Source organism: Mustela nigripes, chromosome 16 (genome assembly GCF_022355385.1).
Source record: "Mustela nigripes isolate SB6536 chromosome 16, MUSNIG.SB6536, whole genome shotgun sequence".
NCBI classification, from domain to species: Eukaryota; Metazoa; Chordata; class Mammalia; order Carnivora; family Mustelidae; genus Mustela; species Mustela nigripes.
In genome coordinates, this window is record NC_081572.1 from 18,050,506 (window position 1) to 18,330,945 (window position 280,440).

The following is a 280,440-nucleotide window of genomic DNA, read 5'->3' on the forward strand; positions in this document are numbered from 1 at the left end:
GTGCCGATGAACAGGTACACGAAGAGCGGCGCCAGCACGAAGCCCCGCAGCGGGTCCAGGCTATTGAGGCCCACGAAGCACACGCCGCTCAGCAGGTCGCCGTCAATCTGGCCCATGGCCAGGATCGTGATGGTCTTGACCGCCGGCACGGCCCACGCGGCCAGGTGGAAGTACTGCGAGTTGGCCTCGATGGCCTCGTGGCCCCACTTCATGCCCGCCGCCAGGAACCAAGTGAGCGACAGGATGACCCACCAGATGGAACTGGCCATGCTGAAGAAGTAGAGCATCATGAAGAGAATGGTGCAGCCCTCCTTCTTGGTGCCCTGCACGACCGTGCGGTAGCCGTCCTCGGAAAAGCGCTCGTTGCACACGACGCGCTCCTGGAGCACGAAGCCCGCGATGTAGGCCACCGAAACCATAGTGTAGCAGCCCGACAGAAAGATGATGGGCCGCTCCGGGTAGCGGAAACGCTGCATGTCCACCAGGTAGGTGGTGACGGTGAAGAAGGTGGAGGCGCAGCACAGCACCGACCAGGTGAGGATCCAGAGGCGCGCAAAGCGCGTCTCCTCCTGCGAGAAGAACATGGAGCCGTCGGGCCGCGCGGGCTCGCAAGGCGCCGCGCAGTCGCGCTCGCCCAGGAACTTGTAGCTTAGATAGGACGGCACCTTGAGAACGCGCGGGCAGTGGAACGGGTGCTCCAGCGTGGCGTAGCGCGGGGGAGAGCCGCCGCCCGGGCCACCCGGGGTGCCCCCGGCCCCCGGCTGCAGGCCCGGCGGAGGTGCGGTGGTGAGCAGCGCCGGCGTGCCGTCCTCGGAGTGGTTCTGGCCCACGCAGATCTGCTCTGCGCCGTGGCGCGGAAAGTGCTCGCAGCGCAGGCGCTCCGGCCACTGGAAGCCGAACTTGTTCATGAGCGCCTCGCAGCCCTGGCGCGCGCGCTCGCAGATGGAGCGGCACGGCGGGATGGCCTGCTCCAGCACGGTGCACACGGGCGCGTACATGGAGCACAAGAAGAAGCGCAGTTCGGGGGAGCACTGCACCTTCACCAACGGGTAGAATTGGTGCACCTCCAGGCCCGCGTCCTCCTGGTTCGTGTGGCCCAGAAGGTTGGGCATGATGGTCTGGTTGTAGGCGATGTCCGTGCACAGCGGGATGGAGATGGGTTGGCAGAAGCCGTGGTCTGGGATGGAGATGCCCTTCTCCCCGTGGAACTGGGCCGGCCCAGCGGCCGGCAGCAGCAGCAGCGGCAGCAGCAGGCGGGGCAGGGCGCTGCGGGGCCGCATGCTGGCCGCCGCCCCCCACTCGGCTCCCGGGCGCCCCCCCGCCCCCGCCCCAGGCCCGAGACCGCGCGCCTTCCCCGCCGCCGCCTCGCCGCCGCCTCCCGCGCCTCTTTGCAAAGTTTGCTGGCGGCCGCAGAGTTGGGGAGGCCGGGCGGGGGAGGGGGGCGGCGCGCCTGCCGGCTAGCTCGCCGCGGTCCGACTGAGCCGCCCGAGACACCGCGCGCTGCTTGCCCTCTCTCCTCTTCTTTCTCCTCCTCTCGCCTCTCCCCTCCCTTCTCCGCCCAGCGACTCCTTTGTGCGTTCCTCCAGCCCTCACCTCGGCCTCTCCGATCCCAATTAGTCGGTTTCAAGGGGGCCCCCGCCGGCGGCCCCGCCCTCCTCTCAGCCCCCCAAAAAGGGATCCTTGAAACCGCCCCGTCGAGATCTAAGCACCATCCCAAAATGTGCTCTCGGCCAATCAGATTTAAACCCCAGGACCAGTCCCGAGGGCTGGATTGGTCGACCACAACATAATGAGATCAGAAACCAGATGCCAACAAAACTTTCCCCCCCTCTTTTGCTTTTTAAAGAGACAAGCTATTATTATATTAAGGGCTGTTTGCCCAGCACGGGATTTCTCCGGAGTCGCGGCGGCGAGATCCGGAGACACACAAGCCCCAGAATTGCGGCAGACCCAAGCCACTCGGCCCTGGATCACTCTTCTCCTGGGGGCCTAAGGCGCTCTCGCTGGTACGGCTTCTTTAAATCCTTGCCTCCGCCCCTGCTCCTAGCACCCCACCTATTCCAGTCCAGTTTTTCAAATCAAGTGAAAAACCTCAACTTTAAAAAATGTTTCAGAGAGAGAAACACTTTTTTTAAAAAATGAGCGGCTCACAAAGACATTTCTCTCAGCTCCTCCTCAAGGAGTGCAGACAAAAAGTTTCACCTCACCCAGTACGCAGACCCCTAGGAGTTTGCCTCGCCCCTCCCCCTTAAACACACCCTTAAATAACCCTCTGAAAAATGAGAGCCTGTCTCTTTAAGAGGCTCTTAAAGGGGCCTGGACTCCAGGGCGTAATTGCCCCGTAGCGAGCACAAAGGAGCCCATTATGGTTCTTTGTGTTCGGTGGCACCTCAAAGTGAGAAAACTCAGGAACTTAGAGGCCCAGAGCTGGAGGGTTGGGGCGGGGGTGGTAGGGGGAGAGGTGAAGGAGAATGGCCGAGAGCTGCGGCTTCTCCCTCCCCTTCTTCCGAGGCAAATCTTAATTATGCAAAGTAAAGTTTAGTTGCCATAACGGGGAGGTCTTAATCGAAAGTTAATGGTGGGGGGTGGGGGGTGACGGGCAGTTTTGAGTGAAGAGATGACTTTCTTAGGCCGTTGGGGGCATTTTCCTCCTCTCTCCCCACCTCTGCCTCCGTCCCCTAAAAGCTTCCAGATACTGTCTCCTGGAAGAGAGGGGAGTTTTACCCAAACCTTAAGTGATTCCACACCAGAAAGGGGTGGCCTGTGTGGCGAGGGAGAGGCTGGGGGGTTGTGGCGGATTACCTACCCCGTCTCCCCCGTCTCTCACCTGGTTGGGGATGGGTGGTGGCCGCCAGAAGGGTTCCTACTAGTTTAGAACGGTCTTCTATCTTTCCCCTCCTAGGATTTTAAATTTGGGAAAGGGTTTGGGGGCGGGGAGGTTAGGAGGGATTTGCGTGTAAATCTCCAGGGCCTGATACTGGATGATGGATCAATTACCTCTACCGTGTCTTCCAAGGGAAAGGGGGCGGGGGGGGCAGATAACTTAAAAAGAAGAAAGAAAGTTGAGTTTTGAAAACCCTTTACTTCTCAGTACAATAAGTCCTCCCAGCCTGGCGAGGTGTTTCCTGCTCTGATCTAGAAAAGGATTGCTTTGCAAACCAAACAGAAACAACAAAAGAGATTTGAGAGAAAAAGAAGAATGGAATGGGCAGCAGCAGAAAAAAAAAAAAAAAAAACTCTAAATGGATACGTATAACAGATCCAGGTTGGACAGGATTTGACACCCCCCCCCCCCAGTTAAATGATAAGCAGATTTTCAAGTTCTTTACAATGTGAAAATGGTCCTTATTGTATCCTGGAGGATTTTTCTTTTCACTACTTTAGGAAGAAACCTTCCTAAAGCATTCTAAAGTATTCCTAACGTGCTTTTTGCTCTCCATTCCATTTACAGCTCACCCCCAAATCCACATGGTTAAGGAACAGTCTAGAGTTGTATTCTGGAGGGGCCTGAACCACACCTGAGGGCTCCTCCTTCAGTCTCCCCCTCCCAGTGTATCCCTGTGCTTCTCTAGAGCTGGGACCAAGCCCCTGAGCTGAGCAGGGAAAACAAAAATGAGTAAGACAGGCTCCTACTCTCCACTCAGGAAGCTCACCGTCTGATCGGAAATTGATTGTCAATCTCCAATAGAAATGCCGCATCTTCAATTTCCTTCCGTGACAAACCTGTTTTCCTGCCCTGGGGCCAGTTTTGAGTGACGGTTATCCCTTCCACAACCACCCCCACAAAGGGGGAGCTGGAGGTGGAAAAAAGAAGTCACAGGCCTTCTTTCATTCACGCAGAAAAGTGTTCATTCCTTCAACAGACTTTTCTTGAGTCTTCTCATTTCACACCACTGCGGTAGGTGCTGGGGGGTGGGGGTGGAGGAGGGAGGGGTGCAGAGGAAAATGGCGGCATCCCGGACCCTCAAGAGTTTGTGGTATCCCGGAAGAATAGTCATTCTACTGAGATCCTGCACTTATCTAGCATTTCTTTCTTTCTTCCCCCACCCCTTTTTTTTTTTTTAAGATTTTATTTATTTATTTGACAGAGGCAGCAAGAAAGGGTATACAAGAAGGGAGACTGGGAGAGGGAGAAACAGGCTTCCTGCTGAGCAGGGAGCCCAATGCAGGGCTCCATCCCAGGACCCTGGGATCATGACCTGAGCCTGAGCTGAAGGCAGGCGACCAAGGACTAAACCACCCAGGTGTCCCTTATCTAGCATTTCTACATGAAATAAGAAATCACGCCTGGGTGAAATCACGATATTTCTCCCTTACTCTTGCCTTTTCGTGTGAGGATCTGGAATGTGAACAGGACCAGAACCTACATCTTCAGGTTTTCAGGTCTATCCACACACTTTCCACACCACAAACCCACCTTTCAATGGCAGGAGATCAGTAACTAAAGGAAATGAGCAGATTCTCTCAGTTTAAACAGTAGATTATGTCATATTGATAGGTACAACAGTTAATTCTGATTTTTTTTTTTTAATTAGCTTGAGCACTGACCTGGACCTGATCCCTGACTCGGATAGTCATTTCAGTTCTTTGTACCTTAGGTTCACCATCTGCAAAGTGGGAATGAGCCAGCAGATTTTTAAAATATGAGATTTACACATCCAGAGTAATTTCAGAATGACAGGAATACATTTTACAATCATGAAGAACCTTTCAAAACATGAAGTGACATGAATTAAATATTTATTCGGCAAACATCCTTGGATACAAAGGGTAACTACTACCATTTCTTTTTTTTTTTTTTTTTTAAGATTTTATTTATTTATTTAACATAGAGAGAGAGGGATCACAAGTAGGCAGAGAGGCAGGCACAGAGCAGGCGGGAAGCAGGCTCCCCGCTGAGCAGAGAGCCCAATGCAGGTCTCCATGTGGGCCTCCATCCCAGGACCCTGGGATCATGACCTGAGCTGAAGGCAGAGGCTTAACCCACTGAGCCACACAGGTGTCCCACTACTACCATTTCTTGAGCTCCTATTGAACACTGCACATACACAAGAAGTATTGCATTGGGTTCATGGATGAAGAATCTACAATTAAAAATAAAATAAAAATTCATTCATTCAGGGGCGCCTGGGTGGCCCAGTCATTAAGCGTCTGCCTTCTGCTCAGGTCATGATTCCAGCGTCCTGGGATCGAGCCCCACATCTGGTTCCCTGCTCCGAGGGAAGCCTGCTTCTCCCTCTCCCTCTTTCCCTGCTTGTATTCCCTCTCTCATGTCTCTCTCTCTGCCAAATAAATAAATGAAATTATTTAAAGAAGAAAAAAAAACAATTCATTCATTCATTTATTCATTCATTTATTTGTTCAAGATGAAGAATCTCACCTTAGGTGAGATTTGACAACTTTCTCAACGTCACAAAGTGTCCGAGCTGAGATTTAAACCCAGGCCTGCTTGGCTCTTAAAGCTGTGTGTGCGTTCTGTCTCCTACACAGCCCCTAATGTTTTATAAGAACTGTGTGCTTTTATGCACTTAATTAGGTAGTGATCACCAGAAGCAACCCTGTTCCTGGGCAGCTTGCATTCTAGTGGAAGAGGGAGACACTCACACTTATCACATAGTCACTTAAATGGATGCAAAATTGCCACAGGATTCAGCGGTATGGAGGGGAAGCCTATGCTGAGGCAGTGTAATACAGGAATCAGACTGGGTTGGGGAGGGCAGTGGAAGATTGTGTAGTTGTAGTGAGGAATAAAATAGAATGAGGTAAAGAGAACCCAGATCCACAGGGCTTTGCAGACCATGTGTGAGGCACTAGGTATAGAAATATGAAGCCCCCATCTCAAGGTGGGGATGGGCATTCCAGCCCGAGGGACCAGCACATGCAAGGGTATGGTGGGGTCAAATGGTTGGAATGGGCAGGAAGCCCAAGAATACACAAATTTGGGCCTGCTAGAGCCCTGTGTAGGAGAATGATGGCAGAGGAGATTTTAAATAAGCAGGGACCCTAGATATCGTGCACCCAATCTGGATTCCTGCCGTTGGAGATATGCTGGAGTGTGGGCAAGGGAAAGATTCATGCCCAAGATTTAGCTGGTGCATTTGGGGAGACATGGGCAACATGACTTGGGTGAGTCAGAGATACCAGTTAGGGAGAGATTACAAGAGTCTGGGCAAGAGATGGTGAGGGCGTCCAATGAGCAGAGGCTGTGTAGTTGGAGAAGAGAGAGGACGGAGGAGGCCAACCAAGGTTTCTGACCAAGATGCCCTGATGTCATTAACGAAGCTAGGAAATGCAGACCAGGATGTGTAATGAACTCAGGCGAGCTGGTCCAAGCTGATGGTACATCCAATGGAGGGTGCCCAGAAAACAGGTGGCTATTCTAAGCCAGGGGCCAGGTGGGGGCTCTACTAGATTCAGATCTGGTAACTTTAGGCTAGATTCAGATCTGGTTGTTGCTAGTGCCTAAGATCACCCAGGGAAGGTGGATTGGGTGGGAAAACTAGAGCTTTGGAGATACCAACATTGAGGACAATGGGTCGAGGAGGAGGGAGACTGAGAAGGAGTGGTGGGGCCAGAAGAAAAGAGGCTAGCCCACGTGTGAACTACACAGGCTCACTTCTCAGGACACTGAGAGTCTCAAGTTGGTTGAACTTGAATAGCTAAATAGCTGTTGTGACAATTCAATGAGGTAGAGCACAGCACTCACTTGACCTGATGCAGGCTAAAAGGGTGGCTCAGTGGGTTAAAGCTTCTGCCTTCAGCTCAGGTCTATGATTTCGGGGTCCTGGGATGGAGCCCTACATTGGGCTCTCTGCTCAGCGGAGAGCCTGCTTCCTCCTCCCTCTCTGCCTGCCTCTCTGCCTACTTGTGATCTCTGTCTGTCAAATAAATATATAAATTTTAAAAAAATCTTTAAAAACATAAATAAAAGCTTGAAAAATAATAGCTATTGTTTTCAATTCAACAAGGTTTTGAGTACCTACGATATGCAAAGCAGACAAAGTCTATAGAGACCTGGGCTCCAGCTTCAGGAAACTTCAGGTCTAGGGGGGTGATAGTCTGCCATCTGCTTCAGAGCACAGCTGCTGTTCAGCCCTGAGGAACATTTCTGGTTGGTCTTGGGCTTCTGCGGTAGGGTGGGAGCCCAGATGTCCCCAGTGCGCAGTCACAGTGCCACTTCCCTAAATCTCGAGGCATTGACTGAACGTTTCTGGTTGGTCTTGGGCTTCTGCGGTAGGATGGGGGCCCAGATGTCCCCAGTACACAGTGAGAGTGCCACTTCTCTAAATCTCGAGGCACGGCTGTCAGTCATCTCTCAAGTTACAAACCCGATATCTGGAATAATTGTTGGGGACACATTGTAATGACAGTTTGCACTCCGTTTCAGAGGATGTTCTGTTAGAACAGAAAGCTCAACCCTGCAGAACAGAGCAAAGAGCTGGTAGAGAGGAAAGAAACCTGGTCTGAGGCTCAGAATGTTCTGGCTGCTGGCTTGGCTCCCTCCCACACCTGCCGAGTGAGCTTGGGCAAGTCAATTTGCTTGGGCAAGTCAATTCAGCTCCCTCGTCTGTAGAGGGGGGATCATGAAAACATTTATTGATTTTTACCTTTGGGCCTGATAAAGGGAGCTGTGAAAATCGTATGTTTGGATCGTGGAAACTCCTTGCCCAAAAGGCTTGTGTGTTACAGGTAAGCGAAAAGACAGCTTGGCAGCAATATCCTGAACACCATGAGCCTGCTCAGAGACAGCACAGGGAAATTCCTTTGGCTAAGGAAACCTGAGGGGCTCTTCCCAGGGCTCCCCACTCTCACACAAAAATCCTCTTGTCTCTGGCCTTTCATTTTGCCAAGGAAAAGACTCTGGGTAATTGTGTGCCTGCTTGTCTCCTTGTTTCTTTCCCATTAGAACCTCTGCCTTCTGGAGAAATCACCCCCCCCACCCAGCCCCAAGCAAGGAAAGGAATGTTCCTGAACATTACTGGTTGGTCTTGGGCTCCTGCGAAGAAAGGAAACCCCTTTCTTCGTTTCCTCAATCCTGGGTCAGCATTCTTTCTCTCCTGAAGCACCCTCTACCCTAAAGGAAAAAGGGGGGTGTATCTGTTTAGGAGGGGAGGGCTAAGGAAGAGAACTTAATGTCAGATGCTTTGAATCTTCAGTTTTTATTCTCTAAGCGAAAGGAAATACTCTCAATGGGGAAAACAAGGTTTGAGCCTTCAGAGAATCTACGGGGCTACCCGCTACCCCTCCCCTAGCGCACAAGGTATCTCTCTCTGCCTGGTCAAGAATCTTCCTTTTCCTCTTCTCTCCCCAGCCTGGCCACTAAGTCCTGGAATTGATTTCAGGTGAGATGCTGAATTTCCTCTCCCCGAACGTGGTCCTCCACTCAGCTTTCAGGGAACCAGCCCTTAGAAATGGGCCGCAGAATCATCAGGTCTAGGACTCCCAGAGCCCCCACTGCCTGTCCACTAGTAGGTCTCTTTCAGTGCACCTCATCCCACCCCCTGCCAAGTTCCAAGTCTGTCCCCCTGGCAGTGGGGACCCAGTGGGAGGGAGGGGGGGACTTGGCAGAGAGTACAGCTGTTAGGCCCTTCCACCACCCTTCCCCAAGATCTCTGGATGGCAAAATGGGCCATAAAAGGATGGCAAAATGGGCCATAAAAGGATCTATTAATTAAGGACTTTAATTAACCCAGGCCTAGGCCAAGCAAGAGCAAGGTGTGGGCTGCTCAAGAGCAGACTGGGGAAAACAAAGCTGAAAAATCGGTGTTGAGTTTGGTTAATGAGGTTCATGGGGGTGACTCCTGCCATCTCAGTCCCAGGAATAAGTATCTCTGGGAGTGAATGAATCAGATATTTTGTCTCCTGGAAAGTTCTAGAAACTAATGCCAAGAGGAGAGGAATGGGGAGAGCCGGAATCATAGACTTGTAGATGAGGAGTCCTCAGGGGTGAAGGGGGTGGGGGAATGCTCACTTGGGGAAGGATGAGAGATAGGTTTGCTTCCCTAGTGGGGTTCCCTCCTGCTCCAGCAGAGGACCTCTTTCTGCTACTATCTGTACCCCATCTCCCAACTTGCTCTCTTTTTTCCCTCCTTTTTCCTTTCTTTTCACTCTCCCTTGTCCCCTTCACTTCTCCCAGAATTTCTCTCATTTTCCTCCAGGCTGGGCCACCTCACCCCCTCCCCTTTCTCCTTCCTGTAACTTAAGCTGTAGTTGGGAGTTGGAGGCGCTGGGCTGCTTTGAAAGGAGGCCCCACTGCTTTTCAGGGAGGAATTGAAACCATGGAGCTGGGGGTGAGGGGAGGCAGAGGGGGAGGGGGCGGCTTGAGAAATCAAAGCCGCTGCAGCTCCATCTGGGAAACCAACTTTGATTTACTAGTGGGGACCTGGCTCTCTAACACCCACCCCACCCCTTTCCCTGGACTTTGCTTTGTGGTGATAACTGGGGGCTGGGGAATGGGTTTCTGACTCCCTCCGCTAGCCCAAAAGCTTGTTCTTCTCCTGGGAGAACCAGCCCCAGGAGGCAGGCACGGGGGATCCTGGCTAAGCAAGACTGCAGAAGTTTCTGGAGGGGACCCTGGGAGTCTGGAACTGGGTGTGGAAGGGGACCCCTGGGAAGAAGGATGGGTCCTCCTCCCTGGCTGCCTAGCCCTGCAGACTTGGCCCTGCTCTGACTTGAAGTGATGACCTCCCCTGAGATGTGGGGCTGGGTTGGGGTGTGCTGTCAGGAGAAGGCCAGGGCTTGCTCTCAGAACTGGGAGCTTGAGGGCTGGGGCTGGGGAATAAGAACCAGGAAAACAAAATTACTGAGAAAGAAAAGGAAAAAAAAAAATCTGTTTGGATATTATTTTGTGTTGCCATTCAGTGTGGGCTCAGGACATCGCTGGCTTCCCACGGGGACTCCAGGCCACTCTGGATGGCAGTGCCAGTCTTCTCTTCCCTTCCTCTCCTGCCCCCTGTTTCTGTTTGACCTTGCTCCTCGTCTCTCAAATCCTTAAACTCCCCAAGGTTTAAGGTGCTCTGTCACCACTGTAATCAAAGTAGGGTCCCAAGGGTCTTGAACATCAGGGCCAGGGTTGGAAGAAAGGACGCAGTGAGTCACAGCTCCAAGACGCTTTTTGTGCCTGTCACTGAGGGATCACCTAGTTCTCCTAGGTGCTGGTCCTACTGGTGGGGGGCTTAAATCCCTAGACTCCTGGGTTCCAGCAGGCCCCCTGCCCCTGCACCCCCACCTCACTGGCCTTTTTCAGGGTTTAAGCATCCAATCTTCAGAACCAGCTCTCAGGAAGAGAGAGCAAGGGGCTAACTTGGCTCATTGTACCCCTGAAAAACCGAACTTTTGCAGAGCTCACAATACTATGTGGAATTGCGCCATTGGAGCTTCTGCCCCAGGACCATATTCTTGAAAGCCTGAAGTCCACAGGCCTCAGAATCACAGAAGAAGGGGCCCTGAGGCAGGAGCTGCCTATTAGAAATACAGATTCCTGGGGTGCCTGGGTGGCTCAGTGGGTTAAAACTTCTGCCTTCAGCTCAGGTCATGATCCCAGCGTCCTGGGATGGAGCCCCACATCTCAGGCTCTCTGCTCAGCGGGGAGCTTGCTTCTCCCTCTCTCTCTGCCTGCCTCCCTGCCTACTTGTGATCTCTGTCAAATAAACAAATCTTTTTTAAATGATTTTTATTTTTTTATTTGACAAATGGAGATCACAAGGAGGCAGAGAGAGAGGTGGAAGCAGGCTCCCCACTGTGCAGAAAGCCTGATGCGGGACTCGATTCCAGGACCCTGAGACCATGACCTGAGCCGAAGGCAGAGGCTTCAACCCACTGAGCCACCCAGGCGCCCTAAATAAATAAAATCTTAAAGAAAAGAAAAAAAACACAACAGATTCCTGGGTCCTCCCGATAATCAGAATTCATAATCCTCCAGTGATTCTTATGCACACTCCAGAGCTCTCTGCTTTCCAGAGCACTCAATTAGCTTTCTGAGCCCTGGGTAATCTTGGCAGCTACCAGTCTTGCTCTATACCCCACTCCAAACTCATTCAACAACTGTTCAAACTCAAACCCCAGTGTCACTTTCCCCGTGTTAATTTCTAGTGCGGTAGACAAGATGGACTGGCCTTCAGCATCCATTCCCACCTCCTTCTAGGTACCTTCCTGTGCTACAGAGGTTAGAAAGCAAAAACAAAAACAAACAAACAAACAAACAAAAACCTCATGGCTTAGCCTCCCTTGCAGCTAGAGGTCCAGATACAGAATGCATTCCTTCATTCCTTTGGGACTTGGAAGTTCAAGGGAGATGAGGCCATGATCTCGCTGCTCTATTTCTGCTGGCAGGTGAGGTCCTGGAATGAAGTGTGCCCCTTGTTCAGCATCTGTGGCAGGAGTAGAAGTTGGGCTCATGATTCCCCCTACCTGATGTGGCAAAAGCGGCAACTCCTCCTGGGGGCTCATTTCTGTGTCTTCATTATAAAGTCTGTTCTTCCGGTCCCCCTAACAATTTTTTTTTTTAATGAATTTATTTATTTGCCTACTTCCTTCTGAGAGCATGAGCCAGCAGGGAAGGGTAGGAGGAAAGGCAGACTCCCTGCTGAGCAGGGAGCCCTATGAGGGGATGGATTCCAAGACCTTAAGATCATGACCTGAGCCAAAGACAGGCAGATGCTTAACTGAGCCACCCAGGAGCCCCTCTAAATACATTCACTTTGAGGGTTCAGGTTTCCACATAGGAATGTGGGAGCACAATTCAGTTCTAGCACCTTAAGTATCCATTTATGTAAAGCACCCAGAGTGATCTTAGTTTCTACACCTTATCCTGACTTCACTTATGACCTACACAGAGCAGAACCCTTGGTATTTTCTTTCCTTTTTAAAAAAAAATATTTTATTTATTTATTTGACAGAGAACACAAGTAGATAGAGAGGCAGGCAGAGAGAAAAGGGGGAAGCAGGCTCCCTGTTGAGCAGAGAGCCCAATGGGGGACTCGATCCCAGGACCCTGAGATCATGACCTGAGCTGAAGGCAGTGGCTTAACCCAGTGAGCCACCCAGGCACCCCACCCTTGGTATTTTCATACTTTATGTCCTTGCCTCACTGGGTCCTTCCATAAAAGCCCTTCCACCATTGTAAATCCTTCAAGACTGGTCCCTGTGGTGTTTTCTTGACACTACCCCCACACTCCTTTCTCTGGGAGTGTGCTTATCTGGTGACATTTAGTACTTGGTATGTCTAACCCCCCAGTTCTTAACAAGATAGTTTCTTGAGAACCGAGGCTGTGTCTTAGTTTCTGTGCATACTCTTGGGCTTATTAATAGGTGGTATATAGTAGGTGCTCAGTAAACATTTGTTAAGTGAATTAATGCCCTCTAAAAATACGACAGGGCCTGAAGAACTCTCTAGTGTGGGCAATCCAGAGATCCAAGCCTCCTGCCTGGACACCCCATCCAACCCCCTTACTCTGACAGCTTTGCCCACCTCTGGAACCCAACTTAGGGAGGCAAGAAACCAAGCTTTGAGAAGTAAGCAAGCTAGGTTTCTAGGGTCCAGGTTTCCATCCTCCAGTTTTGACAAAATTATCCAATTTCTTAGTTTTTTTTAAAGATTTTATTTATTTATTAGTTCAGAGAGAGATCACAAGTAGGCAGAGAGGCAGGCAAAGGGAGAGGGGGAAGCAGGCTCCCTGCTGAGTGGAGAGCCTGATGGGGGACTCAATCCCAGGACCCTGAGATCATGACCTGAGCTGAAAGCAGAGGTTTAACCCACTGAGCCACCCAGGTGCCCCCAAATTAACCAATTTCTTGAAGCCATATTTATTTATTTAAAGATTTTTATTTATTTATTTGACAGACAGAGATCACAAGTAGGCAGGGAGGCAGGCAGAGAGAGGGGAGGAAGCAGGCTTCCCGCCAAGCAGAGAGCCCAATGCGGAGCTTGATCCCAGGACCCTGGGATCACAACCTAAGCTGAAGGCAGAGGCTTTAACCCACTGAGCCACCCAGGTGTCCCTTGAAGCTGTACTTAATTGCAAATGTTTTGGTCCCCAATCTGTAGCGTAAAGGGAAAAACAAATTTGATACAATCGTGGCACTCATGAAGTGGCTCCAGGAAACTGAAGTGCTCAGGTCCCGGCCTTAGTACTTACTAGTTCTCTGACCTTCAGTGAATCATTTTGCTTTTCTGGGTATCAGTTTCTCCATCTGCAGAATGGTACAATAAATCTCTCCTTTTCCCCTTGAAGTGAGGACGGACCAAGAAAATGGATTTGAAGAATTGCTTTGGGAAAAGAGGTTTAGGGTGGTGCATGCTGTTTTGTAACCTGGAAGCAGATTGTCAACCACAGGTCACCCAGAGAGGCCCCTGAACACAGGCACACGACAGTGCTCCCTACTTCACTACTACCTTCCCAGGACGGGTCACTCTGAGCCCTCTGGAGTTCAGACTATTCATCTGTAAGGTAGGGATGTGAATCTGCTCTCTCGCTGGGTGGGGAGGACCAGATAAAGTTGTCAGTGAGCAGTCAATGGACACTCAAGTCTTTAATACTCATTTTCCTCCTCTCCTTAGACCAGGTAGAAGCAGCCAAGGATGAGGTTTCACGGGAAATTGTGGCAGATGTCAGACTTGTAAGGCCTGAGGGGTTCAGGATGCTTTCGCCCCCAAGGGCTGGGTCTCTCTGATCAAACCCGGAGGAATTCTGTGGTCTGGGATCTAGCAGTATAGAGGGACAGATCTGCCTATGCTGGATTCAAAGAAAAATCTACAGGAGACTTCAGTTTGGGGGACAGAGTGTCAAGTCCTCGTTGAAGCTGGTACTCACCCAGTCTCTCTTCAGGCATCCCTCTTTTGATACCCTCCCCAGCTCCTCCAGAAAGTAAGCATCCCAGAAGGCAAGAAACTCCTTAGGAAACAAAGAAAGAGATCAGACCTCAGTTGAGCCCTCTAAATGTCTCCTTTTTTGGGGAGAGGCTTTCATGTTGAGGCAGCTTGGAGTGGGGGGACCCCAAAGATGGAATTGGGAGAGGTAGCTCCTACCTTGTGGATGGGGTTCATTGGGAGGAGAAGCAAACACTTCCCTCGGCTCTCCAGGAAGCTTCCCTTCCCCGCAGCTGGTGCCCCAAGGATTCCCCCCGCCCTTCCACCCCGGGCCCTTCCCTTAGAGAGAGCCTGCTGAGCCTGGAATGAGAAGAATCTGAACTACAAACAGACCTCCCAGAGGCACCCCAACTCTCCTCTAACCACTCCAAGCCAGCCAAAGCCCGGCTTCCTGGAGTGGGAGGCTGACTGAGAGGCTGGGCTGGGGTTTGAGCTACAGAGAAGGGGGCCAAGGTGGGGGGGGGGGGTACTTTTTTCCTGGAGAAGGAGGGGAGGAAACGGTGAGGGCAGGGTAGGGACTAGGCCATACAAGGACTATATTTTCCAAACCAAAAATCAGAATCAGTAGGAGGAGGTTTGCAAAGGCCAGGGGGACTGAGGGTTTGAAGCTAAGCCTGTCCCAGCATAATCCAAGCTCTGAAATCCCCATTCTAGTCACCCCGATATAAGGCTAGAGGAGCAAAAGAGCCCAGTCCCTCCCCTCCCCCCAGTGCTCTCTTCCCTTCACTTGGCCTCCCTCTCAGCCAGGGTGGGCCAGAGAGGGTCTCATGGGCCTTCCAGGGGCTAGGCTCTCCAGTCCTCAGTCTGGGCTGCGTAGTGAGTCTGAGCAGGCTGTGAATGAACTTTGAGGGCTTGAGGACAGAGGCTGGAATCAGAGGAAAGATGGAGGGACCTGCCAAAAGGACCAAAGGCACAGAGCCAAAGGGGCCTCTCCTGACTGCCACACTTCTCCAGGTCCTGGCCTCCTGCCCACTGTCCCCCTAGGGTCCCTACCCCCACCTGGACCCAGCCTGTGGCTTTGATGCAAGTTAGCCCGGGCTGTCTGTGCCGTGGAAGCCCAGGGAGTGTACTAGAGGGGGGTAAGCCCGAAGAGGTGACCAGGAGGAGAGGCTGCTAGAGCTGGAAACTCCCGTGGGCACCATGACCTCTTTGCGGGGGCGCTCCCTCCAGCTTGTACAACATAGCTCCTGCCCAGGGTGGTATAGAAAGGCCCAGAGCCCGCAGCGGGCTGGGGAAGGCCGCTGAAAAGGCAGCTTAAGGGCTTCCTGCTGGGTGAGAGGGATTAGGGGCCTGTGGGGAGGGAGCCAGGCAATGAGAAAGGCCCTGGCCCAAAGCCAGAGCCCTTTGGCCAAAGGCCCTCTGGGATCAGGATCCTCTGGGTGGGGAGACGGCAGGGCTCCAGCGAGGGCAACACACTGGGATGCGAAGATACCTCAGGGCCCCAAAAATAAAGAGAGGAAGGAAGGGGAGGCAGCACTGCTGGGTGAAGCAGCACACTTCTAGTCAGAAAAGGACGGAGGGGAAGGACGGACTCCGCTGCGATCTGCTACCCCCCAGTCTGAGGTTCCCAGGCTGCTAGGGGAGCCGCTCTCCGCTTCTCAGCGGCCCCTGTGTGGAACAGAATGAAGGGCACCCACACAGGCCAAAGTTTCTGAGCGTGGATTTAGGGGCAGAGCCAAGGTGGCCACGAAGGCAAGCTGGCCTCCCCCAGCCAGCGCTGGGCTCCATTGCCCCATCTGCCTGGGCTCCATTGCCTCATCTGGGAGCTGGGCTCACAGGAGTGAGTGGGAGGAGCCAGGGTGGAAGTGGGGGTTGAGGAGGTGGGGAGAGTCAGGGGAATCTGAATTCTCCTCTGGGAACACCCCCCCCCCCATGTAGGGAGCAAAGACCTGTTCCACTTATGGTTATTGTCTGAGAGCTGACACGTGCATTCTAGAAATTGTAAAGTGCTAGACAAGTGTGAAGTACCCAGACCTCATTATCCCTGGAACATGCGTGCTTGTAGAAGGATGGATGTTTCCAGAAGGGCAAGGAACACACTGAGAACTAGCGCCTGCCCCGCCGGATACTTTGCCTGTCAGTATCTTCATGAGAACTTTAAGTGCATGGTTGCTCTTGCCCCCATTTTATAGATGAAAAAACTGAGGCTCAAAGTTATGTAATCTCTTGTCCAAGTCTATAGATGCTCACAAAACTGCGCATCCAAATTAGAAGGCAACACTCTCCAGTCTTTAAAAGGTTAGGTGGCCCCAGAGTTCCTGTGTTTTTATAGGATTTCTCCAGAGGTTCAATTCTTTCTTCTCCCTGGTTGGGCTCAGGCTTAGATCTTCCAGACCTTTCCCACTCCCCATAGTACAAAACATTCAGAAGGCTGGCAAAGTGGATGAGGAAGTCTGAAAGGGGGCCCGGCTGACCAGATAAGGTCCGCGTGGCTACCGGGTCCATTTTCTGGGAAGGGGTTCCAGCAACGGGTACTTCAAGCTCAGGGCAGCGCAGGATCAGAGCTGCCCTGTCTCCCAACTCGGCTGGGCCAGCCCCCTTCTTTGTGTTCAGTTTTTTCCCACAGCCCCGCAAGGGGGGTGCTGGGATCCCGGGCCCACCCCCCCTCCTGCTGGGCAGCACCCCATCAAGCCCCACCATAAAAAACTCTGCGGCGGCGGCGGCCGCGGCGGCGGAGGGGGTGTCCTCACTCCGAGAAGCCACCGGCTTTCTGGGGAACAAGAAGCTTGCTAATGGCTTGGGCCCCTTCCCCAGCCCCTGGCCCCAGCCCTGGCTCCCCCAGACAAAAAGCTGCTTTACATGAGAAGAGCAGGCTGGCCTGGCCTTCCCCGGGCACTCAAAGAGGCGGCAGCCCCTGACAGCCGAGCGACTGCCCCTTCCCCCATACCGAGGCCTCGTTTAGTTGCAATTAGCAATTCTTTGCAACCCACGGGGCTGAGGGGGACGAGCCCCTCACCTCCCAAACCAGGCCTCCACGCCTGGGCTCCCTTCCCCCGCCCCTCCGCGCTGCCCCACCCCCAGCTCTGGGTTAGTCCGCCCGCTTCCTTAGAGCACCCAGAAGGGCCAAACCTGGGGCGGCTTGGGGAGGGACGGAGCTTGCACAGGCCGGAGGACCCCCTTCTCTGCCCCTTCCCTCCTCTCTTCGCACTTGCAACCTCCTCTCCAAATGTGGCTTAGCTTTTGGATCCGTCGGAGGGGCGGGATGGAAGGAATAGAAGGTTTTAGGACGGGGAGAGGGTGAGCTGGTGGTGTAGGGCGCCGGGTGCTGAGGGCGGGGAGGAGTCTTCTCTGGCTGATCTGACCTTTGCTGCCGCAGTGTGGGCTCCCCCTTCACTGAGGGTGTCTCAGGGTAGGTCTGGGGCCCTAGAGCCTGGATTCCACTCCAGCCAGGCAGGGCCAATGTGGTACAGCCTGAAAAATGAAAGTGGAGTAAGAACTCCAGGGCCCTTTTTAGGCTCACACAAATCCACTCCTTGGCATCTGGTCCCTGTGGAGGGTGGGGTAGGGGTACGTACGAGTGAGGGAAGGGGAAGAAAGTCTTTATCCCCATTAGTAGTTTCCTCTAGGGTCCGCTTCTTCTGTCCAAGTCTCTGGTAGTTTCTTACCATCGCCACCAGGGGGAGCCCTAGGCACAGAGGGGCCTCTGGGTTGCCTGGCTATCCGAATGGGTCTGCCCTCTAGGTCTGTCGCTCTCGCAGGGCCTTCCTTTCTCCTTGGACCCGGGCTGAGCATACCTGGAAGGGGAGATCCCATCCTCTAAGGGAATTCTGCCCAGGCTCTAAAGGGTGTGTGGACGATGGGGCGGGATGTCCCACACTGTGGCTCAGCTGGTGATCCAGAGACAAGGTCAGGTCAAGGGTCTAAGTCTCCCCAGGGCTCATCTCCGCTCTCAGTGCAGCATTTTTGGAGGAATCCAAGATTCCTGGCTGGTACTGTGGACTTCTAGGGGGCTCCAGGATGTATGAAAGCAAGAAGACAGGTGTGACTTAGAGGCAGAACCCGAGGTTTTTACTGAGCCGAGTTGGGTTTTTTTGGGGGGGATCCTTTGCCCATTTTTAAAAAAATAGTTTGCATTTTAAAGATTTTATTTATTTATTTATTTGACAGAGAGAAATCACAAGTAGACGGAGAGCCAGGGAGAGAGAGAGAGAGGGAAGCAGGCTCCCTGCTGAGCAGAGAACCCTATGCGGGACTCAATACCAGGACCCTGAGATCATGACCTGAGCCAAAGGCAGCAGCCTAACCCACTGAGCCATCCAGGCGCCCCTCCTTTGCCCATTTTAAGTATTGATATTACACTACCCACACAAGTGTGGGGAGGGCATGGTTTAGGCTTGGGAAGTAAGAAAGAAAGTTCTGACCTCTTTCAGCAACCGTCAGTGGACTCTCAAAATTAACTTCCTGGGAAACTGGTCTCACCGCACAACCAGGGAGGAAACTGCAGATGGAGACCCCAGGTGGTTCTAGAGAAGGAATCACTTAGGATTATTTCCTGTGGAATTTGCACGTAACCGCCACCCCCCCTTCCCTTTAGAAACCCCTAACTTCTGCTTGGGAAAAAAAATGTGTGCCCCATAAATGAAGAAGAGTTGGGAGTTCCTGCCCAGAGCTGAAGGGCTCAAAGGAGTAGAGAGGCCAGAAGACAGAAAAGGAGAGTCCTCTCCGCGAGGGGAGGGAGGCAGGGGTGACTCCCCCAAAATCTGTCCAGAAGTTTCACCATGAGGCCTGGAGTCCAGATCCTCAGAAGGGCTGGGGAAGGCTGAGCCTCTGGACACCTGGGATCCTCCCTCCTTTGGCTGCTGAGGGACTTCGATCCCTAGACCTGCAGAGGTGGTGAGGCCCTCCTGGCCACCCACCTCCCCTGGGAGGAAAGAATTTAATGGGGGTCAAGTGTTGGGAGCTCTGGGCAGGAAGCAGTTGTGAACCAGAGGCAGGAAATGCTCCTCACAAGTTATCCTCTCACAGCAACCTCCTCTGAGGAGTTTGGTCCTCAGGGCCCTCAGGGAGTGGCAAGGAGGAAGAGGAGGAGAGGGAGGGCTGATCTGCCACTCACTGCCCTGCCCCCTTTCCCTCTCTCCCTCCCCACCCCTGCTGGAGTCTGAGCTGGCAACTTCCCCAGTCCCTCGGGCCCTCCCCAGCCTTGGGTTCCTGGAACTCCATCCTGCCACAGTCAGAGCCCCCCACCTCCCACCCCACAGTCGGAGGGCCCACCAGCCTTGGCTCCCTCTGCCCATCCCAGAAGCACTCCTTGTCCCATCTCCCCGGTCGACTTGGGGTTCCCTCTGCTTTGCAGCTTTGGCATTGGCTGTCCGCACTGCTTCTCTTTCCAGGGTGGACTCCTGCAAACCTCTGGAGTTGTGAGTCCATGTGGAAAGCTTCCCTGGGCTCCTGTACCACCTTGGTCTCACTTCTCAGGACACACACCACATTTTTGCTTGGTTTAGAATTACTGGAGATCCTGTCTGTCTCTCACTGGGCTGAGAGCTCCTAGAACTGTCCTCCAGAAATAGAAGGCCAGGCATCTACACCATTTGAATGTTCTAGTAGTAAACATGTGTTCAAAAGTAAAAAGAGGGGCGCCTGGGTGGCTCACTTGGTTGAGTGTCTGCCTTTGGCTCAGGTCATGATCCTGGGGTCCTGGGATTGACCCCCACATTGGACTCCCTGCTTAGCGAAGAGTGTCTGCTTCTCCCTCTCCCTCTACCCCCTGCTCTCGGATCAAGCTCTGTCTCTCCCATTCTCTCTCTCAAATAAGTAAATAAAATCTTAAAAAAAAAAAAGAAGGGATGCCTGGGTGGCTCAGTCAATTAAGCCGCTGCCTTCAGCTCAGGTTATGATCCTGGTGTCCTGGGATCAAGTCCCGCATCCGGCTCCTTGCTTGGCAGGGAGCCTGCCTTCTCTCTCTGCCTCTGCCTGCCATTCTGCCTGCTTGTGCGCTCTCGCTCTCTCTCTCTGACAAATAAATAAATAAACTCTTTTTAAAAAAAAGAAGAAAAAGGTGATATTAATTTTAATGATATATATATATATTAAAGATTTTATTTATTTATTTGAGAAAGAGACAGTGAGAGAGAGCATGAGAGGTGAGAAGGTCAGAGGGAGAAGCAGACTCCCCATGGAGCTGGGAGCTTGATGCGGGACTTGAATCCGGGACTCCAGGACCGTGACCTGAGCCAAAGGCAGCTGCTTAACCAACTGAGCCATCCAGGTGCCCTGATGATATATTTTTAAACTGAATATATCAAAAATATCACTTCTACATGTAATCAATGTAAGAATTATTAATGATATATGTGTACATTGCTATATATATGTATAGTATATGTAAATAAATGTATATATATGTGTTATATATATACACATAAATATATATGTATTTAAAGGTTTTTTTGAGTAATCTCTACACCCAACGTGAGACCCGAACTCACACCCCCAAGATGAAGAGTTCCACGTTCTTTCGACTAAGCTAGAAGGGCGCCCCTTTAATGCTATATTTTATATAGATTTTTTTCAGACGAAGTCTTTGGAATTCAGTGGGTATTTTACACTTACAGCGCCTCTCAGTTTAGATTAGTCATGTGCTCAGCAGTCATGTAGTTAGTGGTGGCCATATTGGACAGTGAGGTTCTAAGGATCAAGGATAGAGCCCCGTGTCTGTATGGAGAGTCCAGATGCCATGTTGTTTAAGAAGCCCAGTTGTTGGAACCAGACACCCTGGCTTTGAATACTAGCTCAGTCACTAACTGTATGACCTTAGGACATGTCCCTTAACCACTCTGTGCCTTAGTTGTCTCATCTGTAAAATGGGTCTAAGGAGCCTCATGGGGGTATCGTGAAGAGTGTGTGAAGTGCTTAGGACAACATTTGTTCAGTAAAGGTTGGCTGTCTTTGTCTCTGCGTGATGCTAACCTTGGCCCCAAACAATTGTTAGCTGAAAGACTGAATGAAAGAAATAGTCCTTCCCCTGCAGCAGATGGGAGCAGAAGTAAGCTGGGTGGGGTGAGTGAGTTTTGTCTGGAGAAGTTGGAACGGGACTGGAGAAGAGAAGGCTGTGGGTGGCTGGCAGAAGGCTCTTCAGAGGGCCAGACGGAGGTTTATAGCTGTGCTGCCATGGAATTTGGAAACAGTAACAGAACAGCATAAGGCCGGTATGATTCATTGCTGAAATGCAGTTTCTGAGGCTCCAAGAAGGGAGGTCTAGAGTTCTGGAGCCTTCAAAGAGCAGGGCGAGGTTAGGAAAAACAGCCAGCAGTGGGTGATAGGGAGTTTGCTGAGTGCTTGGAGAAAGGGACTAGTTAGGACAAATGGTCTGATGGGTGTCGGGCCCATCCCCTTGCGGGTACCCTCCCTCCCGAGCTTCTGGCCTCTAGGAAAGGCAGGCGGGAACCGGCTGCGGGCTGCATTTTGAGGCCACAGCGCCCTCTGCTGGATGTGGGCGCCTGGGGCGGCGGCAGGAGTGAAGGGTGCAGAAGTTGGGGGAGGGGGTGACAGAACTGCGTGGGGGCAGGTTCTGTGCCAGATGCGGTCCTTCCCGATCCCCAGACACCCCCGAGGAGATCAATCGGAATCTCTTGACAAGGATGTAGGAAGTTTATTCAAAATGAGCAAATTCTGAATCTCTGAAGCGTGGGTTCGCATCCGTTCTTTATTTGTTCGGTTGGTATAAACATGTACTATATTAATTTCTAGGGCTAGGAGTTAGAGACAGATATAGTAATGGTGATAGTAATAATAATAAAACCATCATCATGCCAAAATCCTAAAGATATCATTATTAACATTGCAGCTAAGGCTCATCTAGCCCTACTATGTGTCAGGGGCTATCCTTGGACACAGCTGACAGATGTCAGAGCTGGACTGGAGTGCGCCCGGGTGACACCAGGGTGTGTGCACAGAACTGTCACGTTACCTCCTGCTTCTCTGAAATAATCAACACTCTTTTTCCATTCATGTGAGATATGGTGAGTCCGGGTGCTTCAGGAATCTGGACATTTCTTATTTCTGTTTCTGCTTCTTTGACTGCTGCTGAATAATTTTGGAAAAATTAGGGGTAACATTTATTGATTTGTTGTGCACTGAATGTAAGCACTCTGCTAAGCATACTGTTGGGTTAGGGGGACCTGGGCGGGGGGGCTCAGTCGTAAGCATCGGCCTTAAGCACAGATCAGGGCCTTAAGCTCTGGTCAGGGTCCTGGGATCAAGCCCCGCATCTCAGCAGGAAGATTGCTTCTCCCTCTCCCACTCCCTCTGCTTGTGTTCCCTCTCTCTGTCAAGTAAATAAATAAAATCTTAAAAAAGAAAAAAGCATACTGTTGGATTAGCTCTCTGAAGGCCCAGAATGGCCCTGTAAGATGACCACTATTATTTTCCCATTTTACAGAAGGGGAAGAGTATCATTTTTCTATTGCTGTATAACAAATTGCTGTGAACTTTATGACTTGAAACAACAGACATTTTTAAATTATTTATTTATTTTTAATATTGTATTTATTTATTTGACAGACAGAGATCACAAGTAGGCAGAGAGGCAGGCAGGGAGAGGGGAGGAGGAAGCAGGCTCCCTGCTGAGCAGAGAGCCCAATGCAGGGCTGGGGCTAGATCCCAGAACCCTGAGATCATGACCTGAGCCAAGGGCAGAGGCTTTATCGCACTGAGCCACCCAGGTGCCCCAACACACATTTAAAAAAAAATTTTAGGGGCGCCTGGGTGGCTCAGGGGGTTAAGCCTCTGCCTTCAGCTTAAGGTCATGTTCTCAGGGTCCTGGGATCTAGCCCTGTTTAGGGCTCTCTCCTCAGTGGAGAGCCTGCTTCCCCTCCCTCTTCTCTGTCTGCTTCTCTGCCTACTTGTGATCTCTCTCTCTCTGCCAAATAAATAAATAAAATCTTTAAAAATATTTAAAAATATTTTTAAAGATTTTATTTATTTGACAGAGAAAGAGTGAACATAAGCAGGGGGAGGAGCAGAGAGAGGAGGAAGCAGACTCCCCACTGAGCAAAGAGCCCAACACGGGGCTCCATCCCAGGACCCCAAGATCATGACCTGAGCCGAAGGCAGAGGTTTACCCCACTGAGCCACCCAGGCGCCCCACAACATGCATTTATTATTTCATAGTTTCTATGGGCTAGAGGTCCAGACGCGGCTTATTGGGTCAAGGTCTCACAAGGCAGCAGTCGAGTTGTCTTCTGAATTGTTTTTTTATCTGGAGGTCTGACTGGAGAAGAGACTATTTCCAAATTCGACCAGATTGTTGGCAAAACCCATTTCCTCCAGGGCACAAGACTGCGGGGTCCAGCTTCTTGCTGGCTGTTGGCTGAAGACATTTCCTTTCCACCTGGGCTTTCCCCATGTATCAGTCAGTGTCTTCCAGAGAAATTTCACCAGTAGGATGTGTGTGTGTCTAAAGATATTTATTCCAAGAAATTGGCTTCCATAATTGTGGGGGCTGGCAAGTCTGAAATCCATCGGGCTGACTGGCACACTGGAAACTCTCAGACAGGAACTGATGCTGTTGTCTTGAGACAGAATTTCTTCTTTATTCCTCAGGGAAACTTTGGTTTCATTTTTAAGGATTTTTCAATCGATTGGGTGACCCCACCCACATTACCAAGAAGAATCGTTACTTTTTTTTATTTATTTTTATTTAAGATTTTATTTATTCATTTGAAAGACAGAGATCACAAGTAGGCAGAGAGGCAGGCAGAGAGAGAGGAGGAAGCAGGCTCCCCACTGAGCAGAGAGTCTGAATCGAGGCTCCATCCCAGGACCCTGGGATCATGACCTGAGACGAAGGCAGAGGCCTTAACCCACGGAGCCACCCAGGTGCCCAGGTGTTGACTTAAAGTCAACAGCTTGTAGATGGTAACCACACCTACAATTTACCTCCACCTACCTACGCCTGTGATGGAATGACTGTGTGCCAGATAGCCTCGCCAAGCTAATACACGACACTCACCGTCCTACCTAACGTGACTGTTTGCTTCACCAAGCCAGCCAAGAGCATCTCTGGAGTGGGTTGACCAGCCGGAGGCCGTTTTCTACAATGAGATTAATCATGTGAGTGACATCTCCTCCTCTTTGCTATATTCTACAGAGTTAGAAGCAGGTCGTGGGTTGTGTCCACAGTCGAGGGAAGAGGATCCCACCAGGGTGTGAGCATGAGGAGGGGTGGCTGTCCGAGAATCTGTCCACCGCAGAAGCTAAGACTCAGGGAGGTTGGGAAAAGGCCTCGGATAAGGCAGCGGTGAAGCGGGCGGCCGGTCAGTGGCTCTCCTGACAGCCGTCTGTCGGCTCTACTCTTTGCCGAACCCATTTCCATGTGCTAGCTCTGGTGCTGAGCCCAGGTTCTTATCTTGGCCTCGGAGAACCTGGCCTTGTAGGTGTTTAACCATCACATTCAGTCTCAGGATGCCGGATCTGAGCCTCCCTGTTCCAGAATGCCTGGTTCTCATCTGCCCGGATTTCTTCTTGGAGGTGGGCATGTCTCCAGCCGTGCGGTGGAAAGACCCTGGTCCGCTCTCAGCTTTGGTTCAGCCACCAGCTCTCTGAGGACCCTGGCAGGTCCCTGGACCTCTGCCTGAACCCCAGGGTTCCCGGGCTCCTCCCTTCCCACACCCCCACATCCGGGCCTTTCCGTTCACTCTCTACCCCATCTGCCCGCCACACTCCGGCCTCCCTGTCCGGAGGGGAGAATCCTGGAGTAGTTCTGTGCTTCCACTCCCATCTCCTTCCAATCCATTCTGCTCCACAGCTGGGATGATCACGTCATCCCCTCCTGGAAACTCTTTGGGGACTTTCCCCAGCTCTCGGTATCCATGGTGAGTTTCTCAGTCTGAACCGCAGGTCCCTGTGCTGTGTGGTCTGGGTCACACCTCCGGCCTCCCTTCCTGGCCACACAGTTCCATGAAGGCAGAGACCGTGGCTCACTGTGGCCTCCAGGAAGAGCCAACACCTACCTGATAAATGACAGCAGTGCTGTGTGAAGGAGTAGAGTGAATCAGGCGACCCTTAAGGTGCTGCTTGTGGTTCTTCTAACCTCTGTCTTCTTCCTCCGATAACCTAATCTCGGGCAGCCAGGGGTTACTGTGACGGGATTCGACTGGATCCCCCAAGCGCCACACTAGGCCTTACTGTTATTCCTGCGCTTGTGTTTCTATTCCTTAGGGATTGTGCTACAAGTGACGTTCCGTATTTACATATAGGCCTGTGCCCTAACAGCTACAGTGTGCATCAAAGTCCAAAGTTGACCAGTACCTTTACTTACCTTCCACCTGCATCCGTAATGATGCCAGGATTCTTTCACTTTATGTAAAAAGGACCATTTGTGTAAACTTTATGCATAGGAAAACATTCCCTTATGAAAAGGAATCACTTGGGGCACCTGGGTGGCTCAGTGGGTTAAGCCTCTGCCTTCAGCTCAGGTCATGGTCTCAGGGTCCTGGGATTGAGCCCCGCATCGGGCTCTCTGCTCTGCAGGGAGCCTGCTTCCCCCTTTCCCTCTGCCTGCCTCTCTTTCTACATATGATCTCTCTCTCTGAACTAATAAATAAATAAAATCTTTAAAAAAAACTAAGAAATTGGATAATTTTGTCAAAACTGGAGGATGGATGAAGAGCTTGGCTTCTTGCCTCCCGAAGTTGGGTTCCAGAGGTGGGCAAAGCTGTCAGAGTAAGGGCGTTGGATGGGGTGTCCAGGCAGGACGCTTGGATCTCTGGATTGCCCACACTAGAGAGTTCTTCAGGCCCACATCGGGCTCTCTGCTCGGCAGGGGGGCCTGCTTCCCCCTCTCCCTCTGCCTGCTTTTCTGCCTGCTTGTGATCTCTCTCTCTCTGTCAAATAAATAAACAACATCTTTAAAAAGAAATCCTGTACTCTTTGGCGGCCACTCCCCATTCTTTTCTTCTGGAAGCCCCTGGCAACCACAAATCTACCTTCTGTTTATGTCTATGGATTTGCCTTTTCTGGACATTTCTTGTAAATGGAATCACACAACATGTGGACCTTTGTGTTTGGCTTCTTTCACTGAATACAATGCTTTCAAGGTTCCTCCATGTCCTAACATGTCTCAATACTTAATTCTTTTTGTGACTGATTCCATTGTATGGACAGACCACAGTTTGTTTATGTATTCATCAGTTTATGGACTGGGTTATTTTCACTTTTTGGTTATTATGAGAAATGATATTATGAACATTCATGCACAAGTGTTCATTCCTTCTCGCAGCTCAGACCTTCTGTGTCTGATCACTTTCCTTCTGTCTGAGTTGCATCCTTTAAAATTTCCTTCCACAACTAGCAGAGTGAAGCTCTGCTAATGGCAAACTTTCTTAGTTTTTACTTGTTTGAAAATTTGCTCTTGAACGCTAGGTTAGAAGTTATTTAATTTTTTTAGAAGTTATTTTTTAAGTAATTTCTATGCCAACGTGGGACTGAAATTAATGACCCTGAGATCAAGAGTCACGTGCTCTACCAATGGAGCCAGCCAGGTACCCCAGAAATTCTTTTCTTTTTTCTTTTTTAAGATTTTACTTATTTATTTGAGAGTGGGAGAGAGCATGAGTGGGGGTACAGGGGTAGAGGGAGAAGCAGACTCCCCACTCAGCAGGGATCCCAAAGAGGGGCCTGATCCCAGGACCCTGGGATCATGATCTGCGTTGAAGGCAGACCCTTTAACCAGCTGAGCCTCCCAGCCTCCCCCAGAAATTATTTTCTTTCATCATGTTCAAGATATCATTCCACTGTCTTCTAGTTTCCATTACTGTTGGTGAGAAGACTGGTCTTTTATTTCTAGGGCCACCTGGGTGGCTCAGTCGGTTAAGTGTCCATCTTAGGCTCAGGTTATGATGTCAGGGTCTTGGGATCAAGCTCCACAATCGGCTCCTTGCTCAGCAGGGAGTCTCCTTCTCCCTCTCCCTCTGCCCCTCCCCACCACTCATGCTCTCTCTCTCCCTCTCTGTCTCAAATAAATAAATAAAATCTTTAAAAAAATATTTTTAAAATTTATTTATTTATTTGTCAGAGAGAGAGAGACACTGTGTGCACAAGCAGGCAGAGTGGCAGGCAGAGGAGGAGAGAGAAGCAGGTTCCCTGTCAAGCAAGGACCCCAATGCGAGACTCCATCCCAGGACCCTGGGATCATGCCCTGAGCTGAAGAAATAAATACCATCTTTTTTAAAAAAAAGATTTTCTTTCTAGACTTGTCACTCTAAAGTTTCATTGTAATATAGCTACATGTGTATTCTTTTTAAAATTAGTTAATTAATTAATTTGTCAGAGAGAGAGAGCACACAAGCAGGGGGAGGAGGGGGCTGAGGGAGAAGCAGGCTCCCTTCTGAGTAGGGAGCATGATGGGGGATTCAAACCCAGGCCCCTGGGATTATGACCTGAGCTGAGGAGAGATGCTTAACCAACTCAGCCACCCAGGCATCCTTACATGTGAATTTTATTTTATTTACTTTGCTTGGGATTCTCTGGGCTTCCAGAACTTGTGGATTGATGCCTCATCAGTATTGGGAAATTCTTAACCATTATCTTTCAAATCTCGCCCTTGCAACATTCTCTGGTCATTTCCTTCTAGAATTCTGATTAAGCTACGTTAGACAGTTTCAGTGTATCCTTCGTGTCTCTCAACCTCTTTTGTCTTTTTGCCCCTCTTTTCTGCATTCTGGGTCACTTCAGTTCCATATTCCAATGCCTTTCTGGGATTCCATTTTCCCTTAGGCTTTGGCCTAATTTATAACTCCGTTGTCATATATTTCTGATATATTTTTTAAGATTTTATTTATTTATTTGACAGACACAGATCACAAGTAGGCAGAGAGGCAGACAGAGAGAGAGGGGGAAGCAGCTTCCCCACTGAGCAGAGAGCCTGATGTGGGGCTCGATCCCAGGACCCTGGGATCATGACCTGAGCTGAAGGCGGAGGCTTTCTTTAACCTACTGAGCCACACAGGTGCCCCTATTTCTGATGTTGTTAAGGAGATGTTTAATATCTTTTTTTTAAAAAAAGATTTTATTTATTTATTTGACAGACAATGATCACAAGTAGGCAGAGAGAGAGGAGGAAGCAGGCTCCCTGCTGAGCAGACAGTCCGATGTGGGACTCAATCCCAGGACCCTGGGATCATGACCTGAGCCGAAGGCAGAGGCTTTAACCCACTGAGCCACCCAGGTGCCCCAGGAGATGTTTAATATCTTTTATAAAGCATTTGCGGTTGCTTTCAGCGGGGAGGTTGGTCTGAATAACTATCTAGAATAACTTACTAGAAATGGAAGTCCCACCATCCTCCTCATTTCCTCTGCTTGGTATATATTCTCCCTTCCCTGCTGAGCCAAACTGGAGCCATTCTCCAAAGACAGCCTTCACTTCTGCCTTTCCACCTCCACTGTTCCTTCTTGCCCTTTTGAACCTTCCCACCCCAGAACTAGAACTGATCGTCTCCCATTCGGTGGCAGCACCTTGGGACTTCTCTTGCATTGTTTAGTTATCAAGTAAATGTATGGATTGATTTATTGGCCCCCACACTAGATGATCAGCTCAGAAAAGGCAGGAATAGCCCTGAGCAGAGGCTCCAAATCCTGACAAATCAGTGGGGTGGGGTGGGGTGGGGTGGGGATGGGAGAAATTCAGGTTCTGGAAGTAGTTTCTGATTCTGACCAGGCATTTAGGGGTGTAGTTTAAGATTCCTCCCCGAAACTGCTTCATTAAATCCCTGTTGGCCCTAACGGACCTCCTGCTCAGAACTGGAGGCTGCGTGGAGAGGGAAACTCCCAGCTTGGAAACCCAGGATCTGAGATTTCCTTGGGGCCGACGAGGAGGCGCGAAGGCGCCTGTATTACCTCAGTCGGTCGGTAGGTGGCAGTACACACATACTCATTGCCGCTCTAGGAGCTGTTTGTTCACTTCCTGGTCCGCTGGGGCCCGAACTGGGCACTGGGGCGTGTGATTGACCCAAGCTAGACAATGCACAAGGGCCAAAACAGGATATGATAAACAACCTCCCCTCTAACGCTCTCCCTGTCCCCTCTCCCCCTGGGTCCCCTGCTACCGCAATACCCACCAAAGTCCAGTTTCCAGTCCGGTGTTTCCTGTCTGCTTAGTTTCCGCCCTTGCTGTTACCGCCTTTTCAAATGCTCCTTTCCATCGCTCTCGTAACTGTCCTCAGCTCAAAAAAATTGTTTTGAATCGGTTACAGTGATCTTAAACTTTAGATATGTAGCTATACTCTGGTTTCTCTTCAGATCAAATAAATCTTTGGCCTTTTAAACTTTATATATGATAATGAGTGCTAAGAAAAGTCTGAACCCACACTGTGCCTTTTTTTTTTTTTTTTTTTTTTTTAAGATTTATTTATTTGCGAGAGAGAGCATACTGCGCATACACAGGCCAGAGCAGGGTAGGGGGGCGGAGAGAGTCTTAAGCCGACTCCAGCCGACTCTGGGCTGAGATCCCAGCCCCACACGGGGCTTGATGCGGTGGTAGATGCGGTCGGTGCTGGATCTCACAACCCTGAGATCAAGAGGAAACCAAGAGTCAGATGTCCAACCAACTGCGCCCCGGCCAGGTGCCCTCCCAACACTGTGCTTCTTACAGGCTCCTTCCTATCCCCACACCTGACCAGTGCACGTTAACAATTCTACCTAATGTCTGTCTCCCCCAAAGTCTGGCAGGCCATTTTTACTAAATATCCTAGCCCAGATACTCCTCAGGTTAAATAGTAAATGTCACTAAGTGATGGTTTCGTCCCTTAGCCTTAAGAATCTGCAGAGGGAAGGAGGATGTCTTGGCCCCTTGCTTTCTAGAAATTCTTAGAACAGTTGGCCTCAGATTTTCATGAGCATCAGAATCATGTTTTGGGAGGGGGCGTGGTATTTTGATTTGGCAGAACTGGGGTGGGGCACCATAGTTTGCATTTTTAACAAGCACTCTAAGTTATTCTGACCCCTTTTTAAGAATCTCCTCTAAAGTCAAGATCCATATAGATGGGGTGCTTGGGTGGCTCCATGGGTTAAGCCTCTGCCTTTGGCTCAGGTTGTGATCTTGGGCTCCTGAGATTGAGCCCCACATCGGGCTTTCTGCTCAGCGGGGAGCCTGCTTCCCCCCTCTCTCTGCCTACTTGTGGTCTCTCTCTCTGTCAAATAAATAAAATCTTTAAAAAATCCATATAGATAATTGATTTTCTTTCATCTCCATTTAAATTCTCAGAGACAGCTCAGACTTAGCATGTCTAAAGTGCAACTCTTGGGGTGCCTGGTTGGCACAGTCAGTGGAGTTTGTGACTCTTGATCTCAGGGCTGTGGGTTCAAGCTCCATGTTGAGTGCAGAGATGACTTAAAAAGTAAAAGCTTTAAATAAATAGAAAAATTTAAAAGTGCAACTCTTGATACCCTCCCAAATTTGTCCACTGCCCACACAACTTTCCCAATCTCAGTGAATGATTCCATATTCCACCTAGTTACTCACACCAGGAACCCGGAAGTCTTTTTTTTTTTTGAGGTAAACTCTATGCCTGATGAGGTGGGGCTCAAACTCATGACCCTGAGATCAACAGTCACTTGCTCAACCGACTGAGCTGGCGGGTACCCCTTGGAAGTCTTTTTTTTTTTTTTTTTTTTAAGATTTTATTTATTACTTATTTGACAGACAGAGATCACAAGTAGGCAGAGAGGCAGGCAGAGAGGAGGAGGAAGCAGGCTCGCTGAGGAGCAGAGAGCCCAATGCGAGGTTCCATCCCAGAACCCTGGGACCATGACCAGAGCCGAAGGCAGAGGCTTTAACCCACTGAGCCACCCAGGTGCCCCTATTTATTTATTTTTAAAGTAAGCTCTACACTCAGCTTGGGGCTTGAACTCACAACCCTGAGATCAAGAGTCACATGAGTCACACACTCTAGCAACTGAGCCAGACAGACGCCCCGATGGGGTCTGTGAAAGATTTCCCTTGTGTGTGGAGTAGGCTCCAGCTCCCGTGGCGGGGGGGTCCCCGCTTCACCTCTAAATCCTCTTCCTCCACTCCTTGTGGTCCCTCTCGCTTGGACTGGCTACAGGGTCCAGTAGAAAATGAAAATGTGGAGCACAGTATGAATGTCAAGATGTAACAGTTAACCCCCTGGGGTGTGTTAACCCAAGGGTGGGGCCCTTCTGAGTACAGAGCCTTCTGCTACCCGCCCTGACTCTGCCTGGAACTGTCTGCCCCAGTTTATCAGACCCGGCTCGCAGCTCAAATGTCACCTCTGCAGAACTGTGGCTGCATTTAAAGTAGTTTCACCCAGCTCCTCTCAGTCCCGTCTCTCTGTATCACATCACTGGGTGCTCCTATCTCCTCTGCACCTGGCCGTCTCTGAAATGATCTCACTTGTTTACTTGCGTATTGTGTCTGTCCCCACTTTCCCCCACTGCCAGAACGTGAACTCAATGCAGGACCCCTCCTGCCAAGTCACTTCGGTATCTCCAGCACCCAGAGCTTCAGACTAGGCACACAATAAATGTTTCATGAGTAGAGGTATATATGCTGAAGACTGCCCTCCAGGAACTGGTGTAGGGTAGAGGAGTCCTACAGCTGGCAGGAGTGTGGGGGGGTGTTTGTTTGTTTAATTATTTAAATTAATTTTTTAAAGATTAACATTTAAACAAATTTAAGTATTTTATTTATTAAAGAGAGAGAGAGTGCGCACAGGGTGGGGGACACAGAGGGAGAGAGAGAAGCAGACTCCCTGCTGAGCAGGCAGCCCAAGGTGGGGCTCAATCCCCAGACTCTGACCTGAGCTGGAGGCAAATGTTTAACAGACTGAACCACCCAGGCACCGCTTCAATTTTTTTTTTTTTAAAGATTTTATTTATTTATTTGACAGGTAGAGATCACAAGTAGGCAGAGAGGCAGGCAGAGAGAGAGAGAAGCAGGCTCCCTACTGAGCAGAGATTCCCGATGTGGGGCTCGATCCCAGGACCCCGAGATCATGACCCGAGCTAAAGGCAGCGACTCAACCCACTGAGCCACCCAGGCGCCCCCCCCCTTTTTTTTTTAATTAAGTAAACTCTACCTCTTGTAGGGCCTGAACTCACAACCCTGAGATCAAGAGTCACCTACTCCTCCAACTGAGCCAGCCAGGCTCGCCTGGTTTTTTTGTTTGTTTGTTTGTTTGTTTGTTAAGATTTTATTTATTTATTTGACAGAGAGAGATCACAAGTAGGCAGAGAGGCAGGCAGAGGGGGAAACAGGCCCTCCACTGAGCAGAGAGCCCAATGTGGGGCTCGATCCTAGAACCCTGGGATCATGATCTGAGCCAAAGGCAGAGGCTTTAACCCACTGAGCCACCCAGGTGCCCCTTGTTGTTAGTTTAAGAGAGGCATGGGAAGGCCATGGGGTTCTGGTTTTAGTTCCTCACCTACTACATGTATGACTTTGGCCAACTGACTCTACCTGCCTTAGCCTCCATGTCATCTTCCACAAAATGGTGGAAACTATACAGTGACAGCTCTTTGACAATATTGGTGGGATTATCAGAGCAAATTTGAGATGAAGGTTTGGGTTATTCTTATCTCTCCCTAAAGGAGCAGTGGGAGGGAGCCATAGGAGGGGCCCGGGGACAGTCCCTCACCTAGCCATCAGGGACTTGCTCCCCCACATGTTGTATCCAGGACTCCTCAGGAGACACAGCTGGGTCCACAGGTCCCAAACAGAGACAGCTCTTGGTTTCACCGTCCTAAATGTCCCTCCAGATGAGAAAGGAACAAAAATCTGATTTCACAGATAAGCAAGTCACCTTCCCCCAACCATGCAAACCAAACCAAATAAATAAACCAGTAACCCATTTTTGTGCCTTCCACAGGATGCAGGCTCCAGCGGATGGCGTCCAGGACACGCTACCCCCAAATATGGCACGGGGACATATTGAATATTTCAAGGAATTAAAGGAATTCAAAACATGACAGGTGGACAGAGGGTTTTCCAACGTCCTGAAGCGGGTCATAAAACTGCCATGTGTAAGTGCTCTCTGAACCTGCTGGAAAGAAGCACCCTTATTTCTGAAGACCGAGGGATACTGGGAAGAAGCTGAAGGAACAGACCTTGCTACATTTCTCTCAGTTGATGATATTTACCTCATACTCTTTATCCTATCATATCTGTCTACCGCTTTCTACTCTTCATCAAACCTAGCAGAAAGCCACTCAGGTTTAACTATTTCTTTCTTCCTTCTTAATATTTATTTATTTGTCAGAGAGAGAGCACAATCAGGGGGAGCGGCAGGTAGAGGGACAAGCAGACTCCCCGCCGAAAAGAGAGCCCGATATGGAACTCGGTCCCAGAACCTTGGGACCATGACCTGAGCCAAAGGCAGATGCCCAACTGACTGAGCCACCCAGGTGTACCAGGTTTAACAATTTCTTTGGGTCTTCATTTCCTCCTGCAGGCTCCCATGCCACCTACAACTCGCCTTAAATAAATCTGTGTGCTTTTTGTCTCATTAATCTGCCTTTTATTACAGGGGTTCCTAGTGAGAACTTGAAAAGATAGAGGAGGGGCGCCTGGGTGGCTCAGTGGGTTAAGCTTCTGCCTTCGGCTCAGATCATGATCTCAGGGTCCTGGGATCGAGCCCCGCATCAGGCTCTCTGCTCAGCAAGGAGCCTGCTTCCTCCTCTCTCTCTGCCTGCCTCTCTACCTACTTGTGATCTCTCTCTCTCTGTCAAATACAAAAAAAAAAAAAAAAAAAAAAAAAACTTAATAAAAAAAAAAGAAAAAGAAACAATATAAAAAAAGATAGAGGAAAAGATATTTTCCTTCTCCTACACAGCCCTCTATCCATACTTACTGACCCTACACCCTTGTAGGCTATGGGCCTCATCAATGAATCCCACTCTAGCCATTTGGTTACCAAGAGTCTGACTTTGGGTGAGATTGGGGTTGTGGAGGTCTGGAGGGAAGGAGGGCCTCCTAAGCCTGCCCTACCTCTTTCCTCCTTTGCCTTCAGTGCCCTGCCCTCCTCTGCCATCAGCTTCAACGTTCCCAGTGCTGGGCTTTCCCTATGCCAGTTCCCACTGAATAAATGTCTAGTCGGGTGTCAGGGAGTGGAGGTTTAGAGGTGGGGCTCTTGACCTGGGCTGCCCCTGTTTGAATCCAGACTCCACTTCTTCTTTATTTTTTTTTTTAAAGATTTTATTTATTTACTTGACAGACAGAGATCACAAGTAGGCAGAGAGGCAGAGAGAGAGGAGGAAGCAGGCTCCCTGCTGAGCAGAGAGCCCGATGACCTGAGCCTATGACCTGAGCCGAAAGCAGAGGCTTTAACCCACTGAGCCACCCAGGCGCCCCCAGACTCCACTTCTTACTAGGACTCTGGCCTCGGGTAAGTTCATATAAGCCTCAGTTTCTTTACTAGGTACTAATCATAGTACCTACTTCAGGGAGTGGCTGTGTGCATCAGACAAGATCATGGATGTGAAGCTGTTCGCATGGTGGAGGCATGACACATAGTAACTGCCCCCCTCCAAGCCTGCTACATAGGGATCAACTTTTAAAATATCTAAGAACTTTTCTTCTTGGCCAATCTGAGAACAATCGGAGTCCCAAATTGTTTTGGTCTTTTCTTTTCTTTTCAAGATTTTATTTATTTATTTGACAGACGGAGATCACAAGCAGGCAGAGAGAGGAGGAAGCAGGCTCCCCGCTGAGCAGAGAGCCCCATGTGGGGCTCGATCCCAGGACTCTGAGATCATGACCTGAGCCGAAGGCAGTGGCTTAACCCACTGAGCCACCCAGGCGCCCCTGTTTTGGTCTTTTCTATGTTGTCTTATCCCTCCAATAAGTGAAAGAACAGAGAATTGACGGGTGTGGATATTTTTTTAAGTCACCAAATTGAATTTCTGCTTTTAATTGAAGTAATAGATATCCATAGACTAAAAGTCAAACTATTCTACATGTCTTTTTGTGAAAAATGGCAGTCCCCTTCCTTAGTTCATCTCACCCCTAATCCTTATTATTTGGAGGTCCCTGCTTTCACCCCTACCCTTTCTTCTTTATTTTTAATCATGTCTATTTCCAATATTTCTTAGTTCTAAATAGTATGCTCATACTAATACGTCTCTCTCTCTCTTTAAGATTTTATTTATTTATTTATTTATTTATTTGACAGACGGAGATCACAAGTAGGCAGAGAGGTGAGCAGAGAGAGGAGGAAGCAGGCTCCCTGCCGAGCCAAGAGGCAGATGCGGGGCTTGATCCCAGGACCCTGAGACCATGACCCGAGCCAAAGGCAGAGGCTTAACCCACTGAGCCACCCAGGCACCCCTCATACTAATACTTCTTCTTCTTCTTCTTTTTTTTTTCAAATGGAGATATTATCTATTGAGTACCCCTTGGTAAGAAGATAGATCTCTTGTTATCCCTCTTTCCTTTCCTATACCCTCCCTATATACTTCTGTTAAGCATTTTTGTGAGTGGGGCGTCTGGGTGGCTCAGTTGGTTAAGCGACTGCCTTCAGCTCAGATCATGATCCTGGAGTCCTGGGATCGAGTCCCACATCAGACTCCCTGTTCGGCAGGGAGTCTGCTTTTTCCGCTGATCTCTCTCCTCTCATGCTCTCTCTCTCTCTCAAATAAATAAATAAAATCATTAAAAATTTTTTTTTTGTTAGATCAATATTCAGGTTTTATATTATGCTGACTGTAAATATTTTTCACAGTTACGCTATGTTACCGAGTAACATTACTATCATCAGATTTTTTTCTTATGGGGCACCTGGCCAACTCAGTGGTGGGGCGTGTAATTCTTGATCTCAGGGTTGTGAATTTGAGCCCCACATTGAGTGTGGAGATTGCTTAAAAAAATAAGATCTTTATTTTATATTTTTAAAGCCTTTATTTATTCATTAAAGAGAGAGAATACAAACAGGGAATGGGGAGGGGCAGAGGGAGAGAAAGAAGCAGACTCCACTGTGAGCAAGGAACCCAATGTGGGGCTCTATCCCAGGACCAGGAGATCATGACCTGAGCCAAAGGCAGATGTTTAACCACCTGAGCCACCCAGGTATCCCCCCAAAGATAGAATCTTAAAAAATATTTTCTCTTATAATTTTGTCCATTGAGGTAAATTTTCTTCCCCCCCTTCCCCCCTTCCTCCCTTCTTTACTTGGTTTTCTATATTCTTAAAAAAAAAAAAAGAAAAGAATTCATTTATTTAATTGAGAGAGGGGGGGTGGTGCAGAAGGAGAAGCAGACTCCCCTCTGAGCAGGGGGCTGGACCCCAGGACCCTGGGATCAGGACCCTCAGATCAGGACCTGAGCAGAAGAAGGCAGATGCTTGACCCACTGAGCCATCCAGGCACTCCTTGGTTTTTTATATTCTTGTCACTGATTTTTCCCCTGCAAACACTTTGGAGAAGTATAAAAGCCTCTTTCAGACATACTAGTATTCCATCAGGTTTCTTTATGGTTTGGCAACAACCTTCCTGGGGCCTCTTTTCTCCTGTGTCCTCCTGAGTTTCATCTGGATTGGGTGATTTTAGGCCTGCCGCATAGCTGTTGTCCTGGAATGACTCTACACGCTCACCCTGGGAAATGTCTTCACTTCTTTCTCAGGCTGGATGTCTGATTTCTGGATCTCAAGTATCCCATTTTCTTGTTTTACTCTCTCATTTTGCTGTAAAGCATTTTTTGGTGGCTTCCAGGAAAGGATCTTTGGAAAATGGACTTTTGTGAGAGCTTGCAGGTCTAAATGTCATTTTCCTCTTTCATGGTTGAATAATGATTGGGTGGATATAGATTTCTAGGTTCAAAACCCTCCTCTCAGAATTTTCAGGGCATTACCCCTTACTCTGGTGTTTTGGAGAAAAGGATCATTCCAATTTCCAATCCTTCATATGTGACTTCTTTTTCTTCTTTGAAAACCTGTAAGAGCTTCTCTTTATCCCAGTGTCCTGAAGTTTCACAGTGCTGTACCTGGCAGCAAGCTCTTTTTCCATCCATTGTGCTGGGCCCTCTCAGGTTGGACAGTTAGGCCCTTAGAACTGTAAGGGCTTATTCAGCCAGAGCAGCCCCACACCTGTTGAGCTAGGTGATAGGCTGGTTCAAATGTCTACTAGGGTAACTTGTAATTCAGTTGGTCACCTAGCATGACTATGCAGCTTTATCTGTGTGTTACAATTTAATTGGCCACCTATGTGTGGCCAGGCCCAACCACATGGCCTTTGCTCTATAAAAATTAGTCTGGAAAGCTGGGAGGGGTTGTCCTCTCTGTAAGGGGCGGCCCTGACTGGTCTGTTTGACTGTCGGTTTGATTCTTGATGCTTGGCGTGAAATAAAGCTTTGCTTGACTTTTACTTTGTATCAGTCTTGCTCCTTTAATCACGGACCCATTACTGGGGTCCCCATTTTTGGGGGATCCAACATGAACCAGAAAAAGGTTACATGCTATTTCTTTAATATGCTCTTTCTTCATCTCCCCTCTGTTCTTTCTGGAAACTCTGCTATTCAGATACTGGATTGATCCTTCTATTTTCTTATATGTTCTTCCTTATTTTTCTTCTCATCTACTAAAAAAATCCTTATTTAGTGCCCCTTATGTGTCATTTATTATTCTAGGGGTTAAGGATACGGAAGGGAATAGAGGGGAGCTTGGGTGGCTCAGTTGTTAAGTGTCTGCCTTTGGTTCAGGTCATGATCCTGGTGTCCTGGGATCTAGCCCCACGTTGGGCTCCCTGCTCAGCAGAGAACCTGCTTCTCCCCCTCCAGCTCCACCATGCTCGTGTTCCCTCTCTCACTGTCTCTCTCAGTCAAATAAATAAATACAATCTTTAAAAAATTAAAAAAAAAGGGGCGCCTGGGTGGCTCAGTGGGTTAAGCCTCTTCAGATCAGGTCATGATCTCAGGGTGCTGGGACCGAGCCCTGCATCAGGCTCCCTGCTCAGCGGGGAGCCTGCTTCCCCCTCTCCCTCTGCCTGCCTCTTTGTCTACTTGTGATCTCTGTCTGTCAAATAAATAAATAAAATATAAAAAATTAAAAAAAAAAAAGAAGGGGGTAGACCTGAGAGAATCTCTGCTCTCATGGAATTAACATTACATTTTAGAAAGTGGTAAGTACTAAGGAGAAAAATAAAATTAGGGAAAGAGGCTAGAAAGTTCAGAATACTGAACTCTGTGATTTTGGGGTTTTAAAAAAGATTTTATTTATTTATTTGACAGACAGAGATCACAAGTAGGCAGAGGGGGGAAGGAAGCAGGCTCCCTGCTAAGCAGAGAGCCCGATGTGGGGCTCAATGTGGGGCTCAATCCTAGGAGCCCAAGATCACAACCTGAGCCAAAGGCAGAAGCTTAACCTACTGAGCCACCCAGGTGCCCCTGAACTCTGTGATTTTAAACAGGGTGATCAGGGAAGATCTTACTGAGAAATTAATATTCAAGGAAAGACCATAGGGTGAGGGGCAAGCCACATGGGTGGATATCTGGGAAAGAATGAGGCAGCAAGAACAACATATACATAGCCCCTAAGTGGGGCAGGCTGACACAGGAGCAGGCCTTTGGGATCAAGGTATAGCAAGTCAGTGTGCCCAGAGAGAAGGGACACAGTGGACAGAGAGGAATGAGGTCTGAGAGGTGAGGTGATGATGGTTTTTAGTGTGAATGACAGGCAAAACCACTGGAGGCTTGCAGTAGAGGACTTATGTAATCTAACTGACCTTGTAACAGGATCACCATAGTTCCTCTGACTACTGTAGGGGGTCAGGGTGGAAGCAGAACACTTAGGAGCTCTTGCCGTGATTAAGGAGAAAGTAAAGGTGGCTTGGACCAGGGTGTCTTTATATTGTCTTTTGGGAGATTTCTTGCCATTTTATTTCCTAACTCTTCTATTGAATTTTTCATTTCTGCTTAAGACATTTTGACTTTCAAAAGTTGTTTTTTCTTTTTTAAAGATTTTATTTTTTTATTTGTCGGAGACACGGCAAGAGAACGGACACGATCGGGGGAGTGAGAGAGGGAGATACAGGCTTCCTGCTGAGCATGCAGCCTGAACTGGGGTCCGATCCTAGGACTTTGGGGTCATGATCTGAGCCGAAGGCAGACGCTAAGGACAGCCATCCTGGCGCCCCCAAAAGTTACTTCTTAATCTCTGAATATTCTTTTCTCTTTTTTGGCATCCGATGCTTCCTGTTGTCCTTATTTCCTGAGGTAATCTCCTATCTCTGTGGATATTGATTACAATTCTTTTGATGGCTTCTTCTACTATTTCCATTATTTCTGGTTCCTCTGAATTCCACTTGCTGTTTTTTAACTTTGTTTTGCTTTGTTTTGGGGTGGGGTGTTTCTGTCTCACAGGTTTCTACCAATGTCTGGTTATTTTTGGCATACATTCATACATAAGAGCTGAGTGGAAGCTGTGTGTGGTTGGGGCTTCTGGAATGACGGACTTTTCTGTGGGATATCTGGACTAGAACATGACCTTTGTAAGTTGGGGAGACTCCAGTCCTATTTTTGGTATGTGTAGGATTTTTCCCACTGAGCTGGAAGAAGCCTGCCCCCAACCAGAATGTTAGCTTTTACCAAACCTTCCCATATACAGCATGGTATCTATTTCCTTATCTGTGCCAGATACGTTAAAAGAGTCTCTTTGTTTAGTCTTTTCAGGGGAGAACCCTCCAGTTTACTACCTGGGTGGGAAAAGGGGTTTAGCGTTTTACTGCTCTCTAAAGTGCCTTGTAACAAGTCCTGTTTTCAACTCCATCTACTTCTTCATCTTGGTACCTAGTGATTCCAATTCCTGAATTTTTGTGGTACACCTTAGCCTTAGTCAACTTGTTTCCCAGCTTTCCCACTCTAGGATGTTGTTTTCTCTATTCTACTAAAGTCATTTCCATTTATCTGTGCTCTCCAGGTTCCAAGATGTTTGTTTGTTTGTTTTCCTTTCCTTTCCTTCTTTCCTTCTTTTTTTTTTTTAAGATTTTATTTATCCATTGGACAGACAGAGATCACCAGGCAGAGAGGCAGGCACAGAGAGGAGGAAGCAGGCTCCCCGCTGAGCAGAGAGCCCGATGCGGGGCTCAATTCCAGGACCCTGGGATCATGACCTGAGCCAAAGGTAGAGGCTTTAACCCACTGAGCCACCCAGGCCCCCCGAAGTTTTTTTTTTTTTTTTAGATTTTATTTTTATTTATTTATTTTTAAAAGATTTTATTTATTTATTTGCCAGAGATAGAGGCAGAGAGCACCAGCAGGGGGAATGCAGAAGAGAGAGAGAAGCAGACTCCTGGCCAGGCAGGGAGCCTGATGGGGGCTTGATCCCAGGCCCCAGGGGGATCATGACCTGAGCAGAAGTCAGGCCCTCAACCAACTGAACCACCCAGGTGTTCACCCTTCTCATCCTTTTACTGTCATCTTAGTAGGGCTGAGAGAGGGAGAAGAGGTAAATGCCTCATGTGTATCCATGTTGATTCAATCTGCCACATATACCCTCAATCTCTTTACAATGTTTACAGTCTGTGTTCTTCCTCTCAGAGTTCTTTCCACTGCTTACAATTGTATTCTGCTTGGACTGGGGTTTGATGAGGCAAAGGGTAACAAAGGAATAGAAGATACACATCCTTCCCAAAATTTACATTCCACTTGACTCTCTCACGGTAGCGTAAGGGCTATTTTCCATTTTGTGATTTCTGTCAACTACTCTCTTCAAAAGCAGGGAAGTCCTCATACTCCCTCCTACCTGTTTTATGTATTTTGGCTGAGGGAGCTGGAGGACTGGGTGAGGTCCACAGAAAAACCATAGGATGGAAAAGTCTGAATCATAACCCACAGTCATTGCTGGGTCTGTGGCAGTAGAGATTACTACATTCAACTTCCTTATTTTATAAACGAAAACTGAAAGCCAGAGAGCTTTAGTTGATTTGGACCAACTTCGGTCTCTTGAAAAATACTCTAATAATAATATCCTAAAAATGGCAACTCTTAGCAGTCGAGGGGCGTGTGGGTCTAAAGTTCCCTTTGCTTGAAAGCTGCAGGGATGTGTGTGTGTGGGGGGGAGCCTTGCCCCTTGCTTTTCCTCAAAGGCCAAAGGTCATTTCAGAGGTCTCATAACTGTGCTGTTTTATTTTTTGTAACACTCATCAACATTTAAAATTATGTAATTATTTTTACTATGTATCTGACATCTCCCCGCCGGAACGTAAGCCTCACGAGAAAAGGGGTCTTTCCTGTCTGCTTGCCATTTAATCCTCAGAGCAAACTGGGAATCGAAGTAGTCTGGCTCCAAAACCCGCGCTTTCAAACTGCATTATATTGCTATGTAGTGAATAAAGCAGAGAATGGACTTCTGCACACACACGAAGACGAGAGGGCAAGAAAATAGACCCTAGTCGGGGAAACCAGCAGGTGGAAAACATCCCGACGTAAGCGTATTGCGCCCTTGTAACCTTTCTCTCCGGAAGCGCTTGCCGCTCTCCGGCGCGAGTGCGCACGCGCTGCCGTCGGGGTCGCTCTGGGCCGCGAGCGGAGAGGGGATTTAAGGGAAGGTTCCGCCTCCAGGGCTGAAAGGCGCCTGCGCCGACGGGGCTCTCTTCTAGACGCCCTTTCTCGCTTCCTCCCTCCCTCGCCTGCGCGCGCCGGGTGGGCGTGGGAGGAGGCGGGGAATTGGGGAGGGGAGCGAGGGGGCGGGTGTCGCGGGAGGGAAGGAGCGAACCGGAGAGCGTCGTCCTGAGAGGAGTGAAGGCGGCAAAATGGCGGACCGCTTCTCCCGCTTCAACGAGGATCGAGACTTTCAGGTAAACACGGGCGTCGCCGAGAATCCGGGAAGGCGCTGGCGGAGCCGGCACGTCCTCATTCCCCGCTCCTAGTTCTTTTCTTCCAAGCTCTGCTCCGGCTTACGAACTGGCTTGCTCTTCTCCCGCCTCCCAATTCCTCTAGGGGCCTCCCAGCTTGAGGCGAGGCCGCATCTCCTCTCACCTCGTATTCTCTTACCTGTTAAGCTCAGGCCGCCGGGTTTGCAGCTTTGGCCTGCTCGGGCGGGTTTCGGAAGCCTGGTTGGGCCGCAGACTGGGGACGGTGCTGCCCTCGGGTGCTCCGGGCCTGTGAAGGCGCCGGGCGGGCTCCCGGGGGGAAAAGAGGGATGGGTTGGGAGGGCTTCGGGCGGGTGTTGCTGAGACCAGGGTTTCCGAATTTCTGGGATTTGCTCGCACGGCTCTTCTTCGGTCGTCCTTCGTCTATCCTCAGTATGCTAAATCCCTTTCATTGTGTGGCTTTCCATTTCTTCCCATGGTAAAAGGATCCTTGAGGTATCAGCCGCCTCCTTGGTTGGTCAAACATTGAGATTTCTCTAGGCGTAAATGTTGCTGTTATTAGACCGTTCATCTTGCTTGGAAAAGAGTAAGTTACAGGACTGTGGTCGCTGTAAGCTTAGCCCCAAATCCTCCCTCGAAAGATTTTAAGAAGCGTTAATGATAAGGGACTTCCTTAGCGCGTGAGAACTAGCTCCAGAAGCTCCTTTTTTTCTTTCTTTAGTTGCAAATGCTATATGGAAAAATGTCCTTGTGATGACAGGTTATTATCGAGGGAAAAATAAAGGCCAAATTAGAATAACGCGTCTTTCAGTTGTTTTAAAATACCTTCCTGTTGAGCATTGTTATCGCAGAAATCTCGGCGACTAAAAGGGATTTAGTAGAAATTGGCTGTTTCTAGGGTAAAATACATCCTCAGAGTCTCAAAGAAAACACTGCATTACTACCGCATATCCTGGCAACAGCAATTTGGGTCAGGAGAATGAACATCAGAACTCAAGTTTTTATCCCGCTGCAGATCTTCCTCCGAGTAACATGGGATACTCTAGATACGTTTCAGAAGGCAGTTTGAAGGGTTTGCGTTCCCTGAGATGATGGAGTTGGTAAACAAAGCAGTTAAACAACAACAGTCTAGTGCATGGAACGCTTGTGATAAGTTTTGCAGCAGTAAGGGATCAAGGGGCTGTTGAAAAACCTTGTGATCATGCGCCTGCTGTCTAACTGCAGCACAATACAGGATCTCAAGGTGTTTAAGAATATAGTGCAGGTGCAGGGAAGTTGAAGCAGTTCTTATATAGCCATTTGATCCCTGAGATTTTTTTTTTTTTTTTTAAGAGCTCCTGCGTGAGTAGGCTACAAGATGTGTGGGCTTTTATTGGTAATTATTTTAAAGAGACCTGTTAACTAAAATCTCAAGTGCTTTTCAGAGGAGGAAATTTCAAGGTGACCTAATAAAATTGAAAAGAAATAACATGGACAATTAAGTGATGAGGGAAAATGGCTCAATCACAGAATTTCAGCTGACTTAAACAGATTTGCAGGGCCTTGAAAGAATTTGACACCTGAATAGCAGATTGTGAATGCTGTCACCTGAAAAAATTGAGAAAGCCTCTGCCTTTTCTAGTAAGGTGACTTTCTCTTCTGATATTCTAGCTGGGTTTATCTGAAACCTGATGGGTAGTTCTATGAAGATAGTACGTGTATTTTAAGGTTTTTTTCTGCTTGTATGTTGGAATAACCCAACTCCTGCAGCTAGGAAAATGTTGGTTTTCTAAAATTCAGATCTCCTAATATGGGTAAAATAGGGAACTGGGAATGAAAACCTTTTAGACAACTAAAAGATGTTAAAACTTTTGTAAATTATTATACTAACATTTCTACTTCTTTCTTTTTTTTTTTTTAAGGATTTATTTACTTATTTGACAGAGACACAGTGAGAGAGTGAACATAAGCAGGGGAGTAGGAGAGGGAGAAGCAGACTTCTGCTGAGCAGGGAGCCCAAGGTGGGGCTCGATCCCAGGACCCTGAAATCATGACCTGAGCTGAAGGCAGAGCCACCCAGGCGCCCCTAACATTTCTATTTCTTTTTATTAAATTTTATTTATTTATTTGATAGAGACACATAGTGACAGAGATAGCAAGAGAGCAAAGCAGGGAGAGGGGGAGCCCGATGTGGGGCTCGATCCCAGGATGCCTGGATCCTGACCTGAGCCAAAGGCAGATGCTTAACCGACTAAGCCACCCAGATGCCCCTGTGCTAACATTTCTTTTCTTTTCTTTTTTAAAGATTTTATTTATTTATTTGACAGACAGAGATCACAAGTAGGCAGAGAGGCAGGCAGAGAGTGAAGCAGGCTCCCCGCTGAGCAGAGAGCCCGATGCAGCACTCCATCCCAGGACCCTGAGATCACGACCTGAGCAAAGGCAGAGGCTTTAACCCACTGAGCCACCCAGGCGCCGCTGTACTAACATTTCTAAAAAGTATCTATTTAAAATAGTCAACTACAATAAATTAACAACAAAAAAAAAAACTTAAAGTAGTATTTCTTCGGGATGTTTTAATAAGAAAAAATACTGATTTTCATTAATGATATCCTTCAATTTATAGTTATTAGGGAGAAAATGTAAGAGCATGCTCCTGTATATAGTACATCTAAAACATTTTGAGGTTGGATTATTAAAATTAAATGTGGCCTCCTTTTAAGATTTTGAGTGATAAACAAGGTGAAACCATTGAGTACATTTGAAAACAAATCCAAAGTAGGTTTCCGAAGAGTGCATGGATCCTGTTGCTTTTAAAAAGATCTTCTTACAGCACTAGAAATTTTTCTGTGTATCTTCTCCAGTAAGTTCTAGATGACTGTCATTTTTTTGGCTTTAAATTGGCAAGATAACTAAAAATGATAAAATTTCACTCTTTGCCAATTTACCATCACTTGCAAATTTTGGAGAGTTTGTGGTATCTTGAACTTAGTATGGAGTCAGAGGTGGATTCACTTATTTGGGAACACCTGAAGTTTCAAAGGTGTTTTATGTAGTATGGTGAGGAGCTTAATTAATGGTGGCATGGCACCTGAAGCACTTAGGAACATAAAGAGTAATCATTATTAAGAACATACATTTAAACATTTTCACTAACTTCATTTTAATAATAAATAGGCACCATTCTACACACTATATGTGTATTTTCTCATAGTCTTTGCAATAACTCTATGAGGTAGGTACTATTAACGCTCTTTTTCAAATGAGGCAGCTGAGGCACAGAGAGTTAAATAACTTGGCCAGGTATATATAGCTGGTAGATGGCAGCACCTAGAGTCCCACCCTGGCTCTTAAGACTCTTGAACCTATGCACATGGCCATTATCTCTACTGCCACTTACATATTTTATATAACTAATTGAGTCATCAAATACAGAGGATAAACTTACAAATTATGAAGAATAAGTGAGCTTTTAGAGAGGTTATACAGTTAGTTTTTACTGTGTTCCCTTTTGTCCAGAACGGTTTCTTGTTCTCCCAAGGACTTAGAAGGAGACTTCTGACAGTGATGAGTTACACTATAATAGAGGACATATTGTTAACTGTTATTTTAGTTTAGACATTGTTTTGTGTGGCGTTTTTAAAAAAATATTTATTTATTTATTTGTCAGAGAGAGAGAGAGAGAGCCCACACACAAGCAGAGGGAGTGGCAGGCAGAGCAAGTAGAGGGAGAAGCAGGCTCCCCGCCAAGCAAGGAGCTCCATGCAGGACTCCATCCCAGGACCCTAGGATCATGACCAGAGTCAAAGGCAGATGCTTAACCGACTGAGCCACCCAGGTGTCCCTTGTGTGGTCTTTTTAAGTGATCTTTTTTTATCTTTGGAAATCTTTGTGGTTTAGACTCGTATTTATTTTTTAATGTTTTAATTCTGACTACTGCTTTAAAAATCTGACCTCAATTTCTGAATGAGACACAACTTATGCCTACATTTACCAGATTAAGGCATATTTGCTCACTGATTAAAATGTTACACAAACTAATGGAAAATACGTAGTATATGTAACTTAAGATATAGATGTATTCAGTACTTTGAATTACAGGTTCCCTAAAGAAAGTTTTGTTTGTACAGAGATGTACAACTGTAAGATGTTGTTACACTGCTCAGTGTTTAGTGGTTGTGCAGCTGTTAATGGTGATGCTCCTGAATGCTATGAGGAAATATGTTCTTCAATTCGTGTTCCTGCAGATAACTGGTGATTTAAAGTAGCCTTTCAGGGCGCCTGGGTGGCTCAGTGGGTTAAGCCGCTGCCTTCGGCTCAGGTCATGATCTCAGGGTCCTGGGATCGAGGCCCGCATCGGGCTCTCTGCTCAGCAGGGAGCCTGCTTCCCTCTCTCTCTCTCTGCCTGCCTCTCCATCTACTTGTGATTTCTCTCTGTCAAATAAATAAATAAAATCTTTAAAAAAAAAAAAAAATAAAGTAGCCTTTCATTCTTGTTCTGAATGTGTTTTGCATTAGATTTCTAATAAAAAGGAGTTATGATAATCAATGAGTAATAAAAGAAGAGAATAAAAGTCTTAAAGTGCATAGTAAAAATAAAATTACCCAAGGGTTTTCTATACTATATGTAAGTAATCATAATGGTAAATAGTAATAAGTCATGTGTTACTTTATGTAGTATGTAAGAGTCCTGGTATTTCATGTATGATACCAGGATGTGACCTTCAGATAATTCTTAGTTGAGACCATTAAATGAGAAGGTTACAGTTTTAAAATACTTTGAGCACAGAAGCATCTTAGTATATTTTCTGTGTGGTATCTTGCAGTAAAGTTGGCATTCTAATGTAGACGTGGTGGAGATGACAGATGACACGGGGAAGACTCTGCTTCCAGGGTCTCCCATCATCTGGAAGAGATGCCACTAGTTGTGGAAATCAGTGTGCACTTTGCTTGGGATACTGAAATTTATGCAAAATCATTACTACTCCCTTTCCCATATATATTATATAGGTGGACAGGGTTGGAACCAAGGCTGTACCATCAAAATACTGTTGATAAATTGTCATTATTAACAAATGCAAAATTATTGGTTAGTATATTTTCAGGTGTTCAAGAGTTACCGTGTAAGGTTAGCATAAGGGAAAGTTCTCTGGTGGTTATTTGAAGGATTAAGGTAAATATTCAAGGTAAAGGGTACTGGAAAAGGGACAGTTAAGGAATAACATCACAGAGAAAAACATAAGTTGCATTGGAGGGACAATGGGGTTGGCAGGAATTGCGATCACAGGGCTTCATGTGACAGTATGCTTACTTGTTTTCAAAGTAGGCATTGAGACCAAGAAGAAACTGATCTAGACAGATTCATTATTAGGCTGATTATTTACAGGGCTGTTCTAGTGCTATCAGCATTACAGAAAAATAGGTGACCCTGTTGTATTCATTCCATTTTTTTCTATCTGTATCACACAATTCCCATTAGAATACTACAGAAACTCTTTTTTCCCATTTTCTTAGATATTTATGATAATTTATATAACCAGAACTAAAATTTGTGACTTAAAAAATTTTTTAGACTCATATATAATTAGCTATACTGATTCTTCTGCTTCATAGCTGAGATATATTTCCATGTAATTTCCATCTCTTTAGGTATATGATAAAATGAAAAAAGGACAGTGTTCTCTTGTGGCCAAGATGACCATTTTCTGGGGTATCTGGCTGGCTCAGTCAGTCCAGCATGTAACTCGATCTCAGGGTCACGAGTTTGAGCCCCACATTGAGTGGTGGAGTTTGCTTTAAAAAAAAAAAAAAAATTACCATTTTCTGGAAAGGATTAGGAGTTCATGAGATCTTGAATTATGGATTTGAAACCCATGTGGAGATTTCATTTTTTTTCTTGTGACTTAATAAGTTTCTAATATTTTATTAATGTAAATGGGTTCCAGCTTGAAGTAGACATCCAGTTCTTGAATTCTATTAACATTCCTTCCCTGAAACAGTTTGGTACTTTTGCTTGTATGTCTGGCATTAAATCCCTTTTCATATTAGCATCGCCGTTTAGCATTAAGTGAGAGCTGACTCATGGTTAATTACCAAAGGAATTACAAATGACCACCACAGATACTGAAAGAAGTCATTGATTTGATACTGCAGTGGATACCAGAAGATGTTGTAATGATTTTCCAGTTATAAAAAGTGAATTGTCCATTTAACTGTGGAAATCTATCTGAATGTGCTTAATGCATTGTATTAATTAATGCAAAAATTTAAATATATGCAGCTGAAAGAATATACTATATTGTCATACTAAATGATTTCTCTGTGATTTAACAGATGCATTTAATATATTATACATAATATAGGAATTTATGGAAGAAAAAGTAGCCACAGTTATTTTGGCATTATATGTAGGTTAATAGCATATAATATTTTAGTAAGTGCCCTAGATAGTAAGAAATTAAAGTTAGGGCCAAAATAGTAGTTTCCTGTAACTTAATTTTAATTTTTACTAGTAGTGTCGAGGTAAGATAAATCTTAAGTTGTGCATCATTCAAACAAGCAGAAGATGTCTTTGTAATATTAATTTGGTCTCATCTCATTAGGGTTCAGTTATTTGTTATCATCCTTCTCTGACAGTTGATTTCAAAGAGGAATTCAGTTTATCTCTCTGTTTTATGGAATTGAAATACAAAACAGCCCTTCAGATTTAGTTATTTTTTTTCAGATTTAGTTATAATAGAAAAAATCATCGCTCATATTTTCTGACTGATATTTTAGATAATGATTGTTGGAAAAGTTAGTACTTTTATCTTATGGTTCAAGGAATATTTTTTAGTGTTGATGAGGGAGAAGTAGCTTGCTTTTTCAACCTTTTGTAGATAATACTGATCAAAAATCAAGAAATTAATTGGATAATATAGATAAAAGCTTAAGCTAATGCTTGTGCATTTATATGCTGTAGTCAGTAATTTCCCTTATTGCTTTGAGTAATGCTATAAGAAAAATTATGAAGTATCTTAGAAGGAGCAAAAATGGTTAAAAATTTAATTGGTTTAATAACTGCCTTAGGGTATCTGCATAAGAGATACCAAGGGATATATTACCTTCAGAATATTTTCTAGTATATAAACTTATTTTTTTTAAAGATTTTATTTATTTATTTGACGCAGAGAGGGAGGGAGGGAGAGTACAAGCAGGGGGAGGGTCAGAGGGAGAGGGAGAAGCAGGTTCCCTGCTGAGCTGAGAGCCTAATGGGGGACTTGATCCTAAGGACCCAGGGATCATGACCCAAGCTTAAGGCAGTCGCCCAACCAACTAAGCCACCAGGTGCACTAAACTTACTTTTAAAAAGGTTGTTAAAATAATATTTGAATAGTAGTTGTACTAAGAAGTGTGTGTGTATAGAGAAAACTTGAGGCTAAGAAAAGGAGCTTTTTGTCCTAGATTGAGAGGTAACAAAAGTAACAATAGTATTTACTACTCAAAATCAGCAGGATTGTTAGGTGAACAGCGTAGTCAGTAAATAAAAAGTTCAAAGTAAATGAGAGAACTCTTGAAGTGGAATGGTTGGGCATGCCTTTATGAAGAAAGTAGCATTTAAGCTGGATCTTGAAAGCTAAGACTACATCTTTTTTTTTTTTTTTTTAAGATTTTATTTATTCATTAGCGAGAGAGAGAGAGAGAGAGAGAAAGAACATGCACACTCTGGAGCAGGAGCGGTGGAGGGAGAAGCAGACTCCCTGCTGAGCAGGGAGCCAGATGTGGGGCTTAATGCCGGGACCCTGAGATCATAGGGAGGCATTCAGTTGGAGAAAATAGCCAGGGTAAAAGTATAGAATTGGAACAGGCAGAATTGTTTGTTTTTGTTTTTCTCTTTGAACAATGATTAAGCCATTGTACATAGGGAAAAAGTGAAAGCTGAGGCTACAACAATTAAGTTTTATTTTAATGCTCTAATCAGGAATGTTCCTAGCTTTATTTATTTATTTATTTATTTATTTATTTTTAAAGATTTTATTTATTTATTTGACAGATAGAGATCACAAGTAGGCAGAGAGGCAGGCAGAGAGAGAGAGAGAAGGAAGCAGGCTCCCTGCCGAGCAGAGGGCCTGATCTGGGGCTTGATCCCAGGATCCTGGGATCATGACCTGAGCTGAAGGCAGAGGCTTTAACCTACTGAGCCACCCAGGCGCCCAACACGGTTGTTCTTATTGGAAGATTAATTCAGACACAGTTGTTAGATGTGCTGTATGTACAGTTAAAGCTGTGATAACCAGTGCTCATCAACCAGAGTTAATGTGAGTGGGGGCAAGAGAGGGATTATAATAACGGACTGTGATTGTAAGCTTGGTGGGTGGGGAGATAAGTAAGGACTTTTGGGGTGGAGGGAAAAGTTGGATCGAGTCCCGCATCAGGCTCTCTGCTCAGCGCGGAGCCTGCTTCCTCCTCTCTCTCTCTCTGCCTGCCTCTATGCCTACTTGTGATCTCTCTCTGTCAAATAAATAAATAAAATCTTAAAAAAAAAAATTGGATCAATGGATTGTAGTCTGCAGTGGGGTTTAAGAATTGTTGGAGTGATGGGAGGTGGGTGGGGGATGAGGAAAAGTATAAAAAGGATTAAGAGTTTACTTACTGTAATGAGCACTGAGTAATGTGTAGACTTGTTGAATCATTGTATTGTACACCTGAAACTAATAGAACTTTTTTTCTCCCAAAGATTTTATTTATTTATTTGACTGAGAGTGATCACAAGCAGGCAGAGCAGCAGGCAGAGAGAAAGGGGGAAGCAAGCTCCCTGTTGAGCAGAGAGCCTGATGTAGGGCTCCATCCAACTACCCTGAGATCATGACCTGAGCCACCCAGGCGCCCCTAATACAGCATTGTTAATTACACTTCAGTTAAAAACAAAAGAATTATTGGAGTTGGAGGTACTAGAGGGAATGAGCTGTTACAGTTGGTAGAGCATAGTGCTTGAAATAGAGATTATGAAAGAGTTGAGATTATTGGTAATGACATGATAGTGAAACGGCTAAAGTAGAATGGAGGACAAGATCATAAGAAAGGAAGTTAGGGAACTAAGACTTCAGGGTGTTGTAAAATCATCTAACCTGGATATAAGAATGGTAATATTGTGTAGTTGTATACTGTTATGGTTTAGTAAGTGTGCTTAGATACATTCTTTTTTTTTTTTTTAAAGATTTTATTTATTTATTTGACAGAGAGAGATCACAAGTAGGCAGAGACGCAGGCAGAGAGAGAGAGAGGAGGAAGCAGGCTCCCCGCTGAGCAGAGAGCCGGATGCAGGACTTGATCCCAGGACCCTGAGATCATGACCTGAGCCAAAGGCAGCGGCCCAACCCACTGAGCCACCCAGGCGCCCGATACATTCTTGTCTAATTTCTTCCAGTAGCTCAGTGAGGTAGATAGATTAGATAGGAACTCTATTTTAGAGATGGTGAAACTGAGGCCCAGATAAATTATTTTGCCTAATTCAGAGCGGGGGTTTGAACTTTATCTTCTGATTTATTTTGTAATTTATCTTGTATTTTTTTGGTAGTGTTCTTTTTGCTGTGGTGTATAGATTGGTCTCTTTTTGAGGAGATGAGTGTTAGTTTTATCTACAGTATGCAGAGCACTGTTTCCCTTTAATACATGGCAGCATTTTCTACCAGTTACCTATCTGGTAGGAAATGGTTGGTATGTTTATCATTTTTGTTTTCTGGTAACCTCTTGGTGTTATAAACTTACTTAGTTATGACTTCTTGCTGGCCTTTTCACTGTGCATAGGTTTACCAGACAGTTCCATTTCCCAAACATTTATTGAGTGCCCATGTATTAGCATGGCATCATAAAGGATAAGAAATAAGATAAAATCAGTCCATTTTCATTTGTGTCAGTAAAAAGGTAGATGGGAGAGGAGATGGTACTTCTACTGGATGTTGTCAAATTTGGGTACTATAAACTCACCCTTGACTGTTGGAGCAGCAGAAGTTGACTGCTGTGATAGCTAGTGATGATATTATCAGCCTCTGTTTGTTGGTATGGGCCCTGTGCCAGGATATTTTGGAGATATTTATCTAATCCAAGTAGCATTTTTTTTTTTAAGATTTTTATTTATCTTTTTGACAGAGAAACTGAGAGGGGGAACACAAGCAGGGGGAGTGGGAGAGGGAGAAGCAGGCTGTCCACTGAGCGGGGAGCCTGATGCAGGGCTCCATCCCAAGACCTAGGGATTATGATCTGAGCTGAAGGCAGACACTTAACCAACTGAGCCATACTGGTGCCCCTAAAAATGAAATCTTTTTTTCTTTTTAATAACTTTATTATATTTTTAAAGATTTATTCATTTGTTTGTTTATTTATTTATTTATTTGACAGACAGTGAGAGAGAAAGCGCGCACATGCACACAAGCAGGGTTAGCAGCAGAGGGAGGGGGAGAAGCAGGCTCTCCACTGAGCAGGGAGCCCGATGTGAATCTCGATCCCAGGACGCTGGAATCATGACCAGAGCCAAAGGCAGCCACTTAACAACTGAACCATCCAGGTGCCCCCCCCCACCCCAAAAAACCAAACTGGAGCATCTGGTGCCATTGTAAAAGGTGTATCTCTTTTCTTTTCACTTCATTGTTCTGCCATCCTTCAGTTTTCTTTTATTAACCTGGACATGCCAGGCTCTTTTCTTTCTTTCTTTCTTTTTTTTTTTTTTTTTTTTTGGTTAATTAAAAATTTTTAAAAGATTTTACTTATTTGAGAGAGAAAATAAGCAAGGGGAGGGACAGAGGGAGAAGATTCACCACTGATCAGGGAAGCAGAGTGGGGCTTGATCCCAGGACCCTGACTGAGATCATGACCTGAGCCAAAGGTGAACACTTAACTGATTGAGCCACCCTGGTGCCTTGCTAGGCTCTTTTTTTAATTTTTGGTTTTGCATATGCTCTTAGCTGTCTTGAATTCCTGCTACTGTACTTTTATAGTCTTCAATATAAAAGTTTTGGTGTCACCTCTGACATCTTCCTAAGTTGAATTAGTTGATTTTCTGTGCTCCCATAGCACTTTGGTCATATTTCAGTAATAGCACTTTTACTGGCAATAGTAGCAGCTCACAGTATAGAGGGCTTATTACTTTGTTGTGTGCACCATTATTTCATGTAATCTGCCAGTAGGGCAGGTTCTATTATCCCCATTTTACAATGAAAAACTTACCCAGATCCACATAGCTAGTTGAAGAGGTAGCTTTCAGGTATTTTGGACCAGTGTTGGCTCTTAACTACTGTGTTTTTACCTCTCTTACTGTATACTTCCTTATAGTTTATCTCCTCACACTGGACTTAGAACTCCTTGGATGCCAAGTCTTTGTTTTATTCATTTTTCTAGCATTGAGCCAGGGTCTGGCACCTAGAAGTTGCTCAGATATTTGAATTCACAGTTAAGGAAAGTCAGGTATTCACAGTTAAGGAAAGTAAGGAGAGGCTTAGTAGAGCCTGGGAAGCCTTGGGGACTCAGCTTCCTGCTGTACTGTGGATTATCTAGGTTGGGCTATTACTTTTTGTGGTAACCTATAAAGCCAGTTGGGGGATATTCAGATTTGGAGTCTGTATTAATGGCTAGTTATAATTTTACATTATTATGTATTAAATATAATTACAGCAGTCGTCTTTTAGTTGTGTTTCCTTTTGTGTGAAACATTACACATATACTTCTTTACCTGTGAACTAGTGCAGAAGTTTTGTCAGACCTCTGAATAGAGATCTATCATAACCAGCCAGTGGTGAAAGAAATACGTTACTATAGGTTTCAGATTCTTTTTTTTTTTTTTTTTGAGATTTTATTTATTTAGAGAAAAAGCAGTTGGGGGGGGGGGGGTGCAAAGGGAAAAGGTGAGAGAGAATCCCAAGCCGATTCCGCACTGAGCACAGAGCCCAGTGTGGGGTTCGATCTCACAACCCTGAAATCAGGAGTTGGAAGCTTAACTGAGCCACTCAGGCACCCCCAGATGAATTAAACTGTTGTCTTCCTGTCTTTCTGAATGCCTCAAGAATTGTTTGCTGTATTTTCATGCATTTCTGAAAAAGGTTTATTTTTTTTTCTTTCTCTCTCTCTCTTTTTTTTTTTTTTTTTTTTTTTAAGATTTTTATTTGAGAGAGATCACAAGTAGGCAGAGAGGCAGGCAGATAGAGAGGAGGAAGCCAGGACCCTGGGACCATTACCTGAGCCCAAGGCCGAGGCTTTAACCCACTGAGGCACCCAGGTGCCCCAGGTTTATTTTTCCTATGGGGTTTTTAAAGTTGCTAATTTTTCAATGTAGGGCTTTTATTGGAAACAGTTCGTTCTTTTTCTAGTCAAATTACCCAGAAAATTTGATATTGCAAACAGGTGTGCATGTATTTTTTTTTTTAAGATTTTATTTATTTATTTGATAGAGAGAAATCACAAGTAGATGGAGAGGAGAGGCAGGCAGAGAGAGAGGAAGGGAAGCAGGCTCCCCGCTGAGCAGAGAGCCCGATGTGGGACTCAATCCCAGGACCCCGAGACCATGACCCCAGCCGAAGGCAGCGGCTTAACCCACTGAGCCAACCAGGCGCCCCAGGTGTGCATGTGTTTTTAGCCCAGTATGTGATATCCTCATACCCTTGACCCAGTGTAATGTTTTTCAAGTTCTTTATGATTTGCTGAGATTGCAAATTGAGCCAGTTATCTTTCCTGGTAATTTACATAGAAGTAAATTCAATAAATGAATTTTTCATCTGGGTATTGACTGGTTTCAGCAGTGCTTTAAAATAATAATTTATTATTTTGTACCTCTTTATTTTTTTGAAAAATATTTTTTATTTTTTTTTGAGAGAGAGAGAGAGAGCACAAGTGGGAGGGAAGGGCAGGGGTAGAGGAAGAAGCAGGCTCCCTGCTCAGCAGGGAGCCATTGTGGGACTTGATCCCAGAACCCTGGGATCATGACCTGAGTGAAAGTATGTGCTTAACCCTCTGAGCCACCCAGGCTATGCAGTGATGCTATAGTGTAATAATCTGGATTTAACAGCTGAAGACATAGGCCTAGGCCTAGACAGTTTTGATAATTTATTTGCCCAAGGTTATACAGCTAGCAAATGGTTGCGATTTAATTTCAGGTATCTCTCACTTCAGAGTTCTTTGGTTTTTATAATAGTATACTGAAAGTCATTGTAAATCAGACTGTATGATTACGAAAATCATGAAGAATTGGGGTTTTTGAAGATGTTTCTGTCCACTTTCTAAGTGGAAATAACTTTTTTTTTTTAAAGATTTTTTATGGGACGCCTGGGTGGCTCAGTTGGTTAAGCAGCTGCCTTCGGCTCAGGTCAGGATCCCAGCGTCCTGGGATTGACTCCCACATCAGGCTCCTTGCTCAGCAGGGAGCCTGCTTCTCCCTCTGCCTGCCATTCTGTCTGCCTGTGCTCGCTTTCTCTCCCTGACAAATAAATAAAATCTTTAAAAAAAAAAAAATTTATTTATTTATTTATTTGACAGACAGAGATCACAAGTAGGCAGACAGGCAGGCAGAGAGAGAGGAGGAAGCAGGCTCCCTGTGAAGCAGAGAGCCTGATGCAGGGCTCAATCCCAGGACCCTGGGACCATGACCTGAGCCGAAGGCAGAGGCTTTAACCCACTGAGCCACCCAGGTGTCCCTAAACATATCATTTTTTGTCTATGGCAGGTAAAATCAGCATCATTACATGTTTTGAATTTAGAAAGTCCAAATTATAAACAAGTCTGTTACTTGAGTTGTAAGGTAGGGCAGTGATTAATATATCCCCTTAGTGACATTAGACAATCTCTTAGGGAATAAGGTAAATATAGTACAAAAGATAAATTTTGGTTGGGGAGATTTGAAGAAGAGAGAGGGGAATGTCCATAATATGCAGCTTAATAGCCAGAGCCAGGTGCTAAAAGATAGGGCTAGCATGAGTGGTACAATATACTACCAATGATAAAATTACTTTAAATTTGGCTCATACATAGTTTAAATGGGAAAAATCAGAAAGGATTTAAAAGTTGAGTCTCTATAATCCTTGTATTAAATAATTGATTTGACAGTGCATCAGAGAGCTTGAATCCAATGACTTTGACTATGAATAACGGTTTTTCATTAATTTTGGGGGGAAATCTTGTTAAACTTTAATAGTCATAGGAAGATAGAGGAGAACATCACCTCTTCAGGGTCTTGAATATGGTGTTTTACTATTTGAGATTATGGTCTTTTGATTGTGATCTTTAAAGAATTGTCCCAATAATTTATCCTCTTCTCTAGTTTTAATTTTCCCTATTAATTGCCATATTTAACTATTGGAAAGGGTACAGATGCAGGATTGTGTAAAGTCCAAAATCAGCACTGGTTAGCAAATAAAAGATTCCACTTATATGAATAAATTTAGGACAGTCCATGTCTCTATTTATATTTAAATGATCTTCACAGCTAAATTTGTAAGAGAGAAGTTTCCACATTTGTCCTGTGCTTGGAAGCAGAATCCTTGACCTATAAGGAATTAGGGCTACCGTGTATTTTAATGACATACAGGTCAGCCAGGTTCTGTTCATTTATAATTAGACCCGCCACAAGTGGAAGCTTTTGTTGAGAGAGGCAGTTGAAAGAAAGTCCGTAGGGTGTTATGTATACATGTGTGTTTTAAAACAATTTTTTGAAAAGTGAAACTGCTTCTAGTCTGGTCCCTTTGAACTTAAATTTCTGATCAGCATAAATGAAAAATAATATTTCAGTTCTGAAAGCAGATAGTATATGGATAGAAAGAGTTGATTTAGGCATTGGAATTAAGTGTTTTAAGCAGTCATCATTAAAACTAAATTTTAAGAATACTTTAATGTAGGATTTGTAAATTTTCCCTAGGGTGACCATATGTCGTAGTTTATGCCTTTTGTCATGGCATGTTTACCCGTAGCCTTCCCTTTTACTCTCAAAGTGCCCTGGTTTGTAAGATACATTATGTGATCATCCTAATTCTAATGGGATTTGAGAGGTCTAAATGAGATTTTGAAAGTAGGGTAAAGCAGGAAAAAAAAATATTCCTCTTAATATCCCTGTTGAGGCCTGTACATAATCAAATGCCATATTGCCTATTTTTGGAAAGAATTTTTTTTTTTTTTAAGATTTTTTTTGGACAGAGAGAGATGACAAGTAGGCAGAGAGGCAGGCAGGGAAAGAGGGGAAAGTAGACTCCCCGTTGAGCAGAGAGCCTGATGCGGGGCTGGATCCCAGGTCCCCGAGATCATTACCTGAGCCGAAGGCAAAGGCTTAATCTGAGCCACCCAGGCGCCCCCCCCCCCCCCTTTTTAAAAAAAAACCCCCCCCCCCCCCCCCCCGTGTGGGGCTTGGACTTAGGACCCCGAGATAAGGAGTTGCAGGTTTTAATGACTGAGCCAGCCAGGAGCCTCTGGAAAGAATGATCTTAATAAGTCTAAGTTCATCAGGATGATGGAAATTGTATGTGTGAGGAAAAATAAGAAATACTACTATCGGGGCGCCTGGGTGGCTCTGTGGGTTAAAGCCTCTGCTTTCGGCTCAGGTCATGATCCCAGGGTCCTGGGATCAAGCCCCGCGTCGGGCTCTCGGCTCAGCAGGGAGCCTGCTTCTGCCTGCCTCTCTGCCTACTTGTGATCTCTGTCTGTCAAATAAATAAATAAAATATTAAAAAAAAAAAAAAAGAAATACTACTATCATCATGGTCACCACTACCACCCCCACCCCACCCCCACTACTACTACTACTGTTCTTAAAGTTTGTAGGATAAGCACTACTGACTGAGCTACCCAGGTGCCCCAGCATTGGTACAGTAATATTAACTAAACCATAAGCCTTATTTGAATTTTACCACTTTTATCCACTAATATTCTTTTTCTGTTTCAGGATTCCACCCAGGATTCTAAATTAATCGCATGTAGTTATTTCTTCTTTGTGTCCTCTAATCTGTAATATTTCCTTGGTCTTTCCATGTTTTTTGTGCTAACTAGCAGGTTTTAACTAACTTTTCTACATGAAATACTGTTTAAGAATTATGGTCATGGGGGAAGAATTATGATAATAGTTAATGCTTTTTTTTTTTTTTTAAATTTTTTGAGTTTTATATAGTTTACAGTGGTGGAAACATGAGGCTAAGAATCAGGACCCCAGTGCTAAATTGTACACCTGTTACAACTTAAAGTTGATGTAACACTGTGTTTGAACTATAAATAAATAAAATTTCAACAAAAATAAAATTACATTTATTCCTACCATATACCCTATCCCTGACCCAAAGAATCAGAAGTCTTTGTGAATTTGGGACAGTCTGTGTTAGTTTCTTATTTGTGAAGTAAGGATGATTAAAGGGCGCCTGGGTGGCTCAGTCAGTTAAGGGTCTGACTTGATTTTAGCTAGGTCATGATCTCAGGGTCATGAGACTAAGCCTTGCTTGGGGCTCGGTTCTAGGTGTGGAGCCTGCTTATGAAGATTCTCTCTGTTGGGTTGCCTGGATGAGTCAGTCAGTTAAGTGGCTGACTCTTGATTTTGGCTCAGGTCATGATCTCAGGGTCTTGGGATCAAGCCCCACATGGGGCTCTGTACTCAGTAGGGAGTCTGCTTTAGCATCTGTCTTTCCCTCTGCCCCTCCCCCCCTACACTTATGTTCTCTCTCTCTCTGTAAAATAAATAAACCTTAAAAAAGATTCTCTCTCTCCCTCTCCACCCTGCTCACATGCACTCTTGGTCACTCCAGAAAGGAAAAAAAAATTTTCCTCTAAGTGTAACTGATTGCCACATCCTGTATTATCTAAGTTTGTGAGGATAAGGTTTCTGAAGTTATTTTATAAAGCTGAAAGAATCTGTGCATGTCTGAGTGTATGGAGTGGTACTGACCTTTCTCAAAACTTTATTTTAAATCTAAAACAGTTTTAGATTTATGGAAAGAATGTTAAGATAGTAAGAGTTCCCATAGATATGCACCTAGTTTCCCTTATTAACATCTTACATTAGTGTTTGCCCATTTGTTACCATACTAACAGACTAATAATCTTTACCAATGGATATTGATATATTATTATTAATTCCAGTCTGTATCTGTATCCTTAGTACTCCCCTCATGTCCTTTTCTGTTTGAGGGTCCCATACAGGATACCTCATTACATTTAGCTATCATGTCTCTTTAGAACCTGTTTGGCTGTGTCTGTTTGTAATAAATTTTTAAAGGGCAAAAATTTAGTTAATGTTGTAATTGCCATTAATTTGGGGTATAATTTAATAAAAATTTCAGTTGTCTTAAGTACCTATATATGTTGCTGTTTTGTCTTGTTTTTTTTTAAATTTTAATTTTAATTAATTTATTTTTAATTTAAAGATTTTTATTTTTATTCATTTATTTGACAGATCTCAAGTAGGCAGATAGAGAGAGGGGGGAAGCAGGCTCCCCGCCGAGCAGAGAGCCCTATGTGGGCCTTGATCCCAGGACCCTGAGGCTTAACCAACTGAGCCACCCAGGCGCCCAAAAGTGAATATTGTTAAAATGCAGGCTGTGTTGTAACAGTAGAAAGTGAAGGAAAACCCTACTTCTTTCGTTCTTTTTTCTTCTTTATATTTTCAAATGAAAATATTTATTTTTTAGAGAGAGAGAGCACAAGCAAGGGGAGCAGCAGGCGGAGGGAGAAGCAGGCTCCCCGCTGCGGGGCTGGATCCCAGGACTCCAGGATCATGACTTGAGCCAAAGGCAGACACTTAATGACTGAGCCACCCGGGCACCCATTGTTTTATTTCTAAGAAGTAATCACTTACCAGCTTTATAGTTTTGTAGCAAAATTTTAAAATGGACATATTTTGGGGAAGAAATGTTTTGGAAATGTTGACCATGGGTATACTCAAAGTATTACCTCTCTTTTGTTGTTTACTTTTTTTTTTTAACATATAGAATTTATTTTTTAGAGCATTGTTAGATTCTCAGCAAAATGGAGCTGAAAGTAGAGTTCCCATATATCTGTTCTCCCTTCACACAGTGTCCCCACCATCAATATCTCATACCAGAGTGGCATGTTTGATACTGTTGGTGTAGTTCTGTTGGTTTTGACAGATGACATGTATCCACCATTAGAGTATTATACAGAACAGTTTTACCACCCTAAAAATGTCCTGCACTAAGCCTATTCATCCGTTCTTATTCCCTGAAGTTCCAGGCAACCACTGATTTTTTTTTTTTTTTAAGATTTTATTTATTTATTTGAGAGAGGAGAGCAGGAGCAGAGGGAGAGGGAGAAGCAGACTCCCATCTGAGCCAGGATCCCAGTGTGGGGCTTGATCCCAGGATCCTGGGGTCATGACCTAAGCCAAAGGCAGACGCTTAGCTGACTTGAGCCACCGAGGCACCCCAGTGTCTGGGATTTTAGCCATTCTGTTTTATATGTAGTGGTATTTCATTTTAATTTGCAATTTCTTAATGATGTATGATGTTGATCATCTTTTCTTATGCTGATTTGCCATCTGTATTTTTTCTTTGGTGAGGTATCATTTCAGATCCTTTGCCCAGTTTTAAATTGGGTTCTTTGTTTCTTATTTAATTTTATTAATTTCTTTGTATATTTTGGATAAGTTTTTTATCAGATGTAACTTTGGAACTGTTTTTTCCCAGTTGGTGATTTGTGTTCTCATTTTCTTCACAGTGTCTTTTCCAGAGTAGAAGGTTAAAATCTTAACAAAGTTCAATTATTTTATTTATTTATAAAAAGATTTTATTATTTATTTGACAGATCACAAGTAGGCAGCGAGGCAGGCCGGGCCGGGGTGGGGAGGGTGGAAAGCACGCTCTTCGCCAAGCAGAGAGCCCAGGACCCTGGGATCATGACCTGAGCTGAAGGCAGAGGCTTTAACCCACTGAGCCACCTACGCGCCCAGTAAAGCTCAGTTTATTATTTTGTTTGTAACTCATGCCTTTGGTGTTGAATCTAAAAAGTCATCACCAAACCAAGGTCATTTGTTTGCTTTTACTTGGTTTACATGTCATGGAATAAGACTACATTATTTTGGTGGTAGGTGAAAAATGTTTTATGCTTTTCCACCAAGGATTATTGCCATTGTTGTTAATATTTTTCTTTTGTAGGAATTAATGGCATATGTTTTTGTATTAACAAATTTTAAATGACTTAACCATTTTCTAGAGGCTAAATTTAATTCAGCTTAAATTTGCAATTGTGAAATTTTAGATCAAGAAATGACCTAGGGGCGCCTGGGTGGCTCAGTGGGTTAAGCCGCTGCCTTCGGCTCAGGTCATGATCTCAGGGTCCTGGGATCGAGTCCCGCATCGGGCTCTCTGCTCAAAGGGAGCCTGCTTCCCTTCCTCTCTCTCTGCCTGCCTCTCTGCCTACTTGTGATATCTCTCTCTCTGTCAAAAAAAAAAAAAAAAAAAAAGAAATGACATAAAAGAGTGTCCAGTTAAAGTTCTTTATTTTGTAAATGAGTACACAGTGGATGCGAAACGTAACACTGTTTGAAGTCATACAGCAAATTAGCAATATCTATAGGACTTAGAATTGGTGATAAACAGTTTAAATTACAAAGATGAAGCTTGTAATGATAATTTCTCTTGTGTGGAAAGTATTTTTTGGTTGGTAGGTGCTTTTTATTGTTTGTGACTTGGTATTGTAGTCCTAATATTTAAAAGGGTAAGTTCTAAGACCGTAAAAAATAAAAGCAGTTTTTATACTTCTCAAATGTTGCAACTAATTGGCTGGTTTATTATGGCAAATGAAGCAGATACTTATGTCAAGAAGTAATCTCAGTTCACTAATTCAGTTATGGTGAGTTGTGGAATATTGCTTTTCAGGCTGTTTAAAGTCATCTTCTATCACTAAAATCATATTTTTAAAATAATTACTTGAAAGAGAGATTGAGGAGGTGGTGCGGGAGGGGCAGAGGGAGAGAGAAGGAGAAGCAGACACCCTGCTGAGCAGGGAACCCAGCTCAATCCCAGGAACCTGATCATGACCAGAGCCGGAGGCAGATGCTTAACTGACTGAGCCCTAGGTGCCCCTAAAATCGTATTTAAATTAAAAAAAAAATTAAACTTTAGGTGTTCGTTAGATGTATTTCTTCAAATCAGCTCCTGTCACATTTTCAGTATGCCACTCAGTTTTTGTCCATATAAAGAATCTTACAGGGGTGCCTGGGTGGCTCGGTGGGTTGAAGCGTCTGCCTTCGGCTCAGGTCGATCCAGGGTCCTGGGATCGAGCCCCGTGTCCGGCTTTCTGCTCAGCGGGGAGCCTGCTTCCCTCTGTCTCTGCCTGCCTGCTGTTCTGTCTACTTGTGATCTCTCTCTGTCAATAAATAAATAAAATCTAAAAAAAAAAAAAAGAAAATCTTACACAGTTGTAATTAGTTAACTGCCTTTTTTGTTTTTTCCCCTTCTGTGTAACTTAACCTGTTTCTGTATAGTTTTAAAGTTTTTATTGTAACTCCCTGATTGTTGTTAATAAAATAGTATTAAACTCTTCCCCTATTGGACATCTCCTGCTGTTTTTTTTTTTTTTTTTAATAAGATTTATTTGAGAGAGAATGTGAGAGCCCCCCCTCAGTTCCCCCATTGCCCGGGAGGAGGGATAGAGGAAGAGTCTTAAGCAGATTACACGTGGCTGTGTCTCACTAATGGAGATCACCACCTGAGCCGAAACCAAGAGTTGGATGATTAACCTACTGTACCATGCCATAATTGAAATTTATTAAAGTTGGGATTATATGATGATGATTCCTAGATGCCTTTTTTTTGTTTGTTTTTGAATAGTCAACCTCTCAGCAGCAAAAGAGCAATTCTGGTGTCAGTTATTGAGAATGCTGGCAAAAAAATTAACTGAGCTTGTGGCGTTTATGTCTGATGTATTTGCTTTTTAGGAAAAGTTTCGAATGTCCAAAGAAATCATGATTTTATTTTCTTTTTATATTTCAAAAAGTGGAACTTTTATATATTTTTGAATCAACACGACTTTAAAATTTTAAAATAATGTCATTAGAAATTTATTTCAAATGGTGCTAAGCATTCAAAGATAAACACAGAATGGTTGTGATTTCCATTAGAGTATTTAAGTCTTAGGGTATTAAGTATAAAATTCAGAAGGAAAAAACATGGAGTTAAAAACAGGGCCTCCCTCGCATCTCTTGTCTCTTAGGCACTCAATTCTCAGAGTTTATCTCTAGTATCAGCTTGTAGATGTATTCTAGAGTTGCCTGTGCATGTTTTTTAGTTTTGTTTTATTTATTTATTTATTTATTTATTTATTTTTTAAAGATTTTATTTATTTATTTGACAGACAGAGATCACAAGTAGGCAGAGAGGCAGGCAGAGAGAGAGGAGGAAGCAGGCTCCCTGCTGAGCAGAGAGCCCGATGCGGGGCTCGATCCCAGGGCCCTGGGATCATGACCTGAGCCGAAAGCAGAGGCTTTAACCCACTGAGCCACCCAGGCGCCCCTTATTTATTTATTTTTAATGATTTTTTTTTTATTTGAGAGAGAGAGTAGAAGTGGGAGGAGGAGCAGAGAGAGAGGGAGAAGCAGACTCCCTGCTGAGCAGGGAGACAGATGTGGGGCTCCATCCCTGGCCCCCCAGATCATGACGTGAGCCACTCAGTCACCCAAGAGTTCCAAAGGTTTAGAAAAACTTAGCTGGCTGTGTTTAGAAATTTGTTAAGTATCTTACTTGAAACATGTTCGTAATCTACAGAAGGATTTTCTAAATGACTAAATCTGGGGCACCTGGCTGGTTCATTCAATACAGCACACAACTCTTTGATCTCAGGGTTGTAAGTTTGAGCCCCACATTGGGTATAGAGATTAATTAAAAAATAAAATCGTTAAAGTGATTTTAAGTCTACAGATGAAAGGATTTTGCTAATGATTCATTATCTGTTTGGAAAAATTTGAGTGATCTCTTGTGCAGTAAGGATGAACTAGAATGGCTTTTCTTAGATGTCCATATTCTTTTTTATGGAGTTGCTTGGTAGTTCTCTCATAATATCTGCAGGTGTTTGTGCTTTTATTATATCATCTTGGATAGTGATAAATTTGGGGTCAGTTCTCTTTTGATTTAAAGCATGGTTGTCCTAAGTTACTCTAAAGTAACTTTCAAAATAGTATCCAGTTATTGTTGGTCGGATGAGATTTTATCTTTAAATCCTATAGAGCTGTGGAGTGAAAGAGTTAATAGATTTAGTGAGGCATTGTTATGCAATGTGAGGTTTTTGAGTTAATCTGAGTATTTGGATGTTTACTATTTGGGAATTTTGAAGCACCTTGCAATTAATGCCTTGTAGTAACTATTTTTAATCTTTTTTTTTTTTTTTAAAGAATTTTTTTTTTTTCAAGATTTTATTTATTTATTTGACACAGAGAGATCACAAGTAGGCAGAGAGGCAGGCAGGCAGGGAGAGAGAGAGAGGAGGAAGCAGGCTCACTGCCGAGCAGAGAGCCTGATGCGGGACTCGATCCCAGGACCCTGAGATCATGACCTGAGCTGAAGGCAGCGGCTTAACCCACTGAGCCACCCAGGCACCCTATTTTTAATCTTTTAAATGTTGTTTTAGAAGTTAAAAGAAGAGGCAAGTGTTAATTTTAAAGAGATTGTCAGACAAAATACTGGAGATAAATCCTTTCAGGATTTATAGCTATTTTTTTCATTTTTAGTATTTGTTGATGATTGCTTTTCCTCCTTCTTGGAATGTCAGCTCTTCAGTTTTTAGGATTTGCTTTTTTTCTTTGGAAAACCCATTCCTGTTACTCTTTTCTTTTGGATAGACTCTTCTGCAAAATTTTATTTTTATCATTTTTATTGTAGTAAAATACAATATAAAAGTACTATTTTAAGTACTTTAAAGTGTACAGTTCAGTGGCATTAAGTACATTAGCTGTTGTATGACCATTATCACCACCACTGTCTAATTCCAGGATTTTTTTTTATCAGTACCACACAGTTTTAGCACCTAATTGTTCTGTGATGTTTAGCCACCACATTTTTAGGGTTATAAGAGATAAATAAGATTTAGTTTTGTTCTTAAGGACTTTACAGTCTGATGAGAGAAACAAGTAACCTAGTGTTTATGATACAGTGTGGCAGATTATATGTTTTATATCTCTATCATTAAGTTTTTTTTTTAATTTTTTATTTTTTATAAACATATATTTTTATCCCCAGGGGTACAGGTCTGTGAATCACCAGGCTTACACACTTCACAGCACTCACCAAAGCACATACCCTCCCCAATGTCCATAATCCCACCCCCTTCTCCCAAACCCCCTCCCCCCAGCAACCCTCAGTTTGTTTTGTGAGATTAAGAGTCACTTATGGTTTGTCTCCCTCCCAATCCCATCTTGTTTCATTTATTCTTCTCCTACCCACTTAAGCCCCCATGTTGCATCACCACTTCCTCATATCAGGGAGATCATATGATAGTTGTCTTTCTCTGCTTGACTTATTTCGCTAAGCATGATACGCTCTAGTTCCATCCATGTTGTTGCAAATGGCAAGATTTCATTTCTTTTGATGGCTGCATAGTATTCCATTGTGTATATATACCACATCTTCTTGATCCATTCATCTGTTGACAGACATCTAGGTTCTTTCCATAGTTTGGCTATTGTGGACATTGCTGCTATAAACATTCGGGTGCACGTGCCCCTTTGGATCACTACGTTTGTATCTTTAGGGTAGATACCCAATAGTGCAATTGCTGGGTCATAGGGCAGTTCTATTTTCAACATTTTGAGGAACCTCCATGCTGTTCTCCAGAGTGGCTGCACCAGCTTGCATTCCCACCAACAGTGTAGGAGGGTTCCCCTTTCTCCACATCCTCGCCAGCATCTGTCATTTCCTGACTTGTTGATTTTAGCCATTCTGACTGGTGTGAGGTGATATTCTATCATTAAGTTTTATTCAACCAAAATTTTACCTTGAAAAATTGTGCCCTACCACTCCACACACTCAATTAATGTAGGCTCTTTAGTCTTTTCATTTAGGTCAATTAAGGACTCAACAAACCATCATGCCTGCTTCTGTAACAAAAAGGGAATCAGAAAATTGGTATTCGGATTTAATGCCAAATTATGAGCTCTTCTTTTCTAATGAAACAGGGAGATGAGAGAAAACCATAATTAGCGAGAACTTCCTAGTTGTCTGCACCTATCCGCAGCTGAACTGTTTTGACTTATTCTAGTTGCAGTGACTCCTTGCTTGATTATGGTCAAATATGGCATTACACAGACATGTTTATCTCTCTCGGCAGATCATTTGAGGAATAGCTGTGTTTGGAATAACGTGTCAAGAGATTGTGTGTTCAAATTCCTTGAAATTTGGGAGTTAGCACTTAAAGTTGAATTTTTTAGCAGTTTTAGTTAAAAGCAACGTTACCAACGTTGGACAGTATTATAGGTTTTGTTTTCATTCTTCTGTTACTTATTTTCTTTAGTACGGGATTGTTTATGAAAAGTTAAACATGGATCTTTGTTTCTAAGATCCTACAGTCTTCGTAATATAGTCAGTCTGAGAAGAAGTTAATAATCCAAATGCTTTTTAATAGTATTTTAATTAGCAATTTCAGTGTTTGCAGTATAGGAAGAATTCATATTACTAGGCCTAGACTCCTCTAATAAATTATTTTTGTAGATTTAGAAAAGTCTGAATTTTTGACACAGTTTTGATTGCGGAAAAAGAATGAAAATTTAAAATAACAGCTAGTTTGATTAGATTATTAATAATTTCAGCATTTATTACTTTTGAAAAATAACTGTAGTCTTGTTCTTTCAGGGTAATCACTTTGATCAATATGAAGAAGGACATTTGGAAATTGAACAGGCATCACTTGACAAGCCTATAGAATCGGTAAGATGATCAGTGCTTAATTTTGGGTCATAGTTAGTTAGGTAGTGTTCGTGTGACACTTGATGTGAATGAATTTAAATTTATTAATTTACAGTACAGTTTAGAGTGGTTTTTTTTTGTTGTTGTTTTTGGTTTTTTGCATGCCCTACAATAATCAAATAGAGTTTGGGATGTAATCTAATATTTAATGTTTTGGGAAATTGGTCTGAAAAATCTAGAAACAACTTAGCATTTGATGAAAAAATATCATTTTGGTCCATAGTGATACTCTGTTAAAGATAGCAAGTTAAAGTTTAGTATTTTTGTAAATTGAATAAAGGAGTAAAATGTATTTTGATCCTTGAAAAGCTTCACCTTTCTTGGGGAACACAATCACGTGTGAAATGTTCCATTAGGAATAGTTGACTAATACAGTTAACCAGACACTTGTGAAAAATGAAAAATTTTGGTAGCTTATGTAGATGTCTGGTTTTTGTGAAAAGCTGATTCTATCTCTTTACATGGCTTAGTTTTAGATACTGATATAAAGTAATAGAACAAGGGATTTATTTTCCTGACTTAATTTTTTAAAAAAATCCCAATTTTTAAACATTATTTTCATTTTGAAAAGACTTTTATTTTTAAATTACACAGTTCATTGTTAAAAAAGTCTAAACTTGTCAGTATTGTCAATATTTAATATTTGTGGTTAGTGTACATATTTTAATAAGGGTTTCAGTGAGTTATTGGTAAACTTGAGCAAAAATGACCAAAGAGGAAATCTTAATCTTTATAGCAGTCAAGACATATCCCCTCTCCTTTTAAGAAACATTAGCTTCTCCTCCTTCCTCAGGAAGATAAGGCAGTTTAGAGAGCACAGATATTTTAACTTTAGCTTTTATTTTCAATCTGTAACATAGTAAAGGATCAACATATATTTATGTTCCTGATTAGGTTGGTGTTGTGTGTGTGTTTGTGTGTGTGTTTAGATGTTTACAGAAATTTACACAACTTGGGGTGTTCGACATTTTTCTTCCACAGCAGTTGGCCCATATTAGCTAAGCAGCCATGATCTGGTTTGTATTGCACGGTCTGCCTTTTTTTAATTTCTTCTCTAGGGTTTCTTTCTCCCCCACCTCCCCTTCTTATTTCTGTTCTTCTGGTCCAGTGAACACTGCATATAGTACCTTCTGTCTTAATGTGCTGGCATGATGCTAGACTTAGGCATGGCAGTAATTGATGACGCATGTGATAATGCTGCAGAGGGAGAATTCATATCTGATAGTTTGCTGAAAGCCCAGTCTTGTGTTTTGATTTGAGGATATAATGCCAAGTCCACATCGCTTAGTTAAAAATCACTGAAGTATGTGCCTTGTTATATCACCTAGGGAATTATCACAAGGCAGAATTTTACAATGAAGTCTGTAAGCTAGCTAGATTAGTATTTTGTACTTGAAAAATAATTTAATTTTCATAGTTTAAGAACAGATAGCTATCAGAAGCAAGACCCAAGTACCATATCTACAAGGTACATGGTTAATATTCTTAAATAAGCTGCATTCTGTGGGTACTCTAAGTAGTAGGAAATGTAATTAGACTAAATTTGCACCTTAGTATTCATTATTACTATACTCAATAAAGATTTTTTAAAAACTTTAATAAACATTTCTAAAGCAATTTAGGGCTGCATTTTAAAGTTTTGGAAAATTCCTTCCTTTGGTGTGTGAGGCTAATGCTGTTTTTCCTCTCACACTGTCCAGGATTTTTTCCAGCACATGTCATAGGAAGAATGCTATCAGAAGACAGTCTGACTGAGTAATCATTGTTAAGTAATCTCAAAGAGTAGGAGTGGAATTGATACGTGCTCTATTTATTGAGCAGTATTATCTTCACTTAAAATAATGAATGGTATAGTACTCAACTGGATATTTAATTTTTAAAAAATGAATAAGTGTATGTTCAGAGCTGTATATTAATAAATTATATTTCTAATGAAAATTTACTCCTGAAACAAATAAGTAAATATTATTGATGTGGTAGTTTAGGTAGTGGGAGGAGGTGCTTCCTAGTCTACATTGTGTTAGATAGAAGTGGGGACACACAACAGGAGGGATTTTATTTCTTTTACCAAATCACTGGGGAACAAATTGATTAAAGAAAGGTTTTAAAGAAACTTTTGCTAAAACAATTGGCATGAAAGTTGGTAGTGTGGTATCAATTCCCCTCTTCTCCTCCCATCCCCCACCCAAAAGAAAGTGCCCTATCACCTAAGGAATACTCACTAAATAAGTATGTTTTAGTTATATGGCTGGTTGGCTATATTGAACTCTTTTGTTCTTAGGGGGAAAATGGCATTGCTTCTCACATATAGAGTCTCTGCTGAATTAAAATCTTTCTCTGCAGCAATATCTGTTGAGAGGTGCTGACTGTTTTGCTACAGCATGCAACTCAAAAGTGGCTGGAAATATGCAGCTTTGGGAGTCTACAGATCATTGCAGGAGCTAAAGGTCTAGTCATTTTTTTTTTTTTAAAACAAAGGTAATCTGCAGCAGCTGGTAACCGTGGAAGTCTCTGCACAGGTTTGTGCCAAGAAATATGCCTGTGTGAAGGGTTATTGTGAGTATAGGATTAAGGTCTTTTCCATTGGTAATAGGGTAAATTTGTTGCAAACTGGCAAGATGGGGAATGCAATACAAAGACTCAATAATGCATTATGCTTTTAGTAAACTTCTGAAGTCCAGATTTGTTAGATGATACAGGTATTTCCTTTCAATCAGGAAGTGTGGGAAACACCTCAAAATCCAGCATTTATAAAGTATTTCATAATTTTTGTTTAAAAGTTTTATTTCCCCTACTTTATTTCAACCAACCAGATATCTTTCAGTGAAATTTTTGGTCAGGAATAAAACTTTGTTCTAAGAAAATTATGAAAGAATTGCCAGACAACTTGATTAGAGAAAATGGAAAGTATTAATGTTTTATCTTTATTACAAAAAAACTTCTTAGGATTTGAATTTTAAGTTATTGCTTAATGATTTTTTTAAGTCGCACCCATTATAATTATATGCTCTATGTTTTTAAGAAAGATAAACTACTTAGAAAACAAAACTTAATCTAAAGCCATAGCTCAGTCTAGAATTCCACATAGTTCCAAGAACTGGTTGGTGTGATTTAGGATATAATGGTTTTTATTACTTTTGTCACCGACAATGAGAAATGAGATGGGGGCATGATTATAAGCTATACCAAAGGCAAAATACCTGCATCATAGTAAAATTGTCACAGTTGCTGTTGGAAGTAAAACTATCATCAGCCATTAGTTGGTCTTTGTTTTACCTGATAAAAATCCTGTCTTTATAGTTCTTAGGTTGACTGAGCTGTTTAAAAAAATTAATGTACGTTTTCAAACTCCAGTTGCTGATGTTTACTTTGCTCATGTAGGGATTTAGAAGTACATGTATAATTGAGTTTTGTCATGTTGCATATCTGTTTAGATCTGTGGACTCCACTAGTTCCAAACTGTAACTATAAGACTGCTGATTTGACATTTAGCAGTGACCATATGTGGACTGCACTATAAATAATGTGCTTCTTGGAGCTGAATGGTGTAGCATTACTATATGGCTTTTCTCTCTAGTCTTCATTGTGTCATCTGTAGTGAGCTATAGATTTTTTTGTTTTGGGAATTTTTACAACTTGTTGTTTGCATGGGTTCACCTAGTAGCATTTGGTTTTTGCTTATAGAGTCTTTTAATACACAATCAGCAAAGCTTACAATCCACTCAAGAGACTTCCCATTTTTGTCACTTGAAAATGGTCTAAATGGTGTAAATTGAATGTGGCTGTCAACTGAAAGAAAATTGAGTGTGGAGTTAATAAACTCATCCAGTTACTGACATAATTGTAGTATAGTTTTCTCTTGAGACATGATATTCTGTTTCCTGCTATAAAAACTGGAATCAGACTCTTGAAATAAAATAAATTTTTATCTGTTTTTTGGCAGGGTCCCATTTTACAGATTGATGGTGCTGTTGCCAAAATGGTCATTGTTATTATGATGGAATATAGTTTATGGAGCAGAAAAAATTTCTTGGGAAAATTTTCTGCTTGATAATAAATACAAGTGTTGAGGAATGGCTGAAACAATAATGAGGGTTTTTTTTTTTTTTTTTCTGGTATTGTGTTTCAGCATGTTGATAGTTTATAATAACTTATATTTCTTGCTTTCAGAGATGTTCCCATTTAAGAATTATATTCTCCTTTCTTACACATATCATAGAAGGGAACAAAGAATAATAACATAGCATTTTAGTTATAGATTTAACTTTAGAAATAGAAAAGAAAAAAGGCCAACTGAGATAGTAGGTATAAAAAGTTTGGGTTTTCAGTTCAGTTTCATGGTTTGACCAGAATTAAGAAATTCATAAAGAAACCAAAGAAAATGCCACACTGCCACCATTTTGGTCTTGAGTACACAGAGAAACAAATAGCTTGTGGTAACTCTGAATTAAGTGGAACCCAGTTTTTTGCCTGCCTCCCTTGGGCAAAGGTCAGTTGCTTTATCAGTTAATTTAGGATGAGTATTTGCCTTTATGTGCCTGGCTGGCTCAGTTCATAGAACATGCAACTCTTGATCTTGGGGTCATAAGCTTGAGCCCCATGTTGGGGGCAGAGTTTACTTAAATAGGTAGGTAGGTGGGTAGGTAGGTGGAATTGTCCTGCAGTTCTTCCATGTGCATCTAATTTAAAGCAGCCTGTTATTGTCATGCCCCTTTGTCAGTTACAAACCAGACAGTGTTATAAAAGAAAAAGAATTCTGTTACTTATTTTTGGTTCTATGACATTACAATTAAACCTTAAATTACGTATTTTATTTTAAAATCAAACACAGTGGTTTTTTTTTAGTTTTTTTTTTTTATTTTTGAAAGATTTTTTAGTCACTACTGAAGTGACTGAAATAGTAAAATGCTGCTACTTAGAGGTAAATTTAGTGCTCAGTGCCCTTGTTATGTCTAGGTTACCTGTTTGAGCTTTAAATCACTTACTCCAATTTATTGTCATAAATAACATCCATGGGAATAATTAGAAAAATCACAACTCCAGGTAGAGATAGGAGATTACTATTTTCACAGGCTTATGAGTGAGTTCCTTGTTCTTTCACTGTGAATGTTCAGTGAACATTTTGATCATTTCAGAGATAGGCAAGTCTGCTTTGTTCTACTTTGTTATGAGGTATTTTGGTGTGTCTTCCTTGTGTTACCCATTATCCCTAAGCCTATTGGATTTTTGACAAGTGTTTATAAAACTTCTTTTCTTTTTTTGGTAGGAAAAGGGACCATACTGAATACTAGCCCTTTCTGCAGAGATACAGAGCTGCCTTTTTTCCTCCAAAAGCAGGTAGTCTGGAATGATAGGAAAGGTCCAGATTTTCTGTATTAGTCATTCACTTAATCTAGGAGGTTGGTAAGGGGAAGAGGTTCTGGGAGAGGTATGTCCATTGTTTCTGTTGCCTTTTGTTTTAACCATAAGGACATAGAGTGGCATGGTAATTTTAATATAGACCCTAACATTCTGTTCCTTGTTAATAATTAGGAATATAAATTTAATTAAAGAACAGTTTTCACCTAAAGTTTGAGAAATGCCACTATCATTTGTATCAATAGCTTTTTTTTTTTTTTTGAGGTGACAGCCATCTTGAGTGGTTTTGTAAAAGTGGTGCTAATGTGTATAATCCCTAAAGTTTTCTTTTTTCTTCCTCTCCCTTTAACATTTGCTTTTCCTTTCACTGTTGTCAGTCACAACACGCTGCTCTTGAATCTCTCAGCTGGTCTTGACTCGTGAATTTACTTATGCTTTCACTCTTCTTTAATAAATACATTAATTGCAAGCAGTGAATTGAAAACAAGACAAAAAAAAAAAACGACCATTAGTGATTGGACAGTTTCTTACTTTGTGTTACATTTAACTGTTCTTTTGACAGCCCAGTTTTTAAAGCCAGGTTCGTATGGAAATGCTTTCACTCCACTTGCACTGCTTTTGGAAATAGCATACTGCTTCATCTGTCTGTTTATTTTAGTGCATTCATAATATAACACAGTCAGCATAATGTCTCATCTCCACTTAGCCAAAGATTGAGTTTTCTTAAATAAAAAAAGGGGGCAGCAATTTTTGTCAGCATGGTTTAATATCCTAAATCTCTGTGCCAAGTATAGTTGTAAAATTATAGATATAAAAGTAGCTGATTAAAAGATTAAACAATAATTTAGTCAACTACATAATCTTAGAGTCATTCTGCTATCCTTGTCCTTTCCATAGTTACTTACTTGTAGGAGTTATGATATAAAGTAAGGATTTTATGTACAGGTAAGTTTATATTTATGGTAGGATAATAAAGACCTCTTCATTTTCTGCTAACACTACTTGTATTAAGACTTTAATTATTTTTTAAATTTTTTAAGTCTAGTAATGTGGAAGTCTTCAACTGAGTTTATACATAACCATGGCATTTTCAAATTCTTTTAGTTCCTGGCAAAAAGTAATTTCTAGTGACCTTTTGTGTACCATATTGATATTTTATCTATATGTTTAAAACAAGAGTATCTTGTTTTTTTTTTTTTTTATATATATTTTATTTATTTGACATAGAGAAATCACAAGTAGGCAGATAGGCAGGCAGAGAGAGGGGAGAAAGCAGGCTCCCTGCAGAGCAGAGAGCCCGATGTGGGGCTCAACCCTGGGATCATGACCCGAGCTGAAGGCAGAGGCTTTAACCCACTGAGCCACCCAGGTGCCCCAAGAGTATCTTGTTTTAGAAACAAATTTTCTTCGTCTTTTTTTTTTTTGAAACAGATTTTCCATTATTGTTTGCTCCTTTTTTTTTTTTTTTTAAATGTACCGAGATCTGCACCACCCTCCGACCCCCAGCCTAATCACTGAAGTAATCAGTTGCTCAGCCAAGTTTTCCTGTTTGCAGTTTGCATGTTATAAACTTGTGGAAGGAAACTGTCCCCACAGCCCCCAACTTAAAAAGAACATTGGGGAGGCTTACTCTTCCTCTTCTAATTTACCGTCTGAAAAGAAAAATAACAATAAAATAATTTTTTTTTCTATAATTTTAAAGACCATTTTATCTATGAATAGGGAGCTAGAAGATAAAAAACAGTTTTAACAGGAAATGTTTGATTTTAAATCAATAATTCGTGGCTTTAACTTTTTAGATGGATTCAGGAAATAGATTATTTTCTTTTTGTGTGTGTATATTTTTTGTTGTTGGGTTGTTGTTGTTGTTTTTAGGAAATAGATTATTTTTAAATGGTGATACCAGGTTAGTACTGTAAATTACATTTTAATGCATAGAGAACCCTTTGTGTTTGTTATTTGAAAGTGTTCCCATGAGTTTAGGAGCATTTTAGCTGACATAGTTAATGGTTATATTAGTTTCGTCTCCATACTTTATAATATTTTAAAAAGCAAACGGGACAAAGATATGCAGAGGTTTCTAAGATCTTGAACCCTTACACAGAAGCTGACATTAATTGTTGTTTCTGGTATCTTTTCATACAATTTACATTAAAATACCTTTTCTGATGTGCTCCTAGGAAGATGAGACATTATGTATATTGATTTTTCCCCCTACATGCACTAATGGTTCTTTACTGTTAACTTATTGCTAGGCCTGTTTCATTCTAACATTTTAGCATTTTTGTTAGATTACATGTTGAAATGCATCACTCAGTCTGTGCTTGAGCTCATTTTATTTTTCTGTTTAATCAATTTAATTTCTTGTTTTACTAACCTCACTGTTTTTTCAGTTTAATATTGGCTGCATGCTAGTTAAATATTTATATATTTTATATATATATATATATATATTAAAAAAACCAATCAAGTCTAGCCTGGATTTTGCTCTGATTGTGTTTTCATTTCTAGTGGTGGGGCAGTCTTACACTTACAACTTACTTTGTATCATGAAAGCCTGACACATAAACAAAATAACTAAACACAGTGTAGATTTTCTTTAAAAAAAAAATCTTAAAGTGGTGCTGTCTAGGTGGTGGATATGATTGTATAAGTACCTTGATTTTATGCTTTTTAATGTTAGTTTTAAACTTCATAAATGTATTCTTCCCCTTTTCCCTTCCTTTTTTTCTCCTTTTTGAAATGTTATGTACAAAAGTTGCCCAGCACACCATCAGAAAGGACCCTTACCCCTATGTTCTTCCCATATAAAATATTGGTCAGCATTTCTTTTTACATTAATGCCCCTTTTATTGGGCACATTTACCCTATTATTAGCATCTTTTTGCATGCAATATGTAGAATTATCTCTTGCTCGTCACCTGTTTAAATGTCACTAGGAAGGGAAGAATATATTATTGGAATATTTTTGGTTTGTCTCTCTGTTCTGTCTGTCAGGATAATATTGGACATCGCTTACTCCAGAAACATGGGTGGAAGCTGGGCCAGGGATTGGGAAAATCTCTTCAGGGTAAGTTTTTTAAATGTACAAAAAGAAAGAAAGAAAAAAAAATGTTTTTGATTTGATCTTATGCTTGAATATATTGATTGTCTTTTTTTTTTTCCCCCTTAAGTGTTTGGGCTTTTCCCCCCTGCCTTTTCTCCCCTAGAACAGTCTATATTTTTCCTATAACTGTATTTTAAGTTACTATTATGCTAGTAGTTTGCAAGAGTAAACTATGTCATGAATACTTTCAGGTCAAACATTGTGTGTGTATGGCTGGACTGGTTTTAAATTTTTTTGGTGGGGGCGATGGGTGATGGGTGGGTAGAGTAAAAGAAACACACTGTCTCAGAGTGTGCTTTCTTTGTGTCATTTAGCGATGTTGTATTGTGGCCTCAGTATTATAAAAGGAGCCATTCAACAGCAGAATTTAATTTTTGCCTTTCCAAAGCTGGTGATTGCCCATGGTTCTTTTTCTCTGCAGTCAGAAGCCACATAGTAGTAGAGAGAAGAATTAACCCACATGAAACAAAAAATGGAAGCAGAAGTTTGTTTCTTAAGACTCTCTGAGCAGAGGTCAATTTCTCAGGTTCAGATCAGGCTCTGAAAAATATATGACTTAAAATTTCCATTGCATTTGTTTTTCTTTTAACTGTAGTAATCATTTGGATAAAAACAAAATACTAACATTCTCCTTTTGAGTACTTGTTAGTTGGAAACCAACTCCGTTCACTTTTTAACTCCTTCATGTTCATGAGCTACTATTTATTCTTCGTGGATATGAACACTACTTCAGAAATGATGGGAATCATTGCACTACTACTTCTGGTCATGGGGAGGGGTCTCATTGTATAAAGGGATCTTTGAGGAGAGGTTTACTTTTATTGACTAATTCTTTGAGTTTTGGAAATAGATTTTTACATTTTGGGAAGTCTAATCAACTCAGTTGTATGTGTTAAGGGCACAGGATAGGGCATAAAGTGGAATGTTCTAGTCTTTAAAACCTTTGCTTTTTTTTTAAGATTTTATTTTTTTGAGGGAAAGTTGGGGGTGGGAGGGAGGAGCAGAGGGAGAGGGCCAAGCAGACTCCATACTGAGTGTGGAGCCTGATGAGGGGCTCAGTTTCACAACCCTGAGATCATGACCTGAGCTGAAACTAAGAGTTGGACACGCAGCTGACTGAGCTACCCAGGTGCCCCCTAAAACCTTTGCTTTTTAAATTATAATCCTAGTAGTTCTATTAAAATTAGTATTTATTACTAAGCAGTAATCTGTTTTGGGGGGGAGATAGAAAGATTTGATTACCATTAAACTTGTTTTCTCAGTGGCACAAGAACTCATTACAAAATGACTTCATAATGAGTTGGTACAAAAAGTACAGTTAAGAGCAAATTTGTTTGAATCCCAGAATTTTTCATTTGTAAGCATTAGAGACTTAACACCTAGCAGAGGAAAAGAAAGAGTAAGAGAAAGTGAATTTAAGAAAAGGAAGGTAATTGAATACTCACTTGTTTTTCAGTGATAGAAAAATTTCATTTTTACCTTAAGGATACTGTAGGGGCGCCTGGGTGGTTTAGTCGGTTGAGTTTCTACCTTCGCTTGTGTCATGGTCCCAGGATCCTGGGATCAGCCTGCATGAGGCTCCCTGCTCAATGGAGACCTGCTTTTCCTTCTCCCTCTGCCATTCCCCGTGTTTGTGCTCTCTGGCTCTCTCTATCAAGTAAATGAGTACTAAAAACAAAAACAAAAAAAACCCAAAACTGTAGAATTTTGGTTGTGTTTTGAGCTTTGAGCTCCTTGAAAAGAGTTTTTATTCATATTTTGACTCCCATCTTCATCGTTGCAGGCATACAGTAAACATTTAATGAATCTTAAGTCCCTTATTCATCTAAATTAAAAGGGAATTTGAAGCCCGTATCTTTTTTCTTTTTAATTGTGGTAAAAATTACTATCTTAACCTTCTTTTTCCATCTTAACCATTTTATTATTTTTATGTTTTTAAAAGATTTTATTTATTTATCTGAGAGGGAGAGAGAGAGCACATGAGTGAGCAAGAGCATAAGAGCAGGGAGAGGGAGAAGCAGACTCCCTGCTTAGCAGGGAGCCCAGTGCAGGCTGGATCCCAGGCTCCTGAGATCATGACTTTGCCACCCAGGCACCCCTCATCTTAAATGTGACTTAAACATTTTAACACTACCATCAGTAATGTTCACTAAATTCACAGTTATTGTGCAAAGCCCATCTGTTTTGAATGGCTGGTACTGTATCTTTACCCTGGAGAAGAATGGAATCTTATTGTATTACCAGTGTTAAAGGCTGAGTTTAATGGTCTTGTAAATGGATCTTGATTTTTTTAGTGTCAGATTCAGCAGTGTGCATACTTCTCTTGCATAGTTTTCTCTGTAATAACCACATGATCTAACCTAGAATGTGGCCACATTTATGGCATGTAACATGACAGATTTTTTTTCATTGTACCAAACCTTTACTACAGATAACCATTGAAGAAAAATGGTTATCTAGTCGATCTAGTGAAAATGATAATGCCTTTTTAGTATTTCATAGCATGTAATTTCTGGGCTCATCGCTTTTTAAATTGTCAGTTCTCCTTTTTATTTGATTTTAGGGCTCTAACATCTTTAACATAGCCATCCACAGGGCGCCTGGGTGGCTCAGTGGGTTAAGCCTCTGCCTTCAGCTCAGGTCATGATCTCAGAGTCCTGGGATTAAGCCCCCCATTGGGCTCTCTGCTCAGCGGGGAGCCCGTTTCTCCCTCTCTCTCTGCCTGCCTCTCTACTTCTGATCTCTCTCTCTGTCAAATAAATAAAATTAAAAAAAAAATAGCCATCAACTAAAATTTAAACCTGATCTCTTCAGGATATTTTGTTAACATTTAAAAATTATTTCTACCAGGGGTGCCTGGGTGGCTCACTCAGTTGGTTAAGTGTCTGCCCTTGGCTTGGGTTATGATGTCATGGTCCTAGGATGGAACCCTAGTCTGGTTCCCGGCTCAGCGGGGAGTCTGCTTCTCCCTCTTCCCCTGCCCCTCCACCCCTCTCCTTTTCTCTCTCTCTCTCAAATAAATAATCTTCAAAAAAAAATTATTATCCATCCAAGGTTTTTACAAAGAGTGTCATCCTTGGAGGTTATGGTGCAAACATCTTGTCACTGGATAGATTGGGGAATAGAGTATGCTGACTCTGGAATGAGATTATCTGTGGCAGGGTAGAGTTTTGTACTTTATAAATTGGGTTTATTTTTGTACTCAAATTTCCTTTATTCTTACCACTTTTTCTCTCCCTTAGTATTAAGATATTTCAGAAGTTTTTTTTTTTTTTCTTTAAGATTTTATTTATTTATTTGACAGAGAGATCACAAGTAGGCAAAGAGGCAGGCAGAGAGAGGGGGGGAGGGAAGCAGGCTCCCCACTGAGCGAAGAGCCCAATGCGGGGCTCCATCCCAGGACTCTGGGATCATGACCTGAGCCGAAGGCAGAGGCTTCAAGCCACTGAGTCATGCAGGCACCCCAAGATATTTCAGAAGTTTTAAAAAAAAGAACTTTTATTGTGTGTGGCAGATAAGTGATTGCTAGTATTTAAAAAAAAGACTTGCAGAAAAGATACGTTGACAAGGTGTCTGAAGGGAACACCACAGAGAAAAAATTTCTTATGGACAGTTGCTTATTGTAGAGGCAGAGGATGTATTTAATTTGGAATAAAGCAACAATGAATGAATGATAGTTGTATTTTGTGGCAGTTGGACTAGATTTGTTTCTTGAAATTGTTTTATAACCTTCTGGAAGGTTTAAAATGGAATGGAGGGGTGCCTGGGTGGCTCAGTGGGTTAAGCATCTGCCTTCAGCTCAGGTCATGATCTCAGGGTCCTGGGATCGAGCCCCGCATCAGGCTCTCTGCTCAGTGGGGAGCCTGCTTCTCTCTCTCTCTCTCTGCCTGCCTCTCTACCTACTTGAGATCTCTGTCAAATAAATAAATAAAATCTTTTTAAAAAAAACCTTAAGGCCAGGCAGAAGCAAGATTAATTTTCTCAAAGAAAATCTATCACAAAAAGATTTTCTCGAGGCCGTTAAAAAAAAAGTTAGTATGATGCAAGATAAATGGTATCTCTGCCTACTTGTGATCTCTCTCTCTGTCAAATAAATAAAAGTCTTTAAAAAAATGGAATGGAATGCAGCTCAAATCTTTATTTTGCTGTGAAATGTGTAATCAGTAGGTGTAGCTCAGACGTGGGGTATCTAAACTCCCTTTGTTACATTGTCTAGGTGCTTTTTGATGATTTGGGGTTTTTTTGTTTTTTGTTTTTAAATCACAAGCAAAAGATCAGCCCCTGGGAAAAATAAATGAGGTCTGATATTGTTTCATAGCTCACCCTGTCTAGAAGGTTCAATCAGTAATAGACAACCAACACATAATTACTGAGATAATAATGCATTCTAGCTATACTGGCTATAAATAGCATAAGCCAGGGACAGAGTAGGTAAGAAATTGTTCCTGATCCCCAAGTCTTGCTCTTTTAAACTATTGTAGGTTTTGAAGGTTTCTTGAGTTTTATACTTTTATGTACTTGTTTCATGTTTAGAATTAAGTACGTGATCAGTCTGAATATGTAATTGACAAATCACTCCAAGTTCATTGAGTGTAGGGCATCTTGTCTAGTTTTGTGTAAAAGTACTTGGTGTAGGATGTGAAAGCAGTGTGAGCAGCATTTCGAAATACAAGATCTAGGTTTGAGTTTGGCTCTCTGCCTCATATTTTAAGTAAAGGGACAAGTTATCATCATGGAGCTATTTTTTAAGTCCAGTAAATTTCAGTCCAATAAAATCTTTGCTCATTTATTCAGTTATGGGGTGAAGTAAATTAATATAAATTATGAATTCGCTTTATTAAAACTATAAAATGCTACGTAGATGCTGATTGCTGTTAACACCCTTGCTGTATAGATTTAGATGTTTGAATTGAACTGGAGATAATCCATCTGTAGGTCCTTTTTCTTACCGACTCTAAGTAATCTGTACACCTGTTGTGGGGCTTGAACTCACAACCTGAGATCAAGAGTCATACACTCACTGACTGAGCCAGCCAGGTGCCCCCCATCTTTAGGTCTTAATCAGAAACCTAAATATAATTAAAAAAAAAAATAGAGGGGCACCTGGGAGGCTCAGTTGGTTAAGTGTCTGCCTTCGGCTCAGGTCATGATCCCAGGGTCCTGGAATTTAGCCCCACATGGGGCCCCCTGTTCAACAGGGAGCCTGCTTCTCACTCTCCCTCTGCTGCTCCCCATGCCCATACTCACTTTATCAAATAAATAAATAAAATCTTAAAAAATCTTGCTAGTCTGTATTTCCCAGAATTTACAGTATAGTAGCTCTAATGTCCTCAGTATGTGCTAGATAATTGACTCCCAGATCTGTATTTTTAGTGCCCTGTGCATTTTAGGCTCTCTGAACCCCTTATTTTGGTGTCTCTTTCACTAATTCTGAGATCATTAGTTATTGCCACTTCTGAGCCTAATTTGCACAATCTAAGAAGAGCCCTAATCACTTAACAGTGGCATTGGGAAAACTGGTGAGCCACCCAGAAAAAAAAAAGTTGGATCTTCACTGTGCTGCCTTACCCTGACATATATTCAAGATGGATAAAATATTTAAATGTTAAAAAAAATAATAAGATTTTTAGGGTGTGCACTGGGATAATTATTTTATTTTACTTTATTTACTTTTAAAGAATTTATTTGAGAGAAAGCACAAGTAGAGAGGGAGGGGCAGAGGGAGAGGGAGAAACAGACTCCCCACTGAGCTGGGAGCCCCATGTGGGACTCCATCCTAGGACCCTGGGATCATGACGCAAGCAGAAGACAGACATTTAACCGACTGAGCCACATAGGCACCCCAGTAATTACTATTTTAAAAATAATGTTGGAGCCATGCCTGGGTGGCTTATTTGGTTTAGTGGCTGCCTTTGGCGTGGGTCATGATCCTAAGATCCTGGTGTCGAGTCCTGCATCAGGCTCCTTGCTCAGTGGGGAGTCTGCTTCTCACTCTGCCTGCCACTCTCCCTGCTTGTGCTGTCTCTCTATCTCTCTCTGTCTGTCTCTCTGACAAATAAAATAAATAAAATCTTGAAAAAACAAATAAAAATAATGTTGAAGGAGCACCTGGTTGGCTCAGTTGGTAGCACATGCGACTCTTGATCTTGAGGTCATGATTTCAAGCCCCACGTTGGGCATAGAGCTTACTTAATAATGTTGGAATAAGGATTTTTTAAAAATTAACATATAAGGTATTATTTGCCTCAGGGGTACTGGTTTGTGAATCATAAGTCTTAAACAATTCACAGCACTCACCATAGCACATACCCTCCCCAGTGTCCATAACCCAGCCACTCTATTCCTCCCCTCCCCACCCTCCAACAACCTTCAGTTTGTTTTTTGAGTTGAGTCTCTTATGGTTTGTCTCCCTCCTGATCCCATCTTGTTTCATTTTTTCCCTCCCTACCGCCATAACCCCCTGCCCTATCTCTCAAATTCCTCATGTCAGAGAGCTCATGTGACAGTTGTCTTAGAATGAGAACATTTTTAATTTTATATAAGATTGGACATGTTCAAGTTGGTATGGATGTAGACCTCTTCTTTTCTTTTCTTTCTTTCTTTCTTTTTTTTTTTTTTTTTTAAGATTTTATTTATTTATTTGACAGACAGGCATCACAAGTAGGCAGAGAGGCAAGCAGAGAGAGAGAGGAGGAAGCAGGCTCCCTGCTGAGCAGAGAGCCCGATGTGGGGCTCGATCCCAGGACCCTGGGATCATGACCTGAGCCGAAGGCAGAGGCTTTAGCCCACTGAGCCACCCAGGTACCCCTAGACCTCTTCTTTTTAAGTTTAACCCCAAACCCAGAAGCCATTAAAAAAGGATACATTTTACTATATTTCATTGTAAATAAAACAAAAGAAAAAACAAACAACAAATGGGGAAAATATTTGCAATATCTCATTATAGACAAAGGACAAGTTTCCTTCATGTATTTATCTGTTGCATGAAAGACTTACAGCCTAAAGAGATGATATAAATGTTGTTTGTAGAAGAGTAATGCAAATGATCTTTTTTTTTTTTTTTTAAAGATTTTATTTATTCATTTGACAAAGAGAGACACCTTGAAAGAGGGAACACAAGCAGGGAGAGTGGGAGAGGGAGAAGCAGTCTCCCCACAGAGCAGTGAGCCCAAGGTGGGGCTCGATCCTAGAACCCTGGGATCATGACCCAAGCCGAAGGCACACTTCAACAACTGAGCCACCTAGGTGCCTCGCAAATGATCTTTAAGTGTATGAAAATACTCTGTTCTTTTCATAAGAGAAATATGCATTTTAATAACCACAAGATACAATTTTCCACTTTTGCATTGGAAAGGTTAAAAAAAAATTTCCCTGGTCATAATTTGGGAAAACAGGGATTTATATCATAGTCAGTAAGAATAAATTGGTAAACCACTGCAGAGAACAATCTGAATTACTTAAAGATTAAAACACATGTATCCTGAGGCACCTGGGTGGCTCAGTCAGTTGGATGTCTGGCTCTTGATTTCAACTCGGGTCATGAGATCCAGGCCTGTGTTGGGCTCCACCCTCAGCGGGAAGTCTGCTTGGGGTTCTCTGTCTCCCTCTATTCCTCACCCCCTCAAATATATAAATCTTTTAAAATAAAATGCGTGTATTCTAGAGGTCAGCAATCCTGATTTTCTGTTCTTCACTTACTCTTTGAAATGCACAAAATAATGTTTCATCAAGGTTATTATGTCATGTTGTTTTGTGATCATGAAAGATTGGAAACAGTCCACCACATATCATTGATTCCAAGACTTTTTTTTCATATTTTAATAAAGGTAAAATTAATTGCATCTTATTAATGGAATTATAGTTATAATTGGCAGCTGTTAAATTTCTTTCAGGCATATAAAATATTGTGTTTGTGGTTAATGGCATTTTGGATTTGAAGAAATAGAGTACTAAAATTGTATAAAGGGAAACCATGCTGCTTTAAAGGGATGGAAGTAGCTTAGTATTTGGTATATGTAGAACAATTTCCAAGGTACATTAAGTAGAAAACAATGTACAGAACAATGTGTGGTATATATTAAACTATCATTTTTGGTAACTACATACATAGATACACACACACACACACACACACACACACACACACACATTTATATATATCTCCAGCTTAAAATTGTTCCCCAGAATCAGACCACCTACCTGTGTGAAGACCTTATTTAGGTACCTGTTCACCGTTATTTAAAATGAGTTATTTGTTAACTCCCAAAACCCCAGACAGTTTTCAAAATACAGCTCTCTATTTGTGAATTAAAAAAAAAGTTGCCAGGGGGGTACCTGGGTAGCTCATTCGGTTAAGCAGCTCAGTTGGTTAAGCATCTGCCTTTGGCTCAGGTCATGATCCCAGAGTCCTGAGATTGAATCCTGCCTGCTTCTCCCTCTGCCTGCTGTTCCTCCTGCGTGTGCTCTCTTTGACAAATAAATATATAAAAATATTATTAAAAAATAAATACCAAAAAATATATAAATATAAAAAATTTTTAATTGCTAGGATATAAAGGGCTTAAACATTTCTTCTTTATTGCCAAGTAATTAATATGGTTGTATAGTAACATGTCTGTCCCTTTTGTTGACACTTAAGCTTTTCCAAAATTCTGGTGTATGTGAAATGTAGTTCTAGATTACTCACATACCTTTTTCTTAAAAATGCCAAATTAGATTTTTGAGAATGAAATGTAAATATTTTACTATATAAAATCTTTGGCTGAATATATCGTGTTGAGAGCCATGAACTGAAGCATTCCAGTACGAAACCTTCAACAGGTACATCCTATGAGGTATACCTATATATTTATGTTTGTATTTTCTTGACTGTGCAGAGAAAAATCCTTGTAAATGCACACTCTGAGGGAAACTGAGTTGCTTTTTATTGTATCCTTTTAAAACTGATACACTTATATTGCTGTTCATTTATTTTAAGATTTTTTTTAAATTTATTTGACAGAGAATGAAAGAGCACAAGCAGGCTGAGAAGCAGACAGAGGGAGAGGAGAAGCAGACTCCCCACTAAGCAGAGAGCCCCACGTGGGACTCCATCCCAGGACCCTGGGATCATGACCCAAGCCAAAGGCAGATGCTTAACTGACTAAGCCACCCAGGCACCCCTACTTACATTGCTATTTAGAAATACAAACGTTGGGGCACCTAGGTAGCTCAGTTAGTTAAGTATCTAACCCTTGATCTCAGCTCAGGTCTTGATCTCAGGGTCGTGAGTTCAAGCTCCATGTTGGGGCTATACTCTGGGCATGGAGCTTACTTTAAACATATGTATATAGAGAGAATTGTTTTGAAAAAGAGTAGGCAAAATTAGAGCAGAGTTGTAAAGTAGGGTGTGTTGTTTGTTTTCGTGTATATGTCCCCCCCCCATCCCTGTTCTATTTTCAGTTAACAAATAAATGGTGAATATAGGTGGGTAGGGTCTGTATTAGTAATAACAGTGTTCTTACTACATTTTATGACTGAAGGAAAACTAGACTTGGATTCAATAGCACAGAATAGAAATACATAGTATTACATTTTAGATTTGGGGTGCCTGAGTGGATCATTTAGTTAAGCACTGACTCTTGATTTCAGCTCAGGTCATTATCTCAGGGCTATGAGATCAAACCCAGCATTGGGCTCTGGGCTGGGCATGGAGCCTGCTCAAGATTCTCCACCCTCCCACGCCCTCCCATAAAAAACAAAAAAAAGAAAAAGAAAAAAATAGACCTTTTTGTTAAACTAGATTGTTGATCTTCACTAACTTTCTAAGAAAAATCATTCTTTGGATGAGAAAAATAAGTTTTCCTTTTTTTTTTTTTTTAAATTTTATTTTTAAGCAATCTCTGTACTCCGTGTAGGGCTGAAACTCACAACCTTAAGATCAGGAGTTGTATGCTCTGCTCTCCTGAGCCAGCCAGGCATCCATAAGCTTTAATAGTATAATGACATAGATAAATTTTGTGGGTAGAGTCTTTGTAAAATCTAAGTTGTTGTCATTTTATATTAGTTTCCCTTTGAAATTTATTTTGCTTTGGGAAAAGGAAATTATGCTTGGTACATATTATGTGCCAAACATTGATTTAGAATCTAAATGTTTTGTATGTTCCACTTAATGAAATATTATTAGTATAATCATTTCATAAATGAAGGAACAGTTTTGGAAAGGTCATAGGTACTGAGTCTCTGCCATTCAAGTATAAGCATGACTTTGAAATCAATGTTCCTATATGTATACCTTTTCTCAGAAAAAGCTGGTAACTGGAAATAAGAGTAGTTGGGGGAGGATAGACGTATAGGACTACTTGTTTCTATGTATAGAGATCGTCACATTTAAAAGATACATCAGAAGACATTAAATATGTGTTAAGTTTGTGGCAAAATAACTAGAAAAGAAGTGGCAAGTTTTTAAAATGAAAATTTGGAACAGTTAAATACAGAAAGCTATTTTATCATTCCAGTACCCTTTTTTTTTAAGTGAATCTAGGTAAACTTTTATTATATTTATATATCTTTTTAAAAGATTTTGTTAAGTAATCTCTACACCTAACCTGTGCTTAAACTCACAACCCTGAGACCAAGAGTCGTGTGTTCTTCTGACTGAGCCAGCCAGCGCCACCCCCCACAGCCCGCTTTTTTAACCAAGAAAAGAGTGAACTAGTTACAGAAGCAGATTGGATGTTATCATTGTAGATTACTTTGAAGGAGACATTGGTGAAGAATTACATGGAGTTATTTGCACATTTATTGAATATTTACTTCATTCAAGAGACCATAATAAAGAGTATACATAGTATTATAAGATACTGCCCTTACTCATCGAGTTTGCTATTCATTTTAGGAGTTAAGGGGGAGGATTCTTAGAGTAAATGGTATAAGTCCTCAGAATGAGGAATGACACAATGAAGTCTTGAGGAGGGAGGAGTGAATATTACCAAAGACAGGAGATACTGATGTATACAAGGTGGTTACTCCATGGCTGGCTGGAGTAGGGAATGCCCATAGAACTTTCATACTGTTTTTATTTATTTTTCTTTTCTTTATAATTTATTTTATTTAAATGTAGCTAATTAACATGTAGTAAGTGTATCATTAGTTTCAGAGGTAGAGTTCAGTTACTCATCTGTTGCATTTTAACACCATTGCTCATTATATCACGTGCCTTCCTTAGTGCCCATCACCAGTTACCTCATCCCCCGTATACCTTTCATATTTTTTTAAAGATTTTATTTATTTATTTTACAGAGAGAAATCACAAGTAGATGGAGAGGCAGGCAGAGAGAGAGAGAGGGAAGCAGGCTCCCTGCTGAGCAGAGAGCCCGATGCGGGGCTTGATCCCAGGACCCTGAGATCATGACCTGAGCCGAAGGCAGCGGCTTAACCCACTGAGCCACCCAGGCGCCCCATCATACTATTTTTAGAAGAACCTCTCCAAATATTTTTTTTTAGGTTGAACCTTAATATATGAAAGGTGGGGTGGGAGTTGGTGGATGACACAGTTTTTTTGGTTGAAGCAGAGTTCTAGGTCTCCAAGAGCAGCTTGGAAACCATAAGTAGAAGGCAGTTATGGGAAATTGGTTTGAATAGGCACAAATCAGATAACTTACTGACTGTTGACTATGTGCTAAGCACTTAACAAATATTTAGTTCTTACAGCAAGTCTATGAGATAATTGCTGTTACTCTCATTTTGCAGAAGAAACTGAGACTTAGAGAAACCTAGTAAGCTGCTCAAGAATAAGCGGCCAGTAAACAAGGGTATCAGAATGTAAACCTTTTTTTTTTCTTCTACATTTCAAAACTGCTTTTAACTACCCACACTGAATGCAGAAGGCTTTAATACTGCTCCAGTTTAATGCTTTATTTTGTAAGTTTTTGTTCAGAGGAGAGACTTTCATAGCAAAAAGATGTTAAAGATAATTTTATCTAAAATTCATTTTACAGGGACACCTGGGTGACTCAGTGGGTTAAGCCTCAGGTCGTGATCTCAGGGTCCTGGAATCGAGCCCTACATTGAGCCCTGCGTTGGGCTCTCTGCTCAATGGGGAGCCTGCTTCTTCCCCACTCCCCCTGCTTGTGTTTCCTCCCTTGCTGTGTCAAATAAATAAATTAAAATCGTTAAAAAAAAAAAAAGATCTTAAGGGCGCCTGGGTGGCTCAGTGGGATAAGCCACTGCCTTCGGCTCAAGTCATGATCTCGGGGTCCTGGGATCGAGTCCTGCATCGGGCTCTCTGCTCAGCAGGGAGCCTGCTTGCTTCCTCCTCTCTCTCTCTCTGCCTGCCTCTCTGCCTACTTGTGATCTCTCTCTGTCAAATAAATAAATAAAATCTTTAAAAAAAAATCTTAAGAAAACAAAAGATCTAGAAATAGATCTAAATGTATACAAGGACTTTTTTATATGATACAAGTGGTATCTGAAACCGATGATTAGATGGGCCGTTGTATGATGCTGGGACAACTGGGTAGCCATCCAGAAGAAATCAAGTCAGATTTATACCAGGACTCACACACTAGGGGGCGCCTGGGTGGCTCAGTGGGTTAAGCCTCTGCCTTTGGCTCAGGTCATGAGCCCAGAGCCCTGGGATTTAGCCCTGCATCCGGCTCTTTGCTTAGCCGGGAGCCTGCTTCCCCACCGCCATTATCTGCCTGCCTCTCTGCCCACTTGTGATCTCTGTCAAATAAATAAATAATTTAAAAATAATAATAAAATAAAATTCATTTTACAGATGGAGAAATGTTAGGTTTATGGTTTCAGAATGTCTTTGTCATAGTGCTGAAACCTCGCCCCAGATTCTCTGATTTGTGATCTCTTGTTCTTTCCAGTACACCAGCCAGGACATCTGTGGTAGAAGTTAAATGCTAGTATGATCGAAGTATGTCTGAAGATGAGTGGAAGACTGTTTAGAAAGTTGTCCGGGTATGAGTTGATGAGGACTTAGAATAGAGTGGTGGCAATGGAAATGGAAAAGAAGACAAAGATATGAAGATGTGAAGGTTGATAAATGAACCAAGAAGCATAGTGTATAGTTACTTCATGCATATGTCTGACTGGCAAGCTCTTGTTCGCTGGCTTTAGTGTTAATCCTTTATAATAGCCACTAGCATTTATTAAGTGTCCAGTGAGTGCTTGCGAATGGATTATCTGATTTAAATCTTTTTTCACATAGATATTATTCCTGTTTTTTAGGTGAGGAAATTGACATTATGAGCAGTGCTTTTGCCCGAGACCTTATAGCAAATAAGTGATAGAATACTTGTACCAAAACTATGCTTTTAATCAATATGTTGTAGTGTACCTAAAGTTTGCATTCGTTTATCTTTCTCTGCTCTGGAAAGATAACGATGGTGGTGAGAAATGCAAGTATTACAGAATTGAGATAACGATAGTTATTCTGGCCAAAAAAATTGAAGATAGCCGTGAATGTGATTTTTTTTTAAGGCTTTTAAAGTGGTTATATATATTATTCATGATTAACATAAATTTGTGTATAGTCAGTAGAAACTTAAGGCTAGATCGAGTGGTAAGAACTTTGGCCATGTTTTTAGGGGTGCTTGGTAATCGGTGTCCAGCAGGGGGAAATACTGTAACTTCTGTCTTATATTCTAATCCCCCCCCCTTTTTAAAAAAGATTTTATTTATTTATTTGACACAGAGAGAGAGCACAAGTAGGGGAAGGAACAGGCAGAGGGAGAAGTAGGCTCTCCGCTGAGCTGGGAGCCTACTTCTGTGGACTGCATCCCAGCACCCTGGAATCATGACCTGAGCCGAAGGCAACTGCTTTAACGACTGAGTCACCCAGGCACCTGATCCCTTTTTATTTCTCATACTTTATATTTGTCTCTGCTGGCACTTTAAGGTTTCTTAAAGATTTTATTTATTTGAGAGTGAGAACACTGCAGAGGAAGAGGGAAAAGCAGGCCTCATGCACAGCAGGGAACCCAATGTCGGGCTTGATCCTAGGACCCTGGGATTATAACCTGAGCTGAAGGCAGGCATACCTTCTGAGCCACCCAGGTGCCTTTTTGAAAAAAGGTTTATTTGTTATAGCGATTGAGAGAGTGCGCACACATGTTGGGCAGGGGAGAAAGAGGATCTCAAGCAGACTCCCCACAGACGGCAGAGCCCCCCCCCCCCACATGAGGCTTAATTGCAGAGATCACAACTCAAGCCAAAATCAGGAGTCAGGGGCACCTGGGTGGCTCAGTGGGTTAAGGCCTCTGCGTTCAGCTCAGGTCATGATCTCCGGGTCCTGGGATCGAGCCCCGCATCAGGCTCTCTGCTCAGCGGCGAGCCTGCTTCCTCCTCTTTCCCTCTCTGCCTGCCTTTTTGCCTACTTGTGATCTCTATCAAATAAATAAATAAAATATTTAAAAAAACAAATCAGGAGTCAGAAGCTCAATTGACTGACCCATCCAGGCACCCCAGAACTTCTGAATTTTTTAAAAGGAACCAGAAGTCTAGATCTATCTTCCTTTTTTGTGGGTGGGGGTGAATTCCCTGTTTGATAAATATTGGCTCAAAGTTTTAAATAATTTGGGATAAACAAAACATATGGAAGACCTAAATTTGACTCACTTTAGGTTACCAGTTATGATTGCTTTTGAAATTTGACATGGGTTTGAATTTGAGCTCTGTGACTAGTAAGCAGTGTTTCCTTGCTATACCCTCAGTATACCATATTTTAAAGATTTGGAGGTCTAGGGAATTGAACATGATGGTATATAAGTTTTATACCTGTATTCAATCTCATTTTCCTCCTCAGTATGTAAGGTGTGAGATAATGCCACTTAGTAGGTGGGAAACTTTATCCATGGTCAGCTGCTAAGGCTAAGAGCTGTGTTTGTAAATGCACAAATCTTTTGACCTCTACTCCAGTACTTTTTCCATTAAACTTAATGGTTTCAAACTCTAATGAGCGGCAGAATCACTTGGGTGCTTGTTAAAAATGTAGGTTCCCAACCAGCACAACTCATTGGGTCTGGAGTAGGGTTCAGAAAATTACATTTTATTTTTTGTTTTTTTTCATTTTGTATTTATTTTTTTAAGTAGGCCTCACACCCAGCGTGGAACCAACACAGGGCTTGAACATAAAACTGTGAAATCAAGATCTTAGTTAAGATCAAGAATCAGATACTTAACCAACTGAGTCACCCAGGTGCCCCAGGAGATTACATTGTGAACAAGCTCCCCCAAAGAATTTTGCTCTGGGCCATGTGAATAAAATAGGCTTCTCAGAAAACTACCTTCACTATAGCAAGTAGGTTAGACAGTTGGTTCTTTTACTCTTTTTCTTTTATTAGTGATTTTGGGTCTGAATTAGTGTAATGCTGTTTATTTTTCTTAATAGTCTTATCCTTAGCCTGATTTATATTGTTTCCTCTACCATATTATGGATTTCTTGCACTCGGTTAATTCACATGATTTTTTAAAAATTGCATTTTTTTTTAAAGATTTATTTATTTATTTGACAGAGATCACAAGTAGGCAGAGAGGCAGGCAGAGAGAGAGGAAGGGAAGCAGGCTCCCTGCTGAGCAGAGAGCCCGATGCGGGACTCGATTCCAGGACCCTGAGATCATGACCTGAGCCGAAGGCAGCGGCTCAACACACTGAGCCACCCAGGCGCCCATTTAAATTGCATTATTAAAATGAAACTGGTTTATGTAGAAACTGGGTTTCTAACTTGGGCAGGAAAGTGTCCAAGAAAGTTTTTTTTTTTTTTTCAAGATTTATTTATTTTAGACAGACAGGAGGAGAGGTTAGAGGTAGAAGAGAGTGAGTCTCAAGCCAACTTGGCGCTAAGAATGGAACCTGACTGGGGGCTTGATCTCAAGACACTGAGATCATGATCTACCAGAAACCAAGAGTCTGACCCCTAATGGGCTGCGCCACTCAGGTGCCCCTCCAAGAAACTTTTAAAATGAGCAATATAGAGTATATAGTGATCATGATTCCTTGTAAGTAAAATCGTCCAATCAGGTAGAAATAATTGAAAATATAAAAATTCATTACTGAATCAGTATTTGATAAATAGGAACTAAGAAGAGACAAAATTGCTTTCAAAACTGTATGGAATCATAAATTTTTACAATTGTTAAAAAAAAAATAGAAAGAAAAAAAGAGAAATTCTAGGGATGACCTAGGATCTCTGGACTCTTAGTAGAGACTACAAAGGAAATCAGGGATTTTTCAGTTTCAATCTACTTGACATTCTGAATTTATTTGTATATTCCGTGTGGACTTCATGTATTACTAATTTGATACACAGTGGATTAGAATCTTGCTCTCCAGTACACATACATAGCTGCTGTTTTCTTCCAGGTGGCAGTAATAGTCAAATAGTAAACATCCTGACAAAATGTTTAATTTTCTCGATTTTATTTTAATTAAATATATTTTCTTAGGTGATTTGAACTATATATTTAATTTGGAGAAGGTTTTGCTAAAATTTAGTTTTGTTTTTTAAAATTTTTATTTATTTTAGAGTACATGAGAGCATGAGCAGGGGAAAAGGGCAGAGGGAGAGAGAGAAGCAGCTTCCTCACTGAGTAGGGGGCCTGGCTCAGGGCTCCATCCAGGACTTTGGGATCATGACCTGGGCTGAAAGCAGACACTCAACTCACTGAGCCACCTAGATAACCCTAAAATTATCCTTCTTCAGGTTCATTCTTTTGGCTTGGATTTAATATTTATGTTAACATCACTTTTCATACTCAGTCTCATTTTGTTAATGGAATGGTATATGGGAAATATTTTTAGATGATTCTTTGGTTATTGATCCTGGATAATAACTTTCTGCCATCTGCAGATAGAGTTGTTTCATTATCACCAAACTGCATGTAAAACATTATAATTTGTCACGGCTTCTATTTTAGAGTATCATTCATTTTATTTTAAAAATACCAAATTTGGAGGGGCACCTGGATGGCTCAATCGTTAGGGGTCTGCCTTTGGCTCAGGTCGTCATCCCAGAGTCCTAGGATCAAACCCTGAGTAGGGCTCTCTTCTCAGCGGACGCCTGCTTCATCCTTTCCCACTCCTCGGCTTCTGTTCCTTCTCTCACTGTGTCTCTTTTCATCAAAAAAATAAATAGAATCTTCTTTAAAAATTTGGAAATGAAAAAGCAAATTGATTTTTTAAAATTTTCTTTCCTTTAAAAATTTTTTTTTTAATTTTTAAAAAATTTCTGGAGCCTTAAGGAGATAATTGGTTTAGAGTTCAACATCCTACATAGTGAGTTATAGTTTCCAAAGCATCTTCTATTTGTTACCTCTCAATCTGCATACCAAACCTGAAAGTGAGGATAATATCCATTTTGCAGGGGAGCCTGCTGAGACACAGGCTCTGGCTGTCAAAGGTGACACCGTGGTTTAGAAATAGTTTCTTATTGAAGAACTGCAATTTTGTAACCCAGCCTTTTTAGGGAGTTCCTAGAAAAATACAGGAAAACAAATATTTAAAGTTGAACTGGGGAGAGGGTTAATGTTGAAAGTAAAGGAGGAACAGTTTAAATGAAGCTGGAAAGTCTTTTTTGGATTTTTGAGGGATCCTGGAATAGTAAAAAAATTCTCAAGGTAATGTTGAAAGTAAAGGAGGAACAGTTTAAATGAAGCTGGAAAGTCTTTTTTGGATTTTTGAGGGATCCTGGAATAGTAAAAAAATTCTCAAGGTAGTTATAGGAAACTCAACCAATAGTAAGAGAATACAGCTCTAAGAAGGTGTTGGATTGTTGTATGCCATAGGACTGGCTACTGTCTACATAACTCCTCCAGATACTGTCTACTCAGATATTTTCCACTTGCTAAGAATTGAAGTGAGCCAGCGTGCCTGACAGGTGCAGTCAGAATATTGATCTCAGGGTTGTGAATTTGAGCCCCATGTTAGGTGTAGAGATTACATGAAGGAATGAATAAATGAACAAGTGAATGAATTTGAGCCCCGTGTTGGGTGTAGAGATGACATAAATGAAGGAAAGAATAAATAAATAAGCAAGCAAGCAAGCTTAAAAAATATTGAAGCAAGCCTTAAGTCTAACTCCTTAAACATGTAATGCTTTCTTTTTTTTTTTTAAGATTTTATTTATTTATTTGACAGACAAAGATCACAAGTAGGCAGAGAGTCAGGCAGAGAGAGTGAGAGGAGGAAGCAGGCTCCCTGCAAAGCAGAGAGCCCGACGTGGAGCCCGACGTGGATCCCAGGGTACTGGGATCATGACCTGAGCCGAAGGCAGAGGTTTTAACCCACTGAGCCACCCAGGTGCCCCTAATGCCTTCTTCTTGATTGCTAATGAATGACAGTAGATAAAACCAATTGAACAAGTCTCTAAGTAATGCAAAATTCAAATATTTTTTTATGATAACGTACAAATTTTTTGAGATATGAAGGCCTAGGTAATATATATAGTCCTGTGTTCTATTTGATGAAATAATTACTTGATGTACAAGACACTTAAATTACCACAGTTTCATGGCATGAAGCAGAGGGCACTATGATGACCAAATACATAGACCTGAATAAGTTCTAGACCCGCTATGAACATGTTCATTCTTTTGAGTAAACAAATGCTTTTTAATTGAACATGACTGTATCCCAGATATTGTGTCAATTACTCGGGATACAAGCATAAGTGAAACTCAGTGCACAGAAGTGATACCCAACATTTTTTTTTAATTTTTAATTTTTTAAAGATTTTATTTGACAGATAGAGATCACAAGTAGGCAGAGAGGCAGGCAGAGAGAGAGGGAGGAGGAAGCAGGCTCCCTGCTGAGCAGAGAGCCTGATGTGGGGCTCAATCCCAGGACCCTGGGATCATGACCTGAGCCGAAGGCAGAGGCTTTAACCCACTGAGCCACCCAGGCGCCCCCCAACATTTTTTTAAAACTAAGGACCTAATACTCTTTTTCTCGTACCCATTGAGCCCCATGTTTTTTTGTTTTGTTTTTGTTTTTGTTTTGTTATTTTAACCTGAAATTGTATGTATGCATGGTTTGGTTTGGTTTTGTTTTCAGAGAGAGAGAATATGTGTACCTGCTCGGCAGGGGAGGTGAAGGGGCACATGGAGAGAGAGAACCCCAAGCAGGCTCCTGCCTAACATGGAGCCTGATGTGGGGCTTGATCTCACGACCCTGAGATCACAGCCTGAGCCAAAATCAGGAGTCTGATGCTAAACTGACTGAAGCACCCAGGTGCCCCCCGAAATTGTATTTATTAAATTGGTTTTCCCATTTAAAAAATAAATTGATCTTTATATTATGGTTAGTATGAGATAGCCTTCAATGAGTTGGTATAATTTTAGCTAAAACAATCTTACTTGGAGTAAAAGTATATTTCTTTAGGTAATTTATTTATTTACTTTTTAATTAAAAGCACCTCATGCACTCCCTTTATTATTCTCTTCTAAGGGCTTGAGTATCTCATATCATCCCTTGAATTCCCTGAATCCTTTTCAGATTTAACATTCTGATTCCATAACATATTCATTGGTAATGCTTTTTTGCCTTTTCTCTGTCCTTGTTCAGCAATATTGGGCTATGTGATTAAAATTGAACTATTTTTTATCTTAGGAAGCCAGATCTGATACCTGGTAAGATGGAGGATGGGAATTCTTTAGGTCATAGTCAAATTTCTGTGCCCTTAGAAAACATTTGTATTTGAAAATCAAATTATATAGGTTGTTGTATAGATCACTAAACTGGCTATGGCAAGAATGTAGTTAGTTCTGTACTGGAGAATTTGAATTCTGTTGAGTAGGAAGTCTTTTTTTTCTTTTTTTCTTTTTTTTTTTGAAACCGTAGGATCTCAGGGCGTGGGGGCGGTGGTGGTGCCTGAGTGGCTTAGTCAGTTAACCATATGGCTTCGGCTCAGATCATGAGCGGCGTCCTGGGATCGAGCCACTTGTCTGGCCCCCTACTCAAAGGGGAGCCTGCTTCTCCCTTTCCCCCTGCTCCTGATTTCTCTCTCTCTCATTCTCTCTCAAATAAGGGAATAAAATCTAAAAAAAAAAAAAAATAAATAAATAACCCTTAGTATCTCTGTTGGGAATAGTTAATGTTCTTGATGTTTCTAGTTAGTGTTTCAGGGAGGTAGCATTTATCATATTATAGTTACTAAGAAAAAGTACTTAAATGATGCTGAAAGTAATCATTGTTTTCATGGTACTGAAGACTTATTTTCAGGAGAAATTTTCCAAAGTGACACTTTGGCTTGGAAATAGATGTACCATTTTTCACTCTGTTTGTGCGAGTTGTGTGTAATCACTGTTTCAATAAATGAAATTATATTCGATGCATTAATGTAGGCTACTAAGAGTCCTATTTTGAATAGTTTTGCAAATCAGAGAATATTTCGTACATGTATTTGAGTTTCTAAAAGTAAGAAACAGATTTAAAGATGCCAGGACAGGCTCTTGGACTTAATTAGTTTAGTGGCCACTTTTTGAAGTGGATATTGTGACTTTGATGGCTTTTATATTTATTTCTGCTTTATTATGATCAGTCTTTTAAAACTATTTTCGACACCGTAAGAGAACATCAGATATTTTTAAGTATTCTCAGGTATATGCACTGGCTCTATAAATGTTTTGTCCCACCCCCATGCCAGAAATATAAGTAGGTAAGATTATTTTGTTTAATTATTGGTAATTAATGGGGGTTTAGAACTTTGTGTTGATCACTGCCATATGCCCAGTGCCTTCCAACAATGTAGTAGCAGTTCAGTAAATATTTGTAATGAATATTTCTTGACTCAATCTTAGTAAGGGGAAAGACAGCAGAAAGAAATTGAGGTGTTCTTATATATCTATTGACTGTCCAACCAGTCTTTTAATTATTTTGGAAGCTTCATTTCTAATCTGCTTCTGTGGGGAAATCATATGCTTTTGAAGTGTCGCTGATTACCAAATTATGGTTTTTAAAAAATATTTCCTTCTCAGTTATTCTGTTCCTGGAGTTTGTCTCTAAAAATAGTATTTCTCGAAAAAGTATTCTCTTCAGTCCAATTCTTTGGGCCAGTTTCTTAGATTAGTCCATCTCTATTTTCAAATCAAAACCGATTCATGGGGATTTTCTCAGAAACAAGGTGGCTATAGTCAGTGAATTTTTATATTTGGCCTTATTTTCTCTTCAGTTATGATAAGTCATAGTAGTAGCTTCACATATTTGCAAGAGATGCATTTTTTTTAAAAAAGATTTTGTTTATTTGATAGAGATCACAAGTAAGCAGAGAGGCAGGCGGCGGGGGGGAGGGGAAGCAGGCTCCCCACCGAGCAGAGAGCCCGATGTGGGGCTCCATCCCAGGACTCTGAGATCATGACCCGAGCCGAAGGCAGAGGCTTAACCCCCTGAGCCACTCAGGCGCCCCTGCATTTTTTTTTTTTTTTTAAGATTTTATTTATTTATTTGACAGAGATCACAAGTAGGCAGAGAGGCAGGGAGAGAGAGAGGAGGCAGCAGGCTGTCCACCGAGCAGAGAGCCTGATGCAGGCCTCGATCCTAGGACCCCGGGATCATGACCTGAGCCTAAGGCAGAGGCTTTAACCCACTGAGCCACCCAGGCGCCCCAAGAGATGCATATTTATATACAAACATGTCTTACTTTCGTCGTATAAGTAGAAGTAAAACTACCTTTTAAAATATACCAAGTACAATTTGGGTTGGTTAATGAAACATGTGAAGTTTTTTCCTTCTCTTTAGAAAAATATTTTGGTGGGGTGGTCACCTGGGTGGCTCAGTTGGTTAAACATCTGCCTTTAGTTCAGGTTATGAACCAGGGGTCCTCCAATGGAGCCCAGCGTCGGGCTCCCTGCTAAGTGGGGAGCCTCCTTATCCCTCTAATCCTGCCTGTCCCCACACCCACCCCCTTTCCCGCTCATGCTCATTCACTCTCTCTCTCTCAAATAAAATAAATATTTAAATTACTGCAGTAAAAAATTTACTGTAATTTTTTTGCTGAGTTATAATTGTCATACAGAGTATTAGTTTCAGGTATAGTACATAATGATTCAATATTTGTATATATATTTAAGGTTTTGATTTAGAAAATAAGAACACCAGTGTTTTGTTTTGTTTTGTTTTTCCATCACATGAATACATCAGTATTGGCCTGTTCTAGGTCTGGTGTGTTTTCTTTTTTTTTTTCCTCCCCTCCTCCAGTTATCTAGATCACAGTCCTAGTATTTATTAATCTTTGGCTGAGGAGGACAATTTCTTCTAAGGAAAGTGTGTACTGTTCTCTTGGAAGTTGTGTCTTTTGGAGTGAAATAAACAACAAAATGTTCTTAATTTTATGGATTTTAAGAAATATTTTCCTCCTTTAAAGGAAACAATTAGGGAACCTGGATTTAGTTCATTTTATTTTATTTTATTATTTTTAATTGGCTTTTGTGTGTTTTTATTTTTAAATTTTTAATTTAATTTAATTTTTGGAAAGGGAGAGCAAGTGAGAGAGTACAAGCAGGGAGAGGAACAGAGAAGCAGACTTCCCACTGGGCAGGGAGCCTAATGTGGGGCTCATGACCCACCCAACCCACTAAGCCACCCAGGTGGCCCTTTAAAATTTTTTTAAATTTTTAATTTTTTTAAAAGATTTTATTTATTTATTTGATAGAGACAGCACAAGCAGGCAAAGCAGCAGGCAGAAGGAAAGGGAGAAGCAGGCTTCCCACTGAGCAGAGAGCTGGACATGGGGCTCGATCCCAGGACCCTAGGATCATGACCCAGAAGCTTAACTAACTGAGCCATCCAGGCGTCCCTAATTTTTAACTTTTTTAAGTAGGCTGCACACCCAGCATGGAGGCCAACTTGAACTCATGACCCTGAGGTCAGGACCTGAATTGGGATCAAGAGGCTGGTGCTTAGCCTGCTGAGCCACCCAGGCACCCTCTTTCTTTCTTTCTTTCTTTCTTTCTTTCTTTCTTTTAACAGGCACCCCTTTATTTATTTTTTTAGTTTTAATTTTAATTTTTTAAAAGATTTTTATTTATTTGCCAGAGAGAGAGAGAGAGAGAACACACAAGCAGGCAGAGAGGCAGGCAGACGCAGAGAGAGAAGCAGTCTCCCTGCCGACCAAGGAGCCTGATGCGGGACTCGATCCCAGGAGCCCGGGATCATGACCTGAGCCGAAGGCAGCGGCTTAACCAACTGAGCCACCCAGGCGTCCCTTAATTTTTATTTTTTAAAAGATTTTATTTTTAAATAACTTCTGTACCCAACATGGGGCTCAAACTTACCACCTTGAGATCAGGAGTCACATGCTCTACCAACTGAGCCAGCCAGGCACCCCAGTTCAATTTATTTTTCAAAAAAAAGTTGAGTTTTCTAGAGAATATCATACTAGCAAACATTTGGTTCCTATCTACTTTTTGAAAAGTGATTACTGTAAATTGTTATTCAGGTTTTCCGCAGTGGTGTTCTTTATGATAGGATTTATCATTAATCACAAATGAGTAACTTGAGAGGTTTTTGTTTTTAACCTGCAGTCTCTTTCTGTATTACATATTGTTCTCTGTCTTTTCCCACTAGGATTTTATTCTTTGTCTGGAACCTCTTTAATAATGGAAAGAAATTACTGCTTGGCCCAGACAATAATGTCATCTTCAGATTGTTTTTTGTTTGGGTTTTGTTGTTGTTGTTGTTGTTGTCATCATATATATATTTTATAAGTAAGCTCTGTGCCCAGGGTTGGGCTTGAATTCACAACCCAGAGATCAAGAGTTGTGTGCTCCGCCAACTAAGCCAGCCAGGCACCCCTATATGTTTTATATAAATTGAAGTATGATTAGCATACAGTGTTATATACTACTTTTAGGGGAACAACATGATTCAGCAGTTCTGTACAGTACTCGGTGCTTACCGCAATAAGTATAGTTCCCCCTCTGTCACCAAAATGTTATTATAGTACCTTCAGATTATTTTTAAAGCCAGACTCTTTGTTTTCTGTGATGAGTTACCTCTGAGTGGACTAATTATAAGTGGGACAGCCATTTTGATGCCACTTTCTCTGGAGTTCCGGGTCTCCTTCAAAGCTTGGCTTTGTTGTATGCAGAAAGAAAGATGTTGGCAAGCCCTGGAAGACTTCATTAAAAGGAAACAAAGGAAAGCTACTTCAGGGGTTTTATTCATTCATAACAGTTTGAGTTCACAACAGAACTCAAATATACATTAGTTTTCTAAGCACTTAGTGTTAAAGGTTATTTTCCAGACCTTTTACTTATATATTTTTTTAGAAATTGTCTTGATGACTCCCTTCCCAATCCACAAATCCTCTTAGAGTTCTTTTAGTGAAGGAAATGATCACTGTCCAGTTGATCTGTCTTTGATGTTATTTCTTTAAGGAGAAGTCCCATTTGGGGCCCTGAATACTGATTTACCAGAATGAATAGTTAAATTAGAAATTGGAAGCTAGAGCTAGTTCTCTTGCTTTCAAGCCCCCCACCCCCACCCCCACCGAGTTGTTAAAGAGGAGGTTGTACATGTTCTCAAGTAGCAGTGCAAAAATCCCACATCCTGGGCCAACCAGTGTGAAAACAACTGATCTAGCACTAAGTGTCCTTCCTCTTCTTCAGCTGAAATTGGGGGAGGGACAAACCAGTTGTTACTTTACCCCTTCCCATCTGCCTGCTAGAAGGCCTGTTTCCTACCCTAATGGTTTCTGCCTAACAAATGGTGTTTCTTTTTTACAGCATTATGATCCTGGACTTGTTGTGGTGATGGTAAACTTAGCAGTGGTAATTTTTTATTTTCAGACTGAATTACTCCTTTTGTCATCAGTGCACCAATATGTTAGGCTTACTTTCTCTGTTGTAGCCTTCATCCTTCTGCTTGGTCTTTTTCATTTTCCTTTCCTTTCCTTATGCAACTTGTCTGATCCTTGTTCATTAAAGGGTACTGTTAAGAAGGGTTGTATCTGTTTGTTGTAGAACTGCCAAAAAAATCAGTTAAAACATTAAATTCTAATACTGTCAAAAACTTGATTTTCCCACAATGTAATGGGCACTAGCACTTGCTACTGCAATTTATAAATAAATTAAAACAAACTTTGACTGCCTTAGAAGGCAAAAGTACTAATGCAGAGTTTATGAACAGGGGTTTACAGAGGTAATGAATTTATACCAAAACGTTGATTCTTGCAAAACAAATTCTGACAGACCAAAAAGAAACCAAAGCCAAAAAAAAGTAAATTCCTTTGACATTTCTTTTCAATTCTTTCATTGGAACATTTGTGTATTTTACCAGTAAATCCCTGATTGAGACGTTATGAAAGTGATATTACACCTAGGAAGTCATTTTTATAACCTGTCTTTAATTTGGTCCTTTTGCTAAAGATTGCAGTCACTGCTTATTTATTATACCATTGGGCATAAGGTAGTATACATCTTCATTTTGTTTAACTGGCAGTCTTTGATAGTTTCTAAAAGAAGGCTGTATTTTAGAACTTTTTTCCTTTTTTTTTCCTGGCATGAAAAGATCTTTATTAACTTAAACTTCCACTGTGATAATTATTCTTAATTATCTCCTTATTTATTGTTTGAAAACTGTAATGGGATATTGGTGATAAGTAAACTTCCGAATTTGTTTTTCATTATGTTTTAAAGACAAAAATTAAACACATATGGAGCAACTGGATATAAGTGGTTGCCAATCACTTTGAAAACAGTTTTTTCTTTTTTCTCCAGGACCAAGCCTAGTCATGAATATGACATTTATTTATTTTTAATTGGTTTTGGTAATACCTAAGATTTAGCCTGATAAAACTCAACTTTTTAGCCCAAAGGTATAATACATATGTGTGTATAACAACAACAACAAAAACACACACACAAAAAAAAAACCCTTAAAAAAAAAACAATTGTTTACACCAGCCTGAGTGAAATGATGAGGGAAGTAAACATTGTGTTTTTTCACTAAAGGTGTACAACGGATAAGGTAAGTCAGTCCTCTTTTCAGTGGGCTTACATCACAATAAACAGCGCAAGTTGTGATGTAAAACAGCTGTGGTAGTAAAGTGCTTGTCTGCCCCATTTTGCTTTGTTTGGCTGGTTATGAGTGGATTAAATATACATTTTTAAAAATCTCCAGCATAGATTGATTAGTTTAAAGTCAATTTTCTTCGCAACTAGTCCTTTTCACAGCTTACTGATTGCCGCAGCCAGTGTTAAATCTGCTCTGGAAAATGAGACCTCAGAGCACCAGTTTTAAAAGTAAAATGAGTTTTTGTTCCTAAGGGCAACTAACCATTGCTTTTAATTTAAATGTTGTCACAGCCCCAGTTAATTTTGAAAACAAAAAAAATTAGACATGCTGAATTGCAATTACAGAGTTTTCCTGTATCATGTTTGAAACCGTGCATTTTTTTAAATTTAACCATATCAGTTGAGATTTATTACTAGTTTTAAAAGTGTGTATGGGAGGGTGTCCGTGAACAGTAAGAGTGATTCTTGATGGAAAGTTATTTGGGGATCATTTTAAAAAGCAGTTTCTAAAGTTTTTGATTTTAAATCTCCTGGTGCCATTGCTTAGAAGTGCTTTGCATTGCTTATTTAATTTTGTCATAGTAATCTGGAATTTTCCCCAACTGGAATGTTAGCTAAGGTGGTTAGTTGGGCTTAAACTGGGAGAGGTAGGTTTGGTTGTAAGCTGTGAGAATGGCTTGTGTTTGGTTCACTGTAGCTTTCTGGTCTCTGCACTCCAAGGCAAGATCTCTAACCACCCAAACCCAATGTATAAAGTGAACTGTTGGCTTAGCTTTGCCTCTTACCTTGATTATGTGTTCCTGTTACAGGGAGAACAGATCCCATTCCGATTGTTGTCAAGTATGATGTCATGGGCATGGGTCGCATGGAAATGGAGGTAAATTGATCTTGTTAGCTAATTTTTTTTTAAACGGTGTACTTAAAATTGGTATTAATTCAAATTCAGATGCCAGTACAAAAATACACTTATCAGATAGAATATAGTTTTAATATTTTTCTTAGGAAATTAAAAAATATATTTTACATTCTCATTTAGTGCTGGCTTTGAGGCAGGTAGGTGACAGACAATGCCCCTAAGGAAGTTGAATGTTTTGCCCAGGGTTATGCCACAAGGCAAGATCAGACTTAAAACCCAGATCCTGGTGCTTATTTCATTAGGCATTGTTGTTCAACTCTGAAAATATTTGCTGTGGTAGAAGCCTTGCGCCTGTGTACAGCTGTCAGCTGTGATACCTTCTTTTCATTGCCTAAAATATTTTCTTTATTTACTCCTAATTCTTCGGCATTGAACATTGAAGTAAAGTCTGTTATCAATAAAAAAAAAAAATGTGCCTGTTCGGAACTACCACCATGATAGGATTAATTAGCTATTTTGCACACATTTTTCTCTGTGGGGTGAGAATGAAGTAAGAGGTAGCTGAGTATAATACAAAGTTTTTAATTTCATGTAATACTGTAGTTGTGTAAATAATTTTTTAATAGCTAGTTGGGGTACTTTAGGAATTTTGACTAATTATATTTATTTTTGTTAAGCTCGATTATGCTGAAGATGCTACCGAACGGCGCCGTGTCCTAGAAGTAGAGAAAGAAGACACAGAAGAATTAAGACAGAAGTACAAGGTACTGAATGAAGCCATTCTTTGGTGTTGGGTGCTCACACTGAAAGTGATACTCATTTTGGTGAAAGGAATCTCTATTTATGACAGGATTTGTTTAACCTTCAGTGATGATTATTAGTAGGCCTCAGGTTTCTGTTAGTTTCCTGTATTGCTGTTGTAAAAACTGGAGAGCTAATGCTTCATAAGTCTGTTGGAATGATCGCATTCGTCTTTGGAAACACAGTGCCTGTACATAGTAAGGAGTAGTAGCAATAAAAATTGTTATTTAAGAGTCCTTTGGGAACTTGAACCTATTGACAGGGCTTTTGTTTTCAGTGGGTGGGGTATTTTAAGAGTAACAAACTGAGGGGCACCTCGGTGACTCAGTTAAGCAGCCAACTCTTGATTTTGGCTCAGATCATAAGATTGAGCCCTATGTTGGGCTCTGCATTGGGCATGGAGCTTCCTCAAAATTTTCTTCCTCTCCCTTTCCTCTTTGCTCTCTCTCTCTTTTTAAGAAAAATAGAGAGAGGGGGGCGCCTGGGTGGCTCAGTGGATTAAAGCCTCTGCCTTCGGCTCTGGTCATGATCCCAGGGTTCTGGGATCAAGCCTGCTTCCTCCTCTCTCTCTCTCTGGCTGCCTCTCTGCCTACTTGTGATCTCTGTCAGATAAACAAACAAAATCTTAAAAAAAAAAAAAAAAAAGAGAGAGAGAGAGAACATCACTATTTTCCTTTTTAAGGGATTAGTTTAAATTGTAGTTTTAGACCATGTTATAAGTTAGCTTTCAAATAGACTGACCAGGAACATGCCTTTCAAGATGTACTAGGCCCAGTCTCTACTATAAAATAGGTAAATTTGAAGGTATCAAATAGGCTTAGTTAAGATTATCATGTAGAAACTGATTTTCATCATGAACCTTAAAGTGGGAAGATGGAAGAGGGATTTATTTTTAAAAATCTGTTCTACTGTAAAAAAATAACTAATATAAAAACTGACAGAACTATATGGAGAAATGTTACATCTATCACAATAGTGGGAGATTTTAATATATGTCTTTCAGTAATTGATTTAAAAAATGGAAGAGACATTCAGCAAAGACTTTTGTTGGAAGATTTGACTAACACATTAACAGATTTCACCTGCTGATTATATAGAATTGTGAACCCAATCACTTTGAAAATCAGAAAACTTTTTTTTTTTTTAAGATTTTATTTATTTATTTGAGAAAGAGTGAGAGAGAGCACGAGAGGGGAGAGGGTCAGAGGGAGAAGCAGACTCCCCCCTGAGCTGGGAGCCCAATGTGGGACTCAGTTCTGGGGCGCCAGGATCATGATCTGAGCCAGAGGCAGTTGCTTACTTAACCAGTTGAGCCACCCAGGTGCCTGAAAATCAGAAATTTTGAAAATATGTGGAACATTAATTTAAACAAAATTTTCTACCATAATAACCCATGTCATAAAGTATCAGCAAATCTCAAAGAACTGAAATCAAGCCACAAAGCAGTTTTTAAAAATTTATTTATTTTTAAATATTTTATTTATTTATTTGACAGAGAGACCTCGAGAGAGGGAACACAAGCATGGGAAACGAGAGAGGGAGAAATAGGCTTCTGGCTGAGCAGGGAGCCAGATGCGGGGCTTAATCCCAGGACCCTGGGATCATGACTTGAGGTTCAGACTCTTAACGACTCGGCCACCCAGGCACCCCAGCAGTCAGTTTTTTAAATTAAAGATAGAAAAATCCCCTGTAAATTATGAGAAAATTATTTTAGTTTCCAGTAAGTGAAAGAAGAAATCACAATGCTAATTGGAAAATATTTTGGACTGAAAGATACAAATACTATGTATCAAAACTTGTAGGATAACCTAAAGCAGTATCATATGTGTTAGCAAATATATAGCCTTGAATGCTATTTAGAGAAAGAAAATGAAGTAAACATTTTTCTCAGGAAGTTAGGAAAAGAATAGCAAAGTAAATCAAAGAATGCAAAAGAAAAGAAGTAATAAAAGATAATTAAGGTTAACAGAAATGAAACAAAAAACAAAGCCAAAAGTTAGGTACTTCTGGTGATATTAAGGAAGAAAAGAACTTAGAAAACTAGTGTCAGCAGTGAGAAGATAACATTGTAGGTATAGTAGGCAGCACTAAAAAATAAAAATCTTCCGATTAACCTCATGCCGCCAAATACAAAAATTAGGTTTAAATGGACAAATTCCTAAGAAATTGAACTTGCTAGAGTATACTTTAAAAAGAGAAAAGAAAACTATTATATAAATTGAATCTATGGTAAAAAGTCTTTCCATAAAGCCCAAATAACTTCACTAGTGAGTTCTGTCAAAATTCATAAAATAAATAACTTCAGTCTTTTTTTTTTTTTAAGATTTTATTTATTTATTTGACACAGAGAGAAAGAGATCACAAGTAGGCAGAGAGGCAGACAGAGAGAGAGGAGGAAGCAGGCTCCCCGTTGAGCAGGGAACCCAATGCGGGGCTTGATCCCAGGACCCTGAGATTATGACTTGAGCTGAAGGCAGAGGCTTAACCCACTGAGCCACCCAGGCGTGCCAATAAGTTCAGTCTTAACCAGCAACGTCTAATCTTCCAGAGAATTGAAAAGAAAAACTCCCAGCTCATTTCATGAGAGATAGTACCACCTTGATTCTAAATACTGACAAGAAGGATACTTAATGACACTCTGGTTTAAAACACAGATGCAAATCTTAAACCACTAGCAAATACCAGAACCAATTCAGGATATATCATGACCATGTTATGCAAAGAATGTAAGATTGATTTAATGTTATAAATGCATATAGTGAACCACATTAAGAGATTAAAGGAAAAAAAACTAGGGGTACCTGGATGGCTCAGTTGGTTGGGTGACTGCCTTCGGCTCAGGTCATGATCCCAGAGTTCTGGGATCAAGTCCTGCATTGGGCTCCCAGCTCCATGGGGGGTCTGCCTCTCCCTCTGACCTTCTCCCCTCTCATGCTCTCTCTCACTCTCCTATCTAATAAATGAATAAAATCTTAAAAAAAAAAATAAAGGAAAATTCTATTTGACTATCTCAATAAATGCCAAAAAAGCATATATAAAGTTCTCCATTCATGCATGATGAAATTCTTGTCTATATTGATAAAGAATCTTCTGATAGAAAGCCTACAAGATACAATATTTAAAAGTTGAGGACTCTGGGGCGCCTGGGTGGTTCAGTGGGTTAAGCCGCTGCCTTCGGCTCAGGTCATGATCTCAGGGTCCTGGGATCGAGTCCCGCATCGGGCTCTCTGCTCAGCAGGGAGCCTGCTTCCCTCTCTCTCTCTCTGCCTGCCTCTCTGTCTACTTGTGATCTCTGTCTGTCAAATAAACAAAAAATTAAAAAAGTAAAATAATATAAAAAAGTTGAGGACTCTCCTTTTGGGATGTGGAAATAGCAAGGATGACTGCTCTCATTGTTTCTGTTCAGTGTTGTGTTGGAGGTCCTAAGCAACACAGTAAGATAGATAGGCAGAAACAAACAAACAAATATATAAGAGATGAAAGGAAGAGACAACTGTTTTTGTTTGCAGGTGTGATTACTTACACAGATATCTGAAAGAATTTACAGATAAATTATATAAATTAGTAAGTTTAGCTGGATGCTAGTTTCAAAATCATAAACTAAAATTATATATATCAACAAAGAGAAAATGGACATTACAAAAATTTCAGCATTGTAATAACAAAAAATTTATGAAACACCTAGGAATTAGAAGGCAGACCCTTATGTATTTGACCATATATACCATGCCATACCATACAGTAACAACAATCATACCATAAATAATCTGTGTAAAAGGAAAAAACATAGAGCTTATAAAAGATAGTATAGAAGATTCTTCTAGCTGTGTCTAACTTAGATAAGTACTTGTTTTTCATTTCAGCGGTACTTTCTTTGATGTTTTATTATGAAAACTGAGCATACAGAAAAATGGAAAGAACTATATAGTTAATACCCATATACCAACCACTTATACTCCATAATTAACGTTTGTAAATATGTTTTATTACATGTCTAGCTTTTTTTTTAACGATTTATTTATTTGAGAGACGCCTGGGTGGCTCAGTTTTTTAGGTGTCTGGCTTCGGCTCAGGTCATGATTCCAGGGTTGCTCAGTGGGGAGACTGCTTCTTCTGTCAGCTTCTCCTCCTGCTTGTGCTCTTTCTCTTTCTCTGTCAAATAAATAAATAAAATCTTAAAAAGATATATTTGTTTGGGGGTGGGGGCAGAAAGCGAGAATCTTGAAGCAGACTCTCCACTGAGTGCAGAGGACGTGGGGCTCTATCCCAAACCTGTAAGATCATGACCTGAGCTGAAACCCAAGAGTTGAATGCTTAAGACCCAGTTACTGATTGAGCCACTGAGGTGCCCCAGATGTCTGACTTTTTAAAAAACAGCCTCACTGACTTCCTAAATTCTTGAAATACCTCTTTTATTCTATTTCTAATTTGTTTTTGGTTTTTTAGTAATGTCTAGGTTTTGGATTTGGGGTGCTGTTTGTGCCTTTTTTCTTTTTAAACACTTTAATGTTTTTATTTTGTAATTTCTTTCAAATCTTCTATTAACTGTAGTACATGATATGTGTTTTTATAGTTTGTTGCATCTCCTGACTTTTTCACAGTGGTTTTGTCTCCTTGGGTGGCTTGCAGTTTTGATTGTCATCTCATCATTCTGTGGAAATGTCTTGCAACCTGGATTTTGGAGGGAGTGCTTACGAGATAGTTTCATATGTGCCCTTACTAAGATATAGGGTCTTTAACTGCTAATGGACTGGTGTTTTAAAATGTTAATACCTAAACTAAGGATTCCTGGTGTAAATCCTTTACGTCCACCAATGACGGGTCTGAAGTTCCAACATCTTATACATGACTCTTTCCATTTACACACTGATATATGGTGAGTTTCTTGGTGTCTTCATGGACAGAAGGTAATGAGATAGTTCAGTTTTTCTAGTTTCTGTTTCAAGGGTGGAGACAACTCTTTTTTGGGGGGGTGGGGTGGGAGGAGTAAACTCTACCCCCAACATGGGGCTGGAGCTCACAACCCTGAGATCAGAAGTTGCAAGCTCTACCAACTGAGCCAGCCAGGGACTCCATGGAGACAACTCTTCCTGACTCTGAACTTTTCAGAGTGCTTACTAGCTTTCTTTCGTCAGGGTCCTGAAGGCTCACCTTCAGGCATCTAGGGATTGCCCTGTCTTGTTGAGTTCAACTATATGTTAAAGTGTGTGTGTTTTAAAGATTTTATTTATTTGAGAGAGAATAAGAGAGAACACAAGCGAGGGAGAGAGGTAGAGGGTGAGGGACAAGCCAACTCCCTGCTGAGGAGCCTGACTCTGGGCTTGATCCCAGGAGTCCAAGATAGATGCCCCTTTTTATTTTACTTTGTTCAGAATTATAGTATAGTGAAATCTTCCTCTTCCTTCTGTTCCTTTTTTCTTTTCCTGTTCTCTTCTCCCTGCCCTTTTCTTTATGCACTGTTATAACGCGTTAGGCTGGCTTTAGCACTTTTCACTGAACCACTTTATTTAAGGCCACAAAATACCTCTGTTTGCTAAATCCAGTAGCTCTTTTAAAACTTATTCCATATTCTGTTTCTTGGCATTGTTGAATACAATTGACCATTCTTTTTTCTTTAAAACACTTTCTTTTCTCATGCTTTTGAAGATTTCATACTTCTCTAGGTTGTTCCTATCTTCCTTGCTGCTTCTGTATAGGTTCCTTCGTTGGTCCCTTCTTTTTGGCCTAAACTTCAGATGTTGGAGTTCTTCATGTTCAGACCTAGACCTTCTTGTTCTGTCTAAACACTGTCCTTAGGCCCTGAATGATTATAATACTGTGTTTCATCATCTTTCACATGGTTCTTTTTTATCCTTTAGAACTTAGCTTTGAAACCTTCTCTCATTACCTAGTTTAAATAAGTCCTCCACTCTGCCTTATTCTCTTGCAGCACTGTCTTTTATCATTTATAATTATAAATTTTTGTTTCTTCACTTGTTTATAGTCTGACTGCTGTTTGGGCAGAAATGGCATTGAGAAGAGAGACTATTTGTCTGCCGGTAATAATACTACAACATAATGCCTGGCACATAATTGCTCAATAAATATGAATTGAACAAACACATTCTTTGAAATAAGGGGAAGAACCAGATTTATTTGGTTATACTGTCAGAAATAGAAATATTCTAAAGTGGGGCACCTGGGTGGCTCAGTCGGTTAAGCATCTGCCTTTGGCTCAGGTCATGATCCCAGAGTCTGGGGATCGATCCCCATGTTGGGCTCCCTGCCCAGTGGGGGGTCTGCTTCTCCCTCTCCCTCTGACCCTCAACCTGCTTGTGGTCTGTCTCTCTCAAGTAAATAAATGAAATCTTAAAGAAAAAATACTCTGAAGAGTACATTTTATTGTTTTCAAATAAAAGTTACACTATCAAGTGAATAATAAATGAAATAGCCGGGGCGCCTGGGTGGCTCAGTGGGTTAAGCTGCTGCCTTCGGCTCAGGTCATGATCTCAGGGTCCTGGGATCGAGTCCCGCATCGGGCTCTCTGCTCAGCAGGGAGCCTGCTTCCTCCTCTCTCTCTCTCTCTCTGCCTGCCTCTCTGCCTACTTGTGATCTCTCTGTGTCAAATAAATAAAATATTTTAAAAATAAATAAAATAAATGAATGAATGAATGAATGAAATAGCCAAGTAGTTCACAGCCTCTTAATATTATGCATTCTATTTTAAGGCTCTTTTTGTCCCCCAGCCCAAGAAGTTATTTCTCATTTGAACTCTTCATATTGGGTTAAGCAAGAATTACTTATCTCCCTTTTATTGATCAGATGCACAGAAATCTTGTTAGATCTTTACTGTTTGTGAAACTTTTTCCCCTTCCTGCTTGTCACTCATTTATTTCACTGTATTTGTTCTTCACCTTCCCATGACCTTGGAACTTTGATTTTAGTAACTTAGCCCCTCCTTAATTTGTACCTGTCAAGCACCACAGATTTTTACTTCCCTCAACATTTTGATCCCAACTCTTTTCTTCCTGATTCTTGTGTCATGGCTACTTCTTCTTTAAAAAATATTTTTATTTATTTATTTGACAGAGAGATCACAGGTAGGCAGAGGCAGGCAGAGAGAGCGGGGGAAGCAGGGTCCCTGCTGAGCAGAGAGCTCGATGTGGGGCTCAATCCCAGGGCCCTGGGATCATGACCTGAGCAAGAGGCAGAGGCTTAACCCACTGAGCCATCCAGGCACCCCTTTATAGCTACTTATTTAACCAAAGCCTGTCTCCAGTCAATACAAATACTTGTATTTCTACTGCACCTGTAGTGCAGTATGAGAGTGGTTCTGATTCACTGGGCTCAGAACTGCCAAGTAAGCTTCCATATGTCATTTCCTACTTAGTCTCCTCAGCTCTCATTCTTTTTTTTTTTTTTTTTTTTAAAGATTTTATTTATTTATTTGACAGAGAGAAATCACAAGTAGGCAGAGAGGCAGGCAGAGAGAGAGAGAGGAGGAAGCAGGCTCCCTGCTGAGCAGAGAGCCCGATGCGGGACTCGATCCCAGGACCCTGAGATCATGACCTGAGCCAAAGGCAGCGGCTTAACCACTGAGCCACCCAGGCGCCCTCAGCTCTCATTCTTAAGCATTGGTTCTTGGGCCCTCATCTTTCTTCAACTGCCCTTGTCTTTCCTCCATCTTTTCTTACTCCTAATAGAAAATTTAACAAAATGTGGACCATCAGGTCAGAGTGCATTTATGCCTGTAATATCCACCATCAAACTAGGACCCAAATATTCCTGTCCTTAAATTTTTCTCCCCTTTTCACTGTCCGTTAAAGGATAATTCCTACCTATGAATTCTGGATCTTAGACCTCTCTCTATCTTATAAAAGAACTTTATATCTTTGTAAAGGTGTAACCTTTGGGGCATCTGGGTGGCTCACTCAGTTAAGGTCTGCCTTCATTTCATGTCATGATCCCAGGGTCTGTGGATCAAGCCCCATATCAGGCTCCCTGATCAGCGGGGAGCCTGCTTTTACCTCTCCTACTGCTTGGACTCTCTCTCTCTCTTTCTGTCAAATAAATAAATAAAATCTTTAAAAAATAAAAAGGTGTAACGTTGGCAGCCTCTCTCATTATTCATTATTTTCCTTTAACCAGTAAACATCACACATTTGTGGGGGAAGAGAATCACTAACTGAAGGAAAAAAACAAACAAAAAACCTCTGTTGACTCCCACTCTCTGTGTCTACTGTCTTCTCTTTTTACATGTCTTTTTACACTGCCTCATTTATGTCACCTTCCATTCTATTTGCAGATGTGTGGCTCTAAATTTAAATAGGTTTAAATTTAAACGGAGAAGAAATACAATCCCATTTTTGACACCTTAAGTATTTTATTAAATACCAATAAGATATTTTAAAAATATGTGTAAGATAAGGGATGCCTAGGTGGCTCAGTCGTTAAGCATCCATATCTTGATTTTGGCTCAGGTCGTGATCCTGAGATCAAGCCCCGCATTGGAATCCACACTCAGCGCAGAGTCTGCTTGTTCCTCTCCTTCTGTTCTCCCCATTCCCCCTCCCGCTTGCACATGTTCTCTTTCTCTCTGGCTCTCAGGTAAATAAAATCTTTTTTTAAAATGTGAAGATATAAAGAATAACTACCGGGGTGCCTGGGTAGCCCAGTCATTGGGTATCTGCCTTTGGCTCAGGTTGTGATCCCAGGGTCCTAGGATCAAACCCACCTAGGGTGGGCTCCCTGCTCAGCAGGAATCCTGCTTCTCCCTCTCCCCTTGCTTGTGTTCCCTCTTTCTCTGTCTCTATCTCTCTCTCCCCCTCTGTCAATAAATAAATAAAATCTTTAATAAAGAAAGAATAACTACAGACACGTGTGTCTTCTACTCAGTTTAAGAAAAAGAACTTAATCAGTGATTTCTGTGATTGCATTCCATTTCTTCCTTGTTCAGGGGTAAGCACTACATTTTTGTGTTTTATCATTCCCTTCCCTTCCCTTCCCTTTTTCAGATATATTTTTTTTGGCTGAGATAAAATTTACCATTTGCCATTTTATAATATACAATTTAAAGACCCTAGCATATTCACAATATTGTACAACCATCAGTACTAATTCCAGAACATTATCCACTCCAGAAAGAAACCCCACACTCTTCAGCAGTCATTCCTCACCCCACCTTCTCTTCCTGAAAGCCACGTTCTGTCTCTAGGTTTGCCTGTTCTGGACATTTCATATAAGTTGAATCATTCATTATGTGGCTTTTCATATCTGACTTCTTTACTAAGCATGTTTTCAAGGGTCATTCATGTTAATAGCATGTGTAAGTACTTCATTTCCTTTTTATGGCTGAATATTACATTGAAGAATATATTATAGTCTGTTTAATTATTCACCGATTAATGGACATTTGGGTTTTTTCTACTCTTTGGCTATTATAAATAGTGCTGCTGTGACCATCTTGTACAAGTTTTTGTATAAATATATTTTCTGGTTCTCTTGGATATCTACATAGGAATAGAATTGCTGGGCATATGGTAACTCCTATGTTTAACTCTTTGAGGAAGTGCCAGACTGTTCCAAAGTGGTTGTACCATTTTACATTCCCACCAGCAGTGTTTGAGAGTTTATTTCTCTACATCCTCACTTACATTTTTTTTATAGCCATCCTAGTGGGTATGAAATAGTATCTGAGCATGATTTTTATTTGAATTTTCCTGACTAATGATGTTGAGTACCTTTTCTTGCACTTACTAGCCATTTGTTATTATTTTGGAGAAATATCTATTCAGATCTTTTGCCCGTTTTTAAATTGGGCTGTTCTTTTATTGTTATAGGAACTCTCTGTTAATTCTGGAAATGAGACCCTTGTCAGATACATGATTTGCAAATATTTTCTCCCATTTTGTGATTGTCTTTTCATTTGAAAATGTCCTTTGATGCACAAATTTTTAAAAATTGATGAAGTCCATTATCTTTTTCTTTCATTGTTTTTGTTTTTGGTATCATATTTAAGAACCCATTGCCCAATCCATGGCCATGAAAATTTATACCTGTGTTTCCTTCTAAGAAGTTCAAGTTTTAGCTCTTTTATTTAAGTCTTTGATCTATCTTTTGAAATAAATTTTTAAAGTTTAATTTTGTATGTCATGTTTGGTAGGTGTTTCAGTTCATTCTTCTGTGTATGGCTACCCAGTTGTCCCAGTGCCATTTTTTGAAAAGATTGTTCTTCACCACACGGTCTTAGAACCTTGTTGAAAATCATGGTCTTGGGCACCTGGGTGGCATAGCAGTTTAAGCATCCAACTGTTAGTTTCAGCTTAGGGTCCTGAGATTGAGTCCTGCATCTGTCTCTCTCCCTGCTTGGCAGGGAATCTGCTTTGGATTCTCTCTCTCTCTCAAATAAGCAAATCTCAAAAAAAAAAAAGAAAGAAAGAAAGAAAATCACTATCTTGCTTATTGTTGCTTTGTAGTAAGGTTTGCTATTGGGAAGTGTGAGCCTTCCTACCTTATTACTTTTTAGGATTGTTTTGGCTAATCTTGATCTCTCCCAATTCTTAGAATCAGTTGATCAATTTCTACAAAGAAATCAGCTGTGATTCTGATAAGGATTATGTTGAATCTGTAGGTCAGTTTTGGGAGTATTGTCATTTTAACAATGTTAAATCTTTCAATCCATGAATACAGGATGTTTTTCCATTTCTTCAGATCTTTTTTTGTAGATTTTATTCATTTACTTCTCAGAAAAAGAGGGAGAGAAAGGACAAGCAAAGGAGGCGACAGTCAGAGGGAGAAGTAGGCTCCCTGCCGAGCAAGGAGCCCAATGCAGGACTTGATCCCAGGACCCCGGGATCATGACCTGAGCTGAGGACAGCGGCTTAACCATCTGAGCCACCCGGGCATCCCTCTTTAGATCTTCCTTTTTTAAAGGATTTTATTTATTTATTTGACAGAGATCACAAGTAGGCAGAGAGGCAGGGTGGGGGGGAGCAGGCTCCCTGCTGAGCAGAGAGCCCGATGTGGGGCTCGATCCCAGGACCCTGATACCATGACCTGAGCCGAAGACAGAGGCTTAACCAACACTGAGCCACCCAGGCGCCCCATCTTTAGATCTTCTTTAATTTCTTTCAATATTTGTTAAGTGTTGTACTTCTTTTGTTAAATTTAATCCTAAATATTATTTTTAAAATGCTATTGATTTTCATATATTGGTTGATCTTTTATTTTCTGCAACTTTGCTAAACTTATTTATTTATTTCCTTATTGATTTTTAAAGATTTTTATTTATTTATTTGACAGCGAGAGAGATCCCAAGTAGGCAGAGAGGCAGGTGCAGAGAGCCTGATGCGGATCTCGATCCTAAGACCTTGAGATCATGACCTGAGTTGAAGGCAAAGGCTTAACCCAATGAGCCACCCAGGCGCCCCTAAACTTATTTATTAGCTCTTACAGTTTTTTATGTGAATTCTTTAGGATTTATTACATGTCATATCATCTATGAATAAAGATAATTTTGTTTCTTTCCAATCTAGATGCCTGTTTTTCCCCTGTATCTAATGGCCCTACCTAGAACTCCCAGTATATTGTCAAGTAGAAGTGGCAAGAGCAGACCTCTTTTTTCTGAACTTTGTATAGGGCAGGCTTTTGGTCTTTAACCTTTAAGGATGATGTTAGCTAGGGCTTTTTCATTGATGCCCATATTAGATTGAGGAAGTTCTTTCAATTAGTAGTTTGTTGATTTTTTTTTTTTCCGGTCATGAAAAGGTGTTAGATTTTGTTGAATGCTTTTGTTACTTTTTGTATCTGTTGAACAAATAGGGATTCCCCCCTTTATTTAATACAGCATATTATATCAATTTATTTTTATGTATTGAATCAACTTTGCATTCCTTAGATACTCTTACTCGGTCATGGTGTATGACCCCTTTAATATGCTGCTGAGTTCAGTTTGCTAGCATTTTGTTGAGGATTTTTTTATCTGAATTCATAAGAGGTACTAGTTTGTAGGGTTTTTTTTGTGAAATGTTTATATAAGAGTAATACTGGTTTCATAGAGTGACTCAAGAAATATTATCTCCTCTTTTATTGACAGCCCTCCTTTTCCCCAAGATTTTATTTATTACAGAGAGCTCAAGGGGGCAGAAGGAGAGAGAGAATCCCGAGGGAACTCTGTACTGAGCACTGAGTCTGAAGTGGGACTCAATCCCAGAATCCTGAGAATATGACCTGAGCTGAAATCACCAGTCAGATGCCTGACTTGAGCCACCCAGATTTTAAATGGTTTTAAATTGTCCCTTAGATTTAAAAATGGTTTTACAATGTGTTTTGTATCCCTAAACATGTATTGTTTAATTTGAACATGGTTTTGACTATTTTATTATTTTTTGTTAAGATTTTATTTATTTATTAGAGAGTGCACTTGAGAGAGAGCATGAGCAGGGTAAGAGGCAGAGGGAAAAACAGACTTCCTACCAAGCAGAGAGCTCAATGTGGGACTCCATTCCAGGACCCTGGGATCATGACCTGAGAGGAAGGCAGACAGTTGCTTAACCAACTGAGCCATCCAGGTGCCCCAATTTTACATGATTTTGAACTTTATGTAAATGGAAACATATTTCCTGGTATACGTGTATGAGAGTTTATCCAGAGTTTGGCCTTTGTTCTTCTTATTCTATTACTTTAAGTAGTTATACCTATATATTTTTCCTGACCTGTATATATTGATAAATAATGTCATTATCATTTTTCCCCTAGAAATTCTAAGGTCTCGGATTTATAGAAAAGCCTTTAAAAATGTTAATTCCTTGGGGCGCCTGGGTGGCTCAGTGGGTTAAAGCCTCTGCCTTCAGCTCAGGTCATGATCCCAGGGTCCTGGGATCGAGCCCTGCATCAGGCTCTCTGCTCCACCGGGAGCCTGCTTCCTCCTCTCTCTGCCTGCCTCTCTGCTTACTTGTGATTTCTCTCTGTCAAATAAATAAATAAAATCTTTTTTTAAAAATGTTAATTCCTAGTTTTATTTTACTGTGTTTATATATGTTACTTAAATTATCTCTTTTTGCAATTTATTATGGTTTCCTCTATAGCCTAATACAGCCTTTTTTGATGAACATTCTATGAGTACTTTAAAAGGTGTGTTTCCTATTTTTAGGCCACATACCTTAATATATTAATAAGGTGTTCGTGGGGCACCTGGGTGGCTCAGTGGGTTAAGCCTCTGTCTTTGGTTGAGGTCATGATATCAGGGTACTGGGATCGAGCCCCACATTGGACTCTGCTCAGCAGGGAGCCTGCTTCCCCCTCTCTCTCCGCCTGCCTCTCTGCCTACTTGTGATCTCTCTCTGTCAAATAAATAAATAAAATCTTTAAAATAAATAAATATATATATATTACTGAGGTGTTCAGTGTCTTAGTTAGTTTTTATCTCTTTGATCTGTCATTAAATAGGAGATGATTTATCAAATCTCCGTATTTTAATAAATCTCTGATTTCTGCATCATGAATGTTACTGCTAGATTATGGTAGATATTAAAATTTTTAGATACCATGAGTTGCCCTCATTGACATTATTAAGTGTTTTTCTTTATCTTCTTTAAAGCTTTATAGTGTAATCTGTACCTCATTTGAAAGTAAGATCTTGATTCTGCTTTCATTTTGTGTGTATTGTCTTGTATATTTTTGGGTTTGGGGTGTGTTGTTTTGTTTTAATTTTTCCTTAAGGTTTTTATTTATTTTTGTGAGAAAGGGAGACAGAGCTAAAGAGCGAGCACAGGTGGGGTTGGGGACAGAGGGAGAAGCAGACTCCCCGCTTAAGCAGGGAGTCGGACCCAGAACTTGATACCAGGACCCTGGGATTATGACCAGAGCCAAAGGCAGATGCTCAACCAACTGAACGACCCACGTGCCCCTGTGTTTTTTGGTTTTTGTTTTTTAAGCTATTTTTTTATTTGAGAAAGAGAGAGAATGGCGGGGGCGGGGGGTGTGGGGAGAGAAAGAATCTCCAACAGACTCCCTGCTGTCTTTAAAGCTGGACACATCTTGGGGCTTCATCCAGTGATGCTGAGATCATGACCTGAATCTAACTTAGAGTCAGTTGAGGGGTGCCTCGGAGGTTCTGTTGTTTAAGCATCTCCTTTGGCTCAGGTCATGATGGAAGGGTCCTGGGATCAAGTCCCACATTGGGCTCCCTGCTCAGTGAGAAGTCTGCTTCTCCCTCCCCTGCTGCTTGTTCTTTCTCTCTCTCTCCCCCCCTCAAATAAAAAAAAAAAAAAAAAGACTCAGTTGGGTATCCAGCTGAGCCACTCAGGTGCCACATCTTTGTTTTTTATGTTCAACCCTTCTGAATTACTTTGTTTTGGACGTACATCTTACAATTTTCATCTTACAATTTTCATGGAGTTGGCTTTAACTTTGCATTACAATATGAAAAAATTTTTTAATGATTTAATTACATATATTTTTAAGTAACCTCAAATTCACATCCCCATGATCAAAAGTCACATGTTTACTTGACCGAACCAGCCAGTGCCCCCAATTTTTTATGTTTTATGTGACAGATAGGTTCGGTTTATTTTATATGAGGTATTTTTTTTTTTTTAATATAGGGATAGAGATAGATATAGAGGGACTGTATTTTGTTGTAGTTCCCTTTAACTTAATAAAATAACCCTTTGTTCTCTTTGTCTTTTAGTGTCCATTATTTACTTTAGAAATGGCAGGTTAACCTGCTTTTGTCGTCTTACTCCCTTTCATTTCTTCTACCACCTAATATTAGTAAATATACTTAGTATGTAGCATACAATTAAATATAGTTGTATAGTATTTATATTACTTGATTTTCAGTTTTGAATAAAATTCTTGCTACTTTAATTACAGATGCAGTAATAGGCAGAGCTCTAATTCCCATTTGCTGTCTCTACCTACCCTGTCCTGTATGTAGCAGTTAATATACTATCATTTCTGTTTTGTGAGGGGATATAGGATGTATCTTGTGATCTGACATGCTAGTAGCTCTGCTTCTTTGAACCTCAGTTTTGTTTTTTTGTTTTTTTTTTAAGATAAGAGAAGTTTGTTTGTTTTTAAGATTTTATTTATTTGACAGATCACAAGTAGGCAGAGAGGCAGGTGGTTGGGGGGGTGTGGGGGAGGGAGCAGGCTCCCCGCTGAGCAGAGAGCCTGATGCTGGACTTAATCCCAGGACCCTGAGACCATGACCTGAGCTGATGGCAGAGGTTTAACCCTCTGAGCCACCCAGCACCCCAATATACTGCTCACTTTTAAATCGAAGACTTATGCAGATACATTTGATGGGAAAATCGCATGTCTGAACCCTGGTTTTAAGGGAAGTTGAGAAAGTGAGTTTTCTGACTTCTAGCTTGAGAAAACCAGCACTGATAAGGAAGAATATCCACAAGTTACTTAATAGCCAGACAAAATGAAACTGCCCAGGGTGCTTAGCAAAAATTACCATGAATGAGAGGCACCTGAATGGCTCCTACGTGTCTGACTCTTGATTTTTGGCTCAGGTCATGATCTCAGGGTTCTGCACTCAGAGCAGTCTGCTTGTCCCCTTCCTCTGATCCTCCTGCTTGTGCTCGCCCTAGCTCTAAAATAAATAAATAAAATCTTTTTAAAAATTAGGTGAATAATTGAATATGGCGAAAGTTATGGGACACCTGGGTGGTTCAGTTGGTTGGGCGACTGCCTTCGGGCTCAGGTCATGGTCCCAGAGTCCTGGGATCAGGTCCCACATTGGGCTCCCACTACCATGGGGAGTCAGCTTCACCCTCTGACCTCCCCTCTCATGCTCTCTCTCACTTTGTCTCTCTCTCTCTCTCTCTCTCAAAATAAATAAATAAAAATCTTTTTTAAAAAAAAGTTATAATGTACTGTATATTCACTTTTTAGTTTTAATAAATTTATCCAAACTGGCTAATCCTGGCATTCCACAAAATACAGCAACCTTTTCTTGTTTACTAATTAAATAGTTTATGTGAGAAATGGTAGATGGTAGAACTACCCTGAAAGGGTAGATCTACCCTTAGTTTTGAAGATAAAAAACTGAATAGAAAAAAAGCCTTGGAAATGAGACTTGTCTTCAGATCCATTAACTGGAAAGATCTACTAACAGTGAGACTGATTTATGTACCCCTGCTGTAAATGACTCACAAGTTGTCATTTATCATTTCTTTCCTCTTCTCATTCCTCTGTAGTCCCTTACAGCAAATGTATACACAGTTGACCCTTGAACAACGCAGGGGTTCCCACGTGGTCAAAAATGCATAATAACTATCTAGTAAGAGCCCACTGTTGACCAAAAGCCTTACCAATAACAGAAACAGTTGCTTAACATATATTTGTATATGTGTTACATAGTTTCTTATGATAAAGTATGCTAGCAAAAAGCAAATATTAAAATAAGATATATTTACAGTACTATACTGTATTTACTGATAGTGTTACGTCCTCTTATTTTTTTTATAATTTATTTATAATTTTTTATTATTTATTTTATTTTTAAAAAGATTTTATCTATTTATTTGACAGAGAGAGAGTGCAAGCAGGGGGAGCATCAGGCAAAGAGATAAACAGCCTCCCTGCTAATAGGACTTAGTTCCGGGACTCCGGGATCATGACCTGAGCCAGAGGCAGAGGCTTAAGTGACTGAGCCACCCAGGCGTCCCCTGTCCTCTGTTCATAAGATGAACCATCTGTCAGTACCTACATCAGTATTGTCTTATATGATACAAAATACTGTAGATGTTATACTTATTACTAATACTAGACATCAAAAATGAAAAGATAATATGGGAAACAGTTTACAAGTATAACAGTTCATGCATTGATAATGAAGAAGCAATGGTATGATTGCTTCATTTTAGCCTAGTTAATCAATACAGTTGTTTCACAGTAGTCTAGCCTATACACTAATGAATGGTTATAAAGTTCTTATGACATACAGCAGTCATATTCATAATAAAGTAGTAGAAACATTGTTATATTTAATACATATATATATTTTTTTAAGATTTTATTTATTTATTTGACAGAGAAATCACAAGTAGTCAGAGAGGCAGGCAGAGAGAGAGAGGAGGAAGCAGGCTCCCCGCTGAGCAAAGAGCCCGATGTGGGACTCGATCCCAGGACCCCGAGATCATGACCTGAGCCGAAGGCAGTGGCTTAACCCACTGAGCCACCCAGGCGCCCCTAATACATATATTTTTATCTGAGGTTATACTCGGCTTCTCCAGTTGCAAGGGAGAAAGCCATACCCTACCATAATATAGTTCTTTGAAAGTAAGATAGTAAGAAAGCCAATACATTATTTTAAAAAATTTTTTAAATTAACATATAATGTGTTATTAGCCCCAGGGGTACAGGTCTGTGAATTGCCAGGTTTACACTTCACAGCACTCACCATAGCACATATCTTCCCCAATGCCCATAACCTAACCACCTTCTCCCTACCCCCTTCCCCCTGGCAATCTTCAGTTTGTTTTGTGAGATTAAGAGTCTCTTTTGTTTTTTAATTTTTTAATTTTTTATAAACATATATTTTTATCCCCAGGGGTACAGGTCTGTGAATCGCCAGGTCCACACACCCCACAGCACTCACCAAAGCACACCACCCCCCAATGTCCATAACCCCACCCCCCTTCTCCTAAGCCCCCTCCCCCCAACAACCCTCAGTTTGTTTAGTGAGATTAAGAGTCTCTTATTGTTTGTCTCCCTCCCCATCCCATCTTGTTTCATTTATTCCTTTCTTACCCACCAGACCCCCCACGTTGCCTCCTAACTTCCTCATATCAGGGAGATCATATGATAATTGTCTTTCTCTGATTGACTTATTTCGCTAAGCATAATACCCTCTAGTTCCATCGCAGAGAAACCAATACATTATATTATTAATTTCCTATCAGATGTCACTTACCTTATTCCTGTGTAAGGATAGTCTACCCACTTCCCATACTAGTCTTATACATGATGTCCTTCATAATGAATGCTTAGACAATGATGATGACACAAAAACATCTCATGCAAGTCTTTCCATATAGTTACTACATTTTCACACAAAGACACACACACACACACAAGAGATAAGTTTATTAACTATATGGCATAATGATTATATACTGTTCATTAAGTGGAAGTGGATTATCATAAAGGTCTTCATCCTTACTGTCTTCACATTGAGAAGGAAGAGGAGAGATTGGTTTTGCTTATAAGGGGTGGAAGATGTAGAAGGGGAAATAGAAGTTACTTAGTGTAACTTTACAGAAACAATGTCATTGGGGCACCTAGGTGGCTTAGTGGGTTAAAGCCTCTGCCTTCAGCTCAGGTCATGATCCCAGGGTCCTGGGATCAAGTCCCGCATCGGGCTCTCTGCTCAACAGGGAGCCTGCTTCCCCCTCTCTCTCTGCCTGTCTCTCTGCCTACTTGTGATCTCTGTCAAGTAAATAAATAAAATCTTTAAAAAAAAAAAAAAAGAAAGAAAGAAAGAATCTCATTATTTCTGTCTGACTTCTTGCTTTTTCATTTTTTAAGAAAATGTTTCTAGGGCACCTTGGCGTCCTGGTGTTGTGATCTCAAGTTCCTGGGGTCTGGCCTGGGGTTGACCTCCCTGCTTGTCAGGGAGTTGGCTTCTCCCTCTTTGTGCTCATGCTTTCTCTCTCTCTCTCTCATATAAATAAATAAAAATATAAAACAAACAAACAAACAAAGTCTCTATACGTCATCTTCTATCCTTTGCTTTAATTTCAATGCCCATATCATAGATGGGTCCATATGGTAAAAAAAAGTCAGAAGCAGTCTTGAATTATCCCAACCCTTCTTCCAGATAGTGTAACATCAGTTTGTTTTCTGGCACTGCTTCTTCTACATTTCCTTCCGTATTATCTGGCACTGGTTTTAGAAGCACTCATCTTCCATTAATTCCTCTGGTGTGGTGTCTGTCATCTCTTGAATTTCTTTAAAATTCATATCTTGAAACCCCTCCCCCCCCCCCCCCATCTATAATCTCTTTTGTGATTTTCTTGATTGGCTGTATTTTAAATTCTGTGAAGTCATGCACAACTTCTGGACACCATTTTCTCCAGCAGGAATTTACTGTTTGGGACTTTTATGGCTTCCATGTTTTTTTCTGTAACAACAGTGGCATCTTCAGTGGAATAATCCTTGTTTTTGAGGTTCTCCTTTTGAGGTCTCCTCCATAGTGTTGACAGTCCTTTCTATAGTGTACTGTGTATAATGACCCCCTGATCCAGAGGCTGAATTAGAGACATTGTATTTGGGGACAAATAGACCATTTCATTGCCTTTGCTGTTGAACTCATCCAGTTCTAGGTGGCCAAAGGCATTGTCAGGTAAATATCAAAAGAACTTTGAAAAGCAGTCCATTACTTGCAAGGTACTTCCTGATTTCCCCTGAAGTCATCAGTGGTACCAATCAAGTAAAAGCATTCTTGTTGTCCCAGCCTTCTTTTTGTACAATGGAAATACTGTCAGCTAATGCTTATCTTTTTCCTTCAAGGCTTGGGGGTTAGTTTTATAGATAATGGCGGTCCTAATCATAAGCCCAACTGCATTTGCATAAAACAGTGTGTGTTAGTTGATCCCTTACTACCTTAATCCTGGTGTTTGTTGCTTCTCTTCCTTTCTAATAAATGTCCTTTTGACATTTCCCCCTCCCCAGAATAGGGTACTTTTGTTTGCATTAAAAACTTGTTCAAGGGGCGCCTGAGTGGCTCAGTGGATTGGGCCTCTGCCTTCGGCTCAGGTCATGATCTCAGGGTCCTGGGATCAAGCCAGCATCGGATCGGGGCTCTCTGCTCAGCAGGGAGCCTACTCCCCCCACCCCTTTTCCTGCCTCTTTGCCTACTTGTGATCTCTTTCTCTCTGTCAAATAAATAAATAAAAATCTTAAAAACAAAACAAAACAAAATTTGTTCAGGCAGATAACCTTCCTCTTCAGTGTTTTTCTTGACGGTGTCTAGGCACGGTCTGCTCCTTTTGGTTGTCAGAAGCCACTTTTCCTGTTATCTTGACATTTTTTAGCCAGACCTCTGTAAAAATTACCAAATCATCTTCTGCTGGCTTTTAATTCTCCAGCTTTAGATCCTTCACTTTTTTTTTTTTTAGGATTTTATTTATTTATTTGACAGAGATCACAAGTAGGCAGAGAGTCAGGCAGAGAGAGAGAAGAGGAAGCAGGCTTCCCGTGGAGCAGACAGCCTGATGTGGGGCTCGATCCCAGGACCCTGGGATCTTGACCTGAGCCGAAGGCAGAGGCTTTAACCCACTGAGACACCCAGGCGCCCCTAGATCCTTCACCTTTTGCTTTAAGTTGTCATATAATCCCTTTGGCTTTTTGTAAACCTTTTTTTAAACAGACTGTTAAGTCTGTACGTATTCCTTTCTTACAGCAGTCCTAAACCCACACAAAAACTGCATTTTTCTTTTCTTTCTTTCTTTCTTCTTTTTTTTTTTTTTTTTTTTTAAGATTTTACTTATTTGACACAGAGAGAGACCGCGAGAGAGGGGATACAAGCAGGGGGTGTGGTAGAGAAAGAAGCAGGCTTCCCGCCAACCAGGGAGTCTGATCATGACCTGAGCCCAATGGCAGACACTTCTACTGAGCCACCCACCCACCCCAAAAACTGCATTTTCAATGTGAGATTAAAAGGTTTTGCACAAAATGGAGCACCTGGGTATCTCAGATGGTTAAGCGTCCCGTTCTTGGTTTTGGCTCAGAGTTGGGAGATTGAGCCCCACATCCATCTCTGCGCTAGGCATGGAACCTGTTTAAGATTCTGTCTCTGCTGGACTCCTGGGTGGCTTAACCAGTTAAGCATCTGCCATCAGCTCAGGTCATGACTTCAGGGTCCTGATATCAAATTCCATAGCAGGTTCCTTGCTCAGCTGGGAACCTTGCCACTCTTCCTGCTTATGTGTGTGTATGCTTGCTCCGGCACACAGGCTCACTCCTGATATTTAAAAAAAAAAAAAAAAAATCCTCTTTTTCTACTCCAGCTAACTCTTAATAAATAAATTAATTAATTAATAAAAATAAAAACCATTTTGCACCTGCTAATATAGCTATAGTGACAGCTTCATGGATTTCCTTTTATTTATTTTTTACAATGGTCCTTACACTTACATTTCGAGATTCATTAATCTTGACTGGCAAGCTGCCACTGTTGGAGATGGGAATCTGTGGTCTGTATCAAGCAGTTTAAATTTTCCTTAGAATATCATGACTTTTCTCTGCTGTGAGCACTTTCAGCATCACTAGTGGCACTTTGTATGGGTCCTGTGGTGTTCTTCAAGGTTTACAATATTGCACTAAACATAATGAAAAATACACAAGATCTGGGAGATACCACTTTTTACTGCAATACCCAGCTTGCCAGAGAGCCAAACTGCTCATGCAGAGATGATTAGCATCACACACAGCTGTAAATGGATACTTGTAACACTTGTACTCGCCCCAGTTGCAACAAGAGATGGCTATGAAATCATAATATTACAGCATGTACTACATTTAATTTTATGCAGTTATGACTTAATACATTGTATTTACTTTTGTTTACATTTCTTTCTGCTAGTGGTGCCATGGAAGGTCTGTAAGTGTGCACCTACGATTTGATAAATTGCAACTCTTTCTTTTCAAGTAGGCTCCAAGCCCAGTGTGGAACCAACTCAGGGCTTCAACTCACGACCCTGAGATCAAGAGTCAGATGGCTTAACTGACTGAGCTACCCAGGCACCCCTAAATTTTAACTTTTTATAGTAGATTTGTATGTCTTTTATGGTAGTAAATGATAAACTAGTATCTACATGTATTTTATTCATTAACAACTGTTAATGTTCTTTTTTTTTTTTTTTGCTTCCTAGTCTGTGTGGTTTATCTGTTTTTTCAAATTCTTGCAAATCTCCCAAACTTTGTATTGGGAAAAAATCATATAAGTGGACCTGTGCAGTTCAAAACCATGTTGTTCAAAGTTCAACTGTACTCACTTTGTTTTGAGATGTCATTTGATGTTTAGTTTTTAAATGGAATGGGTAAGGCAAATTGGACCACCTTTTTGGGTCAGTCTTGTAGTTTTTAGCCAAAACCTCATAAAGACCAATGGATAAGCAATATATCTATGTTGGCTTTTCAGATTAACTATGCAGCTTATTTGGAGAATAGCTTCTAACTGGCTGCAGTCTCAAGTAATGCTTTTTGCCATAAAGTCTAAAAAAGATGGGGCCCATGGCTGGCTCAGTGAGCAGAGCATGTGATTCTTTTTTCTTTTTTCTTTTTTTTTTTTTAAGATTTTATTTATTTATTTGACAGACAGAGATCACAAGTAGGCAGAGAGGCAGGCAGAGGGAGAGGAGGAAGCAGGCTCCCTGCTGAGTAGAGAGCCCGATTCGGGGCTGGATCCCAGGTCCCTGAGCCGAAAGCAGAGCCGAAAGCAGAGGCTTTAACCCACTGAGCCACCCAGGGGCCCCGAGCATGCGATTCTTGATCTCTGGATCATGAATCTGCGCCCCACATTGCATGTAGAGATTACTTAAAGGAAAAAAAATTGTTTTCCAAGTTAAAAAGTTGAGTATTGATATAGTTGCTCCAGCTTTATTTTGGTTAGGATTTGCCTGGCGTATCTTTTTCTATCTCTTAACTTCCAACTTTCTAAGTCCTTGTGTTTTAGGGGTATCACTTGTAATCAGCATATAGTTGGATTCTGTTTTTCTGGAAGCTTCTTAGTACATTTACGTTTCCTGTCATTACTTATCAATCTGTCTTTTTAACTTCTGTTTTCCTGATTTTTCTGACCTGTTTCCCTTGATAAAATTGAAGTTTTCTTACTTTTACCCCCTTTACTATTTCTAGCCTTCTAATAATTACCCTTGGAATTTTAATGTAAATATGCTTAATTTAACAAAGTCCAAAGTTAACTGTATCTTGATTAGTAGAAAGACTCTAGAACACTTGAACTTTGAACGCCCCTCTTCTGTTATACTTGACCATTATAGCTAGCATTTGGCTTTTATCCTTTTTCAGTCTTGCAAACTAGGTTTTTTTGTTGTTGTATATATATATTTTTTATTGCTTAACATTTACTTTCAGATTTCAGACCTTTTTACTGGCATCATTTTCCTTCTTCCCTAAAGCATATGCTTCAGGAATCTGGGACTTTCAGGCCCACAGTAAGAAATACGTTTACTATTGCCACCACTTAAAACTGAAACAAAAGTTTTACAAGATAGTATTTAGCCTTATGTGAAATATACTCTGTATTTTGCTATTTTTCCCCCTTTTCATGCCTGTTTCAATCTACTAAATTAATGCTGTGATCCATTGGTGAGTCACAATCTGTGATTTCAGAAATACTGCTTTAGAAAGGTTCTTTTTAATGAATCTGTTGGTAAAACTCTTCATTTCTTCATTTGTGAAAATAGGTCATTTGTTATACGAATGGCATATATTTTCTCTCAGCCCACTGAAGCACACTGTCTTACCTTCTGTTGCTTTTGAAACTGCTGTCAAACTGATTACAGGTGATCTTTTTTTTTTCCTGGATATTTTATGATTTGATGGTCTTTTTTCCCTTTGTAGTCTCACTCAGCGTGTTTAGGTGCATATTGTTTATGTAGCCTGTGTGGTATACTTTGTGCCTCCTGTATCTGGAGTTGTCTTACTAATTTGAAAAAATCCTTTCTATCTTTGGATATTTTTTTCATCTATGCTGTCTGTTCTCTTTTTCCTGGGATTCCAGTTATATATGTGTTAATATTCTTACTATATTCTTCATGACTTCTAGACCTCTTTTTCACATTATCTGTTTGCTTGTCTCTGTGCCACATTCTAATAATTTTAGTCTTTACCTCTTTTTGTTTACTACATCTTTTTTAAATTGATATATAATTTACTTACTATAAAACTCACCTTTTTGGGGCGCCTGTGTGACTCAGAGGGTTAAAGCCTCTGCCTTCGGCTCAGGTCATGATCCCAGGGTTCTGGGATCGAGCCCTGCATCGGGCTCTCTGCTCAGTGGGGAGTCTGCTTCCTCCTCTCTCTGCCTGCCTCTCTGCCTACTTGTGATCTCTGTCTGTCAAATAAATAAATAAAATCTTAAAAAAAAAAAAAAAAACCTCACCTTTTTAAAGTATCCATTGGTTTTTAATATATTTTGTAAGTTTGTGCAACCATTGCTACCATCTAATTCCAGAACATTTTTACCTCCCTACTATGTTTTTTAAATTGTATTTATTTATTTATTTATTTATTTATTTTTATTAAGTAAGCCCAGCACAGAGCCTAGTGCGGGGCTTGAACTCATGACCCTGAGATCAAGACCTGAGCTGAGATCAAAAAGTTGGACAGATGTTTAACCAACTGAGCCATCCAGGCACCTCCCTGCGCACTCCTCTCCACCCCCCCACCCCCAATTTCTTTTTTGAGCTGTATCTGGTCTGCTTTTTTTAATCCATCCTCTAAGTAGCTGATGGATTTTTTTGTTTATTTTTTACAGTTAGCTGTCTCAATTATAAAAGTCTCATTTTGGGGCGCCTGGGTGGCTCAGTGGTTAAGCCGCTGCCTTCGGCTCAGGTCATGATCTCAGGGTCCTGGGATCGAGTCCCGCATCGGGCTCTCTGCTCAGCGGGGAGCCTGCTTCCTCCTCTCTCTCTCTCTGCCTGCCTCTCTGCCTACTTGTGATCTCTCTCTCTGTGTCAAATAAATAAATAAATAATCTTAAAAAAAAAAATAAAAATAAAAATAAAAGTCTCATTTTGGTCTTTCTATAGTCTACCTAGGTTTTTGTTGTTGTTTTCTGTTTTGTTTTGTTCTGTTTTGTTTTGTTTTTAAGCAGGCTCCACACCCGACATAGGGCTTCAGTTCGTGATCCTGAGATCAAGTCATGCGCTCTACCAGCTGAGCCACCCAGGCATCCCTAGTTTTTTGTTAAGGATTATATTTTAAGAAATTAAGCAATCTGTACACCCAACACGGGGCTTGAATTCACAAGCCCAAGATTGAGAGTCATGTGCTCTTACCAACTGACCCCGCCAGGTGCCCCTGTAGTTTGCCTAGTTTTTAAAATATGTTTAATGTTTGCTCGTTGTTTTAATTCCATTTTATATTTTAAACATTTTATCATTGCTTTGTATTATGTAAAAGACTATTCCAGTATCTGAGATTTCGGGTGTCTAAATCTGTTGCTTGTTTCCAATGACTTTCACTTATGGACAGATTAATTTTCTTTCTTTCTTTTTTTTTTTTTTAAAGAATTTATTTATTTACTCATGAGAGACAGAGAGACAGAAGCAGGAGAACCAGGCTCCCCGAGGAGCAGGGAGCCTGATGCAGTACTCGATCCCAGGACCCTAGGATCATGACCTGAGCCAAAGGCAGATGCTTAACCATCTGAGCCACCCAGAGTCCCTGTGGATAGATTTATTTTCTCTTCTGTGTGTCTAGTAATCTTTGATTGTAACCCCTGTTTTGTTGATCTTAATCTAGGAAAATGTTAAAGGGAGGATGTTAAACTGGAGGATGCTTTCTGAGAGTGTTTCTTATTTCCTCTGCCAAAATGCAGAGATCCTTGGCTACTCTCCAGCCCAGTTATAGGTTCTTTTATTTATTAATGAGGCTTCTCTAATCTAGCACCCCCATCTTGCTGAAACACCAGACTCCAGTGTCACCCACATGTCCTAAGAAAAGCCCTTGTGCATCACAGCCCTGATTTCCGTTTCAGATGATAAGTTGCTCTGTTTTGTTTTGTAGTGCTTCTTTTGGAGATTATACTTACTTCTGTGGTTTCTACAATGCAATAAAAATTGTGTTTTTTAGGGTACCTGGGTGGTTCAGTCAGTTAAATGTCTGACTTGTGATCTCAGCTCAGTTGTTGATCTCAGGGTTGTGAGTTCAAGCCCAGCATTGGATGTTTTGTTTTTGTTTTTGTTTTTTTCCCCCAAAAAATTGTGGTGTTTATTTCTCGTTTGTTTGTTTGTTTGTTTGCCAGGAGTAGGAGTAGGGGATGACACCATAATGCCAAAAAGCAAAGTAAAAATTAAATTCTTTTTGGGGGCATCTGGGTGACTCAGTTGCTTAAACATCTCATTCTTGGTTTCTGCTCCGGTCATGATCTCAGGGTCCTGGGATCCAGCCCTGAGTCTTTGGGCTCCTCACTCCGCAGGAAGTCTGCTTCTCTCCCTCTGCCCCTCCCCTTGCTTGTGTGTGTGTGTGTGTGTGTGTGTGTGTACATGCACGCTCTCCTAAATATATCTTAAAAAGACTAATTGAAGACAACTAATTTTTTAAGAGTTTATTTATTTGAGAGAGAAGTTGAGGTGAGAAAGAGAACATGAGTAGAGGAAGGGGCAGAAGAGAGGGAGAAGCAAATAGGGAGCAAGATGCAGGGCTTGATCTCGGGACCCTGAGATCATGACCTGATCTGAAGGCAGATGCTTAATGGACTGAGCCACCCAGGTGTCCCTAAAGATAGCTATTAATTTAGATAATACAGTAAGTTTCCTGAAATCCTTTATCATTAATGGCATCCCATACATGATAAACACATGGATTAATTAATAGTATAAGTTTACTAGATAAAATGCAATGTCTACAAAAAAAGAAATACCAGTACAACCACACACAAATCACCCTGCCACATTGCCACTGTGTTCCATCTTTTATTGGTACCGCTAAATAAGCCCCCTTTTCTCTTTTAGGTAAGACTCCCTCTTTATAACATTCATTTAAATTCTACCAACTTAATTTTTTGTTTGTGTTTTGTGGTTTTTATAGGATTATGTTGACAAAGAGAAGGCAATTGCCAAAGCATTGGAAGACCTCAGAGCCAACTTCTACTGTGAACTCTGTGATAAGCAGTATCAGAAACATCAGGAATTTGACAACCATATCAACTCCTATGATCATGCACACAAGCAGGTGAGGAAATGCTTGCTAACAACAACAAAAAACTTTGTTGTTATAACTATTGAATTTTATAAATGAACCCAAAAAACTTTGTGACTATGGTTTCTTATATCTCTAGTCTTTATCTGAGGTCCATCTGGCTTACCTGATTTTATTTTCAGTGACAGAAGTCCCGACAGACCTTCTGAGAATTTATGTAGAGTGAAGAATTGTGAGCTTTATAAATCTTCATAAAGTTTTTGGCTTTGAATGGTTTCTGTATTTGTGTTTAATTTGGTAGTTAAACTGAGGATCACTAGGAGCTTTGTTTCCCTTTCTCCCTCTTTCCAAACATGTTAATCTTTGAACAATTATCCCAGACTCTGGTCACTTCATCCTCTCTCTATATATATTCATGCTTTATTGGCTACTGTTTCCTATCGGTAGTCAGTTTTGTTATTTGGTATGCCTTGGAAGACAGATAAATCTTGAAAAGAAAAACAGAATTAGATGCTATCTTAACTTGAACAACAACAACAAAAAGCCCTCTGATGCTGCATGTTGAAGAGCTTGCTAAAAAGTGGTTTATACTTTCTTTGCAATCTTTTCTTTTCTTTCTTTTTTTTCTTTCATTTGTTTAGAAAATAAAATTGTACCTAACTAGTTACACACATAAAGAAGGTAGCAGTAATTCCCCAGGGGGGATTTTGGAAGGAAGAAATGAATCTTTAATTTCTTATAGTACAGTTCTGGCTTACTAAAGAATTTTGAGCCATTTGATTTGGGATGATTTTAGTAGAACTTGCTAAGTCTTTGGATGTTTGGTAGTTGTACTTGTTAAACTTGTAAAATTTATGAGCATTGCTGGAATGCTCTTGTAAGTGGATCTGTTGAACCAATGTTTTTTTTGACCTTTGCTTTGTCTTTCAACCAACTATAAGATTTCAGTGCACAGGTAAAGGGCAAGTTTTGATTAAGTTTTACCAGCACAAGGATAGTTTGTAAACTCTTATACTTTTTGCAGTAGTTTCTTCCACATTTAACCACACCTAACCAATTTAAGATTCTTCTACTAGTAGAGTTGTATTCAACACATCCTTGAACTTTTTATACACCTTTGGACATTGTTATACTGTCAGTTCTACTTAATTTGAAGAATTAAAAATTACTATATATATGGCCAAGTTATTTTGGCAATTATCTTACTTTTTCAAAGAATCATGTGTCAAGAAAGAAAGAGTTATAACAGCAAATACTGCTTATCCAGTAACTTCTCAACCTTTTCAGTGTATATATAATTCAAATTTGGGGGGTTATTTTTTATGGAATTAAGAAGGACATTTAACATCTAAACACATAAATGCTTTTTCGGGCTCTTGAGAATTTCTTCAATCATGTGATGGGGACATCTGGGTGGCTTAGCAAGTTAAGCCTCTGCCTTTGGCTCAGGCCATGATCTCAGGGTTTTGGGATCAAGCCCCACATTGGGCTCTCTGCTCAGCAGGGAGCCTGCCTCTCTGCCTACTTGTGATCTTTCTGTCTGTCAAATAAATAAATAAAATCTGTTAAAAAAAGAATTAACTGTGATAGGATGCCTGTCTGGCTTAGTTGGTCAAGTATGTGATTCGATCTAATGGCCATGAGTTCCAGCCCCATACTGGACATAGACATTACTTAAAATTTAAAAAAAAAAAATTGTCTGGGAGAAATTAGAAGACTCCAGAAGAAACTTTAGGCACCAAAAGGAATTTTAAAAGGTTACATTTGCAGTTAAAGAGAAATCTCTTGAGTAAAGTTTCTGTTAGGAAAAAATAAATCAGGAAAACTGTCATTCAGACTTGAACAGTGTTTATATTGCTCTTTAAAGGGAAAAAATTCTATCAAAGCAACAGATTTACAAGTTAAATCTGAGCAGAAGTACAGAACTAGTGAAATTCATACTGACAACATTAATGTGGTGGACGACAGTGTTTTAGTGATGTTGCTTTCAACTTTTGAGAGTAGTAGTAATTGTTGCAGCTTTAGTTCTTTTGAATTCGGCATGTTATTCTCCTCTGCACTTTGGGATGACCCACTTCTCTCTCTGCTTTTCTCTTTTATAGTTGTTTTCCACATGGGGAGATGTTGTCCTCCAAGGAACACTTAACACTGCCTGGAGACATTTTTGATTACCACAGTTAGGAGGGTGGTGCTACAGGCATGTAATAGGTAGAGGCCAGGGGTGCTTCTGAACATCCTACAACACACAAGAAAGTTCTTTGCAACAAAGAATTACCTTGCCCAGAATGTCAACAAATGCTGAGGTTGAGAAACCCTGTTCTGTTAGGATTACTGAAAAACTATCAAATACATATGGTATTGTGCTATCATTTGGCCTTTGCTTGGTACAAACAGATAACTATCATTTTAAGTCCCCAGTTGTATTCTAAACTTTTATAAAATACTCATCTAGATGATCCCAAATATTTATTACTCTGGGTTTGTTTGTTTTTGTTGTTGTTGGTTTTTTTAGATTATCATCAAAATGAAAACACAAAAGTGAGGATATCTTATAGGGAACTCATGGATTATTTTTCCATGAATATAGAAATATGTCTATGATCTTTGGTCTAGGAAGAAGTCTTTAGCTGGTATGATTAATGAATGTATGTGAGCTTATTTCTTCACCATGATCAAAAGCCCCTTTCTAGGTATTAAAAAAAAGAACAGCAATAGTATGAGTTTATTATTCTGTTTGCTCTTGGAGTGTTCTTTATTTGGTTGAAATGTAAGCTTTTTCATCTTTCTTTATACTGCTTTCTTAGTGCAAATAGTAGAATCTTGAAACAGTGCTATAGATATATAAACCAGAAAATGCACAGTACTAAATTTTTTATAGTTCTACTCTTCCCTGTACTTAGAATTTCTAAGGAGCCTTTAATCCCCTTGGTACAACACAGCCAAATAATCCCTAAGAGGAGGGGCGTCCTCTTTTTCATTTCTCTTTGATGGACATGAACTTACCATACAAATGGACCTACCATTTTCCACATTCATGCTCTAAAATCATAAAGACGCCCTGTCTTGTCTTCCAGGAAGGCACACAGGATTATTATGAATCTGAGATAATGGGTAAGTACATTCAACCCTATATGAGTAATCCCTAGTTTGCATCTTCCGCCAAATTTTCACCATTAAAAATTTCCAGAGAAATAATCTATCATGTTAGTGGTAAACTACTAGTATAGACAGGATCATGAACATACCCTTATCTTCATGAAGCACAAATAATCTCTCAGAAGAAGGCTACACGGTCACTCTGATTTGTGGTGATTTGGGAGGAGGGGGGTTGTTATATGCTGCTCACTACTCTAGTTTTTCTCAAATTTTCTAAGATTTTTATGAAGAAAGTCATTAACCCACAAATTTTAAGACCCAGCTGGATCTGCAAAGATGAAAAAGCTCATGAGACATTTTGGCTCTTGTCAGCTGTTTAACCCTCATTTTAAGGTAATAATTTCAGTACATTTTGAAGGGAAGGCCCTTCCATTCCTCAAGAGATAGCCCAGTTTGTGATTCCTTTTTATATAACTCAGTCCTGATATGCCTCAGTGCTTACTGAATATTAGTATCTATCTTCTGGCTTAATTATGGTACAGTCAAAATTACTCTGAAACTACACATTCTTCTTTCTCTACCTCCTCGCCTCTTTCATTATTTTGTATCTCTAAAAACATGTCTCCTAGTGGATATGACCATGGAAACAATTTTCTTAAGTTTTCATAGGGCCTAAATTTCAAACTGTAAAGAACATTCTCTTTCTTGAAAGTGGCATTTGTAGCAACACAGTAATAGTGCCTTATTTCTAACACTGTTTTTTGTTGTTATTTTTGTTTTGCTTTCTTTGGTACCTTGTTACCTAGTCAGGATTCTCCCAGTCTTACTCTCTTTTATTTGTGGCACTAAGGGTCCTCCTCACCGGCTTCCAGTACATAAGCCAGAGATCACAATTGTCCCATAGATGTATCTTGTCTGGCCTTTGCAGTATTAGATTTTTTCCCTTTAATTTTGGTTGGTTCCCGGCTTTTAAGATGAGATTTTACATAATTCAAACTTACCTTGAAAAATTGAAATAATCTAAGAACACTGGGCCTACATTTTAATACAACAATTTGTTAAAGCTGAATAGTTGTTATCTCTTCAGACAGGCACATGCTAACGTTCTGTTATCTGTGGTTCCACATAATCTTTGCTCTTATGTCAAGTTGTATGACTCATAACTGTCACATCCCTCTAGACATTTGGGTTTGTGACCCAGGCCCGTACCTTCATTTTCTCTCCACACAGGCATTCTAATTGACACTGGGAAAGTAGCACATTGAAAAGCTGCCTCCTTCTTCCTCTTTAAGGGGCCAACTTTGCAGTTTGAGAACTACCTGAGGTAGTCTGATCCAGTTACCAAAATCTGGTACAGTAAAGCAGCTTTGAGAAATTCTTTTTGCTTGCATAAAAAAACCAGTGTCTTGGTCAGAGGAGAGAATCCTTTCAGCCTGCCTCTTCTTTCTGCTAACATCGGTTCAGTATGAGATTTCTTTTAGGTTTTTTTGAAAACACTGAAATCTCATTTAGTACCATGTCTGTTTCAACTGTATAAGTAGCTGTTTTATGAGCTTTAAATAGCTGAACTAAAACAGAGTAAGCCTGTAGCAGCCATCAGTGACTTCTCTACAAAATGGAATCTACTACTGCATAATTTAGTTAACTTTGTCTAAACTGTTACAATTACTTTTTGACAGCATTGCTTACTTTTAGTTGACTGTGACAATATCAAGTAATATGTATTACTAAGGAACAGAGATTTTAGAGTTTTCCTCATTATTCAAAAATGAAATAGGGATGCCTGGGTGGCTCAGTTGGTTGGATGACTGCCTTCAGCTCAGGTCATGATCCTGGAGTCCCAGGATCGAGTCCTGCATCGGGCTCCCAGCTCCATGGGGAGTCTGCTTCTCTCTCTGACCTTCTCCTTGCTCATGCCCTCTCACACTGTCTCTCTCTCAAGTAAATAAATAAAATCTTAAAAAAAAAAAAAAATGAAATAGGTTCTCAATTGAAATAAGGTCCGAGAAATTCCTTGGTAATGGAAGGAATAATCATTTTTGGACTTCACATGGCCTTCATTCAAGTTTGGAGTCCCTTTCCACTTGAAGATTCACTGTTTATTGGTTGCATTTTGCCTCTCAAGATCTTTACTGCATTTGATCCTTTGTATGCTTGGTACATAGGGCATCAGGATAGTAAGCATATCAAAACCAATTGGACCTCTGGCAAGCCACTGTAGATTTGAGGAAATTCAGACTGAGTTCTCTTTTTTTGGTGCTACTTTGATATTCAGGGCAAGGGAAACATGAAAGTAAATTTTTAAAAGGCAATTTAAAAAAAAGTAAAATTGAAAAATAATTCTGGGGCTAAAATTAAAAAGAAAATGAATCCTTCTAAAAGAAATGAAACCACAGGGGCCCCAGCTAGATCAGTTGGTGGAGCATACGACTCTTGATCTTGAGGTTGTGAATTTGAGCTTCACATTGGGCATCAAGCTTATTTTTAAAATAACTTAAGAAGTGAAACCATCAAGACTAGATACCAATGAAGATATTCTACACATACCTGTATTTCATGTGTTTATGAAATGTTTATCCTTAGAAAACCATAAATTGATAATTGTAAAGTCATGAAATAGATTAGGAAAACCATGAAGTATTTATGAATCCTAACGCTTCATAAATGTTGACTTAAATAGCATATGTCACTTCTGAAGAGATTATGCTTACAGAAGCAACGCAAATGTGAAAAGAGGAATGCATCTAAGAATCTGAGCATATTAACCTGTAGCAGGGAGATGAAAGTTTGTACCACTGTGTATGTTATTTTTCTTTGGGACTATTTTGCTTAGTATAAGAGAATTGACATCATTTGGCTAGTCTTCCAAAACCTGGGCATGTTTTGAGCCTTTTCACTTGTTGAATCTTACATGCTGACTACCACAGCTTTTCTTGGTGGTAGACTTCTTACATCCAGCTATCACAATCTAGTTAACCTTGGAAAACTGTTTCTCTTTAGGGAAACTGTCTGCTTTTGTGAGCAGACAGGGATGACCCTAAACAGACCCTTTGGGAACTTAGTTTGCTAGTAAACCCTATATTTTCTTAGGAATTTCTAACTCCGTTCTTTTTTTTTTTTTTTTTTTAAGATTTTATTTATTTATTTGACATGGAGAGTTCACAAGGAGGGAGAGGGGGGGGGGGGGGGGGGGAGGAGCAGGCTCCCTGCTGAGCAGAGAGCACTATATGGGGCTCGATCCCAGGACCCTGAGATCATGACCTGAGCCGAAGGCAGAGGCTTTAACCCACTGAGCCACCCAGGCACCCCTCTAACTCCGTTCTTTATCTTGGCACACTTTCCCAGTATGAATAAAAATGATTCTACCCTATTTATGTTCTATGCTTTTCAGCCTGTTTTCTGCCCCTGTACGTTTGTATTTATCAGAGTCGTGCAGTGTGGTGGAGATTCTTGCATGAGGGCTGTATGTTCTATTGTAGTCTGAAAAGGTAAAGCAGCCTAAGAAACAATGATAAGTCTGTGAGTGACAGAAAAGAGCTCTGAACTGAGATGCTGCTGTTCTGTTTGCAATAAGCCTAAGCTGTTCTTGGGAATTATGCTCCTTTAAATTCTACAGTGAAAGCATACCTTTGCCTTCAGTTATGATCTGGAAGGCTATGTAGATATATATGGATATATATAATATATATCTATATATAGATACATTTTTTTAAAGGTTTTTTTTTTAATCTACTTGAGAGATCTTGCGCATGGGGTGGGGGGGTGGGGGCAGAAGGAGAGTAAGAGAGAGAACCTCAAGGAGACTCCACACTGAGCACCGAGTCTGACATGGGGCTTAGTCCCATGACCTGAGCCAAAATGAAGAGTTGGACATCCAACCTACTGAGCCACCCAGGCACCCCATATATAGTAATATTTAAAACTCATTACCCGCAAAACCACAATGGCATACCATTTCACACCCATTAGGATAGTCAGAATTAAAAGACACAGTAACATATGTTGGAGAGGATATGAAAAAACTGGAACACTCCTACATTGCTAGTGGAGTTGTAAAATGGTCTGGCCCCTCTGGGAGACAGTTCGGCAGTTTGTCAAAATGTGTTAAATATAGAGTTTACCGTATGACCAGCATATACTCAAGAAAAATGAAAATATACATGCATAAGAAATGAAAATACATGTGCACAAATAAATGTGCGTAAGAGGGGCGCCTGGGTGGCTGAGTTGTTATCCCAGGGTCCTGGGATTGAGCTCAGCATTGGGCTCCCCACTCAGCAGAAAGCTTGCTTTCTCCCCCTCTCATTCCATCTGCTTGTGTCCCCGCTCTTGCTGTCTCTCTGTCAAAAAATAAATAAAATCTTTATTTTTTAAATGTGTATTAGATTGTTCATAGTATCCAAAAAGTGGAAACAGCCCATATACGTACCAGTTGATGAATGGATGAACAACATGTGGTACATCTGTACAATAGAATATTATTCAGCAGTAAGAAAGAATGACTTACTGATACATGTAGCAGGCACGAACCTCGAAAGTGTTATGCTAAGTCAAAGAAACCAGTCACAACCCCCCCATGTTGTATGATTTTATTTATATAAAGAGTTTAGAATAAGCATGTCTGTAGAGAGCATATATTAGGTTTCCAGGAACTGGGTAGAAAGGGGTAATGGTGATTGACTGCTAATGAGCATGGAGCTTCCTTTGGGAGTAATGGAAATGTTCTAGAATTAGATAGTGTTAATGGTTGCACAACTCTGAGAAACCCACTAAATTTTACAGTTTAAATGGGTGAATTTTATGCTATGTGAATTGTATCTCAAAATTATTTTTAAAACTTCATGCAGTTTAAAATTTGGTGGTGGTGATGGTGACTACATATACATAGGTGTGTGAAAAAAACGGTAAAGGATGCACCCTGCTTCTGCAGAAATATACCATGTTTTAAGGCATTTTGCTGAATTCCTGAATATATTGAAACGAATATTTAATAATAGCTTTATGACATATTAATTTGTTATTTACCAAATTATATTAATAGTGATTGTGTTGCAAAATAATTGGGCATAAATGGTAAGTATTTCATAACTGACTAACTAGGACTACTCTTAGCCAGCAAGAAAGAATGTATGCTACTCTGCTTTCCTCTGATGTTTTCAGTATCTATGATCAGCATTAATGTTTAGTTTTCTGTTACCAAACATTTGGTTTTCTCTGTTACTTAACATTTATTGTCATAGCTTACTGATGAACATGTGCTAAAAGAAAGAATTTACATCTAATGTTCAGTAACTTGGATTTCCTTAATCATTCAGCTACAGTCTTCCTTCCCTGAGTAGTTTATACTTGGGCTTTCTGTGTTCTTTCCTGGTCTTTTTCTTTCCTCACCACATAGTGATGTTCTGGATGGTCTCATTCAGAAGTATCAAACATCAAAGACTTTGCATTCGGGAAACCTGGACAAGTAATAGCTAGCATGATTACTCCCCTTTGGGAAGGGAGAAGAGATTGATGTTGTATCATGAGAAAGAGGAAGGGAACTGGGGAAAAGAGGGCATGGATTTGGGGTATGCAGGATTGATGACTGGGGAAAGGGAGTGGTTGAGGTTCAGAAAAAGCTGAATTGGGCTCAGTGGGTGGAGCGTATGACTCTTGATCTCAGTAGAGATTACTTTAAAAAACAACAACAAAAAACAACTGGATTATACTTAGCCAGAAAAAGAGATTGAGGTGGGAACAATTTCTTTGCTGTTCCCTGTTTCTGTTCATAACCGACAAATAATACATAAAGTATTTGCATTCCCTTTCTCAACAACTCATTACCAAACTGAAACCAGTTTGGTAAATGTTTATTGATTATTTCTTTTGTGCCGTGGACAACAGTATGTGATTGCAGGGTTAGTACAAAGGAAGACTAAGCTTGGGTCCCTGTTCTGGGAGAGTGGGGTTGTTTGGTAAGAGGAAGAAACTGGATAATCTTTTGACCCTAACAAGACAAAATCAGGTTTTCTCTTTAGAGTTGAGTAAATATTAGAACCTGGGATTTTTAGTGGCAATAGGAAATACTCTCTGTTTTCTGATGTCTCAAATTCCCTTAATCTGAAAACAGTAGCCTGTTTTTCTTTAAATTGAGGTAATAGATTTAAAATACTTGAGAGGGGTGCCTAGGTGGCTCAGTCGGTTAAATGGCTGCCTTCGGCTCAGGTCATGATCCCAAGGTCTTGGGATTGAGCCCCACATCAGGCTTCCTGCTCAGTGGAGAGCCTGCTTTTCCCTCTCCCTGCTGCTCTGCCTGCTTGTGCTCTCTCTCTCTCTCTGTCAAATAAAAAAATACGATCTTTTTTAAAAAAATAAATAAAATACTTGAGAAAGACAATAGATTTATTTCTAGTAGATTATACCCAGATACTTAAAAAAAACAAAACAAAAACCTACAGCATCGATTTTTGTTAGAAAAAAATAGCAACAAAAGATGCAAAAAATATTTTATTAATTCAGACCCATATTTTGTTGCTGGGGGAAATTATGTGCAGATGTATCTGTGTCATTCATTCCTGGGTCAAACAGTGTCACCCCTTGCTATTGTACTGCACATTGTTGATAATGTAAGCAAATTTATCACCCACATTAAAAACCTGGTAAGATTTACCAGATTCTCATTTCTCTGGTTTAATTTGTTCAGATTTGGGCAGTGGAGCCAAAATTTGTCTGTAGTGGACATTTTGCTGCCAGCACAGTGCTATGTAGGCTGTGTTTAAGAACTGGAATGTCATTTACATTGAAGTGGTCTTCAGCTCAAAGAGCCATGGTTACGTTGATGGGTATTTCAAGAGCTAGATTATTTAAGGTGTGTCTCCCCCATGTTGGTCTTTTGGGAAATTTAATGAAAATCCTGGCTAGCATGTATTGAGAATCAGTGAGAAGTGGCCATTTTGTTCTGTGCTGCAAATGTATACTTTTTTTGAAACATGCTATTGGTTTTTCAGAGCAGGATCTTCAAATTCTTTCATTTTGAATGGTGTTCGGCCTCCCTTTTCTTTGAATGAAATATTGTCCAGCTAAAAATGTATTACATGGCTTAAATTTTTACTTGTATAGTTCAGTGAAAAAGCAATGTTATTAGCAACACTTCAGAAAGCGTACTTTATAATTTTCAGAGATAAGGACATAGTTGAAGTTAGCTTTGGTGATTAAATATGTCCCCTCAGATCAGTCTGTGTCCCAGTTTGGATTCTAACATGAATTTTTTTCTATGCATGGAGTGAAATTTGCTCAGCTTTCAAAACATTTTGGATTGATGGCACATGGACAATATTTGGTCTCCTTATGCGAACTCTGTCTCTGACAGGCAGGTATTCTGTTCCCCTCTATTCTTACCTTGAAGATGTTACCTGAAATTGTGTTCCTCTTTAGAATTCAAGAGGAAAGTAAAAGTATAGGACCCCGAGAGAATTTCATATGAACATTCAGTTGAAAATGAGCCAGGCTTTTGGAATATACTAGCCAACTTTGGAAAATCCAATTCTGAATTAGGGACTTTTTATCTTTACAAAAATTACTTTTTTTTTTTTTTTTAAGATTTTATTTATTTATTTGACAGAGAGAGAGATCACAAGTAGGCAGAGAGACGGGCAGAGAGAGAGGGGAAACAGGCTCTCTGCTGAGCAGAGAGCCCTATGCGGGACACGATCCCAGAACCCCAAGATCATGACCTGAGCCAAAAGCAGAGGCTTAACCCACTGAGCCACCCAGGCGCCCCCAAAATTACTTTTTATATAGGAATTGAGAACTTTCTGATTCATACCCCCCCAATTTGGCCTAATTCTTTCTTATTTATTTGTTTGTTTGTTTGTTTATTTTATTTTATTATTTTTTTTTTAAAGATTTTATTTATTTATTTGACAGAGAGAAATCACAAGCAGGCAGAGAGGCAGGCAGAGAGAGAGGAGGAAGCAGGCTCCCTGCTGAGCAGAGAGCCCGATGCGGGCCTCGATCCCAGGACCCTGAGATCATGACCTGAGCCGAAGGCAGCGGCCTAACCCACTGAGCCACCCAGGCGCCCTGTTTGTTTATTTTAAAGAAATCTCTAGGGGCACCTGGGTGGCTCAGTCAGTTAAGCATCTGACTCTTGATTTTGGCTCAGGTCTTGATCTCAGGGTTGTGAAATTGAGCCCGAGTCAGGCTCCACGCATAGCGTGCTAGCCACCTTAAGATTTTCTCTCCCGCTACCCCTCTCTATTTCTCTCTCTAATAAAAATAATAATAATAAAGTAATCTCTGCACCCATCATGGATGCATGACCCCATGACCCCCAGATCAAGAGTGGCATGCTCTACCAACTGAGCCAGCTAAGCACCCCTGGCCTAATTTTGTCCAGAAGTGAGGGGCTTAACATTTTAGGTTTTTTGATTCTCTAAAGAATGACACTTCTTTATTGGATGAGAATAATAGCTAGGAAAACGATATGTGTTATATTAACTTGACATTGTCCCTAGTAGAGTCATGAAAATTATCAGGGGTGCCTGAGTGGTTCAGTTGGTTAAGCATTTGACTCTTGATTTCAGCTCAGGTCATGATCTCAGGGTTTTCAGATCACACCCCACCTCCAGCTATGCGGTGGATGTGGTACCTCCTTAAGATTCTCCCTCCCTCTCTTAGAAAAAAAGAAAAGAAAATATTTCTGCCCCTCTCTCTGTTTTCTCCCTCTCTTAAAAAAAAAAAAAAAAAAATTTTCATGTCAAACTTTTCTACAAATGGTCAAAAAGTTATTTGGGGGAAAAAATTAAGGGTCCAGTGTTTAAGCCGAATTATTCACCAGGCATTTACCAGACACTTTCTGTAGACTTACTACTGTTCTATACACTTTAGGGTTGATTATAAATGTCAGCTATCTGAGCCTCATGTTGAGTGTAGAAGATTACTTTAAAAAATTTAAATTTAGGGGCGCCTGGGTGGCTCAGTGGGTTAAAGCCTCTGCCTTCGGCTCAGGTCATGATCCCGGGGTCCCGGAATCGAGCCCCGCATCGGACTCTCTGCTCAGCGGGGAGCCTGCTTCCTCCTCTCTCTCTCTCTCTGTCTCTCCTGCCTACTTGTGATCTCTGTCTGTCAAATAAATAAATAAAATCTTACAAAAAAAACTTTTTAAATTTAAGGGGCGCCTGTGTGGCTCAGTGGGTTAAAGCCTGCGTTCCACCCTCTCTGCCTGTCTGTCTACTTGTGATCTCTGTCTTTCAAACAAATAAAATTTTTTTAAAAATTTTTAAATTTAGGGGCACCTGGGTTGCTTAGTGGGTTAAAGCCTCTGCCTTCAGCTCAGGTCATGATCCCAGAGTCCTGGGATCGAGCCCCCCATCGATCTGCAGAGCAGAGAGCCTGCTTCCTCTTCTCTCTCTGCCTGCCTCTCTGCCTACTTGTGATCTCTGTCAAATAAATAAAATCTTCCCCCCAAAAAAAAAAAATTTTTTTTTCAATTTAAAAAAGTGGGGGCTCAGCTCTGTTGGTAGAGCATGGGACTCTTGATCTTGGGGTTGTGAGTTCGAACCCCACGTTGGGTGTAGAGATTACTTTAAAAATAAAATGTAAAAAAATCAGCTATAGTCTCTGCCCCAGATAAAAAGGAAGAGACAGTATTAAACACTTTAGACATGCAGCGTGCTTTTTATTTTGACACTTAACCTCATAAATCTGTTGCCAGAATGGCTCTGTTTTTCTAATGGGGGAACTGGAGCCTCAGAGAGATGAAATCACATGGCTGGTGATGAATGAATTTGGACACAAGTCTTTCTGACTCTGAAACTACACACAGTTGAGTTAGTGCCAAGTATTTTGGTGGCTAGATGAGTACTAAGACAGTTCAGAAAGAAGAAAATTTTATAAGGTACGAGTAGAGATTTTGTGAGGGGAATTTAGTTTGACCTTGGGTAGGAAGGAAAGATTTGGAATTAGGAATCCATTTTTATCATCAAAATGCCCTCATCTGGGAGACCTCAATACACATTTGAGTTTGGGAGAGTTGCCAAGCCCCATGTTTAAGGTTTGGGTTAGAATTCTGGAGTTCTAGTTTTACATTGAGACACCAGACTTTAAAGTTCGTAAAGGTAGGGGGCACCTGGCTGGCTCAGTTGGTAGAGCATGTGGCTCTTGATCTTGTGGTTATGAATTTGAATCCTGCACTGGGTGTAGAGATTACTTAAATCTTTTTAAAAAGATAATAATAAAGTTTGCAAAGGTGATTTAGGAATGTTTGCTACACCCCATATAGGTGTATATCTTTGCCTAGAATGGGGCTATAACTCGGATTTGTTTTACTGATACCGCATTTTCTTCCCTCCCTACAATTACGTTGTGGTAGGAATTTGAGATAGGGCATCTTCAGGAAGATGTGGACATAGTTTTATCCCTTCAACTTCAAGGTTGCATCAAGTGGTTACTGAATGACTGGAAAACCTAACCTCTGTCTGACTCAGCCTGGAAACTCCAGGCTTTGATAAAATGCTCATTCTTTTACACAGTGTCCTTTAGGGGTAACCCTCTCGGGTCCCCTCCCTTCTCAGGAACTTTGTACTATCACTTTGTAATAACTCAATAAACCTTGGTTTGCTGCCTACCAAATTTTATTATTATAATAATAATAAAAATAAACAATGTCCTTTAGTTTGGGAAATAACTCCTAACTAAAAGTAATGAAATATTTGTAAGAAGAAAGGAAACGATGAGGCTCAGGGAGATTTTACAGGCCTGGGGGGTAGCTAGAGAGAAGATGGCAGATATGAGAAAAACATGTTCTATTTAAATTTCAGCTAGAAAACTTGGTAAATGTTTGGCGCAGAGAAAAACTAGGTTTGTAGCCTGAAATAATCATATAATAGTCCTGACAGGCTCTTTCTGCCTCATTCCCCTTGAAAGGAGGAAATTGAAATTCATACTTATTCAAAATAATTGATTCGCCATCTTAAAGAGGTTTTTAAGAAGTCTTAATTCTGGATAGCCTGCTTCAGTAACATAGTTTGCCGGCTGTTGGTTACTTGAACATTCCCAAAATAAAGGTAAATGAAAATAAGATTGACTGTTTTTAGGTAGCAGTGGTCTTTCCTGAAGTTCTATTAACTGTTTTTCCTGAATTCAGATAGGTCTGTTTATCTAGGAGAGATTATTACTGTGTCAGTCTGTGTGTATGTACACATATATGTGTTGTACAGGTGCTTCCCTTCTCCCCGACCCTTTTAGAGTTGATGGCTTTGTCCCTGATTGTTCAGTATAATAGTTTGCAGATTCACTAAGAGAGCCTGTGTAGTAATGCTTGCTTTATTTTTTTTTTCTCTTTCACTCTTGTTTTATTTTTACTTTTTTTTCTTTGTGATGTGACATTTTCAGCTGATGTATTGAAAGCAAATCCTTCTAATTTGGGAGCCCAGATCACAAGAGTGAGTTTTTCTACTAGTGTCTTTAGCTGTATACCTTTTTTTGTGTGTGTCTTTTCACCCTTTTCCCCCTCCCAATTCAAAAGATTTCAAAACACATTTCATAAATATTAGATAAGAAAAAATCCTCTGTCTGTTGAACATCATGCCCTTCCACAAAGCAATGTCCACTTTATATTGGGTCAAATTCCTTTTCCTAATGCTATTATAAAAGCATAGGCTAATGTATGTGTTTTGTTTTGGTTTGTTTTCTATATTATCTAGTACGTTGGAAATAATTTTAGTTCTGTCTTCATTGCAGATATGTCTGGACTTTGTCACCAGTGTGTCATAGCACTGTTCTTTTTTTGGTTGTTGTTGTTTTGTTTTGTTTTGTTCTGTTTTTAAGGAAAATTATATAGAAGTTTCTGAGAATGAAAAACCATTCTTTATCAGGATTTTAAGCAATAAATTCTCTGACTTATCTCTATTTTCCCTCCTCATCCCCTGGATGTTCCTCTCAGGGCCATGACGGAATGAAAGAGCAATACACATTACTCTCTCATTTCAGCAGACTGACCAGACGCAAGTGGTCAGACTGCTGAGCTCTGAACATGCGAGCATTGGAAGATGGTTGGTTTCATAGTCAAAGGAAAACTGTTCATGCTGAAAAGAAATCACAGCACCTTTTTATGGTGAAATAAAAGTATGCTTTCTATTTGCTATTTTGATGCAAATCAGCTCCCCATGTAAGCTGTACATTGCTTTCTAAGATCTTACACCTGGGTAATTTTCTGTACTAGCCTAACCCCTTTCTGTTCTCTTTGGCTTGTGTTATTACAGTTTATCTCATGTTCTGTTTGTCTAGTTTTGCATCCTGAAGGAGCAGGTGATTAAATAGTCCCTTTTCTTTCCTCCTAGTGTTCTAAAATTTGCTTGTTGCTTCCGAAATCATTTAATTTTGCCCCATAAAGCAAATGGTATGCTGTCCTAATTAGAAATGCAGGTATTCCAAGTGTCTTATCCAAAGTAATCAGCCATTGTGTTTTCAATTACTATCAGAATATAACAGTGTATTCTACGCTAGCACTGTAACCACTGATTGAGGTAAATATCCTAAAGGCCTTGTTTTCAGGACCTCCAAATTATTCTAAAACACCCACCCTCTATTTCTATTTTTTTTGTTACCCCAGAGATTGAAAGATCTTAAGCAGAGAGAGTTTGCTCGAAATGTCTCTTCAAGATCCCGTAAAGATGAGAAGAAACAGGAAAAAGCCCTTCGGCGGCTCCATGAATTGGCAGAACAAAGGAAACAAGCTGAATGGTGAGGATATTTTCTCTCAGAGGGTTCTACAGATAGTTTTAATCCTTAAGAATTATAGTTTATTAGTAAATCTTTCATACTGAAAGCCTATCTATTATTACAGTATAATATACTGATTTTATGAATATACACTTCTGAGGCCGGATCCTGTCTGTGTGACTTCAGCTAGATAAGCTTTATGCCTCAGTGTCCCTATCTATAAGATGGGAGATGATAATAAGAGTTTACTTGTTGCATTCGTTTTGGGGAGTGATTATCTTTACATCAGAAGTGCCTTGTAGAAGATGTTCAGTGAATCAATAAATTATAAAAATATTATTGTTCCCATTCTCCAACCGTGTTTTATAGAAAAGGACATATATCCCAGTATTCTTTTTTATAACTAAACAGTATGGGGCAGAGACTCAAGTCAACTTTCTTTTAAGTACACTGTACAGTCTGTGCTAATCACTGAAACCTAGGGAATTCTATCAGTTTATTTCTCTGCAGCTTCCTGCATTCTTGAGTTTTCTTTTTAATCTTCCTTCATGATTCTTGATGATTATCAATTTGGGGGCTGGTATTTAGCCTTTGGTGGAATTTACTCCACCTAAGGCTGAATTTCTAAGCAACTAGTCTTGGGGGACCCAGTCTTTGAGCATCTGAGGATTCATGAAGTATGTGCCTCAATCAGAAAGACTTAGCCCCCATGTTTGTTTTTAATGGCTGCCCAGGACCAAAGGAAGGAACTGGCTATAGGGGAAAGAGAAACTATGATTGTGTCCTTCAAAAGTTCACAGCCAAGTTCCTGGACTTACTAAGTTACTAAATTCATTTTTGTCTCAAGATCCCTTTTGTTTGTTTGTTTGTTTGTTTGTTTAACTTATTTACTTCTCTAGCATTTTCAAGGAGAGAACACATAGTTTTGAAAGAGAGTTTTGAAACAGAATTAACCAGTGAGCTCCAATGTTGAGTTAAGCTGCCTATAAACTGGTTCTGATTCCTTCTTTGGCAGCTTTTTAATATCATAACGCATTCCTCTTGGGCATATTGCGAGGGCAAGTATACCTCTATAAAAAGTATATACCAGGTCACTTTCTAATTTGGGGCATATTTTAATATATGTTTTTCTTCAGAGGTGACTTGTAGTTCTCAGTTTTATAAGTAAGCAGTTTAAAGATGACCAAGTAATCTCTTGAGAAAGTAAAAGAAGGTTTTGACCCATCATCAGGTATTTCATTGTCCCAGAATTAATTCATGACCCCATAGTAAGTGTTGTTGAAGCAGTTAACATGGCAAAGACTAAGCAAAAGAACAAAATAAGATCTGTTTTTATTCAACTTGAGGGTCTCTTTGCCATGGGGTAGGTTTTATGACACAGTGTAAGTGTCTCTTGCTATTTAAATGTTTGGGATCCTATCTTCCATTAGCCAGAGACTAGATAGCAAGAGATACCACGTTCTCCAAATATATTTAGTCTCTGAGTTTAGGATAGTGAGTAGCTAGGGATCAGATAAAAAGACTTCATCCAAACAGATATGTAATTCTCCTCACTTCTTGAATTTGGCTTAAAAATACCTCAGATGAATAGTTCACACACTGTAAAAATTTCAGGCACGGCTTGAGTTTAAAACATTGGCTTTGAGGCTCCCCCGTGTTCCTGTTTTCAAAGCTGGGAAAGCGTTTATAGCATCATGATCCTTGTACAGAATGCCCAGAAATTACAACAAAACCAAAGCGAACGCTTTAGTGTGGTACCCAAGAAATAGACACAGACTCTTAGTTTCTGAAACAGAAAAACTAACCATGGACCACAATGGAGTAGCATGGTGGGGGTTTCTGACTATGTTAAACTCAAAATATCCGTATTTTTATTTTTTTATTTTTCATTTTTTTAAAGATTTTATTTATTTATCTAATAGAGGGGGGAGGGAGGCAGACTCCCTGCTGTGCAGAGAGCCCTATGCAGGGCTCAGTCCCAGGACCCTGAGATCATGACCTGAGCCAAAGACCTTGGCTTTAACCCACTGAGCCACCCAGGCCCCCCATATCCACATTTTTAAAAATAAAATTTTAAAAATACAGAGGAAATTAGGGGGGTTTTAGCTGAGTGAAATACAACCTTTGTGAGTAGATGTTCAGCCATATGTTTGATGGCACACTGATGGGTAGGATGTTTCAGTAAGGAAGAAGAACAAGAGTGCCTGGCTGGCTGAGTTGGAAGAGCACACAATACTTGATCCTCAGGGTCATGAGTTCAAGCCCTATGTTAGGTATAGAGATTACTTAAAAATAAACAAACAGTGGTGCCTGGGTGGCTCAGTGGGTTAAGCCTCTGCCTTCGGCTCAGATCATGATTTCAGGGTCCTGGGATTGAGCCCCACATCGGGCTCTCTGCTCAGCAGGGAGCCTGCTTCCCCCTCTCTCTCTGCCTGCTGCTCTGCCTACTTGTGATCTCTGTCTGTCAAATAAATAAATAAAATCTTTTTAAAAAATGTAAAAACAAACAAACTTAAAAAACAGATACAGGGCAGGTCACCTTTACTAGGTGGTGACAACAGAGTATTTGAGCTGTGTGATACAGCTTCACTTTTTAAATTTTAGACTGATTAGAAGAAATAATAGTAACTGACAGGTGCTGGGAATACACCTAGTTAGTAGAAAAAGCGAATGAGACTTTGCCTAAACTCACAGAGCAAGTCCTCTTTTTAGCACAGGGCTAGGAAACAACCACCACTTAGTATCTTTGAGGCCTACCTACTACAGATGGTGGAACGTAAGTAAGAAATAAGTGGGTTGTTTTTATGTTTTGTGGGTTTTTTTTTTTTTAAGATTTTATTTATTTATTTGACAGAGATCACAAGTAGGCAGAGAGAGGGAAGCAGACTCCCTGCTGACCAGAGAGCCCGATGTGGGACTCAATCCCAGAACTCTGGGATCTTAACCTGAGCCAAAGGCAGAGGCTTAACCCACTGAGCCACCCAGGTGCCCCAGAGATAAGTGTTCTATAAGAAGTATTAAATGTACCTCTAAACTTTTTTTTTTTTTTTTTTCATTTTTCTAAACCATTGTGTAGTGCACCTGGAAGTGGTCCCATGTTCAGACCAACCACGGTGGCTGTAGATGAAGAAGGTGGAGAGGATGATAAAGATGAATCAGCTACAAACAGTGGCACAAGTGCTGCTGCCACTTGTGGCCTGGGATCTGAATTCTCCACAGATAAAGGAGGCCCTTTCACTGCAGTACAAATCACTAATACCACTGGACTGGCACAGGCCCCTGGGTTAGCCTCCCAAGGCATCAGCTTTGGCATCAAGAATAATTTAGGGACTCCACTACAAAAATTGGGAGTGTCATTTTCCTTTGCCAAGAAGGCTCCTGTCAAACTCGAATCAATAGCATCAGTTTTCAAGGACCATGCAGAGGAAGGGACTTCTGAAGATGGAACAAAAGCTGATGAGAAGGGTTCTGACCAAGGACTGCAGAAGATGGGAGACTCTGACGGTAACAGTAATCTTGATGGTAAAAAAGAAGATGAAGACCCTCAGGATGGAGGGTCCCTTGCCTCGACGTTATCTAAGTTAAAAAGAATGAAGCGAGAAGAAGGAGCTGGGGCTGCAGAGCCAGAGTATTACCACTACATTCCCCCAGCACACTGCAAAGTAAAACCAAATTTCCCCTTCCTACTCTTTATGAGAGCCAGTGAACAAATGGAAGGTGATAATAGTATACACCCAAAGAATGCCCTAGAGAGCAAAAAAAGCAGTTCTCCCAAGCCTAAAGGCTGTATCAAGGTCGCAGCAAGCCAAGGAGCAGAGAAGACAGTTGATGAAGTCCCCGAGCAACAGACGGCAACCAGCATCACAGAGCCCTCAGAGCCTGGAAGCAAAGCTGAGACAAAAAAGGCCTCGGGAGGGGATGTAAGTGAGCAGAATGTAGAGAGTCCAAGTCAGAAGGGTTCAGAGAACCAAATATGCGAGTCGAACCCTTCTAAAGAAACCTGTCAGATCATCGCAGCAGGGAAAGAAAGCCAGGAGGGACCCAAACATCCTACTGGTCCCTTCTTTCCGGTTTTGAGCAAAGATGAAAGCACTGCCCTCCAGTGGCCATCAGAACTCTTAATTTTTACCAAGGCAGAACCCTCCATTTCATACAGTTGTAACCCTTTATACTTTGACTTTAAACTTTCAAGGAACAAAGATGCCAGAACTAAAGGGACAGAAAAACCAAAGGATGCAGGAGGCTCCTCAAAGGACCATCTCCAAGGCCTTGATGCTGGTGAGCCAAATAAAACCAAGGAGGGGGGAGAGAATGTAGAACATTCCTCGGGAGGCAGAATGGATGCACCTGCTTCAGGGTCTGGCTGTAGCAGTCTGAATAAGCAGGAACCTGGGGGAAGCCATGGGTCAGAGACAGAGGACACAGGGAGGAGCCTTCCTAGCAAGAAAGAACGGTCTGGGAAGTCCCACCGACACAAAAAGAAAAAGAAGCACAAAAAGTCAAGCAAACACAAACGGAAACACAAGCCTGACCCAGAAGAGAAAAGCTCTAAGACAGAGTCTGGGGAAAAGTCTAAGAAGCGCAAGAAACGAAAACGAAAGAAGAATAAGTCATCAGCTCCGGCAGATTCTGAACGGGGACCCAAACCAGAACCCCCTGGGAGTGGTAGCCCTGCACCGCCCAGACGACGGCGGCGAGCTCAAGACGCTTCCCAGCGGAGGCCCCTCCCAGCTGAAGAGGGGGGCAGTGGCAAAAAGGATGAAGGTGGGGGTGGTGGCGACTCGCAGGATCACGGTGGCCGGAAACACAGAGGTGAGCCTCTGACTGCATCCTGCCAGCGAAGAGCTAGCGCCAAACGGAGCTGCCGGTCCGGCCACCGGAGTCGCCCCAGTAGTGGAGATGAGGACAGTGATGACGCTTCATCGCACCGGCTACACCAAAAGTCTCCATCCCAGTACAGCGAGGAGGAGGAAGAGGAGGAAGACTCAGGCAGTGAGCATTCCCGTAGCCGCTCCCGGTCGGGCCGACACCATTCCTCACACCGTTCTTCCCGGCGTTCTTACTCAAGTAGCTCAGATGCTTCTTCAGACCAGAGCTGCTACAGTAGACAGCGCAGCTACTCTGATGACAGCTACAGCGACTATAGTGACCGATCTCGAAGGCACTCCAAGCGCTCCCATGACTCTGACGACTCCGACTACGCCAGCTCCAAGCACCGGTCCAAACGGCACAAATACTCCTCTTCCGATGATGACTACAGCCTCAGTTGCAGCCCGTCCCGGAGCCGCTCTCGGAGTCACACCAGGGAGCGCTCGCGGTCCCGGGGCCGCAGCCGCAGCAGCAGCTGTAGCCGCAGCCGGAGCAAGCGGAGAAGTCGCAGCACCACGGCCCACAGCTGGCAGCGGAGCCGAAGCTACAGCCGTGACCGCAGCCGCAGCACCAGGAGCCCTTCCCAGAGATCGGGTTCCAGGAAGGGGTCATGGGGTCACGAAAGCCCCGAGGAAAGACGTTCTGGTCGTCGAGACTTCATCCGCTCTAAAATCTACCGCTCCCAGTCTCCCCACTATTTTCGATCAGGCCGGGGAGAAGGTCCCGGGAAGAAAGAAGATGGCAGAGGAGACGATGGCAAAGGGACAGGCCCACCGTCCCAGAACAGCAGTGTTGGTGCAGGAAGGGGGTTAGAAGGTGACTGTAGCCCCGAAGACAAGAACTCTGTCACTGCCAAGCTGCTGCTGGAGAAGATCCAGTCAAGGAAAGTAGAGAGGAAACCTAGTGTGAGCGAGGAGGTGCTGGCCACCCCTAATAAAGCCGGGCTCAAACTCAAGGACCCCCCGCAAGGTTACTTTGGGCCCAAGCTCCCCCCGTCTCTTGGCAATAAGCCTGTCCTTCCACTGATAGGGAAGCTCCCAGCTCCCCGAAAGCCCAACACCAAGAAATGTGAAGAGTCTGGCTTAGAAAGAGGGGAAGAGCAAGAACAGTCAGAGACAGAAGAAGGGCCTCCAGGGGGTAGCGATGCCCCATTTGGACATCAGTTCCCTTCAGAGGAAACATCTGGCCCCTTATCAGACCCACCCCCAGAAGAGCCAAAGTCTGAGGAAGCTACTGCTGATCACCCTGTGGCTCCACTAGGCACCCCAGTGCACTCGGACTGCTATTCCGGGGACCCCACCATCTCCCATAACTACCTCCCTGACCCCAGCGACGGGGACACCCTAGAGTCCTTGGATAGTGGCAGTCAGCCAGGCCCTGTGGAATCCAGCTTGCTGCCTATAGCGCCAGACCTTGAGCACTTCCCCAGTTATGCACCTCCCAGTGGGGATCCTAGTATTGAGTCGGCTGATGGGGCTGAGGATGCTTCTCTGGCCCCACTGGAGAGCCAGCCCATCACTTTCACCCCCGAGGAGATGGAGAAGTACAGCAAGCTCCAGCAGGCCGCACAGCAGCACATCCAGCAGCAGCTTCTGGCTAAGCAAGTGAAGGCCTTCCCCGCCTCGGCTGCCCTGGCCCCAGCCACTCCGGCCCTGCAGCCCATCCACATCCAGCAGCCAGCCACAGCCTCTGCCACCTCCATCACGACTGTCCAGCATGCCATCCTGCAGCATCACGCGGCGGCAGCTGCTGCTGCCATTGGAATCCACCCCCACCCGCATCCCCAGCCACTTGCCCAAGTACATCATATTCCCCAGCCCCACCTAACCCCCATTTCCTTGTCCCACCTCACTCACTCAATCATCCCTGGTCACCCTGCCACCTTTCTCGCTAGCCATCCCATCCATATCATTCCCGCCTCAGCCATTCATCCTGGGCCCTTCACCTTCCATCCTGTCCCGCATGCCGCCCTCTACCCTACCCTGCTTGCTCCACGGCCTGCTGCGGCAGCTGCCACCGCCCTCCATCTTCACCCACTACTTCACCCCATCTTCTCAGGTCAGGACCTGCAGCACCCGCCTAGCCATGGCACATGAGTTGTGGGATGGGAGCCCAGGTAGGGCCAGGGAAGGTGACCCACGTATCTTCCCTCGGGGGTGTTGAGCCATTAATACCAGCAAGTACCAGCTGGGATGGGCAGTGTCTGACAGCCAAAGAATCAAGTTTTGGCTTGCAGGGGTGGTTTTAGATTTGAGGTTTGCTTTGGGTTTTACTATCAGGGATTTTTTTCCCCCTTCCCCCTTTCTGTTTGTCCCTTCCTCTCCTGTGTTTCCAAGCTAGGGAACACCAGTAAGTGCTCCTAACCCCTCTGCGGCAACATCTCCAAACTGTGAAGTTTGGATACTCTTCCCTCTACTTTTTATCCTCTGCTCTTCCCTTCTATAAATTTTTAAACATTCTCTTCCTCTCTGGCCGGCAGTTTGTCCATCTGGTCCTGCCCACTCAGTGTCTTTGACCATCCCTTGGTGACCTTGTGCTATCCCGGGTGAGGTGGAAAGGGAGTCTGACCTGGAACCAGATGCTACTCAGGCTGTTATTCAATCCACTTCCCACACAGAGAGCCACACTTTTGGCCCTGTTGTCCTCATGTCCCTCATCCCAGAAGAGATACCTGCATATCCCAGAAAAAGAAGATCCTATCATGAATAGAAGCTGTGCAAAACAAAGTCGCCCGTGTGCTTCCCCAGAGAGGAGCTCATGTGTCTGAAGGGTGTATTTTCTTCTGTCATGTTGATGTTTCCTTCTTAATTTATAGGATTTTTTTTAAATGTAAAAAATTGCACTGAACTCTATAAACGTAAATGCTGCTTTTTGTAGCTCATATTAAAAAAGGTTCCATATTTGTAGTATACTGCAATAATATTTTTTACATCCAGCTCTTTAAGTGATCCTTGTTCTGGTGGCTTTGTGTAAATATGTTTGCCCTAGTTGAATTAAGAAACTTTAAAGGTTATAAAATGAAAACAAAAAATAAAGTATCTGTTTTCTGCTAGATGCAAAAATGACTAAGCATGTATATTTTATCAAGCTCATGTATTTTTTGAAGTTATGAACTATAAAAATGTTAAAACAAAAAGAACATTGTTTAACATCTTTTGCTGGGATGAAATGTTTAGTTAATTTGCAGTAAGTGGTGCCCCCAGCACTGGGATTTTTGAACTAATGGGCAGCAGCCAGCTGGGGGTGTCAGAGGGATCCTCAGTTAGGACATCTCCCTCGTGCTTTGCAGTTTTGTACAGAGAAACAGGAAGACCCACAGAGGAGGAAGGAGAGATTCGAGGGCTTTACTCTCCGGAAGCAGTGAGATTCAGAGTGATTGTCCAGGGGGCGGTTTCCTGGGTTTCCTGGGTGCCTTGCTCCAGGCAGTCTGTTTGCCTTCCTAGTACTTAGCCCCCTCTGACAATTTTTTTTTTTTTAATGTGCCTTTTGGGTTGGCTAGAAACTGAAGTAGAAGTAGACTTAAGGACGATAGAGTTGAGATAGTTTCTTCCTTCTCATGTGGGTAGGCGAGCACATTTATAGATACTGCAGATTCTTTTGCTTCACAGTTTCCATGCCTTCTGCCCAGCCTAGCTGAAGCAGTGAAGATTTTTTTTTTCCTTCCATGACACCTACCAGAGGAAGTACCACCTCAGTTCCTCTTCCTCCTCTTGCCTTTCACCTGGGCTCTCAGACCTAACACACCGACCCGTTTATATTGCGGGTCTCATCTTCGGCGCAGTTAGCAGTTCCCTCCGTATTCCTGTGGCTAGAATTAGTTGGGTGGTCACTGGACAGGAAGAAGTAAACCCTGCTTACTTGGCCCGAGGCTCTGTGTTCTGCCTTTCTTCTCAGATTCCCAAAAGAAAAAAGTTTTTGAGTTTATGAGAAGCAAGTGCTGGGCAAACAAGGCTCATGACTGAGCCTCCTGCCTATGCAGGCTCCTCATCCGATCAGAAGCCTCACTCTTGATAACTAGCACTGGAAAGATGAAATCACCTGTTCGAAGTGAAGGGACTCATTTTTCTTTGCTTTCAGCCCATGTAAATATTTAAATACTACAGTATTAACACTTTCGTGCTGCTTCCCATTAGCTTGTAGATGGAGCCATACTCTGGCTGCCTCTCTCCCTTCCAGGGGGCAGTTTTCTGTAACTTTGAGAACAGTGATTTTAAAACTTAAAAAAAAAAAAAAGAAAAAATAACCTATCCTTACTTACAAGCATTACAGATTGTATTTAACTTTATCACATATGATAGAGATATATATGCTGTAAAATTAGGGAAAGGAACTTTCTAATAAACCAATGATTTGTGGAAACGTGGCAGAGTCTGTGGTGATTGTTGTCCCATCCGCTCAAGTTGGGAAGGAATGTTACGGGTCACCTGTAACATTTTGTGAAATGATCAGGAAATCGATACTTGTGAATGAGTTGCTTATGATGTTCGGGATTTAGCTGCTCCCGACAGGCTGCCCGAGTAAAGGGGGAAAACTACTATAGAAGGAAATAATCGCGGTTAATTTTCTTTCGGTCTTAGGTGGGTATCTTGGAATGTGCACCTCCTTTCCACTCTCCCACAAGAATTCTCTTCCGTGTCTCCTTTTTTCCTCAGTTTAGGTCTATAATCTATGTGCGGTAGAACGTAGGGCATGTAGGTGCTCACTAAATGGGTTTGGGATTTCTGGCTTGGATTTTTGGAATTTGGGATAAACTTCAGGGTGATGGGATTACAAATTACCTGCCGGGCCTTTGCCTTCCAAGTGGAGTTTTGTATACCCTACCAGTCTTCTGTTCTTAACCTTTTACTAGTACACTGCAGTGCTTGAAAGCTAGCTGGTAAAAGGAAATGTGCTGTAATTGTTGGAGCAGATAAAAGCCTCTATCTACTCTTCTGTTTAAAAAAAAAATCACGGGCGCCTGGGTGGCTCAGTGGGTTAAGCTGGTGCCTTCGGCTCAGGTCATGATCTCAGGGTCCCGGGATCGAGTCCCGCATCGGGCTCTCTGCTCAGCGGGGAGCCTGCTTCCCTTCCTCTCTCTCTCTGCTTGCCTCTCTGCCTACTTGTAATCTCTCTCTGTCAAATAAATAAATAAAATCTTTAAAAAAAAAATCACAAAAGGCAGAGAAAGTTAAGCATCAAAAGCTAACCATAGATTTACAGTGAGAAGCTTTCCTCTCTCCTTCAGCCTTTCAGGAAGGAGTAGTTCAGTGTCTATTTCTTTCCTGTTCTCTCATACAGCTCCCCTTGACCGGAGAGAAGCTGTTCAATTTGAACCTTGGGTTGGATACTGAGATCTGCCTATTTTCCTAAAATACCAAAATCCCTGCCCAGAAAGAAGGCATGTTAGGAAATAAAAGTGACTTTCTGAGCGGGCAGGGAGCGGTGAAAGAGGCAGACTGGCCTACAGAGAACGCTGGCAGGGGGAGATGTGTGTGTGTCTGTAATTCCCGTAAGGTTCTTTCAGCTCCTGCCTCAGCCACCTGAGCAGGAACACGGACGTACTCCCTCTCCTGCACCCTTGGTACTAAATTGGGCCTCGTCAACCATTTCCATTATTTGCCAGAAAATACCTTCACCTCCCTTTTATCAGCTCCTGTCCCCTTTATCAGAATTACTGCAGCATTTTCCTGGCTGGGCTCACCAGGATCTAACTCCCCATTCCATGTGAACTTACTGGCTTTCAAGAATGTGGGTGTGATTCATTTTATATTTCCTGCTTCCCAGAAGAATTATAAGCTCAGAGAGGAAAAGAACTGATTCTTACACTTCTTTTATTTTTTTCTTATTTATTTAAATTTTTAAATTTTATTTATTCTTTTATTCTTTCTAAGTCCCTTAGAGTGTTTTTTACATAAAGCCGAACACATAGTAAACATTTTAACTGTATTTTTAAATATGAACAAAGAGGGGCGCCTGGGTGGCTCAGTGGGTTAAGCCGCTGCCTTTGGCTCAGGTCATGATCTCAGGGTCCTGGGATCGAGTCCCGCATCGGGCTCTCTGCTCAGCAGGGAGCCTGCTTCCCTCTCTCTCTGCCTGCCTCTCTGACTACTTGTGATTTCTCTCTGTCAAATAAATAAATAAAATCTTTAAAAAATAAATAAATAAATATGAACAAAGAATATTAACTGCGGACTATGCAAGGGTTTAGCAAGGAAGCATCAAAGATGATAAAGGATTTTTATGTATCCACATCACCTAGCTCAGTGCCAGGCACATAGAAATGCAATAATTTTTTTTTAAAGATTTTATTTATTTGACAGGGAGGGAGGGAGCAAGCACAAGCAGGGAGAGCAGCAGAGGAAGAGGAGGAAGTAGGCCTCCTGCCGAGCAGGGAGCTCAATGGCGGGGCTTGAACCCAAGGCCCTGGGATCATGACCTGAGCTAAAGGCAGATGCTTATTCAACTGAGCCACCAGGGGCTCCAGAAATTCAATAATTACCGACTTTATGAAGCCTTAACAAAACTTTGGATTCATTGAGGAATTCTAGGACTCAGGGTTGATGGGATGGGAAAGTGGGAGCATGGATCAACACTCCACGGCTACTGTCTCAGAAGGGAGATCAACCCAGCCCTGGCTCGGAAGGGACACCGGTGAGAAACCGAATTCTCAAATACCAAACTTCTCTCCCTTCCCAAATCAGAGCCCTTGCCTATTTCCAACTTCAGCTGATGGTACCACTGTCCTACCAGCCAGCCAGGCGCGAAAGGTTTGAATTAACTTGGGCACCTCCCTACCACATCCAATTACGAATCGAGTAAGGGATAGGATTTTGAGCTGGGTGCTGAGGTGGTGAATTATGAGGGGAACAGAGGAGCTGTAAGGATTCCAGGATGGCACAGGATAGCTGGACAGGGGGCACCTGGGTGGCTCAATCTGTTAGGCGTGTGCCTTCGGCTTAGGTCATGATCCCCAGCTCCTGGGATCGAGCCCCATGTTGGGCTCCCTGCTCAACAGGGAGTCTGCTTCTCCTTTTGCCTCTCCTCGCTCATGCTCGCTCTCTCAAATAAAATCTTGGGGGTGGGGATCCTTGGGCGGGATAAAGATGGTGGTTAAGTTTGGTTACAAAATAGCAAAAGGAGGATGCAGCAGTCTTCCTTGACCGTGAGCAGATCTCTTGAATTTCCCTCCTGAGAACCTGCTTTCTGGGGGAAGACCTGCAGTGCCGGTAAGATTCGGCACTCCTCTTCTGTAATCCAGAGAAAATTACCTTGCCTTTCTGCTCAGAACCGTTCCTTCTCTTTCCACTGTGTGACTCTACGTTTGTATCGCCTACCCTCAGTGCGCACTCCCGTTCAGTCCGTCTGTCAGCAATGCCTACTAGGTGCAGGACTCCCGGCCAGGCCCTGCGGCCGCAGAAAGGAACCTTACTCTCGAGGGAGTGAGTCACGGACACAAGCAAGTCTATGAATGGACCGTGACTAAACAGCATGATCAGGGCTGTGCCCACATGTGTCAACTGCAGAGTGCCAGCCTGGGGAAATCGAGGGAGGCTTCCCCTAGGCAATGAGCCCACAAGAATCCAGTATTGACTGGACAAGAGCTCTGTCACCCAAGAAACAGTGGAGGGTCTGCCTTCAGCTGAACAGCTGGCGTCTGGTCCCAGAGCCTGTGAGCCAGAATAGTCTGGACTGCACTCTAACTGCATCTCCTTTCCCCTTCGCCAGCACCGGCTGCACTGGTGGCGGCACTAAGACCTGGCCTGAGATGGAGGGAGAGTAAAGCAGCTTATTGTACCTATACGGCTGACCAAGACCCTGGGAGGAGGAAGTGGGTAAGTGCCTTATCCAAAAGGATACAGCAGCCTCAAGTCTTATCAAGGGACAACAGCTTCCTCCTTCCTCCACCGCTGACCAAGTCACAGTGGGCCACAGCACTGCAGGCAGCTGTGAGGCAGGACAAAGAGCTGTAAAGCAGCTGGAGTGGAGGTGTATGGACCAGTTCACGGTTATGCCACCCCAAGCAGAAAGGAATGGTGGCTTCCACTAGCATGGTGGTGGTGGAAATGTGAAGATTCAAGAGACATAGTTAAGAGGCAGAACCAATAGGACTCGGTGATAAACTACTCTCAGGAAAAGGGGCGAGTCATGCTTTTCAGCCATTAGCATCCACCCCCAGGGTGGCCTCACCCCCTTCCTGGCAATCCAAGAAATCATATGGTTCCAGGGCCTGTAGCTCCTTCCTCTGCCTACTGCTCAGCAAGTGGGTTCCAGTTTGATAAGAAAAGCCTTCCTGCGGTGGAGACCAAAAGGAAGAGGAAGGAGCTAGTCCATTCCTGCCGAGGAGGTTGTGGGAGAAGGAAGATGGCCAGAGCTGTGTATCCACTTCATGCCCTCTGGCTTCTGGAGTGGGTGCAGCTGCTCTTGGGACCTGGGGCCTTCCCCCCGGCCTGGGCCTTGAACCTGGACCCAAGGCAACTCACCTTGTACACAGGCCCCAATGGCAGCCACTTTGGGTTTTCACTGGACTTCTACAAGGACAACCAAGGGAGGTGAGCCTGGGTTGAAGTCTGGGTGTTGGGAGAGACCATCACCACTTCTGGGAGCCTCAAGCTCCCCATTTGTTACCTAGAGGTTGAGGAAAGAGACTCTTAGGCTCTACTTCAGAGTGAGCTCTTTTTAGGAATACTGGCAGGAACTAGCTCAGGTTAGAGTGTCAGGGAGGGGCACACATGCAGAGGTGGGCACCAACACTACAGCCAGAACAAAGGGAAGATAAAAGTTGATGGCTTACTTTTCCCTCAAGGCTCAGTTGTATGACCGATGCCACCTTGGTCTCCTCAAAATACAGAGAGGAGCACTTATCTTAAAATGACTTGCCCCACTCCCACCTTGTTTTTCTACCCCATGCCCCTCATTCCCATCAAAATTACAAATATTTGAAAAGAAACAATGGAGCATTCACGGCCAGAATTAGCGGCAAAATCAGACTTCCAAGAATAGAATCCTGGTTCCTTCTCTTTACAGTAACTACCCTGCATGATGACTTATTGTGGTAGCCGCAAGGATGCCCACCCCTGGGGATGGCAGACAGTCTTCAAGTACCCACTTCTTGGGGGATTTCCTCTGCTGAAGAGTCACCTCCCCCAAAGTCCCCTTTCCAAGGTGGCCTACAACCAGTGGCTGATCAATGAGGAGTGTGGAGAGAGGAGAGATGTGGAAGGGTCTGATGTTCTCACCTCAACTTGGGATGGTTCTGAAAGGTCCTTCTAGTTCCAGAGCTCCTAGGATGTTGAGCCACACCTGTCACTGGGCCTGAATCTGCATCATACTCCTTTCCCTACCCACTCCTGTTCCTTTCCCTTTCTTTCTTTCTTTTTTTTTATGATTTTATTTATTGGAGAGAGAGAGCACACAAGCAGGGGGAGCAGCAGGCAGAGGGAAAAGCAGGCTCCCTGCTGAATAAGCAGCTGGATATGGGACTCGATCCCAGGACCCTGGGATCCTGACCTGAGCCGAAGGCAGACACAACTGACTGAGCCACATAGGCATTCCGTTCCCTTTTTTTCTGCAGATATTGACCTCATAGGCATTACTTAAACATCCTGTGAGCTCAAAAACAAACAAAAAACAACCAAACAAAAAACAGAAAGAAAGAAAATAAAACATGGCATTATTGTCACCAATTTATATATGGTAGAACTATGACTTGAACTTACATCTACTAAGATCCTGTTATATCAGTACCCCACTTTAGAGGGGCTCAGTAGCTTCCCTAATCACCATTAAACCTAGCTCTCAGGAAGGTATCTGGTAACAGTCTTAAATACCAGGAAGCAGGGGCGCCTGGGTGGCTCAGTGGGTTAAAGCCTCTGCCTTCAGCTCAGGTCATGATCTCAGGGTCCTGGGATTGAGTCCCGCATTGGGCTCTCTGCTCAGCGGGGAGCCTGCTTCCTCCTCTCTCTCTCTCTGCCTGTCTCTCTGCCTACTTATGATCTCTGTCAAATAAATAAATAAAATCTTAAAAAAAAAAAAAAATCCAGGGAGCATGTAAACAAACCCCTGACTTAAGGTGTGGGGCACAAGGGTGTGGGATGTGAAGTGTGGGTGGTGTGCAGATCTTAGGAGATCTTTTTCAGCAAGGAAGACAAACTCTTCATATTCTAACCAAACTAAACGGTTATAGTACCAGCTTTACCCTTAACTTACTAAATTACTTTACGCACGTGGTTTCCCTGCTGGGAGACAGCTTCCCTGGCCATAACATCAACAGGCTGACCTCCATGGTCTGTGATGCCCGGTTGAGGGAAGATGATCCAGTGCCCTCCAAGGCACACAGCCCTTCTGGGTAGTGCTCTCAGCGCAGGCGCCAGGGCATGTGGTACCTCGGGATTCGCCCCGCACTCACCCAGCTTTCCTACGCAGAGTGGCCATCGTGGTGGGCGCCCCACGGACCCTAGGCCCCAGCCAGGAGGAGACAGGCGGCGTGTTCCTGTGCCCCTGGAAGGCCGAGGGCACCCAGTGCACCATGCTGCCCTTCGACCTCAGTGAGTCCAGCGCAAGGAGGGAAAAGGAGGGGCTACAGGGGGCGTGGACAGCCGTGCTTAAGCGCCACACCCTGATTGTGCCCTCCAGATGATGAGACCCGACAAGTAGGCTCCTACACCTTCCAAACCTTCAAGTCCCGGCAAGGACTGGGGGCGTCGGTGGTCAGCTGGAAGGACAACATTGTGGTGGGCGCTGCGGCACGGGGAACCGAGAGCAGTCGGGGGCAGGGACACGTGCGGGGGAGGAGGGGACCCGACTCCCGCTGGTTCCCCACTCTCCTGTGGCCCTGTTCCAGGCCTGCGCCCCCTGGCAGCACTGGAACGCCCTAGAAAAGACCGAAGAGGCTGAGAAGACGCCCGTAGGTGGCTGCTTCCTGGCTCAGCTCCAGAACGGCGCCCGCGCGGAGTACTCGCCCTGTCGGGATAACACCATGAGCCAGGTTTACCAGGAAAACGGCTTTAGTGAGTTCTGCTCTCCATTTGGCCTCCTCCCACTCACGGAGCCCTAAGCCCCGCCCCCAACTCCTACGCCCCACCCCGGCCCCGCCCCGGCCCCGACGCCCGCTCACACTCCCGGATCCGCCCCTTCGCTAACTCCTCCTCCTTCCGTCCCCCAATAGACGACCGGCGCTGCTGCGAAGCGGGCTTCAGCTCCGCGGTTACAGAGGCGAGAAGGGAGCCCTAGCGGCGTGGGGGCGGCTCCCAAGCAGGGTTCCTTCTCACTTCCTGGGCTTCCCTTTCAGGCTGGAGAGCTGGTGCTTGGGGCCCCTGGCGGCTATTTTTTCTTAGGTACCTGACCATCTGTACACCTCCCTCCCTTCTCTGGGCCTGGGGAGACTCCAGGAGTCTGGGTCCCCACACCCGCTGTCTCTCGCGCCCTAGGTCTGCTGGCGCGGGCTCCCATTGCCACTATCGTCTCGAGTTACCGCCCAGGCACCCTCTTGTGGCACGTGGCCTCTCAGAGCTTCTCCTTGGACTCCTACGAGCCGGAGTACGAGGACGGCTACCGGGGTAATCCCGGCCCCTCCCTTCTAGCCTCCCCGCGCCCTCAAAGCATCACCGCGCACTCCGCAGGCTGGGTCCTGCCCCTGCGGGAGCGCCCTCAGGCCAACTCGGCTGGCCAACCCCGCACCTAAGGCGTCTTCACCCTCTGCGCCCACAGCTTCCTCGCCACGGCGCAAGTCCCATATACCCCTGCTTACCTTTCCCACCCTGGATTCGCAGCGTGGCCTAGGGCGGGGCTTGGCCTCAGTTTTCCCGTCAATACAACGCAGGGTTTGGCCTGGGTGGTCCCTGAGACCCTTTCTTCCTGTCCCTTGGCCCTCTCCCTGCTTCGCCCTCTCAGAAAGAGTAATTCGTGCTGTGTCTTCAGGGTACTCGGTGGCCGTGGGAGAGTTCGACGGGGATCTCAACACCACAGGCAAGAAATCCATTTAGGGGCAAAGGTTGGGAACCCCAACCCCGGGGAGGAGCACTTACAAGTCCTGCACCGAAGTCTCCCCTGGGTTGCAGAATGGCGGGTGGGAGGTGGGGTGGTAGGTTCAAAGGACTTCATTCACTCTGGGGTCCGGCTCTCCCCAGAGTATGTCCTCGGTGCCCCCACCTGGAGCTGGACCCTGGGAGCGGTGAGTGCCCCCTGTCCTGCCACAGGGCATCCCAAAACCCCCGACCCCACTCCTCAGCCTCACAAGCCCTCTAAACCTCCTGCCTTTTCTCAATGGGAGGCTCTCCTGGGGAGCAAGAATGAGGCACTCCTTGCATTCTCTGTGCAGGTGGAAATTTTGAACTCGAACCACCGGACACTGCACAAGCTGCATGGAGAGCAGGTGGAGGCCCGCCATGGTGGGGGTGGCCGAAGCTGGGGAATTAGAACCCTAGAATATTCCAGGGATGGGAGGGGCAATGTGTAAGAGAGGGTGCCGGTCTAGGGGCAGGAATTAAGTATGCCTCCTCTTCCTGCAGATGGCTTCTTATTTTGGACACTCGGTGACTGTCACTGATGTAAATGGAGACGGGTGAGGGGCGCCCCATCCCTACCCGTTTTGGGTACCCAGTCATCAGAGGGGTTGACTGTTTTCGGTCTCCTCCTTTCCTTGCCCACTCCCACATGACAACCAAGGAGGGGAGAGGGAGGGCGAGAATGGAATGGGCAAGATTTGGCTCAGGCCTGCATCATCCCCCTAACCCACCCCACCGCGCTGCCCGTCTGGCCTGCAGGAGGCACGACCTGCTGGTGGGCGCACCACTGTACATGGAGAGCCGCACTGACCACAAACTGGCCGAGGTGGGGCGCGTGTACTTGTTCCTGCAGCCTCGAGGTCACCACGTGCTGGGCACCCCCAGCCTCCTACTGACCGGCACTCAGCTCTACGGGCGATTTGGCTCAGCCATCGCACCCCTGGGCGACCTCGACAGGGATGGCTACAATGGTAAGGGAAGAGAGGAGCCCCACTTGCTGCGAAATGGTTAACAGTCATAGCAAAGATCATGGGTTTGACCAGAGGGCCGCCAGAGCCGGGAACCAGGCTTTTGGGGAGAAGAGTTGAAAGGGACCACTTAGGATTTGTTTACATCCATCCAGGCAAGAGAAGGTGACCACCTGACTGTGGATTTTGGCGGTGGAGTTAGAGATGGGTTGATTTCACAGGTATTTAGTACCTGGACTATTAAGACTTGATGGGTGGCTGGATGTGGAGCAAAGAGAGAGCCAGGAGTTGAGGGGGTGTGGTGCCTTCACTGCCTGGAACTCAGGCCAAGTAGCGGGACTGGGAAAGGGAGGGCAGGGGGGCGGAGATCAGCAGGTCAGCCCTGGGCATGTTTGACCTCGAAAGACTTGGGAGCATTAGGCAGACTTCCAGAGAAAAACCACGTGTGCTTTCCCCACTGGCACCAGAGAGTTCCAAGTGAGAGACAGAGGCTTCAGGAGGGTGAAAGAGGTCCCCAGCACCTGTGAAGTAAAAAAAGGCATCGGACAAAGCCCTGGGGAGCAAGAGCGCTTAGGGGACTCCTAGAGGAAGTGAGTCTAGAAAGGAGACAGGAATGTCCAGAGAAGTAGGAGAGAAACCAGGAGATCTCTTGGCCCTGAACTGAAGGAAGAGAGTGCTCTGAGCAGGAGGAAGGGGGTCAGCGGCTCCAGATGCTTCTGAAAGACATCATTAGATGGGGTTGGAGAAGTCTCTTTGGGCTTTAGCAAGAAGGAAGTCATTGGTGACAATGAGAGGAAGTGGTTTCAGGGCTGGGTAGGCACAGAAGTCGGAATGCCATGGGGTAGAGTCAGGAATGGAAGTGAAGAACTGGAGGCAGCCAGTGTAGACAGCTCTTGCAACCAGTTTGTGAAAGGACAAAAAGAAGGAGGAGGAAGAGGAGGAGGAGGAGGAGGAATGGGGGGGGGCAGGGGGGAGGGAAGGAAGGAAGGAAGGAAGAAAGAAATGATTCCTGAAAGGAGAGGAGGCTCAAGAGAAGGTTATTCTATTTCAAAGCCGATGAAGTAGGTTGAATGTGGAGGACATGATCTGGTGGGGAAACAGGGTGGTGAGGGAAGCGAGCAGGAGGGTCCCCGTGATGCTCGGTGGGCGAGGCTGGGCTGGGATTGTTTAGCCTGGTGGCAGGGCACAGGAGTTGGGGAAAGTGGGTTTGCATTTACACCACAACAGTGGGACTGCTTCTCTCTGTGAAGGAGGTAGGGGACTGGGAGCTTGAAGAAAGTTTGAAATAGGTGTGAGCAGAGTGGGAGAGGGGGCTGAGCAGACCCCCTCAGGACAGCTGGGCAGCATCTTGATCCCTAGTTTCCATGGGTGGCGAGGAATCCCTGGGGCCCCATCTGCCGAGGTCTGGCCAGACTTGCTGAGGACTGGCAATGGGGTAAGGTGGCAGAGGATATGACCGGGGTGGTCGAATGGTCAGAAATAAGGAAGAGATGAAGATGTTAAAGGTCAGGGGCGCCTGGGTGGCTCAGTCATTAAGTGTCTGCCTTCAGCTCAGGTCATGATACCAGAATCCTGGGATCGAGCTCTGCATTGGGTTGCCTGCTTGGCAGGAAGCCTGCTTCTCCCTCCCCCACTCCCCCTGCTTGTGTTCCCTCTCTTGCTGTCTCTCTCTGTCAAATACATAAATAAAATATTAAAAAAAAAAAAAAAAAAAGATGCTAGGGCACGTGGGTGGCTCAGTGGGTTAAACCTCTGACTTCGGCTCAGGTCATGATCCCAGGGTCCTGGAATCGAGCCCCACATCCGGCTCCCTGCTCAGCGGGAAGCCTGCTTCCCCCTCTCTCTCTCTCTCTCTCTCTGCCTGCCTCTCCGCCTACTTGTGATCTCTGCCTGTCAAGTAAATAAATAAAATCTTAAAGAAAAAAAAATATGCTAATGATCAGGAGAGAGGGGAGGCCCAGAACCTGGGGATGAGACTGGTCAGGGTGGTCTTATTTGGATGAATTCTTTGTAACTCAATCAGAAAAATCAATAGATTTTTTAAAGGAAAAAAACGTCCGTAGAAAACAAAGTCAGAAGACAAGGAAAGACAGTTACAACATATACATAAAAGTTCTTATTCCTGTCACATGTAAAGGATTCTTACAAATTAATAAGATTATGATGATTAACAAATACATTTTCAAGAGTGGTCTTAAAAGTTATTAGTGATGACAAGCCCCTAGTGTGGCTCTGAGTTCGCATGGTGGAATTGAAATGGGGTAAAGGGGGAGCCTTCAGTTAGCTCAGTTGGTTAAGCATCTGACTCTTGATTTTGACTCAAGTCATGACCTCAGGGTCATAGGATAGAGCCCCGAGCTGGGCTCTGTGCTGGGCGTGGAGCCTGCTTGGGATTCTCTCTCTCCCTCTACCCCTCCTGCTAGCACACACAGGCATTCTCTCTCTCTCTAAACAAATAGTCTGGAAGGAAGGAAGGGGGGGGGGAGGGAGGGAGAGAAAGAAATGGATGAAGTTCCTTAGGGGAAAAGGGGGCCACTACTTAATAGGTCTTGGTTATTTAATCTTCTGGGACTCAGTTTTTTCATCTAAAATGGAATAATAGTGCCCAATTTTCAGGATTAAATGAAATCATGTCAATATATTTTCCTCAATGGACACCAAGGGCTGCTACTGTTTTTATAATCATCCTACTTGGTGGGTCTCTTTTGTTCTGAGTTGTAAACTCCTGGAGGGAAGGGCAGCTGCCTCCTTGACACTGAATTTTGCATCCCTCTGCTGGTCTCCTGGAGTCTGTGGGAGGGGGAGCTTGGGGCCACCTGGATAACAAAACAGAAAATGGTAGCAAACAGCCATTGCCCTTCTGTTGCTCCTTCCAGATGTTGCAGTGGCCGCCCCCTATGGAGGTCCCAGTGGTCGGGGCCAAGTGCTGGTGTTCCTGGGTGGGAGTGAGGGGCTGAGTTCACGCCCCTCCCAGATCCTGGACAGCCCCTTCCCAGCAGGCTCTGGCTTCGGCTTCTCCCTGCGAGGTGCCACAGACATCGATGACAATGGATTCCCAGGTGCCCCTGGAATGCCTCCAGTAGCCCAGAAGGGCTCTTGGGTATTAGCCGGAGATGCTGAAAGACACAGTCAGGGGCCTAGGCCTCACTGAGTTTTCTGACCCTTTTGGGAGGCTGGGAAGCTGGGGGTGAGGGGTAGGTCAAAACTCCAGTGGGGGAAATGGTGTGGGAACCCCTGAAGACCCCGAGCCTCCTCTAACTGGTGATTCTGATCCCTCCACCATCTGTAGACCTACTGGTGGGAGCTTATGGGGCCAACAAGGTGGCTGTGTACAGGTGAGTGCTGGCCCCAGGGGGACCGTGGGGGAGGGTCCACACCATCAAAGGCTCCTGGGCCAGGAGGATCCACAATAGCGAGCCTCTCCCCATTCTGCCAGAGCTCAGCCAGTGGTGATGGCCAGTGTCCAGCTGTTGGTACAAGATTCACTGAATCCTGCTGTGAAGAATTGTGTCCTGCCCCAGACCCAGAAGCGCGTTACTTGGTAGGAGGCAGAGGGCAAGGATGGGTCGGGTGAGGTCTGGAACCTTAAGGGGCCCTAGCTCCTGAGCCCAAATCCTATCTTTGCAGCTTTAACATACAGATGTGCGTAGGAGCTACTGGGCACAACATTCCTCAGCAGCTGCGTGAGTGTCGTCATGGGAACAGAAGGGAGGGGTGTCTGGGCTCCGTTGGAGGCTAGCCTGGGAGACCCTGACCCTCCCCTCTCGCCTTGCCAGCCATAAATGCAGAGCTGCAGCTGGACCGGCAGAAGCCCCGCCAGGGCCGCCGGGTGCTTCTGCTGAATTCTCTACTGGTGGACACCATGCTGCGTCTGGACCTGGGCGGGAGACAGAGCCCCATCTGTCACACCACCATGGCCTTCCTCCGAGTACACCCGGGCGGGGGATGGGAAGGGCTGGATGTGTGCAAGCCTGTTCCTCTAGCCCTGGGTTGTGGGCCTGGGGCTAGGGGTACGGGAGTGGTTAATGGGACGTGTCTGGCAGGGTGCCTGCTCTGACTCTTGTCCCCTCCCTAGGACGAGGCCGATTTCCGGGACAAGCTGAGCCCCATCGTGCTCAGCTTCAATGTGTCCTTGCAGCCCAGGAAGGATGGAGTAGCCCCTGCTGTCGTGCTTCACGGAGACACCCATGTCCAGGAGCAGGTCTGGGGGGAAACGGGCAATGGAGGGGCAGGACCTCTACCAGAAAGTCAGGGTTAAAAAAAAAAAAAAAAAAGAAAGTCAGGGTTAGGGTTAGTGTCCAATTCCTAACAGGATCCCCAAAACCTTGATGTGACTACTCATCTCCAATGTCTTCTCTAAACCTTAATGAAAACCCCCAAGTCTCAAAATTCCTTAAACCCTGTTCCAAGCCCCACGTGTGGTTTATGTCACCTGTCAACTCCGACAAACCCATAAACCCCGATGTCACTGTCCTGATATTGTCCCAAACGCTGATGTAGATGGTGTCAGCTCCAAACTCCTTTTCATCCTCGGACCTTCTAATTCCCTTGGCCCTGATGTGACCCCCCAAACTTCACATGTCCCCAACTCACCTGCACCCCTCACTGTGCCTCTTCTAGACCCGCATCATCCTGGACTGTGGGGAAGATGACGTGTGTGTGCCCCAGCTCCAGCTCTCCGCCAGCGTGTGAGGAGGCGTGGGCCCCATGATGCCCCTTCACCACCTGGGGCCGCCCCCCTCACCCCACCCAGACCCTGGGCCCGGGGCCAGGCCTCCTCCGCTTTACTCCTTTCTCCCCATAGAATGGGGTCCCCACTCCTCATCGGAGCCAATAATGTGCTGGAGCTGCGGATGATTGCAGCCAATGAGGGCGAGGGGGCCTACGAAGCCCAGCTGGCCGTCCACCTGCCCACAGGTGCCCACTACATGCGGGCCATCAGCGACATCAAGGTGAGGCCCCACCTCGGGGGCATTCCCAGGGACCTGCGGGGTGCAAGAGCCTTGCCTCTCCTTTTGCAGCTGAGAGGCCCCACTTCTCTTAGGCATGGTTGTAATTGTAATTGGGAAAAGGAGTATTTGCTAATAGCGTAAAATCCGAGGGCTCTTCTAAAGCCCAAAAGGAAAATGGCTCAGGAACTAGGTGTTAGCAGGAACTCTCCACCTCTCCACCCCGGCACACAAGCCCCCTCCGGACTTTCCGAGAGCGCTTACATAAACCTAAGATACCCCAACCATCTTCTTTCTTGAAACTCCCTCCCTGAAGGGCTTTGAGAGACTCATCTGTAACCAGAAGAAGGAGAATGAGACCAAGATGGTGTTGTGTGAGCTGGGCAACCCCATGAAGAGGAACGCCCGGGTGAGGCCCCAAGGCATGGGTACTGGGTCCTCGCCACCAGGGCTCAGACACAGCTGAGTTTTAGGAGCTGGGCTTGGAGTCCTGTAGCTCTGGGTGGGAATCCTGGTCCTCACACTCCCTGTGTTCTTGGCCTAGTGGCTTTCCCTCTCTCAGTGGGTTTCTGAGATAATGGGACAAGGCTGCCCAGAGTGGGCATCTGTCTGGGCTGTGACTTTGGCCCTCCCCGTCTCTCAGATAGGAATCACGATGTTGGTGAGTGTGGAGAACCTGGAAGAGGCCGGCGAGCATGTGTCATTCTGGCTGCAGATCAGAAGGTACTGGACTGGGGAACATACCTACCCACCACCCTTCCCCTGGTTGATCCTGATGCAGACACTCTCAGAGGCCCTCCTTCCAGAAGGATCTTTTGGAACATCTGCTCTGTAGACATCCCCGTTCCCTTTCTTCCCCCAGAGACTTGTTTCTGAGTCTTGGAGCCCTAGAAGCTCTTTCACAGGTCTAACTTCAGTGCGGCGTGCTGACTGTGCGGTTAGCGCTTTCCCAAATGCCTGAAATTCTGGCCCTGCCCCAGAGAGTTGTGATGTCCACTGGGCTGTGTCCCTGACCTGCTTCTCCTTATCCCTTTTCCTCCAGCAAGAACAGCCAGAATCCGAATAGCGAGGCTGTGCTGCTGGATGTCCCGGTCCGGGCAGAGGCCCACGTGGAGCTTCGAGGGTGAGACCAGGGACAGACCAGGGAGATGGTGGGCAGAACCCTTGCTTCACAGGGCCTTGGGGGAACCCCTACAGGTGACTCAGCTGATCAAGCTCACCTGGAGGGATTCGGGGCCCACAGGAACTCCTTTCCAGCCTCCCTGGTGGTAATAGCCGAAGAAGACAGCAGGGAGAACAGCTCCAACATCTGGGGCCCCAAAGTGGAGCACACCTACGAGGTAGGAAGGGCCTTCCAGGACCCAGGCTGGGGTGGGGCAGGGCCCAGGAGCTGCGCCGTCGGGCGCTGAGCCACCTGACATCCGACCACCACCACCCGCCAGCTCCACAACAATGGCCCTGGCGCTGCGAGTGGCCTCCGGCTCAGCCTCTGCCTCCCTGGCCAGTCCCAGCCTTCTGACCTGCTCTACATCCTGGACATACAGCCCCAGGGGGGGCTTCAGTGCTCCCCCCAGCCCACACCTAACCCCTACAAGGTGAGAGCCTGGGTGAAAGAAAGACTTGTGGGTGGGGCCTCAGCCCATCAACCAGAGCCCCTCCCGGAGTTGGGGGGCGGGATGAGTGGAGCTCAGACCAACTGCTTGCCTCCCCAGCTGAACTGGAGGCAGCCTACCCCCAGCCCTTCCCCTACATCCCCTGGGCGTCACAAGCGGGAGCGCAGACAGGCGTCCCTGCCAGGGTCCGACCAGCCCGCCAGGCCTCAGGATCCAGTTCTCCTGGTGAGCAGGCTCCGTGGTCTCCAGCCGGGGCCTCCCTGGGGCGCAGGGGCAGAGGCTCTGGGAGGCAGGGCGAGGGGCCCACGGTGTGATACAGGCGTCGGGTGGACCACAGGTGAATATGAAGGGTGGGGCTTGTGTCTGGGGCCCACTGTGGGTCCTTGAATCTTTAAATGTTCCCAGTACGTTAAAGAAAATGAAGACATGCCAAAGCAGAGTTACAAAAATTCTGGGTGTCGAATGCTGTATGATGACCCCCTTCTTCCCGCCCTTTCCCTGCATCTCTGCAACCCTGTGAGCAGCCCCGTTTAGAGATAAGGGCAGAAGCTTGATTCTGAAGCTCTTCCTGGGGGTGGGGGTGGCCGAAGCTCCCTGTCCTCCCTGCCCCTTTCTACGATTGGGTCCTTGGGGTGGTGAGGGCTGAGGGGTCCGAAGGGCTGGGAACTGATGACGCATCCCCTTAGAGCTGCGACTCGGGGCCGCATACGGTGGTGCAGTGTGAGCTGCAGGAGATGGCGCGAGGCCAGCGGGCCATGGTCAGGGTGCTGGCCTTCCTGCAGCTGTCCAGCCTCCAACAGGTTGGGGCGGGGCGGGGGGGTGTGTGCTGGGGCGGGGGCGGAGAGAATACCAGGGGCGGGGCTTTATGGGGGTGTGTGCTGGGGCGGGGCTTTATGGGGGCAGGGACCACGCCTGCTCTGGGCCAGATGGGGCCACAAGGGGTGAAGAGGGAGTGAGCGCTGGGCTTACTTTTGAGGGGACAGGATTAGGCCAGGACCAGGACTCCTGCGACCAGCAGGCCCATGTAAATGGCTTTCACCGCACCCCGTTCAGAGGCCCCTGGATCAGTTCGTGCTGCAGTCGCAAGCTTGGTTCAATGTCTCCTCGCTTCCCTACGCTGTGCCGGCCCTCAGCCTGCCCAGTGGGGAAGCTCTGGTGAGTACAAGCCTGTGGGACCCACTGTCTTCCCAAGCCTCCGTGCCCCACAGGATGGGGGCGGGGCATCCCCGGGTCTGAGGGGTGGCACAAGTGGGTGGCTCGGTTGGGGGTCCTCAGCCCACAAGTCTGAGTCTTTGGGAGAGGCAGGTGTCAAGGTGTCTGAGAAAACATGTGGGTTTGCCCTCAGGTGCAGACGCAGCTGCTTCGCACCTTGGAGCGGGACATTCCCATCTGGTGGGTACTGGTAGGGGTGCTCGGCGGCCTGGTGTTGCTCACTCTCCTGGTCCTGGCCATGTGGAAGGTGAGGCATGAAGGGACTTTGGGGTCCCTGGGTGGGCACAGGCTTGACCCTGCCCGACCTCACAGGGAGGCAGAGAGATGGTGACCCAGGGTCTGTCCGCATCTCCACTAGTAAGTGCTGTTCTCCAGAGAACCTCTCCCAGGCCACAGACCCCTGGGAGAGGGGCACCTAAAATCCCTAGGGCCTTGCAGCCTGTTTCCCGCTGAGAGGAAGAGTCCCAGGAAGGGAGCCCTGCCTTCAGGGATTCCTTGGCTGCTGAGCAGGACAGGGCTCACCTCCAGACTCCTTCTCTGAGTCTGATGCAGACCCTCTGGGGAGGCCCTGCGGGGTCACTCCCTCCTCTGTGCCAGGAGGGCTGTTCTCAAACTCAATTAAGTGCTCAAGCCCTGGGAAGTCATAGTGCTTTTAGGGAAAATCATGCATTAGACTTATAGTCATCAAATACATGTCACTGTGAGCTTGAGTCACATGGAGACCTAGCAGCCAATATTTAAGAAAAATTCAGGGAAAGGGCAGGGCACCTGGGTGGCTCAGTCCGTTAAGCGTCTGCCTTCAGCTCAGGTCATGATCTTGGGGTTCTAGGACTGACCCCTGCATGGGGCTCCCTGTTCAGCAAGGAGTCTACTTCTCCCTCTCCCTCTGCCCTTCCTCCCTGCTCATACTTTCTCTGTCTCTCAAAAAAGTAATCTTTTTTAAAAATTCAGGGGGAAAAAAATTAAAAACAGTAACTTGTGACATATGTTATTTCAGAATGGGGAAGGCCTCCATTTGTGCACGCAGGGGGATCTAAGTGTGCTGGTCCGGGGAGAGGACCTTGTGACTGGCTGCTTTCTAGCCTGCTTCTTCAACTGCTGCTCGGGGGCCCACTGATGATCTTTACATCCTGTCCCCGGCCCCTGTGCACCCCCAGGTTGGCTTCTTCAAGCGCAACCGGCCGCCACTAGAAGAAGATGAGGAGGACGAATGAGGGGGTGGCCCATGCCCTGTCCTATGAGGAAGGCTGGGAGCTGTGTCTGCTCTGCCCCTTCTTCAAGGTGCTCCCCCCAGCTCTGCTCACCCGTGGCTTGGAGCTGTCCCATGGAGGCCTCCTGGGATTCTCCCCCTCTGGTGAGAGCTGGCCACTCCTTTCCCTGCTGCCAAATAAAGAGCTCCAATCCCCAGCATGCTGTCTCCTCTCGGGTCAGTGAAGAGAAGGGGACCGGGGACAGGTGATGCTTGGAGAGAGGGGTTGGGGCTGGCAGAAGTGTGAGCAGAGTTGCCTGTTACAGAAAAAAGTTGTCCATTACTGTCTTTGGGAGTTTCTGGGAGCAAAGAGTGGGGGCAAAACAGAGGAGAAAGGGTGGCAGAGCCTCCAAGAAAGACTGGAGGGGAATGGGGTATCCGAGGGTAGCTGGGTGCATATGGAGACTGGGGGCATCAGAGAAGGCAGGCTGGTCCCTGGTGGACAGCTTTATTTATTTATTTATTTATTTATTTTTCTTGTGGACAGCTTTAAACAGTATTTTTTTTTTCCATGATTTTGGAGAGATAATTCTCAAGTGGACCTGGGATTTGGGAACATAACCTGCACTCCCCACTCCCATTGAAATAAACAAACAAACAAAACGCCTTTAAAGCCAGCTTCAGAGTGAAGAGGGGGCAGAGGGAAGCTGACTAAGCCCTCAGCCTGAAAAAGGGAGAGGAGAAAAGGCTTTGCTGTCCAGGGAGAGAAGCACACCAGGGATAGGAGAGCAGACTCTGCTGTCCAGCTCCCCTTCCTCCCCATCAAGGAGAAGCTGTTCAGTTAGGAAAGCACCCCAGGCAGGGGTGCTAGGAGCAGAATACAACTCTCCCTCCTCTGCCCGCCAACACTGGAGTCCCAGGATAGACAGGAAGGGGGAGGGGGTCCACCTGGAGTCCTGAGAAATGTGTTGATTGATGGGTTCAGTAAATATTGATTGAGCCCCTCCCATGTGCCCGGGACTCTGCCAGCGCTGAGATGGAGCAGTGAAGAGAGCCAAGTTCTGGCCCCTTGTGAGACTCACATTCAACCAGGGGTAAAGAATAAATGAGCATGTACATGTGCGGTCAGTGATGGTCAGTACTGGGAGTAAGAACCCAGGGAAGGAGATTCTGGTGGAACTATGTGGAAGAGAGCTGCCATCTTAGTTAGAGCCGTCAGGGAAGGCCTCTCTGATGAGGGGAGCAGAGAGAGGGATGAATGAGCCTGGTGGCTGCTCAGGAATAAGAGCGCGATCTGGATGGAAAGAGCAACAGCTGAGAAGGCGCTGAGGTGAGAGCAGGCTTGAGGTGTTGAAGTGAAAGCAAGGAGACCCGTGGACCGGAGGCCAACACGGTCCAGATGAGGACAGGGGTGGGGGCAGGAGGGCAGCACCTTTTGGCCATTCGTAGGACTTGGGACTAGATGCCAGGTGTTGGGGGAGGCCATTGAGGAACAGACTTACCTCACAAGCGCGGCTGCTATTTGATTTTACCCAAAGGGATAAAAGGTAAATTTTGCAAAGGAAACAATTTGACATCCATGCATGGCAAGTTCCAGAACAGGTTTTTAGTTGGGTGACTTTTCCTAGGAAAAGTTTAAGCTGCTGTGATCCTTACACACCAGCCAGACTCCCTCTCCACCCCACCATCGCGACTGGATAGTGCCAGACAGTCGATCTTGATCCCGCAAAGCATTTGGCATTTGCCCTTATAGACAAGACAGAACATGAGCTGGATTTAAAACTGAGCAATTTTGATAAAGCTGAAGGAGATCCCTATGAGGTTGTTCCAAAGCTCTATCCCAGCCCTGAGCTGCCTAGCACTGTCCTGAGTCCCCTCCATGGAGGCAGGGAGGCCGCTCTCTCCCACCCTACAGATGGCTGCTGGCTGTGAGGGAACTCCAACACAATGGGTGACTGCAGCCGATTCAAGGCAGCCAGGACAGATTGTGAAGTTGGGTTGAAACCAACAAGATGAAATTCACCAGGGATGAGTGCTAAATCCTGTGCTGAGATTGCGAAAATTTGGTTACATAAGAAGAGGGCTGGGAAAATCTGGTTAGATGGAAATTTATGAGAGAGAAAGAGGGAGGGAAGGGGAGAGGGAAAGACAAGAAAGAGAGGGAGGGGAGGAGGGAAGGGAAAAGGGAGAGGAAGAGAAAAAGAATCTGGTATCACAAACTTACAACAAGGTCCCCTTAAGTCAGAAGAGCCAACCAGGGGACCCAACCAAGAGAGGAGCCTGCTGTCTTCTGGGGGACAAGGTCCTTGCTCTAGGTATCCAGTTCCCCTTGGGGCACCACCTCGTGAGAAGCAGGTGAAAGCCAAGGAAAAGCAAGAGCATAATATCAAATTAGATGAGGATTTGGCAGCCCAGAAGCTGAATGAGAATGACAACCAGAAACTGGAAAGAAAGTGAGCTTGGCTGAGCCTAGGTCAGGCTTCAAATGTGGGGTTCAAAATGTGGGGTTCAGTGGCGGAGGAAGAAGGAAAAGTCTGTCGCTCATGAACCAGAACCAGTGGGACCGACGGGTGATTCTTGGGGAAAGGAAAAGGGCGCTTGCATCTCTAGAAGAAATTCCCAAACATTATAACCGTCCAAGAATGAAGGATCTCATTACCTGAGCAGAGGTGAGCCTCCACGTCAACCTGGGCGGACAGGAACACCATTGATTGCGCCCCTGCTCCTGTCAGGCATCTGAGAAATCCTTTATATCATCATCACATTTAACCGTTGTTACAACAGCCCCACGAGGTAGAGATTATTACAATTCTCACTTGAAAGGAAGGCCGAGGACCAGAAGGCGAAGTAACTTGCTCACGGCTCAAGAGGCAGAAGCTAGTCTGGGACTGGGGCGATTCCCACTGCGTAGGTGTTTGTGCGGATAGAACAGGGCAGTTTCTACACTGTTTGGAGACGCTCCTGACCGACCGTACTACCTCTTTGAGTGTGTTGTAAGCAGTAGTCTCTCCTCCCTCACAAATTTTCCACCAAATTTCGAGGGCTCCGGACCTCCAAGAACCGGGGTGAGTAGACCAGGGCCGTCGCACTCCCTTGCAGCTGGGGTCCGCGAGCGCGGGGTGGGGTCTGCAGGGTGGGCGGAGGGCTGGCAGGGCCCGCGCGCGGTGCGCAGAGCTGGGCGGTGAGGGGGCGGCGCCCGGAGGTCCGCGGGGTGGGGCGCCGCCTGCAGGGGGCGCTGGCGGAGGCTCCGGGTGGAGACAATCGCGCCGAGCTGCGGCCGCAGCCAGAGCGGGAGCCCGAGCGGCGCGGCGCGGCGCAGAGCTGGGGCTGAGCGGGGCCGGCCGAGCGGGGCCGGGCGGGAGCCATGGGCCGCTAGGGCCCGGCCGAGCCCCGCGATGCCGCCGCCGAGTGGCCCCAGCGTCCTCGCGCGGCTGCTGCCGCTGCTGGGGCTGCTGCTCGGCGGCGCCTCCCGGGCTCCCGGCAAGTCGCCGCCGGAGCCCCCCAGCCCGCAGGGTGAGTCTCGGCCAGGAGGGGCAGCGATCGCGGGCCTGCGCCCCCTCGATCGGGCCCCCGCCCGCCAGCCCCCTCTTCGCGGCGCTCGTGAATTGGGGGTACTCTGTTCCCTGGGTTTGGGTGGGGGGAGCCCGGAGACTTCGGGTCGGCGCTTACGGGGGAGAGGAGGGAGGGAGAGGGCGACTGCCGGGGCGGGGGTCTTGGGGAGACACAATGGGGAGAGCGGGGGTCCCCGGGCTCCGCGCCGCCGCCCCCTCTCGCCTTGTTTTTCTCTCTCCGGGTCCGCGAGGCGCTGCTGCCTGAGCCATTGTCTACCGAAGACACCCGCCCAGGGGCGGGCTGGGGCGGGCGCCCGCTCCGCAGCCCCCTGCGGGTTCCTCGCTCCCGACCCGGGCTGGGTGGGGGCGCCAGCACCGGCTGCCACCTTGGACCCGGACGGGGGCTGGGCGCCTTGAGCAGGGCTGGAAGGGGGGAGGGGGAGTGGGTGAGGCGGTGGGCGGATTGACTGCTCGAATGGGGTTCTTCGCCCTGGAGCTTGACAGCCCCCGGCCGGCCCCCCGGGTTCAGAATTGGGGGTGTACCGAAGAAACGCTGTCGGCCCTTGAGGGGGGAGGGGCTGCAGTTTGGGGGGTTCTGGAAAAAGGGGTACGTGGTGATTCCCAGCCAAAGCGCATGGCAGGGCTGTGGTGGCGGAGCCATGCTGAGCTGCCTAGCTGGCTGTGGGCTGTGCCGGCTGGGAGGGCAGGTGCCTGGGTCCCCGTCCAGCAGACCTCCGGCTGCTCCTATCCCCAGCCCATCCCCGGTCACCCCCTCCTCATCTAACCTTTGGGTAGCCGTGAAGCAGAGCCTCCGGGCGCCTCACGGGCCCAGGTGGGTGTGTGAGGTGGGGGCGGGGGAGGCTCTTGCAGCGGGAGAGGGTGGGAGAGCTAGACTCTGGCTCCTGGGTTCTCGCGGGGGCCTCCGCCCACTCCAGCCCTGCGCCCACCACCCCAGCTACCGTTCCCTCTGTCGCCTCTGGGCCCCATCCCTGCCTGAAACTGTGCTCTCCACTCCTCTCCACCAAGGAGCTGACAGGAAAACCAGGGTGGGGGGGTGTCTGGTTGAGGGAAGTGGGGTCCGGATGAAGGGAGGGGGTCGGATTTCCTCCTGGAATGAGGCAGAGCTGAAGCCTGGAGAGGCGGATACAGTATGGAATGTCAGGCTTGAGAAATGGGGAAGGCTCACCTCCGGCCTCAGTCTTCCCTGCTCTCTGCAGGAGGAGAGGAGGCTTTGATGGGTAGAAAAGGGCCCTGGTTTCTCAAAAAGCTTTTCCTTCAAGTCCTGTTCTCCAGGGGAGGGGGTCCAGAGAATTAGCTGAAGTGGAGCCAGGAGACAGGGCTCTCCCAGGCCCCTGGCTGAGAGCCCAGGTCGAGGGGAAGGGGACAAAAATCTGAGGGGCACCTGCCTACCCCTTCCCACTGACATGTCCTTCGGGCCTACCTGCCCACCCCGTGTTGTTCCTTAGGCCCCCTCCCCTCTTTTGAGGCTCTGGCCCTTGAACCACAAGCATTCCTTCAAATGACCGTATTCCAGACTCCTGGGTCCCCTCTTTCCAGCTGCTCCCTCCAGCTGCTCCTCGCCGGGGTAGGGGTGGGGAGTAGCCAGGCCTCTCTAGCTTCTCAGAATTCCTCCTGGGTAGTGGGGGAGGAGGGGCAGGAAGATTGCCAGCTCCTGGGAAAACCAGAGAGTAGGAAAGAATCAAGTGTGTGCACCCACCCTGCCAAGTTGGGCTTTGGCCTGGGAGGGGTGAGGGAGGTGGGTTCAAGCGAACAGCTGGATGGGATGCCAGGGCCAGGCGTGGCGCTGGCCTCGGGGCTGGAAGCTTGAGATGAGACACCTGTCTCCATTGAGTGTCAGGCTCCACGCATGAGGCCCCCCGCCCCACGCAGGGACCACCCCATGCCCTGCTGCCCCAGGCTCTTCTTTCTGTACCTGGACTCCCCCAGGTTTGTGTCCCCACCTGCCTCCGGGCCCTGCACTGAGGCCTCTGTACCTTTCTAGGCATGGACACCTACTCCCATCATGAGCAGCAAGGTAGGGGTGAGCCAGGTTCTTGAGGGAGGGGCCATGCTGAGTGGGAAGAAGTAAATGGTGCTGTGGATCAGAGAGGCTGCCTGGGGAAACCCCTGAGAACAACTCTAGGCCTGGTCCCTGCCTGGTCACCCCATCTGAGCTCAGGACACCTGCACACCCATCCTGGCCAAGCTCTCCGGGGGCTGGGAGCAGAGACAGCTGGACTTCCCTTCCCAGGCCTCTCCACACCAGTTTCCCTTGGGCCTGGGTCGGCCCCCCCAGATCTCCTTCCCCTTGCCGGGGCCCCAGCTCTCTGCCCATCTCCTGGGAGGAATGAGGGCGTTGCCATGGTGACTGACTTGTAGCTGACCAGCTGGGAGGGGGCAGGCAGTCCCTGTGAGGGGGAGGGGTCAGGAGGTACTTGTTCAGGCTTAGGGGTTGGGGTGAGTCCCTAAATCTGAAAGGAAACAGGCTTGAGCAAAGGATTCTGGGAAAAGGATGAATAAGGGGAAAGACCAGCTCCCTAGTGTCCCCTTCTTTTCTTCAGAACCAAAGCTCTGACCCAGCCCCCCTTGCAACCCTTCTCATTGGCTGAATTCTGACCTCTCTCCTCTCCATCCGTAGACCCTTGGTCTCCTCTTATTCCTCCTTTCTCAGCCCTCTTCTCTCTTCTCTCTCCCCTCCCTGACACCAGCCCCATGGGGTCCAGTGGTTAAGAATTTGGGTCTAGGGACACCTGGGTGGCTCAGTCCTTTGGGCATTTGCCTTCGGCTCAGGTCATGATCCTGGGGTCCTGGGACTGAGCCCCGCATCAGGCTCCCTGCTCGGTGGGGAACTTGCTTCCCCTTCTCTCTCTGCCTGTGGTTTCCACTGCTTATGCAAGCTGTCTCTCTCTCTCTCTCTGTCTGCCAAATAAATAAAATCTTAAAAAAATAATAATAATTTGGGTTTAGAGGCAGACTCCCAGGTCTGGATCCCATCTCCCCCCGCCACCCCACCGAACCCCCGGCCAGCAGCAGTGCGAATATCTAAACTCTGAGCCTCAGCTACTTTATCTGCAAAATGGGCTTCAGAACATATTTTATGGGGTCTAATGCATCATTGACTGTAAGACGCACCATTATTTCATGTGCCAGGAAGAAAAGAAAAAAAAAAAAAATACTGCCAATCCTGATGATGATATCCTCAGTGAGAAGCATATTCTGAGTTCAAAAATGTAAAAATGCGGGAAAGTGCGTGAGTGAGACTTGAAATATGGTAGTAGCACCACCTGTCTCATAGGCTGATGTGGGGTTTAAAAGAGGGCGCTAGCAGTGCTGACTCTTCCAGAGTCTTGTCTAGCCTGGGCCCCAAAGCCGCTCCCAACCCACCGCCTCCTACTCCTCCGATCTCGGGACTCCCCCCGCCCCTTCTCTTTCCCACCCCCCATCCCTCCTCACTCTCCTCACCCCATCTTGTCCACAGAGATCCTGATCAAGGTGCAGGTATATGTGAGCGGGGAGCTGGTGCCCTTGGCCCGGGCCTCCGTGGATGTGTTTGGGAACCGGATGCTGCTGGCCGCTGGCACCACGGACTCGGAGGGCGTGGCCATACTGCCCCTCAGTTACCGCTTGGGCACCTGGGTGCTGGTCACTGCTGCCCGCCCTGGCTTCCTCACCAACTCTGTGCCCTGGCGTGTTGACAAGCTGCCCTGTGAGTGCAGGGGCAGGCGGAGGGGGGCGGGCAGCAGCTGACCCCATCAGCCCCTTCCCAAAATAGCCCTTGGGGGTGGCGGGGGCAGGCTCTCCAGCAGCTGCTGCCCGGACTGGGGTACGCAGAGGGGGCTGAAGGAGGATGAAGTCACTTGGGTTCGGGGGGGGGGGGGGCCCGGCCCCGGGGTTGGGGGGGGGGGGGGGGGGCTTTTTCTGGAGCTGATGGGCCACCCCTCCCACAGTGTATGCTTCAGTCAGCCTCTACCTGCTCCCCGAGCGGCCGGCCACCCTCATCCTGTATGAGGACCTGGTGCACATCCTTTTGGGCTCTCCTGGTAAGGCTCCTCTTTAACCCCCCAACTCATGCCCGCCCCTCTTCCTTCCCTCTGACCTGGGTACAGAGAGCTCCACTCTTCTATGTATGAGTGCTGTGTGCCCTTGAGCAAGTCACCTAACCTCTCTGAGCCTTAGTTTGTTCATCTGTAAGATATGGATATTATCTATAATATCATCAATTGGAGCTATATCATAAAATTGAAGTAAGGATTAAATATCAAGTATGAAAAAACAGCACGGAAGGTGGTCAATAAATGTTTTTGTTATTGGGGCTTCTCGTGGTTTCTATTCTCCCTCTACTCCTACCATTAGCATTCCTGTTCCCTGCCACCTGTTTCATCAGTGGATCTACACATACTACTTGTGCACCTACTGGGTGCCTGGCAATGTTAGAAGACCACGGGAGGGTCATTCCATAGGAACTGAGCAATTCTCAAGTGCAAGGCCTAGACCAACACCACAGTATCTGCTCACAGCTCCAGTCTCACCAAACCAATCCTTAACCGCGCCAGGCATTGTGTCTGGTGCTGGGGAACAATGGGAAGGAAGAACAGACCCACTCCCTGTCTTATGGAGTTCACGGACAAGTAAGACGACAGACAAACACGTCGCTACCAACCCTGAACTAATTATAAGGCAGGCGGAACAGTGGAGTAGAGGGCAGCGGGCTTCAGCACGGAGACAAGCCTGACCTGTGAGTGTAGCAGGGCGAGAGAATTTGGGGAAGGGAGCTACAGGACCTTGTGGGCTCAAGAATTAAAGGGTGGCACAGACCCCTGCACTGGAGAGGAATCAAGATGCAGGGGGGAGAAGGGTGCAGCGGGGCGCCTGACTGGCTCTGCAGGAGGGGTGCCTGATTCAGACTGGTTGATCTGGCTGGTACTAGGGAGTCATGGTGGGCTTGGGAGAGAGAGAACCTGCCTCCCCAATTTATATTCTTAGCTTGAGTCCTTGTCTCCAAGGAGCTCGTTGGCCTGTCTTCATCTCCCTGGTCCTGAACCAGAGGCTTCTAAACTGTCCTTGGAGGTTTCTACAATGCCAAGTGAGGGGTGCGGGGCTGGCTCAGTCAGTAGAGTGTGCAACTCTTGATCTCGTGAGTTCAAGTGCCACTTTGGGGCATGGAGCCTACTTTCAAAAGTAATAGTAAATAAATAATAAAATAAAAGGCCAAATAATCCTTTTGTGGCCCCTGGCTTACGACGGTCCCATGGCTCCCATGGCTTTCAGAGTAGAGCCTCGAGTCCTTCACAAAGCTGACCACACCCTGTGGGGTCTGCCACTTAGTCACCCGTGTCCGTGGACCAGCCCGCTGCCCTGTGCCTTTGGGCCTTTCTCTCCTCCGTTCTCTTGGAGGTCCCTTTGCACCTTCCTTCCTGTGGGAGTCTTACTCATCCTTATCCTGCAAGACTCCATTGGAAACCACCTGGGTGGCTCAGTGGGTTAAAGCCTCTGCCTTTGGCTTAGGTTGTGATCCCAAGGTGGCTTAGGTCGTGATCCCAGGGTCTTGGGATCGAGCCCTGCATGGGGCTCTCTGCTCGGTGGGGAGCCTGCTTCCCTTCCTCTCTCTGACAGCCTCTCTGCCTCCTTGTGATCTCTTGCTCTGTCAAATAAGTAAATAATCTTAAAAAAAAAAAAAAAGACTCCATTGGGCCTTCCCCAGCTGGGTGGGCCAAGTGCACTTGGCGCCCCACCATTTTAATAACAAGTTAGGATGGAAAAGTGCTGAGAAGATGGGCCAGCACCACACTTCCTGGGTTTCCGTCAGGCTCCAGGACTGTGACCTTGGGCAAGTCACTCAACTCTGGCCTCCATTTCTTCGTGTATACAACAAGGTCGATAATGAAAGCACCTACTTTAGGGCCTTTGTACTAATTACAGGGATTAACACAGGAAGACTTAGATGGTGTCCAGCGTATCTTAAAGCTTAATACATGTTAGCTACGACCATATTGTATTAGAATTTTGTTTATATGCCCCCTCCACTCCAAGACAGACAGACACACACACTCACACATAAAACCTAAGCTGTGTAATACAGGAGCCACTAGCAACATGTGGCTATTTAAATAAATTAAAAGTAACATTAATTTTTTAAAGATTTTATTTATTTGACAGAGCGAGAGAGAGACGAGCAGGAGGAGTTGAGGGAGGGAGAAGCAGGTTCCCTGCTGAACAAGGAACCTGACATGGGGCTTGATCCCAGGACCCTGGGATCATGACCTGAGCCGAAGGCAGATGCTTAATGACTGAGCCACCTAGGCACCCCCAAATTCATTAAATTTTGAAAAATTATAAATAAATCCAGTGTCTGAGTCGCACTCGCCCCCTTTCAAGTGCTTAATAGCCATGGGTGTCTAGTGGGTACTTAAATGGGCAGCACAGAGAGAGAACATTTCCATGCAACACAGCAGGAAGTTCTGACGTCCCAGAAGGGACAGCCCTGCACAAGACTGTGAACTTGAAAGCAGGGAACTGAGGACTATGTCTTATTCATCTTTGTATCTCCAGCACCTAACACAGTGCCCGCCACACAGCTGGCAACAGTCATTGTTTGAGGACCCAAACCTCATCATTTTATAGATTATTGAGGAAATGGTGTTTCAGAGAGAGCAAGTAATTTGCTCAGGGTCACATAGCCAGGACTAGATTTCAGGTCCAAGTCCTTTTTCCATGTTAACATTCTATGAATGCAGTTCTCTCCCCGAGTCACCAAGCTCCCTGACCTTCCCAAGTGGCCTGACCCAGTGACCCCGTTCTCCTCAAAGACCTGCTTTCTGCTCTGGTCCCTGGGCAAGCCACAGCAGCCCCCTTCTCCATCCAGGTGCCCGCTCCCAGCCCTGGGTGCAGTTCCAGCGCCGGGCTGCCCGCCTGCCTGTCAGCTCCACCTACAGCCAGCTCTGGGCCTCCCTCACACCTGCCAGCACCCAGCAGGAAATGCGCGCTTTTCCTACCTTCCTGGGCACTGAGGCCTCCAGTTCAGGTAGGCTGGGTGTCCGGCACGGAAGGGACGTTTCCCCCATCCCACCCCCAGGATTTAGCTCTCAGCCCCTGTGTCTCCTTTCCCCCAGGCAATGGTTCCTGGCTAGAGCTGATGCCACTGGCTGCTGTGAGCGTGCATCTGCTGACGGGCAATGGAACAGAAGTGCCGCTCTCGGGCCCCATTCACCTGTCCCTGCCTGTGCCCTCCGAGCCTCGCGCCCTGACTGCTGGCACCAGCATTCCAGCCTGGAGGTTTGACCCCAAGAGTGGTGAGTGCCTCAAGGGGCTGTGGCTGCTGGAGTTTGGGGAAAGCATGTAGGACGTAGAGACGTAGATTGGCGGGGGGGGGGGGGGATTGGGTTTTATGAAACTCCTGCCTCTTCCAGGGCTGTGGGTACGCAACGGCACTGGTGTGATCCGGAAGGAAGGCCGGCAGCTCTACTGGACCTTCGTCTCCCCTCAGCTGGGGTACTGGGCAGCTGCCATGGCTTCCCCCACCGCTGGTGAGAGACAGGGGGATGGCTGGGACCAGGAGCCGTGGGGGAAAGGGAGGCTGGGAGTGTGTGGACTCCTGAAGGAAGAGCAGTCACAGAGAGCTAACCCCTTGCCTGGCACAGGACTGGTCACCATCACATCAGGCATCCAGGACATTGGCACCTATCACACCATCTTCCTGCTCACCATCCTAGCAGCCCTGGCCCTGCTGGTGCTCATTCTGCTGTGTCTGCTCATCTACTACTGCCGGTGAGTGCCTCGCCCCTGCGCTCCCTCACCCCCACCCCCACCCCCAGCCTCTGCTCATCCCCTGCACCCTGAGGCCTACCTTCTGCCTGGGGTGGGGCTGGGTGCTAGGCCCAAAGAGGCATGAAGTACAATTCCAGTCTTCAAGGCACTGACAAGGCACCCGAGAGACTGGGGGCTGAAGTAGGGGGAGAGGAGGCAGGACCTACAGGCCAGGCCCCTCCAGAGGACCCCTGGCTGGACGTGCTCCTCCCAGGCTCTCACAGCACCTCCTGCATGTGAAGGAGTGCAGCTCCCTTCAGGGGGGCTGGCCTTCCCACAGACACTCAAGGCTCTTTCCACAAACCTCTCCCAAGCCCTATCCAGCTGCCCCAACATTTCTCCCTGGGTCCCAGCCATTCTTCTCATCCCTCCAACACTGTCCATCCCTCATCTTGCCACTGCGGAGTTAGGAAGCTGCTCAGGCCTCCCTACCCTTTCCTGAAGTCCTGGGTCGCCCCCCCCCCCCCACCCCAAACACCTTCCAGGAGGCGCTGCCTGAAGCCGAGGCAACAGCATCGCAAGCTGCAGCTGTCCGGGCCCTCCGACGGTAACAAACGAGACCAGGCCACCTCGATGTCCCAGCTCCATCTCATATGTGGGGGACCCCTGGAGCCCGCCCCATCGGGGGACCCTGAGGCCCCGCCCCCAGGCCCCCTGCACTCAGCCTTCTCCAGCTCCCGAGACTTGGCCTCCTCCCGGGATGACTTCTTCCGCGCCAAGCCGCGCTCTGCCAGCCGTCCGGCAGCCGAGCCTGGAGGCTCCCGCGGGGGCGAGGGCGCGGGGCTCAAGGGCGCCCGCTCCGTCGAGGGTCCCGGCGGGTTGGAGCCAGGCCTGGAGGAGTACCGGCGGGGAGCCTCGGCGACCCCGGCCTTCCTGCAGGAGCCGCCCTCGCCGCCGCCGCCCTTCGAGCACTACCTGGGCCACAAGGGGGCGGCCGAAAGCAAGCCCCCCGACTTCCTGCTGTCGCAGTCGGTGGACCAGCTGGCGCGGCCGCCGTCGCTCAGCCAGGCGGGGCAGCTCATCTTCTGCGGCTCTATCGACCATCTCAAGGACAGTGTCTACCGCAACGTGATGCCCACCCTGGTGATCCCCGCGCACTACGTGCGCCTCAGCGGCGAGGCGGGCGCCGCGGGGGCGGGCGACGAGCCAGCCCCGCCGGAGGGCACCGGCTCCGGCCCCGCGCGCCCTTTCCCCCCGGCCGACCCCCAGCGCCCGCTGCTGCAGGGCCACTCGGGCGCGGGCGGCGAGGGCGGCGGCGGTGGTGGTGGTGGCAGCGGCGGCGGCGGCGAGGCCTGGGGGGGCGGGCGCTCGGCGCCGGTCAGCGGCTCGGTCACCATCCCGGTGCTGTTCAACGAGTCCACCATGGCGCAGCTCAACGGGGAGCTGCAGGCGCTGACCGAGAAGAAGCTGCTCGAACTGGGCGTGAAGCCTCACCCGCGCGCCTGGTTCGTGTCCCTGGACGGGCGCTCCAACTCGCAGGTGCGCCACTCCTACATCGACCTGCAGGCGGGCGGGGGCGGCCGCAGCACCGACGCCAGCCTGGACTCGGGCGTCGACGTGCACGAGGCGCGGCCCGCGCGCCGGCGGCCCCTGCGCGAGGAGCGGGAGCGCGCGCCCCCGGCCGCGCCGCCCCCGCCGCCCGCGCCCCCGCGCCTGGCGCTCAGCGAGGACACGGAGCCGAGCAGCAGCGAGAGCCGCACGGGCCTCTGCTCGCCCGAGGACAACTCGCTGACGCCGCTGCTGGACGAAGTGGCGGCGCCCGAGGGCCGGGCGGCCACTGTACCCCGAGGTCGGGGCCGCAGCCGCGGGGACAGTTCCCGCAGCAGCGCGAGCGAGCTGCGGCGCGACTCGCTCACCAGCCCGGAGGACGAGCTGGGGGCGGAGGTGGGCGACGAGGCGGGCGACAAGAAGAGCCCGTGGCAGCGGCGGGAGGAGCGGCCGCTCATGGTGTTCAACGTCAAGTAGGGCCCCCGCCCGGCCTGGCAACGCCTCCCCCACGTCGGCCCCCACCCCCTCCGCCCGGGCCTGCCCCCAGGGTACGCGCCCAGGGGAGCGGCGGGGGCCCTCGCTCTTAGCCCCCCAGACCACCCCTTCCCCCGCCTGGAGAGGGGCCCAGGGGGCTGCGGAGCTGTCCAGTGGTATGTGCTGGGTAATGTCTCGGGAGGGACCCATGTTGGCCTCGGAGAGGGAGGTGGGAGGGGTCCAGACCCCCATTGGGAGTTGCTGGGGAAGGAGGGCTGGAGGGTGGGGAAGCAGTGCCTGTATAAACGTGGCTGTACATAGAAAGATCTATTGTGGGAAAGCAGGAGGGGCGACCGGGCCTCAGCTGCTCGTGTGAGGGCTGGGAAGGGGCCTTCTCTGAGGACCCTCCGGGAGGGGAGGGGGTGCTGCCTGCTGACTAGCCCACCTTTGGGCTAGGATGTCACAGGGCTGGTGGCTGGGGCGGCTCTGGGGATTAGGGGATGTGATTGCTGTGGGTAACGGCAAATATAAAACTGGTGAGATGAACTGCGTGTGTATCTTTCTGTGAGGTTAGGGGCTTTTGCTCAGAGGGGGGCGGGCAGGGTGGTCAAATCAGACACTGTTAAGAAAGTGAACAAACTTTACTGCAGCACATACACACACGCACGCCTGTGGATAGTGAAGAGCACCTGGCCACAGGGTCCACGGAAATTGGGGCAGGGGATGGCAGCTTGTTACATGGCTTTCGCCATAGCCCCCCTTGAGACAGGGAAGGCCTTAGATTGAGGCCCCGACTCCCATGATGGGGGTGGGGCATCAGAATGGGGGACTCTAGGAGAATTTGGTGGGGGAGAGGTGCTGGGGAGGCCTGAGCAGTGGGGACCCTCTGAGCAGGGTCCCGAGGGCTGCAGACTGTCTTCAGTCCTTAATGTCGCCTCACAGCAGCTGTCTCGGGGCTGGGTCCCTCAGTGGCATGTCCCAGCGCAGGCTCTCCCTCCGCAGACACTTGGTGCCCTTGGCCCCACAACGGAAGCCTGCCGGGCAGCAGTGACGCTGATCTGCACAGCAGACACCCTGACAGCCAGGGGGAGGGCAGGGAGTCAGAGTCGGATATAGTGGGACCTGGCTCCCATGAACGACCCTGGCTTCCACAGAAAGCCAGTCCCCGGCCGGGGGAAGGGGGGTGGCACTCACCTGGCGATAGGGACAGCAGGCCCAGCCCCCTCGGCTGTCTCGACAGCAGGTCTGGTTATCGTGGCAAAAGTGCCCTGCCCCACACTCCACGTTTCCCACAGCCACCCGAGAGCCATGGGCCAGGCGGGCAGCCAGGTGGGCCGAGTCCGCCTCCTTCTCGCAGGATCGGGCTTTCACGTTGCACGTGTACCCAGCCGGGCAGCAGTGCTGGCGGTCCTCACAGCACACAGCCTGCGAGGGACAGGGTGGCCTTCACGTCCGCCCCCCCCCACTTCCCAGCCCCCACGGAGGACTCGGTTCCCCTGTCCAGGGCAGGCAGGTGGGCACTCACGTGAGGCAACTGGCAGCAGGCCCAGCCCCCACTCAGGCTGGGGCAGCAGGTCTGCCCCACGGGGCAGCTGGTGTGCTGGTCACAGCCCATGTCTCTGCGGTGAGACAGGGAGGCCTGGCGGGCAGGCATCTTCTCCAATCCAGTCACCGTCTTGCTTCCCTTCTGACAGTGGCCCTCGGCCAAGCATGTGTAGCCATGGGGGCAGCAATGCTTGTGGTCTGAGCAGCAGACAGCCTGGGGGGGCGGGGGGCAGCATACGATGGCCTGGGAAGCTGCTTTGTGGGACAGAAGCTGAGCCCTTGCCTACCCCGACGCCCTCTCCTGCTCACAGCTCCTCCAGCTGGGAATGAACCTGACCGAGCCGGTTGGCCAGCTGCAGACCAGGCAGAGGACTGAAGAGCAAAGCAACAGGAGTCTGACCACCTGCCCAGGCCAAGACACCGGTGTTTCCCCCCTCCGCCACCCGCTCCATACTCTCTACCCCCTCCCACACACCTCTGGGGCAGGACAGCAGCCCCACTCCCCAGATGCCAGTCGACAGCAGGTACTGGAGGAGGGACAGCTGGTGATGTTATCACAGGGGACATCGTTCTCCACCGCCTGGGGGATTGGCAGGCGAAGGTGGGCTGGGGTCCGCACCACCCAGGGCATCTGGCGAGCCTTCTGTTCACAGGTGCCCTTCGCTGTGTCACATTTAAACCCAGCTGGGCAGCAGTGTACGTGGTCTTCACAGCACACAGCCTAGGGTGGGTGGACAGGGGACAGTGGGCACAGGGGCCTTGCTGGCTGCAGCTTTCTGCTCAGCCCAGCCCACCCAGCACTCCTGCATACCTGGGCGAAAGGGCAGCAGCCCCAGGCCCCCGACTGCAGGCGGCAGCAGGTGTAGCCATCTGGGCAGCTCACCTCCATGTCACATTTCACTTCCTGCACTGTGAGAAAGCCACAGGGGACAGGTCAGCAGTGGCGTGGGGGAGCCTTGAGAAACCCCACCCTTGGCCGGCTCCACAGCCAGAACGAACGCTAAGGATGGACAATATACTGAGACCACCCACCCCAAGCAGTGACACGAAGGCAATGACGAGTGTGGAGGAAAAGGGGTTGTACATGCCCTGTCCCCTCCATGCGGCCCTCCGTCCCCCACCCCTGCCTGTGTTCCTGGAACAATTTGGTGGAGAGTTCCTGCACACGGAGCCGCTGCGATGGGGTCAGCAGCCTGCGTCTGGTACCTGCATTTGCGGGCAGCTTGGTGAGGAGGTCCGTAGCGTTCTCCTTGGAGAGGCACTTATTCTGGACTAGGTCGCACACAGTGTCCTGGGGGCAACAGTGCAGGTGGTCCGAGCAACAGATGGCCTGCGGGGTGGGAGGGCGGTCCAATATCCTCCAGGGCTCAGGGAGCAGCCCAGTGACAGTGGACGCTGCCCCAATCCCCCACTAGGGGGCGGCATGAGTCCTCAGCAGCCAGGCTCTAACCCGCCTGCCAGCCCGCCCCACCCCAGGGGGAGTCCTTTGGAGGTAGGTGTCCCAGCCAGGTGGCTGTGGGCACGCAGCCCCTCACTCACATTAGGCATCGGGCAGCAGCCATAATTCCCACTGGGCAGCTGGCAGCAGGTAGAACCATCAGGACACTGGGACTGTCCATCTGGGCATAAGATCACTGCAAGGGGAGAGAGGTGGGCGGTGAGGAACTCTTCCCCAGGCTGGGAGCCGCGAGAGGCCTTACCTCCTTTCCAACATGCACCCTCGACGCTCCCACCTCCTTACCTGCCCCACTACTCCTCCGTGCAGGGATCTTCTTTGCTAGGGGGTGGGAGCCTGTAGCCGTGAGGCAGCGGGCATGAGCCAGGTCGCAGGATGTCCCATGGGGACAGCAGTGCACCTTGTCTTCGCAGCAAGAAGCCTGCCGAGAGAAGCTTCCAACTCTGTCTTTGCCCCCTCCAGCCCGCTGCTCTGCCCTGACTTCTCCCTCCACCCCCTATCTTCCCAGACCTGTACCTGGGGCATGGGGCAGCAGCCCCAGGAGCCATCTCGCATAGTGCAGCACGTGGAGGAGTTGGGGCATTCGAACCGGCTGTCAGGGCACTGGATGGCACCCAAGGGGTTGGTATCTATGGATAGGACGACCCAGGATCCCGTCAACCCAGTTAGCGAAGGCCATCGTCCCCATTACCTGCTGACACCCCGGCCTGCAGGCCCAGCTGAAGGGGGCTGGTGGTCCCACACTAGGGCTCGGCGCTCTCCCAGGCACCCCTAACCCACTCTCCCCACCAGCCAGTCCTTGCCTTAGCAGTATGGCCCAAGGCCCGACTAGGCTGCCCTGGAACCAGCCCAGCTTGACCTCTCTCCACCCTCCCAAAGCTTGGCCTGGGGCCTGGAGCCTGGCATTCTCTCTCCTGCTCCTTCCTAGCCTCGCGCTCTTCCTCCGTCCCGAGCAAAGGGGTTGCTTAGTACAGATGCCACAGGAATGAGGGCACAAGGGCAGGAACCAGGTCGCCCAGCTGGCTGGATTCCTGGGCTGACCAGCCTCCACCAGCGGCCCATCTGCCTGCCCTCCACCTCCACCCCTACCACACCTGATCTCTGGAAGCAGGACCGCCCGTCGGCGCTGCAGTGGTAGCCCCGAGGGCAGCAGTGGTGGCCATCAGCGCAGGACACGGCCTGTGGGACACAGAGACACCCATGCTGGCTCAGCTTTTACCTGGGGTGAGTCGGGGGAGAGTCCAAACACAGACCTGAGCCCCTCCGTTGAGCCCATGGCACCCTCACCTCTGGGAACGGGCAGCAGCTGGAGGTCCCAGAGACGGTGAGGAGGCAGGAGTAGCCAGGAGAGCAGTGGGCATCTACCCGGCAGGGGCGCCCCAGCTGCCCGCTCAGCACTGTGGGCCACTGGCCCTGGAAAGTGAGAGATAACAAAATGAAGGACCCAAGCCCGGCCTCTTCCTCTGGCCGCGCTGAGATGCCCCTTCGGGAGATCCCAGCCAGCTCTTGCCTGGGCCGCAGGGCGCTCACCAGAACAGGATGGCAGCAACTGTAGCTCGCTCCTCCTGGGTCCAGGCAGCAGGCCCCAGGGCAGAACTGACCATCTGGGCACTGTGTTCCAGCCACCAGCCCTGCCACTAAGGCCACCCAGCTCACCACGGTCCACATGGTCTGCCTGCAAAATACCAAGAGGCATTTGGCAACGAGCTGAAGCCCATGCGACCCTGGATTCGGGGGCCAGTCACTCACCCAGGTGCAGGCCAGATAGCACCTGAGCCTCCTGATCCAGGCAGGAAGAGAGATGTGGGGCCTGAGATTCAGTTTCCTGTGTGTGTGTTCACTTGTGCACCCACGCGTGGACAGTGATGAGCACGGACACAAGGATGGGTGTCAGTCTGCGTCCTCAAAATGTGGCCAAATGCCTCAGTCTCTGCAGGTGAGTGTGTAAAGATGCAGGTGTGTGAAAGGAGAATTTGCGGGTTTTGTGGGTCTGGTCTGTAGGGATATGGGTCACCTCCATGGAGTGGGTGAGGTCTCAGGAGCCATGGCAGGACTGTGGTGGGGAGCAAAGGGGGAGTCCCCCTTGAAAAAAACACAGGGTTGCACTTCCCTCCCCAGCTGATGCTGTGTTCACACCTGCCAAGGCCTGTTGGGGGGAAGGGGTGTCACATGATGACATGGGAAATCGTGGGGTTGAGAAAGTTGTGAAAAGGGAAGTGTGGTAGCCAGTGGAATCTGGGCTACCGTCCCCAGAGGCCAGCCACACCTGCCCCCCAACCGTCCCCAAACCACCCAGGGAAGGGGTGCACAGGCTGGGACAGCCTTTGAGACACCTGTGTTCTCAGGGCCCCCCAATACCACCAGACCCTTTCAGATTCCCCAGACATACCACCCCAACCCCTGCCCAAACTCTGCCTCTCCCCCTACCTGGAAGCCGAAACTCAGCAGTACGGGGAGAGGACCACATAAGCCCAACCCGCCGCACCAGCAGAAGGAACCGATTATGAAGCTCTGTGGGGAGTAGTCTCTCACTTCTTAAATGACTCTTCCCCAACTCACACAGACTCACTAGTTCAATGGGAAGGGCCCAGGAGATGTCACCCTGCCTGGTAATGTTTGTGGAGCTTCTCCTGGCCCAATTACAATCCTATTTTCTTCCTTCCTTGCAACAATCATCCAAAGTAGTCATAATACATTTACTTTTCAAAGGAGGAAACTGAGGCTCAGAGAAGGAACATCGCATGTCATATATCCAGTCATGGAGATGACAGGCTTTGAGGGCTGCAAAGCATACTGGACCTGGGTTCATGTGACAAAGTGGCACCATGGACAGTGCCAGGGAACAGACCCCAGACCTGGGGGGAGAGTAGAGGCCTGGGGTCCAAGCAGAGGTGGGATACAGAACCATTTTCTGAGCAGGTAGACAAGGGAGGACAGAAACGAGAAGCTCGGGGGCTGCGGGGATACTGCACTTGGGTGCTAGTCCTCAAATCACCACCACTGATGGTGAGAGCCTCAGAAATTGCTGTCTCTGGGGCTCAGTTCCCCCATGAGTCTCTGTGTGGACACTGACACTAAGTGTGGTGAGGACTTACACCCACCCAGTCACTAGCATCCTTCTCTCCCTCACCTGGCTCTCTTCAGTGACCCATTCTCAGCTCAGACCATTACCAGGAGGCCCCCGACTGGCTGATCCTGGACCTTGGCCCCTTTCACCCTCCCCTTTAAACCCACAGCTCCCAGGCAAGGCTGGTCCCACCTGCTTCTTGGGAGTCAAACCTCAACCCTCCAGAGGCTGTCCCACTGTCCTGGGTTGGCCCCGAAGGGGTGCCTATCTGCACAAATCTGGGTCCACGGGCCACCCTAGTAACATTTATGCATACTTTCCTATCATTGGTGTCCTAAGGCTAGGGAGTATAGCGTGTGCTTCTAGTAAATAGCTAAGTACAGACGCACACCCACTTGGGACCAAGGAAGAAGGGACCCAATTCCTCTCAGTGGGGTTCTGAGCGGCGGCCTCTCTCACTCTCGCCCCACAATGCCACAGTAGAGAGAGGGACAGAAGCCTCAAGCCCCCAGCTCTGCCATCTCCCACTAGGTGGCAGCCCCCAACTCCGAGTGTCAGAAGAGAGATTCCCAAAAGGTGAACGAACTCAACTGCGAGTGAGCAGGAAAAGTGGCAGGGAGAGGCGGAAGTTGGCTGGTCCCACCCCCCACGAGAGGAAGTAAGGGAGAGCCAGACACAACCCAGGCGTTCGGTCACTACTCCCAAGCCCCTGCTGCCTTGGAGGAGGGCAGGGTCTCCAGCGCACTCGCAGCCGTCTGAGCTCCGGGACCAGAGCGGGCGCCTCTCTCGCTCCCAGGCATCCCGGGGACCACCCACCACCACCACCCGCAGCAGCACCTGGGCCGGCGCGAAGCCGGCTCAAGAATGGAGTGGTCCCTGCTTTGGGAGAAGGGGTTGCAGCTTCCGGGGACGCTGGAGAGGGAGACAGCCGCCTTCTATAGGGGGGGGGGGGTCACTGCAATCACTGCTTACTTCCCTCCACCCCACCCCGTAAGACTGCCTCCAGTGCCATCGGAAACCCCCAAAGGAGCTTCCCTAAGCCAGCCTTCTCTTGCCTCCCGGCAGGAACTCCGAAAGAACCTCAAGCCCTCAAGTCCGCCCGGCCGGACCCCTGGAAGAAGCGAGAGGTCTGCGCGGTTGCCCTCCTTACCTGCGACCGGCTCCGCGCTCGCTGGGTAGCCGCGGCCGGGGAAGCTCACGGACTAGGGCCTGGCAGCGCGATGGCCCGCCCACCTCCGTTTCCATTGGCCAGGTGTCCGGGCTGTGGCGCTCCTACTGGCTACTGGTCGACGTAGAGGCGGGGCCAGCCTGGAAAGCCGTGCTTTTTTTCTTACTCAATTCTCTTTCCTCCCTGCCTTCGTCTCCCTTCCCACCCTCCCCCCTCTTTTTTTTACGGGATCATGTGATTGGAGAATCATGTGATGTCCTGGCCCGGCTCAGCCAGGCTGCGGGTGCCGGATAGAGTTTGCCCGAGATGGGGCATCGCTTATCCAAGGACCGTGACGGACAAGGCAGCTGCCCCTTCCAGGGCGCCTTCCAGGGCGTTCACGGGATGTCTGCTTCTGGATTAGGGACATTCGTGCACCCTGTTTCTACTCTGTTCAACAAACTCAGAATACAGGCTGGGCAGCCAGACCCCGTACGGGTTGAAGGAGGGTCGCGAGGGCAAGAATAGCTCTCGGGCGCGTTCCTCAGGGTGCTCATAGCGGGGTGAGTGGGTGGAGAGATGAGACAAGCTCACATTAAATCTAATTTAAGGTGCAAGGTCGTGTGCCAGGTGTTACGGACGTGTGTGTGTAGGTCAGAAGTGATAGGTTGGCTCTGGGCAGGGGGGAAAATATTTAATTCCACCTTAAGGGCACCTTTTTTCTTCAAGATTTTATTTATTTATTTGAGAAGGAGCATGAGCGGCAGGAGGGGAGAGGCAGAGGGAAAAACAGACTCCCCGCTGAGCAGGGAGCCCCACTCGGGCCTTGATCCCAGGACCCCGAGATCATGACCTGAGCCAAAGGCAGATGCTCAACTGACTGAGCCACCCAGGCGCCCCTTAAGATCACCTTTTTTTTTTTTTTTAAAGATTTTATTTATTTATTTGACAGAGAGAGATCACAGTAGACAGAGAGGCAGGCAGAGAGAGAGAGAGGGAAGCAGGCTCCCCGCCGAGCAGAGAGCCCGATGCGGGACTCGATCCCAGGACCCTGAGATCATGACCTGAGCCGAAGGCAGCGGCTTAACCCACTGAGCCACCCAGGCGCCCTAAGATCACCTTTTTGAGCCGAATCTGGGAGTATATTAACTGGCAGGTGGAGAAGGGTTGGAGAAATGCCCGGACAGGGGGTGTTGGGAAGAGTATTCCGAAACCAGATGGGAAGAGCAGCCTTGGGCAGGGATTAAATGCCATGTTCAACATAGTGGGCTTAAGGAGCTGTTGGGTGCCTGACACAAGGCTGTGCTGGGGAGTAGGTGTATAGTGGAAGTGGCTTCCTCCTTTGAGTCAGCCCTGCCTTCCAGGAATAGACATGACCGGTGAGGAGAGAACCGTGGGGCACAGACCGGATTGGCCAGGAACAAGAGCCAGGCTGCTTGGTGCCAAAGGGCCCTGCTCTGGCCAAAATGATAGATGCACCAGGAGGGAGGAGAGCCCCAGAGAAAGCGTGGTGCCAGCCCTGGGAGGACAGGCAGTGTTTGGTTATACTGAGTGGCTGGAGAGTATTGCGGGCTCAACAAAGAGCTGGAGCTGAGGGGAAACCTGGGGGAGAAGACAAACAGCCTAATTCAGGGGTGAGGGCACTCTGTGTTTGGCAGCGGTGCTCAGCCTTGGGCTAGAGAGGGCATGGAGAATGCGTGAGGCTCCTACCCGGGGACATTTGTGCAGTTTCCCTCCTGTGTATCCTGACACAAGGGGGTCCAGCCTATGCCTCCCTTACCAGAGCACGTGCCCTCATACTTATCATGAAATGTTAGGGTAATCAGTAAATAAGTCTATTCATCACAACTACACAGAGCCAAATAATAAATAAAATAAATGCGGGAGATAAAACTGGAGTGACTAAAACAAGTATCACGGAAAGTATCCTTAAAGGGTGATTTGCCCACCAGGGACATTTGGCAATGAGCAGAGATAGCCTGGGTTGTCACAACTAGGGCGAGGTGCTACCCGCCTCCAGTGGGCACAGGAGGCCAGGGAGGCTGCTATATCCCACAACACAAAGAGGGTCCCCACGACAAAATGTGAGTTGTCCTGTCCCTGTGAAAGAGCTCAATGTTTCCTTCACACAGCTTCTTTTCTCTTATTTCATATGTAAATATATATATAGAACTCTGCACCCAACAGGGGGCTTGAACTCAGGACTGTCGCTCTCGCTCTCGCCAGCAAGAACACCCGGAGACACGGAGTGACAAGCCTGCGAATCTTTATTGTTCTCTCCTTGCCCGGATGTTTACCCCTATTTGTATCCCCTCTCCTCCCATCAGCAGACTGTACATGTGAAAGGAAGCCTGATAGCATGATAAAAAGCACGCAGTGTCCTCGGGCTACCTGTTCTGGGCATAGCCAATCATCTTTCAGGTGGTGCGCAGGTCCTCTGTCTGGCCGCAGGCGCAAGCGCTATGTTGTCTGCTATGTACGTAGCTGCCCCCCGACACACGACCCTAAGATCGAGAGTTGTGTGCCAGCCAGGGGCCTCAGGTATTTCAGCTATTTTAAATTAATATTATCTGATTTCCAAGCAACAATCGGTTAAAGAAAGATCAGGGGATGTGTGCATTGAAGTTTCTAGAAGCAGTCACTTAGAGTTTAGCAAGGATTAAAAGTATTTAATGGAAAAAAATGCAAAAGGCAGACTGAAGAACCTAGAAGTGCAACATCCTGGGTACATGGGGTAGGGGCAAACAGTCCTGGATGAATCCATGGGCCTTGTAGGCTTCACTCTCAAGGAACAAGGTAATAGTCTAGGTGTGAGCCCAAGCTTTAGAAAAATCTGAATCATATGCGGTTACTCTGATTACTATGACAAAGAAATATTAAATGTATTTATTAAGCAAAATTTATTTCCTTGTCAAATGAATGCAGTGAAATTCCACTTTAGTTGAGAGGGTACAGTTCCCCGAGGACTACAGAACATCTCTCACATTCCTCAAGAAACACTCCAGTGTCCTCAAACTCTCCAGTTTAGGAATCTCTCTCCCTCTGCTTTTTCCTTTTAAGGAGTTTGCATCGTTTTTTAAAATAGTACTAAAAAGAAGCAAACTTCAGAGTCACAAATAAATATGACATCAAAGGTCCATCTCCATCCCCATTTGCCCCATTCCCTGAGCCCTCCCAGCCCCCTTTGGCCAGGCCTTGTGTTTTTAAATTTTGATGAAATCAATTGACTGTAAATGTGAGGGTTTATTTCTGGACTCTCAGTTCTATTCCATTGATCCATATGTCTGTCCTTATGCCAGTATGACATTGTCTTGATTACTATAGTTTTGTAGAAAGTTTTGAAACTGGAAGAAGAGGGGTCCTTCGATTTCATTTTTCAAAATTGTTTGGGCTATTTTGGGTCCCTCAAATTTCTATATGAATTTTAGGATCAGTTTCTCCAAAGGTGACAGCTGAAATTTTGGTAGGGAATGCACTGAATTTACAGGTCAATTTGGGGTGTGTTGCCAGCATAACGGTTTAAATCTCCCCATCCATGAACATGGGATGTCTTTACATTAATTTATTAGTTTGACATTTGCCAAGTATTCTATGCTATAGATGTTACATAGTTTACTTAACCAGTCTCATTTCATGGATTTTTGTGTGTTTCCATTTTCTTTGCAGTTACAAATAATTATGCAATAATTGCATGTGAACATGTCTCTGAGTGCACATGTGGGAGTTAAACTCCTAAATGTAATATTGTTGGGTAAAGAGTATGCACATTTGAAACGCTAATGCCAAGGAGCACCTGGGAGGCTCAGTGGGTTAAGCCTCTGCCTTCGGTTCAGGTCATGGTCTCAGGGTCCTGAGATCGAGCCCCGCATCAGGCTCTTTGCTTGGCAGGGAGCCTGCTTCCCCCTTTCTCTCTGCCTGCCTCTCTGCCTACTTGTGATCTCTCTCTCTCTCTCTGTCAAATAAATAAATAAAAATAAAAGTATTTTGAAATGCTAATGCCAAACTGATCAAGTTCTAGAACCTAGGTGAGGTTTGGTGGGCTGAGGTCCGGAGCCGATGACCAAGAAAGAATTCTTGAGACATCTTTGGTGCAAAATGGTGGTTTATTAAAGCACGGGGACAGGACCCGTGGGCAGGAAGAGCTGCTGCCGGCCAGGGTTGTGAGGATAGGCATGTTATATGCCCTGCTGTTGGGGGAAGGTGAGGGGAAGGGAGGTATCAGTGGAGTTTTCATATGCTAAAGAGGGCCTACAAGGTGCCAGGATGTTCCAGGCCTGCCAGAGGCCTTGCCCTTGCTGTTGGATCAATGTTGTCTTTAGACCAGCCATTAACATTAAGATCGTTGGGAGACTTTTTGGTGGGGTGTCACAATCCTGCTATCAATCATCTTTGTTAGTGAGATTTAGGACATTTGTAAGCCAGCTTTTGCTTTGTCCTCAGCCAGCCTCCTGCTTCCTCATCAAAACTGCTTTAAAATTTTTCCAATTTACACTCCCAGCCACAGTATTTGGAGAAACTTATTTCCCATACAGTTATCAACATTGAATAAGCCAGTTTATTTTTAAAGATATTTATTTATTTAAAAGAGACAGCAAGAGTGCTCAAGCAGGGGGAGGAGCAGAGGGAGAGGGAGAGAGAATATCAAGCAGACTCCTCACTGAGGGCAGAGCCTGATGTGGGGTTCCATCTCATAACCTTGAGATCATGAGCCAAAATCAGCAGTTAGATGCCTAAATGACTGAGCCACTCAGGCATCCTGAATACACCAGTTCAAAAGATGTCTTACCAGGGTCACCTGGCTGGCTCAGTCAGAAGAATGCATGCAGCTCTTGATTTCAGGGTGGTGAGTTTGAGCCCCACATTGGGTGTAGAGATTATTTAATTAAATAACCTTTAAGTAAGTAAGTAAACAAATAAATAAATAACAAAAGAGATTTTGCCAATCTAATGACAAAAGATAGTCTGTGGTTGTTTTATGCGTATTTCCTTGATTCTAAGGAAGCTGAGCATTTTTTCAAATGCTTATTCTGCGTATGTGTTTCTTCTGTGAATTGCCTGTTTGTATTGGGGTTCTCCAGAGAGACAGAACCAATTGCTGTGTACGTAGGAAGACATTTACTGAAAGTAATTGCCTCATGTGATTATGGAAGCTGACAAGTCCAACAGCTGAAGTGTGGGTCAGCAGGCTGGAGACTCAGAAGAGCCAAAGGTGTGGAGGAAGTCCAAAGGCAGTCACTGGAGAATGTCTCCTTGTTTGGAAAGGCCAGGTTTTTTTGTGTTCTATTCAGGTCTTCCATGGACTGGATGAGGCCCTGCCACATTATGGAGAGCAATTTGCTTTGGCCAAAATTCTCCATTTAAATGTTAATCTCACCCAAAAACATCCACCAAGTTGACACATAAAACTAATCATTACGTTATTCTTGATTATTTTTCTTTAGTGTTTGTCTTTTTCTAGTTCAACTGTGGGAACTCTTTGAATGTTCTGGATATTATCTATATTGGAAATATTTTCTCCCCATGGGTCATTTTGTCTTTCAGCATTGTTTACGGTTTCTTTTGAGGTCAGAAGTTGTGTTCTTGTTGTGCCATCTGAAATCTAGTAATCAATCTTTTCCTTTATGGTTTCTGCCTTTCCCCCACCTCTTGCTTAAGAAATTATAAATAGGGGCATCTGGGTGGGTCAGTGGGTTAAGCTGCTGCCTTCGGCTCAGGTCATGATCTCAGGGTCCTGGGATCGAGCCCCACGTGGGGCTCTCTGCTCAGCGGGGAGCCTGCTTCCCCCTCTCTCTCTGCCTGCCTCTCTGCCTACTTTCGATCCCTGTCTGTCAAATAAATAAACAAAATCTTAATAAAAAAGATAAATAAATAAATTTTTAAAAATATATAAATATGTTCTGCTATAAATAGGGTCTGTTTCTTTTTTTAAGAAAGATTTTATTTATTCATTTGCGAGACAGAGAGAACAAGCTGGGGAAAAGGGGTAGAGGGAGAAGGAGAAGCAGTCCCCCTCCCCCGCCACTGAGCAGGGAGTCAGACTCAAGGCTCCATCCCAGAACCCCGGGATCATGACCGGAGCAGAAGGCAGACACTTAACTGAGCCACCAGGGTGCCCCAATGTGGTCTGTTTCTATTCCTCTTACACCCCCAGCTGCATGACCTCAGTGGCATCAGAAGTAATAACAGGAGGTTTCACTGAGACCTGGCCTGGAGAGGCCTCTGGATGTGTCTCCCTGGCCAAGGGGTTTCCTCCAGGTTAGCCCCAAGGCTACTTTCTGAGGTAGTGGTCTGGGCAAAGGTTGGGCAGGTTCCTTCTCTCTCTCCTTCCTCCCACTTTTCCTAGCCTCTTCTTGATTCTTCCAATTGTCCCTCAGGGTTTTCTTCATTCAGAGTTACTATTCTGGAAGAGTCACAGAGACCCCAGGGCTGGGGCCTTTCCTCTCAAGATCCTGAGTTGCCAGACAAAACACGAGATGTCCAGTTAAATTTGAATTTCAGACTGGAAATGAATTTTTTTTAGTGTAAGTATGTCTCATGCATTATGTGAGACATACTTACACGTAAAAAGCCTTCATTATGTATCTGAAATTCACATTTAACTGAGCACCTTGCATTTTTATTTGCTAAATCTGGCAGCCCTAAAGACTGAGGTTGGAGTGAGGGCATAGAAACAGCCTCTCCTGGCTCACACCTACTCCTTCCCCTTCCTGCCTGAGTCACCTTGGGTGAGCAATTGTTAGCGCCTGCCCTCATCATCGGGCACCTGACTGGTGAGCCTGCAGGGCTCTGCTAGGTTCTCCAAGTTGTCTGGGTGGTGTGGGGGAAGGGATTTGGGACTGAGCCAGTGACCTGGCCAGAGGCTGTGGGAGGATATTTGGCAACAGAAGTACTAGATGAAATCAGGAGAGACCTCGGCTCCTGTCCCACCATAGGCTGCGAACTTGCCCAGTGCCAGTGGGCACGCCACTTTCCATGTTGTTGTTGTGTTTTAATCAATTACTGCATTTTTTTTCTCCCCCAAGTAATCTCTATGCCCCATGTGGGGCTCAAACTCACCACCCTGAGGTCTAGAGTCGCATGCTCCACCGACTTAGCCAGTCCGGAGCTCCAAATCAATCATTATTTTTAACCGAAAGTAACAAGTAAATGCTATTCAAATTATAACACAAAGCCGCACTCTCACCCTCTCTGTTTTCCTACCCCAGAGATCCACTTTCAAATCCTGGAAGTTTTCTTCTGTGAAACTTACATTTCTAAACTTCTGTGAAACTTGCATTTCTACATCAGTGTGGATTTGGGAATTCTCGCCTCTGGGCTGGGTGTCCTCACCTGAGCAGTGAGGTGAGCGCTGCCCTGCTCCCTATCTGCTGGGAACTTCTGAGTCTACAGTGAGCAGCGGCGACCCCCTAGTGCTGGAGAGAAGGAAGCTGGGTAGTACCCTAAAAACCAGACGTGTGATGCCTGCGCTCTGGAGGGAGGAGGAGGAGGGGAGGAGACTGATGAATGGGGGAGGGGAAGGCGTGGGGAGAAAGCGGATTCTTTGGCTCTGCCCGGGGCCTGGCTGGAGGGGTCTTCCGGGATCGCTAGCCCATGCTTCTTTTCATCCCTAGCTCTCCGTTGGCATCACCTGGGGAGCTTTTGCGGCCCCAAAGTGCTGAGGTCTGAGAACCCCTCACCTTGCTCCAGCCTCCCTCTATGGAATGAGGAACCTGGTTCTCGGGGGGAGGAAACCATTCTCCAGTTCCTCTTCCTCTTACGAGCTGGGCTGCGTGACCCGATGCCGCAGCAGCCCGGTCTGTCTGTACATTATGGACTTTGAGTTTGAGGCAGTTCCCCCCACGGAGGGAATGAATGCCTTTAGGGCGCTGGGCACAGAGTCCGACCCAGGGAGCTGCCTCATGGTGGTGATTCTTGCCCTCAGGCCCTCCCAATGCAGCCCCCAACTATAGGTTGCCCTGCTCCTCAAGCCCACCTCACAATCTCCTCTGAGAAACCTCTGGATCCTCGCTGGGGCTGCCCCCAATCCCAGCCTGCTGGTCCTCCTGCCAGAGCTCTGTCCCCCTGGGGCCACACGCACTGCACCGGGTCCTGATCCCTGTGCTGATTCACTCCTCCTATCCAGGCGTTCTGCCTCCTGCAGGAGAAGGGGGCACATTCCTGGGTTAAAGTAACAGCTTCTCCCATTCTGAGACCTGTAGGATGATCTGGAGATGAACTTCCAGGTGAGGGCAAGGACTGATGCCAGCAAATCTCCAGGAAGCCAGAGCAGCCTTTGGGACTGGCAGGTGGCAGGTAGCAGGGTATAGAAGCTAGGTCTTTCCTGGAAACCTGGACAATGGGCTTGGAACTGAGCAACCTCGGGACCTTGTCATTGCCTGCTGACCTTCAATTCCAGCTCTGCCTCTGACCTGCTGGGTGACTTGGGCTTATTTCTTGGACCCTAAATGTGATAGAGAGACTGTAATCACCACCTGAGGAGTTCGGGAGGACCGAATGTGCTGACGGCCCTGTGGAAAGTCACACACACACACACACACACACACACGCACGCAGTCGTTCCTGTCTTCAGCTCAGATCGTGATCTGGGCATCCCGGGATCGAGCCCCTCACTGGGCTCCCTCCGGCTCAGCAGGGAGTCTGCTCTCCCTCTCCCTTGGGTTCCCTCCACATATACCACCCTTCATGCTCTCCCTTTCTCTCAAATACATATATACATAAGATGTTTTAAAAAAGAATTTTTACAACCAAACTGCATTTATTCAGGACCAAGGAATTCATTTTCCTGTTTTATTTTTTTTTAAAGATTTTATTTATTTATTTGACAGAGAGAGATCACAAGCAGGCAGAGAGGCAGGCAGAGAGAGAGGAGGAAGCAGGCTCCCCGCTAAGCAGAGAGCCCGATGCGGGGCTCGATCCCAGGACCCTGGGATCATGACCTGAGCTGAAGGCAGCAGCTTAACCCACTGAGCCACCCAGGCGCCCCCATTTTCCCGTTTTAATTTACAAAACCCATGATGCGAAAATCTGGCCTTGCTGGAGGGGGGAAAAAAAGGAATCCAGCCAAACCAAGACAGGGGCTCAGGTCCTCCAAACCCTTCCCAAGCTCCTCTAGGGGGCAGGTCCTGGGCCCACAGGTAAGGACACCCTGCTCCAGCCCTGGGAGGCAGTGGTCCCTGAGCTGGGAGGCTTGAGAAGAGCTGGGCCGTGTCAGTGGTCTGGCCAGTGTCCTGCCTTGCTGTAGGTACGTGGAGTACCCTTCCCACCCTGTGCCTTCTTCTGAACTTGAGACACCCCCCCCCAGGGACAGCCATGCCGAGTGGCTGGTGCATGCCTGGTGGAGTTCAGGAGTTGGAGTCCCGCTCTTGTCAAGGGCGGCAAGTGGACAGGCTCGGTGGTGGAAAGGGAAGGACAGCTTGGGTTGTTGACTCATCGACCATTAGAGCTGGGAGGATAATGACCTTAGAGACCTGGGAGCAGAATGGACACAAGAATTAGGACAGTATTTTGGATGCCTACCCTGTGCCAGCTCACTGAGTTCTTGTAACCACCCTGCAGGGTAGTGGTAGTTATGAGGTCTTGTCCAGGACTGCTCGGCTCCAAAGCAGGAGAGTCAGGGCTGAGTCCAAGTCATGCAGATCCCAGAGCTTTTGCCCAAAGCACCAGGCTCCACTAGAAGCTGACACCAGCTCAGCTCAGTCGGCCTTCCCAGCCCTTCCAGCCTACTGAGTGCCCCTGTCCCTTCTCCAGGCAGACCCCACATGGGCCAAGAAATACCCACTTCAGGACACCTGGGTGGCTCAGTTGGTTAAGCAACTGCCTTCGGCTCAGGTCATGATCCCAGCGTCCTGGGATCGAGTCCCACATCGGGCTCCTTGCTCGGCAGGGAGCCTGCTTCTCCCTCTGCCTCTGCTGCCTCTCTGTCTGCCTGTGCTCGCTCTCTCTCCTCTCTCTCTGACAAATAAATAAAATAAAATAAAATAAAATAAAATAAAATAAAATAAAAAAACAAAAAAAGAAATACCCACATCAAGGTGCTGGGACAGGTCACTTGACTCCTCCAAGACTCAGTTTCCTCATCTGTAAAATGGGTACACAGTAACCTCCGTGTGCCCTTTCCACAGGTATGCGAGGTTCACACGGAATGATGGATGCCAAGAGGCCTTGTAAACTAGCACATTAGAACTGGGAGGAATCCTTTTTAGGACATCAAAGGGGTTCCTCTTGTTCATCTGATGATCTATCCCTGAAGTGCCAGGCCAGGGGGCCTAGGTGAGAAGATGGCTCTCCCCAGACAGCTCAGAGAGGTGAAGTCACAGTCACCTCCTTCAAGAGCTGAGGGGGAGCAGAGGAGGCGGTGGCAGGGAAGGTGGGTGGGGTGGAGGGAACCGTTCCCCCCCCCCATCACCCTTTCCAGGTCATAAGTCCCTTTTACACCTCTCATGTGTCTTCACCACTCAGGAGTCCCAAGAGGGAAGCAGGAGCAGGAAGAAGAAGAAACAGAGGCTCGGAAAGGAGACAAAGTCCTCCAACAAGTGAGCAGAGAAATCTGTACGCATGCGGGCTTCCGGGGACTTTGACTCAATCTTTAATGCCCGGATGGTCGGGGGTGTACTTGATTTCAGTGTTTTAAAGAGGTGGGTCCTGGGGCACCTGGGTGGCTGAGTTGGTTAAGCATCTGCCTTCAGTTTAGGTCTTGATCTCAGGTCCTGGGTTAGAGGAGTCGGTTTGTCCGTCTCCCTTCACCCCTCCCTCTGGCTGTGCACTTGCTTTCTCTCTCTCTCTCTCTCAAATAAATAGATAAAATCTTGCTTTTTTAAGATTTCTAACTTACTTATTTGACACACAGAGAGATCACAAGTAGGCAGAGAGGCAGGCAGAGAGAGAGAGAAAGAGGAAGAAGCAGGCTCCCTGCTGAGCAAAGAGCCCAATGCGGGACTCAATCCCAGGACCCTGAGATCATGACCTGAGCCAAAGGCAGAGGCTGAACCCACTGAGCCACCCAGGTGCCCCTCAAATAAATAGATAAAATCTTAAAAAAAAATTAAGAACTGGGTCCTGCTAATGTTTTCTCAAAAGTTTCCATTATGTCAGGTTTTGTACAAGGTTCCCCTTTAATCTTTAACGTAACCGCCCCAAGTAGCTACAGTTTGATCCCTGCCTTACAGTGAAGGAAGACAGACCCATAGAGGTTCAGCAAATATCTAAGGCCATGGAGCTGGGAAGGGGTGAAGCCAGAATTTGAATCCAGTTGGACCCGGAGCCTGTGTTTGTGCCCATCACAATATTCTTCCCCTGGAAGTTACTAGGACATCCCTGGCCCCCATCTGGGCACTTCCTTTCATCCCAACCCGCTCCAGCCTCCCTCAGCAACTCCCAATGGGTGCTCCCGACCCCCTAGTTCTCCCGGGTGGTCTCTGGGCCAAGTTCAGGCCCCCTCTGTCACATGACCTGTTGTCTTGCTTGCAGGGATGTTCTCCCTGTCTGCCACTGTCTTATGTACTCATTTGTTTGTGTCTCTTGCAGCAGGGACCTTATGTGACTCGTTCCCTGCTGTCTCCTAGTGCCTACAACAGTATTTGGCACAAAACACTCAAAAACTGCTAAAAAGAAAAAAAAGAGAGAGAGAGAGAAAGACTCAGTAAATTAAAGGAAAAAAAAGGGGGGGGGGAGATGCACGCCAGCCAGCCCTTTGGTCCAGGCCCCGCTGGACCAGCTCCTCCTCCTTTTGGTCCCCAGTGACTGGCGCTCAGCTCTGACGGGGCCTTGCTGGTCCTGTGGCCAACATTCTCCAGATAGCACTGGTGGCTCTGAGAAGCAGAAGCCCCCCCTCCCCCAGAAGGCCATGTTACTACAAGGGACTGGGCTGTGCCTGGTGAGCTCATGGTCCTTTCTGAGGTTCTCAGTCGAATCTGATCCGAAGTCTGCATTTTGGTCACATATGTGTTGTATCCTAACAAATCTTCAGAAAAGAAATTCAAAGATAATATAATTTTCCTATGCACAGTGTTTTTAGACATTTATAGACAATTCAGAGTGGGCTATAGAGGAAAAGTAAAAAGAAAGGAATTTATAATAAAATAATATGCATTTCTATATGTGAAAGCTCAGGCTTGACCCCATGAGAGAATAGGAGCTTGCAAGTGCCCACGACTCACTGACACTGGAGAACCATGAATGTCGCCATCTTGGCTCAGTGCTGGAGTGTCGTGTTAGCAATTCAGCTCACATGGACCAGGAGGCCACCGAGAAAAGATTTTCCAAAACGGTGAATTATCTTTGATGAAGTTCGAACGGAGACAAAGTCAAATCTTCTGTAGGATTGCATGGTGGTTTTATTTCTGAGAAATTCAATTATTTTAAAACAATTTTTTTAGGGGCACCTGGGTGGCTCAGTGGGTTAAAGCCTCTGCCTTCAGCTTGGGTCATGATCCCGAGGTCCTGGGATCGAGCCCCACATCGGGCTCTCTGCTCAGTGGGGAGCCTGCTTCCCTTCCCCTCTCTCTGCCTGCCTCTCTGCCTACTTGTGATCTCTCTCTCTGTGTGTCGAATAAATAAATAAAATCCTAAAAAAAAAAAAAAAAAAACCCACAATTTTTTTTTAAAAAGCTGTGGCTGGGATAGAGAGCTAGCCTCCGGGTCAGATAATTATGAACGTGTTTCTAATGTATGTGGCTGGCTAGAAAGACAAAGGAAAACTGAGTGGCGTGCGAGACAATTTTTTGTTGTGTCAGGGTGTCCTATACTTTAAAGGACATTTAGCATCCCTGGCCTGCCATCTGTCAAACGCCAGGGGCCCCAGTCTTGTGACAACTACAGACTGGCCTCCTACATTTACAAGATGTCCTCTAGGGGGCGGTAGCGCTCTGGTCGAAAACAAGGAGCTGGCACCAGCTCCCAGCTTTTTAATTTAACTCTGTCTTTGAGACTGTTTTATATCATAATGTGGAACTCTGCGTCTCTTTCCGGACTGGGTGGTGATTGTCGTGTAGACGTACTGTCACTCAGGTCCCTCTGGATGGCATTCCGCTGTTACAAACAAGGCTACAAGGACTGCAGAGTTGGGGTGTCATTTCACACCTGCGGAAGCCCGGCAGCAGAGGAATTCTTAGAAGTGGCCTGGCTGGCTCACAGGGTTTGGGCATGTGGAATTTTCATAGTTACAGCCAAATCTGCCTTCCACGGAAGTAGACGAACCTACATTCCCTGAGCAGAGCAGGAATGAGCCCGGCCCAGAGCTCTGGGAGTCAGGCTGGGAGTGGGAGTGGAGAGAGACAATTCTGGAAGGTCTTAGTCAGGACCCTTCCTTTCTGGGGGCCGCCTCCTCAGACCACATCCAGCGTCCCCTCAATGAAGCCTTCGGTGTTCAGAAACTCCCCAACCCACCCTCTCAGGCCTGGGGTGGGAAGGTGGGGTGGAGGGGAGAGGGTTGGTGAGTAGAGATGTCCCTTCCCAAGTGGTTTGATCCTAGCTATTATGGGTATCTTTTTAACCTTCAAAAAAAACCAAAAACCAAAAAACAACTTTGTTGCTTTCTGGTTCTTTAAGTATTTCAGAGGGAAAATTTTCTTTCCCCCCAACTTTTTTTTTCCAACTTTTTGTTTTTGAAAACTAAAAATTTCAGACAAATTGCAAGAGTGGTACAATGAGCACCCATATAACCTTCACCCTGATTCACGCATTGTTCACATTTTGCTACATTGGCTGTATCTCTCTCTATTTTGCAGAACCGTTTGAGACTAAGTTGCAGCCACTCAGCCCTAAACACTTTAGTGTGCATTTCCTAAGAACAAGGACATTTTCTAGCAAAACCACAGTCTGGTGATCACACTCAAGAAAGTTAACCTTGATGACGTAAGATCTATAGGCCTTATTACGTTTTCTCCAGTTGGCCCAATAAAGTTTTCTGTAACTCACCCACGCCTCCCGGCCCTCAAGGTCCCATCAAAAATCTGACTTGAGGGAGGCCAGGGTGGCTCAGTCAGTTAAGCCGCTGCCTTCTGCTGAGGTCATGATCCCAGGGTCCTGGGATAAGTCCTCTATTGGACTCCTTGCTCCCTTGCTCGGCAGGAAGCCTGCTTCTCTCTCCACCTCTGTCTGCCACTCTGCCTCCTTGTGCGCGCTCTCTCTCTCTGACAAATAAATAAATAAATAAATATCTAAAAAAAAAATCTGACTTGGCATTTAGCTCTAGGCCGGGAGTTTGGATTTCTCCTCTGCAGCTCACTGGGCCTGCTGCTGTGGGGCCGGCCTCCAGGAAGGCAACTCCAGGTGGGAACAGCGCTGGCCGTGAACTCACAGGTGCAGGTGGGGTCCACGAGAGGAACCTAAGCCCTACTTGAACCCCACACATGTCTTTCTAGGCCCTGGGTATGCAAGCTGGGAGTGGGGTTGGGGAGGACACGTCCTGCCGCTGGGCTTGCTGGGGAAGAATTCAGTCTCACAATAAATTACCTTCCGTGTCTGTCCCTCCTTCAGTGTCAGTCAAGGACTTGTCCATCCATCCCCACAACAGCTCCTGGGGCTGGTACTGTTTTCTCCCCTTTTACGATTGAAAGGCGTTTCTGTTTTTCCATCTGATGAGGAGGCCAGTGATGGCCACAGGATGAACCATGGCCAAGTGAGCCAAGACAGTGGCTGTTTCCTCCTCAGGTGTCCAGGCTTGGGCATCTCAAGGCTGCTGCTCCCGCCTGCAGCCGCCATGACCATCCTTGGGAGAGACAGCCACCGGCTCCAGCGGTGCTTTGTTGCCCAAAGATCACCTCTCCTACCTGCCCAGATGGCTGCCACGATGGGCTTTGGTCGAACCAGTGATGCCTCAAGGCATTCCTCTGTGGCAGAAGCAGGGACTGTGATCTGATCATCTCTGGGGTCCTGATGGGACCACAGAACCATTTGTCAACTCTTTAAAAAAAAAAAAAAAAAAGATTTTATTTATTTATTTGACAGACAGAGATCATAAGTAGGCAGAGAGGCAGGCAGAAAGAGAGAGGGGGTAGCAAGTTCCCCACGGAGCAGAGAGCCCGATGTGGGACTTGATCGCAGGACTCTGGAATCATGACCTGAGCTGAAGGCAGAGGCTTTAACCCACTGAGCCACCCAGACGCCCCTCATTTGTCAACTCTTGACAGGGCTTTCACAGACCAGAGTTTAGTTAGGAGTTTGTAAATTGGGCGGGATTATTTGCAGATAAGGAAACTGAGGTGTAGCAACAAATCTCAAAAGCATCCTATCACAAGAAGAAAACCAGAAATGGAATGCAAGCCCCTTATTCTGCTGTGGAGGGGGTGGGGACTGAGGCTCAGAGATCACCAGACCTGGTTCCTGACCTCTACTTTACAGGGCAGGAAGGGGTGAAGGGAATTATTACTCTCTGTGCCTGTTTTGGAGTCAGAGGTAGGACCAGAACCTGGTTCTCTAAAGGGCCTTTCCAGAACTTTCTGTGATACAGTTCAAGTGTTGGTGTTGGTGTTGGGGGGGAATCAATAATAATGATGACAGCAATAATAATAATAGTCATTGAGTGTTTGCCACATGATAGACAAGGGTCCAAACACATTACAGCTACTAACTAATTGAATTCTCAAACAATTCCTGTTAGGTGGGTGCATTATTATCCCCATCAGCTCATTTTATAAAGGGGGAAACTCGGGCTTCGAGGAGGTAAGACATTTGCTAAAGGTCGCTCAGCTCCTGCAGGAAACAGCCAGGTCTCTGCCTTCCAGCGGCTCTGACCTTGAGACAGACAAGGGCTGTTGCCCTATGGGCTGTATTCTTGGAGTTCTTGAAGCCTGCGGCTCGGCTCGATAAAAACTTCACAGGCGAGCAGAGAACCCAGGCTGAGCATGGGGTTGGTGGCAGCTCCTCCGGACTCAGGCAATTTTGGGTTTGAATTCTGGCTCTTTCATTTCAGTGACCTTGGTGCGATTGATCTCTTAGGCCTCCATTTTCTCATTGATAAAACGGAGATTGCACAGGAGAAGTCTTGGTTCCGTTATACACTAGGAATCACTATGCCTGTGACCCTTAGTTTCCTCCTCTGTAAAATGGGGAGAGTGGCTGTGGGCTGGGGACTGTTCAGGTAAGCCCTAACTTTGAGGCTATGAAAGACCGAAATAGAAACTGGGTTATGGCATTAACATACAGTTGATAAAATGATTTTGTGTAATTTCAGACCTCCACTGGATGGGGGAAAGGGAATGCAAAGGGCACCTTCTGTCCTGCCCTTTCGACCAGCAGCCCCTTCACCGGTTACTGTTTGCACTCTCCCGCCCCCGAACTTGGGCTGCCAAGCCTCTCAGAGCCGGAAAGCCAGTTTCAGGGAAAGCTGATGGTTGGCCCCTTAGAATCCATGTGCAAACCTCGCGGGCGCTGAATGGCTGGGCGACTTAAGCCCGAGAACCTGGTGACGTCAAAGTCACGCTCTCCCTTCTTAAAGGTGCAGGCTTGCACGCCGTGTTCGTTTTTCTGTGTTCGGACAAATAATTAGGACCGCACAAAAGTTTTAAAGGCGAGGCAGGTGGCGGGCTTTCTGGTGCGGGGCTTGCATGGGAGACAGATTTGTCTCCCTGAGAAGCGCGATCAGAGACGCCAGCGCAGTATTTAAGCCCACCTGTCGCCCAGGGAGGCAGCCTGGTGCAGGGTAAAGTACCTGGAAGGTTCGAACTCCAGACACTAAAACTTCGAGCCTCAGTTCCATCTTCTGTAAAAACGAACCAAATAATAATATATTTCTAAAAGTTTGGGGGCATAGAAGTAATGTTGTGAGAGTAACCAACGGAAAAAATGTCAGACCCCTTCTTCCGTACTCAGTCCTCTCACTGTGCGAAGGAGGAACCCGAGGCCCAGAGTGGTGGTGTCACTTGCCCAAGGTCACGCGGTGGTGGGACTAAGTTGAGTCCGGCTGACCCCGGGCTTCCTGGCTTCCTGGCTCCCGGGCCAACCTTCTCCCTGCCCCAGCCTGGCTGGCCCGAGTCGCACCTCGTCTAATCCCAGCGCCCACGGGCGCACGGGACCCAGCGGTCTGCCGACTGGTTTTGGATGCGCCTCAGTGGATCACCTGTAAAATTCCTGTTTGGTAGGTCGCCATTATGTTGTAAAGCCTCAGCAAGGAGCCTGGCGGGTAACTATTTGTTATCGCTATTTGATATCCCCGTGGCCTTGGAAGAACTGATTCAAATCCCTGCCTTCTCGCAGATGAGGACGCTGAGGAAGAGGCGGAGAGCGCGTTACCCACGCTGGCCCGGCAAGATAAGGGGAGCGCCGGGACTCCCGGGACAACGCTCGGCCAGGGCACTGGTGGGATGGAGTTTGTGAGAATACACAGTTAACTGCGGTGCTACCGCCGGTCACGCGCAAAGTGGAGACCCATGACCTTGCTTGGAGCGCTGGCCCGGCCGGGTACCCGCGGCGCAGCGGCAGCGCTGGGAGTGGGGCGCGGCGGGTCCGGGAGCTGCGGCTGGTGGGCGGGGCCGATGGAACTCCGGGCATGTAGCTGGTCGGCCGGTGGAGGGCGGAGCCTCGTGGCGCGGTCCTGGGGGCGGGGCGGGCTTGGGAGCCTTCAGCGACGGCCTTGGTGCGGGGCGAGCGCGCGCGGACCGCACACCGGCCGCGGAGCCGCCATGGGCCCGCTGGGCCCCGGGCGCCGTGCAGCGCGAGCACTGGCCTGGAGTCAGGTGGGCAGAGCAGGACCGGGGTTAAGGGCCTGGCAGGGAGCGGGGGCGGAGATGGGCCTCCGGAGGTCCCGGGGAACCTGACCCGGGGTTGGGCTGGGGTCCCGGACTCTCCAGACGTCAGGCAGATCTGGTCGTCCCATCCGGCGTCCGCTGCGCGCGGAGACGGGGTTGCTCCGAGGAGCAAGGGGAGATCCTGTCTTCGCACACCTTCTTCCCGCTCTCTTGGTCGAACCTCCGGCCTCTGTCTTGGGGAGAGAGAGCAGAGAGAGATTGCCCTTCCCATCCAGGCCTGAGGGACTGGCCCTTCCGGCCTCGGGAGGGCCGGGAACCCAGCCTTCAGTTCCGAGAGCGGACGGTCTTTTCGCGGCCATCAGATTTGTTTACACGTTTCCCCCATCGCTCTGCCCCACCTTCCACTCCCGGTGATGGGGCACAGAAGTGCCCGCCTCGGGAGTCGGGGGCTGAGGAGGGGGCTCAGGCGTTTGATCGATCTTTGGGTTCTCAGGGCCAGACGGGGCGCCTTCCCCAATGAGGGGGCACAGTAATTCCGTGTTACTCACAAGGGGGAATGACAGTGGACCGTTGTTGTTTCTTAAGTAATGAGTAACTACCCAAGTTTCCTTCCTGTCTGCTCCCAGAGTGACCTTGTTCAGGTCGTTTCACCTCTCTGAATCTGTTTCTCCACTGGCAAAGTAGAGCTGACTGAATTGCTTTAAAATGTAATTGTGGGGGTGCCTGGGTGGCTCAGTGGGTTAAAGCCTCTGCCTTCGGCTCAGATCATGGTCCCAGGGTCCTGGGATAGAGCCCCACATCGGGCTCTCTGCTCCGCAGGGAGCCTGCTTCTTCCTCTCTCTGCTTGCCTCTCTGCCTACTTGTGATCTCTGTCAAATAAATAAAAATTTTTTTAAATAAATAAATAAATAAAATGTAATTGTGAGGGTATCTGGGTGGCTAAGTCTGTTAAACTTCTGCCTTCCGCTCAGGTCATGATTCCAGGGTCCTGGGATCCTGCCCCGATTGGGCTCCCTGATCCTGGTTCTCACTTTCCTCCCCACTGGTGCTGTTCTTTCTCTCAAATAAATAAAGTCTTCAAAAATAAAAATAAAAGGTAATTGTGAGGATTGTCTGAGTTCATATTTAGTGTGTGAATTCAGGTAAAGGGCTGTGTCAGATCCCAAAGTGCCCCTGCCTCGTGTCTCCCCTTCCCACTGGTTTTTGTTTTGTGAGTGGCGGTTCCAATGGACTTGTTTGTTTTTCAGAATTGAAGCTACAAGATGGCTGACCAGGACCCTGGGGGCATTAGCCCCCTCCAACAAATGGTGGCCTCGGGCACTGGGGCTGTGGTCACCTCCCTTTTCAGTAAGATCTGGGGAGGTGGGAAGGGGACAGCTGGGGACTGGGACAGGCCAGAGATTGGAGGCGACTTGGTCCTGGGGTAGGGGTCAACGGTGGGGTCCTGAAAGGAGCCTTCAGACCTGCCCTTCTTCTCCAGTGACGCCCCTGGATGTGGTGAAAGTTCGCCTGCAGTCTCAGCGCCCCTCGATGGCCAGCGGTGAGTGCCTAGACTTGGAGCCCAGAAGGGGCCTGGGCAAAACCAAGATCTCCCAGAGATGGGGTCCCTGGGACAGGTCGGAGTGGGGGGGCCCTTCTGACTTAAGGGACTGTCTTGTGTTTTAGAGCTGATGCCTCCCTCCAGACTCTGGAGCCTCCCCTACGTGAAATGTGAGTTCCCCAAACCATAGGGAGCTTGTGAAAGTCCAGGGCATAGAGTGGCCCAGTCTCCCCAGGGGACCTGAGTGCCCACAGCCCTACCACACACTTCCAGGTCCTACCAGCGAGCCCTGTGTCCTGAACAAGAATGTTCACCTGGAGACCATGGCCTGTGCTGGCCTCCAAGGGATGGGACTCACCCCCCTCCCTGCGGGGTCCCAGGGCAGTGTCCTCCTAATACCCTCTTCCCTTCCCCAGTGCCCTCCTCTCTCCGATCCACAGGGAAGTGCCTCCTGTACTGCAACGGGGTCTTGGAGCCCCTCTACCTGTGCCCGAACGGTGCCCGCTGTGCCACCTGGTTTCAGGACCCCACCCGCTTCACCGGCACCGTGGTGAGGAGGGGCTGGGCCCCCACCTTGATCTGAGTGCTCTGGAGGGATTCACTTCGGTCGGGTGGGAGACCCAAGGAGGAGTGGGTGGTGAAAAGCAAGTAGCAGTAGCCGGGGCAGCTTGGGAAGGGCTCTCCGGTGGAGGTGGTACCTCTCTGTGGTTTGAAGGGTGAGCGGGAGTCTGTTGGGAGCTAAATGGGTGATTGCACGTGTGCTGGCCTGAGGGGCTCTCGCCTCCCAGCAGGACCCAGGGCTGCGGGCGGAGGTGAGGGCATCAGGCTGGGGCCCAGTCCAGGTGGGCCCCATCACAGGGCTCATTCGCATTCCTCCTCCCTCCTTGTGGGCTGGTGTCTGTGCGGCCAGGACGCCTTTGTGAAGATCGTGAGACACGAGGGCACCAGGACCCTGTGGAGCGGCCTCCCAGCCACCTTGTGAGTCTCCCAGTCCCGTACATTGCTTTTCCCTGCTCTCCTCCTCTGATCCTTTACTCTCCTGTCATGGTGGCTGGGGTGGGGGCGCCTGGAAGGTTGGGAGCCTTTGGGAGTCTCAGCTAACGTCTGTTCACGCTCCCAGGGTTATGACTGTACCGGCCACTGCCATCTACTTCACCGCGTATGACCAACTCAAGACCTTCCTTTGTGGTCGAGCCCTGACTTCTGATCTCTACGCCCCCATGGTGGCTGGCGCACTAGCCCGCTGTGAGCACAGCCCCGGGGCCCTTGATCTCTCTCTGAACCCCAGCTCTGCCGGAGCCCGGTGCGGGCTTCCAGCTCTAGTGTCTGGCAGCTTAGGGGTGGAGGGATCTCTTGGGCCCCTAGATCCCGGGAGAGGCGGTGTCTATCGGGCCCTGTGAGCTGACCCCTCCGTACTGTTCCCCTGCAGTGGGCACTGTGACTGTGATCAGCCCCTTGGAGCTGGTGCGGACAAAGCTGCAGGCTCAGCACGTGTCCTACCGGGAGCTGGGATCCTGTGTCCGAGCTGCCATGGCCCAGGGCGGCTGGCGCTCACTGTGGCTAGGCTGGGGCCCCACTGCCCTTCGGGATGTGCCCTTTTCAGGTAGGAGTTGGATGCGGGGGGTGGGGTAAGGGAGCCTCTGGATGACATACAGGTGGTCTACAGTGTGGTGACTTTGAAGTTGCTTTTCTGGACCTTGAATATCTCATCTGTGAAATGGGTTCAGCGGGTGGGGTAGTCACCCAGGTTTCCAGGAGAAAATTCTCATGGAGGATCTGTCACAGAAACTGGTCCGCCACAGACAGTCCTCATTCTCCAGAGGAAGGGCTCGTTGCATTGTGCGGGGGTGAAAAATGGGAGGTTCGAGGCCACCCTGCTGCCCTTCCTGACTCTAATGAGTGTTTCCCAACATCCCCAAGCCCTGTACTGGTTCAACTATGAGTTGGTGAAGAGCTGGTTGAGTGGGCTCAGACCAAAAGACCAGCCATCTGTGGGCATCAGCTTCGTGGCTGGCGGCATCTCAGGGACGGTGAGTTGATTGGGCCCAGACAAGGCCAGTGCGTGTGGCCTTGGGAGGCCCGAGAGTTGTGGGAGGCGCTCCAGGGAGACGGGCTTGGGTAGCTCCCTCTTGAGAAGCAAGCTCACCCTGCCTAGTGAAGCCCTAGCTAAGGCTGGCAGAGCTCGGCTGGATACGAGGGAGGGGGTCCTGGGACCCGAGACCAGCCCTCTCCCCATCCCACCAGGTGGCGGCCATCCTGACTCTACCCTTTGACGTGGTGAAGACTCAGCGCCAGGTCGCGCTGGGAGCAGTGGAGGCTGTGAGAGGTGAAGGTTCTGGCTGGTGCGGGGCTGTGCGGGTGGGGACCCAGGCGGGGTCCTGACCTGGCTGTGCCTCATGTTTGCAGTGACGCCCCCACGCGCCGACTCCACGTGGCTGTTGCTGCGGAGGATCCGGGCTGAGTCAGGCACCAGGGGCCTATTTGCAGGTGAGTGTGTGTGTGTATGTGTCCAAGCTCAGGAAGGATTAGGGCCCCCTGGGGTCCTGACCTCTGACCCTAACCCCCACTCCCTTTGCAGGCTTTCTCCCAAGGATCATCAAGGCTGCTCCCTCCTGTGCCATCATGATCAGCACCTACGAGTTTGGCAAAGGCTTCTTCCAGAAGCTCAACAGAGAACAGCCTCTGGGCTCTTAGAAGGAGCCGGGGGACAAGGACCCCATCTCTTCTGTGGCTGGGGGGTGCCGAAGGAGACTGAGCCAAGTGCCTTGTCCTCAGCACTGAGGGGAGGGGCCTCATTTCCCATCCCCCTCAACTACGAGTCCTAGGGGTAGGGGCTTGCCCCACGAGGCCTGCCCACGCCCCTTCCCAAAAACAGCTTTATTCCTGCTGTTTCTCATTCCCAAGCCCCAAGGATAATCACTTTTCCACCACCACCACCCCTACCCCAAGTTCAAGACCAAATCTGCTATCTGTCCCCTCCCTTGCCACCGTTTCCCTGTGTGTTTGCTGTAGCGGGGGTCTGCTCCTGGGAGCCACCAAACCCTGGGCCTGGTGTAGTCTGCCCCCCCCCCCCCGTCCCTGTGAATTCCTTGAATCTAAAGACGATGAACCTCTCACTAGCGCCTGTGACTGCGGGGTGGGGAGGGGTCGGGAGGAGGAGGACTTGGTGAGTGGTTTGCACAGAGGAGGCCTGGAAGGGACCCAGAGGTTGGCTCTGACGACCCAGGGTATCCACAGAGAGGACACCCTGCCAACTTAGAGCTGGGTCAGAGTGAGGACCCAGAGTTGAGGGGGTGACGGGTAGTGTTAGAGCCACGGGGGAGGGTGGCAAGACCTCTCCCCACGGATACCCTCCAAGTGACAGCAGAGGGCGGATGCTTCACTGGGGGTGCAACTCTGGGCCAAAGCTGAATCCCTCAGGATGAGGAAAGTCTCAGAGAACAGGGCCCTTCCAGGGCTGGCTGCCTCTGTCCTGCCCTCGTGCTGTTCAATGTCTTCCCTGCTGGGGGCTAATCAAGTTACTAAGAGCGTCAGGTTGAATGGGGCACCGACACGTTGTGGTCTTTCCCTGGACAGGACAAAAGCACCCCAACTTCCTCAATCGTTCTGACCAGTTTGCTCCCGTGGGGCGCACACCCGTGGTGTCTGGTCTACCATCACCCCGGTTACGGACCCAGCAAGGGCTCTACTGAATTGCACCACCTTAGGACAGCTCCCGGTCCCAGCCCCCCACAGACAAAGTTGCCCTCAGTCTTCTGGTTTTTATTTGCTGGATCCCCTCAGAGCCCCTGCCCTGGGGCTGAGGACGGAGTGACTCTGGGGCATACACAGGGTCAGACTGGAGAGGCAGGGGGGTGGGGTGCTGAGGTTGGGCCATCAGCTCCTGAGGAGGGCGGTGGGGGTGAGCGAAGAAGAGTCCGGTAGGAAGCCAGCCAGGTGCCAGGGTCCCCAGAAGAATGGTACGAGGTTTCCCCGGGCACCCCGTAGCCTGTGGTGCCCCTGTGTCCTGGCCCAGGCAGCTTCCCTTTGCAGCTCCTGCTCCCTTGGGCAGAAAGTTAAAACGGGCAAGAAGCAAAGGGTGCCTTTGGCAAGAGACCCATGGCTGGGTGGCCAAAGTTCTCTGGAAGAGTGGCCTGGATTGGGGGGACTCTGTGCCTGTACCCCTGGCAGGGGGGGCCAGCACTGCCCACGCCGCTCCTCAGCTGGGGCTCAGTGCCGGGCTGCCCTCTGGACTGTCGCTCACCAGGCACTCGTTGGATTTGAAGCTCGCCAGGGACTTGCAGCTGGGGATGGAGGCCAGGGAGCCGCAGAGGCCCAGCATGGAGGGCGTGGGGTCCTTCCCTGAGGAGAGAGGGCGGGTGAGGCTGAGCCAACCGGTCTGCCTGTGTGTGAGCTGGGGAAGGGGGGTGCAAGCGAAGGTGAGGGAAGGGTAGCCCTGAGGTCAGCACCCCCCCAACTCCCCCTGGAGATTTTCCTCATTTCTGGAGTATTTGGTATTTTCAAGTAAACCAGGGTAAGCAGCTGGCCATGCCATGCCCAGTGCCGGGACACTGTATTGTAATCGTCAGTTTATGTCTCTGTCTCCCCCTGAGGTTCATCCTCTCTGTCTGTTTATTAAACACACGGTGAGCACTTGTTCCGTTCCAAGCACTGGGGATACAGAGAACGGACGAGACACGGTCCCTGCCCTCACGGAGCTCACAGTCTGGTGGGGGAGACAGACACACAGACAATCACAAACACAGTGTGGTGGGGTTCCACGTCCACAGCCTGCCTTGTCTCAAAGAAGATCTAAAGTCATCCAGAACAGTGTGGTGTTGGGAAAGAAAAGGCAGGAGTCCAGGCCCCAGGAAAACTAGGGTAGGGAACCAAGGTGAAGCCAGGGGAGGGCAACACAAAATGCATGCGTTGAAGTCCCGGACATTCGCTTGAAGGGAGCCACTAATTTGGCTCTGAGCTTCCTGGCAGCCAAAGAAAAGGGGGAAACAAGGGTCAGGCAAGCGGTTCACAGAGCACATGAGATAAGAGCAAATTAGTTAGGCAAATAATTCCCCAGGAACCTGTGAGCCACGGAGCCCCCAACAATGCTACACTGGGGATTAACCAGCAGCCCCGTGTTACTGATGAGCAGGGTTTGGCAAGGTGAAGTGCCGGACCAGAGACCGAGCTTGAACAACTGGAAGAGGTGCTGCCTGGGCTTTGCAGCAGGGTCTGTCCAACACCCCAAAGCAAGCTCTTAAATGCGATGCTAAGCTCCCCTGGAAGGGCTCAGTGAAGGAGGGACTCGGCCAGGGTCACCGCAGGCCCCATGGCCTGGCCTCAGCTCTTCTTGAAATGATTTTGGGTGCTGGATTGGGGGGCTCACCGATGGGGCCCCAGGGCTCCTCGTCCCGTTTGCCCTCTCCCAGGCGCTGGGAGTCCGAGCTCAGGCTGGCTTCAGCTGACAGTGGCTCCGTGCTCATGAAACTGTGTCTGGAGCAGAGCAGAGGGCTGATGTGCAGGCAGAGGCCTGCAGCCCGTCCCCAGCCCCCCTACCAGCCCCACTTCCCCAGTAAGGACCTGCACCGAGGCCCAAGCTGAGCCCCGCTGAGGCTTACCTCCGGTACAGCTTGGGGTTGTTGGTGCCCTCTGCCCCACTGAGCGTTCCCAGGGATGGCCATTGGTTGACCAGGGGCGTGGTGAGGTCTTTGGAACCCTGGGCCAGGGGAACGTGGTCACCGGGGATCAGACCTGTCCTGGGATGGGGAGGAGGGGTCAGGCCTGACTAGGAGAGGGCACAGAAGTGGGGAAAGAGGGGCTGAAGGGGTGCTGAAGAGGGAAAGCCATCATGTCCACAGTTTCTGAGCAACAAATGAGGTCTGAGTAACGTTCTGCAGCCATGCTAGCTGATGGAGGAAGTGGGGAGCCGGTTTTGGGGGGGTCGGGTCGCTGGATCTTATTTTGAGGGCAATTTAGTTCACCGGGGAGGGGGTCTTGGGGTGGAGGTGAAGGTTTGATCAAATCAGTGGTTTGATGCTGGCGGTGGGTGGCGCTGGCTGCTGTTATCAAGAAAGCGGGGGCGATGTGGTCGGGGTGGCGGGGACGCGGCGAGGGTGGGGAGCGGGCGGGGAGGACAGGGGTTGGGCGGCGGCGGCGCTCACAGCTGCTCCTGCAGCTCCAGGATCACGCCTTCCAGCTCCCGCTTCTCGCGCTGGTTCTGCGCCGCCGCCTCCTCCAGCTGCAGCTGCAGCCGCCGGTTCTCCGCCTCCAGGTCCTTCAGTTGCGACTCGCGCAGGCGCACCAGCTCCTCCAGGTAACCCTGCGGGACGCGGGTTCAGCGCCGGCGGCGGGACGCGGGTGTCCCCGCGGACGCCGCCCGCCCCCGCTCCCCCGGCGCGCGGCACGCACCTTCTGCGCGTAGACGATGCGGAACTTCTGTTCCATCTTGTGCCATTTGCTGTACCAGCTGTCCTCGTCGGTGACGAGCGGCAGGTACGGGTGCTCGGGCGAGTTGTCCTCGCTCGTACTGCTCTCGGCGCTGTGCCGCTCCTCCTCGTCCGTCAGGTAGTCGTAGCTTGGGGGGAAGGCGCAGTGGGCACGGCCCGCCCTGCCTGCCCCTGCCCGCCCTCCCCCAGCCCCGCACCCACGCACGGCTCACCTCTGGGTGAACTTTAGGTAGGGTGTGTAATCGATCACCACGGGGGTCTTCCCGTCCAGCACTTCGCCCTTGAGACAGAAGCTGGGGGCGGGAGAACCACAGGGTGGGGGGCGGGCTTGACGGGATGGGAGTGTGGACATCCTCGGTTCAACTCCATCCGTCCCCGCCCCCGAGACCCCACCTGAAGTCTATGGCGCTCAGTCCGATCAGCATCCCGGTGAGGACGGTGGCTTCCTCCCGCAGCATGATGGCTCCAGAGTCATAGAAACGTCTGCGGGGGTAGAGGGTTGGGGGTTGGGGGGAGGCTGGGTATCGAGGGACTGACGGTGCCGCAGCCTCATCCGCCCAGGGAGGCCCCAGCCCTCAGGACTTCTCCTCTTGGCTCACTACAAACCTTTCCTAGAGGAAGGAGGTATGTCTCTCCTGCTCACCCTTCAGTGTGGATCTTGGCTCTCCCTCAGAGTGGCGCCCACTGTGTCTCCTGTGTACTAGAACGTGTGTTCCCCGAGAATACTCTCCTTGATCCTCTGAACTACCCCTTTCCCACCAATTATGGGACCATTCAGATCCATACAGTCAGGAAACAAGTTCTCATCGTTAGTGCTTGACATACAGAAGGTGCTCAAAAACGTGTTGATGTGAACTCTGAAATATGAGGTCAGACTAGAGATAGAACGGAATAAAACCATCAGGTTGTATGTGACCACTGGGTTGCGGGGCAGGGTGGGGCGTGGAGACACATACTGCCGACTGTACTCTGTTGCAAACACCCATCCTGCCTGTGACCCCTGCCCCTGAGACCCAATCTCTCTGCAAACCCACAGTGCAGGGACTCAGGCTCTGCACACCAGGACTTTAGTCCACGGGTGGCAAGTACAGACTGCTGCCACTGTTTGGGAAGTAGGCAGGACTCTGTGTCACAGGTCATGGAACGAGTCCAACAGATAAAATGATGCATAGTTGAGGCTTGTTCAGAGGCATGCTGAGGTTAGAGCTGTGCATGAGATCAGTACTGTGGAGTGTTAGAGAAGAATGAATGTGACTTGGAAGAAATGGTGGTGATGCTAAAGGCTGTCTGGGACTGTAAGCTCCTCAGCCAGAGGATAGTCTGGGAGAGGGAGCCTAGCAGGGCATGCTGGGAGTTGTAGTTCAGGGACTGAAGTTTGCTCCAGAAACTTAAGGATCAAGTATGGTTAGGCCGTGAGCTCGCACACTGGGACTTGTGGTCTGAGCTGATGGAGAGGGTCTGACCTGGTGGTCCGGGTGTCCCGCAGAGCTGTGGTGATATATTCTGACATTCGTTTCTCCATCAGTGCTACCCGGATCCACGCCCGGCCCTGGAAAGCACATTCAACTTTACTTGTTGCCCTGAAGGGACTCAGGAGTGCACCATTGGGTCTAGACCTCCTGTGGCTCTTCCACCCAGTGACTGTAGGCAGAGTTGAGGAACAAGGAGCAGGCAAATCCCACCTGTATCCCCTGCAAGCAACAGCTGGCCTGGCCCTGCCCATCAAGGCCCCTCACCTTGGCTCGGGCTGTGCTGATGTTCTCCATGTTCTCGATGCTGCTTACACAATTGTTGGGCACTTTGCTGCAGGCCAGCCGGATATAGTCCCAGAAGCCCCGCTGCCCGTCTGAGCTGAACCAGCTCACTGGACCTGCTGGGGCACAGGCTGAGCCAGGGCAGGGAGGGGGCTCAGCAAAACCAGGGAGTTTGTAGAGGGTCCGTGTAATGGGGCACACACATGCTAAGTATTAACAGCCCCACCTGCACAGAGCTCCTATCCCAAACACATGCGCCCACATACCTGTACACAGAAGGCACGCTAGCATGTACCAGCACGCCCACTGATGGGGCTTGTGTGCACCCACCTATGTGGCCAGAAGAACCCCCTCCCCTCTTCCCAGCTGTGTGCATGGCCCAGCCAGAACTGGGGCCAGGATCAATGATGGGAAAACCACAGGAAAGATCAGAGCGGGTGGCTGGAAGCTAAAGCCTAGGAGGGCTGGACAACGGGAGACAGGGAGCTGGGCCCACCTTTGAAGCGGTGGCTGAGGATCTGCTCTAAGATGGCTGCAAAATTCACAAACTCCTCGGATGAGTCATCGATGGGCTCCGCTGTGTATTTCTCCAGCAGCGTTTTCACAGAGAACCTGGCAGGAGGTCGGGAAAGGGGACAGCGGCGTGTCCAGTGAGAAGACAGACTCATGGACTTTTAGAGGAGGGGTGTTGGGCGAAGAGAGGGAGAGAAGGGCAGAGGAGAGGTCATGAAGAGGGAGGTCACGTGGGGAGGCAAGGGAACGGAGGCGAGAGGCAGGGGAGGCACACAGTGACCACAGAGGTGCTATGACATGGGAGTGATAGAGTGGCAGGCGGGAGACTGATGGACAAACAGGTGACAGGAGAGCTGACAGCCAGAGAAAGGAAGCTTCAGGAGTAAGGTCCAAGAGAGGAAAGAATAGTAGGTAGGCCGAGGAGGCCCTTGGAGTCAGGGGACTGTCCCAGAGCCCCTTCTTTCCTGCCCTTGCTTTGGGGTTGCGTTTTTGATGGGTGTGTGTTGGGGGTCAGCTAGGCGTTCGAAAGTGGGCTTGTACCCCTGCCCGGAGCTATCTTCTGCTATTGCTGGAACAAATTTCCGTCCCTCCCTGGGCGGGGGGGGGGGGCAGTTGGGCCAGGGCATGTGAGTTGAAGCTGAGCACATGGAGCGTGAGCCTGCAGGGGTGGCCAGGTGGGCTCTTAGCGCACGGATGCCCCCCTTCCCCCTTCTCCTTCCCAGCTTGGTCGCCCACACACCAGCTGCCCAGAACCAGGCAGTGCAGAGCTGGGCTGGGGCGGGGTGTGTGTGTGTGTGCATGTGTGTGTGCAGGGTATGGGTCTGACACACACACTGGGTGGGAGGGGGCATTGGCAGCAAATCTCTGGGAGGGGTTTTAGGGGCCCAGACACCTGGCTTCTCAGAGAGGAGGGGAACAAAGGAAGGCGATGGAGACCAGCACCCCTTATCCCTCTCTGCAGTCCTGCTTGGAGCCTCAGCTACCTCTGCAGCCCCTCCCCCTGCGATCTCCACCTGCCACCGCTGCAGTGGGTGGGGCTGGAAAGAGGAGGAGGCTCCCAACCTCCCATTATTGCCCTATTGTGGGCGGCAGAGCTGAAGTGGGGTACCCAGGGATACGGGGGCTGCTTGGCACTGCCCTTTCCCCCGGAAGCTTATCAAGCCCTGTGACGTGCCAAGCACAGCATGTACTCCTCACCCAGCCTTACAACAGCTCTGGGGTAGGTCCTCTTAGCATCCTCCCCATGTTACAGATAAGGTGACTGAGGGTTCAAGAGGTTGACTGATCTGTTCAGAGTCACAGCGCTTGTGAGGAGTCAAGTATGGATGTCTGACCCCAAAGCCCTTGCTCCTTCTGCTACATCCTGGGGCCTCCTGCTGGCTGTCACAATCACCGAGGTCGGGGAGAAGCCCCTGCCTCCTCTGCCTTCCACTCTGCAGGCTCCGGGCCCTTAGCACTGGCCTCTAAGGCTCTCAGGCCAATGGCAGACTGGAGGCAGTCGACCTCCCTCCCTTCTCTTTGGGCTTAGAGCTGGTCCGGGGCCTGAAATCAGAGCCAGATCAAGTGTGGGGTTGTAGTAGGGGGGAGGCAGACTGCTGGGCTCAGATCCTGTTCCCTTGTGATACCCTTGCGGCCTTGGACAAGTCATTTAACCTCTCCGAGACCCAAACGGGAATAATAGTACCTGCCCCAGACTCCAGGAAGGACTGGGAGAAGGAGCCTGTGTATAGCCCATTGGGCAGGGGTGTCGAGGAGCAGGGCCATTCATGGGAAGGTTGGCCCAGCCAGAAGGAGGCTGTGTTTGGGACATTAGCTGGGCCTCATTGTGTAGCACACACCACCCCCCTATCATGGTATTTTCTGGTCATCTGGGTCAGCCCTCAGTGGGGGCCTGGGGCTGGTTTCAGCACGGCGGCCATCTGCCATCCCTCATCAGGGGTGCTGTAGAACTGGCCATCGCCCCCGGGAGCCCCATGGTGTGTTCCCTGTTCGGAGGTGCAGCGGCTGCTGCAGGTTACCATGGAGACAGGGAGGCCAGGGCCCAGGGGAGCCCTTGGCCTGCTAAAGGGAACTGTTCTGGGAGCTGGAGGCGAACCACATGATGGCGATGAGGTGGCAGAGGCCCAAGGGGTTTCTGAGCCTTTACCATGCCCCCAATCACCTCCTAAACTATCCCTCCCATGGAAGCTCTAAGCCCACTTCCAATCCACCAGAACCTCTGGTGCTCTGGGGTATGCCAAAGGGAGATCCCCACTTCCCCAACACTGGGGAAGGCAGGCAAGAGAAAGAAGTATCTTCTTCTCAGGGACAGAAAGGACATCATCAGGGCCGGGCTATTTCCATATGCCAGGCACTGGGCTAGGCTCCTACCGGAATTATGCCGTTACTATTCCAGCATGGCTGTTACTTCTACTGTGGGGAAGATGAGACACCCAAGGCCCAGAGTGGTTAGGAAACTTCCCCATGGTTGCACAGCTAATAATGGAAGAAGTAAGAGCTTGACCTTAGGATCCTCTGGCCCCAAAGGCAGAAAGCTTTGTTTTATGCCACACTGGCAGGATTTGAGGGGTGAGGATGGAAGCGTTGGCCTGTACTCTGGTCTGGGTGGGCCATTGCTGCACTCATTCCTTCTATTCGTTCCAGGCATTTTTATAGAGGTCTGATGTGCATAGCACCGTTCTAGGGACTAGGATATAATGGTGTGAGACAGAGGCAGGATGGCTGGGCGTGTGCTCAGAAACCTGGGAAGGAGCTATGGGAGGCAGGAGCCAGGGCATCAGGTGAGTGCTGATTCCTGGGGGAAGCAGCAGGGCCCAGGCCTGTGTGTAGGCAGGTGGGGTGGCAAAGCAGCTGAGCCCTGCACTTGGAGCACCCTGCCCTCAGAGGTGGCATGTCAGGGGGTGGAAGGCAGCTGGTGGGGGGATGGGGGTGGGGGGAGTGGTCCTAGAGGGAGAGAGGAGGGCAGGTGAAGCTGAGGGACAGGGGCTGAGCAGCTGGCCACTGGTGGCTAAGGGCAGGGCAGTGAGGGTGAGTCACTGCAGGGCTGAGATGTGAAGGATCACTTCCTGGGCCCCCCAAAAAGCAGATGAATCTTTGCCAACACTGCGACAGCTCCACCCTCAGGGACCAATGGCCCTGCCCTCCCAGTCTCCTCCCTTGAACCCGGGAGACCCAGGCTTCTGCAGTCAGACCCTCAGTCCTTCCCATGGCAGGCCCAATGCCCCTCACTCCTCACTGGGTGGATTCGGGGGCTTTGCCCACATCCCCAGTTGACCCTGCCACAGGCTGCAGTTGCCCAGAGATGGAGGAGGGCACCGATCTCTGCTCCTGGATTGGAGCATGGGAAAATCTCTCAGGAAGCCCCACCCCAGAGAGGCCAGTCTGACACGGATGGGAGTCAGGGTACGCTTGGAGGGAGAGGGCGCTCACGCTGCTACTCCTCGGTGCTTCCCTGCCCACCCGGCCCCCGCCCCCAACTAGGGAACCAGCCATCCCACCCCTCCCCCTCACACACAATGTCACTTCCTGGTTTTCACAGGAAGCTGCAGTGCCAATTAAACACCCCTCACCCCCCAGGCCCCGGGCTGGGCATAGGCCTTGACTTGGCCTAGAAGGGTAGGGACCAGACCTCCAAAGCCCCTCCCGGTCTGGGCCTGAGGGACAGTGGACGCGCTTATCTTAACTCTGTGCTTCCTCCCTTTTATCCGCGGCTGCCGTGCGTCCTCCCGCCGGCAGGCTCAGTCCGTATCTCCGCAGCCCGCCCCGACGCCTCTCCCTGACCACCCCCCGCCAGCGGCGCCCACCTGCACACGGTGATCAGGTTCCTACGTTCCACGGCCACATTGCGGGAAGACGCTTTCTTGGAGGACAGCCCCAGAGCCATGGTGGTCTGGACAAAGCTCGCTTCCATCCAGATGTGCGGCCACTGCTGCCGCCACCAGCTGCCCCCCCCCCCCCCCCGCCTGGCGCCCCGGCCCCCTCCCCCGTCGGATCACAGCTGGGCCCTCTGCCCGCCGGGGCCCCTCGATCCCTGCACGGCCATCCCCCTGCCGCTGCTCCCGCTGCCCGGCCCCCTGGCACCCTCCCCCGGCGGCGATTCCAGAGCAAAACAAGGCCGGGGAGGGAGCTCTCCGAGGTGCTGAGCCGGGGCCCGTCACCCCCTCCCTTAACTGCCCGCCCCCCTCGGCCGGTGACGTCAGGGCCCTCGGGCCCCGCCCCTGGCAGGCCGGGCACCAATCCGCAGAGGATGCAGAATTTGGGGGTGGGGGCTGGGGCCCGAGGGAGGGCGGAGGGGGTCCCCGGAAGAGGCAGCGATTGGAAGAAGAAAGAGGGGGCATCTGGCCTGTTCTCCACTCCCACACTTAGGGCGGGGGACCCCTCGCCTCGCGTCTCTGAGTTCCGACGACGAAACTCTTGTTTCTGACCTGTGATCCGTGGTGTCTCAGTTTTCCTCCTGCGGCCGGAGAAAGGAGGTCCTCACCTTCATCCCAGCCCTGCCTCTCCAACTGTTCTGTGTGTGTATCTCAGCGAGGCCGGGGCCAGGTCTACGTCCAGAGAGCGCAGGTGGCCCCTGTGCGCTAACCTAGGAGGCCAAGGGGTAGTCGGAGAGACTGCATATCTGGTGTTTGACTTGTCAGCACCAACGGATGGATTCAACTGCTCCTGGGATGGGGGATGGGAATCCAGAACAAGCTGTAGGAGCCCAGGGCCTGGAACCACTCAGGACAGGGAGACCAGACTGGCAGCTACGGGCCTGGGTTCTGTGGCGGTTCCCAGCAGTAGGACTCATACCCATAGTGGTGCCAAGGCATTGCTTTCTCTCAGAGTCCTACCCCCTCACATCACCCCAGGGCAGCTGGCTTGAGGTTTAACCCCATGGCTGCCAGCATTGCTGCATTGAATCTCTGCAAGGCTAGGAGGGCCCCCACAGCTGATTGCATCTTTTAGGGGGAGGTGAAGGAGATGGATGCATGGTCTGGCTTTCTTGTCCCCCGGTTGCTCTCTCTTCCCTGGTCTCACCTGCTCCATTCCTCTACTCAACCTGTTCTCTTTCATACACTGAAATCCCCAGCTCCTACAGAAATCTTTCTGTGTTGTTTAAGAGGGGGTCCACCCAGTTTCCCCACCTGGCTTTAGAAATGTCCATCCTAGGGCTCAGCTGATACCTAATCACCAACTCTACCCATATGCTAGATTTACTCCTCTTTCCTAGCGTATTGTCTTATGTCTCCACATTGATTCAGATGTGCACCAACATCTGAATATGATCAGCAGGCAGGGAACCTCTGTTGGCACGATCAGAGGAAGAAGAGATGAAAGGACTGTACAAGTTCACAACCGTGGTCTGACTCCCTGGGGGTAGGGCATAAAGTCCTGGCTTCTGGCACAAATCTCATGCCCACTCAACCTCAGCCTCAATTTTTGGCTTCTGGGACCTTAGACTTGGTCTTTTCCCTTCCCCTTTGCCTTTCCCTTCTTACTTCACTTCTAGAAGCCCCTCTTACCATCTTCCTGCCTCCAGATACAGAGCCAATGCCAATCATGATGGCCTTTTGTTTTTTAATTGCAGGATATGTTATATGCACGTAAGAGCACATAAAATACATAGGTTCAGTTTAAAGATTTAAAAATTTAAAGTTTAAATTTACATAACAAACATCTGTGTCATCATCTTAAAGATCAAGAAATAGAAAGTTGTCAAGAACTCAGGATTTCCCATGTACTTCTCCCAGATCTTGTCTTCATCCGCACGCCCAAGAGATAACCATGACCCTTACCTTTGTGATAATCCTTTCCTTGCTTTTCTTAATAGTGTTATCACCTATGTGTCCATCAATAAAAATATAGTTTAATGTTTCTTTATTAAAAGAAATTGCTCTCTTTTTATTCTTTCTATTCTTTCCATATTATTTTTTCCTTGTATACTATTCCAATGCATGTCAATACTACAGTTTATCTAGTCTACCATTGAGGGTAACTTTGTATATCAGCTGGAGCCTAGTAAGAAAAATAGAAACTGTACTGTGTATTTCAGATAGAGGAGATTTAATACAGGGAATCGGTTATACAGGAGTTAGAAGGCTAAAAGCAAAAAGAGAAAGAGAACACCGAGACACCATAGAACTAGTAACTAGATGAAGCAACAAGGGCTGAGGGAACAAAAGAGAAGAGGTGGGATTATTGCAGGACTCTACTCAGGCAGTGTCATCAGTGGTCTGCTGCTTAGTCCTCAAAGGAGCCATCTACAAAGATGATTCTTGGCATGCAGGAAGAAGCCAAAGACTGGAGCCTACTTCCAACAAGAGAGCAACTTTGAGGGGCGACTGGGTGGCTCAGTGGGTTAAAATCTCTGCCTTCAGCTCAGGTCATGATCCCAGGGTCCTGGGATCGAGCCCCGCATCGGGCTCTCTGCTCAGCGGGGAGCCTGCTTCCCTTCCTCTCTCTCTGCCTGCCTCTCTGCCTACTTGTGATCTCTGTCAAATAAATAAATAAAATCTTTAAAAAAAAAAAAAGAGAGAGAGCAACTTTGAACAAAACCAGAAAAATGGGGAGATAGTTTCTTCTGCCTTCTTCCTACGTTCCATCTCTCTCTAGTGTCTCCTATTAAAAAAAGATTATTTGAGAGAGACAGAGAGCAACCAGAGGGAGAAGGAGACTGGCAGACTCCCCGCTGAGCAGGGAGCTTGATGGGGGAGCTTGATCCCAGGACCCTGAGATCATAACCTGAGCCAAAGGCAGATGCTTAACCCACTGAGCCACCCAGGTGCTCCTCTCAAATAAATCTTAAAAGGAAAAGAAAATACCAGTAGCTTCTACAATCCTTATTTCCGTAACTTGTCATAAGTTGATCTTTATAACTCTTCTCTTCCCTCATTACTCATTTCATTTTCACTTTGCCCTTAGCCAAAACCTCAGTTTGTTGTTACTGTTTTTAACCAGGTCAAGTGACCAAACCTTCCTTCTTCATGAATCTAATTCCTCAGAATTGAGTTCCTATGTTTGTTTGTTTGTTTTTTCTTTAACTTTCGGTATTGGACTTGGAAGAAGAAAGAGCCATGCTAGAGAATCACATGAGTTCTAGACATAGTCCTCCCTACCATCATCGTGTAGCGGCAACTCAATAACCCTTGGTATTTAGGATAGTCACCCCAGAAGGTAACCTCTTTCTGTGCCCTGAGCCCCAAGCAAGCCTTAATCTCCAGCTGAGTGGAACCATTGTTGCATCGCTTAAAAGCATTCTTCCCTTGGTGTAGTCAGTGTTCTCCATCCTCCTTCCCCATTCCCTAGGCCCTTGGGTACACTGGAAGAAACTCCAACTGCCAGAAAAACTGCAGCTCTTTCCCTGAGGGCTTTTCTCTGGCCACTGAAGCCTGCCTTACTAACACTGGGAAGGTTGAAAGTCCTGGGGAATGGTCTCCCATCCAGAGCAAACTTCAGGGAATACTGGATGGGGATCAGTGAATAAATACCTCACCTCCCTCAGCCTTCACGTGGGAAGGTCCTGAGGTTCAATGATTACTGTTTCCTTGAGCTTCCCAACAGGATTTTAAGCTCTTGTGGTTCACATGCTTATCTTGCTTGACAGTATACCCTTTATTGACCTCCTCTCCTTCCCGGTGTTACTTTCCCACCTGCTTCCTGGTGGTTCTTAGCATTGTTTCTCAAATACGTGCTTTTGAATCCTTGACTTAGATTCTACTTCTAGGGCAACCCCCCAAAATAGAGCTGGTGTCTGAGGTGGTCCTAGGAAGCAGATCTCCAGAATAGGATTCTGGAATTGGACCACTCACCTTCCAGATGGCAATAAGGATTCTATTGCTGAGGTAAGCAGAGCCCTGACATCCTCTAGAGTACCACACATCCCTGCCACCATGGTGAATGTAGGGATGCGCTACTAGTATTTGAGATATAAGAGGGAAATGATGATTACAAGGATTGGCCAGTTAATGCATTTGTTAAATGCCATCAAAGTGCTAAAAGACAACAATGAGAGACTCACTTCAGCCAACTATCAACTCAGGGTACAGTGTAAGAGCCAGAAAGCATTTATGGCAGCATTTAAGGGAGCTCTCATCCGCAGCTTGTGCTGGTCAGACTGTGCTGAGAATCAATCCCATAATCTGAATGCAAGAACAGCAGAATGATATGTTTAAAGATGCAGCAAGACATGACCCTAGTAGAGAAAGAGTAGGACCCTCAGACCTGGTATGGGATCATCTGTCTAGGAAGCCCCAGGCTTTCCTGAACCCTTTGGGCCAACAGAAGTGGCCTCTTCTTGTTTGTGGAAGAGAGCAGCCTCTTCTTGCTTGGATACCATGCAAAGTTCTCCCCTGAGGCAAATGCCTCGCAAGATGATACGTGCCCTCTTCAAGATTGGACCCTGATCCCCTCTGTGATTCTAAACCAATAACTGTGGTCAAGCATCACCATGAACCAAGTGGGGAAGTGGGGAACCAAGTGGAGAAGTGGGGAACCATGTGGGGAAGTACTGTCCCAGCAATGGGAAGACTATAGGATCTGGCTAGCCTGTAGCAGCAGAAATTGAGAGAACATGCTTGGGAATGGATCTTGAGGGTGCTGGACTGGGGCCAGGGGGTGGAATATAAATAAGTCTGGATAATGGAGAGTTTATTGATCTGGGATATGCTACCATGACGGAGACTTCAGCATTTTAAAGGCTTGCCAAAGACATCCAAAGCCAGTTGCAATATGCTACTGGCATAGATCTTTAAAGTTTAGGAAATCTATGCACTACAGCAAATGAGTAGGAGATGCTGGAACTTCTTTGGCAGAGTACTGGGGAAGGGGTTCAAAGGCGCAGAGAGGTGGGCACACCAGAATGAAATTCTTATTGTATGTGACCAGAGAACCCTCCAGCCTCCTGTGCTCCTCATGAAGGTTCAGAGATACTACCTTCAGTAGAATGATAAGAAATGGGCTAGTTATTGGAGGACACTGGCACCATGTGTAGCTCAGTAGTGACTCTGCTCTCCAGGCAAAAGTTGGTGGTAGTGGAAACTGCTGTGGAAGTGGGCTTCCAAGAGTCAACAGGTACAACAGGAACCCAGAACAGAGGCCAAGTGATAGCCCTTAACCATCAGAGTCAAGGTGGACATACTTACTGCAATGGACAGAAAGACCAAAACGGCCATCTGGGATCTCTTGTGAGTCCCTATTTTCAATTCTTTTGCATTGCTGTGTCATATGGTTATTCTATATTTAACTTTTTGAGGAACAGCCAAACCATTTCCACAGTGGCTGAACCATTTTATATCCCCACCAGTCATATATGAGGGTTCCAATTTCTCCACTGGCACTTCTTCTTTTTTTTTTTTTTTTAAAGATTTTATTTATTTATTTGACAGGCAGAAATCACAAGTAGACGGAGAGGCAGGCAGAGAGAGAGGGAAGCAGGCTCCCTGCTGAGCAGAGAGCCCAATGCAGGCCTCGATCCCAGGACCCTGAGATCATGACCTGAGCCAAAGGCAGCGGCTTAACCCACTGAGCCACCCAGCCGCCCTCCACTGGCACTTCTACTTTCCATTTTTTATAAGTCATCCTAGCAGGTATGAAGTAGTATCACATAGTGGTTCTGATTTGCATTTTCCTAATGACTAATGATGTTGAATATTTTTTCATATGTTTATTGGCCATTTGTAAATCTTCACTATTTAAGTCCTTTGACAATTTTTTAATTGAGTTGTCTTTGTGCAATTCATTTTTAAGCTGATCCTGCTAATTTACTTAAAAATTCTATAAGCTAAAATAATTGACCTGTAGCTTCTTTTGGATTGTCTAGACACAAGTAGTTCATTTGCAAAAACAGGTTTGTTTTTTCCTCACCAAGTAACAAGCATCTTTGCCCTGTTTCCGACCTCAGAAGGAAAGATTTTGTTATTAAGTGTAATGTTTGCTATAGGTTTTATTTTTTTTTTTAAGATTTTACTTATTTGTTTGAGAGAGAGAGACAGCATGAAAGAGAGAGGTCAGTGGGAGAAGCAGACTCCCCGCGGAGCAGGGAGCCCTATGTGGACTCGATCCCAGGACTCCAGGATCATGACCTGAGCAGAAGGCTCAACCAACAGAGCCACCCAGGCGTCCCTGCTATAGGTTTTTTATAGATATTCCTTATCAGGTTACAGAAGTTCCCTTCTATTCTTAGTTTGCTCAAAGTGTTAATCATTAATGGATGGCAAATTTTATCAAATTCATTTTGTTTCTGAGATGAATATGTGGTTTTTACACTTTCATATTCATGTGGAAGTTTACATTAACTGATTTTTCTAATGTTATAAATTCCATTTATAGGATAAGCCAATTTGGTCATGGTGTCTTATCTTTTATATATATTTTATATATTACATATATATAATATATATTCCAAAAAAATTTATGTTAATGTGTAAGATTGACCTGTTATTTTCCTTCGTTGTGCTATCCATGCCAGGTTTAGGTATTAAGATTATGCTGTTAAATGAGTTAAGACATACCCTCTTATTCTTTATGCTTTGTGGAATAATTTGTGAATCTTCGGAAATATTTGCTTCTTGAATATGTGGCTGAATTTGGTGATGAAACTATCTGCTCATGGAACTGTCTTTGACTGCTGATCCAATTTCTTTAATTGTTGTGGATTATTTGGGTACTCTGTCTATTCTCTTGAGTGTTTTATTTTGACTTTGTCACTTGGTGTCTCCGTTTTTAAAAATCAACATTACCGAAGAATAATTTACACACAATAAATGTGCCCATGTTAATTTTACAAGTCGGTGAGTTTTGACAGATATATACACCCACAGAAAAAATACAGAATATTTCCATCACCAGAAAGTTGTTTTCTTTTTTTAGCCAAAAAGATTTCTTTGTGCCTCTTCCCTGTCAATCCTCTGCATCACACCTCACCTCGGGCAGCCATTTATCTACTTTCTGTCACTCTACATATTTGTTTTTGGATTTTTTTTAGAATTTCATTTAAATGGAATCATATAGGAGACAAGATTTTGTCTAGCTTCTCTCACTTAGTGTAACGTTTTGGAAATTCATTCATGTTGCTGCAAGTATCATTAATTCAGCCCTCATTATTGCTGGTGGAGATCAGTGGATAAATACAGTGGGTGATGAGTATTATTCCACTGTATGGCTGTAACACAATTTATTTGTCTGCTTACTTGGGATTGGGACATTGGGATTATTTTGATTCTTTTTTACTATTTTGGCTAATACTACTACAAATAGTATTGTATAAATTTTCAATACTTCTAATTAAATTTTTTGTTTCTCTTGGGTATAACCTAGGAATGGAATTGCTAGGTCATAGGGGAAGTATGTGCTTAACTTTATTTATTTTTTTTAAAAGATTTAATTTATTTATTTGACAGACAGAGATCACAAGTAGGCAGAGAGGCAGGCAGAGAGAGAGAGAAAGGGAAGCAGGCTCCCTGTGGAGCAGAGAGCCCGATGCGGGGCTTGATCCCAAGACGCTGAGATCATGACCTGGGCCGAAGGCAGCGGCTTAACCCACTGAGCCACCCAGGCACCCCTGTGCTTAACTTTATAAGAAATTTCCGAAGTGGTTGTACCATTTTTTACATCCCCATCATCAATGTGTGAGAGGTCCACTTGCTTCATATAGTTGCCAAGATTTAGTATTTATATTCTTTTTCATTTTAGCCAGTCTGGTAAGTGGGCGGTGGTACCCCACTATGGTTCTTCTTTATTGAGGTATAATTTATAGATAGCAAAATGTTTAGATTTTGAACACGCCATTCACTAATTTAATAGGTAGACACAGTCAAGTATCTCACATACCAGTTAAGAACCCAGAACATTTCCGGGGCACCTGGGTGGCTCAGTGGGTTAAAGCCTCTGCCTTCAACTTGGGTCATGATCCCAGGGTCCTGGGATCAAGCCCCATGTTGGGCTCTCTGCTGGGCAGGGAGCCTGATTCCCTGCCTGCTTCTCTGCCTACTTGTGATCTCTGTCAAATAAATAAATAAATAAATAAATAAATCTATCTTAAAAAAAAAAAGTAACATCCCCATCTTATTAAAAAAAAAAAGAACCCAGAACATTTCCATAACTCCAAGAACATTCTCCTGTGCTTTGTCCCAGTTAATCCCCACTACCACCGAAGCAACTACTGATTTCTAGAACCATAGATTAATTCTGATATTCTAGAACCTTTTATAAATGAAATCATACAATAAATACTCTTTGACTTTGGCTGTTTTCATTCAGTGTGATGCTTTTTCAAGTCACTGATGTTGAAGCATGGGTAAGTAGTTGTTTATTTTTATTGATGAGAAGTATACCACAGTTTGTCTAGTCATTCTCCTGTTGATAGACGTTTGAACTGTTTTAGTTTTCCAGTTGTTATGAACGAATCTTCGATGAACGTTCTCATTCAAGGTTCTTGTGAACATGTATTTTGCATCTTCTTGGGTAAATAAGTAGGAGTGAATAAATGAATCATAAGATAAATATATGATTAACTTTTAAAGAAACTGCCAAACTGTTTTCCAGAGTGGATGTACAGTTTGTACAATGTATAAAAGTGTAAGATTTCCGGGGCACCTGAGTGGCTCAGTGGGTTAAAGCCTCCTTTCGGCTCAGGTCATGATCCAGGGTCCTGGGATCAAGCCCCACGTCGGGCTCTCTGCTCAGCAGGGAGCCTGCTTCCCCCCTCTCTCTGCCAGCCTCTCTGCCTACTTGTGATATCTGTCAAATAAATAAAAATAAAATCTTTAAAAAAAAAGTGTAAGATTTCCAATACTCCACCTCCTTTCCAGCACTTGGTGCTGTTGATCTCATGTTTTAGCCATTTAAGTGAGTATGTAGTGATGTCTCATTGTGGACTTAATTTGCACTTCTCTGATGACTAATGATGTTGAGTTTTTTCATGAGCTTATTAGCCACTTATTTCTATGTATGTATGATGTGTCTGTTCAAGTCTTCTGCCAATGTTTTTTACTGAGTTGTTTGCCTTTTTCATTATTGAGTTGCAGGAGCTCTTTACATAGTCTATATACAAGCCTTTTGTCAGATACCTATGTTGCAAACATTTTCTCTCAGACCATGACTTATTGCGTTTCTCAAGGTGCTGGATTTTGTTGTTTTCCAAAATGCTGGACTTGGTTCTAACAGGCAATTAATTAACTTATTCATGATAAAGCTAATTCTTTCAAAGCGTATTTTTAAGATGATAGGGAAGGTCAAAATTTGCCTTTACTCTAAGGTTAAAATGACCCTACTACTAAAGTGTTTGCTACCTTTCTGGAGTTTCTACTGAGTGTCTTGAGTGTTTTAACAAGGATTCTCCACTCTGGGTGGCCAGAACCTAACTATATCCTAGTCTTCTGTAATCTCTGAAGTTTTCACTTACAGCTGGCCACTCACTGTCTCGGATGTAAGGAATTTTACCCTCATATTTATGGCTTAGTATTCAACAGCAGTCTCTAGGATAATCTGATGCATATTTCTGGAGCTCTTTCCATGCATAGCTCCTTTTTCTTTAGTATTCCATTCTGCAAATTCCAGTTGTTACAGCTTCCCCAAGCTCTGATCTCTCATCTCAACTTTAGGACGTCCCAGCACTGTGGTCTCGACCGTGCCCCCAGGCAGAAACTGGGACAATCATAGGGCTCATTTGTTTTTCCCCCTTCCTCTAGAGATCTCGGCCCTGCACTGCCTATCATCAGTCTCTAAAACTGTTGCCTCATATATCTTTTCTATTTTTCTAGTTATTTACAGCAAGACAGCAAGCCTAATGCTTCTAACTCTATCAGGATGAGATAGAATTTCCTTTTTTATTCTTGAGTTCGTTGAAGTCATAATTTTCTTTTATTTTTATTTTTATTCTTTTAAAAGATTCCATTTATTTATTTGACAAAGATCACAAGTAGGCAGGGGGTGGGGGGAAAGCAGGCTCCCTGCCAGACACGCAGCTCGATCAGGACCCTGAGATTATGACCCGAGCTGAAGGAAGACTGAGCCACCCAGATGCCCCAATTTTCTTTTCTTTAAGTCATAATTTTCTAAGACTTTGTCCATTTTATTGAAAATTTAAAAATTTTGGCATAAATTTATTCATAATATCCTCTTGTTTTTAATGTCCTTAAATTTGGTAGTGAAGTTTACCTTTTCATTTCTTTATTTTATTTTATTTTTTAAGATTTTATTTATTCATTTGACAGACAGAGATCACAAGTAGGCAGAGAGGCAGGCAGAGAGAGAAAGAGAGGAAGGGAAGCAGGCTCCCTGCTGAGCAGAGAGCCCGATGTGGGGCTCGATCCCAGGACCCCTGAGATCATGATCCGAGCAGAAGGCAGAGGCTTCAACCCACTGAGTCACCCAAGCGCCCCTCATTTCTTTTCTTTTTTTTCCCTTTTTTTTTTTTTAAGATTTTATTTATTTATCAGAGAGAGAGAGGGGGAGAGAGCGAGCACAGGCAGACAGAATGGCAGGCAGAGGCAGAGGGAGAAGCAGGCTCCATGCTGAGCAAGGAGCCCAACGCCGGACTCGATCCCACGACGCCAGGATCACGACCTGAGCCAAAGGCAGCTGCTTAACCAATTGAGCCACCCAGGCGTCCCTTCTTCTTCTTTTTTTTTTTTTAAAGATTTTATTTATTTGACAGACAGAGATCACAAATAGGCAGAGAGGCAGGCAGAGAGAGGAGGAAGCAGGCTCCATGCTGAGCAGAAAGCCCGATGTGGGGCTCAATCCCAGGACCCTGAGATCATGACCTGAGCCGAAAGCAGAGGCTTTAACCCACTGAGCCACCCAGGCGCCCCAAGGCCATAATTTTTGAGTATTGCTTTAGCCATATCCCACAAATACTTTTTCATTCAGTTCAAAACATTTTATAATTTCCATTTTAGTTTCTTCTTTTAACCCATGGGAACCAGTAGGACAGACAGACAGAGATGTACAGATAGAGATATATAAGCATGTCTCCTCTTTCTGTGAGGAGACAGAATCTTTTCTCTATATTTATCTATATATATTTATATATATTTATATTTTCTCTCTATTTTTTTTTTTTTAGATTTTATTTATTATTTGACAGACAGAGATCACAAGTAGTCAGAGAGGCAGGCAGAAAGAGAGAGGAGGAAGCAGGCTCCCCGCTGAGCAGAGAGCCTGATGCAGGGCTCGATTCTAGGACTCTGTGACACATGACCTGAGCCGAAAGCAGAGGCTTTAACACACTGAGCCACCCAGGTGCCCCTGTTTATATATTTATAAATATATTTTAGATATTTATAGATAGATGTTTATGTATTAATACATATAGATATTTATACATAATACATATAAATATTTATATTTGGTACATTTGATTTACTGCTTTATCGTGAAGAAATTCACTTACTCAGTTCGGGGGCTGGTTAGCCAAGTCCAAAGTCTGTAGAGCAGGGGCTAACACTGCAGTCCCCACGCAGAAGTTCTTTTCCATCATGGAGCCTTTACTTCTGTTTGAAAGGCCTTCCAACTGATTGGAGAGGACCATCCATATTATGGTTTACTTAAAGTCAACAGATTATAGGTCTTAATCCCATATACAAAACACCTTCACAGCAACACCCCGATTAGGGTTCGACAGGAGTACTAGAGACTAGTCAAGTTGACATGTAGAATGAACCCTCATGCTGCTGCTCGGTTGGAATAGGTCTAATGCTTCTCTCATGATTAGAGGTTATAAGTTTTAGGAAGGAAGATCATGGAGTCCCATATTCATCCCATCACATCAAGTATACATACTATCAACATAATTAATGGCTGGTGATGTTGACCTACCTCACAGCTGAGGTAGCATCTGTCAGGTTACTCCCCTGTAAAGTTATGTGCCTCCCCCACGCCCCCACACACACTTCCCAAACTGTGGTCTTTTTGAAGGGAGTCACTATGCACTGCCTACACCTGAAGAATGGAGTATCTATCTATCTACCTATCTATCTATATATATATATTTTAAGATTTTATTTATTTATTTGACAGACGGAAATCACAAGTAGGCCGAGAGAGAGGAGGAAGCAGGCTCCCTGCTGAGCAGAGAGCCGGATGCAGGGCTCGATCCCAGGACCCAAGCTGAAGGCAGAGGCTTTAACTCACTGCGTCACCCAGGCGCCCCGAATATCAATATATATTATCTAGAATTCTTCTGCTTGAGAGAATTATCTCTTCCCCTCCATTTATCAATTTACTCAATCATTTAAATATATCAATATAGACTCATAGATATTTATTTTATACTTTGGGCTATAATCCAATACTACTTTACTTTTTTCCTCAAATTGTTCTAGGTTGGACCACTGGGAACTGCGTGGTATGTATTTTCACATCTTCTTCCCTATACCTTTCGGCATCGGCAGGCACATTCAACAAACATTTATTGAGCATCTAATGTGTGCCATGCCCTGTGATAATCATCCACGACCTTCTTGTAGTTTACCGCATAAGTGGAGGGAATGGAGAGGAAGAAGGAAACTGGAAGTTAGAGCTCTGAGATTTGAACATTAGCAAGAAATGATAGGCTCTGATTTGGGTTGTAGAAAGGTCATCAGTTATAGGGAAGCCAATGGATAGCTCCTTGATGACTGGCCAGATAAGGTCAAGTTTTGCAATTACTCCCGGCTTTCTGGCTTAAGCAATGGGTGGATGGGGATGTCATCGGCTGAGATAGGGCAACTTGGAAGAGCACCAAGTTGCAAAAGTGTGCAGAGTGTAAGGAAAGATAGCTCAGGAAAGACAAACTTTGGGGAGCACTGACATGGGGGGAGGTGATAGGAGGAAGATGACTCAGCCTAGAGAAGAAACCATCAAAGAGATAGGGAACTAAAAGCAGACATTTCCAAGAAGGGAAAGGCTGCACCTGTCAAATGCTACAGAGAAATCCAGCTGGGGAGCTGGGCAGTGTCCGTTAGATTTAGCAACTAGTTGGTTATTAGCGGAAAGGGGAGATGGGAATACACTGGACAGTTTTGGGCAGAGGAGGGAACGGGAGGTGAGGAAGAGGAGTTGAGCTGTGAACGGGAGCGCAACGAGGCAATCGTTGTAGGGTCAACAGAAGATCCGTTATTTTAATGGGATAGGCTTAAGTTCATTTAGGGCTGTAGACAAGATGGTGTGTGGGGGAGGGATGACATTGAGGAAGACCAGAAGTGGTGGTAGGGGTGGTGAAGGTGTGCTCAGGATGGGTAGGGAGTCCCAAGGAACAGCCTGAGCCCCCTGGAGGGCAGGCGTGTTACTACAGATAAGTTTACAGGAGTTGGGGGTGGAAGAGGTTATTTATGAACTTCATTAAAGTCCAAGGGCCTTCACTAGTGGAGAGAAATCCTCATTAGTAGTAAACTTGGTTTCATGTCCCATTTATTAACCTTCTGAATCTACTGAGGAATTGCTAGTGCTTTAAGCAATCAACATCTCTCTAATACTCACACAACAAATTCACCCAAATCAGGAATTTGACAAATTAAATTTCTCTCAACAGAAGCACGAATTGCCTTTTGGCAATGACAATGAAGCTAGGAAACGCTGACTAGTGCGTTTACTATGTGCCAGGCACTGTCTGACGTGCATTATATGCTGTATTTCATGGATCCTCACAACCCCAGGAAGAAGGTTCCAGACATCACCTGCTTCCATTCTGGCATCTGAGTGAACTAAAGCCCAGAGAAGTGAAGTAAATTGCCCAAGGTCGCACAGCTAGAAAATGCTAGAGCTGGAATATGAGCTAAGTCACTTGGGCCATCATGACTCTACACAGTGGGGCACCATAATGAAAACAAGGCTGATGTGGGGGGCACACTTTACACACCTTGAACAATCAGCAAAACATATACAAATAAAGTTATTTCCAAACATAATATGTCTGGTTACCAGGCCAACTGAGGCTTCTTTGTAATGGGTATTTTCTTACTTTCTTTCTTCTTTTTAAAAAATTTTATTTATTCATTTGACAGAGATCACAAGTAGGCAGAGAAGCAGGCAGAGAGAGAGGGGGAAGCAGGCTCCCTGCTGAGCAGAGAGCCCGAAGTGGAGCTCGATCCCAGTACCCTGAGATCATGACCGGAGGTGAAGGCAGAGGCTTAACCCACTGAGCCACCCAGGTGCCCCAAGTAATGGGTATTTTCCAGGGATCTAAACTCTGCCTTTAAAGTACAAAATGAGGAGAGGGAGCTTAGAGAGAGCAACCTGGGTGTTGGGCCACATATGGTCTGAGCGAGGACCTCCAACAGCCGAGTTCTGGATGTAAGAGGACACTCCTGTGGTGGGATTGTGCAGGGTTTCCGGGGCTGCTGGGCAGAGGAGCCAATGGAGGAGGGTGCTGGCCATCCTAGCATTTGAGATTGAGAAGGGATGGTGGGACCCACCAAGTGGGTCCTATGTAACACCTAAAGGCTTTGAGCTCATCTGTATACCTCTCTGCTACATCACAGTTGGGGGGGGTGGCACAGGAATTCCTGCTCATCCTGAGGTTTATAGGCCCAAATGAGGTATGACTTGTTGTCTAGGAGGCTCCCATGGGTTCTTGGCTGCTGCCGTTCCCTGCACAGCCCCAGGACTGTGGGGTTTACTCTCCCAGACTTGAGGTCCCAGGCCCCACAGCATGGGTTTGAAGCTTTTGTATCTCCAAATACCTAGTATGGTGCCTGACACATTATAGGGCAAAATAAATGTTAGGGACCTACTCCTTGTGTGAATAAATGAACTAAGTCCCCGCCTTGTCAGAGTCGAGGCTTAGCAAACCTCCTGTCTTCCAGCTCTCCGGAAGACAAACTGAGGCACGGACTGGAAACACTTCCCCCATGCTCCACTTCCCGCCCCTATCAGACCCAGTATTTTTTCTCCCAAGGCAAGATGAATTAATGTTCCCTCCGAAGTCTCCCAGCTGACAGCACTGGCTCCTGAGATAGGGGCCTGGGCCCTGCAGACACTGCTCCCTACTCCCCACCCAACCCCACCCGACCCTACCCTACCCCCCCCAGGGCCCTTTCTGCACCATGGGTCAGGCCCAAGTTGAAATTAACCAGGGGGGGGGGGGGGGGGGCAGGACTGAGGCTCTGGGTCCTGATTGGTTGTTCCAATGCATATTCAAAAAGAAATAAGGAAGCCGGGGTGGGTGTTGGTGAGTTTGGACTTGGGGGCTCCCTGCCCTCCTCCAAGCTGTGGGAGGAGCCGCTATTGAAATGAGTCTGTTGGAGCATGGTGGCCTCCCCACCCAGGGTCACAGAGGCACATGGAAGAATAGAGGTTTCTGAAGTTTCCCCCACAAACTCTCCCCAGAGCTCAGTCATCCTGTTGGGATTGAGGGTGGGCAGCTCAAGGTCCCCTGATGTAGAGAGTAGGCAAAGGAGGAGAAGCTAGGGTCTGGGGTTTTTGAACCCAGAGACCTTGTACTTCTCCTGCCCCAGCAGCCTGGGCTTTGGGCATCAACCCCCACCTGCTGGAAATATCACGTCCCCAGGGCCCAGCATCTGGAGGCCTCCCTCAAGAGACCCCCGTGCTGACTTAGGGTTTTCTCCTAAACGTAGCAATAGCTACTAATTATCAAACACAACTGCGAGCCTGGAGTTTTCTACAGGGCTTCTGGTACAAAATCTCATACTACCTCATAACCTCTCTGGGAGGCTGAATGTTATGGATGAAGGATCTGAGACTTTAATAATATCTGGGAACTCATTCAAGGGCACATAGCTAGTAAGAGCCCAGATGCAGTTGGTTTGACTCCAAAGCCATTGGCTTAACCACAACTCCCCTGCAAAACACACACACACACACACACACACGACGGGACACACCCATAGTCCCAGCCCTGGGACAGACCCTGCCATCAGCTGTCAGCCAGAGGCACCAAACATCTGGCTGAGCAGATAGGAGGAACAGAGAAGGCGTGGAACTGTTGGAGGAGGGAGGAGCTGTCCCTTACGTCAGGCCGGGCCCTTGGCGGGAGGAGCCATCCGTCTCCTCCAGGAGTGATGGTGAGAGAAACCCCCCTCCCCCTGCTGGAAGGGGAGGCCCAGACAGGGAGCACTACCTGCCCAGACGTGGAGCAGCCACACAGAGAGACCCCAGGGGACGCATATAAGAGACAAGTCGGGGCAAGACAGGGAAGATGGAGGGAAGAGGGAAGCAGAGGGCCCCCAGTCCTTCTTCTGCTCCGGTGTGCCGGCGGCGGTCTTCCCAGACGGGCGGCTGAATAGGAGCGAATTCCTGCGCCTTCTCCCCGCTCCCCGCTCTTGCCTCTCTCCCCCACCCCCACCCCCTCTTACCTCTCCCCGCCTCTCCCGCTCCCCCAGCCCCGGCCCAGCAGGTGTGGAGCTGTGGCCCTCGCTTACTGTGGTCTCTTGTGGAGTCACAACTGCAGCCTTATGCATTCTATCAGCACTTTCCTTTAAAACAAAGGGCACGGAGAAGGTGACTGGGGGAGTCCCCTCCTTAATGCTGGGGTTCCTCGCACACAGCAATTTTTGGCCGTCTGCACGTGGCACCCTGCTTACTTTGACTCCTGGCATCAAGGATCCTCCGAATCCAGAGGGATATATCAGCCTGGGGCTGACCCCCTACTCTCCCCACCCCCACCCCACACCCCGCCCCCAGCCCCGCAGCGAAGGAGGCTCCTCCACACTTCCGAGTAGGCCTGGAAAGGAGGGGGGAGGGCAGGCAGTTTCCCAGTGGAGATTAATGATCCTCAATAGCCCGGATAAGGCGTAGGCGGCCTCCACCCCACCTAGTTCCGAGCTCCTACTGGGTGCGGGCCTGTCCTGTAAGCAGAGGGGGCTGAGTCACGGGGGGTCCTCGGGAAGTGGAGGAAGAGCACTGTGGAGGTCCCCTCAAGAAGACACAGAGAGGAGCAGCCACAAAGGGGTGCACAGTGGCAAGTCCACCAAAGGGGAGGCGGCCGGAGGGACTGGAGCTCAATTTTAAACACTTAACCAGGGGAAGGGAGAGTGCAGAGACCAGGACTAGTCGGGCAGGACCTGGGATCAAGAGCAAGTTCACAGCCAGGAGGCCAGGCCAGGAGGTCAACAGAAACCGAGTCAGAAGGAAGAATTTGGACTTTATCCTGAGGTCGCCTGGAGCCGCTGGGAGTAGGGAGGGAGGCCAGGGTCAGGCGGCCCCTGGAGCCTGTGCGTGGGTCCCTGTGTGCCTCAGCCCCCTAGCCCCGCAGGGAGGAAGAGGGGACTGCTCTCCTAGCTTCCTCCGTATATGCGTGGCTGCCACCCATGGGGTGCCCAGGTGGGGGGCCTCTCTCCAGCCCACTCACCTGTGGGTTCTCTGCCCCACCCCCAAGGTCCCCCGGGTGTGGAGCTCCCCCCACAAACAGGCCTGCATCCTGTCCTCCCCCATCCCCCACCACTGTCTGGGCCCTAGGTGGGGGGTGGCAGAATTCAGGCCCCAATGTGGGTTCAGCCCAAAGAAAGGGGTAATGAAGGGGCTGGCCCATCTGTCCAGCCGCCTGCCAGCTCCACGCGGCAGCCCCGTACTCTCACTGACTGAGAAGAGCCGTTTCCTTGAGGGTTTTCCCTCCTGTCACCATCCCTGGCTGCCTGCGTGGGAATCCTATCCCACTTCCACGCTTATGAGCAGGGTGACCTCTGGGAAGCTACTTGACCTCTCTGTGGCCCATTTCATTCAAATATTGGGAGGATTAACAAAGAACAGCCTGTAAGACCGCTCACCTTTTTGAAGGGGGTCTTTATGCCCTGTAATCAAGTCTTTTTTCTTTTTCTTTTTTTTTTTTTTTTAAGATTTTATTTATTTAATTGACAGAGAGACACAGCGGGAGAGGGAACGGAGCAGGGGGAGTGGGAGAGGGGAAGCAGGCTCCCCGCTGAGCAGGGAGCCCATGGGGGGGGCTCTATCCCAACACTCCAAGACCATGACCTGAGCCAAAGGCAGACGCTTAACGACTGAGCCACTCAGGTGCCCCTGTAACCAAGTGTTTCTGTATGGCTGAGGAAGCAGAGGGTCAGAGGTTGCTGGCTAATGGGAAAAAGTTTGTCCCAAGTCTAAACTCTTCCTCATTCCAAAGCCCTTCAGTCTCGGGGGATTTGCGTGCGGTCCATGGGCTGTGCTACCCTTGGGGACAGAGGCTAGACCATGGGGTCAGTGTTGGATGAGAAAGAACCAAAAAAGGATGATTTGGACCAGGATGTGCTGGGTTGGGAAATGGAAGGGGCTAGTGCTACAGGGGAAAGAGACAGCATTGTCAAGGTTCTGCACCAGACGGTCCCACTTGTCTGGAAAGAAGCCTCCTCTTTGAAGCCTTCCCTGACCACTCTGAGATTTTATCACAGAATTCCTGGGGACTGAGCAGTTGCAGCTCAGCCTTGGTGAGCAGGGTGCCCTGTCACTGCATGCGATTAGGGCCAACCATCTATGCATCCCTGAGGCATTTCTAGAGAGTTTCCTATGTATTAGCTCATTTAAAATTTTTTTTTTTCGGGGCGCCTGGGTGGCTCAGTGGGTTAAGCCGCTGCCTTCGGCTCAGGTCGTGGTCTCGGGATCCTGAGATCGAGTCCCGCATCGGGCTCTCTCTGGGAGCCTGCTTCCTCCTCTCTCTCTCTGCCCACTTGTGATTTCTCTGTCAAATAAATAAAATCTTTAAAAAAAAAAAAAAATTTTTTTTTTCATTTATTTACTTGACAGAGAGAGAGAGGAGAGAGCGAGCATAAGCAGGGAGAACGGAAAAGGGAGAAGCAGTTTCCCCACTGAGCAGGGATCCTGATGCAGGACTTGATCCCAGGACCCAGAGATCAAAACCAGAACCGAAGGCAGTTACCCAACCAACTGAGCTACCCAGGCATCCCTGTACTAGCTCATTTAATCCTCCCAAGGGCCCTAGGAGGGAAGGATGATATGTTTACAACCTCAGGCCTAAGGTTCAGGGAAGTGTGAATGTCTTGCTCACCGAACATCAGCGGAGACCCAAGTTGTGGCCCCCTCGTTCCAAGTCACACACGGTCTGCCCACTCCAGCATTTTTCCTGAGGGTGGGTTTGCCTCTAGGCCCGTAATTTAAATTCCAAGTTTCCTAACAGCCACGGGACTGGGGGGTAGGAAGATCTTATAAGATGGGCTGGTAGTTCTCCTTCCACTGAAACAAAGGGAAACAAAGAAACCTATTTCTTCCTAGCACTGGGTTCCAGGACTAACTAACTCATGGCTTCTATGTAATGTCCTCTCACCCAGGGATTTGCAGAAGAGTTACAGAAGCCTGTCCAAACAACCAGCTCTTGTGTTGATCCCATTAGAAGCTAAAGGCAGGCGATGATGAGAACTCATGGTAGAATTTCCCAGGGACACAGCACTAATAGACTCTACGTGATTGCTTCTTGGCTTCTACCTTGATCCAGCGTGGAGCTGAGTGATCAGAGGAGCCGCACGATAGGTAGAAAGAGTTGAAACGGCAATGCTGTGGACGCAGAGAGCAAGGTTCACATTTTGGCCCTGTCACCTGCTGTGTCACCTCAGGCAAGTTACTTGATCTCTCTGAGCCTCATTTCCCCCATCTTTAAGATGGGAATGAGAATACTTATTATTAAATAGTTACTGTGGGGAGTCATTCATTCATTCAGTAAAAATTCAGAGCCTACCTGTGCCGGACACTGTGCTAGGCTCTGGAGATACAGTGATGGACGAGTCTAGCAAAAAAAATTGCCCTTGTGGAATTTATGTTCTACTGGAAAGATATAATTAAGCAGGAAACTATCAGCTGGTAGGAAAAAGAAGAGGATTTAACAGGTGATATGATTCTGGAAGAGATGACAAGGCGTCCTCTAATTTTCATTCTCCTTTTCTTCCCATGTACTAGAACTCTGGACACAAGACTTCCCAAAATAAAGACTACATTTCCCAGGCTCCCTTGAAGCTGACTATAGCCATGTGACTAAGGCCTGACTAATGGGATGTAAGCAGAAACAGCCTCCAGGAAATGGCAGCTCTTCCTTGACCTTTTCTTCCTTCCTATTGCTTGGAATGCAGAAGTGATGGCTGAAGCTCAAGCCGCCATATTGGACCATGAAGAGAAAGCCACTTGCCAAAGATGCCACAAAATAGAAGGTACCCTGGGTGAAGTTTCTGACACTGCAGAGCGCCAGGCCACCAGGGACCTCCTACCTCCAGATTTTACTTCACAGAGAAATAAACTTCTGTTTGGCTTAAACCACTGAGATTTTGGGTTTTCTCTCACACACAGTCTACCCTGATTTTCCTTGACAAAGTGATGGAGTAGTGGGGGGTTATCTCTAAATGGTTGGTTGGAGAAGGTTTTTTGCAGGGTGATATTGATCTGAGGCCTGATGAGAAGGGGCAGCCAGGTAGGGACTAGGGGGAGTATCCAGGCAGGGAGAGGAGAGACAAGCAGTAATGATGCAGGTGCCTAGGGGGCCTGGCCTCAGTCGGTTAAGCATCTGCCTTTGGCCCAGGTCATGATCCCAGGGTCCTGGGGTGGAGCCCTGCATTGGGCTCTCTGCTCAGTGGGGAGCCTGCTTCTCTCTCTGCTTCTGCCTACTCCTCCCCCTGCTTGTGTTCTCTCTTTCTCTGTCAAATAAATAAATAAAATCTTATAAGGGAAAAGAATGATGCAGGTGCCTTAATGGAGGAGGAACAGGGGGATGGGCAAAGGGAGTGGGGAGTGGGTGTCACCTGCTGTGGGGAGGGGGTGTCACCCCACATGGCGGGGAGTCATGAAGGATTTTACACAGGGGAGTGAGGTCTTTTGACCTGTTTCTAAACGATCACTGTGCAAGGTGACTGAGTGGTGCCGTCAAAGCATCTGACTCTTGGTTCCAGCTCAGGTCCCCCTCTCAGCGTTGTGGGATCGAGCCCTGCATCAGCTCTGTGCTTAGCACAGAATCTGCTTAAGATTCCCTCTCCCTCTCTCTCTGCCCCTCCTCCCTACACTCTCACTCTCTCTCAGATAGATAAACAAACCTTTTTAAAATATAAATAAATAAATAATAGACATAAAAGGTCACTCTGAGTGTCGGAGGGCTCCTAGGGGGCCCAGGTGAAGTTGGGAGGCTCCTGGGGGTGGCTGAGAAGTGGGTGAGATACAGGATTCCCAGGGAGAAAGGCTGGGCTGGTTCATCCTTAAGCATCTTTCCAACTCCACTCCATGCCCCGCCTCCCCTGTTCTCCTCCCCCAACTCCCCTCATTTGCCCTAATGATGACTGGTCCAATGTGCAGGGATTACTGCCCCATTTCCATTAACCCCTGGCTGGCTCCTGCTCACGCTGTACCTTACACCTCTGGTCCTTCCAGGTAGGAAGCCTTGCTCCCTCTTCTGATGCACTTTTCTAAAACTCAGTTCAGAAAACTCCTTGGGGACATCTACACTTCGCAAACTGCTTGTCCTTCAGGCCTGCCCTTCCTTTGTTCATACCCTGACATTGCACTCTGCGATTATGTGCGGCTCTCCACGTTGGACATAAACTCCTTGAGGGCAGGTGCTGTGATTCAGTACCCATAGCTCCTAGGGTACTTTACATGTGTCTGGAGCAGGTGACATTGTCAAGGTAGTTCCCATCTTCATGTTGTCTGGTCTTCATGACAGCCCAGAAAAGAAACCTAAGAGTGGAGAGGGGATATGTCCAGCTCAAAGTCACATATCCATCTAGGTCACAAAGCCTCCTGTCCCAGCAGTTCCACAGAACCCAGACGTCCCAGCCATGGGACATTTTCTCACTGTTTGAGTCCCCAGTCCATGAGGGCAGAGGAAGTCATATCTTAACCAGGAAATACCCATGGGCCCCTCCAGGTCACCTGGCCAGACCCTCTCCCATCTGGCCACCTCCTGGCTCCCTTCAGTGGGTTATGCCATGCCATCTGGACATCCCCTCCCCTTAGCGGCCACTGCAAACCATGGCCCTCGTTGTCGTGATCGTGGGCCCAGATCTTCCCTCCTGTGCCTACCGGGGAACTGTCCAGCAAGGTTTTGCTGGGGGCTTGCGGGGAGCCGCCAAACTCACCCAATGTGTACCCAAGAGCAGCTGTGAGATTATGAGCTCTGTCTGCCTTCAGTGGTCACTGGCCCAAGCTGCTCCACCTAACACCTCATTGCCAAGTCCATTGCAAGGGAAAGCTCAGGGAATTGCCATGGAAACACCCCCCCCCCCCCCCCCCGCCCCACTTCCTCACATGGAATCTCAGCCTCTCCACCTTCAGGCCAGGAGAGAGAAGGCAACCTCCTTTCCAAGGCCCACTGTCAAGTCCTCGCCTCTCACTGAGGACTGACTACATCCCAGGATGATGGAAAATGAGAAAGTCTCATCCCTTCAGGAGTACTGAACTCCCTGCCAGAAGTTCTCCCTCTGGGGCAACCTGTCCCGGTCCGTGGTCTGGGCTGTGTGGTCCACAATAACATCATATAGGGAGGGCACCAAGTCACTGCTCAGTGGGGTGGGGCTCCTCAGACTCAGTCCGGGGGTCCACCCTTAGCTTCCCTTGTTCCTGCAGACACTTGACCTTAGCTCCCAACCTTCCATGGGCACAGACTTGGACAATGACACCCGTGAACCTGGGGGAGGGGAACCTGGTAGGCTCTTCCCTTAGAACTAGGAAATGGGAGGGGGGTGGGGGGACAGGAAGAGGTGGCAAGAAGTAGTCCATGGGAAGAAGGAGTCAGGATACACACTCAAGGCACCCTGGGGCCCTGCTTCACTCCCCCACTTGCCAGGCGTTCTGACCATCTCTGTCCAGCCCAGGGTCATGGCTAAAGGGAGGTCAGCCCCTCTCTTATTTGCCCAGCACCTCACCCAGTGCTAGGCTCGTGGAGCCTTCAGATGACCTGAAGTCCAAGTTGGACTAAAGTGAGTGATGGGAGCCATCCTTTCTTCCTGGAAAAGCATAAACAATCAAAATGCGACATTGGGCAGATTTGGGGAAACATCAGCATTCAGTCAGGGCAGTAAGAATGACCCAGAACAGGTGGTATGAGTAGAAAGAACCAGAACACAATCTGCTCTGCTGCTGCTTGGGTGTCTGGTGGGCTGTCCGGGGATGGTATCTGCAGAACAGCCCAACAGCTGGGCCAACCGTCCTCCTAAGCCAGATGTGCCCGCCACCACCCCACAGCCGCCTGTCCTTTCTGAACAAGGGAAGGGGGCTCCCGTGCTGCCTCCTGGCTCCTGCTGTCTCTCACTCCTGGGTCCAGCGGAAGGGCAAGGTCCCTGGGGCCTCTGGGTTGCGATGTGAGGGCAGGGGCTTCATTTAGCATCTGCTGCCCCCGCTGTCGCAACCCAGGCTGGCCAGGGCTTGAGAAAGATCCTCCAAGCCCAGTGTGAGCTCCAGTCCTGGAGCAGGAGGAGGCATCCCCCAGCTGCCTTCCGCTGGGGCCTCTGTTAGCGACTAGCATGATGGCCAAGGGCAACAGGAGGGAGCACAGGGCTTAGCATCAGGCAGGGAGTGGGCCTAAGGCCCAGCTCCCGTTCCCCCAGCCAAGAGGCCTGGGGCAGGTAGCCTACCTCCCTGCCCCAGCTTCCTCAACTGTCAGAGAACAACAAGGAGCAGAACCTTCCTCAGAGGGGCTCAGAGAGCACTGAGGGGTAGTGCGTCTGAAGGGCTAGGCCCAGGGTCTGCATACAGCCTGTGTCAGGCCATCAGCTCCTCTCTTCACTGGGAAAGTGCTGGAATCCTCTGTCCCTCCAGCTGCCTTTTGTGGGAACTGCGGACACAGCAAGGAGTAGATGAAGCCCTCAGCCCAGTGTCTGGACACTGGAGGAATCGGCGGCCTCTTTCCCTCTCTGTCAGGCTCGGCACAGTGTAAATTTGTGGTCGAGACCCAGGAAACGGTGGGGGAAATTGCTGGATATGCCATCGATCTGACCCTGTCTGTCTGAGTTGGAAATGGGGCTTCCCCAAACTGGAAGCCACAGAACCGGGGACTCTCACTTTATAGTAAGGACACTAAAGCCCAGAGAGGGCAGGCACTTGCCCAGGGGTCCCACAGCCAGTGGGTTTTGATGCTGGCCTGAGATGGTTTTCATTCTCGGTGCCTGGAGCCGTATCCATAAACCCCCTCCTCTGTCTGCTTTCAAGCCTTTCTTCATTCTTGCCCATCTGAACTCATCTTTCAGTCTCTGCTTCTCTAGCAACCGGAGCCCAGGGACAGGTGACTGGCCTAGCGCCCCCAGGAGCAGAAGCTGCCCTGCTGGGGGGTGTGGGCAGGGGCACAGCGGGGGCCGAGAATGCGGGCTGCTCTGGCCTGGGGGCCTGGGCCGGGCTGCCAACAGAGAAGCCAGTGTGCCCAAACATTGCTGCTTTGTGAGCTCTGAGCTCTGTGTGGGGAAGGTTGTTTTTGTTGACCTGACATTGTTTCAGGTTGACTGAGTGGCAGCGTCTTAGCACCCTGGGACCAGCTCTTTGGAGCCATCCAGGGTCTTGGGGAGAAGGTGGCTAGGGAGCCCTAGTCTGGGGCAAGAAGGGGACGGGGCCGCCCGGAGCCTGTATGCACTGAGCAGGTCCCTGTGGGTGAGGTGTAGAACAAGAGTGAGTTCGGAGAAGACACCGAGAGAGAAGAGGGAAGGCACCTGTGTCTTTCAGGGCGAGAGCAGAGGAGCCTGGCCAGAGTGAGGAAGGACAGAGGCAGGACAGGAACCCCCAGGAGCTGGAGCAGACCTGCCGGGAGGCTGAGAGCTCGAGAACCCAGCCATCACACCTTAGTCGGCAAAGGAAGACCCAGGAGAATCCCTGGGAGCCAGGAGGGCAGCAGGAGGCCTTGGGGGCTGGCTGGCTGGGGTGGGGTGGGCCAGACGCACAGCTGTCCAGATGTGTGTGAGAGATAAGTCTGTTTACTGGGCACCCAGAAGGAGCAGGGCGGGGGGTGGGAAGGGGCTCCCCGGGACGGTGGGGCGGGCAGATTAGGAGGCGGGGGCATGAGTCAGGGGTTTGGGAGCTGCCCCCGGGGTTTGGGAGCCAGGACTTGGGTGCTGTCAGAGCGGGTGTGAGCTCAGCTGGTGGCAGAGGACACCTGTAGCTGCAGGAGCTCGCCGAGGGACCCCAAGGCTCGTGAGCAGGTGAGCAGGGCTGGGGGGGGGGTGGTCCTGCAGCACTTGTCTTGAGGGTTTCTGCAGTGCCCAGCCTGAATCCGTGCCCAGGGGACCAAGGCACCAGACCTCCAAGGGGGTGCTGGTGGGTGGGATGAGAATGGTAGGATGTATGTTGTTACCCCTAAGGGCACGGGCCCGTTGGCACCTCCAGCTGGGGAGCGCGAGGGTGCAGTGTTGGGAGAAAGACACGGGCACGTGGCAGCAGAGGTCTGTGTGGCTGGTGTTGGAGGGGGCAAGTCGGATCCCCCTCCAGGTGTGGGTCCCAATCAGGCTCCTATTTACAAGCCCCTTGGATCCCACAGACCCAAGTCTTGCCCCCAGCCATGCATGGGGACCCACAGGGCATCCTATCCCCCTCTGTGAGGACAGTTGTTCACTGACCCTCTTTCCCATTTGGGACACTTTCAGGGACTCATCGGGGCAGACCCGGCCCTGTCCCCAGCCTAGGGGGTGTTTGAAGAGAAAGGAGGAGTCCCCCATCACCCAAGGATTTCAAAGCACTTAGGCTAATTCCATGGGAACAAAGTAACAAGATCAGAGAGAGAGGAAGATAGCAAGTCTGACCTTGGTCCCCAGTCACAGTGATAATGATGACCAACATGACCCAGAGCTCCTTCTGTGTCAGTCAGTGTTCTAAGGCCTCTACATCGACCAACTTAGCTACAACAGGGTAGCACTTAGGGCTACTTAGGGTTCATTCTTGTTACCCCACTTTGCAGATGAGAAAACTGAGACACAGTAAGGTTGAGTCACTTGCCCGCAGTCACACAGTAAGTCACAGGTCTGGGATCTGAACCCAGGCAGGCCGACTGGAGAGCCCATGCTTTCAACCCACTAGCACTCAACCAGCTTAGAGCTGTCTTCTCTTCTGGGAGGCAAATCAGCGCAATGGTGAGAGAGGTAGTGGGAGTCAGGGAGGCTGGCCTCTTTCGTCCTGCCTCTGACACCTACCTGCCAAGTTAAGCTCTCCGAACCTCAGCTTTCTCATCTGTAAAACGGGGCTAGTGACATTATCCATTTTGCACAGTGCCTCGAGGGTTCTAAGAGATAAGGCTCTGTGAGGTGGGGGCGGTGATCGCACAAAGGCGGTGCTCTGCCACCAGGGAGCCCTCCCCATCATCTGGTAGCCCCCCCCCGCCCCGCATCTGCCAGCTGTGCTCCACCTCCAGGGCTCCAGATGCCCTGCTCACCCTTATCTGGCCTAGCCTGGCTGGCTGGGTGGCCAGGTGTTTGATGAGCTTCCAGACTCGGGGCGTCGATCCTGTTCCAAGCTCTTATCAGTGCCGGAGCGCTGGGCGGTGGGGGGCCGGGCCCGGTGGGGGCTGCAATCTGGGTCACGGGGGGCACCCTTTAAGGCCCCAGCTGAGCTCCAGGCACCTCCAGTCTCCCTTCTTCTGTCTCTCACTGAGGTCTCAGAACCCTGGCAGGAAGGCCCTCCCATTGTACAGACGGGATGACTGAGGCCTAGAGAGAAACTGGGGGCCATCGGAGGCTATTCAACCAGACAGTGGCGGACAGGCAGCGTTCTCTGGCTGGAGGGCCCCTCTGCCCAGTCCACCTCTCAGACAGGAAATGGAAAGTTCCAGCCCAGCCCCTTAGCATCTAAGGCTTGAGACTGCTCAGGATTTGAGGCCCCGGCAGAGCAGAGGGCAAGGTCAGAGAAGGAAGAAAGAAAATAGAAGTGGGAGAAGAGGAAAGAGCGGGGCAAAAGAGGGAGAGAGAAGGGTGCCTGACTAGGGTCTTCATGGGCAAAGGCCCATGCAGGACAGCCCTGTCCTCGGTCCTTGGGACTGTCCCCTAGTCATCACTTCCCCTACCAAGACAGGAACCCCTGCCCTTGTCAGTTCGGTGGGGCTCTGCCATGCCCTCTCCTTCTCTCTATCTCTTGGGACGGCAACACCCACCCCCTCAGCCCTCAGAAAGAAATGTCTCTGGACCATTCTGTCTGTATGTCCTCCCTGCCCTGTTCCCTCACGCAGCAGCCAGCCCCGCCTGGCTCGCGCCTCCCTCTGCCCGCTCGTGCCCACACCTGCGCCGCACTTCCCTACCTGCCAGTCCTTCAGATCCCACCAGAGCTTCTCGGCCCAGCCCTGGGATCCTCCCCCTCAGAGACACCCGACCCCCAACCCCAGCAGTCCGCCCTACCTTTGAACCTGCCACATGGTCCTTGGCACCCAACTCCTTCGGCTCATTTCTCGTTGGTCTGAGGCATGTATTGTCTCCCGAAGCCCTTGGCCTCTCCTGCCTTCCCAGCTGCCTCCCCAGTCCGGGTGGGGGCTTCTCGCGAGAAGGGACCGTGTCTTGTTCATCTCAGCTCCCACTGCTCAGTGCCACGTGGGCACAGGGCGAGCATGTTCGTCACCCGACCCCAATCCCTGTTGCTGGGTGAGAGTGAAGAGAGCCCCTCCACATCCAGTCCCCAGGGAACTTCTGTGCTCCCCTCGGGCTGCGCCTCACCTTCCTGGGGGTGAGCATACCTTCCTCTCTGCCAGAGGCACACTGAGCAAACCTGAGACACAGGGTCCGGTCTCCTCTTGGCTGGGTCCCAGTCATGCTGACTCTTCAGTCCCAGAGAACCAAGCCTGCAAGGGACAGCCACACTTCCCTTCACCCAGCATGTACTTACTGAGCACCTACTCTGCGGCACCCATTCTGCGAGGAGTAAGGGATTCAGTGGGGACTGAGACACGGATCTTAGCACTCAGATGGCATCCCTTCTAGCGGCATCCTTGAACAGCAGATACACAAATGACTCAAGAAACCAGAACATGACAGAGTGGGCTAGTGAATGACAGGGTGGTGGGAAGGGAATCTGAAGAGCTGAGATATGGGATGAGGGGCAAAGGGGCACTGAGGATGTATCAACTGTGTATGCAAAGGCCCTGGGGCAGGAAAGGGCTTGGTAAGGCCAATGAGACAGATGGGGAGAGAACAAGAGAAAGGGAGCTCACGAGGGGGTGAAGGAGAGAAATAGTGACACTTCATTCAACACCTGTGAGCTGCTCCCAAGGATGCTACAGCCCCATGCCTAGCAGAAAGTAACTGTTTCTGGGAGAAGAGGGTACGTTGTGAAGACTCCCAGGGGAACGAATTTCCTTGAAGAAGGAACAGGTCATGATGCCCCTGGAGTTGGCTAAATCTAGGGAATGGACAGGAAAAGAAGCCAGGATGAGGACTGGTGGATGGAAGAGGGAGTTGAATTTGAAGGACAGCCCATTCTCTCAAACTGCCTTTGATTGATGCCAGCCAAGCTACCTCTTCCTGCCCCAGCTCTCCCAGCTCCTCCTGTACACCTGTCCTCACACCTACAAATCTAGCTCCTCCCCCCCAGCTTCCTGCCCCTGACCCCACTGCTGCCTCTCAACACCTGGGGTCCCACTTGACTCTAATGTAGCCACCTCTGGGGGAGGATGCCTGCGCCTCACTCAGCCTGTGCTCCCCCCTGCAGGGACCCGCAGTGCGGGTTATGCTGGGGACTTGGATCGCTGTGGATAAGTGGACAAGTAAGACAACGCCATGGGGGACTGGCAGGTAAGTCTTTCGTGGTGTCTGCGGGGCTCCAATCTGGGGCCTCTGGGACTCCCCAGACTCTTACCTTCACGGTGGCTTAAGAAGCCCTTCCCAGCCCAGCCCTGACGGCCACTTCCTATAGGAGGATCATGAAGAGGGGCTGGAGGACGTTCTAGAACAGGAGGAGTATGAAGACCCAGATGTCCCTGTGGTTCAAGTGGAGGAGCCAATCGGTGAGCCCCAACTCTCTCTCTTGCTGGGATGAGCTGCTGAGACCTGAACAGAGACAGTTAAGGAACTTGCCCTGTCCCTTCTCCACACCCCCTCCCGTCCGCCACCAGCCCCAGGGCCAGTTCTCCTCACAATCCTGGCTGATTGAAGGATAAACAGAGTTTTGTTTGAAATGATCACAGGAGGGAACTGGGGGGGGTTGGGGGGGCAGGACTAGTCACCCATGGCCAGGCCCTCCATTTGGGACAGGGCAGCCAGGCCCCTCGGGGACAAGGGCATGAGCCCACACGCCATCTGTGTCCATCCCATGCTGACTTCTAGGTCAGGCACCAGGCCTGTTCTGGGAACATCATTCTGTTTGGGGAGGTCTAGAGGTCCTGAGGAGTCAGGGGCCACAGGGACCCCCAGGGCAGAGAGACAACAGGAAACCTTCCTGGCCCTGCCAAGGTCTCAGTTGGGGAGCCCCAGGTGGGGACCTGTTTACTGTCAATAGGCCTTAAGTGCTGGCCATTGGTATTAAAGATAAGAGGCCCCTCTGGGAAATGAGAGCCGAGTGGGGTGTGGAGTGGGGGACAATATAAAGCAGACCCCACCCGAGGTTCCCAGAGCTCCACTCGGAGACAGGGAGAAGTGCTGGGCTGGTGGGATTGCTGAGGTAGGCGGGGAAGAAGGAAGGGAAGCTGATTCCAGAAAGTGGCAGAGAGGAAGGAGATCCTAGGAGAATCCCTAGGTGACCCTCTCTGTCACCACTGAAGATGACTCCCAGGGGTCTTCCACAAGGCTCGGATGAGGCATGAAAGAGCCAGGCTGGGCCAAGAATGGGCACAGGGCGCCAGAGACCCTTGAGCAGGGGGGGGGGGGGGCACTGGGTCCTAGCCAGCAGCCACAGGAGGGAGTAAGGAAGGCGTGACTCTCTCAGAGGCTCACTGTGGGGAGTGCAGGAGGACCCTAAGGGTGGGATTATCGGGGGGCAACACTAACCCACCTCCGGTTTTCAGCTGACCACGCTGAGCCGACAGCCACAGACTACGAAACAACCACAGACCCAGACGCCACATCGCACGCAGGCACCCACGAGGTGAGGACACCCGGCATCACCTGATCGCTGGGACACTGACCCTTCCACTAGGAGAAGGGAGGTGAAGAGGGATGGGCACAGCTTCAGCAGGGGGGAGCCCCACACACAGGCAGAAAAGGAGTGAGCACTGCAGGAAATAGAAGGGATGAGAGCACCCCTGCTGGAACGGGGGTGCAGGGAGACATAGGTCCCTCTCCCACTGAGCAGGGAGCTCCCTGGGCAGAGATAAAGGGACTGCCAAAGGTCTGTGCTCCTGGGCTGGGCCGGCAGGTGCTCCTTGGGGAAGCACAGAATTGAATACGTGCCCCTGTGCCCAGGCCTGCTGGACCCCTGCTGGATATCAGACTGTCTAGCTGGTTAGGAAACTACATCTGCCCTCAGCCAGGCCCCTGGGAGTGACCAGCTGGCCCCAAGGAAACCCAAGGGCATGCTGAGCCCACTCAACAGTCTTGGAGACAGGAGACCTACCCGATGACCCCAAAGGCTTCCTTTTTTGTTTTCCTCCCAAGGGTCTGCTCTAGCACCCTTTTGGTCCAGAGATTCTCCAAATGCCTCTGCAATGGGGTAAGGGCTTGATCAGGGAGTTGGGGAATAGGGCCGAAGTGGAGGGTTATACCCCCCACCCCCACCCCGCCACCACACACACACACACACACACACACACACACACACACACACACACGCTTCTTATCTCACTCAACGCATCCAGGCTGCTGCTCCCCCACCCATCCATTCTGAGCTCAGGGTCTGCCCTGAGTGCTTCAGGACTCTGGGCGTCCTCCAAACACCTCTCAGAGCCTGCTGAGCGCCCACCATGCCCTAGACTGCCAGTCTCCCCAGGGTGCTGTCCCGGGCCCCGGGCACTGATTCAGGTTTGTGGGGCCGCAGGTGTACGTGGAGCTTCAGGAACTGGTGATGGATGAGAAGAACCAGGAGTTGCGGTGGATGGAGGCAGCACACTGGGTGCGGCTGGAGGAGAACCTCGGGGAGGACGGGGTCTGGGGCCGCCCGCACCTGTCCTACCTCACTTTCTGGAGCCTCCTGGAGCTGCAGAAAGCCTTTGCCAAGGGTGAGCCCCGCCGGGCCCCTCCCCGAGACCTGCATGTGTGTGCGGCGTGGTGGCGGGCCGGAGGGCCACCGTCCCGCCATCCGGCTCACCCCTCCATCCCTTGTAGGTACCGTCCTCCTGGATCTGCCGGAGACCTCCCTGGCAGGAGTGGCCAACCAGCTGCTGGATGGGTTTATCTACGAGGAGCAGATCCGGCCTGAGGCCCGAGACCAGCTGCTCCGGGTCCTGCTGCTCCAACACAGGTGCCCCTGCCCACCAGGACGCAGACTCCGCCGCCCAAGGGCCTACCTCACCGGCCCACCAGCCCAGAGCTCTCCCTGGCGGCCCAGGGGACCCCTCCCCACCAGACCAGGGCCCCCATTTCTTCCATAACAGCTCCTACCTCTGACTTCTTGAGGGGCAGCCGTATCTCTGTGTTCAGATGTGGGGGCTACTGGTCCTCAGGAGGGCAGGCTCTCACGGCCCCTTCCTCCCTCCATTCTGGCCCCACCTGGTCATTCCAGACGGAGACCAGCCACTTGCATCCACAATATCCTCCCAAAGGAGGCTGACTGTCCTTTTGCCCCAGGGTCCCTCTCATCTGGTCACTGGGAAGCGTTGCTTAATTCCTCTGACCACCGGTCTCCATCTCAGTCTAGGTGTTACTAACGACCCAGCCCAAATAGCTTACTCAGCCCATGTCCCCTGTCTGTGCGTCCCACAGTCACGCCGGAGACCTGGAGGCCCTGGGCGGTGTGAAGCCCGCGGTTCTGACGCGTTCTGGGGACCCCTCCGAGCCCCTGCTCCCGCAGCACCCCTCTTTAGAGACACAGCTCTTCTGCCAACAGGTGAGGCTGTGGGGAGACCCACCTGAACAGGGTTATAAATGAGAGTGTTTAGGGGAGGAGGGGGCTGGACAATCAATGTGGCCAGAGGACTCCCCTCACCACCCTCCACCCAACAGGGACAGGAGGGCACAGAAGGGCATTCGCCATCTGGAATTCTGGAGAAGATTCCCCCAGATTCGGAGGCCACCCTGGTGCTCGTGGGTAAGCAGCTAGGGTCTGCACCCCCGATGCCCCCACACCCCCGAGACGATGCTTCCTATCCCTGCCCAGCCTCCCTCTTCCGAAGTATGGACCCAGCCTCCGCCCCTCTCAGGCCTCCCTGACCTGACCACCTCCCATCGCCCCCTCCCCGGCAGGCAGAGCGGAATTCCTGGAGCGGCCGGTGCTGGGCTTCGTGCGACTGGAGGTGGCCACGGAGCTGGAGGCTGTGCAGCTCCCGGTGCCTGTGCGCTTCCTCTTCGTGTTGCTGGGACCTGAGGCCCCCAACACTGATTATACCCAACTTGGTCGGGCTGCGGCCACCCTCATGTCTGAGAGGGTAAGGCAGGCTTGGGGAGGGCTGGGGGAGCCCGAGGGCTGGGGGGCAGCTGAGGTCACTCACTGGACGGGCCTGGGTCACTTGAGTTTTGCTAGTCGGTCTCCCCCTGCTGCTTCTAACCTGTCTAGCCAGGGGCAAGTGGTCTGGCCTAGCCCTGCCCGACCGGACCTGGTTCCACCCAGTTAGATCTGGCCTGGCCTCAGCTTACTGTAGTTCCGGCTGGTCTGCGCTAAGCTACCCCATTTGCTTTAGTGGATTCTCTTTTCCCCACGCAAGGCCCTGTCTGGCTCCCCCAAAACTTTTTGTGGTGGGAAAGGAAGGCGGAGTGGGGGGGGCAGGACAAGAAGGAGCTGGGAGAGAGGGTTCTGGTTCCTGGAGGCCATGGATGTGGACTCTTGGGTCCTTTCATCTAGCGAGTCCCCGCAGTCCTGACCCTCTCTCCGGCCCCCAGGTCTTCCGCGTGGATGCCTACATGGCCCAGAGCAAAGCGGAGCTGGTCCGCAACCTGGAGGGCTTCCTGGACTGCAGCCTGGTGCTGCCTCCCTGCGAGGCTCCCTCTGAGCAGGCACTGCTCAGTCTGGTGCCGGTGCAGAAGGAGCTGCTGCGGAGACGCTACTCACAAAGCCCCGCCAAGCCCGAGCCCCGCTTCTACAAGGGCCTAGGTACCTGCCCTGCGACCCCCAAATACCCTCAGAGTCCCCAGTGCAACCCTGCAAGCCCCTGCCTCCCCTCCTCCCATCCAATACCCTGGTGTCCCCTCTCTCTGTCCTCATGCCTCCCTGCCCCCTTGGTCACCTGTTCCCATGGGAAGATTCTCCCCACGATTCCTCTCCCCCCAACGCCTCCTGCCATGACCCCCTGTGACCATGGCCCTGTCCTTGACTACAGATTTGTATGGGGCTCCAGGGGCCCCTGGTGGGCCAGATGACCCTCTGCAGAGGACAGGCCTGCTTTTTGGGGGCCTGGTGCGTGACATCCGGCGCCGCTACCCCTACTACCTGAGTGACATCACAGACGCGTTCAGCCCCCAGGTCCTGGCTGCTGTCATCTTCATCTACTTTGCTGCCTTGTCACCTGCCATCACTTTCGGTGGCCTCCTGGGTCAGTGTCTCTGCATGATCCTCTAACCTTCACCTCTCACTCTTTGGCCTCTGTGTTGGCCCTGCCTTTTGACCCAATCAGACAATCTGGACCCCTATTACAGCCTGCCTGTGAAATGCTCTACTGGACCCTAGAAACGACCTCTTGACCTTGACCACACTGTAACTTCTACCCACAGGAGAGAAGACCCAGAACATGATGGGGGTGTCGGAGCTGCTCATCTCCACGGCGGTGCAAGGCATTCTGTTCTCCCTGCTCGGGGCTCAACCCCTTCTTGTGGTTGGCTTCTCGGGACCCCTGCTTGTGTTTGAAGAAGCCTTTTTCTCGGTAGCTCTGTTCTGGCCCCACCCGGACCCTGTAGCCGCCTGGCCCCAGCCTGCCTGACCACGGGGTGCCTGGGCCCACCTGCCTGACCCAGTCCTTCCCGACCCCTTTGCAGTTCTGCACGAACAACGACCTGGAGTACATCGTGGGCCGCGTGTGGATCGGCTTCTGGCTTGTCCTGTTCGTGGTGCTCATAGTGGCCTTCGAGGGCAGTTTCCTGGTCCGCTTCATCTCCCGCTACACCCAAGAGATCTTCTCCTTCCTGATCTCCCTCATCTTCATCTACGAGACCTTCGTCAAGCTGATCAAGGTGGGGGAAGTGGCAGTGTGGACACACGTGTGTGTGTGCGTGTGCGACTCTGGGCACAAACTATGTGGCCATGTGTGTCATTGTCTACGTGTCCTTGTGGCCCGTGTATCGCTGTGCCTTCATCGTGCCTGGCTGTGACCACAGTCAGGTTGACACCTGCTGCCTATGGGCCGGTGGTCCTGCGGTGACCCAGAGCGCCTGCGCCTGAGGTGGCTGCCCGTGTGCGCATGTGCGGCTCGTAACCACGCCCAGAGGGACAAACAGGCCAGTGTGTATGTGAGCCTGGAAGGGGGAAACTGTGTTAATGGAGGGGTTGCAGGGGTCCCAGGCGCTCTGCTGTCCCCCACGCCCCCTCTGGCGCTCACCGTCAAGAACCACGGGGCCTGAGGGTGGAGCAGCCTGTCTCCTCAGCTCTCGCACCTTCGACTGTGTTACCTGTACATCTGCATTGTCTACGGAGACAGGATGGACACTGCGTATCCGCCTCTGATTCTGTTGCTTGGTGGGGCTTTCTGTTTCCAAGTCTCAGAAGCCCTTTTTAGGAGCCCCCTTGGCACTTCTTTCCTGCCCACCAGCTTTATATCTCCGAGACCCAGCGTGCTCCCATGCACACCTACACTCATTGCCGCCATGACCTGCCCCACCCAAGCTGAGACTGGTCTTCACTCCTGAAAACCAAGCTGTAGAATCCCATTGTCCCTCTGTTACCCTGTCAGTTGAGGAAGAAGAGAAGTGGATGGATGGATGCAGGATGGATGGATGGATAGACAGATGACGGGCAGATGGACAGATAGATGGATAGATGATGGGCAGATTGATAGATGGATGATGGATAGATGGATGAGGAAAATAGGATGCCTTGGTTTTCTGCTCCAGATCTTCCAGGACCACCCGCTGCAGAAGCATTATGACCACAATGTGACAATGGCGCCCAAACCGCAGGCTCCCCTGCCCAACACAGCCCTCCTCTCCCTTGTACTCATGGCTGGTACCTTCTTTCTCGCCATGATGCTGCGCAAGTTCAAGAACAGCTCCTACTTCCCTGGCGTGGTCAGTACCCCCCACCTACCCCCCGGCCCCGCTCTTCCCTACGCTGCCCTGTCCCAGTCCAAAGCACTCCTCCAAGTTCCTCAATGCCATTAACTCTCCTTCTTACCCTAGATTTCCATTCCCTATTCCAAGCCTTCCGGGCCCCCTGGCCCCCACCTCATTTAGGCTTTCACTCTTCAGGCAAGCCCATCTCCCTTTCTTAGCCTGTGGAGGCTGGAAACCCAGCGGGGAGCCAGGGACAGATCTTAGAGAGGGGTAGAGAAGCTGTGGGGCCAGCGGTGGGGCTGAGCCAGGGAAAGAAGAAAGAAGGCCGGTACATTGAGGTGCAGGACAGGGCGTTAGATGTCGATGGATCCCCCGGAAAGAGCAAGGACCCTGCATGAAGAAGGGGCAGGAGTGGGGGCAAGAGGGAGGCAGGAGGTGGGGAAACAACTGAGCACTGACTGGATTTTTCCACCTTCCCTCAGCTGCGACGGATCATTGGGGACTTCGGAGTCCCCATCTCCATTCTGATCATGGTCATTGTGGATTTCTTCATTGAGGACACTTACACTCAGGTGACACTCTCTTCCTATTGTCAGCTTCTTCTCCCAGTATGCCCCCTCCCAAGAACAACTTTCCCAAGCCTGAAGCCAGCTAGAACAGCCTCGACTCATCCCAGCCTCCCCCAAGAGCCCCAGGTTCGTCCCACAGCCCTATAGGACCCCTCGGATTGAAGCAAAGGTTGGGGTCAAATTACCTTTTTACTCCTTAACCCAGGACAATAGGATAGAATCTGTTCTGCAGCCAGGCCGATCTGAGTATGTATCTCAGGTCTGCCACCAAAGAGCTGTGTGATGCAAGGCAAACCACACAACCTCTCTGATCCTGTTTCCTCATCTGTAAAGTGGGGAATGAGAAGATGTATATAAAGACCTTAGAGCAGTGACTGGGTACAAAGCAAGTACCCAGTATAAGTGCCCAGGATGCTGGCTCTCCTTGCTTCCTTTCTCCTACTCCCCTGCCTGGTGTTCTCACCAGCATCCCCCTCCCACAGAAACTCAGCGTGCCTGAAGGCCTCTCCGTATCCAACCCCTCAGCCCGGGGCTGGGTCATCCACCCATTGGGCTTGTATGCGAATTTCCCCATCTGGATGATGTTCGCCTCCGCCCTGCCGGCCCTGCTGGTCTTCATCCTCATCTTCCTTGAGTCCCAGATCACCACGTAAGAGCCAGGGGCAGGGCTGGGCCTGTGCGGGGGGGGGGGGGGGGTGTCTGAGGCAGGGAAAGGGACAGGCTCCAAGCAGGTGTGACAGCAAGGACTGAGAGCTAGTCTTAGTCAATCCCAGCGCCCCCCTCCACCCCCACCCCCGATGAAGAGGAGTGATGGATGGACAGGGACAGGGGCAGGTTCTGTGGGACCTGACGTGGTATCATTTGGGGAGACCTTTTTAAGAAAAAGAAAACAAAATGAGAACTACAAAAGGAAGTGACACACTTCAGAATGGACCTTTACCAGATCAGCCTCATCAGCTTCAATGTAAATCTGCCTGTGGACGTTCTAGGGGCTGTCTTGAGATCCTTCCACTCTTAGAGTCTGGATTATCAAGAGGGGGTGGGAGGGAGGGGAGCAAGGAACTCCACGGGAGAGGAGCACAACAGGATAAACTAAGGCACAGAGGGACCCAAGCATGGAGAAGGAGAGAAGGGGCAAAGAGGGTGGGGATGGGGGAGAATGCTGCTTACCCCTGACCTTCCACACTCCCCAGGCTGATTATCAGCAAACCAGAGCGCAAGATGATCAAGGGCTCTGGCTTCCACCTGGACCTGCTGCTGGTCATAGGCATGGGCGGTGTGGCTGCCCTCTTTGGGATGCCCTGGCTCAGTGCCACCACTGTTCGTTCTGTTACCCACGCCAACGCACTCACGGTCATGGGCAAGGCCAGCGCCCCAGGGGCTGCAGCCCAGATTCAGGAGGTCAAGGAGCAGCGGATCAGTGGGCTCCTGGTCGCTGTACTCGTGGGTGAGTAAGGGCTGGCCACACTCTCTGCCACCCTTGGCCTTGCTTCCAGCCCCCAGCCTCTGCCTCTTCGGATCCAGAGCCTTCTGCAGCCCTCTCTCTAGCTTGGCTGCTCTATGACTGATGGCAAGTCAGGGCTCGGAGCATCATCTGGGGTGGGAGAGGAGAAGACAGAAGATCACTGGGGTTTATCTAAGTTCTGGAGCAGGTGAGAGTACACCTGGGGTCAGTGTGAGCAGCACCACCGTTACTGATGGAGTCGCAGGGTAGTTTCTTAAAGGAGGCGAAGTTAGTATTAGCTGGAGGAGGGTTAGGGTTTGGGTAGGTGGCAGACAATGGAGGCATTCTCTGCTGGGGTGATGGAAAAGTTGGGCTTCTCTGGCCTCTGTGAACCCCCGAGGCCAAAGGAATAGGCTTTGATGTCCTGCAGGCAGGAGTTTGACTCCCTGATCTGCCACTTGTAGCTGTGTGGCCTTAGGCAAATTGCTTCCCCTCTCTGTTTCCTCATCTGTAAAATTGGGTACTCCCTCTTAAGAGGATCCACAGAAAGGGCTTCATATGGTCCCTATGGCTTCATTCTCCAGCCCCCAATGCTGTCAGCCCTCTGGGGCCCCCCGGGGCTAGGAGTGCCTGGTTCTCCCGGCAGGTGTGTCCATCCTCATGGGGCCCATCCTGTCCCGCATCCCCCTGGCTGTGCTGTTTGGCATCTTCCTCTACATGGGGGTCACGTCCCTCAGCGGCATCCAGCTCTTCGACCGCGTCTTGCTCCTGTTGAAGCCGTCCAAGTACCACCCGGATGTGCCCTACGTCAAGCGGGTACAGGGCCCTCGTGGCTCCCCAGCCCACAGTGGGGTGGGGGTTGCTGGGCGCCAGGGAGGGGCAGGAAGTAACCACCGCCTCCCCCTGCAGGTGAAGACCTGGCGCATGCACCTGTTCACGGTCATCCAGATCATCTGCCTGGCAGGGCTGTGGACAGTGAAAACCTTCCCCGCCACCTCGCTGGCCTTGCCCTTCGTCCTCATCCTCACGGTGCCTCTGCGCCGCCTCCTGCTGCCGCTCATCTTCAGGAAGCTGGAGCTCCAGTGTGTGCGTGGCTGCTCCCCGCCCCTAGGGACGGTGGGGGAGGGTGAATAGAGGGCAGAGGCTGGAGGCCAGGACACCAGAGCTGGGGGGGGCAGGGAGTGGGTGTGCTCCACGTGAGCTGTCTTACCCTGGAGCCCTTGTCCTAGGGTCCTCCCAGTCATTTTGGACAGAGTTGCTCCTCCGATAGAATTCTCCCACAACATGACAGTCGCCATGGGGCTGCCCTGATGAAGGCCCTCTGTAGGCCCTCCCCTGCTGGGGTACCCCATCCCCAGGGGTCCCTCACCCCTTGGAAAAAACTCATCCAGACCAAAGCTAGGGGCTGAGAGGGTAGGACATGACTTGTCCACGGTCCAGAGAGAGCCAGTCCCTCTCCGTGCTCTAGAAGTGCCCTTAGTGCTGGAGGGAGGGCTCCTCTGCCCCAGCCGCTCCCGGAAGCTCACCCTCGGTCCTTCCTACTCTCCCCTCCAGCTGGATGCTGATGATGCCAAGCCGACCTTTGATGAAGAGGAAGGTCGGGATGAGTACAACGAGGTGACCATGCCCGTGTGAAGGGAAGACATGGGCTTCCAAGCTCCCTCCACCCTCCCACTTCCCCACACTCCCAGGAAAAGCAGAAGTTCATGGGTATCTCATGGACACTCGTATCCTTCCTGGGGTAGCTACTGGAGCCCCAGGATTGTGGGTGGGGGATGGGAGGGGTGTCTAGAAACCCTTCCATGAGGGGTAAACCAGCTTCTATGTCTAGAGATGGTCAGTAGGGTCCACACTAGGGATTTTGCTGTGAGGTCTCTCCTGCTGCCACGTTGTCATGTGGGGCTCCTAAGCTGGAGGGCTTAGATCTGAGCCAGCCTCTTCATAGCACAGACAGGGGCAGTAGCAAGGGAAGTAGAGGGGGTGGGGTTCAGGTTCCTGCATGCTGTGCGACCTTGGGCAAGTCCCTTGACTTCTCCAGCCTTTGCTTCTTCTTCTGTAAAATGGGTATATTTAGAATAATACCCACATTACAGGATGATTACTGAGGACGAAAGACAAATGTGGAAAAGGGTTCTTGTCAGCTCTGAAAGGGCCAACATGTAGTAGTTATCATTCTTCTCTAGGCTGGCCCAAGGTCACACAGCTCCTGAGTCGTATAGCTGGGATTTGAACCAGGTCTCCCGACCCTGAGGCCAGAGCCCTATGTTGTACCTCAGTCACCTACCTTCCCATGCTTAAAGATGCCCCAGCTGACTCCCCACTTCTCCTACTCTGTTCCCAGCCTGATCCTGGGGACCCTCTTCTCTGGGGCAGAGGGAGGTGTCCCGGTGAGGGCAAGGTGGCGGTAAGGATACAGTCAGGTCTGGGACTCAGGACTCCAAAGGCTCACTCCCTCCTCCCATTCTCACACTCATTCACACATCCATTCATTCCACAAACATTTATGGAGGGCCCGGACCCCCACAGACACAGAGGCAACTGAGACGAGACCCTGCAGTGGGGTGGGAGGGAGTGGGGGGGGGCGATGCACAAATCTGTTCTAGATTTGGATGGGGGGTGGGAGGAAATGGGGGGAAGGGAGGGAGGTTTGTAATTTATTGATTGTATTTTCTAAGAACTCTCCTTGTACTCTGGTTTCCCCCAAACACCCAGGCCTCTAGTTTGAGACTCAGTGTCCACAATCTTACTCCAGCTGAATCTTGGGGGGAGAACCCAGATTTAATCAACTGGGGGAAGGGCCAGTGGGCTCTGCAGAATATGGGCATAATCTATTTTTTTTTTACAAAACAAAAATATAAAAAGAGCTGGAAGTGGTGAGAAATGGTTGAAACGGAGAGTCAGGAGCTGGGGGCCACTGCTGGGAGGCTTTTGGGGGTGGGGGCAGCCCTGAAGGCTGACAGCCGCCTCTCACCACTTCCCTGTGCTATGCCTCAGATTCCTCATCAGGAAAATGGGGATGATAATGGTACCTACCTTGTAGGATTGTCCTAAGGATTAAATGAGACAGTAAAGTGCATATGCTTAGCATAGCCTGATCTCAGGCCTCAGAGGAAGCGCATAGACTTTAGCTGCTGGTGTGGTGACGGCCCTGCCCCCTCCTTCCTGCTCCTTGAACACCCCTAAGGAAAACAGAAAGAAAGTCACCCACTCGGCTAGCACCCTTCCCCTTGATGCTTGGTTATAGGTTTTGCCAATAAATGCGTCTGTGGTGGAGTGACTGTCTTGCGGGCTTTCCCTCCCAGACTCGGGGGGCCAAGGGGTCTTCTCTTGGTTGGACCAGGTGGGCAGGGCATGCTTGGTGGGGAGCTGGTGCCAGGGTTGTAACCTTGGGTGGGGGCAGGGAGAGCCAGGCCAGAGAGGTTGGCAATGGTGCTGGGGCCGGGACAGAACTGGTGGCCGGAAGTCCTGTGGTAGAGAGGGCCAGCGGCCAGTGAGAGTGTGGGAGAGCTGAGGGAAGGCACACTGACCCTTTGGACATCCTTCTTCAGGACAAGCAAGAGCCCTGTCCTGTGGGCCCCACATCCCTTTGGGCCAGGCAGAGCCTTGGCCTACACTCAATCACCTCACCACACTGGGCAACACCTCTGAGGGGGACTCCCAGGGAGGGAATGCGGTTTGCCTTCAGTTACACAAGAACGGTGTCTCTTGACCAGCCTTTCCACTAGCCCTCATTCACGTCCCCATGGAGGACCAGCTGCTTCCAGCCATCCTAGGGGGCTGCTGAGCCAGGAGTCACTCTCCCCTGAAGGGGAGGCTGCCAAAACAGAACCCCTCCCCACCTTTCTAAGCCTTCCAGCAAGAGGTCAGTGCCACGCTGGCCTGTCTGGCTTCCTTCCCTGCATCTATATTTACTTGCTGCCTATCCCCAGCTGACCCCTCCTGGGCTGCCCAGGGCAGCTGCCCAAGGGCCAGAGAGCCACCTCGGCCCCAAGGAGAGCAGTCCCCGCTGTCCACTCCTATGCACAGCAACTTCCTGTCCCCACAGCAGTTGGTCTGTCCTTGGGGCTTGCCAGAACCCCACTGGCCATCTTGAGCCAGGAAGGCATTAGGGAAGTGTGAAGGCTGCAGAAATCAATCCAAATGGCCTTCCTTCCCTTGCATTTCCTGCCCCCACCTCAACAGATGCAGGGACCCACTCTCTCCACCCCTCCCCCGCATTTCCTCTAAGAGCTGTCCTTCTGCCCCACTCCAACTCCCCAATACATACACACTCTCTCAAAATCTCAGCAGTTTTAAATGCTGCTCACCCATTCAACCCCATTAAAAAAAAAAAAAAAAAAAACCTTAACAAATGTAAAAGAACTGAAATCATGGGAAGTATGATTAATGCCCATAACAGAATTAAATTAGAAATCAATAACAGAAAGATACCTGGGGAAAACAACAACAAGCCTCTAAATATTTGAAAACCCAGCAAGTCACTTGTAAATAACCCGTGGGTCAAAGATGAAGTCTTAAGGGAAATTAGAAAATATTTTAAAGTGAATGCAGATGAAAACAGATAAAAATTTGTGGGATGCAATTAAGCAGTGTCTAGAGGGAAACGGTATTAAATGCTTAAGTCAGAAGATAAGAAAGATTCAACTCAGTAATTTAAGCTTCTACCTTTAAAAACTGGAGAAGGGTGTCCCGCTGGCTCAGTCAGTAGAGCATGTGACTCTTGACCTCAGGGTTGTGAGTTCGAGCCCCATGTTAGGCACAAAGCTTACTTAAAACAAAAACAAAAAACTAGAAAAGAAGAGCAAATTAGAACCAAGATAAGCAGAAAGAGAAAAATAATCAAGACTGACCAGAAATCAATGAAATTGAGAACAAACAATAGAGAAAATCAGTGAAACCAAAATTAGTTCTTTTGGGGGAAAAAAATCAACAAAACTGATAAACTTCTAGCCATACTGATCAAGAAAAAAGGAGAACTGTAAATTTTAAATAACAGAAATTAGAGGACATCACTACAGACCCCAAGACATTAAAAAAATAGCAAAAAAATACTACAAACATAAATATCCATAACTTTCACAACTTAGATGAAATTAACAAAATCTTTGAAAAAATGCACTGCCAAAGCTCATTCAAAAAGAAATAGAGACAACAATAACAACAAAATAACCCCATGCAAAAATAAGTAAAGAACTTGAATAGATATTTCTCCAGAAAAGATCTACAAATGGCCAATAAACATGTGAAAACATGGTCAACAGCACTATTCATTAGGGAAATACACATCAAAACTACAATGAGATACCACCTCATACCCATTAGGATGGCAGAAGGAAGGAAGGAAGGAAGGAAGGAAGGAAGGAAGGAGGAAGAAGGGAGGGAGGAAGAAAAAAAGGAAGAAAAGAAGATGAAACAAAGTGACAAGTGTTGGCAAGGATGTAGAGAAATTGAACCCCCTGTGCACTGTTGGTAAGAATGGAAAATAGGGTATTGCTCCTGTGGAAAACAGTTTGGTGCTTCCACAAAAAATTAAAAACAGGATTATCATATAATCCAGCAATTCCACTTCTGGGTATATACCCCAAAGAATTGAGAGAAGGGTCTCAAAGGGATATTTATGTACCTATGTTCATTGCAGCATCATTCATAATAGCTAAAACTTGGAAGCTTATCTAAAACTTATCCATTTGATGAACAAATGGATAAGCAAAATGTCGTCTATACATAGAATAGAATATTATTTAGCTTTAAAAAGAAAGGAAATTGCAACACATGCTACAATGTGAATGAACCTTAAGGGTATTATACTAGGTGAAACCAACTGCGCACAAAAAGACGATACATGATTCCACTTCTAGGAGTTACTTAAAGTAGTCAAAAATCGTAAAGACAGAAAATGGAACAGTGATTGCTAGGGGCTGGGTAAGGGGCATGGGAAGTTATTGTTTAATGCGGACAGAATTTCAGTTTTACATGATAAAAGAGTTCTGGAGATGGTTGGTGAATGATGGTTGACAATGTTATGAAGGTACTTCGTCCATACCATTGCACTGTAGACTTAAAAATACTAAAGATGGTAAGTTTTATGTTAAATGTATTTTACCACAATTTTTCAAAGATTTTATTTATTTATTTATTTATTTAAGATAGAGAGTATGAGAGAGAGAGCATGAGCTGATGGAGAAGCTCTGCTGAGCAGGCTGCCAGACTTGGGACTTGATCCCAGGACCCTGAGATCATGACCTGAGCCAAAGGCCAAGGCTTAACAACCGAGCCACACAGGCACTTTTATTTTACCACAATTTTTAAAAACAAGAAAAATAATACATTAAATTAAGTAGTATAGTAAAAGGGAAAAAAACAGAAACAAAACAAAAGGAACAACAACAAAATAGCGATATAGACTTCTGATTTCTGACCCAGCATATAAGAAGCCTGGAAATCTTCACTCTACCCTAACAGCAAATAACAAGGTAAACAAACTGAAAGATCAACAATTCTTCTTAGATCTGTCAGAGAAGTGAGGTTACAGGGCAAACTGTCCCTGTCCCTGCCCAAATTGGAAATACAAACAGACAGATGCAGAGAATCACAATTTACCTGACCAGAAGCTTCCACAGGAAGCAGGTAGGAAAACCTGGACTATAATCGACAAATTTCTGGAGACTTCAGGTAGACATATCAGAGAGGTAAAAACTCCAGGGGACCCAGTCATATGGGGACCCCAAGACTCTGTGAGTTATCTCCAAGGACTCCACCAGTCCTCACAGTGAATCTCAGAGAAAAATCCCCTTCTGCAGGGAGAGAGGAAAAGGAGCCCTTTTGAAATATGGCAGAGCATTTTGTTCTTCTTTACTAGGTCTGCCCTCAGGAGAAACCATTTTACCAGAGCCTAACCTGTTGGGGTTTTATCAGAGCGTGACCTAACCGGGAAGGGTAATATCCAACTCCAGTCCCTTGTAGCCATCCTGTTCCACCTAAAGGGAGGAAAAAAGCAAGAAGCACGGTGAAGTTCCCTTACGTATGTCTATGTATAAGTGAAATGGACAGCAGCAATAATACAAGGGATAGGAGGGAGAAATTGGGAATATTTTATTATTATATTTTCAGGGACACCACATATTTGCAGGGATGCCTGGATGGCTTAGAAGTTAAGCATCTGCCTTCAGCTCAGGTCATGATCCCAGGGTCCTGGGATTGAGCCCCACATTAGGCTCCCTGGGGAGCCAGCTTCTCACTCTGCTGTGTTCCCTTTCTCACTGTGTCTCTCCCTGTCAAGTAAATAAATAAAATCTTTTAAGAAAAATAAGGTATTTGCAGTACCCATGAAGTGGTAGAGTGTTATTTGAAAGTAGACTTGGATTAGTTGTAAATAGGTATTGCAAACTCCAGAGCAACCACTAAAAAAAAAAGTGGGGGGAAAATGACATGATAAAAAAAGGAGCGAAAATGGAATCATATAAAATACTCAGTTAAAATCACAAAAGGCAGAAAAAGTGTGGAAGACAAATTAGGAACAGATAGAAAATGGTAAAAATATGGTAGATATTAATCCAAGTATATCAATGATCACCTTAAATGTGAATGGTCTAAATATACCAACTGAACACCAGAGATTGTCAGAGTGGATCAAAAAACAAGATCCAACGCTACGTTATCTATGAGAAATGCACTTCAGACAGAGCTGACTTCAGAAACAAGGAAAGCTGTCAAGGATGGAGAAAGACAAGAAAACAGAACAATACGAGCCTGACAGCAGAGCATCAAAATACATGAGGCAAAAACAAATAGATCTGCAAAGAGAAGGAGTCTAGAATGATATTTGGAGACTTTAACATCCTTCTATCTGAAATAGGTCCATCAGGCAGAACATGGGTAAGGACATAATTGAACTCAACAACACAAAGAATAAACTGTATGTAATTGACATCCATACGTTACTCATCCAACAACAGCAGATAACACAGTCTTATCAAATTCATGTAGAATATTCACCAAGGTGTATCATATTCTGGGCCATAAACTACACTTTAGCAAATATAAAAGAATAGAAATCATTGCAGTGTCTGCCCTCAGACCATGATGAAACTGAATTAGAAAATCAACAGAAAAATAGCTGGGGGTGGGGGGAACTTATCAAGATGAAGCAACATACTTTTATTTTAATTTTTTTTAGAATTTTATTTATTTATTTGACAGAGAGTGAGAGAGATCACAAGTAGTCAGAGAGGTGGGGGGTGTGGCGAGCAGGCTCCCCACTGAGCAGTGAGCCCGATGTGGGACTTGATCCCAGGACCCTGAGACCATGACCTGAGCTGAAGGCAGAGCCACCAGGCGCCCCAACAGCACCAGGCGCCCCAACAGCGTACTTTTTTTTTTTTTTTTAAGATTTTATTTATTTATTTGACAGACAGAGATCACAAGCAGGCAGAGAGAGAGAGGAAGAGAAGATGTGTCCCAGGACCCCGGGACCATGACCTGAGCCGAAGGCAGAGGCTTTAACCCACTGAGCCACCCAGGTGCCCCCAACAGCGTACTTTTAAATAACACATGGGTCAAAGAAGAAATCTCAAGAGAGATTTTTTTTTAAGATTTTATTTATTTATTTGACAGACAGACATCACAAATAAGCAGAGAGGCAGGCAGAAAGAGAGGGGGAAGCAGGCTCCCCACCAAGCAGAGAGCCCGATGTGGGGCTTGATCCCAGGACCCTGAGATCATGACCTGAGCCGAAGGCAGAGGCTTTAACCCACTGAGCCACCCAGGCACCCTCAAAAGAGATTTTTAAATATTTTGAACAAAATGAAAATACAACTTATCAAAATTTGTAGAATGGAGCAAAAGCATTGCTTAGAGAAAAATTTATAGTATCAAATTCAAATATTTGTAAAGAAGAAATGTCTGCAGCAGCTGGGTATCTCCATCGGTTAAACATCGGACTTTTGACCTCAGGGTGGTGAGTGCAAGCCCCATGCTGGGCATGGAGCCTACTTAAAAAAGAAGAAGAAGAAGAAAGCTCTAAAATCATAATCTGAGCTTCCCTTAGGAAACAAGAAAGAGAAGAGCCATTTGTATCCAAATTAAGCAGAAGAAAATAAATTATAAAAATCAGAGCTGAGGGCGCCTGGGTGGCTCAGTGGTTTAAGCCGCTGCCTTCGGTTCAGGTCATGATCTCAGAGTCCTGGGATCGAGTCCCGCATCGGGCTCTCTGCTCAGCAGGGAGCCTGCTTCCCTCTCTCTCTCTCTGCCTGCCTCTCCATCTACTTGTGATTTCTCTCTGTCAAATAAATAAATAAGTAATCTTTAAAAAAAAAAAAAAATCAGAGCTGAGGAGGGGATGCCTGGGTGGCTCAGTTGGTTAAGCGATCCGGGGGAGACTCTGGATCGAGGTCTCCATACTCAGTAGGGAGTCTACTCCTTCTGACCCTCTCTTTCTCATGCTCTCTCTCTCTCTCATTCTCTCTCTTTCAAATAAATCAATAAATTAAAAAAAACTTTTTTTTAATTTATTTGAGAGAGAACCATGGTTATTTATTGAGAGAGAAATTGAGAATGAGAGAAAGAGAGCATGAGAGGAGAGAGGTCATCTGGAAAAGAAAAGCGGACTCCCTGCTGAGCAGGGAGCCGAATTCCGGACTAGATCCTAGGACTCCAGGATCAAGACCTGAGCCGAAGACAGTCGCTTAAACAACTGAGCTACCAAGGCGTCCAATTAATAAAAATCTTAAAAAAAAAAAAAAATCAGAGCTGAGTGGTGCCTGGGTGGTCAGTTGAGTGATTGACTCTTGGTTTCAGCTCAGGTCATGGTCTCCAGGTCCTGAAGTCGAGTCCCACCTTGGGCTCAGGGGGTAGTCTGCTTGAGATTCTCTCTCTTCCTCTGCCCCACTCCCACCTCCAAAATAAATAAATAAATAAGAATAAAAATCAGAGCTGAAATCAATGAAATTGAAAACAAGGAATCAATAGAGAAAATCAACAAAACCAAAAGCTGTGTTTGTTTGTTTGTTTTTAAATCAGTACATTTCTAGGTAGGCCAACTAAAACAAAAAAAAAGAAAGAAAAAAAAAACAGTGAAGACACAGATTACTAATATCAGAAGTGAAAAAGAGGACATCACTACAGATCTCACAGGTATTGAAAGGATATGCAGGAATGTTATAAACAACTCCACAAATTTGATAAATGGATGAAATGAACCAATTCCTTGAAAGGATACCATCTGTCAAAATTTACACAAGAAGAAATGGACAGGGCGCCTGGGTGGCTCAGTGGGTTAAGCCGCTGCCTTCGGCTCGGGTCGTGATCTCAGGGTCCTGGGATCGAGTCCCGCATCGGGCTCTCTGCTCGGCAGGGAGCCTGCTTCCTTCTCTCTCTCTCTGCCTGCCTCTCAGTGTACTTGTGATTTCTCTCTGTCAAATAAATAAATAAAATCTTTAAAAAAAAAAAAAAAAGAAGAAGAAGAAATGGACAACCTGAATAAGCCTATCTCCACTAAAAAAACGGAATCAATAATTAATAACCTTTCAGGGGCACCTGGGTGGCTCAGTGGGTTAAAGCCTCTGCCTTCGGCTCAGGTCATGATCCCAGAGTCCTGGGATCGAGCCCTACATCGGGCTCTCTGCTCAGCAGAGAGCCTGCTGCTTCCTCCTCTCTCTCTCTGCCTGACTCTCTGCCTACTTGTGATCTCTGTCTGTCAAATAAATAAATAAAATCTTTAAAAATAATAATAATAATAATAATTAATAACCTTTCAAAACGAGAAGTACCAGGCCCAGATGTTTTCACTGGGCTTGTGTTCTACCACACATTTAAGGAAGAAATTAAACCAGTTCTCTACAAATTCTTCCAGAAGATAGAGGGGATACTTCCTAAAACATTCTGTGAAGTCAGCCTCACCCTAATAACCAAATCAAAATTTATAAGAAAACCATTGATCAATATCTCTCATAAATATAAGTGCAAAAATCCTCAACAAACTTCTAGCTAATTGAATTCCACAATGTATAACAGGAACCACAACCAAGTAGGATTTATTTTAGCCATCTAAGGTTGGTTCAACATTAAAAAATCAATTTCTATAATCCATCACATCAATAAGCCAAAGAAGAAAAGTTATACGATCATATTAATGGGATGGATCACTTGAAAAAATTTAATACCCATTCATGATAAAAACTCTCAGCATATTAGGAATAGAGAAGAATTCCCTCTGTTTGAGAAAGACCGTCTACAACAAATATACAGCCAATGTCATACTTCATGGTAAGAAACTTGGGGATGCGGTGGCTCAGTTGGTTCAGCGACCAACTCATGGTTTAGGCTCAGGTTGTGATCTCAGCGTTGTGAGACTGAGCCCTTGTCACCAGGCTCCGTGCTCAGTGGGGAGCCTGTTTGGGATTCTTTCTGCCCTTCTCCCTCTGCCCGCCCCGCCCCCATACACACACTCTCTTTAAATAAATAAACAAACAAACAAATAAAATCTTTTTAAAAAATGATGAGAAACTCACTTTCTCACCAAGATCCAGAATAAGGCAGGATGTACCCTCTTGTCACTGTTTTTTTTTCTTTCCTTCTTTCTTCCCTCCCACCCTCTTCCTTCCTTCCTTTCTTTCTCTCTTCCTTTCTGCTTCATTTATTTATTTGAGAGGGAGAGCAAGCAAAGGGAGGGGCAGAAGTGGAGACTCTCAAGCAGATTCCCCGCTGAGCCTGGCACTGACACAGAGCTCCATCTCAGGACTCTGAGATCACAACCTGAGCTGGAACCAAGAGTCAGATGCTCAACTGACTGGGCCACCCAGGTGCCCTGCCACTGCTTTTCTTTCTTTTTTTTTTTTTAAAGATTTTATTTATTTATTTGACAGACAGAGATTACAAGTAGGCAGAGAGGCAGGCAGAGAGAGCGGAGGAAGCAGACTCCCTGCTGAGCTGAGAGCCCAATGTGGGGCTGGATCCCAGGACCCTGAGATCATGACCTGAGCCAAAGGCAGAGGCTTTAACCCACTGAGCCACCCAGGCGCCCCCTGCCACTGCTTTTCAACGTCAGACTGGAAATCCTAGCTAAAACAGTAAGAGGAGAAGAGAAACAAAGGAAAAGGTACACAAATTGGGAAGGAAGAAATAAACATCTTTATTTACAGATGACAGGATCATCCATATAGAAAATCTGAAAGAACTAACAATAACAATAATAAAAAACTTCCTGTAACTAATAAATGATTCTAACAAGGTTGTAGTACCAAGGTTAATATACACAAGTCAGGGGCACCTGGGTGGCTAGGTGGGTTAAAGCCTCTGCCTTCAGCTTAGGTCATGATCCCAGGGTCCTGGGATGGAGCCCCTCATTGGGCTGGCTCTCTGCTCAGCAGGGAGCCTGCTTCCTTTCCTCTCTCTCTGCCTGCCTCTCTGCCTACTTGTAATCTCTGTCAAATAAATAAAATCTTTAAAAAATATGTACAAAAGTCACTTTCCTATATACCAGCAATAAACAAGAGGAATTAGAAATGAAAAATGAGGGTACCTGGGTGGCTCAGTCGTTAAGCCTCTGCCTTCAGTTCAGGTCATGATCCCAGGATCCTGGGATTGAGCCCCGCATTGGGCTCCCTGCTGGGTGAAAAGCCTGCTTCTCCCTCTCCTACTCCCCCTGCTTGTGTTCCCCCCTCTCGCTGCATCTATTTCTGCCAAATAAATAAAATCTTAAAAAAAAAAAAGAAATTAAAAATGTATTATCATTTATATTAACACTCAAAGTGAAATATAAATCTAACAAAATATGTATAAGAACTATATGAGGAAAACTACAAAACACTGAGAAAAGATATCAAAGAACTACCTAAATGGAGAGATTTCCATGTGCATGGATAGGAAACCTCAATATTGCTTTGGGGTTTTAAAAAAGATATTTTATTTAATTATTTATTTGAGAGAGAAGCAGAGAGACCAAGCATGAGTCAGGGAAGGGGCAGAAGAAGAGGGACAGACAAGCAGACTCCCCACTGACTGAGGAACACAACACAGAGTCCAATCCCAGGACCCCAACATCACAGCTTGAGCTCAAGTCAAATATTTAACTCACAGAGCCATGCAAGCACCCCAGAAAGCTCAATATAGTTAAGATGGCATTCTTGCCAGGCGCCTGGGTGGCTCAGATGTTTGGGCATCTGCCTTCGGCTCAGGTCATGATCCCTGGGTCTTGGTATCAAGTCCTACATGGGGCTCCCTGTTTGGTGGGGAGCCTGCTTCTCCCTCTGCCTCTCTCTCTCTGTCTCTCACGAATGAATAAATAATTTTTTTTTAAATGATGTCATTCTTGCCATTTTGATCTATAGTTTCAAAGCAGTCCCAACCAAACTCCCATCGAGTTATTTTGTGGCTATTGACAAACTTCTAAGGTTCACATGGAGACGAAAATGATCTAGAATAGTCAATACAATATTGAAGGAGAAGAACACAATTGGAGAACTGATACTACTCGATTTCAAGTCGTACCATAAAGCTACAGTAATCAAGACAGTGTGGTATTGGCCAAAGAATAGAGGGTGATCAGGGGTGCCTGGGTGGCTCAGTGGGTTAAGCTGTTGCCTTCAGCTCAGGTCATGAACTCAGAGTCCTGGGATCAAGCCCCGCATCTGGCTCTCTGCTCAGCAGGGAGCCTGCTTCCTCCTCTCTCTGCCTGCTTCTCTGCCTGCTTGTGATCTCTCTCTGTCAAATAAATAAATAAATAAAATCTTAAAAAAAAAAAAAAAAGAATAGACAGATCAATGGAACATAATAGAGAGCCCAAAAATAGACTCACATAAATATAGTCAACCGTCTGACAAAAGAGCAAAAGCAATACAACAGAGGAAAGTAGTCTTTTCAACAAATGGTGCTAGACATCCACATGCAAAAAAATTTAATCTAAGCAGACATTATATCTGTCACCAAAAAAATTAACGCAAAATGGATCATAGCCTTAAATATAAATTACAAACCTATAGGGGCGCCTGGGTGGTTCAGTGGGTTAAAGCCTCTGCCTTCTGCTCAGGTCATGATCCCAGGGTCCTGGGATCAAGCCCCACATTGGGCTCTCTGCCTGGCAGGGAGCTTGCCTCCGCACCTCAGCTCCCCCTACCCCTGCCTGCCTCTCTGCCTACTTGTGATTTCTGTCTGTCAAATAAATAAAATGTTAAAAAAAATTACAAACCTATAAAACTCCAAGATAACATAGGAGAAAACCTAGATGACTTTGGATGTGGTGATCACTTTTTAGACACAACACCAAAGGCATGAAAGACAAAATCGATAAACTGGATTTTATTAAAATAAGAAAAAAGTTCTGCTCTACAAAAGACAGTGTTGAGAGAATAAGAAGACAAGCCACAGACTGGGAGAAAATACTTGCAAAAGATATGTCTGATACCAGACTATTATTGAAAATACACAAAGAAGACTTAAAAGTCGACAAGAAGAAAATGAACAACCTGATGAAAAAATAGGCAAAAGATCTGAAAAGAGATCTCACCAAAAAAGATCTGCAGAGGACAACTAAGCATATGAAGATATTTGATATCATATGCCATTAAGGAATTGCAAATTAAAATAATGAGATAGCACTACGCATCTATTAGAATGGCTAAAATCCAAAAACATTGACAACACTGTTTGGCAATATTATATGTCCAATATATTTATATTCTATGATACAGGAATTCCACTCCTGGAAATATACCCAGGAGGAATGAATCCATATATCCACAAAAAGATATGCACAAGAATGTTTGAAGCTGCTTTGTTCTTTTTTTTTTTTTTTTTAAGATTTAATTTATTTATTTGACAGAGAGAGATCACAAGTAGGCAGAGAGGCAGGGTGAAGCAGGCTCCCTGCTGAGCAGAGAGCCCAATGCAGGGCTAGATCCCAGGACCCTGAGATCATGACCTGAGCTGAAGGCAGATGCTTAACGCACTGAGCCACCCAGGTGCCCGGAACCAACTTTATTCTTAATAATCAAAAAGTAGATACAACCCAAATGACAACTGAAGGCAGAAAGGATAAAGCATGATGTATTCCTACGATGGAATACTGCATAGCAACGAAAACTAAGGAAGCATGGCTACATTCAACATCACAAATTAATCTCAGACATAACATTGAGTGAAACAGGTTGCATGTAAAGGAGTTACATAGGTATGATTCTTCATATATGAACTCCAGAAACAGACTCTACGGCAATGGAGCTCAGAACTGGTAACATCTGGAGGGGAATATTGACTCTGAGGAAGCTTCCTAGATAGTAGAAACACTCCATACCTTGATCTGGGTGGCAGTTACATTATGTATAGGTACACATGTATAAAAAGCAAACAGTAAACTTAAAATATGGGTACTTTGTTATCTGTAAAAAAAAAAAAAAAAGGAAAAAACTTAACAATTTTAATTTTTTTATCCATAAAAAAAGAAAAAAACAGGAGCATCTGGGTGGCTCAGTCATTAGGCTTCTGCCTTCCCTCAGGTCACAATGAGCCCACATCCGGCTTCTTGCTGAGCAGGAGGCCAGCTTCTCCCACTTCCACTCCCCCTCCCCCTACTTGTGTTCCCTCTCTAGCTGTGTCTGTCAAATAAATAAATAAAATCTTTAAAAGCAATAAATAAAAGGAACACCCAAAGACTAAAAAAAAAGAAAGAAAGAAAGAAAGAAAGAAAGAAAGAAAGAAAGAAAGAAAAGAAAAGAAAAACAGGGGCACCTGGGTGGGTCAGTTGGTTAAGCATCTGCCTTTGGCTCAGGTCCTGAGGTCCTCCGATGGAGCCCCTGGTCAGGGTCCCTGCTCAGTGGGGAGTCTGCTTCTCCCCCTCCTTATGCCCCGCCCCCTTGCTAGTGCAGGAACCCCACCCCCTCTCTCTTGCTTCTGGCAAATAAATAAAATCTTAAAGAGAAAAAGAAAAAAGTAATAAGGGGCAGCAGCTTAGAAAAAAAAAGCGGAAGTCTTTATGTCATCATCTTGAATAAACATTAAAAAACAAAACATTTCCAATATATATTAAAATACATTACTTAGAAAATAATGTTCATCTGTGGGGTGCCTGGGTGGCTCAGTGGGTTAAGCCGCTGCCTTTGGCTCAGGTCATGATCCCAGGGTCCTGGGATTGAGTCCCACATCAGGCTCTCTGCTCAGCAGGGGGCCTGCTTCCCTTCCTCTCTCTCTGCCTGCTTCTCAGCCTACTTGTAATCTCTGTCAAATAAATAAATAAAATCTTAAAAAAAAAATAATGTTCATCTGTGTATCACCAAATAAATAAATAAATAAATAAAATCACTCCATGTTCCCCAGGAATTCAAGCACCACACTTTGGTTAACGCATTCCAGGCACACTAGGGGTTTGATGCGAGCCGGTGCTGGGATATTGGCAACCTGGGGAAGGGCTGGGGCCAAGTGGAGCGGGTGTAGCTAGGATTATGTCTTGTTACCAGCCTGGGCTGGGCTTGTGGGATGTCTAGGCTCTGCTTCAAGGTACAGGGCAGAAAACTGGAAGGGAGGGAGGGTAAATTGGGAGAGGGGCAAAGAAAAAGGACCAAGGGCAGATTCCCTCATGCTCTGGCCCATAGCCCAAGTCCTAGACTCCTGACCTCACCAGAGACGCAATAGATGTAAAACAAGGCAGTTGGTTTCCAAGTGGGAAGAGTGCCAGCCATGATTTTTGCAGCCCAAGGAATGAAAAATCAATAATAATCATTTTTATGATTCATGTTCATCCTGTTTCATTCCAGAACACTTTACCGAAAGGCCCCTTGGCCCAGCCAAGAAGCTTAGGGCCAGGAGCCAGGACACCTGGACTCCAGATCTCTATGTGGAAGACTTGGGCCTTTCTTGGGATCTAAGATTCTCAACTGTGGCAAGTGACATTGTGGAGAATTCTACAGTTTACGTATCTGTCCTCTCAGTTTACCCTCCAACCCTGGGAAGGAAAACAGAGAACGCAGGATTGCTATTCTCCTTTTATAGACAAGGAAACAGGATCAGATGAGGTTAAAAGACTTGATCAGGGGCGCCTGGGTGGCTCAGTGGTTTGGGCTGCTGCCTTTGGCTCGCGTCATGATCTCAGGGTCTTGGGATCGAGCCCCGCATTGGGCTCCCTGCTCCGCAGGAAGCCTGCTTCCCTCTCTCCCTCTCTCTCTCTCTGCCTGCCTCTCTGCCTACTTGTGATCTCTGTCAAATAAATAAATAAAATCTTTAAAAAAAAAAAAAGACTTGATCAAACACGTACTGTTTAAGGTGGGGAAGCTCAGGTGGGAGCTGTGACTTCCGACTCCAAACCTTTTACTCTTTACCAGTCAAAACAAGAAAGGCAGTTCCTGCCTTCTCCAAGTACAGTCTGAGAAGGAATTGAGCCTACACAAAACGCCCTGGCTGTGTTCCAAGGGCAGACCTGGATTTGTGGAGACTTAACTTGTACAGTGAACGGGGGTCTTTAACAAAAATCATACCAAAGGATGAAATAAAATTAAGGATGGGGCATTGCACAGGTCCCACAGATGAGGGGCCATTAGCTCCAGGTTCATTAGCAACAAGGTAAATCGGCCTCTCCTAGGCGCCCTGCCCACTCAAAAATCCGGTCACACCAGATCTTAACAGGGGTTTCCTCTCTGTTTGTAAAACGTGGCAGATGTGGGCTGTGGAAGCCCTGGGAAAGGAATCTCATTCCTCCCAGGAGACAGGAGGAATTACAGCGGCAGGGAGGCCGCTGAGTGAGGATGGAAAAGGCTGCGTGCCAGGGGAGAGTCCAGAGGGGCTGGTGACCCAGCTGGCCGCGACGTGGGCAGTCAGCAGCGTCGGCGTGGGAGACTGGCCGCCGGGGAGCCCCCGGAGCCTGGAGCAGTGGGGCTACCGGAGGATCGACGGCCCAGACTGCGGGCGAGCCTGTGGGAAGCCGCCGCTTTTCAGTCTCCTGGCTCCCTGCGTTCCTGACAGCCCTTCCTCCGAGGAGCGGAGGCAGAGGCGGACGACCACGGCCGATGGCAGTGGAAGAGTGGATGGTGGTCCCCGCGCAGGCCTTTTCGATCCCCGGCCCGCAGGACGGTGGAGCGCCGGAGGCCTACGCGAAGGCTGCCCCGCGGCGGCTCGGGCGGCGAGACCGGGTGCCAGGCTCCCCTCGCGGCTCCCCGCCGCCACAGGGGGGAGAAGCGGGGGTGGGGGGAGCAGCGCCCGCGGCCTGCTTTCCCAGGGCTGGCCAAGCCTTTTTGACAAGCTGATTGCATGGCGGGGATTGGCTGGTCCGGGCGTGACGCCGGTAACAACAAAGGTGGAGTTGGAAGAAATTAGATTAAAGGAGAGGGGGGGGGGAATTAAAGGGGGAGCTGGCTGGGGACAGGAGGCAGAGACCGAGGGGGAGATGCGCGAAGCGCGGTCTCCCGGCTCCACTTCGCCCCAGAAGCCCCTTCGCGCAGACCCACCGGCATCAGGCTCTCCAACCCAGCCCCGGCCGAACTACCGAAACCAGGGTGGGGGTGGGGGGTGGGGAAGGCTGCTGCTCCTAGAGAAATCCCCCTAATTCCCACCCTGACACCCCTTGCTGCGGCCCAGGGGGAGAACTTTTTGCTCGGACACCTCGGATCCTAAACCCGGCGGAGGTGAGGGGCTTTGAGAACGACGAGAGGCTCGCTCTAAAACCCGGAAGGCCCTCGCGGGGAGCCGAGATCCGGCGAGGCGGGGTGCTCCCCGGGTTTTTCAATGTGTTGCAAATCTAAGAGCTTCTTTCTTGCCTTTTTTTTTTTTTTTGTAACACCCCCCCCTTATCCCCCCCCCCCCTCGCTTTGGCTTCAGGGTTGCAAAAGCAAAGAGCAATAA

General features: G+C 46.8%; 8 protein-coding genes and 2 long non-coding RNA genes across 20 annotated transcripts in view; 6 read left to right on the plus strand and 4 right to left on the minus strand.

Moving 5' to 3' along the window:
- The window catches only part of FZD2 (frizzled class receptor 2), a 2,112-nt gene extending 582 nt beyond the window's left edge, over nt 1–1,530 (minus strand). The window contains exon 1 of the mRNA XM_059380880.1: nt 1–1,530. This exon is cut by the window's left edge and continues 582 nt beyond it. Coding sequence (XP_059236863.1) covers nt 1–1,280 — 1,280 coding nt within the window. The 5' untranslated portion in view covers nt 1,281–1,530.
- An 11,323-nt stretch (nt 1,531–12,853) lies between these two features.
- LOC132003872 (uncharacterized) lies at nt 12,854–14,100 on the minus strand. The gene is made up of 3 exons (XR_009400350.1): nt 14,027–14,100; nt 13,812–13,892; nt 12,854–13,191 (listed from the first exon to the last, which is right to left on the minus strand). It is a non-coding gene; the product is annotated as an uncharacterized LOC132003872 (long non-coding RNA).
- Nucleotides 14,101–41,498: 27,398 nt separating this feature from the next.
- GPATCH8 (G-patch domain containing 8) lies at nt 41,499–154,535 on the plus strand. 4 transcript variants are annotated; one of them, XM_059380994.1, is made up of 10 exons: nt 66,389–66,461; nt 67,482–67,516; nt 72,421–72,438; nt 74,856–74,928; nt 99,676–99,720; nt 101,775–101,842; nt 102,499–102,585; nt 129,395–129,538; nt 145,194–145,324; nt 148,380–154,535. In XM_059380994.1, exons 6-10 carry the CDS (start codon nt 101,816–101,818, stop codon nt 152,266–152,268), a joined length of 4,278 nt encoding a protein of 1,425 aa, XP_059236977.1. In that variant the 5' UTR covers nt 66,389–66,461; nt 67,482–67,516; nt 72,421–72,438; nt 74,856–74,928; nt 99,676–99,720; nt 101,775–101,815; the 3' UTR covers nt 152,269–154,535. The 4 variants fall into 4 exon arrangements, with proteins under 4 accessions (XP_059236975.1, XP_059236977.1, XP_059236976.1 ...); XM_059380993.1 differs by lacking the exon at nt 99,676–99,720; XM_059380992.1 differs by lacking the exons at nt 67,482–67,516; nt 72,421–72,438; nt 99,676–99,720 and adding an exon at nt 41,499–41,604 and having other exon boundaries at nt 66,387–66,461.
- Nucleotides 154,536–158,490: 3,955 nt separating this feature from the next.
- On the plus strand, nt 158,491–172,302 carry ITGA2B (integrin subunit alpha 2b). The gene is made up of 30 exons (XM_059379240.1): nt 158,491–158,700; nt 160,574–160,695; nt 160,784–160,881; nt 160,992–161,157; nt 161,316–161,362; nt 161,439–161,484; nt 161,578–161,706; nt 162,068–162,115; nt 162,277–162,320; nt 162,468–162,521; nt 162,658–162,710; nt 162,913–163,124; nt 165,998–166,180; nt 166,411–166,456; nt 166,558–166,662; nt 166,749–166,804; nt 166,898–167,049; nt 167,197–167,322; nt 167,742–167,809; nt 167,926–168,073; nt 168,387–168,479; nt 168,714–168,793; nt 169,113–169,193; nt 169,314–169,410; nt 169,513–169,665; nt 169,783–169,908; nt 170,370–170,483; nt 170,737–170,838; nt 171,029–171,142; nt 172,053–172,302. The coding sequence occupies exons 1-30, from the start codon at nt 158,513–158,515 to the stop codon at nt 172,107–172,109; spliced, it is 3,108 nt and encodes a 1,035-aa protein (XP_059235223.1). The 5' UTR covers nt 158,491–158,512; the 3' UTR covers nt 172,110–172,302.
- A 3,123-nt stretch (nt 172,303–175,425) lies between these two features.
- On the plus strand, nt 175,426–185,927 carry FAM171A2 (family with sequence similarity 171 member A2). Its single transcript, XM_059380618.1, has 8 exons — nt 175,426–175,597; nt 179,114–179,341; nt 179,583–179,675; nt 182,498–182,656; nt 182,745–182,924; nt 183,042–183,158; nt 183,273–183,399; nt 183,924–185,927. Exons 1-8 carry the CDS (start codon nt 175,480–175,482, stop codon nt 185,401–185,403), a joined length of 2,502 nt encoding a protein of 833 aa, XP_059236601.1. The 5' UTR covers nt 175,426–175,479; the 3' UTR covers nt 185,404–185,927.
- Nucleotides 185,928–186,026: 99 nt separating this feature from the next.
- Nucleotides 186,027–192,723, minus strand: GRN (granulin precursor). The gene is made up of 13 exons (XM_059380619.1): nt 192,619–192,723; nt 189,932–190,076; nt 189,689–189,814; nt 189,496–189,580; nt 188,918–189,030; nt 188,687–188,822; nt 188,485–188,579; nt 188,152–188,275; nt 187,757–187,854; nt 187,421–187,666; nt 186,926–187,159; nt 186,595–186,825; nt 186,027–186,474 (listed from the first exon to the last, which is right to left on the minus strand). Exons 1-13 carry the CDS (start codon nt 192,711–192,713, stop codon nt 186,337–186,339), a joined length of 1,866 nt encoding a protein of 621 aa, XP_059236602.1. The 5' UTR covers nt 192,714–192,723; the 3' UTR covers nt 186,027–186,336.
- Nucleotides 192,724–209,518: 16,795 nt separating this feature from the next.
- On the plus strand, nt 209,519–214,955 carry SLC25A39 (solute carrier family 25 member 39). Of its 3 annotated transcripts, XM_059380336.1 has the most exons (13): nt 209,519–209,689; nt 209,809–209,910; nt 211,547–211,646; nt 211,780–211,839; nt 211,965–212,009; nt 212,256–212,389; nt 212,750–212,817; nt 212,960–213,084; nt 213,269–213,442; nt 213,760–213,869; nt 214,084–214,165; nt 214,246–214,326; nt 214,418–214,955. In XM_059380336.1, the coding sequence occupies exons 3-13, from the start codon at nt 211,562–211,564 to the stop codon at nt 214,531–214,533; spliced, it is 1,080 nt and encodes a 359-aa protein (XP_059236319.1). In that variant the 5' UTR covers nt 209,519–209,689; nt 209,809–209,910; nt 211,547–211,561; the 3' UTR covers nt 214,534–214,955. The 3 variants fall into 3 exon arrangements, with proteins under 3 accessions (XP_059236319.1, XP_059236318.1, XP_059236320.1); XM_059380335.1 differs by lacking the exons at nt 209,519–209,689; nt 209,809–209,910 and adding an exon at nt 210,175–210,287; XM_059380337.1 differs by lacking the exons at nt 209,519–209,689; nt 209,809–209,910 and adding an exon at nt 210,175–210,287 and having other exon boundaries at nt 212,280–212,389.
- On the minus strand, nt 214,665–224,567 carry RUNDC3A (RUN domain containing 3A). Of its 5 annotated transcripts, none has more exons than XM_059380332.1 (11): nt 224,335–224,567; nt 220,515–220,630; nt 220,001–220,134; nt 219,728–219,813; nt 218,658–218,747; nt 218,477–218,557; nt 218,227–218,392; nt 217,980–218,137; nt 217,437–217,574; nt 217,205–217,311; nt 214,665–216,180 (listed from the first exon to the last, which is right to left on the minus strand). In XM_059380332.1, exons 1-11 carry the CDS (start codon nt 224,439–224,441, stop codon nt 216,038–216,040), a joined length of 1,326 nt encoding a protein of 441 aa, XP_059236315.1. In that variant the 5' UTR covers nt 224,442–224,567; the 3' UTR covers nt 214,665–216,037. The 5 variants fall into 5 exon arrangements, with proteins under 5 accessions (XP_059236315.1, XP_059236314.1, XP_059236313.1 ...); XM_059380331.1 differs by having other exon boundaries at nt 220,001–220,137; XM_059380330.1 differs by having other exon boundaries at nt 220,001–220,149.
- A 3,704-nt stretch (nt 224,568–228,271) lies between these two features.
- On the plus strand, nt 228,272–238,387 carry LOC132004164 (uncharacterized). The gene is made up of 4 exons (XR_009400433.1): nt 228,272–228,354; nt 229,527–229,695; nt 236,836–236,858; nt 238,023–238,387. It is a non-coding gene; the product is annotated as an uncharacterized LOC132004164 (long non-coding RNA).
- An 11,057-nt stretch (nt 238,388–249,444) lies between these two features.
- SLC4A1 (solute carrier family 4 member 1 (Diego blood group)) lies at nt 249,445–264,894 on the plus strand. Of its 2 annotated transcripts, XM_059378405.1 has the most exons (20): nt 249,445–249,552; nt 253,034–253,116; nt 253,238–253,328; nt 254,325–254,404; nt 255,293–255,473; nt 255,580–255,715; nt 256,177–256,300; nt 256,417–256,501; nt 256,657–256,838; nt 257,290–257,500; nt 257,727–257,939; nt 258,118–258,266; nt 258,379–258,573; nt 259,450–259,623; nt 260,091–260,180; nt 260,660–260,826; nt 261,371–261,624; nt 262,268–262,437; nt 262,531–262,707; nt 263,176–264,894. In XM_059378405.1, exons 2-20 carry the CDS (start codon nt 253,102–253,104, stop codon nt 263,254–263,256), a joined length of 2,775 nt encoding a protein of 924 aa, XP_059234388.1. In that variant the 5' UTR covers nt 249,445–249,552; nt 253,034–253,101; the 3' UTR covers nt 263,257–264,894. The 2 variants fall into 2 exon arrangements, with proteins under 2 accessions (XP_059234388.1, XP_059234389.1); XM_059378406.1 differs by lacking the exons at nt 249,445–249,552; nt 253,034–253,116; nt 253,238–253,328 and adding an exon at nt 253,878–253,981.
- The last annotated feature ends 15,546 nt before the right edge of the window (nt 264,895–280,440 follow it).

What these genes read in the sequence shown, in the direction of transcription:
- GPATCH8 (XM_059380992.1), top strand. Translation starts at nt 41,560, where the DNA reads ATGGCGGACCGCTTCTCCCGCTTCAACGAGGATCGAGACTTTCAG. An exon ending in ACGAGGATCGAGACTTTCAG is followed by an intron (nt 41,605 to 66,386) that starts GTAAACACGGGC and finishes TTGTTCTTTCAG; the next exon opens with GGTAATCACTTTGATCAATA. An exon ending in CAAAGGAAACAAGCTGAATG is followed by an intron (nt 145,325 to 148,379) that starts GTGAGGATATTT and finishes ACCATTGTGTAG; the next exon opens with TGCACCTGGAAGTGGTCCCA.
- ITGA2B (XM_059379240.1), top strand. Translation starts at nt 158,513, where the DNA reads ATGGCCAGAGCTGTGTATCCACTTCATGCCCTCTGGCTTCTGGAGTGG. An exon ending in ACAAGCTGCATGGAGAGCAG is followed by an intron (nt 162,522 to 162,657) that starts GTGGAGGCCCGC and finishes CTCTTCCTGCAG; the next exon opens with ATGGCTTCTTATTTTGGACA. An exon ending in TGGTCCTGGCCATGTGGAAG is followed by an intron (nt 171,143 to 172,052) that starts GTGAGGCATGAA and finishes GTGCACCCCCAG; the next exon opens with GTTGGCTTCTTCAAGCGCAA.
- FAM171A2 (XM_059380618.1), top strand. Translation starts at nt 175,480, where the DNA reads ATGCCGCCGCCGAGTGGCCCCAGCGTCCTCGCGCGGCTGCTGCCGCTG. An exon ending in CATCCTTTTGGGCTCTCCTG is followed by an intron (nt 179,676 to 182,497) that starts GTAAGGCTCCTC and finishes TTCTCCATCCAG; the next exon opens with GTGCCCGCTCCCAGCCCTGG. An exon ending in CACTGAGGCCTCCAGTTCAG is followed by an intron (nt 182,657 to 182,744) that starts GTAGGCTGGGTG and finishes CCTTTCCCCCAG; the next exon opens with GCAATGGTTCCTGGCTAGAG.
- GRN (XM_059380619.1), bottom strand. Translation starts at nt 192,713, where the DNA reads ATGGAAACGGAGGTGGGCGGGCCATCGCGCTGCCAGGCCCTAGTCCGT. An exon ending in GTTGCTGCCATCCTGTTCTG is followed by an intron (nt 189,815 to 189,931) that starts GTGAGCGCCCTG and finishes CTCACTTTCCAG; the next exon opens with GGCCAGTGGCCCACAGTGCT. An exon ending in GTCCTGCTTCCAGAGATCAG is followed by an intron (nt 189,031 to 189,495) that starts GTGTGGTAGGGG and finishes TCCTATCCATAG; the next exon opens with ATACCAACCCCTTGGGTGCC.
- SLC25A39 (XM_059380336.1), top strand. Translation starts at nt 211,562, where the DNA reads ATGGCTGACCAGGACCCTGGGGGCATTAGCCCCCTCCAACAAATGGTG. An exon ending in GGCTGGCGCACTAGCCCGCT is followed by an intron (nt 213,085 to 213,268) that starts GTGAGCACAGCC and finishes GTTCCCCTGCAG; the next exon opens with TGGGCACTGTGACTGTGATC. An exon ending in AGCAGTGGAGGCTGTGAGAG is followed by an intron (nt 214,166 to 214,245) that starts GTGAAGGTTCTG and finishes TCATGTTTGCAG; the next exon opens with TGACGCCCCCACGCGCCGAC.
- RUNDC3A (XM_059380330.1), bottom strand. Translation starts at nt 224,441, where the DNA reads ATGGAAGCGAGCTTTGTCCAGACCACCATGGCTCTGGGGCTGTCCTCC. An exon ending in TACCTAAAGTTCACCCAGAG is followed by an intron (nt 218,393 to 218,476) that starts GTGAGCCGTGCG and finishes CTTCCCCCCAAG; the next exon opens with CTACGACTACCTGACGGACG. An exon ending in GCATCGTCTACGCGCAGAAG is followed by an intron (nt 218,138 to 218,226) that starts GTGCGTGCCGCG and finishes CGCGTCCCGCAG; the next exon opens with GGTTACCTGGAGGAGCTGGT.
- SLC4A1 (XM_059378405.1), top strand. An exon ending in GGCCACCCTGGTGCTCGTGG is followed by an intron (nt 256,502 to 256,656) that starts GTAAGCAGCTAG and finishes CCTCCCCGGCAG; the next exon opens with GCAGAGCGGAATTCCTGGAG. An exon ending in CTTGAGTCCCAGATCACCAC is followed by an intron (nt 260,827 to 261,370) that starts GTAAGAGCCAGG and finishes CACACTCCCCAG; the next exon opens with GCTGATTATCAGCAAACCAG.